Source organism: Macaca fascicularis, chromosome 2, assembly GCF_037993035.2.
Source record: "Macaca fascicularis isolate 582-1 chromosome 2, T2T-MFA8v1.1".
Classification (NCBI taxonomy): Eukaryota; Metazoa; Chordata; class Mammalia; order Primates; family Cercopithecidae; genus Macaca; species Macaca fascicularis.
Window position 1 is genome coordinate 188448104 of NC_088376.1, and position 243982 is coordinate 188692085.

At 38.4% G+C, this 243982-nt stretch overlaps 2 protein-coding genes and 1 non-coding gene across 24 annotated transcripts; 2 read left to right on the forward strand and 1 right to left on the reverse strand.

Annotated features, from left to right (window-relative positions):
* Positions 1–15363: 15363 nt before the first annotated feature.
* On the reverse strand, positions 15364–236652 carry NSUN3 (NOP2/Sun RNA methyltransferase 3). 22 transcript variants are annotated; one of them, XR_006695951.3, is made up of 9 exons: positions 236505–236652; positions 235070–235179; positions 223913–224522; positions 216059–216402; positions 205910–206064; positions 205050–205171; positions 164565–164625; positions 49561–49684; positions 42702–43711 (listed from the first exon to the last, which is right to left on the reverse strand). XR_006695951.3 is itself a non-coding variant. In XM_074033648.1 (7 exons), the coding sequence occupies exons 3-7, from the start codon at positions 224047–224049 to the stop codon at positions 120154–120156; spliced, it is 777 nt and encodes a 258-aa protein (XP_073889749.1). In that variant the 5' UTR covers positions 224050–224522; positions 235070–235179; positions 236505–236652; the 3' UTR covers positions 120048–120153. The 22 variants fall into 22 exon arrangements, 13 of the variants coding, with proteins under 13 accessions (XP_073889749.1, XP_045241269.1, XP_045241268.1 ...); XR_012431758.1 differs by having other exon boundaries at positions 42702–43714; XR_012431760.1 differs by lacking the exon at positions 223913–224522 and having other exon boundaries at positions 42702–43714; positions 164565–164622.
* LOC123572043 (U7 small nuclear RNA) lies at positions 201646–201705 on the forward strand. Its single transcript, XR_006696385.1, has one exon. It is a non-coding gene; the product is annotated as a U7 small nuclear RNA (small nuclear RNA).
* Positions 236653–236742: 90 nt separating the features above from the next.
* Positions 236743–238826, forward strand: DHFR2 (dihydrofolate reductase 2). Its single transcript, XM_015446578.4, is given in 3 exon segments — positions 236743–236894; positions 238019–238199; positions 238201–238826. Coding segments are annotated over 2 exon segments (558 nt in total). The 5' UTR covers positions 236743–236894; positions 238019–238118; the 3' UTR covers positions 238678–238826.
* Positions 238827–243982: the final 5156 nt, after the last annotated feature.

Below are 243982 nucleotides of genomic sequence, written 5' to 3' on the forward strand. Positions count from 1 at the left end.
GAGAATTATATTTCTAGAGCAATGTTATGTATCTCAAGTGCTTTTTCCCCCTGGCTCCTTGACTCTGATTTAGCTGGGTATGACAGGAATGACCTAATTAGTAGGAACAACTTTCACAGTATAATGGAGGGACCCAATTCTTCCTCTCTGTTGTCATAAGGTTCATTCTTCTCCTAGTATAAAGTCCACATTTCTTCGTTCAAATCTATTGAGAGAAGAAATATAACAGCTTTCCAAGAAAGAGTCCTGGAACTCAACCAAGCTACACTACAGAAGTCACATCTATCCTTTAACCAGTGGTTGGGGCTACAAAAATGAAACGTGCTGTCAAGAAAACCAGAAGCATTCTGTATTGAGGGCAGAGTGAACAGATGAGAGATGAATAAAGCTGAAAGAAAATTTGGGGTAATATTTGGAAGTGGGAAGGCAGAAAATGAATTCCAGAAATGCTACTAAAGCTATCTACAACTGTGGTTAGATTTTCAATATTTACCTTTAAAAATTACATATTTTAAGCAAAAATTATAATGCTACTATTTTGCCATTTGCCAGATACATATAGAATAGATATTTTGAAATACATATCAATAAATTAATAAACTAAGTAAAAGATGTCAATAAACTAATTGATGTCTCTATCAATTCACAGTGTATTATTTTGATGTGGTTTGGGAACAGCAAGTTTGAATTGTACAATGATCATCTTTCAATACATTATGTATGTATCTGCATGTTATTTTCTTATTTTAACATTATAGAAAGTCTAAATTTGAGACCTTTTCTAAATGTAAAGCTTTGGCCAAATAACCCTACTAGGCAGCTCTCACCACCACAACCACCACTGCTCAACTATAGACACAGTTTCCACTTCTTTGGATCTTCTAGTTTTATTAGCAAGCTTTCAAAGATACTCACTAAATTAGAAATAGGGTTCACATTCAAATGCTCAAATGAAATATAAATATTTCTGCCTAGAGTGTATTCAGAAAAGTAAACTCCCTGTTAGGGAAAATTACTTAGCAGACAATTTCTATGAAGGTGAGTACACACTGCAGTAAAGAGCTTTAGAGATTGGGAAAGGCTAAAGTTAAGCTGAGCTCCCTGGAGGATTGTTAAAGCAGTTTATTTTAAATATGCTAAAATGTTAGGGTATTATCTTTCTAATAAGATGAGATCAAAGAAGAGTCAACAAACAGAACTAAGAAAATAGATGCTGTTTCAGAGTTCAAAAGTTCAATAGCATATGCATTTAAGCTTCCTGCTGACTTTTGCTGGGGTTGTTAGAATGTTGACGATTTTCAGGAGAGCTTGGAGAGAAACCAACAAAGATTTTTTTTTTTTTGGTATTTCTAAGTATAAAGGTACCCTCTAACTTCCATGTGGACGTGTTCCAAGAGTTCAGGTTGCAAGTTTATCAAAACTCAATTTGCATTTTTCTGATACACAACCAGATAGCTAAAGTGGCAGGAACAAAGTTCTGTCCTGAGGGTTTTGTGAACAATAAATGCATGTTATAATACTCCTGTGAGAAAATGCATTCAGTGTGTCAACTTGGAATGGCAGGGGCATATTTCCCATCAGAGTAGGAATACTTCAGTTTCAAGTCCCTGGACCAGGAGGCTGAGCTCCGAAACAGAAGAAGATAAGATATGAGAATTAAAGGAAACTTAAAGTAAAAACTTATAAAACCCAGGGACGCCAACCAGGGAGCAGGAAGTATCCTCTCCTCACACTCCCATTAACATCCTTTACCTCCATAGGCCTAGGCCCATCTCAAACTGGAATTTGGGAAGATTTCTTTCTACCTGACATTTTTTAATGTAATCCTTAACTCATTTTCCTTCATTTTCTTTCATCGTAAAATAAGCTTACTTTGAGGTTTTATAAAGGGTTATATTTTAGGCAAAAGTAGAGAGTAGCTATTAAGAAGAATACGTCTTTTGACTTTTTTTAACCTTTTAAAAATTTTGACCCGTGTGTAGATCAGTAAAACTACCATAAATTTAAACATACCAACTTTTTACAACATTTAAGGTAATAATTGACTGTAAGAATCATCTTATAGCCTTATAGACAAGAGATGACTAATGAGTCTTCCAAAGGTGTTTAGCCTTTGAGAAGTAGTTTAAATCATAGGAGAATATAGATTAACAATATATTACCTATTCCTGTTCCTGGGTTTTAAGTAGTTAAAATTCTTTTGATGTTACATAATTTAGAGCTGAAATAAAAGTTCCAAATTGGGTATGTTGAAAGAAAATACATTGTTCTACCAAAAAGACACCTGTACTTGTATGTTTATTACAGCACTATTCACAATAGCAAAGACATGCATTCAATCTAGGTACCCATCAGCAGTGGATTGGATAAAGAAAATATGAGATATATATCTCCTATAGAATACTATGCAGCCATAAAAAGGAACAAATCATGTCCTCTGCAGCAACATGAATGTAGCTGGAGGCCATTATGCTAAGCAAATTAATGCAGGAACAGAAAACCAAATACCATATATATTCTCACTTATAAGTGGGAGCTACAAACTGTATACTCAAGGACATAAAGATAGCAACAATAGACACTGGGGACTACTAAAGCAGGGAGGATGGGAGGGGGTGTAAGAGTTGATAAACTAATAGGTACTATGCTCACTACCTGGGTGGTGGAATCATTTGCATTCCAAACCTCAGCATCATGGAATATACCCGTGTAACAAACCTGCACATGTGCCCCCTGGATCAAAAATAAAAATTGAAAATAAATAAATAAATAAATAAATAAAATACAATTGGAACTGTAAATGCAACTGTAAATTGAAACAAGCCCAGAACTGATTATGCTAGAGCATGAGAGAGAACTTGCCAGTGGGGTGGAAGAAATAGCCAAATGTGACAAGAAATGCCCATCAGGTAGGGAAAAAAAGCCAAAAACAAGGACAATCATGTTGTAGAGAGAAAGAGGGGGAAAAAAAGATGACTAAGAAAAACAATTGTTTTGCACAAATAAAGAAAAGGTGAGTACAAGAGAAGGTAATAATTCCCGTCTTTTCTAAAATCAGAATGGTATTTGGCAAGCAGTGTATGGATTTCAGGATTGTCAGGAAGTAAGAACTGACTAAGTTGGCTGTCACTCCTGGGATTAGGGGCACGTGTGACTAGAATTATAGGAACATTAAGGATCATGCCCACTAGAATTATAGGAACATTAAGGATCATCATGTATCCCCTGTGAGCAGTGTTTTGGCTGGCCAGTCTCAAAATCTAGACTTTGATGTCTTAGGGAAAGCAATGACAACATACCAATCACTGAATTATTGTTATCAGTTGTTTCACATTAATAAGCGTCAATGTTTTTTTTCAGAAAAGTGTTAATCTGCTGGTGTTATATTAAATAAATTCCCCTCTAGAGAAAGGACACACACCAGGATTGATTTAGTCCCTGACACTGATCTCCTGGGAAGATCATGTAAGAGAAGACACTCATGCATGCATATGATATGCATCTAGTAAAGCTAAGAACCCCTTTCCTCTTCCCTACTCTAAAAGTGCTCCCCAGATAAAACGCATACTGATTATTTCAAGACAAAAAAAAAAAACAAACGGCAATTTTTTTACTCTGAAATAGCCAACTACATTGAAATTTTTTGTAATATACAGTACTTTTTAATTAAGAGCAACTATTAAGCTGGCTTTCCATAGTCAACAAGAAAAGAGGTTAAATTGGGATGAGAAAGGGTTTATACACGCATACCTTGGAGATATTGTGGGTTGGGTTCCAAACCCTGAAGTAAAGCAAACATCACAATAAAGCAAGTCACACAAATTTTTTGGTTTCTCAGTGCATATAAAAGCTATGCTTACATTATACTGTACTCTATTAAGTATGCAATTGCATTATGTCTAAGAAGCAATGCACATTCCTTGATTAAAAATACTTTATTGCTAAAAAATAATAACAATCATCTGAGTCTTCAGCAAGTAATAAGTCTTTTTGTTGGCCAAGTGGTCTTGCCTCAATGTTAATGGATGAATGACAAATCAGGGTGATGGTTGCTGAAGGTTGGGATGGCTGTGGCAATTTCCTAAAATAAGAGAACAATGAAGTTTGCCACATTCATTGACTCTTCCTTTCATGAAAAATTTATCTGTAACATGTGATGCAGTTTGATAGCATTTTACTTACAGTAGAATTTTTTTTAAGACTGGAGTTGATCCCTTCGAACCCTGCCACTGCTTTCTTGGTTACGTTTAAGTAATATTCCAAATCCTTTGTTGTTATTTCACCAATGTTCACAGCATCCTCACCAGGAGTACATTTCATCTCAAGAAACCATTTTCTTTGCTCACTTATAAGAAATAATTCCTCATCCATTCAAGTTTTATTGTGAGATTATAGCAATTCAGTCTCATCTTCATGCTCCACTTTAATTCTCACGCTGTTTCCACCATAGCTTCAGTTACTTCCTCCTCTGAAGTCTTGAATCCCTCAAAGTCATCCATGAAGGCTGGAATCAACTTCTTCCAAACTCCTTTTAATGTTGATATTCTGACCTCCTTCCATGAATCACAGATGTTCTTACTGGAATCTAGAATGGTGAATCTTTTTCAGAAGCCTTTCGATTTACTTTTCCCGGATCCATCAGAGGAATCACCATCTATGGCAGCTACAGCCTTAAAAATTTATTTCTTAAAAAATAATACTTAAAAGTCAAAATTCCTCTTTAATCCATGACTGCAGAATGGTTATTGAATTATACAGTCATGAAAATAACGTTAATCTTGTACATCTTTATCAGAGCTCTTGGGTGACAAGGTGTATTGTCAATAAACAGTAATATTTTGAAAGCAATCTTTTTTACTAAGCAGTAGGTCTCAACAGTGGGTTTCAAATACTCAGTTAACCATATTATAAACAGAAGTGCTGTCATCTAAGCTTTGTTGTTCTATTTATACAGCACAGGCCAAGTAGATTCAGCATAATTCTTAAGGACCCTAAGATTTTCAGAATGGTAAATAAGCATTGGCTTCAACTTAAAGCCACCAGCTGCATTAGCCCCCTAACAAGAGAATCAGCCTGCCCTTTGAAGCTTAAAGCTAGGCATTGACTTTTTTTTCTAGTTATGATAGTCTAAGATGGGATCTTCTTCCAATGTAAGGCTATTTTGTCTACATTAAAAATCTGTTGTGTAGTGTGACATCTTCATCAATTATCTAAGCTAGATTTCCAGAATAACTTGCTGCAGCTTCCACATCAGGATTTGCTGCATCGTCTTGTACTTCTATGTTATAGAGAAGGCTTCTTTCCTTCAACCTCATGCACCAATCTCTGCCAGCTTCAGACTTTTCTTCTGCAGCTTCCTCGCTTCTCTCAGTCTTCACAGAACCTCATAGAACATGAAGAGAGCTAAGGCTTTGCTCTGGATTAGGCTTTAGCTAAAGGTGATGTTATGGCTGGTGTGATCTTCTAACCAGACCACTCAAATGTCTCCATATAAATGATAAAGATGCTTTGTTTTCTTATTATTCATTTGTTCCCTGGAGTAGCACTTTTAATTTCCTTCAGGAACTTTTCCTTTGCAATCACAACTTGGCTAAATGTTTGTGGTACAAAAGGCCTGGCTCTTGGCCTATCTCAACTTTCCACATGCCTTTCTCACTAAGCTTAATCATTTCTAGCTTTTGATTTGAAGTGAGAGATCTGCAACTCTTCCTTTCACTTAAACATTAGAGGCCATATCGTAGGGTTATTAACTGGACTAATTTCAATATTGTGTGTCTCAGGGAATGGGAAGGCCTGAGGAGAGGTAGCGAGATGAGGGAATGACTGGCCAGTGAAGGAGTCAGGACACGCAGGCTATTTATCAATTAGGTTTGCAGTGTTCTTTGGGCACAGTCTGTGGCACTCCAAAACAATTACAATAGTAACATCAAAGGTCGCTAATCACAGATCACCCTAATACACATAATAATTTCAAAGTTTCAAATATTGCAAGAATTACTAAAATGTGACACTTACACAAAGTGAGCGCATACTGTTGCTTGATGCAGGGTTGCCACAAACCTTCCATTTGTAAGAAACACATTATCTGTGAAGCACAATAAAATGAGGTTTGCCTGTATATTTATCTTATTAGATAGAAACCACCAGATGGCACTGTGTTAGGTGTATCCTGGTAATTTTCATTATGCATTAGTGTACTTGTGGTTGGACCTCAGGGAAAAGCAAGATGGCACTTTGTGCATCTCACAGGAAGTAATTAAACATGCCAGTAAAGCTTGCTCCGTTGCTGAATTTGTGGCTATGATCATTTCTTTACTCTCTGCTACCCACCGTGTAGAAATACACCAACCACAACAGTCTGTGCTACTCACTGCTTAACTAGAGAAGGAAAGAACCACTTTGAGTGGGTGAAAGGGAGTGTTTTGTGGTTGTTGGACTTCTGCACTGTGGGCTGATAGCAAGAAGTGATCTCAGTCACAAATACAACAGCGACTTGGGTGTCTTGCAGTTTACTAAATAATACTTAGTGTTTCATATTGTGTACCTTACAGACAATATTCCCTTCATCCTGAAAAACATCTCAGTGAAATAAACAAGTGGAGATATTGCAATTATCTGTTACAGAGAAATTTTTACCACACAATAATGTCATAAGAACTCAAGTATTGACTAAACATAAATTCAGAAATATACCTCTAATATTTAACTATCTAGATTGTGGCTTGTTAATTATTTGGGATGTAGGGCCTCTAAGTGGAATTAAAAATCTATGCAGCACTATGATGTGTAGAGAATTATAGTCATTCAACATAGAACCTAAAGGCCTGACTAACTAAATAGCTTTGTGACCTTGGAAAGGTCATATGACATCTGAGCCTAAACTACTTCATCATAAAATTAGTGGGGTTGAACTACAACTCCATCATATCCGCAATGTAGGAAAGTGTTCGCATGTGTAGGGTTTACAGTCAGAAAGACTCCGGTTTGAATTCCTACTCTGTCACTTAGCTGTATGGACTTGAATAAGTTATTTAACTTCTTGAGCCTTAGTTTCAATATCTTTAAAATGAGGATCATGATACCTATTTCTTTACTTGCTTGAGAAAATCGTGTGTGATTATAAACATGGAGAGCTCAGTATAGTGCCTGGCGCACACTAAGCATTGAATAATTAGTAAGTAGTATTACTTACAGATACGGAGTTAACCTTTTGCTTCTTTATTGGGCTTTGTTTACAGGGTTGAAGATGCTCTAGAATCTATAGCTGATTCAGGCTGTGCTGGCTCATCATTTGGTGCTACTTAGTTTTTAGTAAATGTAGTAAGTAATAACTTGCTTTTTCAGTTCTATCTCTGCTGCTCTATAGTGGGGATGAGCAGGTCTGGCCATAAAGTTAAGGCAAATATTTAAGAATGCAGGAAGAGTGATTTAATCAAAATCACAGCTGGTATGAATGTCAGAGCTTTACCTACTGTTCCAAAAAGTTTTTGGCTTGCAGTAATGTCCTTAGTCCAGGCTGCATCTTGCCAACCCAAGTAATATTTCAAAGGTTGATTTAGATTTGGCTGTTCAAAGCATAGATCACCACTCCAATCTTCCTAACATTTCCAGCCCACGGCCAAGATTCTACCATCCTTAAAAGTTATTGCCACAAACAAAGCAAAGATACACTGCGAAATTAAAATGGGGACGAAATTATCCACAGGAAGTACATTTTAATTATTTCACCAAGTTTAGGTCAATCTAAGTGGATTTGGTAGTATTTCCTGATGAGATCTGTGTTTTGGCATTAGGAAAACGATTCAAAAGTGGCCCACCAAGGTCTAAATCATCTCTAAGAGTATAATATCCAGCATCTCTAATGTTCCCACTAAAATACATAAGAAGATTCTGTGAGAACAAATAATAAGAAACATAAAAACTTACAGCCATTCCTCAAATCAGAAGCTAAGAATTTTTACTCTGCATCAGAGTAGGGAATATAAACGAAAATAAAAAGAAAAGCCCTTAGAAATTCAGAGTGACAGATACATGTTCTAAAGATGGTCATTCCAACATATCCCATCCCACGTGATCTTACAACACTGACACTCTTTCATGAACATAGGCCTCCTTAGTTATGTGCTATTAACAAAATACAGAGGAAATCGCTGTGTGACTTCCATGGCTAGGTTAGAAAAGTCAGTACTACTTCCATCTCTCTGTCTCTCTCTCTCTGTACCTTGCCCTTGGTATTCAGCCACTGTATATAGGGAAACCCAAGCCACACAGAAAGGCCACTATTAGGTTTTCTAGGCAACAATCCCTGCTAAGGTCTGAAACAGCAGCCAGGATTGCTGGCAATGTAACAGTAACCACTAGATGTGTAAATGAGGAGGACTTCTGATGATTCCAGCTCTCAGACTTCGAGATGTCCCAGCTGGTGCTGAGTGGAGCAGAAATGAGCTACCCAAATGCAACTTATCCAAATTGCAGATTTGTAAGGAAAAGAAATGTTGTTGTTTTAAGCCACTAAATTTTGGGGTGGTTTGTTACACACCAATAGATAACCAAAAGACCCTGATACACACTTTTTCACATGAATGAAAGTGATCCTTTTGTTGTTAAATTGGAATTGGAAATATTGTGTTCTTCTCTCTCTGCTTGTCCCACCACTCAGAAAAACAGTTTCAACTGCAAAATTGGACTGTTCTTCCTTTATACGCACTGTTACTGTCATTAGAGTTTAGCAGGATATTACCAATAAAAACAATATCATTCACTAATATTTACTAAGTGATTATGATTCATCATGGTGTTAAGTATTTTGCCTACAGTTTCGCATTTATTACCTTCAATAATTACATAAAATATATAAGAGAAATTCCAAAAAGTTAAGAAATATTCAAAATTTCTCAGCCGTAAGCAGAGGACCACTATTTAAAACCAGTATATTGAAACACATGGAAATATACAACCATCCCCACAAACTCTTACATCAATGAGAAAATAAAAACTTCACTGGGAACCCTATGGAAAATCATAACAAAGACACCATAATAAGATAAAATAATACGTCAAAATTTATGGGATGTGGCTACAGCTGTACTCAGAGAACCAGAATAAAATATATTCAGAGTAAAGCTAATAGGTTTAAATGTTTTCACTATAAACAAATAAACAGAATAAAAACAAATGAACCAAGAATTCAATTCAGTAACTTATGAAATCAATAGAAGGAAGCCAGAATGGATTATCAAGTGAAGCTTAGATCAAATGGAAAAGGTAGAGGTATCAAAACAAAACAAAACAAAATAAACCCAAAAGCACTGTCTTCATGAAAAAATAAAACTTGCACACATTGAATGTAGTAGTCGGGGTAAGCTAACTGTTGCATAGAAAAATAAATAAATTTTCAATCACGTACTAAAAAATGATTGGTTGTTTATGTCATAATCTAATAATATGGCGATGGGGTCAGGAGGGCCCTGCTTCATAAACTTGGCTTCTTCCATTTTATGTGGCCATCATCATAAACACAGAAACTCGAAGGATGCCCTCAAAGAGGAAGGGAATGAATGATCGTTAATGGGTGATTTTTACCGACTAGACCTAGAAGCTGTATAGAACACTCCTACCAACGTTCCATTCACAAGAATCCTGTCACAACCTTATCTATCTCAAGTTGGCTAAGAAGTTTAGTCCACCAATATTCCTCAAAGGAAAAAGAAGTGGATTTGGCAGACGTATATCACTGTCTCTGCCACATTACTCTTTTGTGGAGGAAATGTTCATTTCACTTTTCATCCCACATATGGAACACACTCATCCATACCTCAAGGAAAACTCTAAGTCCCAAGCATTCACTGCAATCGGTTGAAAGGTCAAAAACTCCTGATGATATAAAGTCCTTTTTAACTTGCCTCATGTTGCTTCCCACAGTCTGGTGACTAATGAACCAGAAAGAGAAATTATCTGCCTCCCTCTAACACTGACTACATAACGATGGAGAAGGAACAGTGAAACTGCAATAACCATTCCCATTCAAAAAGGGGAAGAATGGAAAACACAAAATAGTTATTGGTACATAGCAATTCTGAAATCCTGTGGGACACATATTACAAACCTGATTCTGTGCTTTGGAAAGGACATCATCTATTCATTACTCCTTTGGACCCTGCCCTTCTCAGTTGAGGGAGTTTGTTCTTCCATGGGCACAGTTAAAATAAATTTTTGGAAATTATGCCCTCTCTGGGGGCAGAAAAGCTTTGGGAACCTACTTTCTGCTCATCAAAGGCTGAAGTTCCAATAATTGTTGTAGGGTTTAGTAGGAGTGTTTTACTCCAGGTTTACTACTTTTTTTAGGCTTCTAAATTATTTGTTTCCAATTAGTGTGATGTACAGCAAGCATACCCAAAGTTCTTTCATGACCATAGTTCCCAAATCTAATTTATTTATTTTATTTTTGTCAACAGATCATTCCAAAATTAATGGCTGCTTTCTTCAGGAATCAGAATTCCTTGAGGAAACAGGGTTAACTAGAAAGGTTTTTAAAAAATATATTAAAAATATTGTTACAATTATTATACATAATATGTTTAATAATATTAAAATATTATTATATTATTAAACATTAACTTCTGTTCACAAGTTATCTCAGTCATATTTGGTATCAAATCTTATTTCTAATCATTTCAGAGCTAGAAACAACCAACTCTTTCAACTCTTCAAAGACCAATTTTCTAGATTCATCTATTCCTATGCATTTTGCTTTCAAGTTGGTCAATTCCTTCCTGAAGCCACCTTTATCTTTAACAATCCCAATTAATATTAGCCAACATGTGTTACAGTTTTATTCTTTCACTTGACTCCCTTAGGCCTGTCAGCTGAGCAGGTATATGGTCTACCTCCCAATATGGCAGGTTATAGCGTTACCAATTGTGTCATCAGTGCATTATACAGATTGCCATATTTCCAGCCTCCAATATCTGTTTCCTTGAACTCTGACAGCCAAATGCTAACCCACTCCAATGTATTTCAGATTTGTATTAAAGCCACAGCCCACTGGTAAATAAATTAAGGAATACTAGCTGCTTTGGGGGAAAAAAAAAAAAAAACATGCAAAGTCTCAGAGGCTTAGCATATCATAATCCAGTGCAGATTGACAACAGGGTTTCTACTGCATGCAGTCATTCTGGAATGAAAAGAACCTTGTTACCGTGCACAGTGGTTCATACCTGTAATCCCAGCACTTTGGAAGACTGAGGCGGGCGAATCATGAGATCAAGAGTTCGAGACCAGCCTGGCCAACATGGTGAAACCCCATCTCTACTAAGAATACAAAAATTAGCTGGGCACGGTGGCACATGCCTGTAATCCCAGCTACTTGGGAGGCTAAGGCAGGAGAATCGCTTGAACCCGGGAGGTGGAAGTTGCAATGAGCCGAGATCACGTCACTCCACTCCAGCCTGGGTGACAGAGCAAGACTCCATCTCGGGGGAAAAAAGTATATATATAGTACTAAATAAAGTTTTAGTTTCACTCTCTTCAACATATGTTTTCACAATCCATATAGCATCATTCAGCCTGGGTGGAGAGAAAGAGAGAGAGAAAGAGAGCATCTAGAGAATGCACATCCTGCTCTTAATTGCCTCAAACTGAAAATGGCACCTAACTTTTCTTAAATTTTATCAGCTGGAACTAGACTTATGTACCACTGACTGTGTCACTCTTCTGGATGTGAAGACCTGGGAAGTATAGTTTAGTTACGCACCCAGGTAGTGGAAATTGTTCTGGCCTATATGTCCCAGTTCAGTGGAGCCTATGCATCTGTTGTAGGCAAACTCTTAGAAAGAGTTTATAGACTAGACAGGAAAAAAAAAAAAAAAAAAAGATAAAGGAAACCACTCTGCTCAAAATAGGATAGAGATTAATACTAGCAAAGAGATGTGAATATATACTCAGTATTATGATCTGGCCTACTGAGATGACTGGATTCAAGGCCTTGATACCTAGTGACAGAAACAGAAGATAAGGCAGGGCGCGGTGGCTCATGCCTGTAATACCAGCACTTTGGAGGCCGAGGTAGGAGAATCATCTGAGGTCAGGAGTTTGAGACCAGCCTGACCAACATGGAGAAACCATGTCTCTACTAAAAATACAAAAATTAGCCGGGCATAGTGGCGCATGCCTGTAAATTCAGCTACTCGGGAGGCTAGGCAGGAGAATCGCTTGAACCTGGGAGGCGCAGGTTGCAGAGAGCGGAGATCGCGCCACTGCACTCCAGCCTGGGTGACAAGAGTGAAACTCCGTCTCAAAAACAAACAAACAAAAGAAACAGAAGATAAAATTGCTGCCTCTAGAAGAATGGAAATTAGGAAGAATTTTCAAGAAGAAAACTAGGTTACCACAGAGAAGACCACAGTAATGTTTCACCATCAAGCATCCCTTCCACTCTTAAATCACTCCTAAAATCAAGACTGGTTCTAAAGTATGAGGAGCAGTTGAACCTATATGTGAGGGTTAACCTGCCAAGTCTGGATGGATGTAGAGACAGAAACCAAAGCACCACACTACTAAGCCTAAGGGAAAAAAATCAGAGACAAGGTTAGAGGAAAGAAAATTCATGGAACATGGAACAGGTACTAAAATTTCTCCAATTTATATTTTTGAGAATGTACTGATGCTGAAGACACAAAAGCAAGGAAGGAATATGATGTGATCCTCAAAGGACAGCTTATATTCAAGAGCAAGGCGGAGACTAATTGAGGAGTCATTAGTCAACCCAGTGGAATTAGCCCAGTTCATTTCCCCTTGGATATTCTCCTGAAAATAATTCATTAAAATCAAAGTCTCAGAAGTTTTGACAAGAACAGTCAAAGAGCATTAGATTGTCACATTTTAAAGTATACTAACTTTTATCTGGGAGGAGGGGTAATAAAATTTTTAATGCTTCGAATCCCCAGTTTAGCTCTCTGTAGAATGGATATTTTTTTCTCACCTGAGCATCCAGGCTTTTTGCCATTATCATTTGTTCCACTAATTAGAAAAGAACATACATAAAAATTAACAACTTGAAGTAAATGTGTCTTATTTAGTACTATAAGAATGATGTTATATTCTCATATGCTGTGACTTGCAATAATCATGTAATTCATTCCGCATCAGTAAATAGTGATTTATTCTTTGAAGCTTTAATGTGATTCATTTTGCCAGTAGTGTACTTACCTATTAGTTAATGCTTTGCTGCTGCTGACCTCACTAGATTTTTTGGCAAACCTTCATATAGCCTTCATATAGCCTTTAGAGGTCACAAAAATGCCAACCATGTTCATTATGGTTATTTTCCAAACCACCCAAAGCAAAATGTTTTCCCTCAACTCATTTGTATGTTTGCTCCTTAATTGATGCTCCACCTCATGCCAGATTATAGTGAAATTCTTGTCACTTTACATGCAGCATGACATTTACTCAGATACCTGCTGAATTTATCATGAGCAATGCACACAGAATTTGTATCATGTGCCTTGAAGGCAGACAAACCGTAAACCTAGACCCATATACCTGCAGAATGAAAAGCATTAGGGAAATTAGAAAAGTGAGAGTCCTTGTAAAAGTAGAAAATGTGCCTTCCTCATCATCCTCAAAGGCATCATGACTACAAATTGCTGTTAACAGATCTTCCAAAAGCAGTGCAGAACTTCTATGAATGTTTTTAGGAGGAGATTGTATATACAAGAAATATTCCTTATCTGAAAGACAGATGAGTTCTTTAAAAAAGTCAAAAACGGTATTCAAAAGATTCTTAAAGGCTGAATAAATGGAGCCAAACATCAATCTATTATGGAGAAAGTCCTGCCTGGAGATGACGGGGATTGAAATGGTGCCATTTGACTGTTCAAGGCATAAACATGTCATTGGGAGCATAAAAGAGTTCAGTGAACAGAATTCAAAATTTTTAGATCCAAACTAGATTCTGGTATGGGAACAGTGAAGAACTTTCTGTTGTAAGGTTGATTTACATGAGGTGTACCTAATATAAGAATGCTCCAATAGCCCTATTTTAGTTGATGTCTTAAGCACAGCAAGCACAATGCTAACAGTGTTTAACGTAGCCTCTGAAGCTAGGCCATTTGGGCTTCCATCTCTGCTCTGCCCCTAAGTCACTGTGACACCTTAGGTAAATGTTCTAACCTTTATGTCACTTAAGTTTTCTCATTTAGGAAACTTAAATGAGGGGAGGGCTTACAACAATAATGACTTCATGGGTTTTTATGAAGATTAAATGAGTGAATACAGGCAAAGCAATTTAGAACAGGGCCTGGCTCATAATAACCATTCACTAACAGTTCCTATTCCTACTATTCCTAACTTACAAGGGAGGTTACATCCCAAGTGACTCCTAAGGTGGCAGAGATGCTTAACGACCACCATTGTCCCCTTAATTCCCTTTCCTGTCTCTCTGTCAGTCCTCTCCCAAAACTTCCCACACAAACTGTAATGAAAAAAAAAAAAAACAACTAAGTTTCAGCAACCTTGTTAATTTTTAATTCGATTTGTATTCAAACCGCCACTCGCTAGTCCTGTCCTGCAAGTCACCTGCAGTGATCTCCAAACTCACACATTTTTTTCCAGCTTTCTTTTTCCTTTAGGGTCCTTCAAGCCCTAAAATGTTTGAAAACATTTTTTTTTTTTATTGAAATACAATCAATCAGAACTTGGACAGGGCTCCCGATCACATTTTCCCTGGATTTCCTCTAAGTAAGGGTCAGCACTTACTCAGAGAGGGGCTAAGCCTTTCAGGTTATAGCTGCACGAGCTATCTTTTGTGGTCCAATCTTAATTACCAGTTGACATTTTAGGTATTTAAACGCCAAACTCTACTGCTTTGCATTGCATGCAAACAAAACCAGGACAAGTTGTTAATAGACCATTTGTTTTGCAAATATCTGACCACAAAATGTCTGACTATACAGATAGCGCACAGCTACAGATACAGTACAAGTCATGCAAAAATGACTCTGAGACCTGGCTTCTGTCTTAACTCTACCTCCTGTCGGCTTCTTGTCAAACAAAAAAGTGAGAATAAGTGGTATACAAGTCTTTAAAGGTTAAGACTCTAGTACAATAGTGGTTTTTTTTATTTTCTTAAATTATGTGTCTAATTTAACACTCTCTGTTACCACTTGGTGATCTCGCTTATCTTTCTCAAATATTTTAAACATAATGATTTTCTCTAAGAAAGCAAAATATATATAATATATATATTATATATATACATATATATATAATATATATACACACACACACATATATATGGCTCTCCAAGCAGGAATTAAATTGAAAATAATCATCTAAGAAAACATACTATTATGGAGAATACTAATTAGCTGAGGTTTTTACACAGGAATCTTTTTTCTTTTTGAGATGGAGTCTCACTCTATCACCCAGGCTGGAGTGAAGTGGTGCGATCTTGGTTCACTGCAACTTTCTGCCTCCCCAGTTCAGGCAATCACAGGAATCTTTAAAACACCAACCTAGATAAAAGAAAACAATTAATTCTGCTGACAAAATTAGATCAATTCATCAGTTAGCTATGCAATGGATATATTTCACACATGAGGGGATATCAGCTAAGTGACCTTAAAGGTTTTCTCTGAAACAGGAGGTCCTGATAGATTTTTTAGAGAGAAAAAAGGCAAAGCAATGGTAAGGTATTTAAAATGTACTGTGTCTTTGTAACATGGATGAAATATTTGCTATTTATCAAAAGTATTAAGATGAAGTTGTCAACCTTATGACACTTTAACAACTATTCTCTTTACCTTTTAAAAAATGACAGGCTCCTTTCACAAACTAGAGTTCCCTTTTGTGGGCAGTGCGCGCCATGTGTTATAACAACCAAACAACTGTATTTAAAATAACTTTTTAAGAAGCGCCTAGAATGGTATATGTTGCTGATTCTGTGCATATCCTTTTCTGCAATGATACAATATTGTTAGGATAAGTCCATTAAAACCACATTCAAAAGGAACTGAAAATAATAAGATAATAAAATTGAAGAATTTTCATAGTCTACATATACAAGAAGTTCTGCTTCAGTTTATATGCTGATGGCAAGAATGAGCAAAGGTATAGTAACACATGCCTTCTGACTCACTCCAGGAAGAAGAGAAAAATACAAATTATGAAGAACAAAACATGAGACAGCTAAATTCCCCATTAATATGTGTTAATATAGATTATGGGAGAGGTGACTAAACCTGGTCGAACTTGAGAACTAGATGAGATTAAAATATTCCAAAGAAGATTTGCAAGCCCAGATACTTATAACATACTTCTAAATATTTATAACCTTTGTGCTAGGAAAAAAATACAGATTTGTACTATCAAGCCCCAAGATCTATTTGAGTGCTAATATTTTCTAAACCTGGTAGAGACTAGGAAGTTAAGCATCCTTTCTAGGAATTGTTCTAATATCTTACCCAGGGAAACAAAAAGGATTGACCTATGCTTGTAATGTTTGATGTATTCTGAAATGTTTTTTAAAGAATTCTGAAATGATTCTAGATTCAGTGAGACAGCATTTGTGATGCGTGAAAAACAGGGCGCACAGAGAGATACCCAGAGTTTTGTCATCCTTACCTTCTAGGTACAAAGCAGGGAATAAGTATGATGAATGCTGAACAGTCACTTCTCAACATTATATTTAGTTAATGTCTGAATCACATTTCAGAATTTTGGCTGGATGCGGTGGCTCAAGCCTGTAATCCCAGCACTTTGGGAGGTCAAGGAGGGCAGATCACCTGAGATCAGGAGTTTGAGACCAGCCAAGCAAACATAGCAAAACCCTGACTCTACTAAATAAAACAACTAGTGGGGCATGGTGGCGGGCGCCTATAATCCCAGATACGGGGGAGGCTGAGGCGGAGAGTCCCTTGAACCCGGGAAGCGGCAGTTGCAGTGAGCCAATATCATCGCACCACTGCACTCCAGCCCAGGCGGCAGAGCAAGACTCCGTCTCAAAAAAATAAAAAATAAAAAGTTTTAAATACCACATATTTTAATAGTAACACACACACACACACACACACTCACACTTTCTAAGCAATAGCAATTTAGAGTACGTTTCTACCCGGCCCTTCAAGCCTAGCCAAAAAACAAAAATCAAAAAAATGCAGAACAAAAGAAAGGAAGAAAGAAAACAGACTTGATAACGTTTAAAAGAGAACCATGTGAAAACGACTGTCAGATACTACATGATTTCTAGTTGAAAGTGGATGTCAGACTGCCGCAAAACCAGTTCCTAAAAAGCTCACACCACAAAATTGACATTTCATTCTTAATTGAGCTTTCAAGAAACAGAACGTTTTCAAAGCCTGACTTCTATTTTATGCTCTTATTTTTCCTCTGCATTTTTTAACACATCAAGATACACTGAAGTTAATGAGGTCAACAATATCAACATCTGTGATCAAACTACAAATCAATTAGCGTATAAACTAGAGGACGAATGTTTAAACTACATTTTCCATGTACACTTGACTACTAGAAATTGTCAGCCCATGAGGATATTTCTTCTACCACTAGATTTTATGCCAGCTACTAAGTTACCTATAAAGATTCTGCCAGGTTTTCAAGTTTATAAAATTAACCCTGCAATGCTGGGTAATGATTAGCAATATGGATCTTGAATTTATTTTTAATAAATTACAGGTTAGTGAGATAAGTAAAGATTACATTCAGCCCTGTAGAATACTTGATTTCATTGATCAGGTTATTGCTATCAAATGAGCCAGATTCTCTCACTGTGTAAATCCATATATTTTTCTACAGCAACCAAGAGCACTGAGAATAATTTAACTGACAATTCTTTCCAAATATAATCTTTGCAGTACACTCATGTGCCACATGATGACTTTTTGATCAACAAATGGACCACATATATGACAGTGATCCCATACGATTATAATGGAACTGAAAAATTCCTATCACCTACTGATGTTGCCGTGATGCTGCTTTAAACAAACCTACTGCACTGCCAGTCATATAAAAGTATAGCACATACAATTATGTACAGTATATTAAACAATTATGTACAGCACATTATACTTGAAATGATAATAAATGACTACATTACTGGTTTATATATTTACTATACTACACTTTTTATCTTTAAAAATAGAAAAAGGTTTTCAGGATAAGAGTATAGAGAAAGAAATATATTTTGTACAGCTGTACAATGCATTTGTGTTTTAAGCTAAGTGTTATTACAAAAGAGCCAAAAGGTTAAAAATACTAAAAAATTTGTAAGGTAAGGCCGGATGTGGTCGCTCATGCCTGTAATCCCAGCTCTTTGGGAGGCAGAGGCGGGCGGATCACGAGACCAGGAAATCAAGACCATCCTGGCCAACATGGTGAAACCTCATCTTTGCTAAAAAAAAAAAAAAAAAAAAAAAACACACACACAAAAATTAGCTGGGCATGGTGGCACACGCCTGTAGTCCCAGCTATTCGGGAGGCTGAGGCAGGATAATTGCTTGAACCTGGGAGGCGGAGCCAGTAGTGAGCCGAGATCGCACCACTGCGCTCCAGCCTGGGCGACAGAGCAAGACTCCGTCTCAAAAAAAAAAAAAAAAAAAAAGGTGTAAGGTAAAACAGTTCCAGGCTGGGCGCAGTGGCTCACGCCTGTAATCCCAGCACTTTGGGAGGCCGAGGCGGGCGGATCACAAGGTCAGGAGATCGAGACCATCCTGGCTAACTCGGTGAAACCCTGTCTCTACTAAAAATACAAAAAGTTAGCCGGGCGTGGTGGCGGGGCCTGTAGTCCCAGCTACTCGGGAGGCTGAGGCGGGAGAATGGCGGGAACCCGGGGGGCGGAGCTTGCAGTGAGCAGAGACTCCAGCCTGGGCAACAGAGCAAGACTCCGTCTCAAAAAAAAAAAAAAAAAGTTCCAGTACGCAAAGGCTAATTTATTATTAAAGAAAAAAATCTAAATAAATGTAGCGTAGCCTAAATGTGCAGTGTTTTTAAAGTCCCCAATAGTGTACAGGAATGTCCTCAGCCTTCATATTCACCCCCTGGCCCATCAAGAGCTACTTCCAATCCTACAAGCTCCATTTATGGTAAGTGACCTATACAGGTGCACCATTCTTTATCTTGTATACTCTACTTTTGCTATACATTTTCTATGTTTAGATACCCACATATTTGCCTTTGAGTTACAATTTCCTACAGAATTCAGTACAGTAACATACTGTACAGGTTCATAGCCCAGGAGCAATAAGTTATACTGTATAGCCTAGGTGTGTAGTAGGTTATACCATCTAAGTTTGTGTAAATACACTCTATGATGTTCACTCAATGACAAAATCACCTAATGATGCATTTCTCAAAAGTATCTCCATCATTAGTGAAACAAGACTGTGTAGTTTAATAATTTTGATACTTGAAATCCTCACTGAACTCCTTCTTGTAAACCTCTTATTCATTTTTTCTTTCTGATTTCCCCCTCCTTTCCTCACTCAATTTCCTTCCATTTGAACAGTCTTCCTAAGGTAAGGAAGACTCAAAATTGTGGTCTACAGGATGGAGGAAAGCATGATGCTATGCATAGTTAAAGGCATCTGAAGACTTCAGGATCAATGTTTCTCAGCCTCAGTCAGAGGCTTCAGAATTTCTACATAGAAACAGAGTAAGCAAGATGGCGGGAAAAGGGCAGTTGAAGACGGACTAGAGGATTTGCCTTAAGCCTGTATTTATATAGCCATTAAGTATGTATTTGGGTAATCTTGAGGTTGATGTTTTAATTGACTCAACTGATAACCGATGGAGATTTCAGGACTCTCCACTGGTCAAAACCACTGCTATTGACACCTCTACCACCCAACTCTGAGAATCATATGTCACTGAAAACCTGTGACAGAGATTGCCAAATGACAGAGTAAACGCATAGTAAAGTTAAGTGTCTGTTTTAGCAAGAGATGAACAAAGCAGGACAGTGAATCAATGAAGTGGGACAATGATAATGACAACTGCAATTGGTGCTTCCATAGAAAAGTCCAGGATATAGTGAATATGTAACAAGAAGACTTAAGATATACTAGTGAGTCAGGGAAGGACTCTGTAAGGAAATTAACACTCAAGCAGCTTTATTTGTATATTCTACACACATTAACCAAATGCAAATACATTTATTTGTTGATTGAACAAAAATTTCCCAAACTTCTAATATGTGGCAGGAACTTGTCTGAGTGCCAGAGGTACAACAGTAAATGAAACAGACAAAATCCCAGCCCCCATGTAATTTAAATTCCATACTAAAAGACAAAAAATTTACCAGTATGGTGTGGGGTTTGGTGCTCATTACTAAGGAAGCAAATAACTGAGATGAGTCAGATGCATTCTATGAATACTCTGCAGCAGTTACAAGCAATAAACATGTTTTATTTAAACATGGATAGATTTCTTAAAACATGGTATTGAATAAGAAGAGTAAGATATAAACTAGGCTTTAAAACATAATACCATCAAAGAAAATTAAAAATAACTCCCACATAAAACAACACTATATATATTACAAGGATTTAAACATATCCATCTCAAACAGATTAGAGTTGATTACTATGTGTCTTAGTCCATTTTATGCTGCTATAATAGAATATCTGAGACTGATTTATAAAGGACAGATTTATTGCTTACATTTCTTACAGTTTTAGAGGCTTGAGAAGGTCAAGGTCAAGGGATCCACATCTGACAAAGGCCTTCTTGCAGAAAGTGAAGGGCAAGAGAGCAAGATAATGGCATTAACCCATTTGTAAAGATAGAGTTCTCATGACTTAATCAGCTCTTAAAGGTCACCTCCCAACACTCTTGCTCTGGGGATTACGTTTCTATCACTAACTTTGGGGAACACATTCAAATCATAGCACTCTGAGAGAAGGAGAATGAGAAAGACAATCAAAGATGAGGCTGGGCGCAGTGGCTCACACCTGTAATCCCACCAGTTTGGAGGTCAAACTAGGCAAATCCCTTGAGTCCAGGAGTTCAAGACCAGCCTGGACAACATGGTGAAGCCCCATTTTTACAAAAAAATACAAAAATTAGCCAGGCTTCATGGTGAGTACCTGTAGTCCCAGCTATTCAGGAGGCTGAGGTGGGAGGATCACTTGAGCCTGGGAGGCAGAGGTTGCAGAGTGCCAAGACTGTGCCGCTGCACTCCAGCCAGGGCAACAGAGCAAGAGCCTGTCTCAAAAAAAGAGACAGAGAATCAAAGATGAAGAGGGAAACAACCATAAAACCAAACAAAAAGTTAGACTTTACAAAACCTGTTAACAGGAAGTCAAGGACTTAGGAATCTGATTACCTTTTTTGAATTCCGGGTGCCGAGAACAAAAAGAAAGGAAAGGCATCTTTTCCTACTTCACATCACATTTTCACTTTGTGACTTAACAATAAATGTACATTTCAAATATTCAATAACATAATCATGTATTTTCAGTTTTCTCCTTTTTAAAAAAAGTGAGAAACCGGCCAAAAATTAAATTCAAAGCTACCATTGCATAGAGCGGGCCTTCCGTGTTCCATGCAGATAGAACAGAGGGATAGAAAATGAGTCCACTTCTCAGAGGTGGATGTTAGCTATTTCCACAATTACGGTGCAAATTTATTGTGGAGACACCTCTTTCTAAAGTGACGTAAATAAATTATTGCCCTCTCCTCTATGGAAGGTCCCAGTTACTCCCAAGGAAAAGAGAAACCTATTATTTAAATTATTAAAAAACTATAGGCTGAGAGTCTTAATTACCTTTCTAATTCATAAAATTCAATTGTGTGGTTCCTTCCAAATAGAGATAAGTCTGTGTGTATGTATTCTTGGAATGACTGCTCAGTATTTGTTGATCTTTTTATGGTGAACAGGAGTATAATTCAGGATATAGAGTTTTTAGCAGTGACATCTTTAAGTTGGGTCATTTTGAGTTACTTTTCCTGGCTACCACTATTGTTTCTGGGGTTCATACACTCAATCACAGGGATCTTCACAGCTTTGTAGAATTTGCACAATTCTTAACAAGAGATAGGGGAATCATTCTGTCCTTGATTGGCTGGAGGACTGGGATTCTTGTAACCTTCCTGTAAGTTAGACATAAATATATGTTGCCTGTTAGCTAGTTCCTCATCCTCTTCTGTAGCATAAACTAATTAAGGATGCAGAAGATTAATGTTGTAAAAGGCTGATTCTGCCATGGAAAAATCCATTTCCTCTCATTTGATTTTATATTTAAAAGTCTTTAAATGATATAAAATAGTCTAACAAGATGTTCCCTTCCTTTTCCAGTGAGATCTAATCCTATGAGTTCTGAAATAGAGGAAGGGAAGCTAGCAGAAATGAAAACAAAAAGTCCCCAGGAAACTTATCTTAGAGCTATTCCAACCAGTTTTAGAAGCAGCTGTCCAAAATGAACAGTTCTCATTTTTTTTGGTCCCAGAGTCACTTCACATTCTTAATTATTGAAGACTAAAAGAGATTTTATTTATGTGGGATATATCTCTCCAAAATTAAAAGTGAGATGTTATTAAAACACTTGAATGCACAAACACACATTCCATTAGCTGTCTGAGTAACGATATCATCACATACCATGTAGTCTCTGGAAATCTCTGCTGTGGCCTGGTGTGAGGATGAGGGTGAAAAAGGCAACCAATGCTCTACTATTGTTAGAATGACAGTTTTAGTCTTGCAAACTCCCTGAACGTGTTTTAAGGACCCCTAGGAGTCTACAGACCACCTTAAGATCCACTTTTCTGAATGAATGCTAAAATATATTTCTATAGGATTATATAGTTTTCATATAAGTATGTGCTGAACCTCATTTTTCCCCAAAGTGATGGGGCCAGGCCAGAGAAAAGCCGATGGTGAAATCTCGGGACACCCCACTAGTGAATGGTATTCAGTCCTTCCATGCAGACACGGAGCCCATTCCTTCCACCATTAACTGCCTGCCAGAAGAGCCACCCGCTCTGATCTCCTCCCTTTCCCTTCCCGTTCCGCCTTTTGAACCTACCGTTCATTTGCCCTATTCCCTGCCAGACTCCCTCCCAACTGAATAAATATAATAAACTAATTGCCTTTAAATATTCGTGGATATACGAGAATAGTGTGTATTTACGTTTTAAACTGAGACCTATTAAAATGATCTTAAGGAACCAACTTCTAACGATAAAAATTTCTGAGGCAAGAAATTGGTGGAAAATTTCACCTGGCAAGAAATTTCAGTTGTCAACAAATCACACCAATAGCAACCACCTATAGATGAAAGAACAACTCTAATTTGAAAGATGCTTTTACACTTTTAAATATCTGCAAATCCAGCTCAGTGCTTGACACATTGAAAGTCCTCATTAATGTCAAAGTGAGTTCCACAGAATTTACCATTAGTCTCTGTGGAAAAACAGAAACATCTGAAAGCAGATGGAATTTCCTCAAGTTATTAAAATGCAATCTACTGTGTTTTCTATGCACAAAAATGCACTTCCAATGCATTTGCAAAGGTAAGGCAATTTCCAAAGTTTCTGAATTTTAAGATGTAGAGAAACAAATATAATTTCTTACTCAATTCTTCCTTTCTAAATTCCTTCTCTTTTCTCTTTTTTTTCTTCTTTTTTTCTTCAACAAATAGTTACAGGTCACATACTGTTGTGCCTGTCACTATTCTCAATGGTTTGGACTTACGATTGAATAAATATCAATCAATATCCAGGCAGATTTCTCACCTGGGAGGTGCTTATTTTCTGTAACACAATATCTAACAAGCATATTAAATAAGTAAACTATATGATATTCAAGTTGCTTTTCCCTGTATGATGTTGGTTAGAGACCGTCCAAAGCAGAATTTGTCGGAGACATGGAAGGTGGGGTGAAGCAGCAGCCGTTAACTCTCTGAGGGTCATCTTGGTTGGATGAGGTGAGAGGCAGAAATGCAGGTGCTGATGGTTCCAGCTTGCTCTCCCTGATCACATCGAGTTCACTTTCCCATCAGGTGAACCTTCTGGCCAGCAGCAAACCTGGGCCCACTAGAAGACACAGAGGCAGGTGCCTTTCATAGATTCTTATTTATTTAGGAGATGGAGTCTTGCTCTGTTGCTCAGGCTGTAGTGTAGTGGCGCGATCTCAGTTCACTGCAACCTCTGCCTCCTGGGTTCAAGTGATTCTCCTGCCTCAGCCTCCTGAGTAGCTGAGATTACAGGTGCCCATCTCCACACCTGGCTATTTTTTTACATTTTTGGTAGAGATGGGGTTTCACCATGTGGTGGCAGGCTGGTCTCGAACTCCTGACCTCAGGTGATCCACCCGTCTTGGCCTCCCAAAGTGCTGGGATTACAGGCGTGAGCCACCACGCCCGGCCACCTTTCATAGACATCTATACATATCCCTTTGTATACCCCATGGGGATGTGCTGGCTCCCCAGATTTCACAGCAAGTTTCAACATTTTCTGCACTAGATGGCAAAGGAAATCAAAAAAATAAAAAATAAAAAAAAAATAACGTTTTCCTGTTGTTGCAAAAGCTTTTCCTGTTCTAAAGCCTGATGTAGGGAGAGAAGTGTGACATGCTGTAATAAGCACATTTGAGGACCACACAATCTGTGTTCTAGTCCTGTTACTACCATGTAATAGTGCTACCCTACTGTAAGGGCTTTCACCTTTGGCAATATTGACATTTTGGTCTGGGTGGTTTATTGTGGGGGCTGTGCATGTTTAGCAGCATCCCTGACCTCTACCCACCAAATGCAAGTAGCACCCCCTTCCCCAGCTAAGACAACCAGGCATGTGTCCAAACACTGCAGATGTCTCCTGGAGGACAAAATCACCTATGGTCGAGAACCACTGTGCTCACGAGACAGTCACTGTGTTCATGAGACAGTTCTGCTTTTCCTCTTTTGTAAAACGAAGAGATCATATCTCTGTCAAAATGTTGTTAATTAAACGAGATTAGACATCGTAAACACTTCTACAGATATTTATTAATATTGACCAATTTATTTTTAACTAATGGGTTTTGCCTTTATGTAACCACTTGCTTGGGGTTTTTCTAACTCACCTAATCATAGACACTAATTAAGCATTTTGTCAAGTATAGATAGTTACCATGTAACCCTTTTTTTTTTTTTTTAACAAAGTAAGGTAAATATTCTTGGTCTGTGCCTGTTTACCAGGAACAGAGGCACATTTGCCATTCAACTCAACAGTTATCTCTCTGATTACAACACAATATTTGATTCAAAAATTCATATTCGGTTTTAGAAACACTCACAGCGTAGACAACTGCCACTACATTTGACAGCGCCTTTTAAATTTCGGCAGCTTTCCCCCCAGTCTGCATTACAGTTCAGTAGAGGATGATCTACTATATCAAGAAATGCTCTGGACAAGCTTCTGATTAGCCGGAGGTTCCAAACAGCGGTGTCTCTGCCCGACAGATGTCAGCAGAATCCAACCTCCCAACCTTGTTGCAACTGTGCACAGGAGCTGCCTAACCACAGTGCTTTGACATGCCCCTCATTAGTTAAGATTTCATACGAAGATGTTCAATAGTAAATCCATTCTTTTTCAGAGGTCAGTATGTATTGGCCCTTCCAAAACCACCCTGGCATCAATCCCAGGACATAATGTATTGCCTAATAAGCACGTAAGCTTTTCAATGATTTGCTCTCCCCCAAATCCCATTCTCTATGATTTGGCTGTCCTGCTGCCAACTCCCAGAAACCTAAGGCTAGATGGGAAGGGAAGGGGGATCCTTAAAGAGACCATCAACGCTACATAAAGATTTGGAAGAAAGGACACCTTTACCTGATTTGGTAGTTGCCACTGATTGATTCACACTCATTCTTCTAACTCCTCTTTCCAGAAGTGTGAGTCTATGTGAGTATTACAGTTTCCTATCAACAACTGTCCTTTGATTTCTCCTCCCCACTTTCATTTTGCCCAGAAATCCCCTATTTAATTCCACCTACATGCCCCAGTCTAGTCACTCTGGAGAAGTTTCTGCGTTAATCAGGAAGCTTTAGCTTTTCCTGGCTAAAGCAAAGGGGCAGCTCAGAATAAAACTCATCTTTGGCCCTTGCATTGGGGCTTCCACCTAATCGCCTTGCCCTGCCTTCTCTCGTTGCACATCTCTTACATACTTGCAAGAGCTGGAGTCCTTTCTGCAGCAGCTGTGTCTAGCTTATGAACTGCTCATTCCTCATCCTGACACCTGCTTCTCACCAGTACTTCAAGTTATCTTCCCTGGCAATGGTCCTTCGCCCGACGTCATTGACTATCTAGTGTTGGAACACCTGAGGTGTCAGGTAATGCTGAAGTAGACTACATTTGACAAGATAACATAGCTTCAGAACTTTTGGACAATTATGGGCCAAAATAATTGTCTACAAGGAGAAAAATAATCCTACATCAATGCAATTCATCCTTTTAAGAGTGAGCTATTTTGCTAGTATTTTCCTTCTAGCATTTTCTTAAGTTTAGTAGCTTACTGTAAACCACCAGAGAAAGAAAGCTGGAGAATGTGGAAGAATTTCTAGCCTAATACATTGTTATTCACATTTTTTTTTCTAAATAATCTGCTTCTGGAAAAGAGGATCTGTAAAAGGTAATGAGGGATTAGTGTTGGTTCATCGACACTCTTTTCCCTCTTCCACCGGATCCCATGCCCTGCTTGAAATCACTGACTAGGGTACAATATCAATCTGTCGATACAATCAAGTTCAACTTACTACATTTAGGTTAAATCTGAATTTTCTTACAATAGTAGCAAATCTAGAAGCTTTAGATGAAACCAAAGTTCTCATATGAGATTGAGAGAGTGCTGTGTGACGCTAGTAAGGTCATCTGTGTCAACATATCTAGCAAAGTTCTTCTACAGCTCTATCTGTATATAATTTTTGGATATTTGGCTTACTTAGAAGTTTGATAGAAAAAGAAGTATAAGGGTAAACGATGGAAGAACTCTTTTGATAATTAGCAGAGCAGAATAGAAAGGTAGACAAAGAAAAACTGTTATTCTCACTCTCTGTCTTCTGGACACACACAGACACACAAAATCACTGACCATGGTAACCTCTGAGGTGGCAATTTCAGACATTCCAAGTACTGAAATTCTAAAAGAAAGAGAGGATTACCAGGCCAATGCTACAAGAATGATGAGAGATTGCTTAGGCAATGCCCAAGGGGATGAAGTAGGCTGTGGAATAAGAGACTGCACACACAGGGTGTCACTCATTAGTTTTGTAGAATAAACTTCTCTCCAGGCTCTGGCCCTCAGCCAGGTCCCTTATTTTGTCAGGACATCAAGAGTAAATCCACCTTTCACGGCCAAATTCTTATTAGCAAGTTTATAAAAAGAATTTATAAACCCAGAATTGGATAACACATTGGATGGCAATGTGGTTTTTTATGCAAAGGATTTGAATCATAGCAATTTAGCTAAGTTAGAACTACATTTCCCATAATTGACTTCCCAGTGGTTCAGGAGAGCCCTTTTGCATGAGTTTTGGAAGTTAGGCTGAAGCAGTGGCCATATTGCTTTCATGCTCAGGCTAGTGTAGGGGCACAAGGCACAGTTCCAACCCATGCTCATTGACACTTCAGCTGACACTGGATTAACATGGGGCAACACCTAGCCCTGCAGCTGTTCCAAGCTACCCTCAATTACCCTTCAGGTTCTCTGTCTTCTTGGCCCAGGTGTGTGTTAAGCTCTGTGACAAAGGGCATCAGTTTCCCCTGCAGGCCACCAGCACCATTGAAGTTGGAGGCAGAGTGAGACCAGAGTTTCAGTGCGTCCTCTTGGACTGCAGCTTGAGTGAATGGGTTATAGTTTTCCTTGCTCTCCCCACTCCAAATCTGTCTTCTTTTCTTGAATACCTGTCCTATAGACTTTAAGCTCCAGAAAAGATGCAAAGGTAACAGCCTTGCAGAGGCTGATTAACCATCTCCCATGATTGCATAAGGTATAATCTGTATAAAAAAACTTAGTGATTCTGTTTCTCTGATCCTACCCTGACTGTTAAAAAAGAAAAAAAGCTAGTTAAAAGATAGCTATTATGGGTCTTGAGTTCTTCAGGCCCATGTAACAAGCATACTTCTTCTCTATAGACAGAACTAACTGAGAATGAAATAATAACCAGAAGTTGGCTGGGGCGGAGCAAGATGGCCGAATAGGAAGAGCTCCAGTCTCCAACTCCCAGCGCGAGTGACACAGAAGACCGGTGATTTCTGCATTTTCAACTGAGGTACTGGGTTCATCTCACTGGGGAGTGCCGGACAATCGGTGCTGGTCAGCTGCTGCAGCCCGACCAGCGAGAGCTGAAGCAGGGCTAGGCATCGCCTCACCTGGGAAGCGCAAGGGGGAAGGGAATCCCTTTTCCTAGCCAGGGGAACTGAGACACACAACACCTGGAAAATCAGGTAACTCCCACCCCAATACGGCGCTTTAAGCAAACAGGCACACCAGGAGATTATATCCCACACCTGGCCGGGAGGGTCCCATGCCCACGGAGCCTCCCTCATTGCTAGCACAGCAGTCTGTGATCTACCGGCAAGGCAGCAGCGAGGCTGGGGGAGGGGCGCCCGCCATTGCTGAGGCTTAAGTAGGTAAACAAAGCTGCTGGGAAGCTCGAACTGGGTGGAGCTCACAGCAGCTCAAGGAAACCTGCCTGTCTCTGTAGACTCCACCTCTGGGGACAGGGCACAGTAAACAATAACAAAAGCAGCAGAAACCTCTGCAGACGCAAACAACTCTGTCTGACAGCTTTGAAGAGAGCAGTGGATCTCCCAACACGCAGGTTGAGATCTGAGAAGGGACAGACTGCCTGCTCAAGTGGGTCCCTGACCCCTGAGTAGCCTAACTGGGAGACATCCCCCACTAGGGGCAGTCTGACACCCCACACCTCACAGGGTGGAGTACACCCCTGAGAGGAAGCTTCCAAAGCAAGAATCAGACAGGTACACTCGCTGTTCAGGAATATTCTATCTTCTGCAGCCTCTGCTGCTGATACCCAGGCAAACAGGGTCTGGAGTGGACCTCAAGCAATCTCCAACACACCTACAGCTTGAGGTTGGACCTCAAGCAATCTCCAACAGACCTACAGCTGAGCTGTTAGAAGGAAAACTATCAAACAGGAAGGACACCTACACCAAAACCCCATCAGTACATCACCATCATCAAAGCCAGAGGCAGATAAAACCACAAAGATGGGGAAAAAGCAGGGCAGAAAAGCTGGAAATTCAAAAAATAAGAGCACATCTCCCCCGGCAAAGGAGTGCAGCTCATCGCCAGCAACGGATCAAAGCTGGACAGAGAATGACTTTGACGAGATGAGAGAAGAAGGCTTCAGTCCATCAAATTTCTCAGAGCTAAAGGAGGAATTACGTACCCAGCACAAAGAAACTAAAAATCTTGAAAAAAAAGTGGAAGAATTGATGGCTAGAGTAATTAATGCAGAGAAGGTCATAAACGAAATGAAAGAGATGAAAACCATGACACGAGAAATACGTGACAAATGCACAAGCTTCAGTAACCGAATCAATCAACTGGAAGAAAGAGTATCAGCGATTGAGGATCAAATGAATGAAATGAAACGAGAAGAGAAACCAAAAGAAAAAAGAAGAAAAAGAAATGAACAAAGCCTGCAAGAAGTATGGGATTATGTAAAAAGACCAAATCTACGTCTGATTGGGGTGCCTGAAAGTGAGGGGGAAAATGGAACCAAGTTGGAAAACACTCTTCAGGATATCATCCAGGAGAACTTCCCCAACCTAGTAGGGCAGGCCAACATTCAAATCCAGGAAATACAGAGAATGCCACAAAGATACTCCTCTAGAAGAGCAACTCCAAGACACATAATTGCCAGATTCACCAAAGTTGAAATGAAGGAAAAAATCTTAAGGGCAGCCAGAGAGAAAGGTCGGGTTACCCACAAAGGGAAGCCCATCAGACTAACAGCAGATCTCTCGGCAGAAACTCTACAAGCCAGAAGAGAGTGGGGGCCAATATTCAACATTCTTAAAGAAAAGAATTTTAAACCCAGAATTTCATATCCAGCCAAACTAAGTTTCATAAGTGAAGGAGAAATAAAATCCTTTACAGATAAGCAAATGCTTAGAGATTTTGTCACCACTAGGCCTGCCTTACAAGAGACCCTGAAGGAAGCACTAAACATGGAAAGGAACAACCAGTACCAGCCATTGCAAAAACATGCCAAAATGTAAAGACCATCAATGCTAGGAAGAAACTGCATCAACTAACGAGCAAAATAACCAGCTAGCATCATAATGACAGAATCAAGTTCACACATAACAATATTAACCTTAAATGTAAATGGGCTAAATGGTTGAATTAAAAGACACAGACTGGCAAATTGGATAAAGAGTCAAGACCCATCAGTGTGCTGTATTTAGGAGACCCACATGCAGAGACACACATAGGCTCAAAATAAAGGGATGGAGGAAAATATATCAAGCAAATGGAAAACAAAAAAAGGTAGGGGTTGCAATCCTAGTCTCTGATAAAACAGACTTTAAACCAACAAAGATCAAAAGAGACAAAGAAGGCCATTACATAATGGTAAAGGGATCAATTCAACAGGAAGAGCTAAGTAGCCTAAATGTATATGCACCCAATACAGGAGCACCCAGATTCATAAAGCATGTCCTTAGAGACTTACAAAGAGACTTAGACTCCCATACAATAATAATGGGAGACTTCAACACTCCACTGTCAACATTAGACAGATCAACGAGACAGAAAGTTAACAAGGATATCCAGGAATTGAACTCAATTCTGCAGCAAGCAGACCTAATAGACATCTATAGAACTCTCCACCCCAAATCAACAGAATATACATTCTTCTCAGCACCACATCGTACTTACTCCAAAATTGACCACATAATTGGAAGTAGAGCACTCCTCAGCAAATGTACAAGAACAGAAATTATAACAAACTGTCTCTCAGACCACAGTGCAATCAAACTAGAACTCAGGACTAAGAAACTCAATCAAAACCGCTCAACTACATGGAAACTGAACAACCTACTCCTGAATGACTACTGGGTACATAACGAAATGAAGGCAGAAATAAAGATGTTCTTTGAAACCAATGAGAACAAAGATACAACATACCAGAATCTCTGGGACACATTTAAAGCCGTGTGTAGAGGGAAATTTATAGCACTAAATGCCCACAAGAGAAAGCAGGAAAGATCGAAAATTGACACTCTAACATCGCAATTAAAAGAACTAGAGAAGCAAGAGCAAACACATTCAAAAGCTAGCAGAAGACAAGAAATAACTAAGATCAGAGCAGAACTGAAGGAGATAGAGACACAAAAAACCCTCCAAAAAATCAATGAATCCAGGAGTTGGTTTTTTGAAAAGATCAACAAAATTGACAGACCACTAGCCAGACTAATAAAGAAGAAAAGAGAGAAGAATCAAATCGACACAATAAAAAATGATAAAGGGGATATCACCACCGACCCCACAGAAATACAAACTACCATTAGAGAATACTATAAACACCTCTACGCAAATAAACTGGAAAATCTAGAAGAAATGGATAATTTCCTGGACACTTACACTCTTCCAAGACTAAACCAGGAAGAAGTTGAATCCCTGAATAGACCAATAGCAGGCTCTGAAATTGAGGCAATAATTAATAGCCTACCAACCAAAAAAAGTCCAGGACCAGATGGATTCACAGCTGAATTCTACCAGAGGTACAAGGAGGAGCTGGTACCATTCCTTCTGAAACTATTCCAATCAATAGAAAAAGAGGGAATCCTCCCTAACTCATTTTATGAGGCCAACATCATCCTGATACCAAAGCCTGGCAGAGACACAACAAAAAAAGAGAATTTTTGACCAATATCCCTGATGAACATCGATGCAAAAATCCTCAATAAAATACTGGCAAATCGGATTCAGCAACACATCAAAAAGCTTATCCACCATGATCAAGTAGGCTTCATCCCTGGGATGCAAGGCTGGTTCAACATTCGCAAATCAATAAACATAATCCAGCATATAAACAGAACCAAAGACAAGAACCACATGATTATCTCAATAGATGCAGAAAAGGCTTTTGACAAAATTCAACAGCCCTTCATGCTAAAAACGCTCAATAAATTCGGTATTGATGGAACGTACCTCAAAATAATAAGAGCTATTTATGACAAACCCACAGCCAATATCATACTGAATGGGCAAAAACTGGAAAAATTCCCTTTGAAAACTGGCACAAGACAGGGATGCCCTCTCTCACCACTCCTATTCAACATAGTGTTGGAAGTTCTGGCTAGGGCAATTAGGCAAGAGAAAGAAATCAAGGGTATTCAGTTAGGAAAAGAAGAAGTCAAATTGTCCCTCTTTGCAGATGACATGATTGTATATTTAGAAAACCCCATTGTCTCAGCCCAAAATCTCCTTAAGCTGATAAGCAACTTCAGCAAAGTCTCAGGATACAAAATCAATGTGCAAAAATCACAAGCATTCTTATACACCAGTAACAGACAAACAGAGAGCCAAATCAGGAATGAACTTCCATTCATAATTGCTTCAAAGAGAATAAAATACCTAGGAATCCAACTTACAAGGGATGTAAAGGACCTCTTCAAGGAGAACTACAAACCACTGCTCAGTGAAATAAAAGAGGACACAAACAAATGGAAGAACATTCCATGCTCATGGATAGGAAGAATCAATATCGTGAAAATGGCCATACTGCCTAAGGTAATTTATACATTCAATGCCATCCCCATCAAGCCACCAATGAGTTTCTTCACAGAATTGGAAAAAACTGCTTTAAAGTTCATATGGAACCAAAAAAGAGCCCACATCTCCAAGACAATCCTAAGTCAAAAGAACATAGCTGGAGGCATCACGCTACCTGACTTCAAACTATACTACAAGGCTACAGTAACCAAAACAGCATGGTACTGGTACCAAAACAGAGATATAGACCAATGGAACAGAACAGAGTCCTCAGAAATAATACCACACATCTACAGCCATCTGATCTTTGACAAACCTGAGAGAAACAAGAAATGGGGAAAGGATTCCCTATTTAATAAATGGTGCTGGGAAAATTGGCTAGCCATAAGTCGAAAGCTGAAACTGGATCCTTTCCTTACTCCTTATACGAAAATTAATTCAAGATGGATTAGAGACTTAAATGTTAGATCTAATACCATAAAAACCCTAGAGGAAAACCTAGGTAGTACCATTCAGGACATAGGCATGGGCAAAGACTTCATGTCTAAAACACCAAAAGCAACGGCAGCAAAAGCCAAAATTGACAAATGGGATCTCATTAAACTAAAGAGCTTCTGCACAGCAAAAGAAACTACCATCAGAGTGAACAGGCAACCTACAGAATGGGAGAAAATTTTTGCAATCTACTCATCTGACAAAGGGCTAATATCCAGAACCTACAAAGAACTCAAACAAATTTACAAGAAAAAAACAAACAACCCCATCAAAAAGTGGGCAAAGGATATGAACAGACATTTCTCAAAAGAAGACATTCATACAGCCAACAGACACATGAAAAAATGCTCATCATCACTGGCCATCAGAGAAATGCAAATCAAAACCACAATGAGATACCATCTCACACCAGTTAGAATGGCGATCATTAAAAAGTCAGGAAACAACAGGTGCTGGAGAGGATGTGGAGAAATAGGAACACTTTTACACTGTTGCTGGGATTGTAAACTAGTTCAACCATTATGGAAAACAGTATGGCGATTCCTCAAGGATCTAGAATTAGATGTACCATATGACCCAGCCATCCCATTACTGGGTATATACCCAAAGGATTATAAATCATGCTGCTATAAAGACACATGCACACGTATGTTTATTGCGGCACTATTCACAATAGCAAAGACTTGGAATCAACCCAAATGTCCATCAGTGACAGACTAGATTAAGAAAATGTGGCACATCTACACCATGGAATACTATGCAGCCATAAAAAAGGATGAGTTTGTGTCCTTTGTAGGGACATGGATGCAGCTGGAAACCATCATTCTTAGCAAACTATCACAAGAACACAAAACCAAACACCGCATGTTCTCACTCGTAGGTGGGAACTGAACAATGAGATCACTTGGACTCAGGAAGGGGAACATCACACACCGGGGCCTATCATGGGGAGGGGGGAGGGGGGAGGGATTGCATTGGGAGTTATACCTGATGTAAATGACGAGTTGATGGTTGCTGATGAGTTGATGGGTGCAGCACAGCAACATGGCACAAGTATACATATGTAACAAACCTGCACGTTATGCACATGTACCCTAGAACTTAAAGTATAATAATAATAAATTTAAAAAAAAATAACCAGAAGTTTTGTTAAAAAACTTAGAAACAGAACTGAGCATTAATGAAATGAATGAAACATCTATTGTAAAATAGATGTCTTCGTATAGCATCTTCTTGCCAGTTTACTGTAATCTAAGACTCTATTCTCTGAACTACGTTAAGACAGACTTTTCCAAAGTGTGCCTCTATACCTTTATCAATATGACCAGGAGTGAATGACCAATGTCTGAATGATACTTTTTTCCTTTGATGCATTAATCATTCCATCACAGTTCAATCTACATTGTTTTTTGTTTTGTTTTGTTTTTGTTTTGGTCAGCATGAGATGACTTGTGTATCTCTTTTCACATGTCTTATCACTCAAATACTGACCAAAAAATACAAAAGATCACATTTCTTCCCCATAGTTAAAATGCTTTACTTCATTTCTTAGGTTCTGCAAGTTAGAGATAAACTTAACTTCTCAAGCAATCTTTTTTATGAGGCAAATACCCCATGGAGGCTAGCAGACTTTTTCATCTTAGTATGAATTAACTCCATCTGTTTGCTTTCTTCTTGCTGTGGTCAGCTGTGCTAAAAGAATCGATTTCTTAGCAGAGGGTTAGGAAGGGAGAAAATTGTTTTAGAATACAGGGATCTTTGAGGGAAGAGGAACCCAGTTGAATCATCACAGGACAAAGTGGGCAGACTTATGCAGTCTAATGGTTCAGGGCTTCTGAGAAGCAGGAGAGGGAACATGCTCAGGATACATTTTCTCACTCTAAATTCTTCAGTAGATGATCTAGACTCTGCCATAGATTCTTTCAAGTCTCAGACCTTGATTGAGAAAATTAGATGGTGAATTGTAGTTCAAAGGCTAAGTACATGAACAGCTCTCTCCCCAATCAGACATCAATGCCATCTCCATCTACAGTTCTCATTAGATGTCCTTTGAAAGGCTTTGGCACATATGTGTGGCATCAGAGATCTTGATAATTGCAAAATAATCAAGCTGTGAGCAGTAATTATTGACAATATAGAAGAATCATTGTATTTTTGCTGTTGTTGTTGTTAACTTGAATACAACCTCCAAATTAAGTGCCAAATGCAAGCCAAATGTGAAGTTCTCTCTATCAGAACTCCAAATATTGGAGTTTATTTGATTCTTAAAAATAGTATTTTCAGCCTTAAAAAGAAAGCTTGGAATTATTGGAATAAAAATGAATGAGTGTATATAACCGTATTTTATAAAATTTCACTTTCAAGCAAACTTTATGAGGCATTTTATTTTGTATAGAAACTTTGAAATAGCCTAAAGGCTTTCTTTGACCAGCTGCATATTCTATCTGTTAAATGTCTTCGGAGTGAAAAGATTCCCTCAGCAGAGGCACCTGCAGGATGTGCAACGATTCATTTTTATTCTGAATATCAGTTCTGTGGAAGCATCAGCTCTACTGGCTCATCATTTACATTCACAATGGACATCTGGAGCCAGAAAAATGAAACATTAGACTTGTTTGTGTTGTCAAATTAAAAAGGAAAAAGAGAATGGTTTAAAGTTCTGAGAGTCTCTGTAACATTTAATTACGCTTTCGACTGCAGTCCAATCAAAAATATGCTTTTGCAGGAAAATGGTCACCAAGAAAAAACATGCTTTGCTATTCAGATTGTTGCTAGGTCAACCTCTCAAATCACAAGCTTGGCAAAAAGCAGCCACCACAACGGGCAGAGTCTTTCTTCTGAAGAAGCCAAACAGCTCCTCAATAGGACTGTTTCCATACATTCCCAGGGGATGGCATTATTCATTTTTCCCTAATGAAGCACTGTGAAGCCAACTGCATCGAAGAAGTTAACTAGATCTGGAAGACTGTGCTATCAATATATGTATCATCCAGCTCTCATAAGATAAATTCAAATCCCAAATACATGACTGGATACCTAGTTGACAGAGGAACAGTGTGCAGTACCAAAAATAATATTTCGATGATTTTCTTACAGAAATTTTTGTTTTAGAAATTTTTTACATAAGAATTTTAGTAATTTTCAAAATCACTGCTCAGAAAGAAAAGAGCCTTGCTGTACTAAAAAAAAAAAAAAAAAAAAAAAAAAATTGGGGGCAGGCCAAGTGTGGTGGCTCACACGTATAATCACAGCACTTTGGGAGGCCAAGGTGGGAGGATCACATATGGCCAGGATTTTGAACTCAGCCTGGGCAACACAGTGAGACCCTGTCAGTATTGTAAAAGAAACAAAATGGGGACATTAATAACAACTGCGCCTTCTAATGATCTTATACTGATTATTCCTGGTGAAATTGTTTCAGATATTGGGCTATTTCTAGCCTAATTCAATCTGATTCAAATTAATTTAATCATCTGCTGAAGGTCTGACAAGAAAAACTTCAATAGGCAGATGACGGCATTGGCAAAAAAAAAAAAAAAAAAAAAGTGTTTTTCTTTTCTATCTTATCCAGCTATTACATCAACATTTATTGAGCCTTTACTGTGTTTACTGCACCATATAAATAACAGGGAAAATGCAAAATGGAGCTTACAACCTCACTAGAAAGAAGGAACACAATAAATGACAAGAAGAAGACAATGATTTCTAAAACTCCTAAGAAGCTTTGTGTAAATCAGTGATTTCCCTTTGTTAAACGTTCCCTCTCTACACACACACTGATGCAATGGGACAATTGAAAACATTGGACCTCTGAAAGAAAACTGTACTTGAAGAATAAAACAAACCCCTTCAAACTCAGATTTTTTACAAAATTGAAGCAAATTAATAACTATGAGGTTGGATACCAACTTCCTAAGATGAGTATACTGTAAGAGAACATATGAACAGTATGCAAAACTTTGTCATATTACGGTTACCACGTGTTGTTTATATTCAAAGTATTCTTTAAAATACTAGTACTTTTGAATAAATTTGTTATTGTTCTGAATGACTTTACTTATGAATTGACATTTACTTCTAAGTCACTTTAATATTTCACTTGACCTCATTTTTTAAGAGTTGAGGATTGTTTGGTTTTGTTTTTCACATTTCTACAAACGTGATAATTCACGTCACCTGGTAATACCTCTGAGCAGCACCATGTATTTTTATTTAGCAAATGACAAGGGGTTGGCACAGTGTTCAGGCTTGAAAATCTGTTCCTCACTTATTCATATTTTTTAACATACCAACAGCAGCTAGTCCTTATTTTTTTTAATTCACAAAAGTATTTAGATTCTATTCTTAAAATTCCCTTTACTTAAGTTTTGTTCCCTGTACAAGATGGAGATATTAAAATAGCAGGATGTGTTTACCACACTAGGGTATTGCTTGTGGTTAAGCTGTACATGCCTAAATGCCCAATATCAGTTTAAGGAACCCATCAGGTAATGGTCGTAGCAGGTATGGGGGGCTTCTCCTCTACTTTGGGCTCCCAGTTTCAGTACAGTTGCACATCCTGCCAAGCTAAGCAGTGATCAGACCACCCCAACTTCGTAGTTTGCCACCCAGAAAATCCAAGCAGATGTTCTGTGAGAGAAACGTGTTTGAGAGCCAAAATATATCATGAAAAACTATTGCTTTAATTCCTCCTGTAACCCTCAAGTGATTATATCATGAAGTATAGATTGCATTTCTCTACATTTTTCCTATAGCTTATCACTAGCAGGACAGCCAAAGCACCTATAAAACTGGAGTTTTCTCTTCTCTAGCTCAGAGTTTGGTTCTCAAATTTCCTACACAGCAGAAGAACCTAGAGGGCTTTCAGGGCTCCACCCCTGGCGTTTCTGATATGGGAGGTCTGGGTGGCATCTGAAAATTTGCATTTCTAATGTGTTTCCAGGTATTGCTGCTGCTGCCACCCCAGAAAGCAGGCTTTGAGAACCACTGCTGGCCTCACGGCTTTTTCTGCTTATTCTAATGTTATACACATTCTACAGTCACTTTAAGTCACAAAACACATTCTCCATACAAATATTAAAGGTATCCAGGCCAAACCATTAATCTCAGTTCAATATAAGAGCTCTCCAGTGTTCTCCCATTACAGTCTAGTGCTGAGGTAGGCTGTCTGCCTTCTGAGAAGTGCCTCTGCTCTTTCCCTCCACTTATGTCCTGCCCCACTTGCAAACTGTTCATGCATAGGCTACTAGCTGGAAATAAGATTAGAAAGTTCTTAATTGGCTATTACTTGTCGCTATCTTAAGCTGGCTTTGCGCACCCTAAGCCTGGCAAATGTGGAAAGCCAACTCTTTGTCCTGGGTAATTTTGTGGGTCCTTTTGGTGTCCCCCTCCACTCCAGCATCCCAACACCCTGAACCCATCTGACCAAAGCCCCCGTGGTCAGGGCAGTGTCCCTTCTTTGACTGGTGGCTGTTCTCTAAGCCTCTGCTTCTCTAAGTCCACTCGCTCACAGTTTCTCACCAAGGGAATGTGCTTACCCTCCCTGTGAAGCAGGATTTTCTTCTTAGTCACTTTGCAAGCCAGGGACCTCCAGCCAGTGATGCTCCACCTGGGCTTCACACGGCCACACTTCCTATTGCAGGAGATGACCCACCCGGGCCGAATCAGCCCATGCACTGCTTCCTGAGTTCTTGTCCTGCACCCAAGAAGAATGAGGATGTACTGACGATCAAAGAGTGAGCAAGGCAGGGAGTTTTACGGAGTGATTAAACAGCTTTCAGCAGAGAGGGGACTCAGGTATGGTCCTCCTACCCAAAGGCAGGAAAGTCCCCCTACTATGGCTGAGTTCAGGGCTTTTATAGGCTCAGAATGGGGAAGGGGCAGGTATTGGAAAAGGCAACATTTGATTGGTTAAAAGGCAGTATTCAGAAAGAATCAGTCAGGAAAGGGCAGTCAGACAGGAACAGAAGTTCTCACTCTGGGTCATGGGTTTCATCTGGAACCAGCAGTCCAGTCTTTCAGCCTTCAGGCTATTTTTGCCTCAAAGGTGGGGTTTCACCAGGGACTCACTCCTGTTTGCCTATGCATTTAGCTGCCTCTTGTTGTTATCACCTCAGGGTTCTCTTGGGCAGCCTTTGAAACAGTTCCAGGCCCGGTCTCTCCTTCCAGACCTTGGCCCTGGACAATGTTCACACATTTCTTGCCCCAATGTCATTGGGATGTTTTTACTTCCCAAATCCAGCTGTCGGTGAACACAAGCTCGCTCTCTACTCTGCTACAGACCACACTGACTACCCAGTCACCAGTGCAAAATATACCCCACCTGTAAAGTGTGGAGTCCTGACAAGTTAGCAACAATGAGGGAGGGGCCCCAGGTGGGGAAGAACAATTGTTCTGAGAGACAGTTAACCACAAACAATCTGCTTGCACAACATCCTGTTCCCAAATACCTCACTCTGCAGGTAGCCCCTCCAACATGACCCTATAAAACTTCCCTCCAACCCCTGCCTCCTGGCAGACGCCTCCTTCTCTGCTGTGCTGCCCATTTGCCCCCTTGAAATGTATTTTCTCTCTAATAAACTTGCTTTAACTCACTGCTGTTTCAGTAAATTATTTTACCAACCATGACACCAGCCCCAATCAGTCACAACCATGACAAAGAATGCATGTCAGGTTCTGGCTGGTTTTGTGGTGCCGCCTCCTCACCAGGCCTCAAGCTGAGGGAACCACTACCATCTCTAGTACTCCTTAGAAGTAATAAGATAGGAAAGGGCTCACAGCACAACTTTGTCCTAAAAGATCCTCTCCACAAAAGGAATCTTCCACATCCTTGTCCTCTTTCTTTGCTTTACTTCCTCCTTCCACTTCCTTCTCACAAGCTTAGAGCCTTCCTACATGCAATCATGCCCTTTGAACGTCTGCATTTTGTCTGGCATCTCACTAGGAATTCTCTACGTTTTTTCTCTCTGGGCGCTACAGCCAAAAATTTCAATGTAAACATCTTGTAACAATTAGAATCTTGTATCCTCTTGAACCAGACTAATTGCAATACCCAGCATCAAGGCTTTGTGTTCTCCAGACCACTCACTTTTGCAAATGCTTGTGAACAGTGTAGATTTTAGTGCGTCTGTCACCTGCACCGATGCCTCACATGATAACCTCTTTCAGCCATTTCCTTTTCCCTAAGTCTCCGTCAACTTAGAGGTCCCCATCTCTTACCATTTTCCTGCCACTGGATTCAACACTTCTTTCCCCTCCCTCAATCCTCTGGATCCAAATCCCTCTCTCCATTATCATGCAGAGTAATTTTCTTCAGGCAACTTGAACTTGTTAGAAGACATCAAGTTCCTGGAGGTTCAGCTTTTTCCTAACAATTGTCTCTCAATAAAATTGAATAGAAGCCCCTACATGCTTATTAATTCTACTCCTTATTGTTGTAATGACAATATCTCATTTAGCTTTCAGGAAAAACACTGTGAACGGAATATTAGAAAAGATAATTTTATAATGATGAAATTGGGGTGCAAGGTCTTAAGCTACTTGGCCAACATCACAAAGTAGAGGAGTGGCTACATTTACTTTTCATGTCGTCGAGGTGCATTTTATTATAAAACAATAAAACTCATGTGATAGCCTGGCCCGCAACCTTCCTTCCAGCTTCACCCAGGTGTGTCCTGTCAGGCTAGTGTCAGAAGAAGGAATGGGCACAAACAAATCAGCCTGGCCCAGGAACAGTGAAGACTTAGCATCAATCGATCAGAATTAACACTCCTAGGAGAAATGGTATTGCTTTTTAGCCAGTAGCTGCTGTCACCAACCACCGTACTGGCCACCATTTTAAAGGATTAGTTTCAAATTGCTTGTATTCCAAATTCCCACCAATTAACTCAGACTGACACAGGTTTGTGATATATTGAAACAAGAGGGGGCAGCCGTCCTCTCCTGTGGAGAAACAAGGGATTTACTTCTGAAGCTGCTATTTGCATTAATGGGAGTTGTGAATTTACCTTGTCTCATTTCAGTGGGAGGAGAGAGTTGGCTGGATGATGAATGTAGATAAGATTGTTCTATTCAAATGATTGTTTGCAATTTCTATTAGTAGCCATGGTTTATCTCCTTGTATGTCTTTATGAACCAAATTTTGCTCAAAAGTTATAATGCTTTAGATTATCAGCCGTATCAGGTAATGTCACCAATGATAAGTGCCTGCTGTTAAAATAAATGCTATGTTCTGTTCTGCATCTCAACTTGTTTTTAATGCAGACTCCTAGGGGCTTGTGCAACAGTGGGAATCCATTTATTCGCACAGAACAGCCTTTTGTTTACACAAGATCACTTGGTAATCATGCCGCCTGTGCACCAGAAGTCAAGAAAAATAATAAGCGTGGCTCAATCTGCAATGCTAAAACAAGGGGGCTGTCTTTTGACAGTCAAGCACTATTTCTGAGGATTCATGTGGCTTTTGATAAGCTACCAAACAACCAGAGAGGCCACATTTAGAACAAGGCCCACCGAAGACCTTTTGGCCTCTTCATTTTCATAAAGACTCTTCACAGGGCATGTTGAGCAATTTCTTAGTAATTGGAAATCAAATGTATTAAAAGAAAGCATAGCTAAGTATTCTCCCTGAAAGCTCAATAATCCCATTTATCATATTCTTCATACCAAAGAAATTATTTTCTGCAATCATAAAAGGTAAAGATATTGTCTCCTTTTTCCCATAAACCCCACTGTCCCCAGTCCCATGCACACTTTTTCTGAAATTTTAATACATGCACCTGGTACAAGAAGGCAATTGCTTATGTGACATGGCTTCAGAAATGTTACAAAGTCCTGCAAACTCCAAAATTTTCTTTTCACCTGCTTACCTGGATGAAATGGAATTAAAATAATATTTTCAAGCTAAGTGTTGAGAGTCAGTCTTTCACATATCTCTCATGCTTCTATACATCCTGCTGGGTGTGCCAGGAATGAAAGCCCATGACTGCTCCTTGCACTCTGCCTTTTATCAGGGCTGTGTTTCACTGAGCAACCTTGAGAAATGAGGTAACACCTCTCTCCAGACAAAAGGCAGGCTTGCTTACTACTTGCTATAAAAGTATTGAATTGCCCAAGTTATTGTTCCTCAGATGCGATGCGAACCCACTGCATGTGAGACATCCATCTGTCCCCTAGCACATGGAACTTGAAGCAAGGAGAACTGATGCAAACATACTGATAGTCATGCTGCTTGCTGTGTCATGAGTATTAAAGTCCTCTGTCTCTGACAAAGGAGTCTCATGTCTTCTGCCAGCGTCCATGAAATACTAACAGGATAACTTATTAGCTTGTAAGAGAGTCAACTCAAATTCCAACCCTGACACTAAGATGTATTATCTGTTCATGTTATACATACCCAGAAAACCACTGGCAAAATAAGGAAGGAAAAATCTATTAGCATATTAGCACAGGTTTCTTTATTGGATTTTCTTTCTTTTTCTTTCTTTTCTTCCTTCCTTTCTTATTTCCTTCCTTTCCATTTCTCTCTTTTCTTTCTCCCCTCCACTCTCAGTTCATGTGGTTCAGGTGTGTCGAACCCCTTTGCTTCTTAACTCTGTAAGTAGAAACATGGTCTAGTCTAGCTATTTGGAGCATTCCATCCTCCTGTTCACAGCAGTTGGTTCAAGCTCAAGCTAAGTAAATGAGACTCAATTTATTGAACACCAACCACAAATAGGGACTGTTCTAGCAGCTGCAAATATATTTGGAAGCAAAACAAACAAACAAAAAAAGATTCTTTTTTGGAAGAGTTTATATACAAGTGGAATTTTTCTGTACTATCAAGAAAGGACTGCTGTCCTTGAGCTGTGATTGATAAACTTGGTCAATGCAAGACTAAAGTGGCAGTGGCCATCCTCGTCTCTGTAAAATTCTATTTGATAATAAGCTCACTCCAGAGGAAAGATGACAACACTGATCCTCTAATGACCCATTTCCATTTATTTTTTAAACTGACAAATGAAAATGTTATATATTTATGATGCATAACATGTTTTAAAATATGTATACATTATCTTATGGCTAAATCGAGCTAATTGAAATATGTGTTACTTCACATACTTAATCATATTTTGTAGTGAGAACACTTAAGATCTGCTCTCTTGGTGATTTAGAAGTATGTAATACAGTATTATTAACTGTAGTTACCATGCTGTACAATAGATCAATTGAACTTATTCCTCCCACCCAGCTAACATTTCGTCTTGATGCCCCATTTGAGCACCTCTGTGTAGTTATGCATGCCTGAAGCCAAGTTACCCCCGGATATTTCGGTCATCTAAGTGGTGAATTTCATTTTTAAGTCAAGTCATTTCAAGTTGTGTTTTTGTCACTTAAAGAGTCCTATTCATACCTGGGTTAGGTGAATTTGGATAATAGTGCATACTATACCAGATAAGACTTGGGTCAATTAGCCTGTTAGAGCCATAAGAAGCCCTGCTGGAAAAAAACAAAAAAAGAGAGAGAGACAGAGACAGAGAGAGAGAAACAGAGAGAAAAGTTTAATTTTGTTTAAGTTGGCATTTGTCATACTATATCTTATTTTCTTTTTTTTTTTTTTTTTTTTTGAGAAAAAGTCTCGCTCTGTCTCTCAGGCTGGAGTGCAGTGGCGTGATCTCGGCTCACTGCAATCTCTACCTCCCAGGTTCAAGTGATTCTCCTGCCTCAGCCTCCCGAGCAGCTGGGATTACAGGCGCATAACACCATGCCCAGCTAATTTTTATATTTTTAATAGAGACGGGGCTCCACCATGTTGGCCAGACTGATCTCAAACTTCTGACCTCAAGTGATCCACCCACCTCAGCTTCCCAAAGTGCTGGGATTTCAGGCGTGAGCCACCGTGCCTGGCCTATTTCTTTTTTCCCATGAACCTTTTCACCTTGTTTGTTTGTTTGTTTGTTTTAGTAACTCCTATGAATTTCTTATAAAATCAATGTTCCACAAATCTTGCTTAAAAAATGTTGGTATATTCTTTTCCCTACATGTTCACGTTAAACTCATGAATCAGAGAACCAAGCAGAGTAAACAGAAAATGAGTGCACACATGAAAGCTTTCATCTTCATAATATTTTACTTATTCCACAAGCATTTAATGGGAACTTACTATGTGTCAGACAGAGTGGAAGGCACTGAATACGTTAACTCAGAAAGAAAATATGAGCAGAGAATATTACACAAAACCAGTGCCCCCCCGCCCCGACCACAGAAACACTCTATGTCTAAAAGTAATGCAGTGTTTCATTTCCATAAGGAAAGTTGATATTAAATTCTATCATACTAAGACCATATTAGAACATAGAGAAGTCCATTCATTTTCCTGATTTTTGTTAGGAATCACGAAGTAAATTTCTCAGATTATATACAGTAGCAATCTCTCAGAAGACAGCTAGAATTGTTGAAATAGCTCACCTATTTAGGACATAAGAATAATGTAATTTTTGGAATAGGAAACTTAATAATATCAGATTTACAACCCAATTTATACTCCAAAGGGTTTCAATTTGATCGGGAAATAAAACCAAAGTCAATAAACTGCTGTGTTAAATATTCCGAACAATGAATGAAAACTGCTTTGTAATGTGATAAGATGGAGGAACATATAAAAGAAGATATCTGTGGAGAATAATGTAATCCTGAAAGTCAGACTCACCAGGAAAGGACTGATGTGAATCTATTCAACAGGTTTTGGGGGTGGGGGAGATTTGTAGGTTTTTTTTGTTGTTGTTAGTTTGCTTATTTCTAGCATTTGTGTAGTTCTATGCTAGATACCCTGGGAGACACTTTTAAAAATAACAAATAATAATGCAGCATTCTACAATCATATTACTCAGTTTGCATAATCAGCTTGGAAGTTAGATATCATTTTTGACTTGCCCTCTAACTGCCCATGAAAAATTAGAAAACAGAAATAGATATGCAAGGGCTAAACATAAGAAATTGAAGAGAAAGATAAATTGGATCGGAATAGCTGTGGAAAACTTCTAAGAGAATATCAAGACAAGAAATTAATCTAAATAAAGCTATAGGGGGTTATTTTTGTTTTTATTTGCTTGTTTTTAAACTACAGAGTGTCCATTGTGTCACCAATTTGGCCGGGGCAGAGAAGTAACATTGACAAGTAGCTAAAATGTGGGCAGAAAGGACGGGCTCAATGGTGACAGATGATGGAAAGAAAAGGGAAATATCTTTCTCATTTATTTCAATAGGCACTTCTTGAATAACTACTATAGGCAAAACATTATGGTAGCCTTTGTAATTATATAAAGATTACTAATCTCTCAGATCTTTCACCAAGAAGTATCAGATACAGAACATAGTGCAGAGAAGGAAACATGTAGCAAGGGTCATCTGACTGATACAATTAAGGGCTACTGGAGGCTCAGTGTGGGGTGGATCCTCTCTGGTGGGAAGTCAGAAAAAGGAGGATATACTCTGAGTCTTGAGGAATGAAAAAACTTTGACAGGTAGAAAAGCACACGAGGAAAAAGAGATAAAACTTGATAATTCACTGCATAGAAAGAATGTAGAAGTTTGTCTCAAATGAGATAATGTATCTAAAATTGTTACCAAGAAGTGTGAGAATCTTCAGTTCTTAGTCTTACTTGGAGAATCCTGCCAAGTGACTGATTAAGCCACATTAAAAAAAGAGAATTTATTGAAAGAAAATAGATAGTAGAGTGTTTATAGAGAGAAAGAGTACACTCTGAAAGATGAGGAAGAGCAGGCTGAAAGGGAGTGAGCCTGCAGCAGCCTGAGAATTCTGAGTTGGGTTTTTATGATGTCGGATTTTTCTTGAAGTTCCAGCCTCTGTCTTAAGTTTCCACTTCATTCCTTTGTCTAGCTTTCCCACTCTTGCCTTAAGTCCCATCCTTTTCCCCTTCCCGGTTCCCTCCCGAGGCATGTGGGACCCTCCCTTACTATTAGTTGGTGCGCATGTGTGGACCCAGTGTTGGTTAGGAATTACCCCTGGCATCTCTTAGGAATTTTCCCTTTACCCTCTTCTCCTTATCAGCACGCAGCTAGCTACATTCTAACAGGTTAAATGCAGAGTGCATGACTTCTGGGCATCTTATCTTAATGGGTATTCCTTTCTGCTTAGATATTTCCCCTTCTCTCTGCTCACATCTAGTATGTAAGTTTGGGTGGTCTTTGGCATTACAGTTTTTCCAGACCTCCCTTTTCTAAGGGGCTCCCCCTTTCTGTTTATGTCTAGCTATCTGCCTACTCTAACTAAATCGTTCTGAAAATAGCTAAACACAATACCACTGAAAAGGTGTATACGGAGGCCTGGGTCAATGTACGTAATGCCTCTGGGCCTTGGTTCTTCAACTCTAAGATGGGAATAGTCATGCTTTCTCTGCCCTTTCCAGATGACTTTTGTAGCAGTTCTGTAAGAAAATGTAGCAACTTATTTTTTTAGCCATACATATTTTTAACAGCCTTATTGAGGGTATAACTGATATGTTAAAAATGGCATATCTTTAATGTATACAATGCTATGAATATAGACCCATGAAACTGTCACCACAATGAAGGTATAAGCATATGTATCACTTCCAAAAGTTTCCTCATGCTCCTTTGCTTCTGTTTTTATCTTGTGGCAAGAACATTTAACGTGATATCTACCCTCTTAACAAGTTTTTTAAGTGCACAATACAGTTCATTTATCTGTAGAACTTATTTATCTTGCATAAATGAAACTTACACTCATTCAACCACAACTTCCCTTTTCTCTTCTCCCCAGCCCTTTTCAACCACCAGTCTGCTCTCTGCTTCTATGAACTTGATTAGTTTAGAGACCTTATATAAGTGAAATCATGAAGTATTTCTTAGGTCAACTTATTTTTTAATTATTAATCTCTTTAAAATTGAAATTTACTTATGACTCCCAAACCAAAACATAGGTATTTAGGTATGTCACTCAACTTTAACAAAGCTAAAATAAAAATAAAAGTATCGCATCCCGGCCGGGTGCGGTGGCTCACGCCTGTAATCCCAGCACTTTGGGAGGCTGAGGTGGGTGGATCACCAGGTCAGGAGATGGAGACCATCCTGGCTAACACGGTGAAACCCCGTCTCTACTAAAAATACAAAAAATTAGCCGAGCGTGGTGGCGGCGCCTGTAGTCCCAGCTACTCGGGAGGCTGAGGCAGGAGAATGGCGTAAACCCGGGAGGCGGAGCTTGCAGTGAGCTGAGATCGCGCCACTGCACTCCAGCCTGGGTGACAGAGCGAGACTCCATCTCAAACAAAAACAAAAACAAAAACAACAACAACAAAAAAAAGTATCACATCCCAGAAAAATCAACAAGGCCAAATGTTGGGTCTCAGAAAACAATACCCCAAAGTATCGTGCTTTGCTCCGTTGAGTACTTTGAATTAAATGAATTAAAAGAAATGGGAAGACCTCAGAAGCTGCCTCAGAACCAAGGACTTGCTAACCTTCTGTTCTTTCTCCCCTTCAAGCACAGGAACGGGTATTCTCTGGAATTTATTGATCTGAATAAGGAAACTTCTTTACAAAAGAAATGCAATTATCTTAATCCCCTCCATAGAAATGTCACTAAATAACCAGGAAGAATTAATCAGAAAATAAGAGATTAAAAATCTCTACTTCTTTTGAGGGCAGCCTTGAGATATTACCTAAAAGACTTTATTTGTATAAGATAACCTTTGTTGATGACACAGTTCAGCCCCTCACCTTCCTGTAATTGGCTAGTCCTATTCAGCTTCCTAAAAGAATCATTTACAAATTACTGTCTGCTATTTGAGCCTATTCATTTCCCCTGAAAATCATTTACTATTTCTCACAATTCCCTGCATCCCCCATTTCCCTCTCCCCTACGAAGAGGGCATCTAAGCCTCAACCATCTGGTCCTTCTTTGTGTCTCCTATTTTGTATGACTCCCATGTTTATGAGTGTTAATAAATGTGTATGCCTTTTCTCCTATTAATTTGTCTATTGTCAGTTCTTTTCAACAGACTCAAACCTTCAGAGGGGAGAAGTAAACTTATCTTTGTCCTTATACAAAAAATCTTGTGACTAATGATGCAAATAAGAAAACTCAAAAAAGTAGACTTAAAGCAGAAAAAAAAATGGAATCAAATCTGTGTATCTCGCAGTCTGATCGCAATGCAGGTTTCTCCCATAGCCTTAGAGAAATCCTAATGTGTTTTGACATATTTATCTGTGGGACTCTGCCATTGCATTAGCATTCTTCAAATTATTTCTACATTTAAATTGATTTCAATTACATAGACATTTCAAAACATTAATATTCATTTGAGATATTTCTGATATCTTCTTGGTGTGCTAAACTTTTTTAGGCAGTAGTTCATAATTAACCCACTCCACATGTAACTGCTGGAGAACAACCCTATGAAATTCTGATTAGTATAAAAGCCTTTTTGCATATGCTCAAAGTTCCTAAATCATAAACATTTCATTGACAAAGAACTCACCAAGACTGCACTTTCAAATTTCTCTCTTTCCCATTGTTTGAGAATAAGTAACTTGGGTGAGGAAGAAGCTAAAACAACTAACAGATTCATTGCCTTGTTATGAGTTAGAAACGGAGGATTTTGGTTCTGTGGAATAGGTTTAAAGGAGAATAAAGAACTCAGAGGGACATAAAAAGATAACTTGATCCCTTCTTGTGAGTTTCCTGAAGGACTTAGTATGAATGCAATGGGTTTTCCATGGAAATTTATTTTCAAAAAACTAATTGATTTGTGCAAACAGAGGCATGATGCAAAATTTCAGGACCCAAGGGCAGAAGAAACCATGAACATTTAACTCAGAGAAACGAACAACACTTGTAGGGAAGAGTCACGGAAGCAATGTCATCTAAGTCTCAATGATTAGAAAAACCCACAAACGTTATCTGAGACACATTCAAATTAAATGAAATAATACACAAAATACTTGTCACCTAGAAGGCATCTAAGAAACAACAGTTGCAGCTATTATATTATCTCATTTAGGCTTCACAGCTTATCTAAACTTGAACGCAACGAAAGGTTTGGGGCTGCATTCACCATGAGGGTTATGCTGGAATGTGAGGTAAGGCAACACTGCCCCCTCGTGGTCTGCTCTGTGCAAAGTCTTATTGGCGGACTTTGGAATTGTTACTCAGCGGCATTCTTGCTCTTCGTTGGGATCCACGGATTGATGGGAGTGAATCTGAACTTGTGTTGCAATTGAAGTACTATCTTGTCTGAGGCCTGAAACCTCCCCAAAGTTGTATTAGAATAGAAAGAACTCCTGGAATCCAGAGAAAAACTTACTGTAAGTGAAGAGTGGTACAGATGGAGCAGCAGAGTGGCGATTGCGGAGGAACTAGCAGTTCCAGGTGAAGATCCTGCTAGGGTTGATCATTCCTTAACTTTAGCCTCCTGAAAGTTCTGTCCTCTGGAAAAGAGAAGGGTGCAATATTAAGAGGTAGTCAGTATCACTAGGGATGTAACAGCTTTACAATTAAAATGTCAAGTGAAGATTTCCTGGCCAGTGGCTAGTTGAAGAGAAGATTAGTAAGAGTCAGTGAGATAAGGGAGGTTGACAGCAGCATAGCAGAGGTCTACGGGTGTCCTGGAGGTCAGCACAACAGAAGAGCTCAGCACCAGCACAGGCAGAGGCTCAGCAACTGGTCCTGCTAGTCCAACAAAGATAAGAGTAGAGAGATTGCTGCTCTGCAGGCAGAACATTCCGGAATCACCCTCGTTTCTATCCAGTCACAGATCTCAGAGGAAATAGAAAAGGAGCGCTCAGGGAGAAATCTTCTGTCAAGGACTTGTCATGAAACATATTCACTGGCCAAACAAGTTACAGTTTATAACCATTTAATAGATGTGAAAACTGAGATTCAGAAGCTTGGTCAAATTCACACGAGTAGCTTTTTTCTAGCAGAAAGATTAGAACATAGATCTGTGTGATACTAATTTCTCTTTTACTTATAGTGACCTAGCTCCCTTTTATAAACAAACAAACAAAAAACAAACACAAAAACAACCCTGGGTCTTCAGAGACATCTATGCCTCTGCCCTTTCCAATTTTAAAGTTTTCTTACTTCACTTTATGCTTAATTACATCAGCTTCTTCCAATCTTTTTCTAGAGTAGGTGGAAGATAAATACTACATAAAATAAATTATACTTCTATGGAAAAATATGTTACAAGTTCCAAACAACTGGCCTTTGCATGAGCCTTTAGAAAATAACCTTTTAATGATTTGAGGGCAGAATCTATGTGGGCCAATCAGGGATTGTTTCACAATCTACAGACAAGTTCCATTAAAATAATGAGAAATAAATAATACTTTAAACTGCTTTGAAAAGAATACTCTGAAGGTTAAATTATCTGGCCTTGATGGATCTCTTTCGATGTAGAGTGAATTTACAAATTCATGCATATGCCAAAGAGACTTGATGTGACAAGGTTATGTTCTTAGAATTATGCATTTTCTTCTTTCGTAGACTTTTAGTCTAAACTTCCAGTGAGATAGAAATAAGCAGAATTGAAAATAATGGCTGAGTCACTAAGAAATTTGTTAGCATACTTAATGTAAAAGAGACTTATTTTTTCATAACAAGTAGAGAAATTTAATCATCAAGCTTCCTTGGAGGAAAAGAGACCAAAAAATGTTTCCTAGTGTTTTCATAGGATGAAAGTGTGGACAATAGTAATTTTAGATTACATAGGCTGGGATCCACTGAATGTCAGTTCTGGTTGTTACAGTATTTAAACCGTCCCTAACACTACAACTCTGATTTCCAGATAAAATATCAAATGTTTTCATTTTTTAATTGATTTATAGAATTTGATTTTTTAACCAAATTTCATGGTTTTAGAGAATAAAAATAGTCCTGAAATAACTTACATTTGACTTTTGGATTTCCCCCACACTTCCATGTGGAGGAGGATGCTTGACACACTGGAGCTCAACTTCCAGCCCACAACCATACCCCGAAAAGGAGCTTCCATTTGAAAGTTACCATGGTCTCAGTGTAAGCAAACAGATACTGGAAGTTTTGAGAGGAATGTATACCAATACATTTTTATGACTTGGTAACGATGTCCCTCAAATACCCCTCTAGCAGGTCAGCTTACTTCTTAGTAGAAGATAGGTGCATTAGCAATTAGTATTTGATCACTCTAGTAGTTTAAGCAGAAGGAGAATTAATACAAAGAGTATTAATTCTTGCTTATCAAACTATCAGACATGCTGGAGGAATAGAGGTCAGGAAATACAGACTCCTGTCATCAGTGATGGCCATTACCTCTCAGAGATTCAGAAGTTTGCAGTAACCACAGGAAAACACTGACAGCAATCAGAGCTGCCTCTAGCACTGAGGTGGATGATTCCCAGGGCCATACCTGGAAGCCCCTGAAAAATCTGACAGGAGTTGAAGCCCACATTTCTGACCACCACTGCCAAGAGGAGCAATAATGGATATCTGCGTCTCTTTCACCTTCTAAATCTCATATCTTCTATGTGAAACAAATTTCGTCTTCCCCTCTGTGTCAGAGACTAGAAGTTTCCAAGCAGCATCAAGGCTTCCAATCACCAAAGACTTGTGGCAGAAAAAGATTCTAGGATCCTCTAAGAAGCACTTATGGTTAAGGACCAGGGAATCTGAATTGGTGACCCAGGCTTGACTACAACTACCTAAGAGGTTATATGGTGAGGCTTGGTTCTCACAAAAAGTGTAGCTGAAGTTGGAAGCTCCTTCCAGCCAACTGGGTCACACTCTGGAAAGAACAGCTGAGCATGTGAGCATGAACGAAAAAGATGCAATTCTAAGGGAAAACCTGGACCATCCTTTGCTGAAGGAGTGAGAATGACCTCCACCTGTACAAAGGAACCTGTACAAAGATCTGGACCAGCAAAGTCATAAATGCCACAGTGAACTCTGTCAAACGGATGTACAAAAACGATGCTGGGCAGCAGCTACAGAAACCATGGCAGTGGAAAAAGAAATCCCACTAGTGAATCAGTCGATCCTCTTTTTCTCTCCCAGTGAGGTCATCGTAAGCAAGATTTGCATCTTATACTGTGTTATCCCCTGGAGCCGTTGAATCATTAGAAGACAGAAAAATTTTAGAAGATACTGGATATCCTGCTATTTTTGAAAGTATAAAATTGAGTTGATTTCAGTTTTTAAATTGTTAAGTTTCCAGATAAAAAATGGTAAATTGAAAGTATGTAAAGGGTCGTTGCTGTCTTCTGAAAGCCCAATAGACTGTATTTTTTTAAATAAAGGCATAAACTCACATAGACAAAGAGTGTTGGAAAAGAGACAAAAGCGACACAGCTTTGGAAGCTAGAAAGCAGCTGGATGAGTGGTAAATTACTTGGCAAATGTGAGAAAGCTGGATTTGCAGCCAGCAGTAGGAAAAGCTGAGCGGTTCCCTGATACATGTGACAGAAGCCCCCAGAGACTCATGATTTAGTAGACCGGGTACCTCTACAAGAACTGGGGTGGAGAAATGATGACTAAAACAGCAGGATTCTTTGGAAGTCATTTTAAAAGAAAAAATTAGACCTTCTGGCTTCTCATCAACTTTGTGAAGCTGGACAACTACTGTTGTCTCGCTCTGGCAGGAGACTAACTGCTTACTTAAAGAGAGTAAAACAGGTTTTTATCCACCAGAGGAGCGCCAGGCACAGTGGCAGGCAGAGGTGCCATAACACAACCAGGAGAAGTAATTCATACAAAAGTTGAGAGCCCCCAGGGTTCTTCCCCGACCTGACGCCTAGAATACCAGCTCTGAGGTCTACCCCCTCCAACCAAGACACAAAAACACCTCTCCTGGGCAAGTCCGCAAATCCAAGAGAAAAGTTTTTACAATGCTCTCTTAAAGGATTTTTCCAAGGAAACACACCCGTCAAATTACTCTGAAGCTCACTGTTCACATACATCCCACACATGCACAAAGCTTCCAAAGGTAATTTTTTTGTTGTCCTGTTCTCACATATGAATGGCTAGCAGAGATACTTCAGGCCAACCTCTAAATGACAGACAGTTGCCAGAGTAAATATCTGTAACAGAAACCTGAAGGAAAATAAGTCTACATTGGAAGAAGAAAAGAAAATTTAAAGATAGAATTAATATTCTCAGAGAAAAAGGATATTGCATCAATGAATCAAGTAGGGATATTTGCATTAATTAAGGTGATACTAATTGTTAGAAACAACTAGGCACTTCAGTGGCTTAACAACAGAGGTATTTATTTCCCACCTGTGTAAAGTTCAGTTAGGACTGAAATGGGGTGGGTGCTCTGTTCCTCTCTGTTCAGGGTTGCAGGTTTCCTCCATTGTATGACTTCTCCATCTCTTTGGTCCTTATAGTTCTATCTTTTCATCTAACAAACAATGAAAGGAATGGGAAAGGAGGGGTACCTAGATCCTAATGCTTCAGTCTAGAAAAATATGCATATGCTATTCCTGTTCAGTTTCCACTTGCAAGGCAAAAGGAGCTTGAAAATGTGCCCCCAAACTGAGTAGCCACTTTTCATCAACAACTCTATTTTAACAACAACAACCAAAAAAACCTATATATGTGCCACACTGTTGTGAAAAAGCATGTGCCGCATTTTTAAAAAAAGAAAGAAGAAAAAGACCGTCCAGAGGAAAAAACAGCTCTTGGAAAATTTAAAAATATAATAGCAGTTATTAAATCATCAATGTAAGAGCTGGAAGATAAAAATTGATAAAACCTGGCAGAAAGTATAGCTAAAAGACAAAGGGATAGAAAATAGGACAGAAATATAATAAAATTATAAGTGACTCCATAGATTTCAACATCCAGATAATCACAGTTCCAGAAAGAAAAATACAAGAGGAAAAAAGAGAGAGAAAAAAAATCAAATAAATAATTCAGAGCAAATTCAGAGAACTGAAAAATATGAGTTGCCAGATTAAAAGATTTCACCCAAGGTCTGACATAGTAGATAAAATAGACTTATACTAAGATACATGACATGATGTTTAAGATCACTGGACACAAGAAAACTTTAAAAGCTTTAAGGGCAAAAGATCATATTTCTTATTTCATACAATGATCAAGAATTAGAATGACTTTGGATTTCTCAACACTAAAATGGAAGTCAGAAGACAGGGGAGCATTGTGATCAGAATTACAAAGAGGCATTGTTACCAGATTCAAATTCTAGACACAGCCAAACTAACAATTAAAAATGATGGTATAATTAAGAGTTTCAAACATGCAAAGCCTTGAAAAGTTTACCTCCCTGCAACCTTTTCAGGATGCTACTATAAATTGTGTGCCACCAAAATGAGGAATAAACTGAAAAAAAGGAAGCTAAAGGAGAAAACAGGATCCAGCCTGAGAGAGAAACAAACAGAATCCTCAGGATAATGGAGAACAGAGATCTCAAGACAGGGATTGTGAATCAGGCCTAGAGATTGACCTAGCTACATGAAAGCACGGAGATGTTTCTTTCAAAATGTGAAATTGATAGCACACCGCAAAATTGACACTATGTTGAGAAGCTATTCAAATAGCTGGGGGGAAAGTTGGAGATAAAATAGTAGTAGTAAGAGTAGCAGCAGCAGCACAGAGGGTGGCATTATAGAAGATATTGAGTTAACATAAACCTGGCTGAAAAAAAAAGACTATGAAGGAATTAGAGAACATAAGAACATGTATGAAATATTAGTAATAGATAATTGAGTAGTCAGGTAAAATTTCAGATTTTGTAAAATATCTAGTTCTCTCTATAAATGAATGAATGGATTGTTCTAAATTTTCACATTGCATTCTGTCACACATTTAAGGAACACAGCCTCTTAGGAAAGCAGAAGAGAGCCAGGTGCAGTGGCTCACGCCTGTAATCCCACCACTTTGAGAGGCCGAGGCGGGAGGATCACGAGGTCAGGAGTTTGAGACCAGCCTGGCCAACATGGTGAAACCCCATCTCTACTAAAAATACAAGAAATTAGCCAGGTGTGATGGTGTTCACCTGTAATCCCAGCTAGTCAGGAGCCTGAGGCAGGAGAATCGCGTGAACCCAGGAGGCGGAGGTTGCAGTGAGCCAAGATCGTTTAGCCATTGCACTCCAGCCCTGGCGACAGTGCAAGACTCCATCTCAAAAAAAAAAAAAGAAAAGAAAAAAAAAAACTGAAAGTAGAAGACAGCCTATGTTGCTACTTTGCAGATGGACTCATATTTTCTTTCCACGTGTGGCCTGTTTTACTTCCTCTTAATTGCTACCTTTCATAGGCGGCATTGAATTAAAATCATTAAGTGGCTTCTGTAAAAATATTGGCAATGTTTTCAAACTTTTATTAAAATTTTGATCTTTTAAAGTTTTAAATTATGTCCTCCGAGGAAAGGTATTGGCAATCCTATGTGAGTTTTCTGCAAAGTAAAATTAATCTTTAATAATTAAGAATAGGAAAGGCAACTTGGAACTCTGCAAAAGTAGGAGACTTACCTATCCATCTGGTATAATTTGTGCCAGTTATACCAATTAGTACAAATTTAACACTTACAAGAAAATTTCTATAATAAGTAGAAAAAGAAGCTATATTATCCTAACCTAGCTTGCTAAATTTCAGGAATCATCTTTGGTATTTGTACCATGCAGGGTTTAGGAGAGAGGAAACTGTAATCCCTATCTTGTTTAAGCCAGGGGCAGTTTTTTTTTTTGTTTTTGTTTTTGTATTTTGTTTTGTTTTTCCTATCTTGTATACACTTCATTCAGTTTCTGTTAAAAGACACCAAAATACACTTTCCTCTCCTTCCTGCACATTGCAGGTCTGGGTCAGATAAAGCAGCAAAAGGCACTGGTTAAGGAGAAAGATTTCACAGGGTTTCTCAAAGGCCAACCTGTGAATCATGTGCCTACGAATTGCCCAGAATATTTGTTAAAAATGCAATTCCTGGGCCCTTCCACAGAACTACTGATTCAGAAGCCCCATGATAGGCCTAAAAATATGATTTTTAAAAAATTCACAAGCATCCCATATGGTTCTTATGCAGCTGAAATTTGAAGACTCACTGACTTAGGGTGTGGGATTTGAAGATCAGTGCATTACAGGCGTCTTAGTGCCACAAGTTCAAGCAAGGCAAGCGACTCTTGTTCTCAGAGGCAGAGAATGGGAAGGATGTAAACCTTGAAGGTACAAGTTTGCTGGGGCTGATCATCAAGGAGGTCAGACATTTCCAGACAAACAAGGTTATTCCCATTTTCTGCTGAGGTAGAGGCTATACAGAGACATTCTTGGACCTGTAATGGTATTTTATTTGTTTTATGACTAATTTTATAAATTTTCATTTAACATAAAGCACACTGCAATATAGCAATATGAGAGGGTGTGTTTTGTTGTCTTTATAATTTTTTTTTTTTTTTGAGATGGAGTCTCGCTCTGTCACCCAGACTGGAGTGCAGTGGCGCGATCTCAGCTCACTGCAAGCTCTGCCCCCCGGGTTCCCGCCATTCTCCTGCCTCAGCCTCCCGAGTAGCGGGGATTACAGGCGCCACCACCACGCCCGGCTAATTTGTTGTATTTTTAGTAGAGACAGCGTTTCACCATGTTGGCCAGGATGGCCTCGATCTCCTGACTTCATGATCCACCCGCCTCCGCCTCCCAAAGTGCTGGGATTACAGGCGTGAGCTACTGCGCCCGTCTTTAACAGTTCTTATAGGACTGCCTATGCAAGAGAAGTAACTCTGGCTTAAGCAAGATGAGAGTGTTAGTTTCCTCTCACATAAGAGCTGATAAAGCAGTTATTCTTCTTCCAGGACCTATGCCTCTTCCAGGTCTCTGCTGTACCATCTTGATAGTCCCGCTATGAACTTGTGCTTACATCAGGGTTGCTGGAGCTCCAGTCATCACACTTTGTTTCAGGAAACAGATCCAATACCTATCAGCCAAGTCAGTCCCCTTTTGAAGGCCCCTTCCCAGGATCCCTATGTGACAATCTTCAGCTACATTTCAGCAGCCAGATAGTTTCTACTACCCATGCAAAGAACTCTATGAAATGTAGTCTTGGCTGAATGCATGGCAGTCTCCAACAAAGTCGGGGCTCCATTGACCAGAGAGTAGATATTAAATATGACTTAGAAGTTCAGATTCTGTCATATACTTAATATTTGGCTGTGGAAAATTTATTCATCTTCCACAGACCTCCATTTTCTCATATGTAAAATAGGAACTGAAAATTTTCATGATTATTATAATGTTTAAGAGATAGCATATGAAAAAGACTTGATACACAGTAGAGACTTAGTAAATGAAGCAATTTACCAAAAATACCTGGAACTTCTAAAATATGTTTTTGCACTTATTGAATGCTGTTATAGGAAAGGTTAATTATCTAGTCACATATAATACCATTAAATACTGGAACTACATCACACTGCCTTGCCAGTATAGCTAATTACTTCATTCCATCTCATTCCATTACTTCTATCTTACCTCTGGGGAAGTACTGATTAGGAATTAACAGACTCTTACAAAGTTCATCAACTGCTAAAGAAAACTAAATATCTAAGAATACTGGAAAAGGCAAATAATGAAGGGATCTACTCAGTATATGTAACAGATAATGCAAATCTATATAGCTCTTTACTCTCCACCCAAACAATGTCCTCATTAGCCTAATAGACATTTTGTCTTAAGCACATACTACTTTGCTTCTTTAAAGCTTGCAAGGATCTTGGCAGGGAGGGAGGGAGACTGCAGAATCGAGGCAGGCCTCCTTATAAGAGCTCCTGAAGGAAGCCCTAAACATGGAAAGGAATAACCAGTACCAGCCACTGCAAAAACATGCCAAATTGTAAAGACCATAGATGCTAAGAAGAAGCTGCATCAATTAATGGGCAAAATAACCAGCTAACATCATAATGACACGATCAAATTCACACATAACAATGTTAACCTTAAATGTAAATGGGCTAACTGCCCCAATTAAAAGGCACAGACAGGCAAATTGGATAAAGAGTCAAGACCCATCAGTTTGCTGTATTCAGGAGACCCATCTCACATGCAGAGACACACATAGGCTCAAAATAAAGGGATGGAGGAAGATCTACCAAGCAAATGGAAAGCAAAAAAAAAAAAAAAAAAAAAAAAAAAAAAAAAAAAAATCCAGGGGTTGCAATCCTAGTCTCTGATAAAATAGACTTTAAACCAACAAAGATCAAAAGAGACAAAGAAGGCCATTACATAATGGTAAAGGGATCAATTCAATGAGAAGAACTAATTATCCTAAATATATATGCACCCAATACAGGAGAACCCAGATTCATAAGGCAAGTCCTCACAGACCTACAAAGAGACTTAGACTCCCACACAATAATAATGGAAGACTTTAACACCCCACTGTCAATATTAGACAGATCAACGAGACAGAAGATTAACAAGGATATCCAGGACTTGAACTCAGCTCTACACCAAGTGGACCTAATAGATATCTACAAAACTCTCCACCCTAAATCAACACAATATACATTCATCTCAGCACCACATCCTTTATTCTAAAATAGACCACATAATTGGAAGCACTCCTCAGCAAATGTAAAAGAACAGAAATCACAACAAACTGTTTCTCAGATCACAGTGCAATCAAATTAGAACTCAGGATTAAGAAACTCACTCAAAACCACACAACTACATGGAAACTGAATAACCTGCTCCTGAATGACTACTGGGTAAATAATGAAATGAAGGCAGAAATAAAGATGTTCTTTGAAACCAATGAGAACAAAGACACGACGCACCAGAATCTCTGGGGCACATTTAAAGCAGTGTGTAGAGGGAAATTTATAGCACTAAATGCCCACAAGAGAAAGCAGGAAAGATCTAAAATCAACACCCTAACATCACAATTACAAGAACTAGAGAAGCAAGAGCAAACACATTCAAAAGCTAGCAGAAGGAAAGAAATTACTAAGATCAGAGCAGAACTGAAGGAGCTAGAGACACAAAAAACCCTTCAAAAAATCAATGAATCCAGGAGCTGGTTTTTTGGAAAAAATCAACAAAATTGATAGACCACTAGCAAGACTAATAAAGAAGACAGAAGAATCAAATAGATGCAATAAAAAATGATAAAGGGGATATCACCACCAATCCCACAGAAATACAAACTGCCATCAGAGAATACTATAAACACCTCTACGCAAATAAACTAGAAAATTTAGAAGAAATGAATAAATTCCAGGACACATACACCCTCCCAAGACTAAAAAAGGAAGAAGTTGAATCTCTGAGTAGACCAACAACAAGCTCTGAAATTGAGGCAATAATTAATAGCTTACCAACCAAAAAAAAGCTCAGGACCAGACGGATTCACAGCCGAATTCTAACAGAGGTACAAAGAGAAGCTGGTACCATTCCTTCTAAAACTATTTCAATCAATAGAAAAAGAGGGAATCCTCCCTAACTCATTTTATGAGGCCAGCATCATCCTGATACCAAAGCCTGGCAGAGACACAACAAAAAAAGAGAATTTAAGACCAACATTCATGATGAACATTGATGTGAAAATCCTCAGTGAAGTATGGGCAAACCACATGCAGCAGCACATCAAAAAGCTTATCCGCCATAATCAAGTCGGCTTCATCCCTGGGATGCAAGGCTGGTTCAATGTTCGTAAATCAATAAAAGTAATCCATCACATTAACAGAACCAAGGACAAAAATCACATGATTATCTCAATAGATGCAGAAAAGGCCTTCGACAAAATTCAACAGCCCTTCATGCTAAAAACTCTCAATAAACTAGGTATTGATGGAATGTTTCTCAAAACAATAAGAGCTATTTATGACAAGCCCACAGTCAATAACATACTGAATGGGCAAAAACTGCAAGCATTCCCTTTGAGCCAGCACAAGACAAGGATGTGCTCACACTACTCCTATTCAACATAGCGTTGGAAGATCTGGCCAGGACAATCAGGCAAGAGAAAGAAGTAAAGGTATTCAGTTGGGAAAAGAGGTAGTCAAATTGTCCCTGTTTGTAGATGACATGATTGTATATTTAGAAAACCCCATCGTCTCAGCCCAAAATCTCCTTAAGCTGATAAGCAACTTCAGCAAAGTCTCAGGATGCAAAATCAATGTGCAAAAATCACAAGCATTCCTATACACCAATAACAGACAAACAGTGAGCCAAATCATGAGTGAACTCCCATTCACAACTGCTAACACAAGAATAAAATATCTAGGAATAAGATTTACAAGGGATGTGAAGAACCTCTTCAAGGAGAACTACAAACCACTGCTCAACAAAATAAAAGAGGACACAAACAAATGGAAGAACATTCCATGCTCATGGATAGGAAGAATCAATACCATGAAAATGGTCATACTGCTCAAGGTAATTTATAGATTCAATGCCATCCCCCTCAAGCTACCAATGACTTTGTTCACAGAATTGGAAAAAACTACTTTAAAGTTCATATGGAAACAAAAAAGAGCCCATAGCCAGACAATCCTAAGCAAAAAGAACAAAGCTGGAAGCATCACGCCATCTGACTTCAAACTATACTACAAGGCTACAGTAACCACAACAGCATGATATTGGTATCAAAATAGATATATAAACTAATGGAACAGAACAGAAGCCTAAAAAATAATACCACACATCTACAACCATCTGATCTTCGACAAACCTGAAAAAAATGAACTGGGGAAAGGATTCTCTATTTAATAAATGGTATTGGGAGAACTGGCTAGCCACATGCAGAAAGCTGAAACTGGATCCCTTCCTTACACCTTATACAAAAATTAATTCAAGATGGATTAAAGACTTAAATGTTAGACCTAAAACCACAAAAACCCTAGAAGAAAACCTAGGTGATACCATTCAGGACATAAGCGTGGGCAAGGACTTCATGACTAAAACACCAAAAGTAATGGCAACAAAAGCCAAAATAGACAAATGGGATCTAACTAAACTAAAGAGCTTCTTCACGGTAAAGAAACCACCATCAGAGTGAACAGGCAACCTACAGAATGGGAGAAAATTTTTGCAATCTACTCATCTGACAAAGGACTAATATCCAGAACTTACAAAGAACTTAAACAAATTTACAAGAAAAAAAAAAAAACCATCAAAAAGTGGGCAAAGGATATGAAAAGACACTTCTCAAAAGAAGACATTTATCCATCCAACAGACACATGAAAAAATGCTCATCATCACTGGTCATCAGAGAAATGTAAATCAAAACCACAATGAGATACCATCTCATGCCAGTTAGAATGGTGATCATTAAAAAGTCAGGAAACAACAGATGCTGGAGAGGATGTGGAGAAATAGGAACGCGTTTACACTGTTGGTGGGAGTGTAAATTAGTTCAACCATTGTGGAAGACAGTGTGGCGATTCGTCAAGGATCTAGATCTAGAAATACCATTTGACCCAGCTACCTCTTTACTCTGTATATACCCAAAGGATTATAAATCATGCTACTATAAAGACATATGCTATTGTGGCACTATTCACAATAGCAAAGACTTGAAACCAACCCAAATGTCCATCAATGATAGACTGGATTAAGAAAATGTGGCACATATGCACATGGAATACTATGCAGCCATAAAAAAGGATGAGTTCATGTCCTTCGCAGGGACATGGATGAAGCTGGAAACCATCTTTCTCAGCAAACTATCACAAGGACGGAAAACTAAACACCACGTATTCTCACTCATCGAAAGGAATTGAACAATGAGAACACTTGGACACAGGGCTGGGAACATCACACACTGGGGACCGGTGTTGGGGGGGGGCTGGGGAAGGGACAGTATTAGGAGAAATACCTAATGTAAATGATGAGTTGATGGGTGCAGCAAATCAACATGGCACAGATATACATATGTAACAAACCTGCATGTTGTATACATGTACCCTAGAACTTGAAGTATAAAAAAAAAAAAAAAAAGAATCTAGGCAGGGCTATTCCACTATTGTTCACTTCTCTACTTGTTTTTTATCAGTTGAAAGATATGACCACATGGTCTTCCCATCATAGTGTGTGTGCCTTTCTGCAATGTGATGGATCACTTTTCCCATTCAGAGTTGACGTCTGTTTCCCTATCTGTTGAATCTGGGCCAGTCTCGGACTTGTTTTGACCAATAGACGGTGACAGAAGTGACATAATGTAACTTACAAAACTAAGAAGGTTGCAATAGGCTTTACATACAACTCTGGCTTCCCCTACTTGGAGCGCTGCTTGGAGACAGCCATGTGAGAAAGTGGTCTAGCCTATGTGGAGGCAAACCTAGGCGCCCCAGAGGACAGTGAACAGCAACCGCCAGATGTGTAAGTTAGGCCATCTCAGACCTTCTAGTCCAGTAGACCCTCCAGCTGAATGTTGCTACGTGAGTTAATGAATCCAGATGAGAATGAAATCAGAAGAGAAGCCACGTGGACAACCTACCAAATGGTAAGAAATAATAACTTATTGTTATTGTAAGCCATTGAGCTTTGAAGAGATTTGTTGTATAGCAATATAAACTGATACAGCACTGTTTTGTGAAGAAGTACATTGAAGCTTTTATTGGCCTTACAGTAATCTCTGACCCCGTGAAAAGAAACACAATACAGTCCTAACACATAGCGGGCACTCAATAATGACCTTGTGAAATAATTAAATGAACGAGTCATGAGTGAATTTCCTTTAACTCAATAAAGATCTAAGGTTTACACTCTGCAGCATTAAACCTCCATCAGCATCAAGATCAGGGCGCCATCTATTGGACACTCAGATAATTTGAGGAGGCAAAGTAGAGATGACCATGATCCCTTTTTTAATGTGAAACTTAACAACTCAGTACCAGTTCTGAATGAGCCATATGCTTGCCTTAAAGAAGAAACTCATTATATAGATAACCCTATTTTTTTATCTTCCCTATTTTTATAATAAGAGCAGCTTCAACATACAATGGTTTCCACTCTGTTATTAGCTTTTTTTTTTTTTTTTTTTTTTTGAGATGGTGTCTCGCTCAGTCGCCCAGGCTGGAGTGCAGTGGTGCCGTCTCGGCTCACTGCAACCTCCACCCCCCAGGTTCAAGCAATTCTCTGCCTCAGCCTCCCAAGTAGCTGGGATTACAGGCACCTGCCACCACACGTGGCTAATTTTTGTATTTTTAGTAGAGACGGGGTTTCACCACTTTGGCCAGGCTGGTCTTGAACTCCTGACCTCATGATACACCCTCCTTGACCCCCTGAAGTGCTGGGATTACAGATGTCAGCCACCAGGCCCGAACATTATTAGCTTTTTAAATAGCTACCACCAAACAAAATTCACCTTTTGTGGATACAGACTCTCCAATATCTAATGGGATTATTTCTAAGCCTTCCTATATAAAAAATAAAATTTTGTCCTCTGGTATGCATTCTGTATCTAGTTAATATCAAAAGTCTCCAGGAATTTACATAGCTCAAAAGTAGATGTTTAAGAAATATCTCACTGAGAAATATTTTAATTGCCCCAATGGAAGATCTATTAACTATCCTTTGAAATCTTTCCAGGCTGAAATCACCACACCTGTGTTCTGTGATGTATAACTTTTGTACATCAATTGCCCATGTAAGTGTTGGATTAAGATCAAATTGTCTTCCTAGGAAAACCTTGGCCTTGTGCACAGAATCTCATCAGGCACACATCCGCGAGAGATCACATGACCTTCGCCTCTGATGTGTGCTATGTGGAAAAGAAGATTCTCCTTTTCTTGCTGACTTGTATGTTGCAAATAGAGATCAGAGGTCCATGCAGCATCACCTCCCCAAGCCATTTGGTACCTTTTCATTGCCATTTTATACACCTGTTCCCGGCCTGAGCAAGCAGTCAGGAATCCCTTTAGGAAAACTGACTTTATCTGTGATTAGGGATCTCTGGTTCTAAGAACTGTTTGGGGGACTTTTTTCTTTTTCCATGGTCATAGGCTTCTTGTGACAGAAGAATGTGTGTGGCAGAGTTCCTCCTAAAACAGGAAAGGCTGTGGTTAGGGTACTTTGTAAAACAGCAGTGCTCTGAACAGGTGACATAGAATGGGCTGTGGACATTCTTGGAAGAATAAGGGTGATGTGGTATTCGTTAATGTTTAAATGTCAGAAGAGATATCAATTAATTGTTGAAGCACATACAGAATTTGTGCACTTAAAGCTGTTACCAAAAAGTGTAATCCAAAATCTCTTCTGTACAATCCTTATCAAAAGCATATATGAGAGAGAGATGGACTAATGCTTCTGAAGCATTGCCTAACGGTTATGCCATGCATCAATTCCACTAAATGTTCTCAAATGTATCCCCAGATCAAGGTAGATTATGAGGGAAGGACACATATATTTCATCAGTTTAACCATCCCAGAATTTCTTTCTTTCTGGTTTATTTGTTTGTTTGTTTTGAGAGAGAGTCTTACTCTGTCACCCATGAATGCAGTGGCACGATCATGGCTCATTGCAGCCTCGACTTCCTAGACTAAAGCAATCCTCCTGCCACAGCCTCCCATGTAGCTGGGACTACAGGTGCACCCCACCATGCCTGGCTATTTTTTTCTTTAATTTTTTGTAGAGATGAGGTTTCACCATGTTGCCCAGGCTGGTCTCAAACTCCTGGGCTTTATCCTCCCACCTCAGCCTCCCAAAGTGGGGTTACAGGCATGAGCCACCACACTCAGCCCAAAATTTCTTTTTGTTTATTCAGCTATCATCCTGTCAGGACTTTCTGCCATGTCCACCTAACTGTTCTCCCATATACATTTTCATATCCCTCTAATGCATTCTCCACACACTAATCAGTCTGCTTCTTGAAAAATGTACATCTTATCACACATCTCCCTGAAAGCCCTCCATGACTTCCTAATGGATTTATATTAAAGTCGAAGTCTTTAACATTGTCCATAGGGTTATGCATGATCTCATCCCCATCTGCCTCTCCAGTTCCTTCTAAGGCCATTTGACCCCCTTCAGTAACCTGATGGAGTTATAAGGGAGCAGGTCCAGAAAATAATATTTCTCTTCCCTACACATGTTCTGCCTGTTTAGGCAAAAGAGCAAGGTAAATGAGACCTAAAATAATAATAATAAATAAATAAAAATCTTTACCTATGTCACATGTAAAGATTATACCAGAGAATATCACTTTTAAATAAAGGGAATTTTTGAAGGCTAAACTCCGGAATTAGATTTATCCACCTAGGTCCAGGCAGCACTGAACAGCTCTCCTCCTGACCGTGGACATAGCCTCTGCTGCTAAGTTTAACTCATTGCATTCTGTCAGCAGTCAGCTGCAGTGCTGCAGGATCTCAACATTTCAGTGCCTTCACACCACAAAGATTTACTGTTTACTCATATAACATGTCCATCATAAGTCACCTGGGATTCTCCTCCACATCCCCTTCTCTCTAGGAGCCAGTCAGGAGCATATCTCAAACCTGGCTGTGTTACCATTGCAGAACGATAAACGGGGTTTTGGAAGGTCTGTCTTTCTGGCGATCACATGCTTCTCCTCCAGAAGCGAACCACATCACTTTCAATCCCAGTCCAGTGGCCAGAACGAACAAAATTGTCCCACCAGTAAATTTAGCCTTTCATGTGCCCAGATAATGTGATGTTGGGAGAGCAAACATAATGACTATCTCCATGGCCAAGAGAAACTGTGAGGAGGTGCTCTCGGCAGGTATGTCATCCGCCTAAGAGACATGTGAGTAGAAGGTAGACTACATATACCAACATTTGCCACCAAGAGTTTCATGGAGAAGAATAGGGCTTCTTTAGATGAAATCCTTTTTCACAGAAGCCAGATGAATGGGGAAGAGGTATTTCCCTTTGACAAGACCCATTGTGAAAATGTGACGTTTGGTTCAATTGAAATTAAACATTAAGCATAATTTGAGTTAGGTATACATCTGAAACCATGGGCAGCCTCATGTGGAGAAATACAGTGTATAGAGCTTGCCAAATATGTAGAAGACTTCCAATAAATAACTCAAGTGGGTTCTAGAAATTACAATGTGGTATTGGCAATCCTCAAAGAATAAAGAAAGTGGTTTTGCAACCTAATTTTTACATAACTTTTTCCATTGGGAAAGTTGGGATGACTAACAGTGTAATATGCTTGTGTGTCATGGTATTCATTTTCTTTGATAAGCTTTTTAAAAAATAGGTACATACAGAAAAGTGTACAAACCAGGATTGAATAGCCTGATATATTTTCACAAAATGAACATATCTGGATAATCAGCACTCAGGTCAAAAATCAGAACATCGCTGTCACCTCAGAGGGCCCCTTGTGTTTACTTTCAGTCACTAACACCAACACCAACCTATACACTATGGATGGTGATTCTACTTTTGGGAAGGGGAGTGGGAGTGGAAGCAGAGGGAAAGAAGAAATATCATGTTTTACCATGTATTGTTGTAATTGTGCACAAAAAGAATATGACATATATTACCTTTGAAATAAAACAATGTTTTAAAGGTTGCAGCCACTTTAGACCCTCCTGTCTTGATCCAGTGATTTTCTCCTGATAATCCTGTGTTATATCAGATTGCACTCAGATTCAGTAGTTAAGAGCATGGCTTCTGGAGTAATATAGAAAAGACTTGAAGTCATGTCTTACCAATCACAAGCAAGTTCTGGGCCTTGGTCAAGTGGCTCAAACTCTTACAGCCTAAGTTCTATCATGTATAAAATCATTATGGCGATAACAATTAATTAAGGATTAAATGGGCGCATCTTTGTAGAGTGCTCGGTATAGCACCTGAAACGTACTGATGGTTCCATAAATTGTACCTGTTATTATTTTGTAGGAGAAAAATGCCAGGTAACTGGCTTTTGGATGTCGAAGAATATACTCTATTGCAATCATTAAATTAAAATACAGTTATTTCATCTGGGCGCGGTGGCTCACACCTGTAATCCCAGCACTTTGGAAGGCCGAGGTGGGTGGATCATCTGAGGTCAGGAGTTCAAGACCAGCCTGGCCAACATGGTGAAACCCCGGCTTTACTAAAAATAGCTTTACTAAAAATAGCTGGGCCTGGTAGCGGGCGCCTGTAATCCCAGCTACTCAGGAGGCTGAGGCAGGAGAATCGCTTGAACCTGGGAGGCGGTGGTTGCAGTGAACCGAGATCACGCCATTGCACTCCAGCCTGGGCGACAGAGCAAGACTCTATCTTTTCACTCTGAAGCGTTGAAGATAATAAGTGGTACTCACCATTCACAGAGTCCGAGAAACACAGAGCTAGCCAAAAACATCTCAGAAATCATCAGATTCCTTTATTTATTACGCAAATGAATAAACTGAAACTAAGACAGTCAATGATTTATTTATACTCACGCCAAGAACCAGATTTCAATTTCTCTGACTCCCCGTCCAGCACTTTCTCCCACTATACCATGATCCATTCACTCAGCCATATCCTAATAGAGCTAACAGTTATTGAGTGTCTTATGAGTACATGCCAGTGAAATTCAGACCAAAATGCCTATCCCAGGAAAAGGTGAAAAAACACTTTCTATTAGATCAGGCTGACTTATTTCCATTTATTCCATCAGCAGCATCTGTGCTTACTGGAAAGAATTGCAAAGAGATTACCTACGTATTAGAAGATTGCTAATATGTGGTATTAAAAATTAATTCTGTTTTTGAATATATTGAACAAGATAGGATCTTATCAGCCATCTGCTGCTGAGTCCTCTGTTGTCCCAGTTACTTATATTTATGCTAATGAAAAATCATTTCTCAGGCCTCCAAAACTCTTATTCTTCTCTATTTCTTGTACACACCCTATCCAGAGAAAGGGATTAAGACTGAAATTAGAGAGTTGCAAATTCAACTTTAGTGGACAAGTGTAAGAAGACAGATTTGCGACCTGAGGAAAAAAAGAAGTAGGTGTTCTAGAAAAATATCCTCAAGTATTGATGGCATTGGCTTGGAAGGGGAAAGTTGTGACTGCATTGAGAAAAGAAGTTTGGCCTTGTATTTGAATCCTGGTTTCTCCAGGTTGAATCCAACTGTTAATTCTGTAGCCTTGTCAGTCCCTTCCTTTGACTCGCCATTCATTGTCTTGTCCCCAGAGAGCCTTCCATAACTGATCTGTGACTCTGTCATATAATTTTCACAAACTACAAAAAGAGAGGATTTCGAATTGTTAAAAACATAAGGAAAGCTGTATTGTTTCAGCCATTCAGCATACAGCGCAGCTAAATCAGCTTCATAATTATAACTTTTATTGTTCTCTTTTAAGTCTTATTGACAAATCAGGGAAAACTTTTTCCTTTAAAAAATTTTAAGATTGAGAAGCGTACATTTCCTGTATTTTCTTTTAATAAATAGAAAGGAATGCTGAGATCAGCAAAGAGAGTGCATTAGAGATACATACATTAGCAGATCAAAAAAATATAAATATTTAATACATAGGGATGAACATAAGGGAATAGAAAACCCATTTTTTTCTTGACCACTACATGCATTTAATCAAATGACCATATATTTTGTGTTCTTTCAACAGCATAACACATGGAGATAGCATCAGTAATTCCGGTACCTACTTTATTAATGGATCCTTTTTTCCTCAAACAGTATGAAAACAAAGGGCAGTTATGGGATAATCTTGTTGGTGTATTCTTGAGAATAGGTAATATCACCCCATCACCTTCTATAAAGCACTTCAAAGAGATGTATTCCCTGTGTATGCATTAATACACTGACTCTTAAAAATGAAACATTATTGAAAACACATAAGAATCAGTGTCAAAACCAACTGTACTTTCCACTTTAGTAGTCTGGCTTGTTTATAAGCATACCATTTTTTAAGGAATCTCATTCAACAAAGCACTAAAAATCTGGTGGTTAATGATTCTAAAGAATTCATTAACCTGGAACATAAAGTTCCCCTTTTTCTCTGTTTACATTCTTCACAGTGAACAGATACATTGAGTTATAACACCCAAAGAAAAAAAGATTTAGAAATCCTGTCTGAAGTAATTTTAACCACTCATTATGAAATACAGCATTCACAAAACGTACATGAAACACAAATGAAGAGTTCGGTGTTTTATATTTATAAAGCAAATGGCTATGTATCTACCACCCAGGTCAAGACACAGAACACTACTGGCCCTGTAGATGTCCATGAGTCTCTTCTTGAACATACCTTTCTCTCTCAACAAGAAATAACCAGCACCATAACTTTTATTATAATATCTCTTTTTCTCATACTATCATCACTGATATGATTATCCCTAAAAATATAGTTTAGTTTTGTCCATTTTGATTAGTGTATTATTTTGTGCTTTGCTTTCTTTTTTCAATATTATACTTGCATGTTTTATCCATGTAGTTGCATAGAGTTGTAATTTGCTCACTTGTTTACACGCTGTGTACAATTTCATCATATAAATGTACAAAATGTGTTTCTTACTCTAACGTTGACAGATACATGGTTTCTTCCCAGTTTTTGGATATCAGATTCAATTCTGCTCAGAATATTCTTGCAATGTATCCTGGTATATATGTGCATAACTTTGCTAGAGCACTTATGGAATTCAGTAAGTGCTACAAATTGCATTGTGTTTCGTTGGTGCTGTTTTCCCAGGAGCCACTTTTGAAACTTTTATCAGCTGCATTAAGCATATCTTCTTATTCTGATGTTTTCAAATCTTGGGGCCCTGCTGACACTAGAAGAGACAGCTTTTCCCAGGGTTCACTAATTCCTAAGGATAGAATGACTCACCTGGGACTATGTGTTTCATATAAAAACCAATCAATCCAAAGCACATACCTCACGACTTCCTCCTTTATCTAGCTCTTACACTCTGGGCTACTAGCTACCTACCCTAGGGCCAGGTACCAGACAAGGGGACGGCCCCTATTTCCCAGAACCTACCAAAAGTAATCAAACTAGCCAATTCTAAATCTGCTTACCCTGCCACCCCATTCCCTCCCACAAAAAGCACATAATAGGCTCTTGCACAGGCTTTCTCTCATTCCCTTTGCCTCCTGATTGACCCTGCTGTCTCCGCATGTGGCTCTGCATGGCGTGCTGTACCTCCTGTTTCTGGGGATCCGTGAGTATAACAACTTCTTTCATGACAGTCATGTCATGCGTGTCTTACAAGACCTGATTAACACACAGCCCAGGTACATTTTTAAACACTAACACATCTTTTTTTTTTTTCTTAATTTTTCCAACTTATCTTTTATAACCAGTAACTCTAACTATACCTTACCCACACAAATGTATTCTTATAGTCGTCAAAAGGTCTCTCTGTGGCCGGGCGCAGTGGCTCACGCCTGTAAACCTAGCACTTTGGGAAGGCGAGGCGGGTAGGTAACCTGAGGTTAGGAGTTCCAGACCAGCCTGGCCAACATGATGAAATCCTGTCGCTACTAAAATACAAAAATTAGCCGGGCATGATAGTGGGTGCCTGTAATCCCAGCTACTTGGGAGGCTGAGATGGGAGAACTGCTTGAACCCGGGAGACAGTGGTTGCAGTGAGCCAAGATTGCACCCCTGCACTCTGGCCTGAGTGGCTTAGCAAGACTCCCATCTCAAAAAAAAAAAAAAAAAAGAAAAAGTCTCTCTGTTCCTGCTTTTTTGTCCTGTTGTTTAGAAATGATGAAGGTAGAGACTACACACACTTTTGACTATACTTGAAATCCAAGAAATAAGGCAACAAAGGGTAAAATCAGCACGAACCTCCACCAGACAATCTCACTGCTAAGCTCGCCCCCAAGGAAGAAGAATTCTCTGAGTGTAATTACCCAGCACAGATGCAGAAAGAGTCTACAAGAGAGTTTCTAATTTTGTTGCTGAGAACAAAAAAATCAATTATCCATGCACCCCTCTCTACCCACCTCTGTATGTCTCATTGTGTGTGTCTCTGTGACATACAGAAATGGAAGGTCATGTGATTAATTTCCCAGGGATGCTGGAAGTGGTTGTCTAGGGAAGAATTATTCAAGAGTGAGTAAAGCAGCAACTGCGAAGTTTGCTATAAGCTTTGTAGGGGTGACACAGGTTTCACACGTCAGGAAATCGATCCCAGCATCTAGCTGCTATGAACTAGGATTGGAAAGCCTCACTCGGAACAAAAGAACCTGCTACATCTGGCAAACGGAGGAAACCTCTATCATGAAGAATCTTGAGAGTGTGTTAAAACATGAATACACTTATCTCTTAGGATAAAAGTTTTGAAGATATTGACTCAGATATATTATCCAGACAAATTCCGTATTGGAAACGTGGGAGAAAATCCAACCAGAGGCTGATAAGCAGTTATTATCCAAGAGAAACATGGAAGACACGAAAGCAGAGACGTAGGAAAGAGTGCTGGCCATGGCTATGGCCGCGTTACTGGAGGAATTAAATTCGCCAGAAAGGAAAGGGAGATGCTTGTAAATGAGGGGGAAGGAGGACAAATTATTGCTGCATTATTCTTCCAGTCCCTCACAGTGCTAATAAGAAAGACAACTCACTAATCTGAAAAAAACTTGCAGGCAGCCAAGAAGGTCAAGGAGGAAAAAAAGTAGGAGGTCTCTGAATAAGCAAATCTTTTGGGAAGTTTCTAGACAAGACAGCAACCCTTTCTTGATTGGGGTATGTGCTTCTATTTTGGCTCCAAGAAAGGAACACCGTAATAAAAGCCTGTCACTGTAAATTAGATTAGGACATTTGTTTATCCAATAATGTGCCAGAAACAGAGAAAAAACTGCCTAGGCTGGGTAGAGAAGCACTTACTGCCTTTAACCAAGTCTGAGCATGAACTTGGGACAGTTGTCTAAGAGGCAAAACAAGACAAATGTGAGGACAGCAGAAGCGCGGTTAGGCGCCCGCTGAATCACACGGGAAAATGACTAAAAACATTGTGGAGACAGTGACTGTCTCTCTGGTGTGAGATCACAGACTCCAGGGTAATGAATTGAGTTTGCAAAAAAAGGGACAGGAACAGGTTCAAAAATAACATTCTCAAGCCTGCAGCACAGTCTCCCAGCTGAAAGCTCCAGTGCTTCCTGTTGTTGCCAGGCACCATGGAAAGATCAAGGAGCAGGGAGAGGAAAATGGATGTTACGAGTAGCTGGGTGCCTCCGGTGTAACAAAATAAAAATGTTTACTCTGCATGTAATTTGACTTTCCTTGTCAGCAAGGCAGCTGTTTGTTCTGGATAAACTAAGTCATGACCTTGAAGTTCTATGCTTTGTACCAATGATATTGAGAGTCGATGGGATCAAAACCCAACATTCAGAGATTTCAGAGCCTCTGAAATGATCGTTTCCAATATATCATGTTCATTTTCTGCCTCAGTACATTTACTTGTTTTTCCTCCTTACTATACCTCTCATCTGTCCCTATTCAAAACCAACCTTCAATCTTCCACTCCCAGTTCTTCCTTAAAATTGTACCAATTTTCAACCTTTCCTGACATTTCCTAAATTTTAAATTCTTTCAGTTAGTATCATAGAAATTATCATCTAATCGTTTTCTCTTTGTCCCATATGTGTTCACTGCCATTTGTCCTATTTTACAGGACTTTGAAGAAAGATAGAGAATCTTTCTCTCCACCCCCTTTTAATTCCCAGACGATCTGGAATAGCATTAGGCACAAAGTAAGCCCTCACTAAAGAGTCATTTTTATAGCTCATAAATGATGTCTTAATCAACAGCATTTTCTCTCTTTAAAATAAAATGATAGAATGGCCAGAAAATGAAACTTCACTCATTAAAACAAGCATTAAGAGCCTGGCTGGAAAAATTCAGTCTAATTATTAGTTTTCCTGACGTGGCATAGGCAAACATTAAAAATGTAACACAGTCCTAACATTAGAGTGCTGCTTGTATGTGGAATTAAGGTGTAAAGTCATTAAGATGACTGTTCTAGAATCAAAATGGTTTGGAGTCACTCTGTGGTGCCATTGGGTATAGACATGTAACTGTGCCAGAGCCAATTTCTTCATTTGTAAAATGACTGCATTAAGGGTAACCACCTCAGAAAGTTGGTATTAGGATTAAATGAGAAAATATATTTTAAAAGTTTAGTGTTTGGCACATAGTAAACACCCAACACATATTAGCTAGTTGGAACCTTTACTCACATCTTGGCATTCCAATTATATCTATGGACACAGATTCTAATCAACATCAAAGATATTGTGTTAAAATTCTAAGATTATTAACTCTCACATCTGACCTTAGAGTAGAAGAGTAAATTCAATTTGGTTTATATTTGGAGGAAAATGTAAATTAAAACCAAAGAGCCTTAGTATGACTCTTTACTGACATGTAAAAAAACTTAGTATTATTTACCACCCACCACAAGCATACAGAGATGATTCAAATAAAATGTTTTGGGTACATAGGATCAGTGAGACATTACACTAGGCAGTGGATGCATAGAAAGAGAAAAAAATATTGACATCATTTCTGAATTTTCAAATAATCTTGAAAGCCAGAAAATCAAAAGAGTTGTATATTGAACACCTCAGTTTTCATTCAGTAAGCATTTTTCTTGAGGTTGAGAAGGGTAACAAGAAAATACAGGACTTGGCCAGTGAACTTCAGAAGACAATCAAGTTGTAAAGTCAAACAACAGGTTAGCCAATGTTTTTTTTAAATATTTATTTTAGTACACAAAGAAGTACACAAATGCATGATATAAAAAGTAAGTTTGTGTGAACTGTCAAAGAAGATTTAGAGGGAATAGCAGTGGTGTGCTCATTGAAAAACTGGTTCTGGTCAGGGAGGAAGGACTGATTTTTTTATTGTTTGCCAATTGCTATTGTGCAAATATTCCCACCATGGCTGATTTCAAGGTACTAATGAGATGTCACTGAATATAGAGTTGGGGAAAGATGGGGATACTCAATTCAGGATCCAGCACACCAGTGTCAGAATTTAAGGAGAAACTTGAAGGACTGACTGAATTGGAGATAATGTAGAGAGTTGAGAAAATTCCAGATGGAGACAACAGCTGGAATAAAGCCTCTGAGTAAAGATTAAGCACAGAATATAAGGGAGATTGTGTGAAGTCAATCTGATTAGAGTACAGTACACATGTTAAGACATGGTGAATTTGAAAAAGTAGCTTCAGACAAGATTTTAGCAATTTCAAGCAAAGTAGACTAAAGGATCATTTGGTAGCAACTGAGGATTCGTTAAAGATTTCTGAGGAGAAGCTGAACTCATGAAATTAATTCTTTAAGGGGAGTGATTGATCTGTTGTATGCTGTCTATATCAGAAGAAGGAAAAGAACAGAGCCCTGGACACCTGTTAGAAGATGAGGAGCACCAGGTCATAGTGGTGGCATTGAGGATGAAAATGTCACTGCTTTTTTTTCCCATAGTTTGGTGAGTGGAAGGGAGTGGTGTCCAGCAGCTTTTCCACTCCCGTAGTTCAGCAAGTGGGAAAGACTGTTACACGCCCTTTTGTTCATCAGGCAGAAAGGAGTAGCACCCAGTGTCTTTTTTCACTCCTATAGTTCAGTGAGAGAGAGTGTTATAGCTCTTTTCACTCCCACCGTTTGGCAGGTTCCGGGTTTTGGTTCTGAAACCAAGAGGAATGAGGTTTGCAGACACTGGAGAGTAAGCAAGGCAGAGTAGAATTTTATTGATCAACAGAAAAGCTCTTGACAATGAGAGGGGACCCAAGGTGGGTAGCCATCTGTGAGTCTGAGTCTGAGGTTTTTATGGGCTTAGAATGGGGGATTATGTGCTGATTGGTCCATGGGTGGTCTTCAAAAAAGCACCATTTGATGGTTAAAAAACATCATCCAGAAGGAACCAACTGAGAGAAAGTGGGTAAGACGGGCATAGTTCTCACTCCAGTTGTAGGCTCTATCTGGAACTGGCAGTTCATTCCACAGGTTGAAGGTTGAGCCCTACTGGGGAATCACCTTTATCTGCCTGGAATTTGTCTGTCTACTTTCGCTATCTAAAAGGCAAGAGAGTTGGAAGCAACATTGTGGGGAAAAAATGTTGATAAAATAGGAAGACTTGTTAGATGTGAAGGAAGAAGAAAAGAGAATAACTATAACTTTCACATCCGGCCTTAAGAATAGAAGAATCATCTCACTGAAAGACAGGAGAAGCAACTGAGCAGAAGCTAATTTATGGGGCAGCCAATAGCTTCAACTTTAGAGATGTTCACTTTAAATGCCAGTACTGTCTGCTCTGCTCCCTTCAGAATTCCACAGCCCACACGGATATCTGGTTGCCTCTCTACCTGCTATTTCCTGTCATCCTGAAAGCCCAAACGCAATATCAGAGTTCTCTCCAATTAAACAACTACGCAGAGATTTTAAACTCTTTTTCTTCTTGGAATCATCTTATCCTTCCTATTTCTCCCTCCACCCCTATCTACTTACTCTCTTTCTATCCAATTCTGAGGATTTTTCTTTTACAGTAAATGTTCAGTTTTAAATAATTTCCTCTCCCATAGTATATTCCTATACATTTTAGTACTATGTAATATAGAGTAAATTTAGTATATTCCTATGCTAAAATAATTTGTATTTTCAATACTTCACTTTAGATAAACTGGCATATTTATTATTCCATCCATTCTCCTAAAATATCCTATGAGATAAGTGAGAGTAGCTATAATTAACCTCATTCTGTAAGTGGGGAAGTCATAAGAGATAATTCATACAATCAAGTAACTGATACAGAGGCAATCACTGATTTAGGATTTCCTTCTCAATATTCTACCCAATAAACAAAATACTGCTTTTTACCTCTAAATTTCCTTAAAAGGAAGATGCCACACAAATTTATTTTTGTTGTCTATGGTAATTCTAATTGCATTTCAAAGCAATATAAGGTAAAAGCTAAACTAGAATTAAGAATAAATGCCTCATAATCAAAATTCCATTGCCTTTTTCCAAACTTGGCTTGTTTTCTGGGATTATCTATAACAACTAGAAAGTGAAGACCACTAAACAAAATTCTAAAGAAGATAATCCTAACGCTTTTTTATTTTGTGTGCCATAATTTACTACTCAAATAACAAAAATTAGAAACCAAGTACTTAGATTTCATTACCATCTTTAGCCTGGACATCAAAACCTTATAACTTTCAGTATCTTTGTAAACAATAGGATGTATTTAAATACAAACAATTAGAAATAAAGAGGGAAACAATGCAAGGCAGTTTCAGATCCAAAAGGTGCTTACTCTGTAAGAGTCTCAAACTGCAGTCTCCTCACGTCTCAGATCCTTAGCAGAAGACATGCAATCAAGCCTCTATTCTGAGCTGAATGCTTCTAACTTATTAATTCTAACAGACAAGATAAGGGGAAAGAAAACCTCTCAAGCATGTAAATTTCATTGTTTCAATGTATAAGTAGTTTTAACCCTGAAGGGTAGCTCGCCAACCACTGAGAAACTCTTGAATGCTGAATGATGTTCTTCAATTCCTCTTTTTGAGTTCAACATAATTATTTTGTATATGAACAATGATTCCTGAAAACACTGGCTTTAAAACTTAGACCAGTTTTTTCTAATATTGGGAAACAGGCCTCTAAGAAGCAATAGGGTTACAAGGTCTGAAGCAATATGGATATAAGCATGTTGAATGTAGACTGAGTGTATAATAGTCTTGTATTTATAGAATGAGGTTGACGAGAGCCTACCCTCACTTATCTGATAGTATTTTTTAGGATAATGGGTGAAATTATAAATATTCTAGCATAATTCATAGTCAATTTTCTTATTATTTATTGTCCAATCAATGGACTTAAAAATGTAATTACTACCTCTTTGGCATTTTCAAAATATTTTGCTACTATGCAAGGGTTTCTTACTTAAAAAAAAGGTAAGGCCCATTACTTAAATGTTAGGGTGGGAAACATATTGCACTCCTGATGGGATTATTATTTAATGTGTTGTGATATTTTCATTTTATATTTGAGAAAATATTTTTAATCAGTAAGCAAACATGGGAACCACGTATAATAAAACATGTGAAATGTAGACGGGGAAAGGTTATTATAAGGCTTCCTCAGATTTGGCTGTTACTGTGAACTCTCTTTAGAAAATGTTCCATCTGAAAAATGTGAACATAGCCACTTTATACTTTCCTTATTCATGGCAGTATTTTCAACATTTTTAATTTTCATAATAATAGTGAGGTAATACCTGTAAAATGCTTTGGAGAAAGGGACTATGTAAATGTAAAACACCACAATTATTACTCTGCAATAAATTCCAGCTAACATAGTAGGTAATTAAGGGAGAGAGCTAGGGAGTAATTAAAAGTAATTGATATCTCACCATCCTTGCAAGGTGCTGTTTTGGCTGTTCATCAATGCCTTCAAAGTAGTGTCAAGTACAAAAAATAAATAAATAATTGTTAGATGAAAGCAGAAACCTGTCAAATCCCTTTTTTCCAACCAGTGCATTCTGATATACAGTCTCAAAAAGGATTCTCAGTAATTCACAAATTCTGTTATTAACAGAGAACAAATAAGAGATTATAGAGTCCATAATAGCATCTAAGGTATTTATACTTTTCACATGAGGGACTGATGGAAAATAATCTCAATACTTACTGCTTGTTTTGGGGGATGCAAATATAAAGTAAGCTGTTCAGCATTCAAAAACACATATTGCTTAATTGCATGAAGAATATGAGGCTAAAAAAATTTGTTAGCACTGAAATCTCACAGAGATTCCTTTTGACTCCTTCATTTCCAGCTGAAATCTCACTGCCTGGTCTTTAAACCTTGAGCAGGTCATAGTCATCCCCACTGGCATGAGTTTGGTAATTTCTCTCCTCAAAATGCCCCGCCCATTTTTCTCTCCTCACTCAAATCTTGTCGATCATTCAAGGCCTGCTTTCCTATGACTTCACTTTTCTTTGTTTTGTTTTGTTTCATTTTTTGAGATGGAGTTTCACTCTTGTCACCCAGGCTGGAGTGCAATGGCATGATCTCAGCTCATGGCCACCTCCGCCTCTTGGGTTCAAGCGATTCTCCTGCCTTAGCCTCCCGAGTAGCTGGGATTACAGGCATCTGCCACCACACCCAGCTAATTTTTGTATTTTTGGTAGAGACGGGGTTTCACCACGTTGGCCAGGCTGGTCTTGGACTTCTGACCTCAGGTGTCCACCTGCCTCAGCTTCCCAAAGTGCTGGGATTACAGACATGAGCCACCACACCCAGCTATGACTTCACTTTTCAAAGAGAATTCAGAAGTGTCATCCTAGGACCATAATTGGAATTTCTTACTCCAAAACTTTCGTAATTCCTAAGCACCCCAGTCACACAATAACAGAGCATCCACATGTTTAGAAAATATTTTCTGATCAAGGTTATGGCATGTTTTCTGGAATAGGAAACCAACAGGAAATTTGGAAATCTTTTGGTTTTCTTTCAGACTTTTATGATGTTAGGTCATTAGTAGTCCATATGCAGTCATGTTGGGGTAAAGCAGCAGATGGGCAAAATTGACCAGGGTCAATTATTTTGTAGGCAGGAAGAGTCTCCTAGATTTCTTTAACCTAATAGTAAAACCAGGTCTATAATAAATAGCACAGAACAATATTTTGTCTGCCGTGACACTACATCTCCAGAGTGGATTCAGAATTTTCTCCAACTACTTTTAGCCTATAGATAATGCCTGCTCATTTCTAGCAACACAGTTTTTTTTTTTTTTTAATATTTTTCCTTTCTTTTTCTCCCTTCCTTGTGATAGCTCCCTGTGAGAGCTACTTCTGAAATTTATCATGTCATTGAAGCCACCACTTCCACTGAGATAGCCTCCTGCCTAAGGTATCACTACCACCAGTTACGATGCCTAGCAGAGTCTGCCTAAGTCTTCAAATATGCCTAGAGAAGTCAGAATCTTAGGAATTTAGTTAATGTCCAGGTTGAGATTCCACAAGGTGGTCAGCAAAGGTAGATATAAAGAAATAAGTAACGTCCATTTACAGGACTTGCTATGCCAGGTTTAATGACAGTACATCCTTTCTTCAGTTGGTCCTTAACAATAATCTGGTAGAGGATACGAAGACATGCAAAAGTTAAGTAATTTCCCTAACATCACATTATTTCAAAACCATAACTACAATTCAAGTCTGTGTCATTTCAAAGCCCTCTGTCCATTGCACGCAACTATATGGTCTGGCATTCAAAAGGCATCAAGTCCACTAAGAGTGCTAAAAATGTGAGCACTGGGTGAGATCTGGCTATTTGCTCTCTGGACTGTTTTACTATCAGTTGAGTATGAGAATTGTGTACTTACCCACAGTGATTACAATCAAGAAGCTTCTAGAAACTACAGGTGAATGAATCTGACCTTCAGAGAACCTGGGACAGAAAAGACAGAATTTTCTCCCAAATGTGAATAGAAAGGATAACATTAAAAAAAGTCAGCATGGTACTCCAGTCTTCTGGAGGAACTTACAAGTCAGTAATTTTATTTCAATGGCTACTGTACGTAGATATAGGTCTCTTTGCTACTGAGAGACAGTTGCCTTTCTCACTTAACAGCATCCCTCAAGTTGAAGCACCATGAGAAACACAACAAAGGCATGTCGTCAATCAGACATTGGCTTGCTATTTTCCATGAACTTGACATATCCCTGCTTTCCCATATGCCTCGCCTCCTCCTGCTACACATTGCCTTCCCACTCTCCCTCCTCCTCTTCATTTGTCACCTTCTGTTCCCTCCCCTGCTTCTTCTGTTTTCAATTTAGTGAAGTTAAATGTTTTAAGTGTGAAATAATATGCATTAAACTGAGGCTCTTCAGGAGGACAATGGAAATATATGCACCAACCCTCTGTGTGTGTGTCTGTGCGTGAATATAATATATTGAGCCATAGAAATAACATTCACAATAATATAGTATGGGACCTGAAATAAATGTGAGACGGGTGAGTTAAGGTGTTAATAAAAACATAAAGTATGTCTCAGGGCACTTTAACTGTCCTTCTTTGAACCTCAATATCCACTGCTATCTATGTATCACTGTGAAAGCACTGGCAAATACAAGAAGCTCTGATAGCTATTTTGAAGAGTAGTGTAAAGGTCTGCATGACTCTGAATGTTTTGAATATATCAACATGACAACATAGCATCTACTTAGCTATCAGTAAGGGTGATGATAAATTAGAGCATTACACATTTCTCCTATGTTAAAGAACCTCAAAACACTATACAGCTGACAACCAAATTTACAGAGATCTCAAGCACAACAATAAATAATGTCCTTTGTACAAGGAATCTTTAAAGACTAGTGATCTCTGAGACAGAGTTCATAGTACAGTGATAACTGAATTAACACAAATCTCCCAAAACAAAGGTATAGATGTGGGCACGGTTGGGATTTCTGTTGCCATCCTTAGCACAAGGTCAGAAGAATTGAATGAGGAAGACAAGATAGTGATGACATTTTTCCAAGCAAATCAGTTCTGGGCCTGCATGACCCAAAGGCACATGGTGGGGCTTTGCATAAGGCCTCAGCCACCTGGGAATTTGGGGGCAGGGGTGCAGCTGGATGTGATCCCTCTTTTTTTAAAAAAGATTTAATCTTGATTGTCCCAAACATTTAATGGAATGCTAGTACATAGTAGCTCTTACATAAAATTTTCGTTACTTAAAATTCTCTTGCACTCAGAAATTCACAGGAGCCTCTCACTTTCTTTGTCATCATTTCATACATACCCTCCTGGGCCCACCTTTGTGACACTGTTGGTTTTGTGTCCTCTGCTCTCCACAGTGCCATACTATATATTCTGAATGGCCCGCCATGTGGCCTCCAGGAGAGTGAAGTTCTTTTTTCACCTTTTAATGTTTTTCTTAGGCTCTTGTGGGTTTACGTAGGTTCCATTTTCTTCTCAAAAAGTTGGGGTGGTTGTGGCTAGATTTGTATTTCTCTGTAATGGTGAGCTAAGTTTTTCAGATCAATGTTCCCACAAAAAACAAACAAAAAATTCTCATTTGTTTCTCGTTTCTCAGGGATCGCAGCCCTTAGTTGCCCAGCGTCATTGTCTTGAATGTCATTTTTTCCTATATTTGGTTCAGTTTTTTGTTTAATGTGGGAGGGTGTTATGTTTTGAGTGTGTCCCCTCCGTAGTCCAAGTTTTGCCAATATGATAGAGGCAGAGTCTTTATGAGGTGATTAGACTATGAGAGCTGCTCTCTTGTTAATGGAACTGGGCCCTTTTTAAAGAGCCTTCATGTAGTATTCGGCAAGGTTGTTCAATTGCTCTTCTGCACTTCTGCCATGCGAGGATGCAGCAAGAAGGCCCTCATCAGACACCAGATGTCAGTGACTTGATCTTGGACTTCCAAGCCTTCAAAACCATAAGAAATAAATTCCTGCTCTTTGTAAATTACCCAGTCTCAGATATTTTGTTGTAGTAGCACAAACAGACTAAGACAGGGGTAAATCAGGTCTCTGTTACTCCATCTTGACTGGAAGCAGAAGTTGTCTTCATGACACAAGAAACCCAGAGTGTCCATCTTGACCAAAGCAGACTTGCTTTCATAGCCTTCTCAATTTGCTGTCAACTTTAAGTGGAGAAACTTTCCTTATTGGTGTATTGTAAAGATAAAACTCAGGAACAGCCAGATGGGAGAGATACACAGGACAAGTTATGGAAGATGCTGGGGGAACTGAATTTCCATGTGCTCTCTGGGTATGCCGCCCTCTGAATACATCAATGTGTTCACCAACCAGGAAGTTCCTGCTGGGTTTGATCTTGTTTTGCTTCCAAGAGAAGCTGGGACTTCCAAACACTCAAGATTGAGAATGCATGGGCAGAAAATGAGAAAAGCACAAGGAGAAACATTTCTTCCTGAGAGAATAAGAGGAAGATATCAACATTTTGAAGCATTCCCTAAGCCTTTTCATATTACTTAATAGCAGGAATAGTAGTGGAGATAGGCTTAGCAAGAAATAACTGCAAGTCAGTGTGATCAATGCTATAATACAGATATGTAAGAAAACTGTCATGGTGGAAGGAGAAAGAGTCCCTTCTTTGACTTTGAGATGTAAAGATTTTAAAGAAGGTATCAGAGGAGAAGTTATGTGAGGGAAAATGTTGAATCATGAGTTGCAGTTGGATAGAACAATGGGGTAGAAACTTCAAATGGTTAAAAAAAAAAAAAAAAAAAAAGCCTATGTAGACAAAGAGGGTGTTTAGGAAATATGAAAGCCAGCCACAAGTAGAAAAGAGCATGCCATGGGGAGTGCTCAGAATAAAGTGTTGAAATGTATAACAGAGTTACATGCTGATGTATTTTGTAAGCAAATCTATACAGTTTAAATCTGGAACAATGCTAAGCAGAAGTGTGACATAATCAGATTTTTATTTGTAAAAGATAAGTCAGAAAACAGTATAAATCATGAATCAAAGGTGGTACTGAGATTTCTGGATAACAAATGAAACTACCAAATAGCTACTGAGGAGTCAAGGCAAGAGATCATAATAATCTCATTAATCATCATAATCTATACTGGATGTATAGATGAAATAAAAGATAGATAGAAGAGAAATGGAGGAGATGGAGATCTCAGGTAGTCATATTGGATATAGAGGGTTAGAGGGAGAGAAGAGACAAACAAGAAATTAATATTTTTCTGTTTGAGGGACAAAGTAGATGGTGATGCTATCAATCAAGGCAGAAAATATATCCCAAATGTCTATTGTTTCCATAGTCTTCCATGTGATAGGAACAGATCCTCATCTTTTACCTCAAAGCTTTTATTTTTTAAAATGTGCCCACAAACTACTAAGTTAGGCAGAGTCACTATGTTGTGCCTATCATGTTCCTTCTCTCTGGCTTAGGCTCCCATTCAACTACATCTGCTTCCCACAGTGCAACTTGGAAAAACTGCCTCATCTACCACAAGAACATGATTTGTCAATGACCATATCAAAGATACTATATCTGAAGGTATAGTATTTGATCCTAAGGCTTCCTTGTTTACAACCTTCGTAATTCCACTGAGTTTTATGCCAAAGCAGAGGACTGGGGATGGGCATGTACACTATAATTTCTCCCCCATCAGAATTTATGCTATGTCAATGCAGACATTTTTATCTGTTTCACTTACTGTAATTTTTTTTTGTATCCATGCAAAGATTCTTTGTTTGACCAAACTTTAAGTCAGGCTACTGAACCTTCTCCTAGGCCCATCTGTGTACTTCCTTGTAAAATGTAGTTTTAACAAGACTTCTACTAAATCTCTTTAGTAAGAATCCCCCATCCTTGATACCTAATTACCCTCAATAACCAATCACAATTTCTCACTCCCTACTCTTGATAGCTCATCAACCTGGCCTGCATTCAGCAGGAATCCTGTTAGGCCATTTCAACCAGAATTGCCTAAGACAATATCTCCTTTTAGTAATTTTTCATCTGCAAACCACCATGTTCCTTGGCTATAATTCCCACTTGTCCCACTTGTATTCACAATGAAGCCCAGTTCAATACTGAGGTCTCTTTTCCCCTATTGCGATAGTCCTGAATAAAATTAGTCTTGCTTTCACAAGTGTTGTTGCATTGCCCTGTCTTGCCATTCCAACTTCTGTGACAAGATGTTGCAGCATAAAGGCCCTCACCAGATGCCAATGCCATGCTCTTGCACTTCCTAGCCTCCAGAACCATAAGCCAAATACATTTCTATTTCTATAATTTAGCCAGTCTGTTATAATCTGTGATAGCAGCATCTTTTCTTTTGGATATATACTCAGTAATGAGATTGCTGGGTTGAATGTTAGGTGCCTTTTGAGTTCTCTGAGTAATCTCCAAACTGTTTTCCACAGTGGCTGAACTAATTTACATTCCCATCAACAGTTTATAAGCGTTCTCTTTTCTCCATAGCCTCACTAGCATCTGTTGTTGTTGTTGGACTTTTTAATAATAGCCATTCTGACTGGTATGAGATGGCATCACATTGTGGTTCTGATATACATTTCTCTGATGACTAGTGATGTTAAGCATTTTTTCATGTTTATTGGCCACTTGTATATCTTCTTCTGATAAGTGTTTGTTCATATCTTCTGCCCACTTTTCAGTGGAGTTATTTGTGGTTCTTTGTTGTTGTTGTTTAAACGTTTGAGTTTCTTAAAGATTGTGAATATTAGACTTTTGTTGTATGCATAGTTAATGAATATTTTCCCCTATTCTGTAGGTTGCCTGTTGACTCTGTTAATTATTTTGTTGTACAGAAGCTCTTTAGCTTAATTAGATCACACTTGGCAATTTTTTTTTTTTTTTTTTTTTTTGCAGTTGCTTTTAAAGACTTAGTCATAAATTCTTTCTCAGGGCCGATGGCTAGAATGATGTTTCCTAAGTTTTCTTCTAGAATTTTTATACTTTGAAGTCTTACATTTAAATATTTAGTTCATCATGAGTTAATTTTGTATATGGTTAAGGGTAGGGGTTCAGTTTCATTCTTCTGAATGTGGCTAGCCAGCTAGCCCAGTAACATTCATTGAATAGGGAGTCTTTCCCCATTGCTTATTTTTGTCAGTTTTGTCAAAGATCAGATGACTGTAGGTGTATGACTTTACTTCTGTGTTCTCTATTCTGTTCCATTAGTCTATGTGTCTGTTTTTGTACCAGTACCATGCTGCTTTGGTTACTGTAGCCTTACAGTATAGTTTAAAGCCAGGTAATGTGATACCTTCAGCTTTGTTCTTTTTTCTAAAGATTGCTTTGGTTATTCAGGATCTTTATGGCTCCATATGAAATTGAGAATACTTTTTTCTAATTCTGTGAAAAATGACATTGATAGCTTGATAGGAATAGCACTGAATCTGTAGATTGCTTTGGGCAGTATGTCCATTTTAACAATATTGGTTCTTCCAATCCATGAGCATGGAATGTTTTTCCATTTGTTTGTATCATCTATGATTTCTTTCAGCAGTGTTCTGTAGTTCTCTTTGTTGAGATCTTTCACTTTCTTGGTTAGATGTATTCCTAGGTATTTTATTTTTTATAGCTATTGTAAACAAGATTGCACTCTTGGTTTTGCTCTCAGCTTGAACATTATTGGCATATAGAAATGCTACTAATTTTTGTACACTGATTTTGTCTTCTGAAACCTTGTTAAAATTATTTATCAGTTCTAGGAGCCTTTTGATGGAGTTTTTAGGTTTTTAGATTTCTAGGTATAGAATCATATTGTTAGCTAAGAGAGATAGTGTGACTTTTTTCTTTCTCTTTCCTGATTTTTCTAGCTAGGACTTCCAGTACTATATTGAATACGAGCAGTGAGAGTGGGCATCCATGTCCTATTCCACTTCTCAAAGGGTTTGTCATAGATGGTTCTTATTATTTTGAAATATATTCTTCCAATGCCTACTTTGTTGAAGATTTTTATTATGAAAGGATGTTAGATTTTACTAAAAGTTTTTTTCCGCATCTATTGAGATGATCATATGGTTTTTGTTTTAAATTCTTTTTATGTGATGAATCACACTTATTGATTTCTGTATGTTGAACTAACCTTGGATCCCAGAAATTAAGCCTACTTGATCATGGTGAATTAACTTTTGATGTGTGGCTGGATTCTATTTGCTAGGATTTTGTGGAGGATTTTTACATCTATGTTAATCAGGGATATTGGCCTATAGTATCTTTTTTCGTTGGGTTTTTGTCAGGTTTTGGTATCAGGGTGATGCTGGTTTCATAGAATGAGTTAGGGAGGAGTCCCTCCATATCAGTTTTTTGGAAAAGTTTCAGTAGAACTGGTACCAGCTTTTTTTCATATGTCTGGTAGAACTTGGCTGTGAATGCATCCACTCTGGGGATTTTTTTTGGCTAGTATGTATAATAGTCTGTTCTTACATTGCTATAAATAAATACCTGAGACTGGATAATTTATACAGAAAGGAGGTTTAATTAGCTCATGGTTCTGCAGGTTGTACTGGAAGCATGATGTTGGCATCTGCTCGGCTACTGGAGAGGCCTCAGAAAACTTACAATCATGGTGGAAAATGAAGGGGGAATAGGCTCATCACATGACCGGAGCAGGAGGAAGAGAGAGAGGGAAGAGGTGTTAAACACTTTTAAAGGAAAATATCTCATGAGAGCTCACTCACAATCATAAGGACAGTACCAAAGCGGATGGTGTTTAACCATTAAGAAATCCACTCCCTTGATCCAATCAATTTCCATCCAGACCATCTCAATATTTGTGATTACATTGCAATATAAGATTTGGGTGGGAACAGATATCTACAATATATCATTCCACTCTTGTCCCTTCCCAATCTTATGTCCTTCTCACAATTCAAAATACAATTATGCCTTCCCAATAATCTTCCAAAATCTTAAGCTATTCCAGCATTAATACTAAAGTCCAACGTTCAAAGTCTCATCTGAGACAAAGGCAAATCCTTTCTACCTATAAGCCTGTAAAGCCAAAAACAAATTAGTTACTTCCAAGATACAAAGGGGTTACAAGCATTCAGTAAAATGTCCCATTTCAAAAGGGAGAAATTGAGCAAAAGAAAGAGACTACACACCCCACACAAGTCCCAAATTCAGTAGGGCAGTCACTAAATCTTCATACTCCAAAATAATTTCCTTTGACTCCATCTCCCACATCCTGGGCACACTGATGCAAGGAAAAATAGTTCTAATCAGTGCAGCTAATTAGTTCTTGGTCCTAAATCAAAATATTAACCAATAATTTTATTTAAAACATATTTATTTAGATTTTCTATGGTCTGAATGTTTGTCCCCTCCAAACCTCAGTTGAAATTTGATCACCAAAAGTTGAAGATGGAGCCTAATGAGCACCATGTGAGTCAGAGAGACAAATCCTTCAAGAATAGATTAATGCTCTCCCTCAGGAGTGATTTCTTACTCAGTTACTAATAGTTCTCATGAGAGCTGGTTGTTAAAAATTGCTTGGATTCCTATGTTCTTCACAGAACTATTCACCACAGCAAAGACATGGAATCAACCTAGGAGCCTATCAATAGTGGATTGGATAAAGAAAATATGGTACATATACACCATGGAATATTACTTGGCATAAAAATAATAAAATCATGTTCTTTGCAGCTAGAGGTCTTTATTCTAAGTAAATTAATGCAGAAACAGAAAACCAATTACCACATGTTCTCACAAGTGGGGGCTAATCATTGGGTACTCATGGACATAAAGATGGCAGCAGTAGACATTGGGGGCTACTAGAGTTGGGAGGGAAAGAGAGGGCCATGGTTTGAAAAACTGTTGGGCACTCTGCTGGCTACCTGGGTGACAGGATCATTCATATCCCAAACCTCAGCACCAGGCAATATATCTATGTATCAAACTTGTACATTTGCCCCCTGAATCTAAAATAAAACTTGAAAATAGTTTAAGTGCCTGGCAGCTCCCCTACCCCCTTGCTTCCTCTCTCTCACCATGTGATCTTTGCACATACTGGCTCCCCTTCATCTTCCACTCTAAGTGGAAGAAGCCTGAGGTCCTCACCAGATGCAGGTGCCCAATCTTAACTTTCCAGCCATTAGAATCATGAGCCAAATAACACCTTTTTCTTTATAAATTATTCAGCCTCAGGTATTCCTTTATAGCAACACCAAAGGGACTAAGACAGGTTAAACCAAAATTATAAGATAAATATACTTATTTTAAGATTATCATTCCATATATCATAAAATGTTTTGACTAAGTAACTGCTGATCCCAACCATCTTTGATAAAATGTATTCTACTCTAGGACCATCACTCTGGTTTCATCTTTCACTCTCAAAACAGGATTCAAAACCAGTTCAAAGGAACTGATGGGAGACAAATGTCCTTTTCTCCTTCCTGTTTACTTTTTTCCTTTTCAGCCTTTCCCCTCATCCCAAGTTTAATTCTCTTCTTCCAATTACAAAAACAAAATTGTTGAATGTGATTTTAAATCTTTACATGAGATGTTAAGGGGGAGGAGAGATAAAGGTCAACATTTTTAAGCAACAGTGAGGCACAAATGCTTTTTTTTTTTCTTTTTTTTCAAAAAAAAGTAAATAATGAAGAAGTGAAAAACTTAGGGGGAACTGGTAATCAGAAAGTTGGTTTGAGATTAAAGATGTTACAGTGCAAAGATGTCCAAATAGGAACAGCTCCAGCCTCCAGCTCCTAGCGTGAGCAACACAGAAGATGGGTGATTTCTGCATTTTCAACTGAGGTACCAGGTTCATCTCACTGGGGCGTATCGGACAGTTGGTGCTGGTCCACAGGCGCAGCCTGACCAGCGAGAGCTGAAGCAGGGCAAAGCATCGCCTCACCTGGGAAGCACAAGGGGGAAGAGAATTCCTTTTTCTAGCCAAAGGAAAGTGAGACACATGACACCTGTAAAGTCAGGTAACTCCCACCCTAATACTGCGCTTCACCAAGGGTCTTAGCAAACAGCAAACGGCACACCAGGGGATTATATCCCACACCTGGCCCGGAGGGTCCCACACCCATGGAGACTAACTCATTGCTAGCACAGCAGTCTAAGATCTAACTGCAATGTGGCAGCAACGCTAGGGGAGGGGCGCCTGCCATTGCTGAGGTTTAAGTAGACTCCACCTCTGGGGACAGGTCATAGCTAAACAAAAAGCAGCAGAAACCTCGGCAGAGGTAAATGTCCCTGTCTGACAGGTTTGAAGAGAGCAGTGGATCTCCCAGCACAGAGGTTGAGATCTGAGAACAGACAGACTGCCTGCTCAAGTGAGTCCCTGACCCCTGAGTAGCCTACCTGGGAGACATCCCCCACTAGGTGCAGACCAACACCTCACATCTCACACGGCTGGGTACAACCCTGAGATGAAGCTTCCAGAGTGAGAATCAGACAGCAACACTTGCTGTTCAGCAATATTCTATCTTCTGCAGCCTCCACTGTTGATACCCAGGCAAACAGGGTCTGGAGTGGACCTCAAGCAAACTCCAACAGACCTGTAGCAGAGAGTCCTGACTGTTAGAAGGAAAACTAACAAAAAGAAAGGACACTCACATAAAAACCCCATCAGTACATCACCATTATCAAAGACCAAAGGCAGATAAAACCACAAAGATGGGGAAAAAGCAGTGCAAAAAAGCTGGAAATTCAAAAAATCAGAGGACATCTCCCCCTCCAAAGGAACATAGCTCATTGCCAGCAACAGAACAAAGCTGGATGGAGAATGACTTTGACGAGTTGAGAGAAGAAGGCTTCAGCTGATCTAACTTCTCAGAGCTAAAGGAGGAACTATGTAACCAGTGCAAAGAAACTAAAAATCTTGAAAAAAGATTTGACGAATGGCTAACTAGAATAACCAATGTAGAGAAGTTCTTAAAAGAACTGATAGAGATGAAAACCATAAAGCGAGAACTATGTGACAAATGCACAAGTTTCAGTAATTGACTCGATCAACTGGAAGAAAGAGTATCAGCGACTGAAGATCAAATGAATGAAATGAAGCAAGAAGAGAAGTGTAGAGAAAAAAGAGTAAAAAGAAATGAAAAAAGCCTCCAATAAATATGGGATTATGTGAAAAGACCAAATCTACGTCTGATTGGTGTGCCTGAAAGTGACGAGGAAAATAGAATCAAGTTGGAAAACACTCTGCAGGATATCATCCAGGAGAACTTCCCCAACCTAGTAAGGCAGGCCAACATTCAAATCCAGGAAATACAGAGAATACCACAAAGATACTCCTGGAGAAGAGCAACTCCAAGACACATAATTATCAGATTCACCAAAGTTGAAATAAGAGAAAAAATGTTAAGGGCAGCCAGAGAGAAAGGTCAGGTTACCCACAAAGGGAAGCCCATCAGACTAACAGAAGATCTCTTGGCAGAAACTCTACAAGCCAGAAGAGAGTGGGGGCCAATATTCAACATTCTTAAAGAAAAGAATTTTCAACCCAGAATTTCATATCCAGCCAAACTAAGTTTCATAATTGAAGGAGAAATAAAATCCTTTACATACAAGCAAATGCTTAGCGATTTTGTCACCACCAGGCCTGCCCTACAAGAGATCCTGAAGGAAGCACTAAACATGGAAAGGAACAATAGGTACCAGCTTTTGCAAAAACATGCCAAAAATAATGTCCATCGATGCTAGGAAAAAACTGCATCAACTAACAAGCAAAATAACCAGCTAATATCATAATGACAGGATCAAGTTCACACATAACAATATTAACCTTACATGTAAATGGACTGAATGGTCCAATTAAAAGACACAGACTGGCAAACTGGATAAAGAGTCAAGACCCAACAGTTTGCTGTATTCAGGAAACCCATCTCACATGCAGAGACATACATAGGCTCAAAATAAAGGGATGGAGGAAGATCTACCAAGCAAATGGAAAACAAAAAAAAGCAGGGGTTACAATCCTAGTCTCTGATAAAACAGACTTTAAACCATCAAAGATCAAAAGAGACAAAGAAGGCCATTACATAATGGTAAAGGGATCAATTCATCAGGAAGAGCTAACTACCCTAAATATATATGCACCCAATACAGGAGCACCCAGATTCATAAAGCATGTCCTTAGAGACCTACAAAGAGACTTAGACTCCCATACAATAATAATGGGAGACTTTCACACCCCACTGTCAACATTAGACAGATCAATGAGACAGAAAGTTAACAAGGATATCCAGGAATTGAACTCAATCCTGCACCAAGTGGATCTAATAGACATCTACAGAACTCTCCACCCCAAATCAACAGAATATACATTCTTCTCAGCACCACATCACACTTATTCCAAAATTGACCACATAGTTGGAAGTAAAGCACTCCTCAGCAAATGTAAAAGAACAGAAATTATAACAAACTGTCTCTCAGACCACAGTGCAATCAAACTAGAACTCAGGACTAAGAAAATCAATCAAAACTGCTCAACTACATGGAAACTGAACAACCTGCTCCTGAATGACTACTGGGTACATAACGAAATGAAGGCAGAAATAAAGATGTTCTTTGAAACCAATGAGAACAAAGACACGACACATTTAAAGCAGTGTGTAGAGGGAAATTTATAGCACTAAATGCCCACAAGAGAAAGCAGGAAAGATCTAAAATTGACACCCTAACATCACAATTAAAAGAACTAGAGAAGCAAGAGCAAACACATTCAAAAGCTAGCAGAAGGAAAGAAATTACTAAGATCAGAGCAGAACTGAAGGAGATAGAGACACAAAAAACCCCCCAAAAAATCAATGAATCCAGGAGTTGGTTTTTTGAAAAGATCAACAAAATTGATAGACCGCTAGCAAGACTAATAAAGAAGAACATAATAAAATATGATAAAGGGGATATCACCACTGACCCCACAGAAATACAAACTACCATCAGAGAATATTATAAACACCTCTACACAAATAAACTAGAAAACCTAGAAGAAATGTATAATTTCCTGGACACTTACACTCTCCCAAGACTAAACCAGGAAGAAGTTGAATCCCTGAATAGACCAATAGCAGGCTCTGAAATTGAGGTAATAATTAATAGCCTACCAACCAAAAAAAGTCCAGGACCAGATGGATTCACAGCCTAATTCTACCAGAGGTACAAAGAGGAGTTGGTACCATTCCTTCTGAAACTATTCCAATCAATAGAAAAAGAGGGAATCCTCCCTCTTTTTAAGAAGCATTTTAAGAAGCCAGCATCATCCTGATACCAAAGCCTGACAGAAATACAACAAAAAAAAGAGAATTTTAGGCCAGTATCCCTGATGAACATCGAAGCAAAAATCCTCAATAAATACTGGCAAACCAAATCCAGCAGCACATCAAAAAGCTTATCCACTATGATCAAGTGGGATTCATCCCTGGGATAGAAGGCTGGTACAACATATGCAAATCAATAAATGTAATCCTGCATACAAACAGGACCAAAGACAAAAACCACATGATTATCTCAATAGATGCAGACAAGGTCTTTGACAAAATTCAACAGCCCTTCATGCTAAAAACTCTCAATAAATTTGGTATTGATGGAACGTATCTCAAAATAATAAGAGCTATTAATGATAAACCCACAGCCAATATCATACTGAATGGGCAAAAACTGGAAGCATTCCCTTTTAAAACTGGCACAAGACAGGGATACTCTCTCTCACCACTCCTATTCAACATAGTGTTGGAAGTTCTGGCTAGGGCAATCAGGCAAGAGAAAGAAATCAAGGGTATTCAGTTAGGAAAAGAAGAAGTCAAATTGTCCCTGTTTGCAGATGCCATGATGGTATATTTAGAAAACCCCATTGTCTCAGCCCCAAATCTCCTTAAGCTGATAAGCAACTTCAGCCAAGTCTCAGGATACAAAATCAAAGTGCAAAAATCACAAGCGTTCTTATACACCAGTAGCAGACAAACAGAGAGCCAAATCATGAATGAACTCCCATTCACAATAGCTTCAAAGAGAATAAAATACCTAGGAATCCAACTGACAAGGGATGTAAAGGACCTCTTCAAGAAGAACTACAAACCACTTCTCAGTGAAATAAAAGAGGACACAAACAAATGGAAGAACATACCATGCTCGTGGATAGGAAGAATCAATACTGTGAAAATGGCCATACTGCCCAAGGTAATTTATAGATTCAATGCCATCCGCATTAAGCTACCAATGACTTTCTTCACAGAATTGGAAAAAACTGCTTTAAAGTTCATATGGAACCAAAAAAGAGCCCACATCTCCAAGACAATCCTAAGTCAAAAGAACAAAGCTGGAGGCATCACGCTACCTGACTTCAAACTACACTACAAGGCTACAGTAACCAAAATAGCATGGTACTGGTACCAAAACAGAGATATAGACCAATGGAACAGAACAGAGCCCTCAGAAATAATACCACACATCTACAGCCATGTGATCTTTGACAAACCTGACAAAAACAAGAAATGGGGAAAGGATTCCCTATTTAATAAATGGTGCTGGGAAAATTGGCTAGTCACAAGTAGAAAGCTGAAACTGGATCCTTTCCTTACTCCCTATATGAAAATTAATTCAAGATGGATTAGAGACTTAAACGTTAGACCTAAAACCATAAAAACCCTAGAAGAAAACCTAGGTAATACCATTCAGGACATAGGCATGGGCAAGGATTTCATGTCTAAAACACTAAAAGCAATGGCAACAAAAGCCAAAATTGACAAATGGGATCTAATTAAACTAAAAAGCTTCTGCACAGTAAAATAAACTACCATCAGAGTGAACAGGCAACCTACAGAATGAGAGAAAATTTTTGCAATCTACTCATCTGACAACGGGCTAATATCCAGAACCTACAAAGAACACAATCAAATTTACAAGAAAAAAACAAACAACCCCATCATAAAGTGGGCAAAGGATATGAACAGACACTTCTCAAAAGAAGACATTCATACAGTCCACAGATACATGAAAAAATGCTCATCATCACTCACCATCAGAGAAATGCAAATCAAAACCACAATCAGATATCATCTCACACCAGTTACAATGGCAATCATTAAAAAAATCAGGAAACAACAGGTGCTGGAGATGATGTGGAAAAATAGGAACACTTTTACACTGTTGGTGGGACTGTAAACCAGTTCAACCATTGTGAAAAACAGTGTGGCGATTCCTCAAGGATCTAGAACTAGAAATACCATTTGACACAGCCATCCCATTACTGGGAATATACCCAAAGGATTACAAGTCATGCTGCTATAAAGACTCATGCACATGTATGTTTATTGTGGCACTATTCACAATAGCAAAGACTTGGAATCAACCCAAATGTCCATCAGTGACAGACTGGATTAAGAAAATGTGGCACATATACACCATGGAATACTATGTAACCATAAAAAAGGATGAGTTCGTGTCCTTTGTAGGGACATGGATGCAGCTGGACACCATCATTCTCAGCAAACTATCGCAAGAACAGAAAACCAGATACCACATGTTCTCACTCATAGGTGGGAATTAAACAATGAGATCACTTGGACACAGGAAGGGGAACATCACACACCACGTCCTATTTGGGGGAGGGGGTAGTGGGAACGGATAGCATAAGGAGATATACCTAATGTAAATGATGAGTTAATGGGTGTAGCACATGTATACATATGTAACAAACTTGCACGTTGTGCACATGTACCCTAGAACTTAAAGTATAATAATAAAACAAAAAAAAAGATGTTGCATTGCAAGACTTGCCCTCTTCCTATCTATCCTTCATAGAGAAATCTGGTCATGTGACTCCTCAGCTTAACTCCTCTCTAGCTAAAGGCATATGGCCTATTGACATCCTCCATTCTCTCATTCCTATTATTTCTTCAGTCTTTTCATCTGCTGTTCTCTGCCATGTGCTGCTCTCTCCAGGAATATCAGGTGACATTTTTTTACACACACACTGTGCTGTGTCTTCTTGCAAAACCTCTGCTCATGCTGTTTCTTCTGCCCTGATTACCTCTTCTAACTCACCTTTATCCCCTCACTTCCTCTAGCTAATTCCTAATTCTTACTCATTTCTTAAACCCAGTGAACACATGATTTTTTCCACAAAGCTGTCCTGGGATTCCGCGCCCCCTTCCCCAACTCACCCCACTGTCTACTGAGTTAGATATACTTGAGCCTATTAATAGTCAGTATTTCTTTTCTCCAAACCACAGAAACCCAATTCAAATGAGCTTAGAGGAACAAAGTAAATCTGTTACATATAACTATAGTCTTTTCTCCTTCTTTTCATCCCCAGAATTTTTAAAGAGTATCAACTATTCACTCTCTTTTACTTACTTTCCATTCACTCCCTCATCCACCACTTTCTGAGTTTGGCTCTAGTACTACTGAAATATCTTTGGCAAAGGTCACTATCACCTAGAACCATAGATTTTTTTTCACAATCTTCCTTCTTTCTGGCATTCCTAAAAGCTTTTGGGCCCATTGGCAATCCCCTCTTTTTGAAACATTCTCATTCTCTGACTTTGGACATAGCAATCGGAATCATCATACAAAGTGAGACACAACAGTAGTACAATGCAAAGATTGTGACTTGATCCCCAGCCAAGCAGCTTCCTCACTGACTGGTGTTGGAGAAGTCATTTGGCCTCCACAGCTCAGTTTATGTAGCTGCAAAACTGATATAATAGACATAATATTCACTTGGCAGTATTGCCTTCTGAACTAAATCTTTTAACATTTAAGAAATATTTAACACCTTCTGTGTACTAGGCACTCTCTTGGGTGCTTGAGATATCTTAGTGGGGAAAAAGAAAAAGATAAAAATGTATGTGTCATTGCACTGGAAAAAGGAGAGAGACAATAAATAAATAAATAAATAAATAAATAGTATAGAATGTTAGAGGATGACAATGAGAAAGAAAAATATAAACCAAGGAGAGGAGATTAGAAGTGTCCCAGTGATGGAACAGATTGCAATTTTAAATAGAGTGGCCAGGGTAAGTCTCACTAAGAAAATGACACTTGAGCAAAAATTTTTAGAAATGGAGGGAGTTAATCATTTGGAAATTTCAGAAAAGTATGTTTCTGGCAGAAGAAATGAACTGAAAGGCCAGTGTGTCTACAGTCACATATAGGAGGGAGACAGCATTAATAGATGAGTCAGAGGTGTAAAAAAGAGAGGAGTGTGCTCTTAGAGGCCATTGTGAGGATTTCACCTTTTAGTTTGAGTGAAATCAAAAGCCTTTAAAAAGTGTTGAGCAAAAAAGTAACATAACCACCAATGTTAATTAACAAGACCACTCTGGCTGATTTGTAGAGAATGGACTACACGTGATAAGGCATAAGCTAGAGACTGGGCTGCTATGGCAACAGTCCTGATGAAGGATGCTGGTGGTACGTATCACGGAGACGGTGGAAAATTGTGGTGAGATTGGTGAGAAGCAGTTGGATTGCAGAGAGATTTTGGAGGTAGAAATGGAACTATTTTCCTATTGGGTTAACTGTGAGAGCAAGAGAACAAAATGGATCACAGCAAGGTTTTAGCCGGAGCCACAGGAAAGACAAAGCTGCCATTTTCTATAATGGAGATGACTGAGAGAGGTAATGAATATCACATCATAAAATCTATATAGTAAAATATTCTGCTGTTTTGTGAATTTGCCTCTTTCATTCTAAGATTTGAGGTAATCATTCCCTTTCTTATCATATAGTAGTAATTTCATATAATTCCATTTGTTTTTATTGTTATAGCCATTTTGTTTAGATAGGCCGACAAGATTTTATTATTCCCCATGTAAGAGATGAGCTGACTAAGGCTTAGAAAAGCTATGAGATTAACCTAAGACCCCAGTATGAATACAATGGGTTGTACACTGGAACATTCAGTATTTTGCCTCTTTGCTTGGCATATTTCAGACCATATAATGCTTTCCAAGAATCAGGACAGTGCAGGATAATTTCAAGACAATGCAGTCCAAAACCTTATTATACCTGAAGCAACTAACAGAGAATCTAAATAACCTGCTCTGGAAGAGTTTGCTTTGTTTTTCAAATCTGGAAAAAGACTTCATATGGACACTCTATTTTGGCACAGTAAATTACTTCTGTACTGTATTTTTTAATCAGAAAATTGCCCACTGAGGTAGAAAGAAAATCAGGAGAAAGCAATGTTCCAGAAGCTAAATGATGAAACTCTATGAGAAAGGAACAACCTACCACACCATGAGGGAGGAGGCTGAGAAGTGACCATTGCTTTTAGCAACATGACCATCACTGAGGACCTGGACAAGAACAGTTTAAGAGGAGAGGTAGGGGCAAAACCCTGACTGGAGAGCTTTAAAGATGAAGAGTGGAGAAAACTTGGAGGCAGCAAAGCGCTTCTAGTAAATTGGAGGAGAAAAACGGAGTGAAGAGAAAGAGTAGGGTTTTTTTTTTCTTTTTCTTTTTTGAGATGGGGTAGGGAAGAAGAAGGTTTGTGTATTAACGGGAGGAACAGACCAGTAAAGAGGAAATACATGGCGATGTGCGAGATGAAAGTATGGCAGTAATGCTCTTTAGTGGGCAAGAGGGATAAAATTTAGTGCCCAAGGAGAGGGACTGACATTGGAATCTCTATTCCAATGTGTGTACTTATTCTTCTTCACAGTTGACAAAATGAAGCATGCAGGTCTAAAGGCTGGTCAGCAGGTAAGGGAGGAGAAGTCTGGAAGTTCTCTCTGGAGTGCTTCTGAGTACTCCGTGGAGTAGTAAACAGGTTATACGCAGAAAGTGAGGACGAAGGAGGATAAGATGGAAGACAAAGAAGGGAAAAAAAGATGTAATCCAGCCATGGAAAAGATTGAAAGAGTGAAAGCCAGGGAAGAACAGCGCCATTGCCAGGTAAATTTATTTATTTATTTATTTATTTAATTTTTAAATTTAATCAGAACGTATTTATTTACTTTTTAAATTGATAAATAAAAGTTGTATATGTTTATTCCATACAACATTTTGTTTTCAAATATGTATGCATTGTGGAATGGCTAACGTAAGCTAATTAACATGCACATTACCTCATTTAGTTATTTCTTTATGTGGTGAGAGTACACAAAATCCACTCTGTGAGCAGTTTTCAAGAACAGAATACATTGTTATTAACTACGATTATCATGTTGTACAATAGATCTATTGAACTTATTCCTCCTCTCTAGCTAAAATTTTGTTATCATTTGACCAACATCTCTCCAACCTCCTTCCCCCAGCCTGTGGTAACCATTAGTTTATTCTCTATTTACATGAGTTCAACTTTTTCTATACTCCACATGTAAATGAGATCCTATGGTATCCGTCTCTCTATCTGACGCATGTCACTTAACATAATGTCCTCCATGTTCATCTGTGTTGTTGCAAATGGTAACATTTTCTTCCCTTTTAAGTAAATAGCATTCTACTGTGACTACATATCACATTTTCTTTATCGGTTTATCTACTAGTGGACACATAGGTTGATTCCTTATCTTGGCTATTGCGAATAATGCTGCAATGAACATGGGACTGCAGGTGTCTCTTTAACATACTGGTTTCATATTCTTTGGACATATACTCCATAGTGGGATTGCTGAGTCATAAGATAGTTCTACTGTTAATTTTTTGAGGAGATTCCTTACTGTTTTCCATAATGGCTGCACTGATTTACATTCCCACTAACAATGTACAAGGATTCCCTCTTCTCCACATTGTCTGCAACACTTTCTTTTGTCATTTTGATAGGTATTTTCATAGGTGTGAGATGACAGATATCTCATTATGGTTTTAATTTGCAGTTTCTGATGGTTGGCAATTTTGAGTGTTTTTTCAAATACCTGATGGCCAAAGCTATAAGAGTCAGAATAGCATAGTACTGGCATAAAAATTGACCCATAGAGAAATGAAGCAGACTAGAGAGCACAGAAATAAATCCATGCATTTTTGTTTGGTCAATTGATTTTGACAAAGGTGCCAAGAACACAAAAGGGAAAAGATGGTCTCTTCAATAAATGGTGTTGGGACAACTGGATATTCACAAGTAGAAGACTGAAATTAGACCCTTATCTCACAACATATGCGAAAATGAACTCAAAATGGATGGAAGTGCCTGCCGCTGCAGGCTCCGTGAGACAGCTAAAAAGCTGTGAGTGTTCAAAGTGTGAAAGGGAGAACATCTGACCCCGAACACACACCTCACCGGGAAACCTGAAGGATCAAATTATGGGAGAGGATTTGACCTTACTGAGAGCTGAGATGAATTTAGAGAGCCGGGAAAAATATAGGAGTAGAGGAAGCTGTGGGAAGAGCCCTGTGGGCACTCTTGGTCCCCAGTGAAGCTATTTCTGACTTTGTCTCACAAGGGTCCTTGGGGAGGGCTCCCAGTGGAATTAGGGAAAGACCACAGGAAGAAGGAAACTTCCACTGAACTTTGTAACAATTTCAATCAAAGCCAAGTTTCTTGGACCAAATCTCGGGGAGGAGGTGATCTGGGATTGCAGACAGAAACACAAAAGCCACAGCAAGCAAACAGAAACAAAACCTGAAAGCCCTGCTTGTTTTCTTAGCAGGAAGGCTTGTAGCCAGGGCCAAAATCTTAGCCTGCTCACCGACTGCCTGGAGATAAATTTGGTGCTACTGGGGGGACATGGTGGGAGTGAGACTGACCTTGCTGGCTGCATGGGAATTGGGTGAGGCCTGTCCCTGCTGACTTTCCCCAACTACAATGGCAACTTGTATGATGCAGCAGAAGCAGCTATAATCCCCCCTGGGAATGTAACTCCATCAACCTGAGTACCACAACCCCCACCCCCCAGAGGCCACGATAAGTCCCGTTACGGCCAGCTTGTATCCTCCCTACACCACTGCAACTGATGCTCTCTTGAAAGTACCTCCTCCTTCCTGGAGGCCAACCAACACTGGGCCAGTGTACTAAACAAAACTACAACCAAGGACTTTCTCAGAGTCCCCTTCACTCCCCTGATACCTCGACTGGAGCAAGTGCTGATTGATATCCACAGATGAGAGTCTTAAAGATGAAACACATCACAGGACCCTTTGCAGACATTCCCTAGTTACCAGCCCAGTGGCTGGTAGCTGAGCTGGGTGGCTAGACACAGAAAAGAAACAACAATCACTGCAGTTTGTCTATCAGAAAGCCCTATCCTTAGGGGAAGGGGGGAGGACACCACATCAAGGGAGTACCTCATGAGACAAAAGAATCTGAACAACAGCCCTTGAGCCCTAGATCTTCCCTCTGACATAGTCTACTCAAATGAGAAGAAAACAAAACAAAAAAACAATCTGGTAATATAACCAAACAAGGTTATTTAATATCCCCAAACGATCACACTAGCTAACCAGCAATGGATCCAAACCAAGAACAAATATCTGAATTGCCAGAAAAAGAATTCAGAAAGTCAATCATTAAGCTACTCAAGGAGGCACCACAGAAAGGTGAACGACAACTTAAAGAAATCAAAAATATGTTATAGGATATGGATGGAAAAAACTTCAGAGAAATAGATAGCATAAATAAAAAATAATCACAACTTCTGGAAATGAAGGACACACTTAGAGAAATGCAAAATACACTGCAAAGTCTCAGCAGTAGATTTTAAAAAGCAGAAGAAAGAATTTCAGAGCTTGAAGACAAGGCTTTCAAATTAACCCAATCTGACAAAGACAAAGAAAAAAGAATTTTAAGAAAATGAACAAAGCCTCCTAGAAGTTTGGGATTATGTTAAATGACCAAATGTAAAAATCTTGGTATTCTCGAGGAAGAAGAGAAATCTAAAAGTTTGAAAAACGTATTTGAGGGAAAAATTGAGGAAAATCTGGCCTTGTTAGAGATCTAGACATCCAAATACAAGAAGCTCAAAGAACACTTGGAAAATTCATTGCAAAAAGATTATCACCTAGGCACATAGTCATCAGGTTATCCAAAGTTAAGATGAAGGAAAGAATCTTAAGAGTTATAAGGCAAAAATATCAGATAACTTATAAAGAAAAACCTATCAGATTGACAGCAGATTTCTCAGTAGAAACCCTCCAAGGCAGAAGGGATTAGGGTCCTATATTTAGCCTCCTCAACAAAACAATTATCAGCCAAGAATTTTGTTTCCAGTGAAACTAAGTTGCATAAATGAAGGAAAGATACAGGCTTTTTCAGACAAACAAAAGCTGAGAGAATTTGCCACTACCAAGCCAGTAAGACAAGATCTGCTAAAAGGACCTCTAAATCTTGAAACAAATCCTCAAAATACACCAAAAATAGAATATCCTTAAAGCATAAATCTCACAGGACCTGTAAACAGTTAACACAATGAAAAATAAAACAAGATATTCAGGCAACAACCAGCACAATGAATAGAATAGAACCTTGCATCTCAATATCGCAATACTAACCTTGAATGTAAATGTCCTAAATGCTCCACTTAAAAGATACAAAATGGCAGAGTAGATAACAATTCACCAACCAAGTATCTGCTGTCTTCAAGAGACTTACCTAACACATAAGGTCTCACATACACTTAAAGTAAAGGGTGATGTTTCATACAAATGGACACCAAAAGGAAGCAGGAGTAGCTACTCTTATATTAGACAAAACAGACTTTAAAGTAACAATAGTTAAAAAAGACAAAGAGGGACATTATATAATGATAAAAGGACTAATCCAACAGGAAAATATCACAATTCTAAATATATATGCACTTAACACTGAAGTTCCCAAATTTATAAAACAATTACTACTAGACCTAAGAAATGAGATAGACAGCAACACAATAATAGTGGGGGATTTCAGTAACCCACTGACAGCACTAGAGAGGTCATAAAGAGAGAAAAATCAACAAAAAACAATGGATTTCAACTATATCCTAGAACAAATGCGCTTAACAGATATTCACAGAACATTTTACCCAACAACTGTAGAATACACATTCTGTTCATCAGCACATGGAACATTCTCCAAGATAGTCCATATCATAGGCCACAAAACAAATCTCAATACATTTAAGAAAATTAAAATTATATCAAGTACTCTCTCAGATCATGGTGTAATAAAACTGGAAATCAACTGCAAAAAGGAACCCCCAAAACCATGCAAATACATGGAAATTAAATAATCTTCTCCTGAGTAATCCTTGGGTCAACAATGAAATCAAGTTAAAATTAAATAATTATTTGAACTGAATGATAATAGTGACAAAAATCTCTCAGATATAGCAAAAGCAGTGCTAAGAGGAAAGTTAATAGCATTACATGCCTGTATCAAAAAGTTTGAAAGAGCACAAATAGACAATCTAAGGTCACACTTCAAGGAACTAGAGAAACAAGAACAAACCAAACCCAAATGCAGCAGAACAAAATAAATAACAAAGATCAGAGTAGAACTAAATAAAAGTGAAACAACAACAACAAAAAAATACAAAAGATGAGTGAAATAAAAAGCTAGTTCTTTAAAAAGACAAAACTGATAGACCATTAGTGAGATTAACCAAGAAAAGAAGACAGAACATCCAAATAAGCTCAATTAGAAATGAAATGGAGATATTACAACAGATACCACAGAAATACAAAAGATCATTCCAGGCTACTATGAACACCTTTATGCACACAAACTAGAAAACCTGGAGGAGATGGATACATTCCTGAAAATATGCAACCCTCCTAGATAAAATCAGGAAGAAATAGAAACTCTGAAAATACCAATATCAAGCAGTGAGATTAAAATGATAATTTAAAAATTGCCAAGAAAAGTGCAGAGCCATATGGATTCACAGCTGAATTCTATCAGACATTCGAAGAAAAATTGGTACTAATCCTGTTGACACTATTTCAAGAGACAGAGAAAGAGGGAATCCTCCCTAAATCATTCTGTAAAGCCAGTATCTCCCTAATACCAAAACCAGGATAGAACATATCAAAAAAAGAAAACTACAGACCAATATCCCTGATGAACACAGATGCAAAACTCCTCAACAAAATGCTAGCTAACCAAATCCAATAGCATACCAAACTTAATCCAGCATGATCAAGTGGGCTTCATACCAGGAATGCAGAGATGTCATACCAGGAATGTAGAGATGTTTTAACATATGCAAGTCAATCAATATGATACACCACATAAACAGAATTAATAACAAAAATCACATGATCATCTCAATAGATGCAGAAAAAGCATTTGACAAAATCTAGCATCGCTTTTTGATTAAAACCCTCAGCAAATCAGCACAGAAGGGACAAACCTTAAGGTAATAAAAGACATCTATGTCTTTTTTTATCCCACAGCCAACATTATATTGAACAGGGAAGAGCTGAAAGCATTCCCCTTGAGAACTGGAACAAGACAAGAATGTCCACTTTCACCACTTTTATTCAACATAGTGGAAGTCCTAGCCACTGTAACCAGACAAGAGAAGGAAATAAAGGGCACTTAAATTGGTAAAGAGGAAGTCAAACTGTCGCTGTTCCAATGATATAATCATATACCTAGAAAAACCTAAAGCCTCATCCAAAAAGCTCCTATAACTGACAAATGAATTCAGTTAGTTTCAAGATACAAAATTAATGTATACGAATCAGTATCTCTCCTAAATATCAACAGCAACCAAGCTGAGAATCAAGAACTCAACCTCTTTTACAATAGCTGCAAAAAAAAAAAATTTATGAATATACCTAACCAAGGAGGTGAAATACTTCTACAAGCAAAACTACAAAACACTGCTGAAAGAAATCATAGATGACACATACAAATGAAAACACATTCCATGCTGTTGGTTGGGTAGAATCAATACTGTGAAAATGAGCACACTGCCAAAAGCCATCTACAGATTCAGTGCAATTTCCATCAAAATTCCATAATCATTCTTCAAAGAACTAGGAAAAATCATCCTAAAATTCAGATGGAACCAAAAAAGAACCCACATAGCCAAATCACAAGACTAAACAAAAAGAACAAATCTGGAGGCATCCTATTAGCTGACTTCAAACTATATTATAAGGCCATAGTCACCAAAACAGCATGTTATTGATATAAAAATAGGCACACATACCAATGGAACAGAATAGAGAACCCAGAAATAAACCCAAATACTCACAGCCAACTGATCTTCAACAAAGGAAACAAAAAGATGAAGTGGGGAAAGGACATTCTATTTAACAAATGGTGCTGGGATAATTTGTAAGCCACATGTAGAAGAATAAAACTGGATCCTCATCTTTCACCTTACACAAAAACCAACTCAAGGTGGGTCAAAAACTTAAATCTAAGACCTGAAACTATAAAAATCCTGGAAGATAACATCAGAAAGACCCTTCCAGACATTGGCTTAAGCAAAGACTTCATGATCAAAAACCCAAAAACAAATGCAACAAAAACAAAGATAAATAGATGGGACTTAATTTAACTAAAAAGCTTCTGCACAGCAAAAGAAACAATCAGTAGAGTAAACAGACAACCCACAGAGTGGGAGAAAATCTTCACAATCTATACATCTGAAAAAAGACTAATATCCAGAATCTACAAGAAACTCAAACAAATTAGCAAGAGAAAAAAATCTGATCAAAAAGTGGGCTAAGGACATGAATAGACAATTCTCAATAGAAGATATACAAATGGGCAAAAAATGTATGAAAAATGCTCAACATCACTAATGATCAGGGAAATGCAAATCAAAATCATGATGCAATACCACCTTACTCCTGAAAGAATGGCCATAATAAAAAAATTTTTAAAAATAATAGATGTTGGTGTGGATGCAGTGAAAGGGAACACTGTCACACGGCTGGTGGGAATGTAAAATAGTACAATCACTATGGAAAACAGTATGAAAATTCCTTAAAGAACTAAAAGTAGATCTACCATTGATGCAGCAATCCCACTACTGGGTATCTATCCAGAAGAAAAGCAGTGATTATATGAAAAAGATACTTGCACATGCATGTTTACAGCAGCACAAATCACAATTGTAAAAATATGGAATTAGCCCAAGTGTTTATCAATCAATGAATGGATATAAAGAAAATGTGGTTTATATATACTATGGAATACTATGCAGTCAAAAAAGGAATGAAATAATGGCATTCACAGCAACTTGGATGAAGGTGGAGACTATTATTCTAAGTGAAGTAACTCAGGAATCGAAAACCAATCATCATATGTTCTCGCTTATAAGTGGGAGCTAAGCTATGAGGCTGCAAAGGCATAAGAATAATACAAAGGACTTTGGGGACTCGGGGGAAAGGGTGGAAGGTGGGTGAAGGATAAAAGGCTACATATTGGGTGCAGTGTACACTGCTCAAGTGATGGGTGCATCAAAACCTCAGATATCACCACTAAAAAACTTGTCCATGTAACCAAACACCACCTGTTCCTGTAAAACTATTGAAATATAAATAAAACGAAATTTTAAAATGGATCGAAGACTTACAACCTGAAACTCTACTGTATAATTACTAGAAAAAAAACATAAGGGAAAAGTTCCATGATACTGGTCTGGGCAATCATTTCTTGAATATGAACCCCAAAGTACAGGCAACAAAAGTAAAAATAGTAAAATAAAAAAGCTTCACAGCCAAGGAACCAATCAACAGAGTAAAGAGACAACCTACACTATGGGAAAATGTATTTATAAAACATACATCTGGTAAGGGATTAATATTCAAAATGTAAAAGAAACTCAAATAATAGTAAGAAAACAAACCAATTAAAAAAGAGACAAAGGATCTGAATACACATTTCTCAAAAGAAGACATACAAAAAAACAGGGTAAACTTAGCAGTGCCTGGTCCACAGCCATGGGAGCATCCACAGCCCTATGTGAGTACCCCAGTGTGGTCTGCTGAGGCAGGGTTCTCTGCATGCTCAACAACTGGTAGCTATTATTATTGTATTATTCAAAAGCCCTCTCTCCATTAGTAGAGGTATTACAGAATGCTGAATTATCTACCTGAAAAGTGCTCAACATATTTTTAGGCAAAAATTTAAGAATTTCCTCTTTAAAGTCTAATTATTTGGCATTTCTACAATCATTTATATTTGCAAATTGCTCCACAGTCATGCTCATGATGTATGTTTCACCACATCTTTGACTCACAAATAGAATAAAATCATGTTAAGTAAGTCAGAGGAGGCTCAATGCCTTCTTCAGTAAGTAACTTGGCAGCAGGGAACAGATAGGAATTATCCATTCTGGATTCAACAGTTTACAGCAGTATTTCCTCAAAGTATATTCTGTGGACCATTAATTCCAATAAATACTTCATGGGTCAAGAGTTCTATAGTCAAATAAGTATAGGAACTTTACATAGCATATCCCACTCTTAAAAGTGTTGCAATATGCATTGGCATCTTTGAGAAGCCTGGTGTTAAAGACACTTGTTTAACATTATTTACTCTTGCATTTCTAAGCCTTATTTGACCACAAAAAATTCTTTTTCAAATGGAGCTTACTTTTATGGGCATGTAGCAGTCATAGTAGGGTCAGTTCTCATATCTTATAGGGTCAGTTCTTCATTTTTACAGTAATTCCAGTTTTAGCTGGGTACATTGCCATTTAGCCAAAAAGTTTTCTTGCCCAGATCCCCTTGATGCTACCTCTGGTCAAGTAACTAGGTTCTGACCAATGACATATAAGTGGACATAATATGTGTGGCAAGTTAGAAATACCCTTAAAGTCAAGGGGAATTCCCATCTTTCAGTTGCCTCCTTCCTCCTTTCAGCTGACCAGAATGCAGTCTCAGCAGTTGAACCAGGAGGAGTGGCTCACTAAAGACAAGAAAGCCGCAAGACAGCAGGACCCAGACTCCTTATTGTGGGCCACCACACCAGTCAAATAGGGCCTAGCTCTAGACTTCTTTATGTGAGAGGGAAATAATCTTCAATTGTGTGTATGTAATTGTGATTTTTTTTTTTTCTGTTACTTAAGGCTGAGTCAAACCTCAATTAACAAGGTATAACACCTACCATTATCTCATAGAGCTAATGTTCCTCAGAGGACTCTTTGAGATGTGCTGGTCTAAATTCAGCTACTAAAACACCGTGCCTCTTTTCCCACAACAAGTGCAGTTTTGTCTGAATCCAAACATATGTAATCTCCACTTATGTCAAATGTACATTTAATTCCAAATATTCTCAAACAAAAGGCAGCAAGTAACTTGGAAGAACACTGGCTTATGTCGAAAAATGAACATTCAAGTCCTTACTCTGCCTCTTGAACTTAGAGAAATATTCTAAAATCTCTGTGCCTCAGACACAGTAAGAATAGTATATTCACTAATTCACATAGTTGATATAATGGGTACATAAAATATAGGCCCCCAAAATCCTAAAAATTATGTAGTATCCTATACGAAATATTTTACTATTATTATTATCTTGCTGTTGTAGCTCAAAACATGGTACCCCAAAATAGGGCAACCTAGCATGAATAGAAACATCACTCTGTGACCTTCCCCTGCATTTATTCCCTGAGGCCATGTGCTACATCATTCTTGCCTTGCTATATAGACATCCACGGCCCTATGTGAGTACCCCAGTGTGTCCTGCTGAGGCAGAGACTGGGTAATTTATAAAGAACAGAGGTTTAATTGGCTCATGGTTCTGCAGGCTTTACAGGAAGCATGATGCTGGCATCTGCTTGGCTTTTGATGAGGCCTCAGGAAGCTTTCAATCATGGCAGAATGCAAAGGGGAATTCAGCAGCAACTCACACGGTGAAAACAGGAGCAAGAGAGAGAGTTGGGGAGAGGGGTGCCACACACTTTTAAACAACCAGGTCTTGTGAGAACTCACTATCGTGAGGACAGGACCAAACCATGAGAGATCTACCCCCATACCCAGATACCTCCCACCAGGCCCTACCTTCAACACTGGGAATTACAATTTAACAGGAGATTTGTCAGGGACACTAGACCATAAAAAGAAGGCTTCCCTTCTTCCCTAAAGATCCTCACATGACAGGGGTTGTGCCCTATACCAAGAGGAAATATATAAACACAGAGGTACAGAAATGAATCTTAACAAATAGGCCTTGCTAAGTTCCCCCAGTTTACTATCATTAGATCACACCCTTTTTGTCCAATCGTACTGCTACATGACTGGCTATTCTTAACTGCACCTCAGCAGCAAAATAGTTTTCACTGGGTCTTTGGCTCTTCATTTTTAAATAGATGTGCTATGCTTTTCTCTTGTTAATCTGTCTTTTGTTATAGGGGTATCGGCCATAAACTTTGTCATGGTGAAGGAAAAGATATTGTTTTATCTTCCCTACACCAGCATATCAGCAAGAACTCTGGTCCTAAACCTACCAACATGTAGGTGAGTGTTCTTAAGCTTTCTCACATCATTTCTATAGATGTCACTTCTCTGTGGACAGGTAGGAGCAGTGAGACTCCTTGATCCCATTCCAGTGTAAATTCTAAGTGCAAATGACTTTCTTAGAATCTTGTCCCGGCTTCTCAGGAGGCTGAGGTGGGAGGATTGCTTGAGCTTGGGAGGTTGAGGCTGCAGTGAGCTGTGTTCACATCACTGCATTCCAGCCTGGGTGACAGAGTAAGAGCAAGAGCAAGACCCTGTCTCAGAAAAAAACAAAAAACAAAACAAACAAACAACAACCAAAAACAAACAAGACTAGGATGCAGCCTTTGGGGAGCTCGTTAAGTCTATGTCGCTACATTAAGGTAAGATCACACAACACCCATCCTAAAATTCTAAATTTATTAATTTATAAATTCATTAGTTTATAAAGACCTTGAGAGAAAAAAATTCTAAAACCTCATCTTCAAGAGCATAGTTCAGGGTTTAACAGCCTTCACTATAAGAACATTGTTGCTTAGAATTAAATTTAAAATTTTTACCCTAATTTAAGTCTCATGCTCTCTTGTGCATACTTTGATAGCAAAAATTTGGTACAGTTTGCTCAATATTCACCCTTTATTTGTGTGTAGATATTTCCTAAAACAACCTTCTGAAATTGTGTCTGTAACTCACATTTCCCATGGCAATTGTTATTTCTATATTTTGAAAAAATCATATGAGATATCCACCTCACTGATGAGGACTTTCATGAATATAATAGAAGTACTTCACTTCTAAATCTATGGATGTTAAGAAATCTATTTATAAGGAAAAGAGACTGAGTAACAAATTTACAAATCAAAACATGCTTTAAAGCTAAAGTTATCATTTCTAAACTAAGTAGCTAGAAAAATAAGCCTATTAGTTAAAACAGGTACATACATTATTCAAATGATACAGCTAACATTTTAAGCTTAATATAAATGAAAAGCAAATGCCTAATTGATAGTCATTTGTTCTTGTCACTATACAACTAGAATAGCGCAAGCTAGTTTTGTATGTCATCATTCAAAGAAAGAGTGTTCCAACATCCTTTACAAAATTAAAATAATGCATAATATTAATTTTGTTTGTTTTCAGTTTCTAGGACATGTCTGACATATAATACTGGATATGTTCAGTCTCAATTTGTTATTGTTATTGTAAATCCTGATGAAGGGTGTTAGCATTGCATTCAACAAGATTCATCAAGTGATTAATTTTCTTGAAGCAATATGAAATTAATCCAGTAAAATGGAGTTACTTAAAAACACTAATCAGATGTCAGTGTTTGCTTCTCAACCATGATCCCTATGCACTATTTAACTGCGTAATCTACAGAACTGGTAATCTCCATTTGTCTCTATTGAGAAACTTACCTTTATGAAGTCTGAACTGCAAGGAAAGTAGTTGAAGTTAAAAGTATGAACAAAATGGGCCGTATAAAAAGAGTGCCTCTTTGGTAACCATTAAAGGTCAATTTTCATATGAAAATATATTGTGGAGAATAAGAATGAGTTTTCTTACAGGTAGAGAAAGGAATTACAAACAATGAAAGAAAGCTAGAATAAAACCTGTGGTGGTGAACTGGAATCTGAGGTAACTATATCAGTTTTTAATATAAATATGAGTGGATATAAAAATAAATACAGATGGCCGGGCATGGTGGCTGACACCTGTAATCCCAGGACTTTGGGGGTGGATCACGAGGTCAGGAGAGCGAGATCATCCTGGCTAACACGGTGAAACCCCGTCGTCTCCACTAAAAATACAAAAAATTAGCCGGGCGTGATGGCGGCGCCTGTAGTCCCAGCTGCTCGGGAGGCTGAGGCAGGAGAACGGCGGGAACCCGGGGGGCGGAGCTTGCAGTGAGCTGAGATCCGGCCACTGCACGCCAGCCTGGGTGACAGAGCGAGACTCCATCTAAAAAAAATAAATAAATAAAAATAAAATAAATAAAATAAAATAAAAATAAATACATATATGTATATATGCATAGGTTAGTTTACATACACATATTTCCTACCTCTGTCCACTGAGAGAGAGCCTAGGAGCAAAGCTATTTCAGCAGTAATGAGAATACCAGGGTCTTCATTTCTTAATATCGTCCTTCAGTAAAAGGAACCAGAGGTCTTGAAGGAATGGTGGATTCCAGGTCTGAGGCAGGGAAGGTACAAGACCATCCTGGAATATCTTGTGGTGTTAGAAATAAAGAAAATGCGGCCGGGCGCTGGTGGCTCACGCCTGTAATCCCAGCACTTTGGGAGGCCGAGGCGGGCGGATCATGAGGTCAGGAAATCGAGACCATCCTGGCTAACACGGTGAAACCCCGTCTCTACTAAAAATACAAAAAATTAGCCGGGCCTGGTGGCGGCGCCTGTAGTCCCAGCTACTCGGGAGCCTGAGGCAGGAGAATGGCGTGAACCCGGGAGGCGGAGCTTGCAGTGAGCCGAGATGGCGCCACTGCACTCCAGCCTGGGTGACAGAGCGAGACTCCGTCTCAAAAAAAAAAAAAAAGAAAGAAAGAAAGAAATAAAGAAAATGCTAAAAATTGATGGGAGCACATTGAAGAACAACTTAAAGAAACTCAGTGACCAAATCAGGGTTAATTTGAGAACCAAAATAAACAAGGACGTATTAGATTAAAACCCATAGTCCATAGTGATATAAATGATTGAATAAATTTAAAAATGAATGACAAGGATAAGATTTTGCTAGCATCAAATTCTAATTAATTAATGTAGAAGGAATGATGACTGTAGAAAATCACCATTAGGACAAAAATAGTAACTATTACAGGTTAGAGTCACAGATGAATGCTAAACTTAGTATAAAGATAGGAGAAGAAGCAGAGTATTTGCATGGCTTTAAACTATCTCCTCTCCAGATACTTACTAATGACAAAAAATAATAATAATAACTTTACAGTGGAGAAACCTAGCAGACAACACCTTAACCAAGGGATCAACGTTAATTTATGTAATAAGACATAATGTATTAATATATATCAACATCCTGTATGTCCTGATGCGATGCTCTGAGAAGGTCACAATATTACTACCATGGAATTCTTGCCAAAAATGCATAGCTTGAATTTAATCATGGGAAAACATCAGACAAACTCAAATTCAGTGACATTCTACAGAATAACTGGTCCATGCTCTTCAAAATGTCAAAGTCATAAAAGACAAACAAAAACAGAGGAATTGTAATAGATTGGAGAAGACTAACAAACTATAACACTTAAGGCAAGATAGGATTATGGATTGAATCTTGGATTAGAAAAAGTGTATTGGTGGTACAACTGGCAGAATTGAAATAAAGTCTCTAGATTAGTTAATAGTATTATTGTATCCATGGTCATTTCTTGATGTCATTAATTTTAGTGTGGTTATGCGAGATGTTAATATTAGGAGAAGTTAGGCAAATGGTATATAAGACTTTTCTGTGTTATATTTTAAAACTTTTGGTAAGTGTAAGATGATTTCAAATTTAAAATATTTCATCTTCACCCTCATTTTCATGAACTTCAGTTGAAAACACTTAATCTTTGTGTTGAGGTTGTCTATTGCTATGAAATAAACCACTTCAGAGATAGTGGCTTAAAGCGACAGTCTGTTATTATTATGTCTCATGTTTCTAGGGGTTGAATTTGAAATCATAGGAACAGCACAAATTCCTTTTTTTTTTTTTTTTTTTTTTTTTGAGATAGAGTATTGATCTGTTACCCAGGCTGGAGTGCAGTGGCATGATCTTGGCTCACTGCAACCTCTGCCTCCTGGATTCAAGTGATTCTCCTGCCTCAGCCTCCTAGGTAGCTGGGATTACAGCCACCCACTACCACACCTGGCTAATCTGTGTGTTTTTAGTAGAGGCAGGGTTTTTTCATGTTGGCCAGGCTGGTCTTAAACACCTGGCCTCAAGGCGTCTAAACACCTTGGCATCCCAAAGTGCTGGAATTACAGGCCAATTACACAAATTTGATAACAGATGAAATGAACCAATTTCTTGCAGACACAACATGCCAAAACTCACACAAGAGGAAATGGACAATGTGAGTAGGCTTATATCTATAAAGGAAATTGAACCAATAGTTAATAATCTTCCAACACAGATAGCACCTGGCCCAGATGTGTTCACTGTTGAATTCTACCAACATTTAAGAAAGAAATGATACAGGCCGGGTGCGGTGGCTCACGCCTGTAATCCCAGCACTTTGGGAGGCCGAGGCGGGCGGATCACAAGGTCAGGAGATCGAGACCACGGTGAAACCCCGTCTCTACTAAAAATACAAAAAATTAGCCGGGCGCGGTTGTGGGCGCCTGTAGTCCCAGCATCTCGGGAGGCTGAGGCAGGAGAATGGCGTGAACCCGGGAGGCGGAGCTTGCAGTGAGCCGAGATCGCGTCACTGCACTCCAGCCTGGGCGACAGAACGAGACTCCGTCTCAAAAAAAAAAAAAAAGAAAGAAAGAAATGATACCAATTCTCTACAGACTTTCAGAAAATAGAAACACAGGAAACACTTTCTAATTCATTCCATGAGGCCAGCATCATCATAATACCAAAACCAGACGAGACTTTACAAGAAAATAAAACTACAGAACAATATTTCTCATAAACATAGATGCAGATGTAATGAATAAAATATTATAAAATCAAACCAACAAAGTATAAAAGGAATTATATATCACAACCAAGTGAGATTTATCCAAGATTTGAAAGGCTGGTTTAACATTTGAAATAAATCTATGTAATCCTTCACATCATCAGGCTAAAGAAGAAAACTCACATGATAAATCAATAGACACAGACACAAATTCATAAAAAAAAATCTAGGAATAGAGTTGAACTTCCTCAACTTGATCAAAAAACATCAACAAAAAACCCATTGCCAACACATCTTATAGTAAGAAACTTGAAGCTCTCTCACTAAGATCAGGAACAAGGCAAGAATGTCCACTCTCATTACTGCTTTTCAGCATCATACTGGAAGTCCTAATAAATGCAATAAGGTGAGAAAGATAAATAAAAGGTATACAGATGAGGAAGGAAGAAAAAAAAAACTATCTGTTCACAGATGACATGACTATCTATGCAGAAAATCTGAAAGAATCAACAAAAAATTCCTGGAACTAACAAGGTTGCAGGATACAAGATTAATGTACAAAAGTCAATCACTTTCCTAATACCAACAATGAACAAGTGGAATTTGAAATTAAAAGGACATTGTCATTTACATTAGCACCCCCAAAAATGAAATACTTAGGTATAAATCTAACAAAATATGTTCAAGAACTATGAGGAAAACTACAAAACTAATGAAAGCTATCAAAAAAGAACTAAATAAATGGGGAGATATTCCATGTTTATGGATAGAAAGACTCAATGTTATCATGATGTCAGTTCTTCCCAACTTGGTCTATGGAGCAACACAATCCCGGTTAAAATTCCAGCAAGTTATTTTGTGAGGGGAAAAGGCTGATTCTAAAGTTTAAAAGAGAGGTAAAAGGCTCAAAATAGCCAGCTCATTATTGAAGAAGAAAAAAAGTCTGAGTACTGATGCCACCTGACTTCAAGACTTACTATAAAGCTATAATAATCATGACAGTGTGAACTGTCCAAATAATAGAAAATAACTCTATGAAATAGAATAGAGGGCCTGGAAATAGACACACATAAATATAATTAACTAATCTTTGACAAACGGAGCAAAGATGGTCTTTTCAACAAATGGTGCTCATACCAAATGGGGCAAAAATCATGCAATAAATAATGATAAATCTAGACACAAACCTCCCATCCTTCATGTAAATTAACTCAAAATAGATCATAGACCTAAATGTAAAACACAAAGCTATAAAACTCTTAGAAGATAACATAGAAAAATAACTTGATGGCCTTGGCTATGGCAATGACTTTTTAGAAACAATACCAAATGTACAATTCATGAAAGGAGTTGATAAACTGGACTTCACTAAAATTAGAAATTTATTCTCTGCACAACATGGTGTCAAAAAAAATGAGAAGACAAGCCATAGACTGGGAGAAAGTATTTGCAAAAGATACAACTGATAAAAGATTATCTAAAATATACAAAGAACTCTTAAAACTCAACAGTAAGAAAATGAACAACTTTATTTAAAAAATGAGCAAAAGACCCGAACAGACACCTTCCCAAAGAAGACATACAGATGGTGAGCAAGCATATGAAAAGATGTTTAACATCATATATCTTGAAGATGTGACGCATCTATCACAACATCATATATCGTGAAGATGTGATGCAATAGATATGCTCATTCATTGCTGGTGAGAATGCGAAATGGTACATCTACTTTGTAAGACTGTTTGACAATTTCTCAGAAAAGTAAATATTCTCTAACCATATAGCCCAGCAATCACACTCCTTGATATCCCTTGTATTTACTCAAATGAATGGAAAACATATGTCCTCACAAAAACCTGCACATAGTTGTTTACAGAAACTTTTATCATGATTGTTAAAACTTGAAAGCAACCAACCTTTCCTTCAGTAGTTGAATGGATAAATTAACTGTGGTACATCCAGCAATGGAATATTATTCAGTGCTTAGAAGAAATGAATTATTAAGCCATGAAAAGACATGAAGGAATAGAAGCAACTTAAATGCATATTACCAAGTGAAAGACGTCAACCTGGATAGGCTGCACACTGTCTGATTTCAACTATAGTACGTTATAGAAAAGACAAAATGATAGAGACAGTAAAAAGATAGTGGCTTCCAGAATTGAGGGAAGGGAGGCATGAATAGAGGATTTTTAAGACAGCGAAATTATTCTATATAATACTACAATGGTGGCTACATGTCACTATGCATTTGTCAAAACCCATAGAATGTACAACACCAAGAGTGAACCCTAATGTACACTTTGAACTTCGAACGAGAGTGATGAATCAAGCAGTTTCGTCAGTTGTAGCACATGTAGCACCATGGTACAGGATGTCAACATTAGGGGAAGTTGTGAGTTTCTGGAAGTTGATATATATATGGGAACTCTGTACTTTCTGCTCCATTTTGCTGTTAATCTAAAACTGCTCTAAAAAAATAAAGTTTGTTAATTTCTTAAAAACTTTTTTGTATCAAAATGATCAATTCGGCATTTGCTGGAAATATTTATTAAGCAAAACACAGTAAGTGCCAATCACAAAAGAAAAGATTGACAATTCCTAATGCATTAAAATTGGAAACTTCTGTCAATAAGAAATCACATAAACAATTTTTTAAAAAGCTACAGTCTGGGAAAAGACTCGCAAATGTCCAGAACAACTCTAAAAAAATTCAAACAAGCCAACAAAAAAAGTAGTAAAGGAAATGAAGAGGCAATTCACAAAGGGGACCCTAAGTGACCCATAGAAATAAAACAAATGCATAACCTCAGTAGCAATCAGGAGAATTTAAACCTAAGATATTATTTCACATCTATCAAGTCAGCAGACATTTTTAGAAGCCTGAAATTACTAATATTTGGTGTGGATGTGGAGAAATATAAAATTTTTACAAAGTGATAGGAGAATAAATCACTCTCTACCACTTGAGAGATATCTTGTAAAGATAAAAATATTCAGCCCTAGAAAAACTTTATCCCACATGAACAAAAAGGCATATACATAAAATGTTTGCTACAACATTGTTTGTAACCTAAATGTCCATCGGCAGGAACTGATTAAGTATGTTTTGATACATTTGTTCAATGAAGCACTATACAGCCATTAAAATAAGTGAACTAAAATTACATGTATTATCATGGACCCATTTCAAAACCATAGAGTGGTGTGAAAAAAGTGAATAATCGAATGGTATGTGTAGTGCAATAGTATTTTTGTAAAGCTAGAAAAGATGTAGATCAGTTCCACATGTTTTTTATAGATACACACAGTTTTAGAGTGTAAAAACCTGCAAGGGAGTGATAAAAATGAACTTGGGCCTATCTCAGTTATTGTTTCAGAGGAAGGTACACAGAGTAGCTTCAACTTCTTGTAAAATTTTATTCTATTTTTACAAATTGTAAAGCAAGTAGAACAAAACGGTTATATTTTATATAATAGTCTCTTAAATTTTCTATGTGTTGGAAATATTTCTTAGTTATAGATAAATATGATAAATTCAAACAATTTAAAAGTTCATTTCTTATTAGTACTTATTCCTGGCTTTGGCAGGACAATCTTCCTGAATCTCATAGCTGTAATAGGAGAAATTCTTTAATAACCTAGTAACTTTGACTACAGGAAATGAAAATAGGAACTAAAATCAGGACACGAATTTGTAAGAAAAATCCATAGCCACAAATCCCCTAAATCATGAAAATGAAAGAACACTTCAAGACATCATCTTTCACTGCTCAGTAAGAGATGAAAACGGACAGAAATTGAATATTCTGAACATGATATTTTGTTTGGTTCTCTTACTCTAACTAGTTATTAGACAAAATTTCACTCAGGAAACAAAAAGCCAAATCATGCGGAGATGCCATCTGAAAGTGTATGAGTCACTACAGCAAATGGAAGGCTCGTCTTTCATCCTGAATTGGGAAGTTAAAAAATCAAACCTAGGTGAGAGTCTGAATGAACATGCAATAATTTCGCATCTTGTGTTTGATTTTAGACGTTCTCTGCAGAAGTGGAAATGATAGGTCAAACAGTTTTGTCCCTAGACCATCCTTGCTTTGAAATGCCACCAAGGAAAAATCAGTTATACTCCAGAGAAATGCATTTTAAAAAAATTGGCAAACCCTTTGATTAGCTTCTCTATTTCTTCTATACCTATACTGTTTTTTGTTTCTCATAGATTGGTTTTTAGATATCCCGATGCTGAACAAGCTTCATGCATCTTTGTGCTGGAATGAAAAGGTGCAAAGGCAACAATGTCCTCAAATGCTGTCCTCTCAACATGCACGGCCCCACTCCCTAGAGAGCAAAGCCTAAGGAAGGACAAGGTTTTTTGCATTCCCAACATTTTGCATAATTTTATCCAAATTATGTTTGTCTTTACATTTCACCAAAGCACTAAAAAGTCAGCATCATTATCAACTTTCAATACTAGGCATAAAAGAAAAAAAAATTCTAAACTACTAACCTCTTTAGTCCTTTAAAATGGGGGCCCTTCATTGCTGTGTACTGGTTCTCGGGTAGAATCTAGTGAAATATCAGGCATCCAAATAAAAATGTAGAGTTTCATGAAAATCTAACAATTGCATTTTTCCATCATGGAAAATATTATATATTAGGGAAGTCTTCTAGATAAGTAATTTATTTTAATTTCTATATCTGATCTTCTTTGACCTTCACCTACATCAGATACCTTTTTGCAAGAGGAAAATGAATAACATGGCAGACAGCAAGTTATTAACTACTCATGAGACTATGAGCAGTTAATTTTCCCAATGACTCATTTCTTGAGAATTCTATTATGATCTCAAAGCATGACAAAATTCATGAGAAAAAAATGAAAAGCCCTTATATTTGAAACAATGGAGCATCTACAGGGCATTATCTTATATTGTTGACTATTTTATGGATTTCATTAGAAGATGGGGTGAAAAGCCTGTGCATTGCTGATGCTTTGAGTACTTGAGTCCTTTCCCATTCACTTGAGCCCCTCACAGCAACCCTCAGTGATGGACTAAAGAGAGGCAATTCTTCTCCCCATACCCTCTACCTCATGCTGCCTTCTGTCTCAGTCACATTCCTTAAGGACAAATAACTTCTCATTGTATTCATCTTCTTTCCTTATGCTTAGCAGATTGTCTGGTATACAGTGGGGTTCAATAAATATGAAAGAAATAAATTCTCCACATTTCACAGACGTGGAAGCTGAGGCTCAGAGAGGTAGAGAGACTTGTCCAAGCTGGAAAGGCAAATCCCGAGCCCCGTAACTTTGGCAGTCCACTTGGCCTTGCCCATGTTAAGAGATGGAGGGTTACTAACTCCAGACTCTCCTGTTAGGCAGTTTACAATGAAAACTGCAGATTTCTCATGTTCTTCAAAAGGAAGGTGGCCCAAAGAGAGTGAAACCTAATTAAGAGAATATAATGTGATAAAGTATTCATTTACTGATAGTGATAACATCCTGCTCAAGTCAACTAGTGATGACATTTCTGACTGCTACCTTACTTATCAAAGCTGCTAAAAAGGGTAATCTTCTGCTCCTACATGATTTAAATCCCTTGAGATCCATTCACACTTAATGTAATCTAATAACGAAAAATGAATCTTATTTCCCACCATGTGTACCTTGAAGCATTTGCTCCTCAGCAGGATTATATAACAGACATCTTTCAAGTGATTCCATGTCAATTAAGAGAAAGCAACTTTAGTTGTGATTGTGGATATTTAAACCAGGTGTGATTTCCTGCCTCTGTTTAGCCAAATCTTCCCAGGTCCCGTTCCATATAGCAGCTCTTGATTTGGTCTGGTCTAGGTAGATGGGGTGTACATTCCTGTTTATTGTGGCACAGCAAGTTTCCAATAGAATGCTGTCAAGGTAATTTCACACAATGGCTGGGCAGGTGTGTTCTGCATAGGAGAAAAGGTTTTTCATCTTTGCCAGTGCAATGAGTTTTCATTCTGAATTCATGTAAAGCCTCAAATGAGGTTACAATGGTAAACAACACAGGAGAAGAAGTTAACAATGACAGTCACGGTTCTCAAAATATTTTGGCTTTTTTCACCAAATTATTTATGGAGGAAACTTGTTGTTCTGTGGTTTACTTCTGTGGCTTGCTGTCAGGAGAGTGAGTTAGAGTAGAAAAGTGTGATTATTTTTACTAATGAACTTTTTTAATCATTACTTTTTACTGTTTATAAATGAAATGCATGGAGGAATGGAATGAAGTCTCATTTCATATTTTATACATTTAATATTGTTTGAATTTTCAGTGTGGGCTACCTTAGTAATTTTACATATTAATGAAATTTTTAAATGATGGACATCTTCCCAAATATGCTCATTTTTACACAATGCTCATTTTTAAAAACTCTGACAATAACAAAATGTGGCAAATAGCAAGAAATACACAGATACATAAAGCAACCACATTACCCAGTGAAAGATGTCAACTGAGAATATTCATATATACATATTTATTCAAGTTAAATTAGAAAAATATGTTTAACATGGATAATATAGTTTTGTTATGTATTTCCTTCTCTTAATAATATATAAAATTTTTTTTTCACATAAATTTATGAGTGTCTACAGCATTATTTTTAATGTCTTCAAAATATTCCATGATGAGCATGTTTTAAATATTTGTTAACCAATCCCTAAATAACATATATTTAGTTTGCCTCCAAATATTATAATATTTCTCAATATTATAGATAATGCTATATAAGCATTTATATGCTTCTCCAATTAACTAGTTAGGATAAGGATGCTGAAGATATGCAGATTTTAGGGCTCTTACTACCTAGCAGACTATCTTGCAAAAATTTTAACAAATAGGTATTCCTACCCACTGTATAGTAAAGATCCCACCAATTTATTATTGACAATGGGTATCTTAATTATCATTAAAAACAAAATAAAAATTATTTTTAAAATTTTCATTAATGAAAACAAGCTAGAGAAGCAAGAACATTAATACCAGTAGCATCCTTGTTCAAATTCCTTTCCTGGGGAGAAAGGAAGGAAGGAGCTACAATTTGTTGGGTACCTATCGTTGGCCTAAAAGGAAGAAGCTAAAGCTAAATTAATGCAAGCAGAGTTTATCTGGGCCAAGCTTGAGAACTGCAACCCGGAAGCAGACATTTGAGTTGCCCTGAATATACACTCTGATTAGCAGCAGTTACAAATGGATTCTTAAAGGCAAAATAAGGGAAACAGGGAATAGGCTGACACAAAGTTGTATATCAGTAATTCCCACTGGTTTACAGAAATAACATTGATTAGTGATTGGCTACACGTTGTTAAGCTATAGGGTGTGGGTTATAGCGTCTGATGTGGCATTATTAGGGTAATGTATAACTACTTGTGACAGTAGCAAGCAATTTTAAGAGATGAATACATAGCTCAAAGGGGGAAGCAGAAAATAATTGCTGTCTCATTCTACTGTCTCTCTGGGCCTGAGCATTAAAGAGACGTGCATTCTTCAGATAAAATTCTTTTATTTTCTCACTGTAATGGACCAGTCACCAAGAAAACTGCTTGATATGAGGCATTTCATTCAGTCTTCGATAACAACCCTGGGGAAGTAGACACATATTATTATTCCTGTGTTACAGATAAGGCAGTCAAGGTTCAGAAAGGTTGAGTATCTTGAGCAAGGTTACCCAGATAACCCTGAGATGTGAAGGCGGATTTGTCTGACATTATATTTAGGCTGGATGTTCACCAAATTTCCAACTATTTACGATGTTAGCAACACATGACCTTGCTGAGTTCCACATAATTCAAGGCACTCCTGGTCTTAGATCTGGAAGAAATATCTGAATACTTACGTCTTTTATAGGGAAACATGTAAAGCAAATAGGGAGGAAATGAGAATATTAGTTTGAAACATTTTCACAAAACTTTCAACTCAGGGATTATTTATACTCTGTAAAACTCAATGTTTCAATGATAGAACTTTTAAAATGGGCTTAAGGAAAATATATTTTCAGCTACACACTTTTGCCTTAAATTAAAATTTAAAAAAACAAGTTTAACTTACTAATGAATATGTACCTGAGAAATAAATGGCAGATAAAAAATGAAAAGGCAAAATGAGAACTAAGAAAGCAATGATGTACATCAGGGAATATGCACTTAAGAATAATAGTGACAACTTCTAATGCGTAACTCACATCCCACACGCCCATATGAAAGGCACAATCTTGAATAATAGACGTAGCTGTCACTTATAATATCTGTTCTCATACTTGGCGTTAATGAAAGTGGAGCTGCAGGAGGGAAATGCACATGTTTTTTGTTAGCAATACACGGGTAACTTCACCTGTTCCAACTTTTTACATTCCTTTTGTTGACTACATGTTTATAGAGTTTTTCATGTTGGAATTTAATCATAAAGTCATCATTTTAAAAAGACAATTACACCCTATTTTACTCAGTGTTGTATCATGTTAAACTGTATAGCTTTAGTTAAGTTTCCTACATAAATGATTACTCCTTAATAAGGCATTTTAAAGAAGTGGAGCAACACAAAAATTCTGAGCAGTTTTTCTAGACTTTTCCCCTATAGTAAGGCAGCACAAATTGACAAATCCCAAATTTTAAATCAGCTGATTATGAAATCTCACATTTCTCCTTATTTTAATGTTATAGTTCCCACTTTTCTTCCAACAATGCAACCTGCTTTTGAAATATGTGTAATGGCCCATATACACTGTGGAATACTATGCAGCTATGAAAAAGGATGAGTTCCTGACCTTTGCAGGGATATGGATGAAGCTGGAAACATCATTCTAAGCAAACTATCACAAGGACAGAAAACCAAACACCACATGTTCTCACTCATAGGTGGGAGTTGAACAATGAGAATACATGGACACAGGGTGGGGAACATCACACACTAGGGCCTGTCGGGGGTGGGGGTGAAGGGCTGGGCGAGGGATAGCATTAGGAGAAATACCTAATGTAAATGACGAGTTAATGGGTGCAGCAAACCAATATGGCACATGTATACCTATGTAACAAACCTGCATGTTGTGCACATGTACCCTAGAACTTAAAAGTATATTAAAAAAAAAAAAACAAACAACAAAAAAAAGAGGGCCAGGCGCGGTGGCTCAGCCTGTAGTCCTAGCACTTTGGGAGGCGGAGGTGAACGGATCACGAGGTCAGGAGATCGAGACCATTCTGGCTAACACGGTGAAACCCCACCTCTACTAAAACTATGAAAAATTAGCAAGGCGTGGTGGGGGGCGCCTGTAGTCCCAGCTACTCAGGAGGTTGAGGCAGGAGAATGGCGTGAACCCGGGAGGAGGAGCTTGCAGTGAGCCGAGGTCACGCCACTGCACTCCAGCCTGGGCGACAGAGCGAGACTCCATCTCAAAAAAAAAAAAAAAAAAGTGCAGTGCCCTAGTTCTTGTAGGAAATCGGATGCTAATCTTGTTTTTTATTTCACAACTTAAATTTACAAAATCACAAAACTAAAATCAGAAGACAAGGAAACTAGGAAAATCCTAGCTGACTTAAGCTTGGGAGAGAGAAAACTGATTTTCTTTTTCTGTTTGCAAATATATACCCAAAGAGAAAAATTTAGGAGTGGGAGTGATGCTGGCGTTCCCATCAAATCCGATAGATACTTGCAAAACGAACCTTTATTCTAATTTATGCTGTGGGAAATCAGTTTTAACCATGTGTTGACAAAAGGCATCTCCCAGAATCCTGACATTGATGCACATAGGGTGGCTATCTTTAATCTGAGACTGGGCTAAAAAAGTCTTCCCCAGCCCCACCCCAAACACACACACACTCACAAAGGCTACTGCCTTCCTAACAGAAAGATCTCCAGAATGCCCCCAAGGCATTCATCCTGTGTTAAGGCAGCGCTAATCTCAATCGAAGCACTTCTGATATAAAATCAATTGTTTCAATCCTCTAAAAGAAATCTCCCTAAATAAACAAATGCATGAATAGTATGGTATTGTTTTTACCGAAGAGTTTTACATTTGGCAATATTCCAACTTCCCTACAGATACAAGACACTGGCATTTGTCATGCACACTATTAAGAGAAAAAATAAAAGTTTGATTATACTATATCTAATTAATCTCAAAAAGCCACGGTCAAGTTTTGTTTCACGTTATTAGTATTGGCCAGAAAGCATCCTTCAATTCTCTTGGACATATTGGGAACATAGCCTCATTCGGCTCCCTTGCCCTGGCCTCTGCAGAAGCAATGTTTCAAAGAATAAGAATTCTGTCATTAGAAGAACAACACGTGAGAGACGAAAGACGCCCAAGCTCTCATGGGCAGACAGCGTTCATTAGAACTCTGAGAGCTAAGGCATCTCACCAACTCAATTTAGACAACTTGTATTTACTCAACACTTAGAAAAACTATAAAGAAAGAACAGATAGCCTTCAGGCTATTCCTAAATTACCTCAGGAGTAACACAACTCTTCTTTCCTGCTGGGTAGGGAATCCACTGACTTCTCCACAGAGGAGAACTTCACTTTTTTGACAGCAGCCTGGGTCTCCTCCTACTGAGAGTCAGGCCTGGGGGGCATTTTCAATTAGAGCAGAAGGAAGCTTCTTAGTCTTTTCATATCTTGATCCAAATGCCCTAATGCCCTGAGTGGGACAGCATGTAGATTGTAAACTGATGCTCCTATAAAATCCATATATGCATCCTTGCTGCATAACTAAAATATAAGACTGGTACATTGAAAATCACAGAGAAGGGACATTTAAAATCATTTAGTTGACTTCCAGACCATAAAACCTCTACTTGTGAGCCAGACCTGATATTAACCTTCAAAACTCATGTTAAGTCTTTTTTTTTTAATTTTTTTTTAAATTTTGTGATGGAGTTTTACTCTTGTTGCCCGTGCTGGAATGCAATGGCGCGATCTCGGCTCACTGCAATCTCTACCTCCCGAGTTCAAGCGATTCTCTTGCCTCAGCCTCTCGAGTAGCTGGGATTACAGGCAAGCGCCACCACACTCAGCTAATTTTGTATTTTTTTAAATAGAGATGGTGTTTCTCCATGTTGGTCAGGTTGGCCTCGAACTCCTGACCTCAGGTAATCCACCTGTCTCGGCCTCCCCAAAGTGCTGGGATTACAGGCGTGAGCCATCGCGCCCGGCAATGTTAAGTCTTAAAAAGGGAAAAGAACAGAGGGGAAGATTCAGGGGCTTGCAGATTGGGGAAGGGAAGGAGACCCAAAGTTTACACCACTGTGAATAGTTGCAACTTCTTGTTAGTAAGAAGTATTTGAGGTACTTTAAAGTTTACATTTAATGTTTTAGATGTTTTAGAAAAGATCGTTTCGAAGTGTCTCCAGTTTATGTATATTAATGAACAAATATGAAGAGCAAACACACAATGCTTACATAGTACTAGGCACTCGAAATGCTTAATGTCTATTAAACTTCCTTAATCCCCACGACAACCCTATAAAGAGGTGCTATTGTTATCATCACTATTTACAGGTTAGGGAACTGAGAGGTTCATTAACTTTCCCAAGGTCACACAGCCAGTAAGTATTACGGCTGGGTTCATATCAGGAATTCTGGCTCCAGAGTTCATGCTGTCAACTCCCACATGATAACAATCTCTTTCAGTTTGGGGAGATAATTAAATTTTATTTTTCTTTTAAACGTCATGCAAACGCATCACTGGATTGACTCTCAGGCAATATACTGAATCCCTTCCTCCTCCTCCAAGTTCCCTGACTAGGTTTATTTTAAAGGTGTGTGCATTTAAGTTTTTATATTCTCAGAAATTATTTTGTAAATAGCATAAAATTCTTTGGAATTCCCAGATACATGCAAATAAAATTTGGAACTGATATTTGATGCTTTAGCAAGCTGTGCCAAAGTCATTTTTCACACTACAAAAGATAAGTTTCAATAGCCAAATGATTGGTTTATTTATTTATTCAATTATTCACAATATGTAGAGCATGAGATCTTTTGGGTTAATTTTACAGATGAAAAATTCCATAGAGAGTGGAGAAATGAACAGATGGCACAATTCCAGGAAAAGCCCGGAAACTTAGTAGTTTTCTGCATAGTAATTTAAAGTAAAATTCACGTCAAAACCAAAGCATATGACTAGTTTAAGCAGGCAATCTGTTGTCTGGGTTAGAGTTTACAGAAGAAAGCATAAATATCACCAATAAGTGTATCATCTCTGACTCCAGAGACATTCCTACACCCTCTAATTGGTGCCATTCTGTACTAATCAATATATTACAAGCACCTAATAGGCACTTCTGCAAATCCTGGAGAAACAACTCACACCACAAAATCACGGTAGCCCTGAATATTCATACCGAAGTGCAAATGTTAATTCATGCAGTGCTTGCGTTAAACTGGTCTAATTATCTACTGAAGGAATCTATTAAAGGCATGCTGTCAATCCTACAGATTGGGTTCAGCAAAGTGAAACTGAATTGCGTGCCTTTTCAGCTAATTGCAAAATTCTGCCTGACATGCTTTAAGAATGGTCAAAAAAAGTACACACAGCCAGCATACAGCTCCCAATGAACACTGCTGCTTCTCCTCTTGTCAATCAACGAAATACAGGACACAATGATAGGAAGAGAAGCACAGTCTAGGAGAAGGGTGTCCTTTCATTACATCTCATATGGTCTCATGAGGAATGTGGCATGCTGCAAACCACCTGATTTTTTTTTTTTTTTTTTAATCTCAAGCGGCATATACCCGGGTTTTCATTGCATAGTTAGAAACAAGAACCAGTAACTTTTAAACCTTAATGATGTTTCTCAATGGCTATATTTAGTATTCCTATCGATTTAGCGGAGGGAAAAAAGTCTGTTTATAGAAGTCTTTTTCTCTTTGTCTCTAACATTAGAATAAAAAATAAAAGTAAGATCTTTCCCTCCTGCCACCCTCACTTTCTCTAGCTTTGCTGCATCACAGGTTTCAACTAGCTTCTCCCATATTCAGATAATGCTGAGTAAACTTTGTTAGGACAGAGGAACTACGTTACAACAGACCCTCTCTATTATTTTCCAAAATATTTCGCGGGATGTGGCTGCTGTGCTGTCCAATCAGATCATCTTTTCTTCTGCTTAGAAAATGTTCATTATCATATTTCCTTGGCCAGTCAGATTTCTCACACACTTTTAATATATTCATACCTATATTCAAAACAGATACAAAAACTCAAGTTCAAAATAGTAACCCTGAGCCGTCAAATAGCTGATTTAGCATTTGCATGCTATTTTAGAAGACAAGCAGAATTTAATCAGATTTTATAAAGATTACTCTCAATAATGAATAAGGGATTGACGATTAAGTTATTTGGGAAATTCACTATATAATGATTCACATCCTATTTTTGTCTCACATTATGTGTCCAAAATAGCACCCAATCTAAGTAAGTTTACCTTCAAAATCTATCCAGATTCTATTCACTTGCTACCACCTCAACTGCTACAGCCTAGTTCAAGGTATCGTCATCTTTTGCCTATAGCATTGCAATAACATAAAAATTTGGATCTCTGCTTTCACCTTTACCCCTCCTTTAGTCTTATACCTCCTCCACACAGAAGCTATAGCATAAAGATGACATAAAGAAGTCAAAAAAACAAAAATATCAAAGTGAAATAAGGCAGTCTCAAAAGACAAATACCATATTATTCCACTTATAGAGGTATCTAAAATTGTCAAACTCATAGAAACAGAAAGTAAAATTATGGTTCCAGGGCTGAGGGTAGGAGTGGGGAGACGTGGGGAGTGGTCCCATGAGTCTACAGTTTCAGTTTGGCAAGATGAGAAGTGCTAGAGAGCTGTAGCACAGCAATGCGCATATAGTTGACACTACTGAATTGTACACTTAAAAATGATTATGATGGTAAAAAGGGTTTTTTTAATGTCAGATCTTATCTTTTTTTCTGCTCAAAACCGTCTAATGATTTCACATATTACTCAGTAACATTCTAAACCTTTTCCTTGGCCCACAGGGCTAAGCATGAATGCCCCCAGTCTACTCTATAGGGTCTGCACCAACCCCCATACCTACCTATGGAAACTCACCTCCTCTGTACTCGCTCTTCACTCATCTCTCTAGCCAAACTGGTTTTCCCTCTGCTTCCTGAAAACACCAAGCACATGTCTTTCAAAGCACACTCCTCCACAGTTCCAGCTCTCCAAAATTATACCTGATTTACTGCTCATCCTAGCATTCGTCAGCACCTGATCAATATTCTATTTATTTCTTTTCTGTCTCCCCCAATTAAAAATATAAACTCCAACAGATCAAAACATTGGTTTTGTTCCCTGCCTTATCCCCAATGCTTGGGATAGCACCTGGGGACATTGTAGATGCTCAACATTTATTAACTAAATGAATAATAAATAAATAAATAAATAAATAAATAAATAAATAAACAAACAAATGACATGAATGAACGTGATTATGGATAGCTGAACTATAAAAGAAAATACATTGTATTACTTAGTCTTATTTTACTTATTTATTTATTTTTATTTTTTATTTTATCTTATGCTTTTTTTTTTTTTTTTTTTTTTTTTTTTTTGACGGAGTCTCGCTCTGTCTTTCAGGCTGGACTGCAGTGGTGCAGTCTTGGCTCACTGCAACCTCTACCTCCTGGGATCAAGCGATTCTCCCCACCTCAGCCTCCTGAGTAGCTGGGATTACAGGTGTCCATCACCACGCCCGGCTAATTTTTGCATTTTTAGTAGAGACGGGGTTTCACCATATTGCCCAGGCTGGTCTCAAACTCCTAAACTCAAGTGATCCGCCTGCCTTGCCCTCCCAAAGTACTGGGATTACAGGCATGAGCCACTGTGCCTCATTACTTATTTTAGGTCCTTACTCTAATTCCGGACACAATTTCCTAGGGCTGCTCAGCTTAACTCAAATTTATCTTACTAAAATGGAAGTATTATTTATAGGGTCTAAGAAATATATTAATGTATGAAGTATAAAAAGTAATGTTGTCAGCTGGACGCGGTGGCTCACGCCTGTAATCACAGAACTTTGAGAAGCCGAGGCGGGCGGATCACGAGGTGAGGAGATTGACACCACCCTGGCCAACATGGTGAAACCCCATCTCTACTAAAAACACAAAAAACAGCCAGGCGCGGTGGCGGGCGCCTGTAGTCCCAGCTACTCGGGAGGCTGAGACAGGACAATGGCGTGAACCCGGGAGGCGGAGCTTGCAGTGAGCCGGGAGGCGGAGCTTGCAGTGAGATCCAGCCACTGCACTCCAGCCTGGGTGACAAAGCGAGACTCCGTCTCAGAAAAAGAAAAAAGTAATTTTGTCTAGTTTTTGATGTTGTATTTTTTTTGTTGTTCTGAGGTCACAGTGTACACAAAGGATCTCGTGTGATATGAGCAGCACTGCTTAACAAACCTGTCCTGTAGCAGAAATATTTAGTGTTGCATTTCTGCGAGTGGGTAACACACTGTGAGGTAGTCATAAATTACAGGCTGATTAAAAACACACACACATTAAAATGTGTGTGTTGTCTAAAGTTAAGCTTATTAACTTTAGCCTGCATTCCTGACTGCTGATACGAATTGTGCCCAGAGTCCTGTAAGGATGGAGAAAAAAAATAATAAGACAGTAAATGAGGAGAGAAACACAGTTAAGAAAACTGGAACAAAAGGTAGAAACGAAAGAACACAAAATCTGTAGCTGGGAGGTAAATTAAAACGTTTTTAAATTATAATGAAAAAATGCAGAAATGCAATATCAGAAGTTAAATAAGGTCATTCATAAGAGAATATCCATAGCGTATTTCCAACCTACTGTGGAGTAAAATTCATGAATAATATTAAAGGTATTTACATGATCCACTTTTCTCTTGAATAGTGTTTGCCTAATGTAATAAGATCTGGATTGCTTAAGCAAAATACAAATTTGGGGTTATAAGACCTAAACCTGACTGCCCATATTTTAAAAAGAAGAATAACTTTTATGAATACAATAGTTTACAACAATATTATCATTTTATTCCACTAATGTTATGGATTATTGTGATTGAATTCATACCTTGTAATAATTAGGTTATTCGTGATAGAGATACTACTCTTCTTTTTCAGTATACATTGGTGTTGGTTTCATTTAAAACAAAGTCTTAAAATTCAAATTTAATTTAAATAATTTTAGTTTTCCTTTGTAACTAGCATATGAGAAAATACAGTATCTCCTAAAGAATTTAGAATATTCTTTAATGAGCTAAACTCTAACTAAAAATTATTTCTCTCCAGTTTTTCTAAAGTCACTTTTTTTAAACATACATCTATGTCATTTCTTTCCAACTCTTAAAAGTTGACAGAAATACATTTGCAAATGTAAAAAGCAAATAACCCTTAGCTAAGAAGCTTTCCTCTTTCTTTTCCTTTTGTAAAAATATCATTCTCTCTGTGCATATATTTATATAAAACATCCTTGGAGAAAAATGAGAAAAAGCTCCTTTAATAATATCAGAGTTTTCTAGCAGTTAAGTGTCTCACAAACTTATTTATTTTACACAGACCTTATCTCCAGATAGTTAGGCACTTCTGGAAGTAATTTACATGCTTTTGTGGAAAGGCTTATTTAACCCTTTATTCACATGATTATCTTGGCTCAACTAAGGAAAATGTTTGATGAGTGACAGGTTTTGTGTTTCTGTAGCACAGACAGATCTCTGGCTCCTCTGCTTCCTTTCATGGTTGGTTTGTATTGTTTTGCTTTTTTTACTTGTGGCCAGCATTTTAACTATCTGAAGAGATTAATCCTTATCTCTTTCCACGAAGCACCAGATGACTGTTAGCAAGCCACATACATTTAATGTGTCTCAGATCTTTACCCCATCAAATAGGGAAGTATATTAGCTACCTAAATAATATTGGGGAAGTATGTTGAAAGAGTGTTTTCATGATCTTCTTAAGCCAAACAGATGGGAAGGGACATTGAAACATGACACTCCATGTGCTTTTAATTGCAGGTTCATATAATTGATTCAGTCAATATTTTGAGAGATTATTTGGTGCTATGGCAGATAAGGAGATGAATGAGATATGTACTTTTTCTTCAAGGAGCTTACAAAAATCTAAGAGTTTACATTTTAGTTTTATGTATCACAGTAAGTTATGAAACACAAACAGAAGTCAGATAATTGTGTAAAATGACCGGCAAGCAAAATCTCTGTAGAAGCATTCTGTCAGTTATTGAGGCTAAGAAGAAGGAACTTGTGGTAGATCGATTGCCAAAATGTCCCCAATTCCTCACTTTCTATTCATGCCCTTTGCAATGTGACCAGCTCCTCCCTTTCCACTGGTAGAATCCATTATTTTCCCCTTAAATCCAGACTAGCCCGGTAACTTGCTTTGGTGAACAGAAAGCACCAGAGGAGTTAATTTGCCACTTCTGAGCTTAGGTCTCAAGAAGCTTTGATCTCTTCTATTCTTTCCCTTGGAATCCACCACCAGTATGTGAACAAGCCCAGGCAGATGGTGGGATATGTCTGGTCCAATTATCTCTATCACCCCAACTGGCAACCAGCACGCAGGAAGAAATAAGCAACTTACTCTAGGCCAGGCAGCTTCTAGTTGATATGTCAGATTTCTACAGATGCATGAATGAGTCCAGCTGAGATGAGCTAAGCATGATCTGGATTAGTAGAACTGTCCAGCAGATTCACAGGCTCATACAAATAATATGAGCTTATTCATTTAAGCCACAGAGTTTTAGATGGTTTTACACAGTATAACCATCAGTTTGTAATACATAAATGACCTAGGAAAGTGGACATAGCATTTGCAAATGTATGACTTTGTCTACTAGCCATATATGATTGTGTCTATACAATTTGAGCTACTGTATATATATTTCAATGTAACAAATAAATTCCATGAACAGAATTGTAATAAAAGAAATATCATTTGCAACAACATGGATAAATGGAGGATGTTATATTAAGTAAAATAAGCCAAACACAAAAAGACAAATACTATATGACCTCATTTACATGTGGAATCTAAAAAAGTAAAACTCACAGACACATAGAGGAGAATGGTGGTTGACAGGGGTTGGTAGTGGGGAAATAGGGACATTTTGATCAAAGGATACAAATGTTCAGTTATGAGATGAACAAGCTCTGGGGAACTAATATACAGCATGGGGGAAATGTAAGTTTCATAAGAACATGGATTTTTTTTTTTCTATATTGTTCGCTGGAATGGTCCAAGCGCCAAGAAAAATGGCTGGCATAGAGTGGGTGCTCCAAAAACTGTGTTGAAAAACAAATGCATTTAACTATTTTTTTTTTTTTTAATTTCTGAATGTTGAGTTAAAGCCTCAGAAAATGCATTTGAGTGGACACTAAGGAAGTTAGTGGATGCCAAAGGGAAATTAGAAGGCTATAGTGATACTTGATATATACCGTGATGAGATCTTAAACTGGGGCTGAGATAGCAAGAGAAGAAGGACAAGTCATTTTTGACCCCATTCAGTGGGCTAAGCTTGCCCCCAAATGTATATCATAACCCATTCTCTAGAATACCCTCATCTTTCCCATTCAAAATATTAACAAAAATGTAATAGAGTTTCTAATTTCCAGCATTCACAGTCTGGTGATGGAAACATACCAGCAATTTCCTTTTTGTAGTAGCACCCAATGTGGCAGTGCTATGATGAGGGTAAAATACAGAAAGGAAAAAGGATGAAGCAGAGTTTTTCTGGAAAAAAAGCCGATCCAGCACTGAAATCAAAAGAAATACTCAGATAAAGGATCAGGAGAAAGATGTGTCAAGGAGGAGAAGCAGTAACACGAAGACCCTGAGACAAGAGTGAGCATGGAAAGTCCTAAGAAATGCAAATAATTCACTATGGCTAGAGCAAGGCTTCTGAGGAGACATGAGGCAAGAGAAGAAAGTGGGAATTTATCCATAAAGGAAATTGTGTACCTTGATACATGATTAGGTTCGTGGTTAAGCTATGAAGAACCACTGAGGGGTTTTAAGCAAGGTAGTGATAATAATGAGGTTTAGAGTTTAGAAAGATTCTCCCAAATGTACCATGATCGCTGAATGGAGAGAAGCAAGAATGATGTCAAGGAGAACATTATTTAACCACTAACATGGTCCTAGTGAGAAATGGTGGATGTTTGAACCAATGTAGTAGCCCTCGGGATGCATATAAATAAATGTGATGTTTTGGAAAGAAAGTATAAGAAAGTGAGAAATGGATAAGTAACATGTGACTTTGGCAACTGGTGGTAAGAGGTGCCACACATAAACTAAAGGATGCAGCAGGGGTGGCAGGCTGGAGAAAACATATATTCACTCTTTGACAGGCTGTGTTTGAGATCATTTGAACACTGAGGTTAAGATGTGCAAAGATAAGCCTTCAATTTACATAGCATTTTATCTAGTCCAGCATCCAACATGGTACCTGACCAACAGGAAGTACTCAATAATTCATTTGTGAATGAATGAACAAAAGAAGTTCAGAAAAGTGGATCTGAACGTCAATCTAGAAAAAGGAATTATTATCATATACCTGGGAGAATTCATGCTGTAGGAGTGAATTAGATCAGTTCTGCTCAAAGTATGGCCAGTAGGCAACGCTGGTCCTCAAACTGTCACCTGTCCTCAATGAGATAAGTACAGGTATTAAAAGTAAGCATTTGAAAACTTTCATAACAAGGACAGAGTAACTTTATGTCTGTTTTATCTGATATAAGGAAATCAGACTTACATTTTGTAAGCTCTTGATTTCTTTTTTATGTCATATTTCAGTAACTCCTTTTTGTTTTTTACTTTTGCAAAAGTTTGGGTTGGCGATAGATTGGATATATTAAAAACAAACAATAACAACAGTGAAAATCCTGGTCCATGACCACAGGTTGTTTAAGCGCTGAGTTAGGCCATTTTAGGAAAATGTTGATGGCAGCTCCTCTTTGAGCCAGCCTCACCTCCTACTCTTCCTTCTTGTCTGTTTTTCTAAATTTAATGTTATTCTCTCCCTAGGATCCCAAGAGTAAACTAAAGCTCCTTTTGTGCATGTTTATGTTTATTTAACTTAGCTCCAAAATCATTCCTATAGCATGAGTAAAAGGCACTTCTTTCCCTTGCCTGAGTCCTGTAGAAAGAACAACGTGGCTGGCAAAATTCTAAGATAGCCCTTGGTGATATGCCTGTATATCTCTTGAGAGTGGGCAGGAGCTTTGACTTGCCTCCAGCCAATGGACTATGGCAAGGGTGATTGAATGTCACTTTCTTGATTCATATAGATGATAGATAGATAGATAGATAGATAGATAGATAGATAGATAGATCGATAGATTGACAGATCGATAGATATAGATCTCCTAGAAGATTCAGTCTCACACTAGCCTTGAAGAAGGAAGCCACTATTAGTTCTAAAGCTAAAAAACAATCAAAAAATTATATGAACAACATATGGGAGCTGAGAAGTGGATCCTTTCCTAGTGGAGCATTCAGATGAGACTTCACACACAGCCAACATCTTTGGTGCAGCCTTATGCAACCCCAAGCAGAGGATTCAATTAAGCCATGCTTGGAATCCTGGCCGAGAAAAAAAAAAAAAAAAATGAGATAACAGATTTTTTTTAAGCTGCTAAATTTGTGGTAATTTATTATGCAACATAGAAGACTAATATAATTGTCAAATTATATTACTGAATTAGATTGAATTTAGATGAAGAGGAACTTAGTGAAATGGAGCCTTGGTAGTGCTATTTCTATAGTACAAGACATGAGGAAAAGAGAAAACATATGGGGAAAATAAAATTTTCTTGGGATACAGTGTATTTGGGGCATTGAAACTAATAGAACATTTTAATAACTTACAATTAAAACTTAGAAAAGACACAACTTTATTGTCAAATCTTTGAGTTGCTTCTTATAAAATGCAATACCAAACAACAGAAGAACATAGAGATATCAAAAAGAAAACTCACAAAAGAGCAGAGGAGTCATGAAAATGTCTTGGGAATGAGGGAAAAAATTATGAAAAATGAAAGTAACAAGCAAGTCAAATGCTTAAAAGATGTCAAAAAGAGTAAGAACTATAAAAGATAATCATATTTCATTAGAAAATGAAAAACAGTCCCTGAGGCCTTTTGAGAGAGTATGAAGCATCAAAATCAATACTGTAAGCAGTTAAAGAAGAATGGATGTTGCAAATTTGTAGATTTTTGAATATGGACAAATACAACAATTTTTGGAAGATAAAAGAGAAATGTCTAATGGAAGCCAGGGGAAGCAGAGTGCAGAGTCAAGGAATGTATATTTCAACATTGTAGAAGTGAAGGTACAATAGAGAGAAAAGAGACTAATGATGCTGAGAAGAGAGAAGTGATTAAGGCATGACATCTGGGGCTCAAGTGGAAGCATTAGCCCTAGAGAAAGATGCTTTTTACTCATCAGTTGTTTAAAAAAAAAAAGAAGAAGAAGACGACAAAAGGACATATAGAGGAGAGTAGGTTAAGAAAAATAGCTTATAGTCTCCAACTTCATGATAAAGAAGGGAAACTATCCATTTCATAATGAGAGGGAAGGATGGGACCAGGAATTGGAAGTGAATGAAGGTTTGGAATAGCTCTTGTGCAGACTGTGTTAGAGGATCAACAAGAGATTAATGAAAGGATTAAGAAGCAATTAAAGTCAGGCAGCATGAATTGGTGGTAGGCCAAGTCTGCAGAGTTTTGCTTGAAATCTGCTACTGATGCTGGGCGGCAGCTAGAAGAGGGTCTGGATTGATGGCGATCAGCGGCACATAGAAAGCACAGCATACATCACTGATCATGAGACCTGCACATACTACTTGATTCAAAACGGACGGCCAGGAGATGGAGATTTTAACAGCTGATGGCAAAAGTACTTTTAGGCAGCTATGACATTGGTAAATGTTAAAATTTAACCACTAGAAAACAGAAAGTACCTTAAAGTATTTTAATCACGATCTCTTTTAACATTGTTCCTTAGACAAGTCCTTTGTATTCCCTAGTTCCTCGTATTTGATTTTAAAACACTTATAAGGAATTGTCATTTTCTTAAGACAGTTTAAGCAGAAGCAGCATGATCTGCTAGGAATTTGTATGTAGAGCTTAACGCCCTGGTTCTGTAATTTACCAGTTGTATTTAGAAAGTTATTTTAGCTCTCTTTGCCTTCAGTTCCTCATTCTAAGTGAGATAATATTCTCCAACTCCCAGTGTAGATGTGATAATTAAATAAGATAATTTATGTGATGAGGTTGGTATCAATGGCATCTATACTAGATATTTAAATAATGTTATTTAATTTTTTTCAGAGAAACAATGTAATTCCATATATTATTATGTTGTTTCCTAGAACAAGCCTGTAAAAAATACTAAGAAAAATTGGAAAATACAGAAAAGTAGAAAAGGAAAAAAGAAAGTGATCAAGAATCTATTATTCATTCAAAACCTTTAATATATTGTTATATTATACAATTATGTAGCTAGAGAGAGGATTTTACAGCCATAAATTCAATCCCTGCATTTTACAAAGGAGAAAACTGAGACCCAGAGAACACAGCTGGCTTTGCTAAGAGCACCAAGCCTATTAGCTGCAGAAGTCAGGCTGAAATGAGGTCTTCTATCTTCAACATTTTTCTCCCACTGTGATGAGAGAGGTCAAAACACTGCACTGCCAACACCAGCATTGATTAGATCCATAACATACAGGGCAGTCATTGCTCTGGGTGCATAGTCGTTATTTGTTGTAATTTCACACCTATTAAGAAACCAGTCAAAAGTATACATGTAGAACAGCAAAAAGACAACCTCTTTAAATAAAATGGGGAAAAAAAATACCTTACATGCATGGCTGTAGCACAAACTGTACAAAATTCATTTCCTCCAGTATCATCTTTTGCAAAAGTGTATTTTTGCAAGAGAAAAACATCAATTTTTTAACTATCCTTGGTATCAAGGAAAGCATGATTGCTGTAAGTCATCTGTTTAGTAAGCTCTAAAACTCAGTCCCTAGGGCTCTTGTGCTTTATCAACAGGTCTAAAGAGTGTATATCCATCCTTTGAAAATTCAAAAAAATATATTTTTGTAGATTGTTAAAGCTCTCAAGACTAGTCTGCCAACTCCACACTTAGTCTGCAGTGTGGGAAGGCTCTGACTAGCTTTTCGATGTGAATGAGAAAAAAGAAACAGGAGATACAGAGCGACCTCAAATGATATTCCCTGGAGGTCAATTTTGAGTTCAATTTTCAGATGGTAATTTAGCAAAAAAACAACTGCTGCATATTCTTTTGGAATGACTTAAGATGACTTAAGACACTAGCCGCCCCCACCCCAGATTCTATTTGCACAATTAACAAAAAGAATTTGTAAAAAGAATACCTTGCCTGATTCCTTTAAAACAAGAAATTGAAGATTAATTGGACAGTGCAACAAGTATTGTCTAGGTCACCAACCTAGGGATATCCCTCCAGGTCAAATTATATTTATGAAGCGTGTTAAATGTTCACAGTGAAGACAGAGAAAACTCAGGTCAGTGTAAGATAATTTTCATTATTGGTTTAATAAACCCTTATTATCTCCCTAATGTGTGCCAGTTACTTTAGGTACTTGAGAATTCCAAACTAAGTAAGTCCTGGGCCTTGCCATTGAGAATTCTTTAGTCATCTGAGAGAAGAAAATACAGAAGCAGATAATTTCAATATGTTAAATTAGAAAGATAGTGAGGGTTCTGGTTTTAGCACAGAAGAAAGGGAGAGTGGGCAGCACTTAGCCTCATCTCCTGTTCATGAATTCTGAAGACGACGACTGATATACTGGAGAGGATGACTAAAGTGCTAGCGAGGTAGTGAAAGATGAGAAAGGCATGCAGGCATCAACAAAGACGAAGGTATTAACCAATATGGTGTGTTCTGAGAACTACAAGCTGTTAGGTATTGCTAAATAATAACATGCAAAGCGGTGTAGGAGGAGATAAGGGTTAAGAAGTACTTAAGACCAGTTATTGGAGAGACTCATGTACTATGCAGAAAAGCTAAAGAACTTAAGCTTGATTCTGTGGATCATGAACTACTACTGATCAAAGTAAGAGTGTGTGGTAGGAAGTTCCCTCTGGACAGTGTGTGGGGTGGACTTAAAAGGTACAAGGCTAGAAGGAAGGGACCAGCTGGAAGGGTTCAGATTAACTATAGTGAGGATCTGATACAGGGCAGTGACTGCAAGCATGAAGGAGTTAATACATGAGAGAATGGCTAAAGAGATAAGCTTGGAGGGAATGGTCTTAGAGAGGAGAGAAAAGAACCAAGTCCAGGACGATGCCATGGTTTCTGGCATGCATGTCTTCATGTCACTACCTATGGATAGGAAGATAAGAAAGAGCAGGAAAAGGGGAAAGAAAATGAGTTCAGTTTGGAACATATTGAATGTAAGGTGTGTGCAAAATATCCAAGCTAAATGGTCTGGCAGATAGAGGTCATACGGGACTGAGGTTCTGGGGTTTCTCCTGATCACCATCTGCTTTCTGCTCCGGTAGCATGTGGCGACACCTCTTGGCTGTTTGCCTGCCCCAGGAAGAACTAACCCAGCAAATGTGGGCAGAAGCATACTCCCTTTGCACTTGGGATATGTTATCTGTGGGAAGTTTCTTTCACCCTGGACAGAAAGCTCAGCTCTAGATAGGGACCAAGAGAATCCAACAGGTCTGTGTTGCAGATATAAAAACGGTGGTGCCTCACAGAAGCACCACTCAGCCAGGCACTTTTCTCTCTCCCTCTTCCTACTGATCATGTGGGACAACCTCAGGCATCAAGTTACTGGTGCGGCTGATGATGCTCCCATGCCCTCAATCCAAGAACATCTTTCAGCCTCTGCCATTTTTCTGTCTCCCATCGCATAGCAGAGCCCCTTCCAATGAATTTGAATTACTCAAGACCACATTCGTATTCCATGTGCGTCTCCCAAAAACCCATCTTCCTTTCCCTTTGCTTCATGCCAGACACTTCCCCTTCCCACCTTTATGGCACTCACTGCACCAGATCAGTCTGCTGGTTTGGTCTCTTGTTTCACATACAGCTTAAAGGATTCTAGAAATAGGTTTTATTTAGTAACAGATTTTACTGTTCTCCTGTCTTCCTGACTTTGCAGCCCACTTTCTATACTCAAAGATGTTTTATTTGTGGTAGTGTGACAGAGTGAACCTGGATTTCAATTCCAATCCTATCACTTAAATGGGCAAGTCATATAAACTGAGACTTCGTTTTTTAATCTAAAAAACTAAGAGATTAAAATTTTTTTTTCAGGATTGTTATGAAAAGTAAATAAGGAAGCATGTTAAAGTGCCTGGCCAGGGATAGACAGCCAATAAATATTATTTCCCTTCTTGCCCACTCTTCTTAATTCTCTCTCTCATGTCTTTCTACTAGTTTATTTCGTTCTTGTTCTTCTGCTTTCCTATTTTCTAGCGTTTTACTTCCCATATCCAGTTTTCTAGCTTCCCTTCCCTCCCCTTAGTAACTCCTCCCTGATTTCATAATCCTACTCAGAGATGGGATAGAACCATGGAGAGAAACGCAGATTGTAAAACATGTGCACTTACAATATCACGGTTTTCTTCTCATATCTCAAGTTCCTTTTAAAAATAAAGTCTCTGTGATCAGGGCATGTCTTTTCTTGATTTATTTCTATAGGCAAAGTATCCATTGAGTAGGTACTTAGTAAGCTGTTCTAAATCATTGCTGATGTGTATCTCAGTTAAATCAAGTAAGGCTTCCTTTTCTCAGTTTTCGGTGTTGCTCCTCTTTTTCTCATACTATTGACACAGAGGTCTTCTGCTTATTAGTGCCTGCGTCTCTCACCCTGGTGTCCAAAGATGGCTTCTGTGTAACAAAACGTTGCAGGTTCCTTTTTGCATTCATTCATATCAAGCCTGTGGCTGTGCAGTTCACCCCAGAAATTAAATTACGTAGATTCATAAGATCTCAAGTCTCATAAGTTGTTTGTTGTTTCTTTAACCATGCTTGAAATGAAAGGAGATATATTTTATGCCATTTAATTAAAGTGTTAAGGAAATGGCAGTCTCTCCCACAGGCAAAACTTTTTCTGCAAACTCAGAGTACTGTGTTGCATCACCATTTAAGACACTTTCAGCTTCAATTAACAGAAGCTTGACTAAAAGTGGCTTAAAAATTTTATTTCACATTATATAAAATCCAAAGGGAGCGCTCATCTGTGGTTAATTCAGCAGGTCAGCCAAGTCATTAAGGACCCCGGTGCTAATGTACCATCTCCAGCATGTCAGCAATCCATTCCTCATGGTTGCAAATGGTTTCACAGGGCTAGGCATCATTTGCAAACAGGAGTATGCTTAGCTAAACACAGGAACTTCCCTCCTATGTGTTCCCTTTGATTCGTGAGGACACCTTTCCCAGGAGCACCCTAGCAGAATTCCTCTATCACCCACTCATCAGGATTGGATCACATGACCATGGGAACCAATCGTTGGCAAGGAGGTGAGGCACCATGCTTGACTTAGACTTACTCTGACTCAGAACAATCATGACTCACCCTGCTAGGGCAAGGCAGGAACTCATTAGTGAACACGTAGCTCTGTGGAGGCACCTGAACAAAACCCAGGCTGTATCAGTAAGATGAAAAGGAGAGAAATGGCTGTCGGGATTGCAACCAACAATGTCTTGCTAGAGTCCTAGCAAATATCGGTAAGTACAATGCCCTGCATAGTAGTGGGACCAGCAGTAAGATTGTGGCAGCTGGGGCACAAAGCTTTACCTTCTCTTTGCTATGCATTTTCCCACAGTCACATGCCTCTAAAGAGGGAATTTACTCTACTATCATGTTCCTTCCTCATAACAGAAGAGGTACATTTTAGAATTAAGCTGCTAAGTTATTTGGACACAATATCTGTGTAAGGTTTGGGATGCTTGAGGCAACTTTTCTGGGCTCTCAGTGAGGGAATTTAAGTAATACTGAGAGATGCTGGGCAAAGTTTGGGAAGGAATTTTGTATTTAAGGAAAGTGCCTTCAGAGCACAATGATATCTCCATAAACTTTGGAGGCAGTATCACTGGAAAGACATGGATCAGGAGCATAAAGAGAGTGGTATGGTAAGCAGTTAGTCTTTGCTGCAGAACAAACCATCACACAACATAAAGGCCTAAAACAACAGACATTTACTATTACTCTGGAGCCTGAGCAACAGTTGGGAGGCTCTACTGATTTGATGCAGGTTCAGCTGATGTCTGTTGGGCTCAATCATTGCGTGGCTTGGCCAGTAGCTGCATGGTTTAGGACGGTCTCATGGTAACAGGCTATATGCCTCCTGTCATCCAGCAGGCAAACCTTTACTTGCCCATGTGAGGCTCCCCAGGTTTCCAGAAGAACAGGAAAGCAAAACCCAAAATGCAAGGGCTTTTTAAGGCCCTGCTGTGTCATGTTTGTTCATGTCCCATTGGCCAAAGCAAATCACATAGCCAATAAAGAATCAATGTGTATGAGCAGGGGTGGAAGGGGTGGGCACTAATAGTGCATAAATAGAAGGTATGTGTGTGTGCGCATGTGTGTGCGCGTGTGTGTGCATACATATTTATGGTCACTTTTGCCATGTAACACAGGAAGGGGGCTCTTGTTTGGGAGCAACTGTTAGGTACCTACAGAAGGATTCCAGAAACTGTTGGGAGGCTTGCTATAGATGTAGATGAACCAAAGGGAAATTGTTATGGAAAGAAAAAACTGTGTCACTCAGAGTAGTTGTTTCCGAAAAAGAATAGAACAAAAGCTATCATAGCAGAAAATACTGGCAGTGTCCATCCAAATACTGCCTAGTGAAGAGGACACCTGGAAAATCTAAGCAGATCTTGTGTCTAGTTATCTCCACCTGTGGAGATAAAGGAATTCGCTTATTTGAAGCATGGAAGCAACCACCTTTGCTTACTTTCTTGTAAAGAACTCCCCATGCTCTAGCTTCACATGTATTTGATCTGCAGAAAGAACCATGCAGTAAAGATAATATGAAGATGACTTGTGTTTGATATTTATATTTCTCATTGAGAATTAATACATTAGGATCCTGGTTTATATACTTCACTATTGTATGAGAATTTAACAGTACCTGAGACTTTCTTTACAAAACAAATCACAAATACTGTCATATCACATTGTGACATAATACATTATTTACAAAATATTTATATTTATCACTATTTCTCTAGATTCTATTACTTACAGGGTTAATAAAGAAGCATATATTACCATAGCACAAATTGTTTATAGCTTTCTAATTGTATTTTAACTTAATAAACAATCACTGGCAAGTGCATTTTATGCCTTTAAAAAAATTATCCTGAGAAGAGATTTTCAGACTTCATAAGACTATGAATGGGAAAATGACTTCAAAAAAGTTACAATTTTGAGTCACAATGAGTCATCCTTACCTAACAAAAGCAATGATAAGCATTAATGGACTCACAAAGTTAAGAAACAGATCCTAAACAGAGCGAAATCACCGAAGATATGCCGTTCTTTCCACTGGACTATCGCACAGATGTTCTACCATAAGTAGTGAACCAGAAGTGCTGGTGATGATTATTAAAGTAAGGGTATTGGACTGGGAAATCTCTAAAGGCCATTTCAACCTAACATTCTACAATTTTATAAATCTCCATCCTAACCTCAAGTCCTGGACATAGTTATCCCGTAACTAAATGGAGAAATATATATTCAGCTTTCTAGAGCAAGATCTCAAACTACCACCCACAGGTCTACTGACTGTTTTTGTCCTGCTCATGAGCTAAGAATGTTTTTTACTTTTTTTTTTTTTTTTTTTTTTTGAGACGGAGTCTCACTGTTACCCAGGCTGGAGTGTAGCAGTGGCATGATCCTGGCTCACTGCAACCTCCACCTACCAGGTTCAAGTGATTCTCGTGCCTCAGCATCCTGAGTAGCTGGGATTACAGATGTGTGCCAGTATGCTCCGCTACTTTTTGTAATTTTAGTAGAGATAGTTTTTCACCATGTTGGCCAGGCTGGTCTCGAACTCCTGACTTTAGGTGATCCACCCTGCCTCGGCCTCCCAAAGTGCTGGGATTACAGGCATGAGCCATCACACCCGACCTGTTTTCTACATTTTTAAGTAGTTGAAAAAGTCAGAAGAAGACAAGGGTTTGTGACGCATCAACATTATATGAAACTCAATAGAAATCCCCATAAGTTGCATTCTATTGCAGCTTAGCCACACCCATTCAGTTACCTATGTCTATAGCTGCTTTCCTGGCAGAGCTGAGTAGAGGCGACAGAGAACATTTAGCCTGCAAAGCCTAAAATATTAGCGATCTGGTACTTCACAGGAAAAGGTTGCCAGCCCTGCTCTGCAGGAAGAAAATTGAGTATCTGATCCACTGCTTCTCCATTCCTTTTAATGTCTGATTCTCTTACTAAATGTTCCTTCCCGGATTAACGAGAACTAAAATCACTTACTCTCCTCCCCACCTCTACTGGAGAGATTTTACTGTGTGTTCCACTTCACAAGTTGCATGTCAGGCAAATCATGCATATAATTCACACTTTAAATGAGTTAATTATTTAAGTGTTCAATCTTTCAGTCGGTCTATCAGCCGGCATTACAAGGAAGAAATGAATAAACATGAGGGCATTTCATCCTCCTCCCCCCATCATTCATTAGAAATGTTTCAGAGCCTCATTAGTCAGGAGCTTAAGCAGCCTTTATAGTAGGTTGATAAGATGCCAGACATTACTTTCCAAACTACATGAGTCTCACCTAAATGGAGGGAGTGAAATTTCTATCAACTCAGTAGAAATTAACTGTGACTCAGCCTCTCATTGCCTTTCTCTAGCTCTTCAGGAAAATCTAATTCCATCTGTGTGATTTATTTAAATTGCTGGAAAAAAAAAAACAGTTAAGCGAATAAAGCACTTGGATGCATAAAATGATGTGTCAGTTGCATGCCACGGAGTGCTTTCTGTTCTATCACCAGGAAATAAAAGAATAAGGAAAAATGGGCAGTCTTTAAAAGGATTTTGCATCAGACACTGCACACTCCAACCCTCTCCTGGCTCCTAAAAGCCTGGGCTGTTGTACTTTTTTTCTTTTTATGGCATTAAGATAGCAAACATATTCTCCTGCTTTGAATCCACTTTCCAAAACATGCTGTTGCTTTTGCACCAGCCGCACCTCTTGAATGACTCATGTTGCGAGGCACACAATATCCACAAGTCTTACCCGCCTATGGGTTTCCCTCCACTCTCGCAATGCATGTGTTGTAAGAGTGCGGTGGGCAGTGACTTTAAGAAAAGTCCCCTGGGTCCCGAAGCTTTGGATGGCATTTATCATAATGCATTTTTATGGTGCCTCCTGCAGTTTTTCTGGTCACATCTGGTTGTTGTGCTCATTTAGGACTTATTGAAAAGAGCATTGTGCTTGGAAAAAGGAAAAATCACTTGAGAAGTGTAAGGAGAAAGGGTTTTGTGCTTCCATTTTTTTTTTTTTTTCATAAAATGCCAAGATCTGTCAGTTAAATAAAATGAGTGTCTTTTGAATGCTTGTAGTTTTTGCACTTACTCTTAATGTTGTAAATCCCAAGAGTTTGGCTGAAGTGCCCAGCGCCAGCGTGGCATCTGTTAGTGGAGGCGGAACAGATTAATTTGTAGCCTCCTGATAGCTGCTTTGAGTTCCAAGGGTTGAGAGTGTATGCCTATTGGGGAGAAATGTTTATTCTGGCAGCAGGGGGAAAGGACAGAGAATTTGGGCCAATATGAACAGAAAAACATAATGGAGCCCTGTGCTGCTGCTGAAATTAAAGTCTGCCCACCTCCTATGAAATGGTAGTGCTTGGCAATGAAGTACTGCCAATGGAAAATAATGAGCTCTCTCATTAAAAAGTAATCGTTTGTAAAGTAAAATTTCAAAGCATAATTAAGGAGCTTGTGAAAAGTGCTGGGAAAACGGTAGCCTCAATGTCAGTTTTGGGAGTTATACAAGTTTATATATGGCTAGGAATATTTGCTGGCAAGGTTTGAAGGCTCACCTAAAACTTCAAACTATTTTTTCTTTATAATTCTGTTTTCCTACTTTCTTTATCACCTATTGTTGATCATGTTCCTCTTGAATTTATGCACTAGTACATTTTAATTAAAAATTTAAGAAATATGTAGATTAAGTCATGTAAAAACTATCAAAATATGCTTATGTGAAAGCCAATCACTGCAAGCCTTAGGACAGAGTGATTTCGTTTCCAACACAAAATTTTGATCACATGGTCACTCAGTGGGATAGTGTTTTTGAAATCAGGATTGCTCCAGAAAATCTAGGGTGGTTGGCTACCGTAATGAAAAGTTAAATATAATATTGTATATGCCTTTATTCTCAGATAGTATACTAAGCCACGGTAGCTACTGTTTATATGCTAATATGCGAGCATCCTTTTCTCCTTTTCTGTTGACAAATACTGCCTAATCCCCCATCCTCTGCCAAAAGAATGACCAAGGTTTGGTCATGGGAACATACCATCCCATTTTGGCTTCTATGATTGGTTCACTGGTAGGTAAGTGATCAACCAGGGCCCAACAGAGCACTTTCCTTGGATTGCAATATGAACACTGAAAGGAAAGGACTGGCTCCCTTTTCTTTGGAGATGCTAAGCTGGTATCCTGCAGGATGGGGTGGTTACCAGCTATCTTGCCTGCTAGTAGAAGAAAGCTCAAAAGCAATAGGGGGGATTGAGGCTAACACAAAATGAGAGGAAGTGCTGAGCAGTGTAGAGAAAGCAATCTGAAGACACCATTCGTGTCCTGGATCTGGTCATACCTGGTGCCATTTATTCTTCTTTTCTACAAGGTGGTGGATCAATAGAGGCTAGTGTTTTTCTTAGGCTAGTCTGAGCCAAGTTTCTGTCCCATGTAACTTAAAAAGATCTGACCAGCTATCTTGCCTGCTAGTACAAGAAAGCTCGAAAGCAATAGGGGGGATTGAGGCTAACACAAAATGAGAGGAAGTGCTGAGCAGTGGAGAGAAAGCAATCCGAAGATACCATTTGTGTCCTTTATCTGGTCATACCTGGTGCCATTTACTCTTCTTCTCTACAAGGTGGTGGATCAATAGAGGCTAATGTTTTTCTTAGGCTAGTTCGAGTCAAGTTTCTGTCTCATATAACTTAAAAAGATCTGACAATCTGTCAATAGGCACGACAGTTTCTCATAAAAACTGCAAGGTCTAACTACAATGAGAAAGTTATTGAAACTGTATTTAATCAATTCTATAGCAACTGTATACCAAGGGATAATACAATTTTCTTTTTCCTAGTTAAAATAAAGAGGATATTGAGCAGGAAGAAAGGTATGATTAATGATATCTATCTTCAGAATAGAAACACCATAAAATAATGTTAGGTGTACAGACCACCCCAGAGAGTCTACAGAATTCATATAAAATAAGGAGTTTAGAACTATAAGCCAGACAATAGCTAGCATATTTAGCTGGGTTTTTGGAACTTAGGGCTTTCGTGATTTCCCAATATTTACTATTTCAGCACCCCATATACATTTCTTCCCATTGATTTTTTTTAAAATCCTTTAACACTTTCCAGTCAACATCATATATGTAAAAACCGAGGATACGTATGTAAAAGCAAAGCAGTATCTAGGGCTGGGTAACTAAAATTCAGAGAAAGAAAACTTTTTAAATAATGATTTTAAGGTTGTTGTTCAATCTTAAAACTTGGTGTATATATACGTGCTGACAGCACAGGCACTTCCTCAGCAGCATAGACCATAACTGAGCCTAGTTAGCAAGACAAATTAGTCAAAAAAAGGAAGCTGCCAGATGGTGTACATTGTCAATAACGCCCATCTGTGAATTATGAAGCTGATTTGCGGGTGCATTTGGTGCTTCTTTTCTTGGACAGTGAAGTAGCTGGTAACATCTTTGTAGAGGTGCCTGGTATGCCAGTGACTTCATAGGTAACTTTAATTCCTTCCCAGCCTGAGATTTTGAAGAAAAGTTACTTGTTCTGGCCCAAAAGGATCTTGTACTGCACTAAAGGAGCAAAATGTGGCATCATTTCTTGGGCGTTATAGAGAATTGCTCTCCTCTTTCAAAAACCAGGAACATCATAAAATAAGAAGGACTTTAGACCATTAAACTGCAACCTGGACAAGGAGACTGATATGCTGAGTCACCCAAAGGGACCAATCTTCTAGAGAAAAAAGAAGTTTGGGTCCAGCCAGAAAGCAAAGAGAAAGGAGAGGCACCGGGCTCTCAGCTTTGGCAGAGCCCAACTTTGGCAGTGTGCAAACAAGAGGGAGCCTTCCACCCTTAACAGATTTCAAGCATTCTTAGTTCCACCAGTAAGGTTATGCCTCAGGTGGAAATGGCATATGGAGGTTATAGGCAACAGATTTTGAATCTCCAGGTGGGTATGTAGGTGTTTCAGGCTACCTTATTCTGACACCTTTAGGTAGCTTGATTGTGCTGATGCCTCTTACTCTGATTCCAAACTCAACAAGCATACTTTTGATTCCAAAGCTGGTCAATCCATACTGTAGAATTTTCGAATGATTTGAATGTCATGTATTTTTATAGACATGATAGTAATTTCAAAATTAACCAATAAAGTACACAGGGATTATTATTGTCTTTTCATGTATTAAGTTAAACCTTATGAATTGATAATATTTAACTATTTTTTTTTATCTGCAAAACAGTACGTTCATTGCCTGGCTGGCTTAAGAAAATGAATAAATAACACAGGCTTCAAGGATTTTTGTCCATATGTCACTTAGTTTTTGTTGCAAGCTAATAAACTGGTATTCCACTGTCTACCTCAGAATCACTTGCCTTTTAGTTAGAATAATACGATAAAACTTCCACAGAATCAGGGAAAGTCAGAGATAGAAGAAACCAGATAGCAAATGTCCAGTTCTCTAGTATTACAAAAGAGTAAACTGAAGGCTAGGCTAGTTAAGCAGCTCATTAAAAGATGCAGAGTTTGTTGGAGTCAGAAGGAGGACTGGGGAACTTTGCTTCTGGAAGAGCAATATTCTGCCACTATATTGATCAAATACACTATGTATCCAGAAACGGCTAAGAGGAGGGGTGGGAGGCAGGGGACAAAAAAGGACTGTGAAGGAAACTAAGTCCTGTTCCAGTTCTCCCTTCAAGTTTTAACAGTTTATACTTCTGTTATTATAAGCACTATACAAGGCACTGTACTATTAAAAATATATGTGATAGTAGTTACAATGTTAAATATATTTACTGTTAAAAATTTGCAAAATGTGGCTGGGCACAGTGGCTCACGCCTGTAATCCCAGCACTTTGGGAGGCTGAAGTGGGTGGATCACTTGAGGTCAGGAGTTCAAGACCAGCCTGGCAACATGGTGAAACCCAGTCTCTACTTAACATGCAAAAATCAGCCAGGCGTGGTGGAGGGCGCCTGTAATCCCAGCTACTCAGGAGGCTGAGGCAGGAGAATCACTTGAACCCAGGAGGCAGAAGTTGCAGTGATCCTAGATCACACCACTGCACTCCAGCCTGGGCGACAGAGGGAGATTCCATGTCAAAAAAAAAAAAAAAAAAAAATTGCAAAATGCACAAATGTATGCAAAACAGTGAATATTACCTATATAATCCATTCAAAAAATCAATATTGATATTTGACAAATTTCTTTTCAGAATTTTTTTTTTTTTTTTTTTGAGACAGTGTCTCGCTCTGTCATCAGGCTGAAGTGCAGTGGAGCAATCTCAACTCACTGCAACCTCTGCCTCCCAGGTCCAAGCAATTCTCCTGCCTCAGCCTCCCAAGTAGCTTGGATTACAGGTGTGCACCACCACGCCCAGTTAATTTTTGTATTTTTAGTACAGACGGGGGTTTCACCACGTTGGCCAGGATGGTCTCAATCTCCTGACCTCGTGATCCACTCGCCTCGGCCTCCCAAAATGCTGGGATTACAGGCGTGAGCCACCGTCTCTAGGCATACATTTGTGTTTTATTCTCTCCCCAGTAGCTTAACAATGCTCTTCAAAGAGGAGACAGAATCCAGGGGGATGAAAAACACAGAAGAAAGCCATTCTCTGCTTTTACTAATCATGTGACCTTGGATCATTAACATCTCTTCCACTCATGAGGTCAAAATAGATCCTACTTCTTCACAAAGTTAGTGAGGATTTAATGACATTAATATTTAAAAATGCTTAGAATAGTGCCTGGAATATAAGTGCTACATAAATGTTTATAAAATAAACAAATAGGTGCTCAATAAATATTTATGGAATAAATGAATATATATGTATGTACATAATTTTAAACTATAATACTTTATATAGACTTTATATTCTGCTTGGTTCATTGAATAATACATTGTTAGCATTTTCCTATGTTAATCAGATAAATCAGGCCAGGCACAGCAGCTCACATCTGTAATCCCAGCACTTTGGGAGGCTGAGGTGGGAGGATTGCCTAGAGTTTGAGACAAGCCTGGTCAACATAGCAAAGCCCTGTCTCTACTAAAAAATTAAAAAATTAGCTAGATATGGTGGTACATACCTGTAGTCCTAGCTACTCCAAAAGCTGAAGTTGGAGAATCACCTGAGCCCAGGAATTTGAGGCTGTCGTGAGCTATGACCATGCTACTGTACTCCAGCCTCAGGGAAAGAATAAGATCCTGTCTCAAAAAAAAAAAAGGAGAAGAAGAAGAAGAAAAAAAACTCCTATTTCATCAATTGTTCATTTTCTACTGAATGATTCCTACCAATGCCCATACTGCTAATATCTGCATGGCTAACGTCCTAAGTCTTTGATCATGTTACCTCCTCAATGAGCCCTGCCCTGGCCACTCTGCAGCCGACAACCCTAATCCTTATTACTTTGCTCTGCTTTTTTGTTTTCCTCCATAGCACTTATCACCTTCTAACATACTGCATTGTATCATTATTTGTGATATTTATATTTACATTCATCCTTCCTGCTGGACTGTAATCTCTGCAAGAGCAAGAAAATTATTTTTTTATTGATGTACCCCAGCCTCCTAGAAGATGACCTGTTACAGAGTAGATGCTCAGAAAATATTTGCTAAAGGGAAAAGGTTTCTTTCTTTTATTTTTCACTATTATAAATAATTCTGTGATGGCTATTTCTGTAAGTAAAGTTCTCTTACAGCACCTATTTATTTTCTTTATACCTCTTGAAGTCAAATTGTTGGGTCAAATGATGTGAACATCTTTAAATATCCTACTATTTATTGCCGAATAGTTTTCCAGTTCTCTCTTATCCAATCCGATTCACAAATTGTGGGGAGGAGAGACCATGTAGCAACCAGCCTAGCACCAGCCTTCTCTGTGTTTCCGCCACCCTGGCCAACATTGAGACAACTCCTTCCCCCAGGAATAAGAACTTGCCAGTTTGGGCCGGGCGCGGTGGCTCAAGGCTGTAATCCCAGCACTTTGGGAGGCCGAGACGGGCGGATCACGAGGTCAGAAGATCGAGACCATCCTGGCTAACACGGTGAAACCCCGTCTCTACTAAAAAAAAAAAATACAAAAAATACAAACAACTAGCCGGGCGAGGTGGCGGCGCCTGTGGTCCCAGCTACTCCGGAGGCTGAGGCGGGAGAATGGCGGGAACCCGGGAGGCGGAGCTTGCAGTGATCTGAGATCCGGCCACTGCACTCCAGCCCGGGCGACAGAGCGAGACTCGGTCTCAAAAAAAAAAAAAAAAATTGCCAATTTGATTGATCCAACTCCTGGACATTGATAGGGCAAAGCATATTAGTGACTGAGGTGAATGTGCATTAAAGCATGATGCATCCATGTGCATTCCCTCTCAAGTAGTTTTCTATATTTGAAAACAACCCATAACTGCAAACGCACACCTCTTGAAGCAGCTAATTATCTCCCTATTTTTCCCTTTGATTCAGCCTATTTTTTTCCTATCCATAGGTTCTAGGTCTATATTCTGAAAATGTAATTAAAAATGTGAACCTGAATGCACAGAGCTCATTAAATATTTGAATATGCTTCTCATGTGACATAGATTTTAAATGCTCTGTTATCTTAAATTCTGTTATCTGAATATGGCTTCATTTGTTTCTATTCCTTTAAAATTTTGCTATTTAGAATATAATGCAATATTCTAGCAAATGTCTGAGCAGAGTATGGCTATCATCCTCCTCTAGATAGCATTCCTGTGTTAATGCCCATTAGCTTTACTGGCTGCTACAACACCCTGTTGGTATATTAAATTTCCTGCTGAATACATCTCCCATTTGGCTATTTGTGCTGACGCCTAATCTTCGGTTCTCTATACTGGTGTCCTTCTTTTTGGAATTTAGGTTCAAGGTCTTATATAATGCTCGTGACCATGGAAAAGAGTCTATTATATACCCCATAACAACCATTTGTTCATCTCTAGATAGTTTTGCTACCTCAATTGTAATTTCATGTTTATAAGGAGAATTGTTCAGAAAGAAAATGAGATATGGTATATTTTATGTGAGGTACATGCCATACACAATCAGCAAGGGATTTTTCAGCATTTTCTGTAGCAAAATTCTAAGCCAATTCTAAAGGACGCTGACTGTGGAAAACTGACACAGGAAATAAGTCAGCAAAAGAATTTAAAACACAAAGGACAATGGGAGTATTGAGCACAAAAATGGCAAATAAGGTGGCTTATAAATTTGGGGAAATTAAGCTGTCATCTTCAAGCATGCATTGGTTAGATTTTAATTTTGCACCTGTTTTGCAGACAGAAGTTTTGTGTCTAATTCTCATGTAAACATTTTAAGCAATCAGGATATATATCTACATTGCTTTCATGGGGTACTGCTGAGAGAATTACTTTAATTACATTTAATCCTATTTAGGACTTATTGAGAGGCATTCTAAAACAATAGGAGAGTGGAAGTAGATAAAGTTCAGGTCAGGAATTTACTAAGTTTTTATGGATTTCTTAGGTTCTGTCCTCCATTATGGGATATAACCATTTGTAGATAAAATACTAAAGTAGCAAACCCAGGAAAATAGGAGAAAGACACTATTAGTCACCTACTCTTGAAGAAATGTGCCTTCTTTGAAGGCTAGACTTGGTGAAGAATTTGTGAAATGACAAAGATTTTTTTTTAAACTTTTTTTTTTTTTTTTTTTTTTCAGAGACAGGATTTCTCTCTCTCTGTTGCCCAGGCTGGAGTGCAGTGGCCCAGATATGGCTCACTGAAATCTCAGTCTCCTGGGCTCAAGTGATCCTGGCACCCCAGCCTCCCAAGCAGCTGGGACTACAAGCACATGCCACACATACAACTAATTTTTTTATTTTTTGTAGAGAGGGGATTTGGCTATGTTGCTTAGGCTGGTCTCAATCTTCTAGGCTCAAGTGATCCTCCCATCTCAGCCTCCAAAAGCCATGAGATTACAGGTGTGAGCCACCGTGCCTAGTGGTCTCTCTCTTTTCTTGCAATGCCATCACATTGGGAACTCGCTACCTTACTAGCTAGCTAATTACAAACTTAGCATGAGCCATGGATTTTTATTATAGAAAACCTGTGCACTTATCTTATGGGACTTGGAGAAGCTTTCGATAATTCCTGAAACTCAAAGTACCTATGTGTTTGCATGTTGTACCTGAAAAGGGACATTATTGAAAGTGATTTGTGGTTGCCAAGTTTCTCAGGTACCATGCAAAGATTCCGCCAGAAGTAGCCTTATACACCAAAGATTGCTCTACTCACGATAGCCTAGTCATTAAAAATGAATTCTGTGATCAAATTCTCTCTCTTCCACTCCCTGGAAGTGGAAACTAACACCTTTGACCCTCCACTTTCTCATCTGTATAATGAGGATATAACTACTGCTGTGGTTTGAATGTGCCCCCTAAAGTTCATGTGTTCTAACTTAATCCTCAATGTCACAGTATTGAGAAGGGAACTTTTAAGAGGTGATTAGTCCATAAGGGCTCTGCAATAATAAATGGATTGATGCCATTATAATGGGAGTGGGTTAGTTATCTTGGGAGTGGGCTCATGATAAAAGGATAAGTTCGGCCCCTTTCCTCTCTCTGTCTTGCATGCTCACTTGCTCTTTCACCTTCTGCTATGGAATGATGCAGCACAAAGACCCTTTCCAGATGCCAGCGCCATGCTTTTGGACTTCCCAGTCTTCAGAAACATGAGCCAAATAAATTCGTGTTCATTATAAATTATGCAGTTTCAGCTATTCTATTATGGCAGCACAAAATGGGCTAAGACAACTACCAATAATAGATGTTTCCTTTAAGAATGAAATCATATACTTGCTTGTACATGAAGGCACTCAAGAAGTGTGTGATGATTACGTTCATTATCTACTGCTATGTAACAGTTACATCAAAACTTAATAGCTTCAAACAACAATAATCTTTTATTAGCTTATAATTCCTGTGTGTCAGGGGCTTGGGAGCAGTTTAGCTGGATGGTTCTGGCTCACAGTTTCTCACAAGACTATAAACAAAATGTTGGCCAGGGTTTCAGTCATCTAAGTCGTGACTAGGGCTAGAAAATCCACTTCTAAAATGGCTCATTCATAGGACTTTTGGCAGCAGGCCTTAGTTCCTTGATCCTCGGACCTATCCAGAGGACTGTTTTATTGTCCTCATGGCATGACACCTGGTTTCCCTAAAGCAAATAATCTAAGAGAGAAAGGCTGTAGCTGTAATATTTTTTATGACCTAGCCTTAGAAATTACACATAATCATCTCTTATTGGTTACACACATCATCCCTATTCAATATGGGAGAGGACTACACGCTTGTGTAAAGACCACTGGCAAAGACCATTGGAAACCATCTAGCAGACTAGCTAACATGATGATAACTGTGATGATGATGAAGAGGAGGAGGATGAAGGCACAGACCACAGGAAATCAACAGCTTACCTGGAGTTCAGAGAAAATATGTGATGTTACCTTTGCATTAGTGTACAGAAGAAAGAAGCTGGATACGCAATGTGAAACTTTAATAATTCTAAAGAACACCAAGAAAGTTTCTGAATGAACTGTTCTCTGGAAGAGCAATATAGCTTAGCAGTTCCCATGTTCCTAAAACATAATATATTCTAAACTCATTCAACAAATATTTGATATGTGCTGTGAATTACTGTATTTGCTTGGGATGCATCAGTGACTAAAGATCCCTGTCCCAATGGAGCTTGCATTATAGTGGAACAAGAGGCAATAAAAAAGAATAAGTTGCATGGCATGCTAATGATACATTAAAAAAATAGAAGATGCACAGTGTAAAGAGGATCTAGAAATGTTGGCGTGGCATATGAGGTTGGTTAAAGGACTAAATATTTGTTGAATGGATGAATGAACAAGTTATAGGCCTGCCTCTGGAGTCTCTGGGAGACAGAACTTCAAAAGTTATATGTTCACCACCAACAACAAAAAAACAGCTTAAAACATGAATTGAAAGCAGTAGCTTAGAAAGCCTAGAACACATTGGCTCGAAGAGGTCTGGGCCTCAGAACACCAGTGAGAGTAGCTGTTAGACTGGACATATTAGGAACCACACACAAAAACCACAGTACTGGACACTGCATGTAAATAGTGACTAGGATTATCTAGGACAACAGGATTACTGTGAATAATGCTCAGCCAAGGGAAAGCGTGGTAGACTCAGATTCGGAAGAGCCTACCTCCGTGAACGCCTGTGATTTCTAGACCATACAGTAAGCCTTCATGACAGTATTACCATCTCCATTCCACAGAAGAGTAAACAAGTATTCAGAAGCCAAACGATTTACTAAGCATCTGACTCATTACAAAGACATTGTTCTTTCCATATGGCATATCTCTTCCTCCAAGATCTTCTTGAACATGTGATGGGAGAAAAATAGCATTGGTAAAATATCTAAATGTACAAAGGCATGATTTGTGATTTTTACATGTGGGACTCAAGAAGGGGCCACAAACTTAAATTTTGTAAGTGTCGTATGGTATGTAGTATTTGTGCAGATCTCCTCTTCACATCTTGAAACAAGATTTCTTATGTTTCACGAGGTACAATGCGAAATATGACTCAGAACCGTTGTTCTCTCCTGAGGGGTCTGTATATATAATGAAAATGACAAGAAGCAACAGAACACAGAGATTACTCTGTAGACACGGAACTTCAGTATTTTCCTTCCTGGATTAGTGGGAAGGTGGGGATTATACTCTTCAGGACACCCTGCACTCAACATGGCAGTGGTAGCTATGAATTTGGATCAAATGTTTTTCACTTCATCGGCTCTCTTGAGAAGTAAGCAGAATAAAACTTATCCTGAATTCCTTATTGCAAAATTTTATCTGAGATTATACTCATGACTATTACTTAGTAAAGGTAGAGTAGAAAATTTACCATACTTATTTTTGACACACAAATAGCTTGACTGCTAAAATAACATGCCAGTGAGAAAGAGAGAGGGAGAAACCAAATATATATTTCCAAAGAAAGCTAGTGGTAGTTAGACCAATTTTTCTACTTGCAAAAGTTATAGACCTCTCTTTGTAACAATAGAAAAGAGAGAGAAACAGATAAAACAGCTAAAGAAATCATGCTTAAAATGAATGGCTTAGAATATCTATCACAACACAAAGAGACAGCTCTCATTTCCTAGAATAGTTTGGAGACTTCCTGCGTGGTCCAGTAGAGTAGTGCCTAGTCTAGTTTTGAACATGAACACGTATGTCCTTGCTACCTGATATTAAGGAAGTGCACACGACATATTAAATGTATGCCAATAGCTTAAAAGTAAAAGAAGCCAGTTTTGGTTTGCCAAATAAACACAGTTTCAACCTCATCTTGCTCTTTGTCAAAAAATGATGTATTCCTATACATAAATCATAAGCCCACTAAGCACAGCCTCATAATTTGACACCAATCTTTTCTCTTAAGAGTCATTACTCAGGTTATCATCTTTGAAAGAGAATGGTGACATTTTTGCTTAAAAAAGAACTCATTTTAATTTTAATTTCTACCCACCGTGCATTTTAAATAAGGCAATGCAAGCTGTGGAATGCTTGCATCTGCCCCTATCAAGCTCAGGAAGCCAGCCCAGGGAAAGGAAGGGGGAAGAAGGGAAACACCTGTCAAGGTCCTGAGAGTCCAAGGGGGCACAAGGTAGGCAGAGAGGCCTCTGCTGATCAACACTTTTTGACAGATGTCGCATCACTGTTGCCATCTCTCTTTTGCCAAGTTTTAGCTCTTACCATATTCTTAACTTTGAGAGGAAGAAAAGAACAGAGTCAATGTTTATTCCCCGTACTCTTAGCTCTGGTTTGCCAAGCTGATTTCTGAATATGTAAATACTTTTTTCATGGAGATGCAAAAGACCGTCGTCTTGGTCTTGTTAAAGAGAGAAATTAAGCCAGAATGTTCTCAGGGTAGGCTGGCAGGGAAGCCAGGGAGGTATATTTCCACTCATGTAGCTGTTTAAATTACTTTAGACAGAAATCCTGACAAAATCACTAGGTGTCCTTTGTGATTGCTGCTCTAGAAATACGGCTATACCTAGTTGGGGGAGAGGAGTGAATAAAGGGCTTTAAGGAAAAAACTGACTGTTCCACTGTTGACAACATTTCTGTCTCAAGGTAACTCACCAGCGAGGCAGCCTGCCAGCACAATATGTGACTCCTGAGCAGCATGGGAACTGCTTAGCCATACCGAGATGATGGTGAGACACTCCGGAGTCATTAGGCCTTTGAGGCCTGAGCAGTATGGGAATTGCTTAGCCACACCGAGATGATGGTGAGACACTCTGGAGTCATTAGGCCTTTGAGGCATTCTAATCTGGCAGTGCTGGAAATCTGTGACATTAGATGCTAAACAGTTGAGAGCACAACACACTCGGGAAAGAGAAATATATATTATTATAATACAGGGTGAAATATATGATTACTGCTTTGCAAATTTTCTGAAATAAGGCATACTTGTGTAGTACATGTGGAAAAGTGCTAAGGATTGATAAGCCACTTTCTACAGAGCCCTTCCAAATCAGGCTGGAATTTCTGGTACATCTTTTTGCCCTCTGGGCTGCATTTCAAACAAAATAAAAAGCCCCAAAAGAAACTGACTGAGCAGCAAAGAAACATATAATCAGAATATTAGAGGGCCAGGGTCAACATTCCCCTACCACCTCCGTGACCTCTTTCCGAAGTCCCAGGTCTTTAGTAAAGGTCACTGGCACCCAAGTAAGTAAAACCTGTTAGCAATAATTCTGAGAGATAATCCAAGCATTTTCCCTTTGATTGAGGGATACTATTGTGCTTGCAAATATGCTGAGGGCTATTTCTGTTGGAGATGAGTCGGAAAAGCAAGCACAAGCTAACTAGGTCAGGGGATTGAGCCAAATACCTTATCTTACCACTGTTTCCCAAGGAGGTTTACTGAGCATTCCACTAATTCATTCATTCACCTATTTGTTCATTCAACAAGCATTTATTGAACATATACTATGTTGTTGACATCATTTTAGGGTGCCAGACATACGAAGATAAGATAAAATCCCTGCCTCTAAGGAGTTTACTATTCTGTAGAGATCTGCTTGAGCTGTTAAGATTCTGCAAGTTTTAAAGATTAAGACTAAGAGAGGCCAGGCACAGTGGTTCACACCTGTAATCCCAGCACTTTGGGAGGCCGAGGCAGGCGGATCACCTGAGGTCTGGAATTCTAGACCAGTCTGACCAACATGGAGAAACCCCATCTCTACTAAAAATACAAAATTAGCCAGGTGTGGAGGTGCTTGCCTGTAATCCCAGCTACTCAGGAGGCTAAGGCGGGAGGATTGCTTGAATCCGGGAGGCAGAGGTTGTGGTGAGCCGAGATTGCACCATTGCACTCCAGCCTGGGCAACAAGAGCAAAACTCCATCCCCCACCCCCCACCCCCCCAAAAAAAAGACTAAGAGAAATTAAACTACTGAAAGGGGCCGGGCGCGGTGGCTCACGCCTGTAATCCCAGTACTTTGGAAGGCTGAGGGCGGATCACAAGGTCAGGAGATCGAGACCATCCTGGCTAACATGGTGAAACCCCATCTTCACTAAAAATACAAAAAAAATAGCCGGGCGTGGTGGCGGGCACCTGTAGTCCCAGCTACTCAGGAGGCTGAGGCAGGAGAATGGCGGGAACCTGGGAGGCGGAGCTTGCAGTGAGCCGAGATCAGGCCACTGCACTCCAACCTGGGTGACAAAGCGAGACTCCGTCTAATAAATAAATAAATAAATAAATAAATAAATAAATAAACTACTGAAAGAGTTTCTGGACAGAATAATGGATATTGATACAAAAGAACATTTTATTGGGTTTACTGAAAGTTATAATATATGAATGTGTAAAGTTTTCAATTCCTTATAAAATACCAACGTTGTAAGGGGCAAATTAGTGTAAAGAAAACGCTTTTTAATAAGCCTCTTTATTCTTGAACGGGTGGAGGAGTATTTTGCTTCTGTACTAAGGGGGTGCTGCAGTAATACCTAAAGGTGTCATTCAAACAGAACCCTTAGATGAGTGCACTGCTTTGATGCCTAGTACAGAGAAGAAACAGCACATAATTGGGAATGTCAGTATTCATGTTCTAGTCTTAACTCTGCCATGAACTTATTATGTGACTATTACCAGAATCTTAACCACTTTGGAGGCATCAGCCTTCTTAACTACAAACAGGAGGGATAGAATATATGATTAGATTTAGCTATAAGTTCTGTGATTCTTTGCCTCTTGTGTTCTCGAATCAACCAGGAATGAGTATACTCAAGAAGTAATGAAATCCAGTTAGGCTGCTATAGTTCCCCGCTTAAGTCCTCTGTTCTTACCTCTCTGATAGCATCTCATTACCATTGAGCCTCTAAAATTAACAAATCCAATCTGTTTGCTGCTATGATTGTTCTTTTCTCTGACCTCTCTGTAGCACTTGATTCTAGTAATCGACTGCTCCTTCTTAAAGTTAGTTCTTTCCTTGGCAAGTATGGCACTCTCCTGCTTCTTTTCCATCTCAGCCTATTCTTACAGACTCAGCTTCAACCGTACTAAACACCAGCTTTGTGAGAGCTTAGCCAGGGCTTTTCGTTACATGCGGTGCATACATATACCTTGTTTCAATAATCCCCTTACAGCTTTCTTCCCATTGCCTTTCCGTTGTCTTTCCAGGAGATTTCATTCCTACTCATGACTTGAAATTTCACTTCTATGTGTATCCTGCTTGTTTGCTTGAAAATCCAATCAGGAATCGCCAATCGCCTAGAAAATAGTTTCACTTCTGTGCTCTTGTAACCTCAAACTCAACATATATCTCATCAACTATTTGTCTCCTCAAAGTAGTTCTATTTTCCTTTTTCAATCAACAGTAATACGGTCCACCACCTTTTTTCTTTTTTTGACAGAGTCTTGCTCTGTCGCCCAGGCTGGAGTGAGTGGCGCGATCTCGGCTCACTGCAAGCTCCGCCTCCCGGGTTCCCGCCATTCTCCTGCCTCAGCCTCTGGAGTAGCTGGGACCACAGGCGCCGCCACCACGCCCGGCTTTTTTGTGTTTTTAGTAGACACGGGGTTTCACCGTGTCAGCCAGGATGGTCTCGATCTCCTGACCTCGTGATCTACCCACTTCCGCCTCCCAAAGTGCTGGGATTACAGGCGTGAGCCACCGCTCCCGGCCAGGTCCACCACCTTTTATCCAAAACTCTCAAGCTGGATGTAATTTGAAATTAGATGTTTTCAAATATTAGAAGAGTAACATGTCATATATACCATATGTTTTTAACACTCCCAAGAGAATCTCAGTCAGTATCCAAATTTGTCCCTTTGATTGAGTTACTGTCATACTGACAAATAGGCCAAGGAGTTGAGACAGAGAAATGGGCAAATGTAGGTCGGGAGGTTGAACTAAATATCTTTTCAAAAATATGTTAATATTTGGAGAGAAAAACATATGGTTATTTACACAGTAAATATTCTCAGTCAGTTTGGGTAAGATTTTGCAGCCAAAAGACTTCAGGTCAGATCACTGCATGTGTTATCCAAAAAAAACAAAAACAAAAACAAACAAACAAACAAAAACCAACCAACCAAAGACTTTCAGAATTGTTTGGATCTAAGGATTGTGAATTAATATTAATGATAAAAATAACAATATTAAAATAACAATTATTTATTGGAAATTAATAATCATTCAAGTACCATGTTAGACATTTTATGCAATAACAATAATAATAGAGACATGCTTACTATGAAAGACTGTTATTTTCCTCAATTTGCATACAGGAAAACTGTAAATTGCTACCATCATTTATAAATTATCCAGGCTGGAAATGCAGAGTCATTTTTGGTTCCTCTCTCTTCCCGTTCTCCATATCTAGTTAGTCTTCAAATCCTGTTAATTCTTCCTTTCTATCAGTCTCTCCTTTTGGAGCCCCACTGCTATCATGTGACCTAACTCAGATCCTATGAACCTCTCTCAGACTCTTAATACTGTACAGCCAAAACCAGTAGCCTTCCTCCTCCTATTCAAACTTTCCCAAACCATTACTCTTCTTAAAGTAGTATATTTATTATGTATTCATTCATCTTTTCACAAATATTTACTCAATATCTACTCTATGTGGCATTCCTCTTTTGAAAAAGCTTCAATGGGTTATTATTGCCTTTTGGATTAAGCCCACATTCCTTGGGTTCATATTTGAGACTCCAAATAATATCTACACTTTCAACTTTATCTCTTCCTATTCACTTAGTTGAACTCTGGACTCTAGCCACTGCACCATTCATACGTTACATTGCGTGTGCTTCTGTGTTTCTGCTGAAACCACTCCACCCTCCTATTATATCCTCTTCCCTTCTCTTTATTTGGTGATACCTTGCCCATTTCTGTGGATTTATCTATGCTCTCCTACTTCCTTTTGCCATCCTTGACCTCTTCTCTCTGGTTTATAATTATGACTCCATCCTTTCTGACTCCATTCACTATTCATTTGTCTTATAATTATATACTGCCTTCTAGTGCTATTTAACTTTTCACATTTGTGAAATGTGAACGTGTCTTACCTTTGCAACCAAATCGAAGATTCATTGAAGATAGAGATAATTTTATATTTCTCTGTACTCCTTTCATAGCTGAATATAACTCATAAAACTGAAAGTTGTAACATATTTTATGTTTCAATGACTTGTGACAGGAGGAATGAGAGAGAGAACCAATGTCTTCCTAACTCTATATCTATTTAAACATTTTTCTCTCTTTGTCAGTGTCCTAGATCATGATAATAATAAGAAAACAATATAGTAATCTCTAGAAACAATATAGAGGGCAAACAGTGCATTGATATAGTTTGGATGTTTGTCCCCTCCAAATCTCATGTAGAAATGTGATTGTCAGTGTTGGAGGGGGGCCTAGTGGGTGACATTTAGGTCATGAGAACACATCCCTCATGAATGATTTGGTGCCCTTCCTACAGTAATGGGTAAATTCTTGCTCTGTATTTACAAATCCAATGGTTAAAAGGAGCCTGGCACCTCCTCTCTCTCTTACTTCCTTTCTCAGCAGGCAAACAGCCTGCTCCTGTTTGCCTTCTCTTATGACTGAAAGCTTCCTGAGGCCTCACCAGAAGCAGATGCTGGTGCCATACTTCTTGTACAGCCTGCAGAACCATGAGCCAAATAAACCTCTGTTGTTTGTAAATTATCCAGCCTCAGGTATTCCTTTATAGCAACATGAAATGGACTAACACACATACAATCAAAATTACCTTTGAAAACCTCTTAGGAAAGTGCTATAGTAGAGACCACCAGCTGTCAATAAGTCCAATACACCTAGTTTCTCCTCTAATCTTAGAAAAAAATGTTTTTCCAACTTAGCACCTGATTATATAGTTAAGAGCCATGCTATATAAATAATATGTGTATGTAAATAATAGAATCAGAGCGGCAGGATGCTCACAGTAACAAAGATGTACAGTGAGGGAATATCAGCTAAAAACCTCTCATCTGTTACTCAAAGAAAGATTGTTCTTGGCGTAGCTGATTCAGGTGAGCACTTAAAAGGACCGGGGGTCTTTCCTGAAAGAAGAAATTAAGAGATTCAGAGTGAGAGGCTTAGGCATGAGGCCATGTGACAAGGACTTGCGAGTGGCCTCTAGTTGTCGAAAGTGGTTCCTAGTTTGAACACTGAACCTCAGTCATGTACCTGCAAAGAAATTAATTTTGCCAAAAGTTTGAGCAAGCTTGGAAAGAGATCTTTTTCCAGGAAAGCTTCTAGTTAGGGACATACCCAATCTGCACCTTGATTTTAGCCTTCTGAGATCCTGAGCAGAGAACCCAACTAAAATATTCTGAACTGTTGACTCATGGGAACTGTAAGATAATAAATTTGTGTTCTTTTAAGTTGATAAGTTTTATAATTTGTGATGCAGCAATAGAAAATCTAATACATCATCTGCTTTCTATACATCAGGTATATACTAAACACTTTACATCCATGATCTTTTTAAAATTGTTTAAATTGACATATAATAATTGTATGTATTTATGGGGTACATAGGAATGTTTCAACATGTACAATGTATAGTGATGAGATCAGAGTAATTAGCATAGCCATCATCTCAAACATTTATCATTTCTTTATGTTGGGAACATTCAATATTCTCTCTTCTAGCTATTTAAAAATATATATTATTGTTAACTATAGTCATCCCATGGTGCTATGAAACACTAGAACTTGGGCCTTCAGGATCTTTTAATTATCCTTATTGTAGAGCTGAGAGACATGAAGTTTAAAGAGGTTACACAATTTGCCCACATTTGCATAACTAGGAAGTAACAGAGACAAAAGTGTATACCCAGACTTACTATCAAAGTCTATTTTCTTAACCACCTCTGATGGGGAAGTTGACCATTCTACTGTAGCCTTACTGCCTCAGTTAATGTTCTGAATATGAAACTCTCTTTGTGCTTTCATCAGCCTCTGTTTGAATTTTTACTCCTTTCTGCTGAGAACTTTCTTCCTTTGTTGATATTCAAAAGAACCTGTTAAATTAATGTATTTCATGAAACATTTATGAAACATGCACTACAGGAAAGCAGGGAATGAAGAGCTAGGGGAACTCAAAGATTCATAAAACAGCTTCTGACCCTCAAAGTTCTTACATACTGGTGGGAAAACAAACTCATACACAAATATCACAAATAAGTAAGTCTAGCCTGAAGATTCCGAAAGAAAACATTCTGTGAATTCACCTGACAAAGGGGCTACTGTAGAGAAGATGCAAAGACAAATTTATACAACTATTTTCGATGAGACTATATTAATGGGAGTTTCTGAGTTCCACAAGATTAAAAACTAAAGAAACCCTCAATAAAAAAAAAAATAAAAAGAATAAGAAGAAAAAAAAAAGGAGAAAAAGAAACCCTCAACTAACTGTAATGTCTACTTCTAAAATTGATGATGAGACTAGCAATAGCTTCATTTATTGTCTGCTTACTATGGGCTAAGCAATGTGCTAAGTACCTAAAGGTATTACCTCTTTTAGATCTCACAAAATGCCTGTGATATAGTTTTATCATTGTTCTTTTCATTGCTGTTATTCTAATTTTACTGATGAGGAAACTAAGATATAAAGAGGTTAAGTAACTTGCCTAACATCACACAGCTAGAAAGTAGCATAGAATTCAAACTCAGGCAGATTGACTCTGGTACATGTACCGTTAACCAGTATATCTTCCACAACATGATCATTTTATTAAAGAGGAAGGATAATGAGAGAATAAAAACCACGTGGAGAATGGGGTAGGTGAAGGGAGATACACTGAGATAACTGCTGCAGTTGATTATAGAATTTAGCTGTGTTTCTCAGTACACAAGGCAAAATGGAAAATAATACAATTCATATAGGCCAAGTAATCTGAAAACATGCACTGAAAGCTAAGAGAAATTAATAATCACAGGCCTACATGGGGTAGGGATAGAGGGGAAGGCAGAAGGGAGGCTTTGAATGACATGGCATATAACACCTTATATAGGATATTTTTAATGTGTTAAAATCAACTGTTACTTAAACCAAGAATAAACCAGTAAAATGAATTTTTGTAAAGACACATGGAAATGAATTTACATTGTCCATTTATGTACCTTTTTTACTTAACTGGATGCAAAAGGGAGTGGCTGGTTAGCAGTGGTTTTCAAATTGCAGATTCCAAATCATTAATGGGTCATGAAATCAATTAAGTGGGGGTCAAGGTCAGTTAAGTGGAATAGTCTTCAAAAAAATTATACATATATACATATACATGTACATATATGTGTGTGTGTGTGTGTGTAATACATAACAAGTTTAAGGATAAATATTGTGTAATAAAACTTTCTGTATGTCTATGGGCTTACATTGGTATGTCATCTTATAAACATGATTCAAATTCCCTAAAAAGTCTGAAAGCCACTGCCTTAGCTTTGACTATTCATCTTGCCTATCACTTATCTCAGCTGGGCTCTTGTCAAAAGCTACATTAAGAATAATATCAGATTAAAGTCATTAGAGAGTGCTTGTAATGTATTTTGATTTGTTGATTAAAAGGAGACCTTCATGCTTTAGATTTCAGGCAGAGTGAAAGGAAGTTGTTTTGTAATTAGGGAGGTTTTTATTTGCACAGAAAGGGGGAGTATCTCATTTCTGCGGAAGGGAATCGCAAGAAAGTGTTCAGGATGAAAAAAAAAAAAAGCATTTCCGTTTCTCTCTCTCTCTCTCTCTCTCTCTTTCCTTGAGACTGGGTCTCATGCTTCGTTGCCTACCAGGCTAGTCCCAAAACTCCCGAGCTCAAGCAATCCTCCTGCCTCAATCCAAGTAGCTGGGATTAAAGGGAGCTCATGTCTGGCTTCAAAAACATTTATCATGAAGCATGAGATCTATTTGATCTCTTCAAATGCATGAGTGCCTCCCTCACTCTTCTCTCAGGGTGTCCTGGTCACACAGTTGTCCGGGTGTAATTATTAATAGCTTGCTTTTCTACTCTCAAAAATGTCTTAGTTGGATGATAAATTACATGGTCCCCTTTTCAGAGCAAGGAACAAATGTCCCTGCCCTGGAAAGATATATTTGTAGGGAACGGCTATACCAAAAATATTCTGTCCTTTTATTTAAATTATAACTTCCCTGTGCTTTTCTTTCTCCTGGCAAATCTTCTAAGATATACTTGTCAGAGAAGATTCCTTGTTTTCCTACTGAGCAGTATCAATAAAGACCATAGCACCATTTCTCAAACTGAAGCTTAAGGACTTGGGGATTCTCAGATGACTCTCTGCTAACTGAGCTCCCAGTGAGAACGTGGGTAATTATATGTTTCATACTGAAGCTATTCTGAAATTTTAAAGATATAATGTAGGTATATTCTGTATCATCTGGAGGGTCACTATGAGATTCTAGTGCTTAAGAAGGTGTTTATGTTATTATCAAGTTAACCCCAAGCAGTACTATTTTAATATTTGTGAAATAACTTGAAAACACTAAAGCTGTTTTTAATATATAAATTCTGTATTTATGGAAAGTTGGAGAGAAAACAGCCTCATAAGACACTACAGAAAAATCAAGGTTTTCCGGTAATTCAAACAGAGAAAATTGGTGGAAGAATTGAAAAATCATGTGATGTACAATAGCTAAGACACACTGAACACTAAAATCCTACAGCTTAATAGTAAGTACAGTGCTTTGATTTCATGAGGCAATATAGTTTGAACAGAACAGCATCATCTGAGGTATTAAATTAATGCTCTTTATTTTAATTTTATTTTCCAATTGTTAACAATGTTTTAGAGCTTTGTGGATTTTAAAATTGTATAAAACTATACATATACAGAATTTTTTACACTGTTACATTTGTTCATTTAAAATAAATATTTTAATAAAACACTGAGGTCCTAGAGAATGTTTTCAGCTCCTTTATTATACATGGTACTTACATCACCAAACTTTGAGATGCAGAAGAGCGAAAAACACCATGCTTGGAAACAGACTGGTCTGCTGTGAAAGAGAAACAGAAACAACTTTGCTTTCTGTCATGTTGGCTTAATAGAAATGCCAGTTTAGCAAAATGAACGTATTGCCAAGAATGTGAACATAGCTGGTGGTACTCTTCAACGAGGTTCTTTCACCTGTTTCTCCCTTGTAATTCCCGTCACCTTCTCATGCTTTATTTGCTCCTGTATTTATCACTCCTCTTAGATCTATTTTGGTTCTCCACTATTTTTTTTCTTTCTCCCTTGACTTTTGTGTACAGTTTTAATCCTTTGCCTCAGCTGCAGTTACAGGTCAGAGGACTTTTACAAAGAGAAGAGACACGATCAAATAAAACACCAGTCATGTAAATACCTGGAATATAGTAATGGCTCAAAATGTATTGACTTTTCTTAGAGATAACCTATTCTTACTTTAAAAATTAGGCAGCCAAAGTTTAGAAAGTTTTAGGCCTATTTAATGTCACAAATTCAGTTAAAGGCAGAAGTAGTTCCAGATCACACTAATTTTTCACATTAAAAAATACTCTGGGGTAACTGATAACACTATGAAGATTAAGATTTTTCTATCATTTCTGTGCTACCCCAACAATCTATTTTTTGACTGTCCTTGATGTGAAGTACAACTTCTTTTTCTATTTTAAGATATTCTCATTTGCTGTTCTGCCTTTGGATATTCCTTGTAGGTTTGAAGCATCCTCCAGAAGACAATTATGGATTTATCCATTGACATTCCAACCTTATTATTGAGCCTATTTCATTTTGAAATTTTCCCACACTGTATGCATGCTTCAGCATGTTCATAATGTAGTGGATTCTCTATTTAATTTACATCTCTCAGTTCAATGAACAAGGTTTTGAAAGTGGTTTGACTATTTCTTCAATTCACTGTAGAAAAACTAAGCATTGCAGCCTACAATACAGATACATTGTTACCAGATAGAAGTATGAGAACAAAAAGACAGTATTTTCAAATTTCTTGTTCACTGCAAAAATACCACCAGGTGCCCTAGTAGAATTAGCAAATTACTGAAAGGGTATCCTAACCAATGAGCTGGAGTTGAGACACTTTAACCATTGTGATAATTAGGTTTCCTCAATAGGATTACTCAAATTTCTATGAAAAAAGTAAAAGAGAATGTAACTTATGTGTGTGTGTGAAAGAGAGAGAGAGAGAGAGATCGATCCAGCTTTCAAAGCAAGATAGCTTAGTATAATATAAGAGCTCAGACTTCCTCATGTAGTTAAGTGGGAGTCACTGACATATTTTAATCACAATAATGACATGATGGAATTTTGTTGTAAGAAGAGCACTTTGGCAGCAATAGAGAGTGTAGACTGTGAGGTATGAGGCAGTAGGTAAGAAGATGAGTTTGAAAGAAAATTCAATAGCTCAGTGAGCTCAACTAAGGCAATGCCAATGGTATTAAGAGAAAAATAAGAAAGACAGGTCTTGGTTATTATCTAGAGGTAAGAGTGAGGAAAGACAAAGAGAAAAATGGAACATTACTTCCAAGTTTCTAACTTGGTGGTGGCTGGTGGTGTTTCTAAATCAACTGAGGAGAAGAGGAGTATGAGTCAAGAAAGTTAGAGTCAAGGACATTCACTCTGATAGCCACAATTTTCTCAAGCAATGAGGAGGCGGGGGCATCTTCTTTTTTTTTTTTTTTTTTTTTTTTTTTGAGACGGAGTCTCGCTCTCTCACCCAGGCTGGAGTGCAGTGGCCGGATCTCAGCTCACTGCAAGCTCCGCCCTCCGGGTTCCCGCCATTCTCCTGCCTCAGCCTCCCGAGCAGGTGGGACTACAGGCGCCCGCCACCGCGCCCGGCTAATTTTTTGTATTTTTAGTAGAGACAGGGTTTCACTGTGGTCTCAATCTCCTGACCTCGTGATCCGCCCGCCTCAGCCTCCCAAAGTGCTGGGATTACAGGCGTGAGCCACCGCGCCCGGCGCAGGGGCATCTTCTAAAGAAAATAGGAGAGGGTTTATGTGGGAGAGACGTAGAGAATAGTCCAAGTTTCAAAAAGTCACTAATGAAAACAGAAAAGAAAGCCGGCCAAGGAATAGTCAAAGTTTTTGAGCAGTGTAAAAATCTTAGGTGAGCATGAATTTGTGGTAAAATAAATCTGCACAGTTCTGTAAACTTGTAGTGACATCAATCTGCACTGTCTACTGTATGATTTTCTTTTTTTCCAAACAATGCTCAGCGATGTAGGATCTATCAGTAGAGGTATGGACTACTACGGACTGACATAGAATTGCAAGTTTCAATATCAAGTGCAATGGGAATGTAAGACAATGACAGAGATGAGGGCTCTGTGTTGTAAGTTGTAAGGCATTAACCTTAGGGTCCACGATGAAGAAAGAAAGAAAACCAGAAAGGTAAAGGATAGTCTTCAAGGGAATTAAGTTTTAAAAACTATAGGTATCAAGAAAACTGGATTGCAGTTTAATAAAAATGAGAGAATAATAAAGCTGGAAGAACAGGAGGTACTGAGATTAAATACTCTTAGGTGGAGAAATTTTAGATCTGTGTTGTTCAATATGGTAGCCAAGAGCCACATGTGACTATTTACATTTACATTAATTAAAATTTAAAAATTCTTCTTCAGGGCTGGGCACCGTGGCTCATGCCTGTAATCCCAGCACTTTGGGAGGCCAAGGTGGGTGGATCACTTGAGGTCAGGAGTTCAAGACCAGCCTGGCCAACATGGTGAAACCCAGTCTCTACTAAAAATACAAAAATTAGCCTGGCATGGTAGCAGGCGCCTGTAATCTCAGTTTCTCGGGAAGCTGAGGCAGAAGAATCTCTTGAACCTGAGAGGCAGAGGTTGCAGTGAGCTGAGATCTTACGACTGCACTCCAGACTGGGCAACAGAGTGAGACTCTGTCTCAAACAAATAAAGAAAAAAATTGTTCCTCAGTCACGCTGGATTGCAGTGGCACATTCTCAGCTCACTGCAACCTCCGCCTCCTGGGTTCAGGCAATCCTCCCAGTTCAGCCTCCCAAGTAGCTGGGACTAGAGGCACGTGCCACCACTCCCAGCTAATTTTCTCTCTCTCTATATATATATATATAATATATAACATATATTTATATTATATGAATATTATATATTTTTATTTTATATCTATATATCTATATATATATATATATTTTTTTTAAAGATATGGGGTTTTGCCATGTTGCCCAGGCTGATCCCGAACTCCTGGGCTCAAATGATCTGCCCACCTCGGCCTCCCAAAGTGTTGGGATTACAGGTGTGAGCCACTTCACCCAGTCACACTAGCCACATTTTAAGTGACGAATAGACACATATGGCTGGTACTGTCCATATTCGATAGAGCAGATAAAACAATGCAGAAAGATCCATTGGAGAGTGTGACTCTAGACAATGCCAGGTTCTAGGAAATGCTCAGGAGTGTCAGTTACTGAATGAAGAACATGGAGACAAAAGCTGTTGGAGAAGAGGCAATCAAGGAGCCAGGAAGGCAGGACATTGGACAGGATTTCCACAGACATGATGAATTCAGCCAGGATGGTGGCAAAAGTTCTGATGGGGAAGACATGAACTAGATACTGTAGTCCTCAGTGGATGTATTAGTAGAAGGTGTGACCAGATAGACGAACACCTCCACTATGTTGGGAGTAGTAATATGCTTCCTGGTGGTGCATCCTAAACCCTTCATGCCTTACCACACTGTCCCTTGCTCTTGAAACATGCCTGACTGACTCAATCTAGGCTCTGACACAGATATCACTTAAACTTCTCCTGGTTCAAAAACCACCTTTTCTAAAATTGTATCAAATTGCTTCTGCCAACTCAATACTGTTGGGTGTAAGAAGAATCTATTGAATTAATTCTATATGGCCAAGTTGACTAGGTAGCTGAAAATAATGCATTAATGGGCAGAGGTACAGCTTCATATAGAAGATTTACAGAGATTATCTTTACTATCACAAAGCAGTCTTTTAAGGAAGAACGAACATAGGTAGTTTGATTTGTGTTACGTCTGCTGTAAACAATAGAGTAAAGAAGACATTTCAAAATTGACCTGTAATTCAGTGCTAAGCTTTTTTAAAAATGGGTTCTACTAAATCTAAGGAGGAAGAAAGTGTGGTGGAGCTTATATCTCTTTAAAATTTAATTTGCTAACTCAAAGATTAACTTTGTGTTTATAAACACATTTATTACAATACAGGACTTAACCTGAAGCTTTTACGATCAATTTAAGATAAATGATTATCAGGTGAAAATGTGGTATAACTCGTTATCTTGGCTATTCATGACTAAAAATACCACACAAAACAATTTCCAGTGGCATCAGAGCTGGTTGTCACCATCATAACCTCCCTTCCCTTTTGAGAGTTGGCAGCTGTAAGCTATGAGCCCACAGTCATCCTTCCCCAGTAACATTAATTCACAAGTCAACACAAGTTCTCCAGCTCTCTCCCCACTGCCCCTCACCCTAGCAATTACTGTAAATACCTTGACGAAGAAAGGTTAACCATTTTGAAAAAGTTGTTAACACTTTGTGTGGATAAATAGGTGAAGAGTCTTTCTCTCTGCAACTTAAAAATTGTAAGCTGATAGAAGCTCTGTCCCTCTCCTTTCCTTTCACCACTGCCAATCTCTCTGAACTTTGTCCATTCTTGTCAATATCTGCAATTCTATTTCCACTGGCTTTTAAGAACTAAGAAGGAGCTGGATGCTATGCCTTTGTGTTTTATTTTTCAATGAACTATATACATTTTTAGTCTGTTGGTTCTGCTAGGTTGTGTAGTTATTTGTGTGTAATAGGCTATTCCATAGCAATACGCAGTGGAAAATTCCTTTTGACAAGCCATAGCAAGCTTAATTGAGTCATGCCGTATACCATTAAATAGCTTCCAGTGGGGCAAACGTTCTCTTTCCTAAGGTAGCATATGCTTTCCCTGGGTTTCAACATAACAATATGTCCTCACGTGACTAAGGAAATTACTTTTTTCATTTGGGAAAAGTTTCAGAAAGGTATGGAGTTAATCTTTGAGTTAACAAATTAAATTTTAAAGAGATATAAGCTCTACTACACTTTCTTCCTCCTTAGATTTAGTAGAACCCATTTTTTAAAAAGCTTAGCACTGACTTACAGGTCAATTTTAAAATGTCTTCTTTACTCTAGTGTTTAATCATTCCCTAATGAGAATCCCGTATCAATTCTTTTAAAATTTTCATTTTATTTTAAATATCACACAATAATATTAATAGAAACTCTTCTGTCAAGATAGTATTTCTGGTTCTCTCCCATTGACTTTGCCTGAAGTCACTCCAAATTCTGACATTACTCTTCACGTTTTCAGGACAGATGCTGTTAGAGCTTTCAGCAAAAGTAGTAGATTATCAGCATACATTAGTTAACTTGTGAACCTCCATCTGAATATTCTTCAGCTACCAATGGGATCTGTGTGATTTTCTAGCTTTAATGTCAGTCTGAAGAGTAACATCAGAAATGGGCACCATCCTTACTTCCCTCCCCAGTGCCGCAATGAGGCAGGGAAAGGGAGATTGTAAACCGTTGGTTCAAACCATATAAATGGATAGAAAATAAATTGTGCTATCTGCTCTATTTGTCCCCAAAGCCAAATTTACCTAACACAAAATACAAGTAGTCTCATTCAATTGCATCAAAGGACTTTTTGGCATCTAATAAAATTATTGCTATTGGTTCTAATTTTCTCTTTGTATTCCAGATGAGTTGAATTCATCTATGCAGATTATCTCCCGGGCATAAAGGCTTCTTGGATACGGGTCTATTAGATTTGTGATTATTTGCTCACGTAGCCAGGTGTGCAGGTAGCTATTATTTCCTACCTGCCCACATTGTATGAAAGAATATTTTTCACAATACTTCTAAGGGAGTAATATGCAATCTAAGTATAAGGTTATAGGAATATACATAATAAGGTAAAGAACTGCAAGACACTTTGATTTCCAACCACAGATAATATCTGATGCTTAAAAAAATTCAGTACAAACCATTTCAATGCATTACATTTATTCACAGTCTATTTCTGAAACTAGTGGCTGCTGAGCGTGCGGATGGCAGGGAGAAGTTAATGTGTTGGTGAGCAACCTAAATTTTTATAAAGCTATTTTGAAAGTAACTCAATGTCACAGAAACTAATATCAATTACTCTTTGCTTTACAACCGACACTGCAAGTCTGCTCCAGATTCCCATTCTTCAGCTCAGCATCTGCAAAGAAAAGGAAGGCAGAGAATACCCTCCACTGGAGATTTCCAGGTATCAAAATCACAAGACACGCTTCTTTAGACTATGGCCTGAAACAGTTCAAAGGTTGTTTTTTCCCCAAGTATTGATTAATCCTTTCATTCCCTGGGAATAGGGTATTACACAAAAGGAGGAAACTGAACAATGGAAAATAGGGGTAAAGTCAGTTAATAATCTTGAGGGTTCAAATAACCTCCACTCTGTGAGACAGCACAGTGTTGGGAAAAAGGCCTGGGTGTTGGAACCGGTTTTGATCATGGTTCTACCCTTTAACTATGACATATGAAGTTTAATGATTTATAATTAGCCAAAGAGAAGAGAAGGTGAGGGAAAACATGCATCCTTTTTTTACAAATAATAATACATGAGGTCGAGCACAATGGCTCACACATGTAATCCCACTACTTTGGGAGGCTGAAGTAGGAGGATCGCTTGAGGCCAGGGATTTGAAACCAGCCTGGTGAGGTCATATCTCTACAATAATAATAATAACATTAGCTAGGCATGATAGTGTGGACCTGTAGTCCAGGCTACTTAGGAGACTAAGGCAAAAAGGTAACTTGAGCCCAGGAAGTTGAGGCTGCAGCGAGCCATGATGACATCACTGCACTCTAGCTGGGTTGGGGGCAGTGGGAGGAACTAAATTCCATTTGATTCAAAGTAAAAAAAAAAAAAAAAAAGGGTTTAAATGAAAATGAAACTCTGCTGGCTTTGCAGGACTGGCCTGGCACCTGACCAGGAAAGGTTAACGAAGGTCAAACGAGCCTCCCACTGCATGGCCAGGAAGTGGTTTGTGGAGAAATGGGTTTGGAAGATTTATCTGGTAAGTTCTCAATCATTCAGCTGTGGCCAAACTGAAAGCCTGTGAGCTGTACTCCTGACACCCAGAGTGCGGAAGCCCCAGAGGGTGAAATCCCCCAGAAAATTCATGTTCTCCCCTGGGATGGGGGTGAGGAGGCCATGCAGAAAGATGTTCTGAGAAACCAGTGCTCTAAGAAAGTAACATGTTACCAGACCATGCTTTTTCTAGTTTTAGAACATTTTATATAACTCATAAAACAGTGTTTGTATAAAAATTCACATAAAGTTGCTAGAAAGCGTACAATTTCCAAAAATGTCCTGGGTTTTCGTTACATTCGGTTTTCTAAGGATGCACTCCAATCAATGGAAAAACGCAGACACTGTGCAAGATTTCATTATCTTTGATAAAACTATTCTAATCATTTTGTCTCTTCACAGTATTAACCCTGATAACCACTTTGTGCAGGGTCTGCTATTATTAGGATGTCAGAAAAACATTAAAGCTGGATCTACGAGAGGTAAGTATTTCCAAACAGCAGTAATGGCTCCTTGGCCCCCATCCCCACTTCATATATCTATACAGTCTATCTTCATATAGCTATACAGTCTATCTTCATATATCTATACAGTCTATTGGCTGTACCCTTTACTTACCAGTGTAGCCTTGGCAAACTACAAACAGAGCTGAGCTTTGGTTTTCTCATTCACAAAAGGGGGTTATAATATTTATTCCTGAGTTTGTTTTAAACATCAATAAAGACAACATATACAGAGGGCGCAGGGGCTCACGCCTGTAATCCCAGCACTTTGGGAGGCCAAGGTAGGTGGATCACAAGGTCAGGAGTTCAAGACCAACCTGGCCAAGATGGTGAAACCCCATCTCTACTAAAAATACCAAAAAAATTAGCCAGGCGTGGTGGCGGGTGCCTGCAATCTCAGCTACTTGGGAGGCTGAGGCAGAAAATTGCTTGAACCCAGGAGGCAGAGGTTGCAGTGAGCTGAGATCACGCCACTGCCCTCCATCCAGCCTGTGTGACAGAGTGAGACTCCACCTCAAAAAAAAAAAAAAAAAAAAGACAACATATATAAACAATTTACAGAATATTCAATGCTCAATAAATGTTATCTATTTCATTATAATTTTTTTTTATCTTCTCATTTAAAAAAATAATTTCAACTTTTTAGATTCAGGGGATACATGAACAGGTGTGTTACATGGGTATACTGGATGATGCTGAGGTTTGGGGTACAGATGATCCCGTCACCCAGGTAGTGAGTGCAGTACCCAACAGGTAGTTTTTCAGCCCACACCTCCCTCCTTCCCTCCCCACTCTAGTATCACCAGTGTCTACTGTTCCCTTCTTTATGCCCATGTATACCTAATGTGTAGCTCCCATTTATAAGTGAGAACATGTATTAATATTTAGTTTTCTGTTCCTGAATTTGCTTAGGAGAAAAGCATCCACCTGCATCCATGTTGTTGCAAAAGACATGATTTCATTCTTTTTTATCACTGTGTTAATATCACACGGGGTACATGTACCACATTTCCTTTATTCAATTCACTGTTGATGGGCAGTTAGGGTGATTCCACATCTTTGCTATTGTGAATATTACTGTGATGAACACACAAGCATATACGTCTTTTTTCGGTAGGACAATTTGTTTTCCTGTGGGTATACACCCACTAATGGGATTGCTGGGTCAAATGGCAATCCTGTTTTAAGTTCTTTGAGAAATCTCCAAACTGCTTTCCACAGAGGCTGAAGTAATTTACATTTCTACCAACAGTGTATAAGCAGGTCCTTTTCTCCACAGCCTCACCAGCATCTGTTATTTTTTTTATTTTATTGACTTTTTAATAATAGCCATTCTGACTGGTGTAAAATATTATCTCAGTGTGCTTTGATTTGCATTTCTCTGATGATTAGTGATGAAGAGCACTTTTTCAAATGTTTGTTGGCCATTTGGATGTCTTCTTTTGAGAAATGTCTATTCATGTCCTTTGCTCAGTTTTTAATAACGTTATTTGTTTTTTGCTTGCTGATTTAAGTTCCTTATAGATTCTGGATATTAGACCTTTGGCAGATGCATAATTTGCAAATATTCCTCCCATCCTGTAAGTTGTCTGTTACTCTGTTGATAGTTTCTTTTGCTGTACAGAAGCTCTTTAGTTTAATTAGATCCCACTTGTCAATTTTTGGTTTTGGTGCAATTGCTTTAAGTAATAAAATTATATATATACACACACAAACACAGATACATGCATTTTTCAGTAATCATAAGAAGCTATAATTCAGTAGCACACCAAGTATTCAGATTAAGCTTCATCACATTATACTGGGTATACTGGGAAAATAATGACATCCAACAAAGTACAGTGTGCAGATTTACTCTGTGATTAACCTACACAAAAGAAACCTATTTTTAAAACCTATTGTGTCTGAAGATAAAAAAACAAATAATGACAACTTAAAAAAGAAAACATCATTTCTACCATCATTGCCCTTCTGTATTTACCCAATATACTTGATTTGGTTCAAGAGTTCTAGCTTTACTTTATTGATTTGGTCCAAGAGTTCCAGCTTTACTTTATTTCTATTTAATTATTATTATTATTATTTGCTACAGAGTTTCACTCTTGTCGCCCAGGCTGGAGTGCAATGGTGAGATCTTGGCTCACTGCAACCTCTGCCTCCTGGGTTCAAGTGATTCTCCTGCCTCGGCCTCCTAAGTAGCTGCGATTACAGGTGCCCGCCTGTAATCAGCCACCATTCCTGGCTAATTCTTTTGTATTTTTAGTAGAGTCGGGATTTTACCATGTTGGGCAGGCTAGTCTCGAACTTCTGACCTCAGGAGATCCCCCTGCCTCGGCCTGACAAAGTGCTCGGGTTACAGGTGTAAGCCACTGTGCCTGGCCTTTAGCTTTACTTTAAACATATCAGTTGGACATAAAGAAAAACAAATGATTAACACATTTAAGGTACAGAAAAAAAAATTCTTCCTAAGACTTCCTGATGATATGAACTCGGTTACATATGCTTGCAAACCAAAAAATATTAATAAGCAAATAGTCTCTAGTTTAAATGCACAGAATGTAATGAACAATTCAAAAGTATCCAGCTTTAGCAGAATTTTGTATTTCTATAATCAGATGAAGTTTTTTTTTTTTTGTTTTGTTTTTAAAGGCCGGTTTCCAAAGAGATGCTATCTTTTGAGATGTGCTGCATAATTTTTCTTAATAGTTGGAAAAATATGTTTGGACTCTAAGTGAAGTAATTTCTGGAGAAAACGTGTGATTCTAACCAAAGCTAAAACCCTAAGAACATAGAAAGAAATGTATACAGTATTCCCACGATTTATGTAAACATAGAGAGCCACTTAGTAAATGGCATTGGGTTCTGGTAATCACATAATCCACTCTCATTAGGCATCTCCATCTTGTGCATTAATATGTGACATCATATTCTCATAGAACATTTTATAACAAAGTGAAATAAAAAGCCCTTCCAGATTGTGAATGTAAGATAATCAGATTCTGTAGTGCTCATTATGACTGCAATTATGTAACAAAACCCTCCAAATATAGCTCAGTTATTGCAGTTATTAATCATTCTGGTTTTGTCTCAAGCACTTGCTTTATAGCCTGCTGGATAGACTCCATAATTCTATAAGCTGAATGTCGAAAGTCAAACATGTGCATGTGAATCTGCTGTTTTAAAGGCCTTTCAACATAATTTACCCTTTCAATTTGTATTTGCGAATGCAAAAAAAGTGGGGGAAATAAAGCTGGTGTCAACAGAGTCACTGACCTTCGCGGTAAACATAAGATAGTCTTTAACAGAAAACAACTTTGCAAATAAAAAAGCTATTTTGCTAGAACTAGAAATAGTATTGCTTAAAAAGTTAGTCTCAGAATACCAATCAGTTCTGAGACAATCAGTTACAAAAGTGTGGCCGAGGGAACCTTGAACAAATCTGTACATTTGATATGGGGGAAAATGGTCAGAAGCGTTGGCAAGTGTGCATTTTTGAAGGTTCAAAGCACTATCATAGAGAGAATACAGATCTAAGCATGTTATGCATAAAACCACATATTCTGATTAATTTAACTATAAAATGCCAAGCAAAGACAGCAGATTTATTATATAGAACAAACACCATCTGCACCACCTTAAATCATTGCTGCAGATATATTTCTAGGAAAAAAATACACCTGAACGATTCTCAAGCCTAGATTCTAAGACACTAAAGTATTAACTAAATAGGATTCCAAACAGACCCAGAGAAAGTTACTGCATAATTATTTAAATATTTATTTAAATGTACTGAGTTCAGAAAAATAAATATAATAACACATAAACATGGTTTACAAATTCATGTCACCATTTTCCTGTGCTCCATGATTTCTTCAATTTGGCTACATACATTGGGCCCCAGGCTTTGCCCTTATCTGGAATCACTAAGAGCCCACATTCCTGGCCAGTGGGAGAAAATGTGAAGTCGTGGGAGCAAGTCCTTGCTATTCCTTTAATGTCCATAGGCATGATGTTACTGTGGGAGTTTAAAATTTCACTGATCACATCTTGATTTTCTGCCTTGGAAAGTGTGCATGTAGAGTATACAAGTATCCCTCCAGGACGTAAGGCCTTAATTGCAGACCTGTGTACAATCCGAAAAATGTGAAAGATCAGTTAAGTATATTAGAAAGAAACCTGGGGGTCTGAGAGAAAAGATTACATAGTTAAAACTAAGTAACTTTACTCTGACTTACACTGCAATTATTTTGGATGTTTTCTAGTCTTTTTTCTAGTCTTTTTTTTTTTTTTTGAGACAGAGTCTAACTTTGTCACTCAGGCTGGAGTGCAGTGGCACGATCTTGGCTCATTGTAATGACCGCCTCCCAGGTTCAAGTGATTCTCCTGCCTCAGCCTCCCAAGTAGCTGGGATTACAGGTGGCTGCCACCATGCCCAGCTAATTTTTGTATTTTTTGTAGAGACAGGGTTTCACCATGTTGGTCAGGCTGGTCTTGAACTCCTGATCTCAAGTGATCTCCCGCTTTGGTCTCCCAAAGTGTTGGGATTACAGGCATGAGTCACTGTGCCCAACCTCTGATCTTACACCTATTTCCTTCTAACTTATTGCTGGATGACTTGGAAAATGATAATCAGACCAATCAGCATGGAAAAGATAGAGAGAGTAGGTTAGACTGGTTGATTGTTTTGTTATTCAAAAAGTAGGAAAATGAGGGTAGAGAACAGAATAATGAGTTTGTCTTTAAATCGATGGGAGTAAAAGTAAAAACAAAGCATACATACAAAAGCATACATAAGAAGTCATTGATTCCATACTTCCATATATTGCAATTTGGGCAACCAGGTAAAAAGTTGGAAGGTTTTTATCTAAGAAAGCTGAATAAACTATTTGGGAAGACTTCTAAGGCAGCCACTATGAGTTTTAGAACCCAAATCAAAGATCTCTGCACTCTACCATGAAGAGAGCCTATGGAGTAACAGCTCTTCAGAAAGTTGTATCACCAGATAATAGGTCTCGTCCTTAAAATACACCTCTAGGACTTTTATTGTCTCATTATTAAATAAAAATGCATAACCAAGGATTGTTACATAATTAAGGATCAGAAATGCTTAAGCAATATGTAAGAGAAAGAACAAAATAAACAATAATGACACAGGAAGAAACAAAAAATTCAGGGGACAAAAGAGAAATATGATCTCTTAAACGCAGATAGATCAGCAAAGATACAATATCCATAAAACAGTAACAGAATGCCATGAAAAAGAATCAAGAAGAGAGTTCTCAGAAACTAAATATATGGTTACCAAAATAAAGAATATTCTGTAGAAGTATTTGGAAGTTAAGATTGAAGAAACCTCTCCACAAAAAGGAGAACAGTAACAGACTGACTGAAAATGAGACAAGGTGGATCAATTACTTAGGTTCAAAATCCAAATAGGATTACTAGAAAGATAATATATTCATTATTATTTAATGACCATCTATTATATGCTGAGCATCGTTCTAGGTAGTAAGTATATCTCAATAGACAGAACAACAGTAAAAAATCTTTCACCTCATGAAACTTACATTCTAGCTGGGGGAGATAGAATATAAAAAATTAAGTATGTTTTGAATTAAACTGTCTCTCTGCAAAATTCCTTAGTCGAAGTCCTAACCCCTAGTGCCTTAGAAGGTGACTATATTTACAGACAGGGTCTATAAAGAAGTAATTAAGTTAAAAGTAGTTCATTAAAGTGGGCCCTAATGGGATATGACTGGGATCCTTCAAGAAGAGGACATTTGGTCACAGAATTACAGGGGAGGACCATATAAAGCAGACACAGGGAGAAGACAGCCATCTACCAGCCATGAAGAAAATCTCAGACGAAACAAATCTTGCTGATGTCTTCATCTCAAACTTCTGGCGTCCAAAACTGTGATAAAATAAACTTCTAGGCCAGGTGCGGTGGCTCACGCCTGTAATCCTACAGGCGTGTTTACACTTTGGAAGGCCGAGGCAGGTGAATCACCTGAGGTCAGGAGTTCGAGACCAGCCTGGACAACATGGCGAAACCAGCCTGGACAACATGGCGAAACCAGCCAGGTGTGGTAGTGGACGACTGTAATCCCACCTACTTGGGAGGATGAGATAGGAGAATCACTTGAACCCAGGAGGCAGAGGTTACAGTGAGCCGAGATCGTAACACTTCACTCCAGCCTGGGTGAAAGAGCGAGACTCCATCTCAAAAAGAAAAAAGAAAAGAAAAGAAAAGAAAAAAATAAATAAAATATAAAATAAACTTCTATTGTTTAAGCCACACAGTCTGTAGTATTTTGCTCTGGCAACTCTAGCAAACTAATATAAATATATACACACATACATAAACATACACATATACAAAGACAAACCTATACACATATACATACATACACACATATATGTACGGGTTTGCACATATTTTTTACTTAGTATGCAATTTAGTGATAGATAACTATGAAGAAAATAAAAGCAGAATAAAAGAATTAGGAGTGCTTGGATGAGAGGAATTACAATTTTAAATGGGACAGTTAGAACAGATTGCCATTTTAGAAAGTGACATTTGAACAAAGTTCTGAGGAGGTAAGGGAGTGAGCCAAGCAGATATCTGAGAGAAAAGCTTTCGATATCAAAGAATAGCCAGTGAAAAGACCTTCAGGCATGTTCGCGGAAAGAGGACGTCAGTGTGGCCGGAGCAAGCTGAGCCAGGGTGGTAATCTGAGATGAGATTACAGAGTTAAGAGGAGGGGATGGAGAGGGTCTGGATGAAAACTGTCAAAACTTCACCTTTATAATGAAGAAAAAACACCTACACTCAGATCCATCATTGTTAAATGTTTGAATTTCAAGAACAAAGAGGTGGTGTTTAATGCCTCCAAAGAGAAAAACAGGTCACCTATTAAGAGCCCAGGAATCAGACTGGTATCAGTGGAGAAATACATTCCAAATCCTAGGAAAAAGCAATTTAAAGTGAATCCTATTTGCAGCCAACTCATAAAATAAATATGTAGCAACAATACAGAAACTTGCAGATATCTGATGACTCGGAAATTTTAATTCTAGCAAAATGAGGAGATAAAGCAAGAAAGAGGAGAAATGTAATTCAGAAAAGAGTGGATGCAACACAGAAGAGCAGTGAAGGGAGTGGAGCCTCGGAGTAAGAGCTGTGTGGGAGTCTAGAAAAAGAGGGAGCTCTCCATAAGGAAGGGAGAAGGGAGAGAAGAAAAAGAGATGAAATGACTGAAAACTGAGAAAAACTTGAAGATGTAGTATACATAATTGGGAGGGAAAGGGAGAGATCAATTTTCTCATCTATTTAATTCTAGAAAAAATGTTTCAGTAGTATTCTGCTCATGAGATCGAACCAAGAGAGAAGGAATTTTAATTCTAACATATTATTCCATTATGCAGTGTACAATATTTACAGAATTAAACAATATACACCATATATGGGTCTTTTCAATGTTCAGAATTACTGCAAAGACCAATCTTAGTAACGTTACAGAATAGAGTTTAAGGTCTCAGAAGGAATATGATCAACCTTGACAATATGAAAGCACAGCTGTAAGATACTGGGAAGTAGAAGGGAGGGAGAAATGGAAGGCAGGGTGGGTGTGTAAGTGTTCTTATTTTATAAAAAGAAAAGCCAAAAGATATTTGCCTCTAATTATTACTTTTTAAAGAATAAAGATAAATAAAAAAAGATAATAAAGGTGTGATGTGTATTTAAGAGAACTTTCCCCCACTAATAGAATAAGAAATGTAGGTCTAAGTGTACGGTACTAAGTTTCAGAGCCAACAGGGAGAAACTGAGTACAGCATGAGATTGCAGGGTGCAGGGTAGTGTGAGGAGGGAAGGGTGGTATAAGTGACATAAATCCTTGCAATAGCGCAGTAGTTAATGTCTAATTTTTTGATAATTTTAGAAAATGAATAAACATTATTTAGAGATTTGGGGGTGACCTGAAAAATGAATTAGGAACAGAAATCATCAGAAGTAATTGCCTCTGAGGAGTCAGACTGGAGGAAGAGAAGAAGGAGTTGCAGGAGAACATTCCTTTTCACTAGGAGCTCATTTGTAGTTTAATTTTTTACCCATCTGATGTATTTCTGTAATACAAATTAAAGTGGAGATTTGACAAAAGAATAAATATCAGAGCTTTTGCCATGGAGGTCACTTATATGTTTTTTTGTTTTTGTTTTTGTTTTTTGAGATGGAGTCTCGCTCTTGTTGCCAAAGCTGGAGTGCAGTGGTGCGATCTTGGCTCACTGCAACCTCCGCCTCTCCAGTTCAAGCGATTCTCCTGCCTCAGCCTCCTGAGTAGCTGGGATTACAGGCACCTGCCACCACGCCAGGCTAATTTTTGTACTTTTAGTAGAGATGGGGTTTCACCATGTTGGCCAGGCTGGTCTCAAACTTCTGACCTCAGGTGATCTGCCTGCCTTGGCCTCCCAAAGTGCTGGGACTACAGGCGTGAGCCATCACACCTGGCCAGTTATATGTATTTTTAAAAATTCTGACTGGTAAGGGATAATCTCTCTAGAAAAGGTATTCCCTGAGGTTCCAGATAACTAAAATTTTATGGTATCCAGGACTTCTATACCTCTCATGTATTCATTTATTGATTAAAGAGATCTTTTGGGGGTTCCTACCACTGAGGGTCTTCTCACACTTTGGTGCTTGTTGTTAGTCTCTAAAAAAACTTTTTATGTGTTTCTTCTCCTTATGATTCACTGCCCTCTAAATATTCCCCATGCAAACAAAAATGGCTCCTATCTAGATGCTGGAGATGTGAACTGCTAAAGGGATAATAAATATCCTGTGGTAGGAAGAATGATAATCCTTCAATGATAACCACATCCTAATCCCCAAAACCTGTAAGCAAGCCATTTTACATGGCAAAAGGCTATGTGCAGATGTGACTAAATTAAGGATCCCAAAATGGGGAGAATATCCTGGATTATCCGAGTGGGCCCGATGTCATCACAAAGGTCCTTATCATTGAAAGAGGGAGGCAGAGAGTTGGTGAAGATGTGACTACGGAAGTCCAGGTTGAACTGACAGGATTGCTGGCCTAGGGCAAAGAGCCCAGGTATGTGGGCTGCTTCTGAAGGCTGGAAAAGGTAAGCAAACAGATTTTCCCTGAGCACCTCCAGGAGGAGCGCATCTCTGCCAGCACCTTGATATTAGTCTCCGCATGGCTCATTTTGGACTTCTGACCTCCAGAAGCACAAAGGTAACAAATCTGTGCTATTTTAAGCCACTAAATTTGTGGTAAATTGTTACAGCAGCAATAGGAAACAAGTAATACACATCTAATGATGGCGTTGTTTTCTTTTTTCTGTTTTTACAGCAACACACTAAGGCAAAGGCCAATTTGCTAAGTGAAGTTGTAACTACACTCATTGTGGATCATTTTCTACTAACTATAGCAATACGTATAAGACTTTCTTTAGGCCGGGCGCAGTGGCTCACGTCTGTAATCTCAGCACTTTGGGAGGCTGAGGCGGGTGGATCACAAGGTCAGGAGATCGAGACCATCCTGGCTAAAACGGTGAAACCCCGTCTCTACTAAAAATACAAAAAATTAGCCGGGCGCGGAGGCGGGCGCCTGTGGTCCCAGCTACTCGGGAGGCTGAGGCAGGAGAATGGCGTCGGCCCGGGAGGCGGAGCTTGCAGTGAGCCGAGATCGCGCCACTGCACTCCAGCCTGGGCGACAGATCGAGACTCCGTCTCAAAAAAAAAAAAAAAAAAAAAAAAAAAGACTTTCTTTAAAAATGTTAGATTATTAAAAGGGTATAACCACTATGGAAAACAATATGACAGCTCCTCAAAAACTTGAAAATAAAGTTATTATGTGCTCCAGCAATTCCACATCTGGGTATATTCCCAAAACAAATGAAAGCAGGGTCTTAAAGAGATATTTGCACCCATGTTCAAAGCAGCATTATTCACAATGGCCAAAAGAGAGAAGCAACCCAAGTGTCCATCAGTGGATTAACTGCCAAGCAAAATGTGTAGATAGATACATAGATATGATGAAATATTATTCAGCATTAAGAAGGAAGAAAACTCTGACAGATGCTATAACATGGGTTAACCCTGAGAACATTATGCTAAGTGAAATAAGCCAGTCACTATAAATAAATATCACATGATTCCACTTACATGAGGTATCTACAATAGTCAAATTCATAGAGACAGAAAGTAGAATGGTGGTTGCCAGGGGCTAAGAAGTGAAGGGAATGAAGAGTTAGTGCTTAATGGATATCGACTTTCAGTTTTGAAAGATGAAAACAGTTCTGGAGATTGGTAGTACGACAATGTGAATGCACTTAACACTATTGAACTGTACACTCAAAAATGGTTAAGACAGCACATTTTATGTTATGTATTTTACAACAATTAAAAATAAAGAAATATACAATAAAAATGTTAGATTATTGTGGATATAGGCAGTATTTGAATTCAGATATTTCCAACCTCCCATTAAAATGACTATTTTGGTCTTAGTTCCACAATTAGCAACGCCGATGCTTAATCAAGTAAGTATGATTCTTTCTCATTAAAGCTATACAAAAGTACATAGAAGCCTCATAATTTACAAACAATATGTTCCTGGCTTAACGCAAATTTAAATTAATTTCTATAATGCTGCCAATGTTGACTGATTCTTCTGCTTAGCTTTCATTTCGACATTCATAATTTATCTTTCTAAAATTAGGTTGGTATAACTTAACTGCCCGCATTATTTTCTAAGTGCGAAAATTGTATGTGGTAACACAAAGGCTTTTTAAAACAAATTGGGTTAATCTCAAAACCATAAGGCAAATGTTAGGGATTCCTGTCAAATGGTCTTACTGTTTTGCTACTGCTGCTTGCTGTGTAAATATTATTTTAATCCTTTTGCTTTCAGTAGGCATGTATCTTAAAACTATCAGAAATTTGTATTCAAAGATAAAGGCAGGCAGGCAATCTGGAAAAACTCACTCCCAGGATTTATAGCTAAGATTTTTCTACTCTGAGAATTATCTTATGCCATAGATCGGGGTCCCCAATCCCTGGGCCTCCAGACAAATCCCAGTCTGTGACCTATTAGGAACCCAGCTGCACCGCAGGAGGTGAGTGGTGGGTGAGCGGGAATCACCACCTGAGCTCCGGAATCGAACTAATGCCTGATGATCTGAGGTGGAACAGTTTAATCCTGAAACCACCTCCCTGTTCCTCTGCCCCAGAGCCATACATGCCATTTTTCTCATGAACTGAACCAGACCATGTTGTGGCCTCCCACTGCTTTTGCAGAAAGTATAAAACTATCTCTATAATTACAATTTATCATTACACACTATAGTTTCTGTTAAGGCAAGAACATACAACAACTTTATAATCAGACAAATTCAATGATTTAAAAAGCAATATTTCTGGTCTTCGTTTTCCAATCAAAATTAAAAGATGTATTTTACAATATACTAAGCAAAAATTAACACACTCCTAAAATGTAAGTACCTTAAATATACAGGGCCCTGTCCACTAAAATAATGTCTGGGATAAATCATCTGCTTCCATAACAATTTACACACATTTTGAAGTAGTGTACAAGAAACAAGTAATTATTATCACAAGAAACAAGTACAAGAAACAGGTTTCATCCAAACCATAAACAGAGGACTGTATATGTATTTTTACAACAGTTAGATGGTAGGATGTGAGAAGGGCTGTTTGGGGGAGAAAAATGATTCACTCAAAACAAAAGAAAGATATTGCTTAATAGGTCTTAACAAGCCCACTAACAAATTTTAAATTCTGGAGGTGGCAAAACATTTAGAAACTAGAAAGACTTGAATAATACTAATAAACTTTGGCAAAGCTGTGGTACTGACCACATAAAAAGACAAGTCAGGATTGGAGAAAAAAGAAGAAAAAAAAAAAGGTTAGGTTTGGGATCTGGTAAAAGGCAAAAGGGTTCTCTATGCTTGTGTAAATGTCTTTAGCATGCAAGTTATTATTTTTTTTTAAATAAAAGGAAGGAAAACTAAACAGCCAGCCAAGCAACATCCATTTTTGCATAATAGTAGAGTATCCTCTATTAACCTCTCTAAATGTGCCATGGCCCCTCGGCTCCTCAATGATCCTGTATCATGGTTTAACAAGATCCTGAGTAATGTCATATTATTCACTCATGCTAACCACTAACTATAATGCATGAAATTATTACAAAACAAGCTGTATTAAGACTGGTATTATTCATCATTGAATTCTAATGATAACAGTAAACTTTCTAATCATATTTAAGTAGAAGTCAGAAAAATGTCATGACTAACAACAGTAGAAGCAAAAGCATTATTTGATCAGATTAAGTAGAATGCTAACCTAGTACTCTAAAATGGAAACTAGTAAACATTATCTTGGGTTTTCCATATTCTTTAATATAAAATGCCCAATTATAATGCAGAGCTGGAGAAGTACTTTTTTAAAAATTGACATATCATAATTGTAGATAATCTGAGGCATATGTGTTATTTCCATACATGTTTACAATGTAGAATGATCAAATCAGGGTAATTAGGAAATCTATCACCACAAACATTTATCTTTTCTTCATCTTGGGAGCATTACAATTATTCTCTTCTAGCTACTTTGAAATATACATTAAATTATTGTTAACTACAATTTCCTTACTGTACTATCAAATCCTAGAATTTATACCTTCTACCTAACTGTATTTTTGTACCCATTAACCAACTTCTCTTTATTGGAGGAAGTACTTATAAAGGAAGCAGAATTGTGACATAATATAATCCCTCTATCATTACTCTGAAACACACATATTCCCTTCAGAAGTCTCCTACAAAAGTGCTGATCAGGTTTAAACTCTACTTGAAATATGAGGTAAGATTCTCTCTCGCAACCCTGCTGTAGGAAACAAAGGTGATCTTGATTAATTTTATAGCATATAATACAATGGTCTGCTGCACAATGAAGGTAAGAAAAAAAGAAAAAAGGATATAGTAGAAAATGATTTTACCCCAAGTACTACTAAAAGAGAAAGGAAGATGGCCTCCTTGCCACGGAATGTATACCAGATAACCTGTTACTATATGGCAGATATCAGGTAGATAACTTTCCCCAAATCTTCCCTTGTCTTTCAGTGTATCGTGGAACAGGCTGAAATGCACTTTGTGTTTGAACCACCTAGTTAATGAAGCTGCTGAAAACAAAACAATACAGTTTTTAAAAAGAAACCATTAAATAGAATATAATGTTAAACTTCCCTCATTTGTGAACAGAAACTCCTCAATAGATTTTTGACAATTCACAGAATACACTCAAGTGCCACTTCAGGTCTATCTCTTATACTCTGTTGTGAATCCAAAAAGCTCTGCAACCTACAGGTTTTTAAAAAGTAAGTTGTGCGGCCGGGTGCGGTGACTCACGCCTGTAATCCCAGCACTTTGGGAGGCCAAAGGGGGTGGATCACTTGAGGTCAGGAGTTCAAGACCAGCCTGGCCAACATGGTGAAATCTCATCTCTACCAAAAATATGAGAAATTAGCTGAGTGTGGTGGCGTGTGCCTGTAACCCCAGCTACTCGGGAGGCTGAGGCAGGAGAATCACTTGAACCCAGGAGGCGGAGGTTGCAGTGAGCCGAGATCGTGCCACGGCACTCCAGCCTAGGTGATAGAGACTCTGTCTCAAAAAAAAAAAAAAAAAAAAAAAAGTTGTGGCAGATTCATTTGTGTTAAAAATCTGACTTAAACCCATGTAAGGTTATTTATGGCCAAGACTTATCTCATGTGGTATAACTATTCATACGTCTTGCTGAAAAAAATATTAATATGTTTGATTATGGAGTATTGTTCCAGACGCTCCTGTGGAAAGGAGGTTAGACCATGTACTAAGTATGTACTATATTACTTCTTTAAAATCCAAACAAATTCTGAATTCTGAAACACATCTGCCATTAAATAAGATTTTTGGCTTGTATTTTAGATCCAAATGAATTATACTGTAAAACTATATACAATATCTTCTGTAAATATGCATGTATGAAAAAACTAGTTAGTATGATAAAACTAGTTAACCACATAGTTATCCAGTTAAAGCTTAATTCTAATTACTTGTTGCAAGTAAATCATTTAAACGTTAACTTTTAAAAGCATCAGGTAGGCACATCTACGAATAAATCGTCTATATGCAGGAGTCCACCAGCGTTTTCTAAGGAAAACTGGATTGTTTTGTGTTCTCAATACTCCAAGGATTCCTCCTTTCACTCCCTCAAAAAATGTTTTGATCTGCGTGTCTGTATTTTAAAGAAACTGTAAAATCAATAATAAACTCATTTTTTTAAGGCATTCATTTTGTCTTTCCCAAAGTTTAATGATTTGCCTTTCACTGAAGTTCTCCATCCTTGAAAGGTCTGCTTAGAGGAAAATAGAGAATCATGCCTCAAGAGCCTTTTAAGAAACTGGCTTAAAACAAGGTGAGAATGTGTTGCTTCTCTAGCACAAGACAGACCACCTTTACATTCCCAGACTAATCTACATAGGCTTCTAACTAAAGGAGAGTAAGAAAGGAAGATAAAAGAAAAATTATTCCTTGACTGAAACACCTTAAAGAAAAACATGTATTATCTTAATTATAGCATAATTTCAATGACCTTGAAAAACTAAAACAAAACAAAACAAAACCCAAAATGTCTTGAAACACAGTTATCAAAGTTCCAAAGGAGAGTGTTTCAAAACGTAACTAAAATTTAAAGCACGATGCAGGATGTCCTATTTTTTCCCTTGGTAAATATCTGAGTTTCAAACAGAGAATGTTATTTTTATAAATAGCTATTAAAACATACTAACACATTTTTAAAAATATAAATTCCCTTTCTAGGATCTATTCTTTTGGTGCTTGATTAGAAAATTTGGCATTCTGATGGGAGGGTCAGTGTTAATTAGATCACTGTATTCAACTGTTTTCTGCATTTAAAAAGGGCTGAGCCAAAAATGCAGAAAAGAACAATCAGCACAGCAACAGTGCCATCTTTTGACCGAAACAAGAGTGATTTTCCCTCTTTCATTAATTCTTCACGACTTATCACCAGGAGATAAACAAATTCCTTTTATGTCATCGCTGTAACAAGTTTGAAGTCACAATCACTGTCTTGCCTACAGTTTCTGGTACAGAAGTAAAAGAATCATACATGTCTGTGCTCCTGAAAAATTAAGATTATAGCCCCCAAATACTATGATTAATATATTTATTCCTCATCTTTATTCATGTCCCTTCCTTCGCCATTAGAGTATCAAGGCAATAGTACCATTCCATTGGAAGCAAATATAAGTAAAGAATGCCACAATATTAGCAAGCTTTGCCTTCTCAGAAATCTAGCATTATACATTTTTTAAAACCAAGTCAGATTGTAGGAATTTTAAAAATTTAAAATAAGCATAGGAACATAAATCCTGCAATTGGTCCATCGTAACCATTTAATATTCAATTAATATTTCAGAAAGCCAATGAGACTACCTTATAAAGCTATTTGCAACATATGTAGAAAAGAAAAACAGTTATATAATTAATCATGTGAAAAATGTAGGAAAACTACAGACAGTCTTTTTATTTCACTGCCCAAATGACAGTTTAAGTCCAAAACTGAAAAGGTGAGATGCTTCCAGAGAACACTGGACACATTGTACATACTCCTCTGTGAGGAAATTGTTATATTTTCTTTAAACTCGAATAGAGCAGTAAGGAAAAAAAAAAAAAAAGAAGAAGAAGAAACCGTGTCCTTTGCAGCAACATGGATGCAGCTGGAAACCACTATCCTAAATGAATTAATGTAGGGACAGAAAACCAAGTATTGCATGTTCTCAATTATAAATGGGAGCTAAACATTGTGTACTCATAGGCATAAAAATGGCAGTAATAGACACTGGGAACTACTAGAAAAGAGAGGACAGAAGGGGGGTAAGGGTGGAAAAACTATTTGATGCTATGCTCCCTACCTGGATGATAGGATCAATCAAATCCCAAACCTCAGCATCACGCAACACATCCGTGTAACAAACCTGCATATGTACCCCCTGAATCTAAAATACAAGAAATTATTTTAAAAAAATAAGTAAACAAAATAGAAAGAATCTACCTGAATAAAAGAGAACAGAATGTGGATTTGGTCCAGAAATCAAACAAGATGCTGACTCCTATGTTAACTGAGTGTAGGACACGTGATCGGCTTAATTAATAACATTAACCTTATGTTTACCTGGTGCTCTAGTTAAAGAGCGTTTCACAGACAGAGTTTTAATAAAACCTTATGAGGTGAGATGTACAAGGTATATAGTCTGACCAGATTTATCAAATCGAGGGTCACAAAGACTCTGATTTGCCTGAAGTGACACAGCTAATAAATGCAGCACGAAGACTGCCACTCAAATCTAGGACCGCAAACTTCATCACTGCTATGTGCCCTGAAGCAAATATTACGACTGCTAAAATAAGTTTGGAATTTGGGGCAATAAGACATAGGACACCACATGCATTCATTCTATCGTCCCAATTGTCTCAAATACCCATTGAAGGTAAAAAATAACTATATACCTCCAGGCACTTTTAACATAAAGAAAGTAGAATTAATAGGTCTTAAGCAATGACCTGAGAATCTGAGCTACCAGTCCTTTCATAGAGCATACAACCTCCACCTATTAAAAGTGCTGCTGTACAGCATTATGATGAGGTGATTGAAAGCACACACTTCACACTGAGACATAATTTGAAACTTTTCATCACAGATTGGCATTTAAATGATAGTTGTGTTCAATTTTAACATATTAGACTCAATGTAGAAACTCAATCTTGGTAGTTATTCCAAATAACTTGGTAATTCATTTAACAATACTTTGTTTGTACAACTCTAAAAGGTAGATAAAAATACTGTTTTCCTCAGAAGCTTGACTCAGCAAGAAAATAAGTAGACAAACAGCCTGTACTAAAAAGCCTATTTTCAGCCTTCATTTACCTGATTCTGCCATTAATCCTCAATTTCATGAAACTTTCTTCTGATCTGGCTTCCTGGATGCTCTTTTTCCTTTGTTCATCTTCTATTTCTCTGAAGTCCCCCTTTAGCCTCCGCCTCCCCATCTGCCTTTCCTCTTTTTCCTGTCCCTTAAATATCAGTCTGCCCTAGAACTTTATCCTTCATTTCCTTTTTTAATCTGACATTAAATGTTTTATATGTTACCTTATTCAATCTTTCAATTAAGTTCTGAGGCATGAATTATTATTCTTACTTTACAAACGAGAAAACTAAGGCAAGACAATTATTTGTGCAAAATTTCTCAGGAAATGTCCAAACCAGGATTAAAATCCAGGCAATCTAGTTCTATAACTCATACTTTTAATGGCAGTTATCCCCTCCCATTCATTATGTAAGGGCTTTGTCAACTACTTGATTATTGTAAAATCTTTCAAATTGACTTTCTTGCTTAAGGGTTTGGTTATTTTCGGGCTGGGCACGGTGGCTCATGCCTGTAATCCCAGCCCAGGTGGGTGGATCACGGGGCCAGGAGTTCAAGACCATCCTGGCTAACACGGTGAAACCCCATCTCTACTAAAAATACAAAAAAATTAGCTGGGCGTGATGGCAGGCGCCTGTAGCCCCAGCTACTCGGGAGGCTGAGGCAGGAGAGTGGCGTGAACCCGGGAGGCGGAGCTTGCAGTGAGCCCAGATCATGCCATTGCTCTCCAGCCTGGTCCAGAGAGCAAGACTCCACCTCAAAAAAAAAAAAAAAAAAAAAAGAGTTTGGTTATTCTCTTTGCATCTTCCAGCATTACCTGATCAAGGAATTTCCAACTTGTAGCAGACACCTCTATTCTTCAGCGTCTGTTCTCATTTCCTTCCGTAGTAATGGGATTTTTAATTGGGTACAGCCAAGACTAATTTCCTAAACTGCCTTGTAATAACCACAATCATATGACTAAGTCTGGCCCATGAGACGTGAGTGGAAGTAATGTTGAATCATGCTTTTTCTCCTTCCTACTAGTTGCAATGCAGATTAAACAGCAAGAACTGGGATAGTCACCCTGGATTGTGAGGCTGAAGATTGGGCCTGGATCCCTGAGGATTCTGGAGTCTGGTCATCTACTGATTACCTAGACAACCCTGGGAAGCCTCCTCAGACTCTTATTTATTTAAGTCCCTATTATTTTGAGTATCTTTCTCTCTCTGTTATATTAGAAGAAAAACTGTCTTAACTAATACTGAATTTGCTACCACGTGGAGTTATAGCAGAATCTAAGTATAGAACTGCCTCAATAAACAGGCAATAGAGGGCAAGGTCACGGAAACTACAGGTTAGAAAGCCAGTATGATGGCTAGATTAATTTAGGTTCAACTTGGCTGAACCATGATATTCAGATATTTGGTCTAGTATTATTCTGGGTGTGTCTGTGAGGGTGTTTTTAGATGAGAGTAATATTTGAATTGTTAGACTGAGTAAAGCAGATGGTCCTCCATAATGTGGGTGAGCTTCATACAGTCAACTGAAGAACTGAAGAGAACAAAAGACTGACCTCCCTGGAACAAGATGGAATTCTCCAGCAGATGGCCTGTGCACTTGACCTGCCATGTTGACTCTTCCCTGGGTCTCCAGGCTCTAGCGCATCCAGCAAATTTGGGACTTAGCCTTCATAGCTGTATAAGCCAATTCCTTAAATCTCCCTCTCTCTCTCTCTCTCTCTCTCTCTCTCTCGATAGAAAGACAGACAGACAGTGGTCCCATGAGATTATAATTTCCTTTTAACTAGGTGAATGAGCTTGTATTCACTTAGAAAAAAAGTGAGTAAAAATGGTCTCTTCACCTAGACCCACTTCAGAGCTCAGTCTTTGAAACTTTTTTGTTGATTCTCCATGGAATGTCTCCCTATTCTGTTTTTCCCAAGCAATAAATTTTTAGCTGCTTGAAAACAGGGTTTGTGTTGCATTCATTCTGTATTTTTTACATACAGCACAACTGGAAACTATATTCTTAAAATATATTCTTAAAATATTAAATAAATTAATGGGCTGGGTGCAGTGGCTCACGCCAGCCAGTAATCCCAGCACTTTGGGAGGCTGAGTTGGGTGGATCACCTGAGGTCAGGAGTTCGAGACCAGCCTGACCAACATGGTGAAACCCGATCTCTACTAAATGCAAAAAATTAGCCAGGCATTGTGGTGGGCGCCTATAATCTCAGCTACTTCGGAGGCTGAGGCAGGATAATCGCTAGAAACCAGGAGGCCTCCGCCTCAGTGAGCAGTGAGTTGAGATTGTGCCATTGCACTCCAGCCTGGGCAACAGAGTGAGACTCCGTCTCAAAAACATAAAATAAAAAGGCCAGGTGCGGTGGCTCACACCTGTAATCCCAGCACTTTGGGAGGCCAAGGTAGATGGATTACGAGGTCAAGAGATCAAGACCATCCTGGCCAAAACGTGAAACCCCGTCTCTACTAAAAGTAAAAAAATCAACTGGGCATGGTGGCGCGCGCGTGTAGTCCCAGCTACTCAGTAGGCTGAGGCAGGAGAATCGCTTGTACTTGAAAGGTGGAGGTTGCAGTGAGACAAGATCGCGCCACTGCACTCCAGCCTGGCAACAGAGCAAGACTCCGCCTCAAAATAAAATAAAATAAAACAAAAAAATAAAAACAAATAAATAAATAAACGCTACCTTAATTAAGAGGCAGGTCAGGAAGAGAATTTTCAGTGTAAAACAAAGAAATATATTTAACTGAAACTAACACACAGAAATTCTGAATAGAGTTCTGCACATGTATCACAGTATAATAAAAAAAAAAAGTAAATGTGGTAAAATGTAAAACAGTTGATGAATCTCCATAAAGAGCACACAGGAGCTCCTTGTACTATTTATTCTTACATTTTTTTCTAAGTTTAAAATTATATCAAAATAAAAATTTTACCAAAAAATATTCTGAGTAGAGAATAGTTGAAGCAACCTCTAACTTTTATGTTATAGAACAAATGGAAAAGATAGAGGCTAGAGGCTTTATCTAAAAACAAACAAACAAACAAACAAAAAAACGGAAAGAAAAAAAGCTTTTGCTAACAAGTAATTTATAAAAATGAGAAAAGTTTTTCTTCTTGCCAACTGGGTCTTAAATAATAAATTCCTACAGAACGTAAAACAGCCTGTTAATGAAGGCAGCTACTTAGCAATTGTGGTCTCATTTCTGATTGAGTAGAACAGTTTGGTAACCTTTTTTAAGTAAACTTGACCTTATGGAACATGGCCACTGTTTTAAAATTGAGATATGTTGTCCCAAAAATGCCATTAAGACATTTAAAAATGTCAGTTGTCCCTTACACTGCCTTTCTAGTAACAAAAGGGAAACCTAACGGAGTTTGGGAGAGTGGGGCAGGAGACAGCAGATAGTCTGATTTAAAGAAAATAAATCTAGTTAAAAAAAAAAAATTAGCCAGGCATGGTGGCTCACACCTATAATTCCAGCCCTTTCAGAGGCCAAGGCAAGAGGATTACTTGAGTACAGGAGTTTGAGACCAGCCCGGGCAACAGAGAGAGACCCCTGTTTCTACAAAAAATAAAAAATTAACCAGGTGTGGTGGCGCATGCTGTGGTCCCAGCTACTCAGAAGGCTGAGATAGGAGGATCACTTGGGTCCAGGAGGTCAAGGCTGCATGATCACCCCACTGCACTCCAGCCTGGACAACAGAGTAAGACTCCATCTCAAAACAAACAACAACAAAAACAAAACAACAACAAAACATATATATGCCTAATTTGATATAGCAATAGAAATATTTTAATTAGGCCAGGCACAGTGACTCATGCCTGTAATCCCAGAACTTTGGGAGGCCAAGGCAGGCGGATCGCTTGAGCCCAGGAGTTTGAGACCAGCCTGAGCAACGTGCCAAACCTCATTTCTACAAAAAAATACAATTAGCTGGTGTATACCTTTTGTTCAAGCTACTCGGGAGGCTGAGGTGGGAGGACTGCTTGAGCGTGGGAGGTGGAGGTTGCAGTGAGCTAAGATTGTGCCAGTGCACTGCAGCCTGGGTGACAGGGTAAGATCCTGTCTCAAGAAAAAAATAATAATAATAATTTTTTTATTTGCTACAAAATAATTTAACAAATGGTAAAACCACATCTTTAACCATTTCTTTTCTTCCCTGAAGCACTTTGGGAATTTTTTCTTCATTTACTTTTCCATTTCTTTTTTTTTAATACTACATTGTTGACTTCTAGTATTCCTTTCCAATATTTCTATTTTTGTTCTTTTTCAGCAGTTCCCATTTCTTTCATTTTTCCACTGCCTGTTTCTCATCATTTCACCCTGTTTCTATCAGTTTACTATTTCTGCTGGCAAACAGCAGTCTGGGCAAGAAAGCAAATTAAAAAAAAACAAACAAACAAACAAACAAAAAAAACCCCGACCACTATCATACACTACGACCAAAGAAAACATTCAGGTGAAAAGCTGAAGCTCATGTACGATCTATCAGATAGATGCAGATTTAAAATTAGGTTTCATGGCACTGTAAGAATCCAAAACACACACATTTCCAGGTTGATAGTTCTAATGCCACCGTCAGTTTTGAAAGTATTATTTTACAAGCCTTGAGGGTAGCCTTCACTGCGCTCACAGTAAGTAATCAAATTTCTAGATACCACACTGTTTATTATCAAAAGAGTTGTGTGAATTCAAGATAAAGAAACATGACCAAGCTTGCTGTTTTCAGAGATACCATACCCAGCGGCTATTCTTTTGTCAGCCTAAGAAACAAAAACAGTGCTGATAATTATCTTCTTTCCACTGGCAGTAAGCTTTTACCTTGAAGAAGCAATGTTTCTTATAAAGTACTAATACAACAGAGTAATGACATTAGACACTTTTGAAATAGATTATAAATGACACATTTTAACATACTTATTATTGGTTTCCACTTGGAGACTTCACGTTTAGTACCTCTTCTTAACAGTTCATTACCTCATTAATATGAGTATGGAACGGTAGGGATTAAAACTGCTCCACTAAATTAAATATAAGGATCTCATTTTGTGTTGCTTAGGTGAGCCAAGAGTGACAACAAACCCACAGCAGGCCTGCCTAACTTCAAGGTAGGGTCTCTGTCCTATTAACCATTGCCTCTTAACTCACACAAATGAAAAAAAAGAAAAGCCTTCAAGAAAACCACCAGAATTGACCTGATTTTGTTCCATGGCAAATGTGCTTATGAATGGAGATTGTTTATAGTTGATTTTAATGATTTAAAAGGGTTTATTCAAACCGTGTGTGTGTGTGTGTGTGTGTGTGTGTGTGTGTGTGTGTTAAGAAGAAACTTTCTTCAAGTGAAATTCTACATGCTTAACCGGAAAAAAGATACCCTGCCTCTAGTTGGATTTGGTGTGCCAGACTAAGGAGCTCCCCTGTTCATCCCTCTCTATTCCTTCAAGACAGCTCCCGAAGCGATTCTACAGAAACCCTATGTCTTTACAGTGCTGAGTTTGAATGCCAATGTCCTAAATAAATCTTTGGAGGAAAAAATGACCATCATTTCCTAAAGAAAAAAGTCATTTGACTCCTGCAGTAGCCAGACTAAAAAAGAAAGAAAAGCCTACGAAGTTTACTAAAGGCATTTTAGTGACTCCATTTAGGTCAATGGCATGGTAAGTTCAAATTCCTGTAGTGAGTGGCAGAATGAGGCCAAATGCCAGGAAAACCTTGCTGATAGAAGAAGAAAGAGTCACAGGGACTCTTAATGGATAGGCTGGATCGTGGTTTTTCAGCCCAAGGTCCAATCCTTTGGATCATAAAAGTCATTGTTCCTACAGAAAGAAGATTCGGGGGAGGCAAAAAGAACACAGAGCACCAAGAGATAAGTAAGAATGCTCAAGCAACAAAATAGCCTTTTCCCAAAATAGCCAGGTCATCCTCTGCTGCACGCAATGGTCACTCTTTAGAAATCTTGAAAAGTCAGTTCAAATTTTTTAAACTAGAAGAATTTATGTGCTCCCATGTTTCAAATGCTTTAATATACTTATACTTATTTGCTCAGTTTTGTTTTGTTAAATATCCATTAAAAGTTTTTCAAATTATTAAGAAAAATGATGTTAAACTCTTAACATCAGTCATATTTTACAAATTGAATAAACTATGGTGAGTTAATGAAATGTTTAAAGTATCATCTTATTTTGAAGACTGCTTTCTTCTAACATTAATCCACTGATAATCATCGCTCACCTGGAAAAATTCCATAACTTCCCAATTATTTATTCCCAATAGCTTTCTTCTCTCTCTGTTCTCTTGTGTCTACCCTCTATGTGTAATAATCTTTCTAAAATAAATGTAATTATGTAATTTCATTATTAGAAATACTTCAGTAGCTCTCCACTGTATATATAACAGTTGTGGTAAACTATGGAATAAGTTATCCCCTCATCCTCTTAATCATGTTTTCATGCCAAGCATGTAAGAGGCAAGGCTCTTACTTTTTGTCTAATAGCTGCTGGGAAGAGTTGATTAAGGCCCCAGATTTAGATGTGGGACTGGACTAAAAAGCTTGCAACTGGGACTCAGGTCCAAATCATGCCACTCAATTCAGCTTCATCACAGAGACCTGGTTGGGGTTCAGGAGTGAGCTAACATAAAAGATCAAATTGTCAAATCTGATTCACACAGACCAGAGACCTTACCTACTATCAAGCTTTACTATTTAATAATAATTTTAAGTATACAGGCAATCAAGTGGCACAAGAGAAGCAGAGAAAGGTCTGGGACAGCTGATATAGCTCCCCAGGTCTTGCTTTCAGTATTGGGTATGAATTTTTAATTCAGAATAGATGAATTTTCTAAATCATGTTCACAGATGGGGAGCATTTAGGTTATGTCACAACACACCTTATGCAGTTGATACATGGTATCTCCAGGAAGGAAGCCATGCCCCATAAATCTATATAGATGCTAGTTTGTGTTTACCATAGGCAATCCTAACCAGGAACATGCTGCTCAAAGCATGCCATAAATAAGAACTATCCTCTTAGCAAAACTCATTAGTCTATTTACCAAGGAAGCCAATTATCTACATGTTTATGAGAAGATTTAACTGAGTCACCTGCCTTCTTTCTTTCCTTAGGAGTGTCCCCCTGGAAATCAAAACAGAAATGGATCACAGGCCAGCTGCTATAACTCCTTCCCAAAGAGTTATCAAGCTCTTGCCTGGAACTTTAAAAAGCTGATCTTTTAATCTCCATTAGGATACAGTTTTGTACTATTTCTTTCATTAACCAGATTGTGTAAGGAAAGAAGAGTTTTAGGTATTCCTAACTACCTCAATAAATGAATACAAAAATGAAGGAATGGCATGTTTTCAAAGACTATTGAATAATTGAAATGTTCACGATAAATTAAGTGGAAAAAGATATCAACTGTATGTCACTATGATTCCTATTATTCTACATACTATATGCAGCCAAAGGTAATAAATAAATCAATAAATATATATGTATCTTAGCTCCAGTATATTATACTCTATTGTATATTATTATACAATAGTATAATAATATTGTATATTAGACAAATCTCTTTAGTTTAAATATTTACCTGCTGCTTATTTTGTACTCCATCCTTAACAAGAACAAAGTTAGGCATCCTTCCCTCTATTCCCTTAGCATCCTAACTGTTCTATTATTATAGGTCTTAACCACATTTTATGATAATTGGCCTGAGGACCTTGAGAACAAGAATCATTTCCATATTTTAAAATCTGCAATGCTTAGCTAAGTTCCCAGTATAAAGTAGATAATGTTAGGCCGGGCATGGTGGGTCATGCCTGTAATCCCAGCACTTTGGGAGGCTGAGGCAGGTGGATGGGAGTTTGAGACCAGCCAGGCCAACATGGTGAAACCCCGTCTCTGCTAAAAATACAAAAAGTAGCCAAGTATGGTGGCACATGCCTGTAATCCCAGCTACTCGAGAGGCTGAGGCATAAGAATTGCCTGAACCCAGGAGGCGGAGGTTGCAGTGAGCTGAGATCATGCCACTGCACTCCAGCCTGGGTAACAGAATGAGACTCTCTATCAAAAATAAATAAATAAATAAATATTAAAAAGTAGATAATGTTAAATAAATTAATAAATGCTGATAACATCTGATTTTCAAGATTGTATTCATATTGTCAATATATATTTGACACATATTTTTTATGAAAGAAAATATAGTAGTTACAAATTATAGCTTTGGATGGCCCCTCAGGCTTTTATAATTTCGTTGAATGTGTAATATTTTGATCAGTAAACTCTTGTTAAAAAGAAGTATGTTCTTTCCCCAAATAAACTGTGCATTTTAAATCTCATAACCTCTGACTACTGCCATCTAAACTTAAAGAAAAAAGAAATAAGATGAAGAATACAGAGGAGGTAGAACAGAAAGAGGAAGAGAATAATTAGTAGTAGTAGTTGCAGTAGTTGTTAATAGTAGTTTGCTTTTGTTTTCTGGATTCCAAACATATGACTAAGCATATAATGACAGTATGCAACATGAACTGAATTATTCAAACGTTAAAAAGAAAACATATACATAGCTGAAGCAGTGGTGGAAATTTTCCATTCTGAGAGCCCCATATATTCAAATATTATTTTTCCAATATAAACATATCAATTTTTTGGTCACTGTGTTGATGAATGATGAAGGCCATGCTGCACAGTCACTAGGTATTCTCTATCTTAGCTCCAGTGCATCAGAGAATAGATGTTAGTGTTTTTGTTTTTTGTGTTTTTTTAATGTTTCTTTCAAAACACAATTCTTGCTGTCAGAGTACCACCTTTTAAGGATTGTTATCTGGATGATTTATGCAAATTTTCAAAACGTTACCAAATAATCTAAGCTTCCTTTTTCAATGAGCTCACAAATTGGATTTTACTCGTCAAGTAGTGAGAAAAGAAAACCAGAAGGGGTCAGTATTTTAAATGTAATTGATTTTCTCCTAGGAAACAAATGACATGATATATTACTGCAATAAGTTACCTACATTTTTGTTATAAATCATATTCTTCAGTTAGTGCTTTCTCACCCAAAAATCATGTAAACTTCTCTTATACAAATATCATAGTCACTTTTTAGAAAGACTACATATATTTCATTTTTAGTATATTTTCCCACTTTATTTTTCTTGATACAAAGAATTTGATTAAATAGTATGAACACACATAGCATGTAACAGGAATGACCGGCTCAAAAATTATTTTGAGAAATGATAATAAAGGTATACTTTTAAGTGATATTCCATTAATAGAACTGGCTCATGTTTAATTATTCCTTTTATCCTTGCCCCTCATTCTCATCTCCTGAAAATAGCTTTGGGACAGATGTGTGAGGAAATCTGATATAACTTTTATCTTTATGTTCTGTAAATTCAATAGAAAATTCTAATTTTTCTATCTCTATATGGATAAATCAAAGAGTCTTTAAGTATACAAAGAACTCATATTGTTTTGAGATCTTTCTCCTGTCACCATTGTGCCTTCCAGTAAGTTTTTCATTGTAAAAAACAAAAAACAAGTTAGATTACTATTTTTATCATTATACATACTTCTATATGTATATTAATTTTAAAAAATTTAAGGAGCATTACATATCTACTAACAGTTTTTTTTTTAAAAATTAACATCAGTGCTGGGCACAGTGGCTCGTGCTTATGGCCTCAGCACTTGGGAGGCCAAAGAATCAGGATCACTTGGGGTCAGGAGCTTGAGACCAGCCTGGGGAATATAGTGAGACCCTGTCTCTAGAAAAAAATTTAAAAATTAGCCAACATGCCTCTGCAGTATCAGCTACTCAGGAGGCTTAGGTGGGAGGATCACATGAGCCCAGTAGATTGAGGCTGCAGTGAGTTATGATCGTACCACTGCTGCACTTCAGTCTGGCAGACAGAGCAAGACCCTCTCTCTAAAATATTTTTTTAAATAAAAATAAAAAATTAAGAAATTAACATCAAAAAACTTCTATCAAATAAGACATTAATTTTCATTTATTTTTCATAAAAATGTACCAAATGTACCAGATTAATATCGAATTGTAGAGTATATGATTATAGGATACTGTCTTTCCAAAAGCTGAAATTCTGAACACTGTGCAGACTGCTTATGTAACATAAATATAAATAATTTCTGGCAAAGTGACAGCATGACTTCACACAGTCATAAAGGGCATAAATACCTTTTTTAAAATTGAAAAATAATAATTGTGAATATTTATGGGATATAATGTGATACCTTGGTCTATGTACACATTGTAGAAAGATTCAATCTGGTTAATTAGCATATCTATCACCTCACCAACTTATCATTCTTTTGTGATAAGAACATTACAGATCTATTCTTTTAGCAATTTTGAAATATACATCATTAACTGTGGTCACCATGCAGCATGATAGATCATTATAACTTATTCCTTCTAACTCTCAGACTTTGATCAACGTCTTACCTTTCCCCATCCTTCTCTTCACCCTCAGCCTCCAGTAACCACCTTTATATGCTATTTCTATGAGATCAACTCTTAAGATTCCACATGGAAGTGAGATCATATGGCATCTATCTTTCCATTCCTGGCTTATTTCACTTAGCATAATGTCCTACTGTCCCACCTATGTTGTAGTAAACGACAGAATGTCCTTGTTTTTAAAGGCTGTATAAGTTCTCATGTGTATAAAGTACCTTTAAGCACTGTATCTGTCAACAGACGATGTACATACAAGTCTAGCCTTTGGCAAAACAATACAATCAGAAAGTTTCCCTTATTTACCTCTTGCCTATCTTTTCCACTCCTTTTCTCACTTCTGAGTGCCATCTTCTGTCCACAGTATGAGGCCAGACAATATTTGTTTACCTGCATTCCAATTGCTCTTTGCAAATGAAAATAAGGATCTGTAATCAATCCTTCATATGAATGAAACTCATACACATCGATGTATTTACTCTCTTGCATGCTTGCATTTTAAAACCTTTTATCTCATATTGTGGAATAAAAGGGTTGCCTTTTGTTAACAAAAGGTAATGCAATAACTATCTGAGGAAAGATTGGAAGACAAGCAGGAGGAAATTCTAGGTAAGTGATATAGTGATAAAACAGAGCTATTCCTGATGATAAAATTGCTATTGTCTTTTTTTTTTTTTTTTCTTTTTCATTTTTTGACGTCAAGGGCAGGAGATAAAAGAGAGATTATGTCTGGTATTATCGTTTTTTTTTCCTTTATCTTGTTAACCCCAAGACTTGTAGATGTCAGGAATCCGATCATTTTCTCTGCATATAGCTTGGATATCTTGCTCTCTCCCCTTTGTTATCATAATCACATAGCCAAGGGACTTGGAATTCTGGCTGCTTCAAGTTATTGCAAAACCTCTCAGGCAGACCAGGAAGCAGAGGCAGGGAATGTAGAGCAGCTGCTGAAGGAAAAGAATGGGAGATGGCTGGTGCGGCAGTCTTTCCCAGTCTCATATGATTACATGAAAACCTACATTGAATGTGATCTCAGCTTTGTGCCCTGCCAATTTGCTACTAAAGTGATGTGCTACTAAAACCATTCCTTTAGGGAAGTAAGATGATGGAAGAGAGGAGTGGCCACTACAGAAGAGCCTTCGTTGCTGGGACATAAGAAGATGCCCATCTGGGGTTCATGCATGCGAATGATTGAAATGCTAAATGATATTAAGAAAAATTTATTAAACGATAAAAAAATTAAATTACATCTGTAGCCATGTTTTGGCTATGTAAAAGCAATACTAATCAAAATAAATTATGGGAATTGCTTTACATTTATGCCTAATCACCTTGCAGCACAATAATGATTACATCATTATTTTTGTCAGATTAACTGTGCTATCAATTTAATTACACCTATAAATTCTAAATACTCAACCCATGTAATATACTGTTTTTAAACAATTACTTAGTCTCTTCTACATGCCAGGCACCAAATTATATGGTAGGAATAAAAATAATAAAACAATCCCTGCTCCCATGGGGCTTACAGTCTTGTCAAAAAGAGAGGCACATACTAGATAATTGTGTAGCAGAGGAACAATAAATCTATCTTTAAGTGAAGGTAAGGACATGAGGACAATATCCACACCACTCCCTGGAAATCAGGCAAGGCGTCAGTAAGGAGACATCAGAGCTGATTCCTGAAGAATCAGTAGAGTTTGCCAGGAGCAAGGAGAGTGTAAATTAGAAGAACTCTCAACGAAAAGGAACAGGAAATGCACTGGCCTTGGAAATGAGATACTGTTGAGAAACTGCATGGTTGGAACAAAATGAGTAAGAGTTCCGAAACAATGAGGTTGCTGAAGTAAGAAGGGGCCAGGTCAAAAGAGAACTTGAGCAGTACATTAACAGTATGAAGTATTGCAGTTCTTTTAGAATTTGTCTAGCAAATTCTGGTTTTCACTGGAAAATCCCCCAATTAAAAATAAAAGAGGGTGAAATTTTGCTGGTAATGGGGAACCACTGTAGGATTTCCAGAAGGATAATTGACACGAGATTTTCATTTCGGATGTGTCACTCTGGCTTCACTGTGGAGAATCAAGCAGTACGGCTCACAACTGGAGACATGTAGGACAGTTAGGGGCCAGTTAAAAACATTTAGGTGACAATACTGGTGGCTTAGGTTAGGCTACTCAGGATGGAGAGAATTGGGTGAACTTGAGACACATGTAATAGGTACATGTGTCTCAGTGATTGAGACGTCTTAGTGATTGATTCAATAAATGAGAAAGAGGGAAGTTGGAGATCGATGTCTGACTTAGGCAAATATATGGTGGTGTGGCGTTTCCTAAAACCGAGAAGAGAGGGGGAAGAGGCAGGTTGGTGGAATTTCTATTCTGATTTTTTATTTTGTTGATTTGGTGAAGATTCTCTCTCCTAAGATAATTAGAAATTATAATTTTTATCTTAATTATTTGAGCTTTTAGTTTCTGGAGATCTCGGATAGTAACTGAATATACAGGTCTGAGGCTAAGGAGAAAGATCTGAGCTTAGACTCGTATTTGGGAGATAGTCTAAGCTCACATATTGGGAGATATCAGTTGAAGCCATCAGATAGAGAAAAGGATCAACATCAGTAGGCTAAAGAAACTCAAAATTTGTGGGATGAGCCAATGAGCAGCAAGTTGAATAACATATGAAGAAGGCATAACTGAGAAGTAGGAAGAACCAGGAAAGCCTATGATCACAAATGTCAAGGGAAGAGAATATTTTAAGAGGGAGCAAGCAGTAAACAAAGTCCAGTGCAGCAAGGAGTATAAACTGGTATAGCCTTTTTGGAGAACAATTCAACACGGCTATTAAAATATTTGATTCTCGATTCTACTTCTCAATATTTATTTATCTAGAAAAATGCTAGTAGACCTGTCTGATGAGACAAATTAAAGAACGGTTTATAAAAGTAAACAAATAAACAAACAAAAACAAGAAACAATGTAAATATCCAGAAATAGAGGATTAAAGGATTAAAAAGGAATACAATAGATCCTCTTGAATATTTCACATAAGTTAAAGAGAACAAAGTAGACCTACATGGAAAAGACTAAGAAATATTTGGTGAAAAAAAAAAAAGACCATGTTACAGAAGAATATACATATCACGATAAAAGTTATTTTAAAATGTATTTCACTACATAGAGCTACGAATCCAACAGTGAACTCTAAGAAGAAAGCTGATATTTGGTTGGGCATGTGGCCAACAGGGCCTTTTGCTTCATTTGTATTATATATTTTTTTTACAATGAAAATGGTTTCATGTATTACCTGTATAATTAGAAATATATTTTAAAAATTCTAAAAATTTTAAAAATTAATAGTTCTTTAATAAGAATAGGTTTGGAAGAGTAAAGGAAACAGAAGATAAAATATAATTAATCGAGGAAAAACAGTAGACAGAATATATCACAGAAAACCTGGTAATAAACAGAAAGAAAAGGAAGTCGGGGGCAGATTTGTCAGGAGACAGAGGAGAAAAATAATATTCTCAGGAAGCCTGTTTGCTTGCTTACTGATTAAAAAAATAAATGTAGATCACAATGTTAATAAGCCATCACAAGATTTAGTATCTGTTACAGGTGTAAGGAATAACAATGGCAAGGCTGGTGTAGCAGGAACAATTAAGAAACTGAGGCTGGGGGATGCTGCCTCATGCCTGTAATACCAGCACTTTGGGAGGCCAAAGCAGGCAGATCACTTGAGGTCAGAAGTTCGAAACCAGTCTGGTTAACATGGTGAAACCCCCATCTCTACTAAAAATACAAAAATTAGCCAGGCATGGTTGCGGGCACCTGTAATCCCAGCCACTTGGGAGGCTGAGGCATGAGAATCGCTCGAACCCAGGAGGCAGATGTTGGAGTGAGCCAGGATCACACCACTGCACTACAGTATGGGTGACAGAGCAAGACTCTATCTCAACAAACAAACAAACAAAAAATGAAGAAGCCAAATCAATAAAGCTTAGGTGAGAAAAGATTTACAGAAGGATCTAGATCATCTCAAAGCTAATAACCCAAAGGGTAAAAGGGAAAGGTGGTATGAAGTTTTCAAAATATCTTAGTGTTACATGAAAGGTGGACATCAGAAGTATACAAACAAATGGTCTAACTGCTGGATGAGAAATGTTCAGAAAAGCCTTCTGATAAGTCCTACCAAGAATCACCATAATGAACCGAGACGTAATCTGATACAAGGCTATGTATTAGTATTGGTCAAAATATTTAGGAAATGGTATATGTTCATTGCTGTGTATCAGTCAGAAGTTGGAAATGTACACTGTCATTCACTGTCTTTCTATGTGCAAGAGGTAATAAGTGATTAAGGGACCATTTAATTGTATTTTAAATATTATAGATAATTTTGGTTTAGCGGCTGGGTGTGGTGGCTCACACCTGTAATCCCAGCACTTTGTGAGGCCGAGGCAGGCAGATTACGAGGTCAGGAGTTCAAGACCAGCCTGACCAACACAGTGAAATCCTCTCTCTACTAAAAATACAAAAACAAAAACAAAAACAAAAAACTGGGCTTGGTGGCGCACACCTATAATCTTAACTACTCAGGAGGCTGAGGCAGGAGAATAGGTTGAACCTGAGAGGTAGAGGTTGCAGTGAGCCGAGACTGCACCACTGCACTCCAGCCTGGGCGACAGAGTGAGACTGTCTCAAAAACAGACAAACAAAAATATTTGATTTAGCATTAAACAAGAAGAATTACATGGGAGTAGGGCATACGTCAAAATCGCTGTTGGAACCTGAACAACAATGTTCCAAAATGGCTCTGTTCTTAATGAAACCAAATGTTCAGTGGCCAGGTCCTTCTGGAAAATTCTCAGAGGGGAGACACGCACTAACAACGAGCTACAACTTGCTAGGGGCTGATTCATCCAGAACATTAACAAAACATGCATCCTGATTCAAAGCTATTCTTAAAGGGCTGCTCAGATTCTGGTAAAAGAAACAGGGCTATGAACCCCCAGGCTTGGGTTCCAGTGAGCAAACAACTTTGAACTACAGTAAAATCGTCTATGCCCTTTAAGAGACAATGCACAGCAATACTACACGTCACTGGGGGTGGGGGGAGGGGCGGTGAGCATTACAGCATGAGCGATAAAGGGGAAGAAGTTGGGAATTTTTTGAGTGCAGCCTTTGGAGGAATAATCACTGACACCTACACAGCAAGCCCTCCATTGGGGGCCTGATATGTTCTATCACACCTGCTTCAATTACATCAGACACCAAAATACACTTTTGTATTAACAGTCCCTACCTTAAGAGCTCTATCTGTAGAAGAGGCAAATTCCTCCTTTGACTTATCCTACAGGATGCCTTCTGAGAGTCAGAAGAAAACAACCAGCTTCGATCATTTGAACACGGAGCATCCACTAACACCTAGAGAAAAAAAAGGACAAGAGATGCAAATACGCACTGACAATCTATTCTCAGGCACGAAATAGATAGAGAAATTCTCTAGAACATGGTAAACAAATAGCAAATAGATAAAAACATTTCTTTTTTAACTGAAAATACACCACAGTGAGTTTTTCCTTATGGCATTTCCTCACTAACACTTTTCAGAAAAACTTACCATGTACTTTCAGTGTTTGTTTTTTGGGGCTTAGGATGGGAGAATTAAAGTTTACTATGTCTACTAATGCTATTTGATATACTTGACAACCACAGCAAAAACTTTTACAAAAGTTACGCATTGTAATTAGACATTAATATATTTCTGAATTCTCAGCACTTATTTCTAAGAATGAATATTTCAATTTCAGCTCACTGAAATGACCTCTTTTTCTTCAACTGTCATACTCTGATATGAAATGTTACTGAATTAAAGCAATACAGTAGTGACCCAAATAATATCTGATCTTTTCCTGAGTATCTTTGAGTTACCTGCCAATATAAAACATTCTATAATCCCCAATCCCAATGTTACTGCTTCCTTTGAACCATGCTGACGACGAAATGAAAACTGCTTCCACATTCACTTTATCAAAATTTTCCAGGGTACTGAGAAACTGTATCAGGCTATGTCTGAGAACAGATGGAAAATAACAACCACAAAGCAACATAATAGTGGTATCATTGGGCATCCATCAGTTTGTCACAATATAATAAAAGTACCTTGTCAAACATTTCAGGCTGGGCGTCTCCCATTTTTCTGCCATCCAATTCGGACACTTTAATTACATTTATCAAAGGCTGTGGGATGAAAGATTCTAACGTCTGCCTCAGCCACTTCAATCTCAGACTATCATATTCATTACAATGAAGATAACCTAAATAAAAAGGATTAAAAAGTTTCAAATGAAGGCAATGGAACTGTTAAATTTCTACTTTTCAGCAAATAAATTTCAGGAAGAAGTTAACTAATCAAAATTATGCAGAAATAGGGCTCAGAGGTAAACATTATAATTTTCTTATGCTTTAAAAACAGAAATAAGGTGTACATGTATGTACATATAGATACACACGCCTACTACATAAAACATTTACAATAGTCATGCCTACACGGTCTCTCAGAAGCTCTCAGCATTTGCTCCACCAAGTTTAATTTTTTTTTTTTTTTTTTTTTTTTTTTTGAGACGGAGTCTCGCTCTGTCGCCCAGGCTGGAGTGCAGTGGCGCGATCTCGGCTCACTGCAAGCTCCGCCTCCCGGGTTCACGCCATTCTCCTGCCTCAGCCTCCCGAGTAGCTGGGACTACAGGCGCCCACAACCGCGCCCGGCTAATTTTTTGTATTTTATTAGAGGTAAAACCTATAAAAAATTATAGATTCCTAAAGATATGTTATACAACCAATACCTCAGACACGGTTCTCGCTCTAAAGAACTAACGCTTAAGAGTAAACACAGGTGGTAATTCAGGTGCAAGAAGATAAGACTCACATTGGGGCAGATGCAGGAAGTGTCCTGGCTTAAAAGTCTCCTGTCCCACAGGAACCATCTTTTCTTTTAACAACTCCACAGGCTTTCAGTGTCTCCACAGGGACATGCCCAGTTATAAGAATCACTGTACTCAGAAGACCCAAAGCATGGCATCTCTACCAGGTCTCCAGGGGTTATTTATTCTTTCTCCCAGCCCACATGCAGTTTACCAACCAGGCTCATTTTTATCATAAGCAATCTCGCCTAGAAACATAGTGACAATCTCTGTCAGGTTACCAAGGAAACAATACTAGAGAACTAACTGAACATTAAATTTTAACATAGAAGGGAAAAAAAAATTGCAAAGCCTTTGCTCAAATACATACTTACATATACGTATATATATTTACATATATATTTACACACACACATATATATATATTAGGTTTTTTTTTCTGATTGTCATTCCACTGTTAAAAAGTAAAAAAAAAAAAAAAAAAAATTAATGACTTCTCATCATCCACTGAATAAAGTTCAAATGTGGAGTCCTTAAATCAAGGTCCATAATAGCCAGACCCCAGGACAATCTTTCCATTTTAATCTCCCACTATTTCCCCAGTATGCTCTGTGCTCTATCAAACTTGATGGACTATTCCATTTCCCACACATACTCTGTACTTCTCTTACTTATCTCATATGAGAGGTGTTTCTATGTATGGCTTACCTTCTCTACTACCAGGGCTCCATTTTTTTTTTTTTTGAGATGCAGTCTCGCTCTGTTGCCCAGGCTGAAGTTCAGTGGCATGATCTCGGCTCACTGCAACCTCCGACTCCCAGGTTTAAGCGATTCTCCTGCCTCAGCCTCCCAAGTAGCTGGGATTACAGATGCACATCACCATGTCTGGTTAATTTTTGTATTTTTAGTAGAGATGGGGTTTTGCCATGTTGGTCAGGCTGGTCTGGAACTCCTGACCTCAGGTGACCTAACTGCCTCGGCCTCCCAAAGTGCTGAGATTACAGGCGTGAGCCATCGTGCCCAGCCCAGGGCTCCATATTTCTATGTTTCTATAGGGAAGGAGCCCAGGAGGTGGCATCAATTTTGTTGAGAATAAGAGCAGAAAATCATCTTAAAGCACATCTGTACAGCTAGTTTTCATGTTTATTTTGGGTATCTTTTGGAGGACTTGCTAATGGAACTTAAATAGGTGTCTAAGAGCCCTTGCCTTAGCCTGAAATCACTAGAAAACAATTTAAGACAGAAGTTCATGGTATGGACAGGGTGCAATTCTAAGGAAGCAAAAGTGAGAGAAAAAAGGAAGTAAATCATGGAAGGAGCAGGATAGACACAGGAGGATTTGTAGTCAAGCTGTCTACAGCTTTGGTCAGTCTCTCAGGGCAACTCTACAGTTTGAAATTACAGAGGCTTGTTACGAACTGGAGGTTAGTGCAGCAAGGAGGAAGAACAATTGGCTGGCTGCTTTTTGTCTCTTTCTCTCATTGGTTAAAGCCCACACCAAGAGTTGATAACTTCTACCTACTTTGGGGTTGTGTACCTGACCCCTTCAGGCACCTGCTTAAAAAACCAGGCAGTACCCACGGCCAAGTATTGCAAGCACACAGGTGAGGGGATGGATCTCTGCTTGTCAGCTGGCACTCATCGGGAGGCTCTTCAATTTGTGGCAGTGGTAGCATTAGCAGCAGACAATTGCATGAATGGCATGAGCCTTTGCTAGGGTTTCTCCAGTTTCTGGAAACAATTCAAGTGGCTCCAGCCACGAGGTGAGGAATGGGAGTAAAGATGAAGCCAACCATATCTGTAGTGATGCATAAGCTGGGTCCACAAGATAACCCCCAAAGTCACTCCTGCCATGTCCACCACTGCCCATCAAATACTAAGGGCCTCAGAGGAAAGAGGTCTTACTCATCTTTCATTCAATTTTCCTTTTTCTAGTTTAAATGTTTCATATTCTATTTCAACATTTTTAGTGGTAACCCAAAAGACCTTTAATATGCACGTGTTAAGAAAATTCTAAGCTAAGTCAATTTTCACCAACTTTCCTAAAAGACGCAAGAATCTTGTAACATTCTTGCTTTAGATGCTACTGTTATTGTATATCTGGGTTTTCTTTGGACTTACATTTTTTGATCCCACAAAACATTATCATGGTCTTCTATAGCCAAGGATGGTTAGACTTTCCCCACATAATATCCTATCTTTGCTCTTCATTTTTTTCTAACTCCTATCTTCCATCTTGGATGACGTTCTTTTTTCTGAAGCACATCCTTCAGAATTGTTGGTGACGAACTGTTAATCTCTCTCTCTTTCTCTATTTCGCTTTTGCTCTTCAGGAGCATTATTGACTGGATATATTTCTGGATTGACAGTCATCTTTTATATTCCTTTGAATGCTGGTTTCTCTTATTACCCTCAAGGGTCAACCCTCTGTCCACTCTTCCTTTGAAACTAAGCTCTCCATTCTTTCTGGCTGCTATTAAGTTCTTCTCTTTATTTTCAGTGTTCTGCAACTTCACTATAATGATTTCAGAGGGTATTTTCTCTCCTCCCCCAGCATCAAAGCTGAAGACAGGCAGTTTTCCTTGCAGTCATCTGGAGAGGACAATTTCTTCCTGGTTTACCTTATATGGAGGGTATAGCACTCCGAATCCCAGCTTGATGAAAACGAATCTTCTATTAGATGCTCTGCTTGGGTAGGCTCTGGCTTTGTTTTATATTCCTTCACTCTCATGAAGCAATAAAAAACATGTAAGTTTTTCATGTTAAGCAAATGTTCCCAAGTCAAAAGCCAGCTTCAGTACACAATTTACCTTCAAGGTTCCCACTATGTCTTAGATTTTGGCCACTGAGTATTTAAAGATAATTTAAGCATTAAAAAAATGTGTCTAATATTATATCCTACATTTTTAGTTATTTTCTTAAGGGGGGTTGGTTAGGGCACCCAGTCTGTCACACCAAAGGAAACAGAAGTCTTCATCATTTCTATATCCCTCACCTCTAGACACACACCATCCAATGCCTTGCATTTAGTATGTGCACACTAAATGTAGATGACTTGATTGAAGCATGGCATTATAATAATGAATACTTAAATTATTACAACTGAAAATCAGGGCAGCTTTTCACTAAATTGTATATAGTCTGAGTCAAGATTCTCAAGTCAGCATTTTAAAATAGCTTCCAGCAGAATTATTGCTTAGATGCAGATTTTATTTGAAATGGTCTTAGGTTGGTTAAACTTTTTAAAAATAAGAAATATAAAGTGTCACAATGCAAGTTTCACATATATACTAACACTACATTGAGACAATTTTGTGCTTGTCAAAAACAAACCAAATCTTAATACTTTTTTCATCTAAACAGGAAAAGGGGCAAATTTAACAAATTCCTGAGGATTTAGCATCTGTACATGGCAATCTTTGGTCCAAGGAAAGAAACTGAAATTGGTAGTTTCATTCATTCATTCATTTTAATAGACCTAACTTAAAAACAATAATCTTGCCTTCCTTCCAGTTTTTCCAATTATTCTTTGGAGCCATAAGCTATAATTTATGATCATTTTCTATGTTCCCCTCAGTATTATAATTGGAATAATGATACTGTCCTATGTACTAAAAGTGCTAGTGGGCAGCAAATCCATATGGGTCTGCAGCAACTTCAATTCTTGCCTCCTCAGAAGAAAGAATTAGACTGAGGGGCATAAGGCAGAAAAAGAGACCAAGCCAAGTTTAAGATCAGGAGTGGAAGTTTACTCAAGAGCTCTAGAGCAAGAAAGAAAGGACAGTTCACTTGGAAGAGACCCAAGCGAGTACTTTGGAGGTCAAGTGCCCGTTTAACCTTAATCCTAGGACTTTATATGCTGGCCCACTTCTGGCGTCCTGCACCCCTCTTCCTTTATTCTTCCTTAAGGGTGAGCTCCCCACATGTGCAGTGCCTTCCTCACACTTGGGAGGTGAGCACGCACAGTGTGTTTAGAAACCTGTATGCTCACCTGAGGCTTTCTTCCCTTTTCAGTGGCATGGCCCCGGAAGGTCATACTCTGCCATTTTGTCTCTTGATGCACATGCTTGAGCTCACTTGCCTAATTCCTGAGATTTTATTGGAAGCTGATGACCAATTTCAAATGTTTTTATCTGTTTGGGAAATTGCCTCTCCCTGGTGCCTGCGGTGAATTATCACTTTAGTGTGACAACTGTGCAGCATCAGGAAATTGCCTCTCCCGGGCACTGGCTGCCAATGATCATTTTTAGAGAGGCAGTGTAATAACTGCCAAATCATCGCCTGATGGTTGCCTGACATTCCTGGTAGGTGGGGGTTACCTTCTCCTGCCCTACTCATGCCTGATTACCTGTAAAACAAAGTGCTGCAAAGGATAATGGTAAGTTTCTTTAAACTTACCTGGAAGCAATGTTACATATTCACAAAAGAACAAAATGGTGATGACAAATTTGTTAAAATGTGGTTGACATTAGATTAAAATGCACTTGAGGGTACAACCACTTTGAGGTTCTGGTTTATCAAGGACTTGTTATGGACTAGGCCAGTGGTATCTGCTGCAGACACAAAGATAAATAAGAATCTGGGCCAGACTTGGTGGCTCATGCCTGTAATCCCAGCACTTTGGGAGGCCAAGGCAGGTGGATCAGTTGAGGTCAGGAGTTCAAGACCAGCCTGGCCAACATGGTGAAACCCCATTTCTACTAAAAATACAAAAATTAGGTCTGGTGGCATGCACCTATAATCCCAGCTACTCGGGAGGCTGATGCATGAGAATCGCTTGAACTGAGGAGGCAGAGATTGCAGTGAGCTGAGATCACACCATTGCATCCCAGCCTGGGCGACAGAACAAGACTCTATGTCAAAAAAAAAAAAAAAAAGATCTGTCCCTATGCTCCAGGAGACTCACAGAAGATGCTACAGAAGTCAGCATTTGTATTACTGGGAGACCCTGGAATAGTCAATAGCACAACTATAACAATGAAAACCTGAGTTCAGATCCCAGCTCTGCCACTTACCTTAGGCAATTTGGTACTTCTCCTTGTCTCAGATAATTCTTTAAAATGGGAATAATAATACCCAACTCATAGAATTGGAGAGTTAAATAATAGTCACCAGTGATAGTCACAGTTCCTCAGAGCTCTAGGACTTTAGGAAGACTCATATATGGGGGTATAACAAAAGATGCTGGGAGAAGGTGAGAGGAAGAAAAAATAAATAAAAAACAAGATGTTGGAAGCAGAGACTACTAAAAAAAATGTTTGAAAAGCAGAGATTTAAGCAATGTGATTAATACAGTCCTTGGCACATACGAAGTGTTACAAAATGGTTACTATTTTCATTACCACAAAGATGCACCTAATGCAGGGAGTTCAGAGAAGGCATTCCAGGAAAGTTAAATCCTGAAGTATAATCTGAAGAATGAAAAGGAGCAGGGGAAGAGAAAAGAGAAAGTGACACCTGTAGAAGGTGCAAAAAGGACTAAAGATGAAGAAGCAGAGAGGACAGTAAAAGCAATTAAACAAAGAAAGGAGTCTTTTCAGTCTCCTATACTAATCAGAGATCAAAAAGTTATCACTATTAGGTGTGGTGGCTCACATCTGTAATCCCAGCACTTTGGGAGGTCAAGGCAGGCTGACTGCTTGAGCCCAGGAGTTCGAGGCCAGCCTGGGCAACACAGTGAAACCCCATCTCTACAAAAAATACAAAAATTAGCCAGGCATGGTGGCATGTGGCCTATAGTCCCAGCTACTTGGAAGACTGAGGAGGGAGGATGGCTTGAACCCAGGAAGTCAAGGCTGCAGCGAGCCAAGATCGCACCACTGCACTCCAGCCTGAGCAACAGAGCAAGACCTTGTCTCAAAACACCAAGTTATCACTGACATCAAAGAGATATTCATGCCTAGAAGGACATAGACTTCAGCCAGAAAGTTGACTAAGACACTCCACCAAGCTGGGTCATCCTTAGTTAATATGCTGATGTTTTCCCATTGAGAATCCATATTGTTTGCTCTTTTCCTGCCAAGACCAGGACATTAAAAAGGCTATGCTGACAAAAACCATGGTCAGTCCATCAATGTGTTAACAGGTGAGAGCGCTGGACCAACAGAAAGTAGACTCTTTTTTTTAAATCATCCTGAAACATAAGCTTTGTAATCATTCAAAGCCATGAGCCTCTTGGCCCAGAATAAAGGCCAGTACTGATCTAAAGAAATTTGGTGTACAAATGCACATTTAGTGCAGCCATCATTTTACATTTTGCTTATAAAAGCTTTGATTAGCATTGCTTCTACATTCCAAATTCAAGCACTGTAGCTAACCTAATTTGGGCTTTAAGCATCAGCATGAAGACATCTGTACTTCTTAGTAAATCATTATCATTAGTCCTACTTAGATGAAAAGCTACTTTACTTGGAACACTGCCTGTAGTTCATTGCCCTTCATATAAGAACAGGAAGATTCTTCTCAACTTCAAACTCCTAGAATATATCAGTTTGCCTTTGGATTCCTAATCAAATCAACTTTGCTACCAAAAATGTGTAAAATATTTATAGCCTACTAATGAGGATAATTTAGGATTAAAATGTCCTCTCTTCAAAATGGTAACTACATTTGACGTTTTCCTTCCATCCTTTATAATACTAAAATTCTATATCCAGAATTAATTAGTATAAGCCTTTTAACTTATACTTAGAAGAAAAAATAAGTGCTCCTTATAACATACAACTCCACAAAACTTCAGCCTAAATTATAAAAATAATGAGGTAAACTTGTAAAATAATATTTTTGTTGTGATTTCTTATTCTAAAATACAGCAAGCTTCAATAGCTGAGTTTTAACCAGAACTCTAAAACATTGGGCATATTTCCTTCTAAATATACAGTTAACTGATATATTTGTACCAAGGCCTAGTACAACTGCATTCACATTTCTCATAAAAGAATTTTAAATCTATTTCAACAGGGAATGCTCTCATATAAAAGTATAAAAGCCGTCTTCAAACTGGAACATACAGGCCTTGGGGATACATACCCTGTTCTAAGGGACAGGAAGGCTTGGACAGTTTCAAAAGAAGCCATTTTCAGATCATCAACTTCCTAAAGGAGAACACCTCCAGTGGGGCATCTCCTTTCACACGGCCCTTCACTAACTTTACAAATGACAAGCAAGCCTCCCACACATCTAGAATCCTATTATGGCACAATGTGCCAGGGTGTAGAAATCTCCAGAACATCAAACAAGGGCAGTTCAACACCTCAGTGTCTTGGCTGAGAAAGTGAAGTCGGCCAGGAACAGTGGCTCACGCCTGTAATCCCAGCACTTGGGGAGGCCGAGGTGGGCAGATCACTTGAGGTCAGGAGTTTGAGACCAGCCTGGCCAACATGGTGAAACCCCATCTCTATTAAAAATATAAAAATTAGCCAGGCATGGTGGCACATGCCTGTAATCCTAGCTACTCAGGAGGGTGAGGCAGGAGAATCGCTCGAACCTGGGAGGCAGAGGTCACAGAGAGCTGATATCGCACTACTGCACTCCAGCCTGGGAGACAAAGCGAGATTCCATCTCAAAAAAAAAAAAAAAAAAAAAAAAAAAAGGCCAACCCTGCCTTTTGTAATTGAGATGGTTTCACATCGTTTGCTTTCAACAAAATCAAAAATGGACTTAAATGGTGCTTACCTAATAGATAATTAAAATAATGCTTGATGAAAGATCTGTATGTGATCTGGGGCTATAAATCAGGAGTCTGAAGAATCAGTAAAACAACTGTAACACAATTCTCTTTGGGACAGGATCTCACTGTTTCCCAGGCTGATGGAGTGGTGCAATCTCAGCTCACTGTAATCTCCACGTCCCAGGCTCAAGCAATCCTCCTACCTCAGCCTCCTGAGTAGCTGGGACTACAGACATGCACCACCATGCCCAGCTAACTTTTTGAATTTTTTTGTAGAGACAGGGTTTTCCCATGTTGCCCAGGCTGGTCTAGCACTCCTGAGCTCAAGTGATCGCCTGCCTTGGCTTCCCAAAGTGCTGGGATTACAGGCATGAGCCACCACGACCAGTTCATCTTCTTATCTGTATGAATAGCACTGGCATCTATAAAGACAGAATCATCACACAAAAACCGGACAGAATTGATGCTCAACTCTGCCTCATCTAGTAGTAAGTAATATTTATTCAGGGAAACATGTATTAGTTTTAAAAGAAAAATAACTAGTTTTGTTTGTTTGTTTGTTTTGCTTTTTTGAGACAGAGTCTCTCGCTCTGTCACCCAGGCTGGAGTGCAGTGGCGTGATCTCAGCTCACTACAACCTCCACCTCCCTGGTTCAAGCAATTCTCTGCCTCAGCCTCCTGAGTGGCTGGGATTCTGGGATTACAGGTGCCCAACACCATGCTTGGCTAATTTTTTTGTATTTTTTAGTAGAGATGGGGTTTCACCGTCTTGGCCAGGCTGGTCTTGAACTACTGACCTCGTGATCCACCCATCTCGGCCTCGCAAAGTGCTGGGATTACAGGCGTGAGCCACCGTGCCCAGCCAAAAAAGAATTAGTTTTAAAAGAAAAATCATTAAGAAAAAAATTTATAGTAAATGTTGACTAGTTACTTTTAACAAACATTTATAAAACTGTGTATCACTTTGGTTCTGATAATAATGGTAATGAAAAAGTGACCTGAAAGGACTTTTTGGATTGTCCAATACTATACTCTCTTCTCACATGTGACTATGAACTCTTGAAATGTGGCTAGTCTCAACTGAAATGTGATGTAACTGTAAAGTAACCAATTTTAAAGACCTGTAAAAAAATGAGAATGTAAAATATCTCATAATTTCTATTTTGATTACATATTGAAATAATATTTTGAATGTATCAGGTTCAATGTATTATTCAAATCAATCTCACCTGTTTCTTTCTACCCTTTAAATGTAAGGACTTAAATATTTAAGGGTATATATGTACTTCACATTACATTTCTACCAGAAAGAATTGCCTTGGAACCTTATATTCTACTGACATCAAAAAATTATTTTAAATGTACATGTTTCTGTTGCAGAGAAGTATGACAAGGATATCTATATAAGACTCTGAAGTATAAAGGTAAATAACACAAAAAAACCTATCCGGCTTATGAGCATTCATATCATCTGACAGATCTGTATTTGCAAAATGTTGAAGTTTTATTTCCAATCACCTGCTAGAATTAAGTTGCTGAAAAAAATGTTATTTATACTGACTTCCTCTGCAAAAATTTCCATTATTCTCCATATTGTCCTAGTTTTCAAGCTTCCCCAGTTTGCAAACTCAATCTTATGTTTCTCCCCACATATACTTTCAAAATTCTCTGTAACATACGGATATTAAAAAGTTGTCAAATATTGAACGAAAAGCACACTACCTGGACAAGCACACTGCAGCAGAGCTATTGATTTGCCTCCAGGAGCAGCACACAGATCCAGAACCTTCTCCCCATCCCTTAATTCCAGAGCCAATACTGGGAGAAGGGAAGCAGCATTTAGGAGATAATATTTTTTCAGGTTTCCAATTTGGTGTCTTTCTGAAGGGATTCGGCCCGGAGTTCTGCTAAGGTAGCACTTCATTGATTTAGGATAGTTGGGTAAAGATCCCTGAAAGAGTGTGTGATAACCCTTCAAATGTAACTCCTTTTCCAGTTCAAAAGGATAATTGAATCGGTTAAGCAGGACAGCATATTGCCAGCATGATGGAGATGTCAGTATCTTCCTAGAAATAGAAAAAGAGAAAATAAGAGAATATTAATATTATACACACCAATACAATTTTATATTATGAATCAGGTGAATATGGTCCTAGTTTTATACTTCACTTACCTGTGATTTTAAGAGACAGGATCAGTATTCCTGACTCTTCCTTCTGCCTCATGAGGATCTGATACGACGGAATCCAGCACTGTTATGATCCTGTCTTTATTTTAGAAATTGGTATTTTGTTCATTGTGGCTTTTCAAAAACTAATTGTGATCATTGAAATATTATATTATTGAGGCAAGATAATAGAGTCTGGAGACAGGGAACCTAAAGTCATTTCACACTGAATTCCTAGAACTAAATTGAAAGGAAAACCCTAACTTTCCATGCCTAAGTAACAAAAGAACCAGGGGCTACTCCCTTTGCAAACCCTCACATTTTCTGCATGGCAAATGGGAAATTGAAAGTACCTCTAATTTGTTGCTTTTTGCAACCAATCACATGCTTGAATAGAAGTACAACTTGGTAACTTCACTTCAGTCTCTGACTGGTTGCTGTCCACAACCAATCAGATATTTGCACAGGAGTGTAACCTTTGTAATCTCACTGCGGCCTCTGTTTGGCTGCTTTCCGCAACCAATCAGACGGATTGCGGGCCACTACATCATTTTCATGAGGTGAGCACCACGTGGCCAATGGAAAACCTCTAGTGGGTATTCAGACCCAAGAATATTCTGTATCTGTGGCCCTTGTGGCACTGCTGTAGCCATCCTCACACTGCGGAGTGTACTTTCACTTTCAATACATCTCTTTGTTGCAGCATTCTTTCCTTGCTTGGCTGTGTGTTTTGTCCGATTCTTTGTTCAAAACTCCAAGAACCTGGACAACTTGCAGTCAAGACCCTCTACCAGTAACATTATGATTACTGAGTTTTTTGAGGTTTAAATTCTGCACCAGAGAGGTATGCCTCAGCTTACACTCAGCTTAGTCCCTCCCTGTAGAACATCTTAAAAAACAAAAAACAAAAAGGCGGCCTGCCTTTAAATACCTCTAAATCTGTCCAAATGAATCTTTGTCCATCACTCTGCACAAGGAAGTGTTTTTCTTAGTGACAATATTCAATTTCTTAGAGACTATTAATATTAGAGGGAAAAGTACTACCATAAAAGGGTATTAGAGGGAATGAGTGTTTTCCTCTGATGAAGATAAAAGGTATGGGAAACTAAGGACAGTGAACTCTATACTAATAGAGTTAATGAGGCAATGAGTGGCTCAGATGATAAAAAACCAAGGATGATTTAAAAACCACTTATGGATTGATGGTGCAGGCTTTCCCCCAGCAGCTTTACCTTGCTAAATTTGTATTCGGTCCAAGAGTTCCATCTCTTGACAATCACAAACTCATATCAACTGACAGATGATCCAGCAGGAAATATTTAATTTATTTACTAGCTGACCTTTCTAGCTGAGTTATTTGGGAGCCTCATTAACTATGGTCAATTAAATAAATTCCAGCTGCTTCACACCCTGGAGCTGCCTATGTGAGGAATGGCTGGATTGAAATGTAACACCTGCGACTGGAAGCGTGCCACGTGAATTTCAATTTAGGGCTAATATATGAAACTGCTTTCTCCTTTCACTGCCTCTTACTATGGATGGTGTGTCACGGGAGCCTGGCAAATCTGTTTCAGCTATTTTGGAGGATGACAACCTCTTTCCTTAAGAAAGAGGTTCGCAAACTTCAGTGTGCATCAAGGGTCTCTAAAACACACTGCAGGGACCCAGCCAGAGTTTCTGATTCAGGAGGTCTGAAAGAGAGCCTGAAATTTGTATCTCTAGCAAGTTTTCAGGTGATGCTGATGCTGCTGATCCCCAGGACCACACTTTGGGGGAGACCGCTTTAAGACTGACCCCAAAGGGAAATCTGCAAATGCCACTATTGTAAGTCCTATGGCAGTTCATCCTAATCTTACCCTGCAAACAGGCTGAAAAATCTATCCAGTGTTGAGTCACGTGTAACAACAAAATGATCAGGAACACAATGACACAGACAGGAGTGGCTTGACTTGCATCGTGTGCCTACCCCTTAGCGAAAAAGGAGTAGAACACTTCCAATTAGTTAACATCAGACAACACAAATCTTTATTCATTCTTTTTTTCTTCAGAATTTTCGAAGCTATCTTGAATGTCTATTCTTTCAGATGAACTTTGGAATAAAAGTTCAGTTAAAAATAATTTATAAAATATTTGTGTATGTAGACAGGTAGAGATATAGTAACCTTGCCTAGGATTATATTAAACGCTTTAAACTTGGATATATTTCACATCTGTATTGCAGTCCATTTTTCCAATCCTGATCACATGTTTCTCCGTTTATTCACATTTTCTTTCCTATCTCTTAGAAAGGTTATTAATCCTGCATATTTCCTTTTAAGCTTATTGTTTAAGAGGATTATTAATTTAGGAACATTAGCTTTTGTATATTATCCAATATGTTAAATTTTGAAGGATGAGAAGAAATTATCTGTAGGAAGAAATGAGAAAGCAAGTTTGAGGACAAAGCTAACACCACATGTACAAGCACACAGGTATGAGAAAGAACAGAGCATTTTAAAAAACAGTAGTCTGGTATGGATCATGGCAGAAGATTACCAAGTATAATGTGATAAGGTTTTAGAATTTTATTTTCTAAGTGATGAGAAGCCATTAAAAAACTTAAGGGGGAGAGAGCCCCAATCAGATTTAAAGACATGTACTGAGGATTGCTGACAAGATGGCCCATTAGGAACAGCTCCGGTCTGCAGCTCCCAGCAAGATCAACGCGGAAGGCGGGTGATTTCTGCATTTCCAACTGAGGTACCTGGTTCATCTCACTGGGACTGGTTGGACAGTGGGTGCAGCCCACACAAAGGGTGAGCTGAAGCAGGGTGGAGCATCGCCTCACTAGGGAAGGGAAAGGGGTTGGGAAATTTTCTCCCCTACCCAAGGGAAGCCGTGAGGGACTAAGCCTGAGGAACCATGCACTCTGGTCCAGATACCATGCTTTTCCCATGGTCTCTGCAACCTGCAGGCCAGGAGATTCCCTTCAGTGCCTACCCCACCAGGGCCCTGGGTTTCCAGCACAAAATTGGGCGGATGTTTGGGCAGACACCGAACTAGCTGCAGGAGTTTTCTTTTCCATACCCCAGTGGCATGTGGAACGCCAGCGAGACAGAACCATCCACTCCCCTGGAAAGGGGTGCTGAAGCCAGGGAGCCAAGGGGTCTGGCTCGGTGGGTCCCGCCCTCATGAAGCCTAGCAAACTCAGATCCACCGGCTTGAAATTCTCACTGCCAGCACAGCAGCCGTCTGAGATCAACCTGGGATGCTGGAGCGTGGTAAAGGGAGGAGCGTCTGCCATTACTAAGGCTTGAGTAGGAGGTTTTACCCTCACAGTGTAATCAAAGCCACTAGGAAGTTCAAACTGGGCAGAGCCCACTGCAGCTCACCAAGGCTGCTGTGGCCAGACTGGCAGATTGTTGCTTTCTGGGCAGGGCATCTCTGAAAAGAAGGCAGCAACCTCAGTAAGGGACTGATAGATAAAATCCCCTCTCCCTGGGACAGAGCACCTGCTGGGAGGGGCAGCTGCGGGCGCAGCTTCAGCGACTTAAACATCACTGCCTGATGGCTCTGAAGACTGCAGCGGATGTCCCAGCACAACGTTCAAGCTCTGCTAAGGGTCAGACGGCCTCCTCAGTGGGTTCCCTGACCCCCGTGTATCCCGACTGGGAGACACCTCCCAGTAGGGGCTGACAGACACCTCATACAGGAGAGCTCTGGCTGGCATCTGGCAGGTGCCCCTCTGGGACAAAACGTTCAGAGGACAGAACAGGCAACAATCTTTGCTGTTCTGCAGCCTCCACTGGGATACCCAGGCAAACAGGGTCTGGAGTGGACCTCCAGCAAACTCCAGCAGACCTGCAGCAGAGGGGCCCGACTGTTAGAAGGAAAACGAACAAACAGAAAGGAATAGCACGTTCACTCAAAGACCCCGGCCGAAAGTCACCAACATCAAAGACCAAAGGTAGATAAATCCACAAAGATGGGGAGAAACCAGTGCAAAAAGGCTGAAAATTCCAAAAACCAGAACGCCTCTTCTCCTCCAAAGGATCACAACTCCTCATAGGCAGGGAACAAAACTGGAGAATGAGTTTGACGAACTGACAGAAGTAGGCTTCAGAAGGTGGGTAATAACAAACTCCTCTGACCTAAAGGAGCATATTCTAACCCAATGCAAGGAAGCTAAGAACCTCGAAAAAAGGTTAGACGAATTGCTAAGTAGAATAACAAGTTTAGAGAAGAACATAAATGACCTGATGGAGCTGAAAAACACAGCACAACAACTTCGTGAAGCATACGCAAGTATCAATAGCTGAATCGACCAAGCAGGAGAAAAGATGTAAGAGACTGAAGATCAACTTAATGAAATAAAGCGAGGAGACAAGTTTAGAGAAAAAAGAATAAAAAGGAAGGAACAGAGCCTCCAAGAAATATGGGACTATGTGAAAAGACCAAATCTACATTTGATTGGTATACCTGAAAGTGACGGGGAGAATGGAACCAAGTTGGAAAACATCCTTCAGGATATTATCCAGGAGAACTTCCCCAACCTAGCAAGGCAGGCCAATATTCAAATTCAGGAAATACAGAGAACACCACAAAGATACTTCTTGAGAAGAGCAACCCCAAGACACATAATCATCAGATTGAAATGAAGGAAAAAATGCTAAGGGCAGCCAGAGAGAAAGGTCAGGTTACCCACAAAGGGTAGCCCATCAGGCTAAGAGCATCTCTTGGGAGAAACTCTACAAGCCAGAGGAGAATGGGGGCCAATGTTCAACATTCTTAAAGAATTTTCAACCTAGAATTTCACATCCAGCCAAACTAAGCTTCACAAGCAAAGGAGAAATAAAATCCATTACAGGCAAGTAAATGCTGAGAGATTTTGTTACCACCAGGCCTGCCTTACAAGAGCTCCTGAAAGAAGCACTAAACATGGAAAGAAACAACCAGTATCAGCCACTGGAAAAACATACCAAATTGTAAAGACCATCAACACTATGAAGAAACTGCATGAATTAACGGACAAAATAACCAGCTAGCATCATAGTGACAGGATCAAACTGACACATAACAATGTGTCAACCTTAAATGTAAATAGGTTAAATGCACCAATTAAAAGACACAGACTGGCAAACTGGATAAAGAGTCAAGACCCATCAGTGTGCTATATTCAGGAGACCCATCTCATGTGCAAAGACACACATAGGCTCAAAATAAAGGGATGGAGGAATATTTACCCAGCAAATAGAAAACAAAAATAAGCAGGAGTTCCAATCCAAATTTCTAATAAAACAGACTTTAAACCAACAAAGATCAAAAGAGACAAAGAAGGCCATTACATAACGGTAAAGGGATCAATGCAACAAGAAGAGCTAACTATCCTAAATATATACACACCCAACACAGGCACACCCAGATTCACAAAGCAAGTTCTTAGAGACCTACAAAGAGACTTAGATTCCCACACAATAATAGTGGGAGACTTTAACACCCCGCTGTCAATATTAGACAGATCAGTGAGACAGAAAATTAACAAGGATATTCAGGACTTGAACTCAGTTCTGGACCAAGCCGAACTAATAGACATCTACAGAACTCTCTACCCTAAATCAACAGAATATAGATTCTTCTCAGCACCTCATCACACTTATTCTAAAATTGACCACATAGTAGGAAGTAAAACACTCCTCAGCAAATGCAAAAGAATGGAAATCATAACAAACAGTCTCTCAGAACACAGTGCAATCAAATTAGAACTCAGGATTAAGAAACTCATTCAAAACCGTTCAACTACATGGAAACTGAACAACCCGCTCCTGAATGACTACTGGGTAAATAACGAAATGAAGGCAGAAATAAAGATGTTCCTTGAAACCAATGAGAACAAAGACACAATGTACCAGAATCTCTGGGACACATTTAAAGCAGTGTGTAGAAGGAGATTTATAGCACTAAATGCCCACAAGAGAAAGCAGGAAAGATCTAAAATTGACAACCTAACATCAAAATTAAAAGAACCAGAGAAGCAAGAGCAAACAAATTCAAAAGCTAGCAGAAGGCAAGAAATCACTAAGATCAGAGCAGAGCTTAAGGTGATAGAGACCGGAAAATCTCTTCAAAAAAATCAGTGAATCCAGGAGCTGGTTTTTGAAAAGATCAACAAAATAGACCGCTAGCCAGACTAACAAAGAAGAAAAGAGAGAAGAATTAAATAGATGTAATAAAAAATGATATAGGGGATATCACCACTGATCCCACAGAAATACAAACTACCATCAGAGAATACTATAAACACCTCTATACAAATAAAATAGAAAATCTAGAAGAAATGGATAAATTCCTGGAGACATACACCCTCCCAAGTCAAAACCAGGAAGAAGTCGAATCCCTGAATAGACCAATAACAAGTTCTGAAACAGAGGCAGTAATTAATAGCCTACCAACCAAAAAATGTCCAAGACCAGACGAATTCACAGCCAAATTCTACCAGATGTACAAAGAGGAGCTAGTACCATTCCTTCTGAAATTATTCCAAACAATAGAAAAAGAGGGAATCTTCCCTAACTCATTTTATGAGTATCATCTTGATACAAAAACCTGGCAGAGACGCAACCAAAAAATAAAATTTCAGGCCAATATCCCTGATGAACATCAATGTGAAAATCCTCAATAAAATACTGGTAAACCAAATCCAGCAGCACATCAAAAAGCTTATCCACCACGAAGTCGGCTTCATACCTGGAATGCAAGACTGGTTCAACATACGCAAATCAATCCAGCCTGCAGCCTCCCTGCCCCTCCCACAATGCTCGACTCCAGGATTCCCCTGGCTCACTTGCTCTCCATGGCAGACAAGGAAGCAGCCTTCGACAATGCAGTGGAAGAACGAGTGATCCACAAGGAGTACAAAATATGGAAAAAGAACACCCCTTTTCTTTATGATTTGGTGATGACGCAGGCTTTGGAGTGGCCCAGCCTAACTGCCCAGTGGCTTCCAGGTGTAACCAGACCAGAAGGGAAAGATTTCAGCATTCATCAACTTGTCCTGGGGACGCTCACATCGGATGTACAAAACCATCTTGTTATAGTCAGTGTGCAACTCCCTAATGATGATGCTCAGTGTGATGCATCATACTATGACAGTGAGAAAAGAGAATTTGGAGGTTTTCATTCAGTTAGTGGAAAAATTGAAATAGAAATCAAGATCAACCATGAAGGAGAAGTAAACAGGGCCCATTATGTGCCCCAGAATCCTTGTATCATCACAACAAAGACTCCTTCCAGTGATGTTCTTGTCTTCGACTATACAAAACATCCTTCTAAACCAGATCTTTCTGGAGAGTGCAACCCAGACTTGCGTCTCCGTGGACATCAGAAGGAAGGCTATGGGATTTCTTGGAACCCAAATCTCAGTGGGCACTTACTTGGTGCTTCTGATGATCACACCATCTGCCTGTGGGACATCAGTGCTGTTCCAAAGGAGGGAAAAGTGGTGGATGTGAAGACCATCTTTACAGGGCATACAGCAGTAGTAGAAGATGTTTCCTGGCATCTGCTCCATGAGTCTCTGTTTGTGTCAGTTGCTGATGATCAGAAACTTATGATTTGGGATACTCGTTCAAACAATACTTCCAAACCAAGACACTCAGCTGACGCTCACACTGCTGAAGTGAACTGCCTTTCAATCCTTATACTGAGTTCATTCTTGCCACAGGATCAGCTGATAAGACTGTTGCCTTGTGGGATCTGAAAAATCTGAAACTTATGTCACATTTCTTTGAGTCACGTAAGGATGAAATATTCCAGGTTCAGTGGTCACCTCACAATGAGGCTATTTTGGCTTCTAGTGGTACTGATCACAGAATGAATGTCTGGGATTTAAGTAAAATTGGAGAGGAACAATCCCCAGATGATGCAGAAGATGGGCCACCAGCGTTGTTGTTTATTCATGGTGGTCACACTGCCAAGATATCTGATTTCTCCTGGAATCCCAATGAATCTTGGGTGATTTGTTCTGTATCAGAAGATAATATCCTGCAAGTGTGGCAAATGTCAGAGAATATTTAAAATGACAAAGACCCTGAAGGAAATGTGGATCCAGAAAGCAAGAGTCCTAGGTATGTCTTTACTTCTTGTGACTTTAGACTCCCCTTTTTTTTCTTTTCAACCTGAGAGTGATTTAATGCTGGTTTTGAGACAGACTTTGTTCAGGTATCTCTCTATATAATAGGTACCACCAATAATGCTATTAGCCCAAACAGTGAGTGTTTTCTAAATATTAATGGGGTGGGGGGCTTGGTTCAGCAAGGCCACAGACCTAATGTTGAAATTTTCTTCAGGAATTTTCTAGTAACAAACCTTGATCTAAACTAGCTACAGAAATGAAAATATTATGTGTGATTATTTTTCTCCTTATGCTATATCGCCAAATTTTTCAGACTCATTTAAGTAGAGGCTAGAGTGAGTAAGACACAGAGCCAAATGAGGTAGGTGTCTGAGCCATGAAGTATAAATACTGAAAGAGGTCACTTTTATTCAGGAAATAGGGGAGAGACAAGACATATAGATTCCTACCCTAAAATCTTGACACCTGCCTTTCCAGATGCACATTTACATACGTAGACCAGTTTCTTCTTGGTTTCTTCAGTTAAGTCAAAACTACATGTTTCTCTTTCCCCAAACATTTTTGCTCATTAGTGTATTTCTTGAGCTGTTTTCATGTTGTTTCTTTTCTGTGAAATGGTGTGTTTGTTTGTTTGTTTTTAACTTGGGACTACAGTGTTGTAAAGATATATGTTTTTACCTGACAGCTATACCACAGGCAGACTGTCAAGTTGAGAAGAGTGAATCAATACTTGTATTTGTTTTAAAAATAAAATTAATCCTTGAAAAAAAAATAAATGTAATCCATCACATAAACAGACTCAATGGCAAAAACCACATGATTATCTCAATACATGTAGAAAAGGCCTTTGACAAAGTTAAACACCCCTTCATGCTAAAAACTCTCAATAAACTAGTATCGATGAAACACATCTCAAAATAATAAGAGCTATTTATGACAAACCCACAGCCAATATCATACTCAATGGGCAAAAAATGGAAGCATTCCCTCTGAAAACCAGCATAAGACAAGAATGCCCTCTCTCACCACTCCTATTCAACAAAGTATTGGAAGTTCTGGCCAGGGAAATCAGGCAAGAGAAAGAAATAAAGGGTATTCAAATAGGAAGACAGGAAGTCAAATTGTCCCTGTTTACAGATGACATGATTGTATATTTAGAAAACCCCATCGTCTCAGCCCAAAATCTCAAGCTGATAAGCAACTTCAGCAAAGTCTCAGGATACAAAATCAACGTGCAAAAATCACAAGCTTTCCTATACACCAATAACAGACAGACAGCCAAATATGAGTGAGCTCCCATTCACAATTGCTACTAAGAGAATAAAATATCTGGGAATACAACTTACAAAGGATGTGAAAGACCTCTTCAAATAGAACTACAAACCACTGCTCAAGGAAATAAGAGAGGACACAAACAAATGGAAAATAATTCCATGCTCATGGATAGGAAGAATCAATGTCGTGAAAATGGCCATACTGCCCAAAGTAATTTATAGATTCAATGCCATCCCCATCAAGCTACCATTGACTTTCTTCACAGAATTGGAAAAAAATACTTTAAACTTCATATGGAACCAGAAAAGAACCCACATAGCCAAGAAAATCCTAAGGAAAAAGAAAAAAGCTGGAGGAATCATGCTACCTCACTTCAAACTATTCTACAAGGCTACAGTAACCAAAACAGCATGATACTGGTACCAAAACAGATACATAGACCAATGGAACAGAAAAGAGGCCTCAGAAAGAACACCACACATCTACAACCATCTGATCTTTGACAAACCTGACACAAACAAGCAATGGGGAAAAGATTCCTTGTTTAATAAATGGTGTTGGGAAAACTGGCTAGCCATATGCAGAAAACTGAAACTGAACCCCTTCCTTACACCTTATATAAAAATCAACTCAAGATGGATTAAAGGCTTAAACATAAGACCTAAAACCATAAAAATCCTAGAAGAAAACCTAGGTAATACCATTCAGGACACAGGCATGGGCAAAGACTTCATGTCTAAAACACCAAAAGCAATGGTAACAAAAGCCAAAATTGACCAATAGGATCTAACTAAACTAAACAGCTTCTGCACAGCAAAAGAAACTATCATCAGAGTGAACAGGCAACCTAAAAAATGGGAGAAAATTTTTGCAATCTACTCATCTGACAAAGGGCTAATATCTAGAATCTACAAAGAACTTAAACAAATTTACAAGAAAAAAACAAACAACCTCATCAAAAAGTGAGCAAAGGATATGAAGAGACACTTCTCAAAAGAAGATTTTTATGCAGCCAACAAACATATGAAAAAATGCTCATCATCACTGGTCATTAGAGAAATACAAATCAAAACCACAGTGAGATACCATCTTACGCCAGTTAGAATCATGATCATTAAAAAGTCAGGAAACAACAGATGCTGTAGCAGATGTGGAGAAACAGGAACGCTTTTGCACTGTTAGTGGGAGAGTAAATTAGTTCAACCATTGTGGAAGACAGTGTGGCGATTCCTCAAGGATCTAGAACTAGAAATACCATTTGACCCAGCAATCCCATTACTGGGTATATACCCAAAAGATTATAAATCCTTCTACTATAAGGACACATGCACATGTATGTTTATTGCAGCACTATTCACAATAGCAAAGACTTGGAACCAACCCAAATGTCCATCAGTGATATAGACTGGATAAAGAAAATGTGGCACATATATACCATGAAATGCTATGCAGTCATATAAAAGGATGAGTTCATGTCCTTTGTAGGGACATGGATGAAGCTGTAAACCATCATTCTCAGCAAACTATCACAGGAACAGAAAACCAAACACCACATCTTCTCACTCATCAGTGGGAACTGAACAATGAGAACACACGGACACAGGGAGGGGAACATCACACACCACTGGGGCCTGTCGGGAGGTGGGGGGCTGGGGAAGGGATAGCATTAGGAGAAATACCTAATGTAGGTGACGGGTTGATGGTTGCAGCAAACCACCATGGCATGGGTGTAACAAAACTGCACATTCTGCACATGTACATCAGAACTTAAAGTATAATAATAATAAAAAAGACGTGTACTTATTGCAGACTGAACCAGAACTCTTCAGAAATCATTCTATCTCATTCTTTAATGACTAGACAGAATAAGGCCTAAATAGAACAAGCGAAATTTCTGATCTTTCATGATCTACACCCAACCCTACCGAACTATATAGATTTCCTGTAACAAGTTTCTTTAACATTTACTGGTCTCCACATAAATCATGCCCCGCCCCCCAACCTCCCTGAATAACCTTTCCTCTCTCACTTATCCGTTCTCAACTCTGGGAGTTTTCTCTCTCCAAGCAAGCCTTTCCACTTACCACCCAGTTCACATTCTCCACCATACTCTGATATCATTATTAATAAATGTTACTGATTGGATGTGTACAATGTTCATTTTGCATGCTTCTATCATAGAACCATCACGACAAGCTTGAGAGAGGCAGCTCTTACTCCTATTTTAGAGGCTAACTGAGGCTTTTAGAGATTTGGCAACTTACCTGAGGTCACACTGCTAGTAGGCAGAAGTATCTGATTCAAAATCAGACTGACTTTAAAGCCTAACAGGAGTGGTTCCCTAAGTGTGAGACCCTGGTACTACAGCACAGAGCTACAAAAGGGGGCGGGAAAGAGAATTTTACCCCAACCGTCACTTAGTGCAAGTGGCCTTGACCTCCCTGAAACCCTCTTGCCCCTAACAATGATACCAGCTAGACACATCCTGCCTATAGAAGCAGCTGCAACAGACCAACTCTTGAAGAGACTGCTAAGGCTGCTCAGGCTGGTGTTTCCTAGCCCTGAGAAAGCAAAGCTGTGGATTAATATGATTATTGCAGCTCCCCTTGCACACACCTGCCACTGACCTCCATTCTCCTCCCCACAACACACACACAAACACACACACATACCCTCCCGTGCCTTCACTGGGTGGGTTGCTACCCTGGGGCTGGAGGGAAGTGGCTTCCCAAATCCGTCAAATCCAAAGCTTTGACGGATGGGCAAGTTGCTTAGCAGTCAGTAGAGGGAATGTACGTTAGATGACTCTAGAAAACAGAGGCCAGGCGCCACACTCCAGGCCTTCTCCCAAGATTCACAGTTAGTCTGAAGCTGCTCCATTTACTGGTCTTCCAGGTGAGAAGAAGTGCAAGTACCTCAGCAGCCAGCAGAACTGGAGACACACAAGGTCAGTGACCTGCAAATTTGCTAGTGCATCACTGATATCATTTTGAAAAAAAAACACATTTTAAGTTGACATTAAAATCTCACCATATGTTTAAAGGATGCAATTTCCAGCATACTGTAAAAATTGACATTTTAAAATACAAATTATACTGCTTTTAATATATGCCCAGTATAATCTAAATATCAGAATGATTTTGATACTCATCATCACCCATTTAAAAATTCACAGACTGGCTCGTCTTTAACAGGTGGAAATGTTATGCTGCTCGTTTTCCTCTTTTATTTACATTCTACTTCATATAACTTCATCTTAATACATTTTCATGCTTGAAATCTTTTTATCACCTTCTCATACTTCTCTAGCCCCCACATATACACATGTGTATATACTAAATTTGTTTTTCCTGTGTTAAACAAATTTAAGTGTTAAATTTGGTAACTTCTGGATTCAGGGATCAATAATATTATTAGTACAAAACCCATCAAAACAACTTATAAACATAAAAGTAAAAATTGATAAGAAATGGATATCTTAATGAAATAAGCTTTTGTTTCCATATATTCATAAATGAATATTACTTCTTACTATAATAAAATCAGTCAGGATTCAACACCATTTTTAAGCCTATTTTGTGTTTTTATAAGAGCTGAGAAAAACCTTCAGTTAAATAAGTGGATGAGAATTAAACATATTTTGTTATAGCAATGTTTCTTACTTTGAATTCTTTTGGAGTTATATCCCCAAATCACTTAGCGACCTATCATCAAAAATATCTTAAATGAATTGTTAGCTGACATCTCAATCAAGGCTCCTTTACTTTTGTTGAAAGCAAAACTTGGAAACCACCTGACTTATCAGAGAATCTGTTAGTCAGTTGCTTTCTCACACTGACACTCCAATAGTTTCTGGCACATGGAGGTTTTGAATACCTGGAGGAATGCAGCATAGAAGCCAGAATGGGGCAAGTGTGCCTTTTTTTGTGAAAAGGGTGAAGGAAAATTGGGGAAGGGCAGGTTGGGAAAGGAGAATATGTACCGCCTTACGAACAGAGGGGTACAGTAATTTTCTGAAAGAGAATACATGAAAGTTGAGGATCTGAAAACTGACTGCTGTCACTTGCCTGAGCCTACATACCCCCTTGGAAAGTCTTTCTATTTCTCACTCATTGTTGCTCTTCCCTCCAATATGCTAAGTCTGTTTTGTCTTCTTTTTTTTAGAGACGAGGTCTCACTCCGTCACCGAGGCTGCAGTACTGCTGTGCGATCATGGCTCACTGAAGCCTCGAGCTCCTGGACTCAAGCGATCCTCCTACCTCACTCTCCCAAGTAGTTGGGCCTACAGGCACGCATTACCAAAACCAGCTGATGTTTTATTTTTTCTAGAGATGAGGTCTTGCTATATTGCCCATGCTGGTCTTGAACTCCTGTCCTCAAGCAATCCTCCCGCCCTCAAGCAATTCTCCTGCCTTGGCCTCCCAAAGTGCTGGAATTACAGGTGTAAACCATCGTCTATTATCTTCTTGTCAACGTTCATTCATTCTCTAAAAATACACCGTCTGTCGACTATATGCTAGGCACATCTATTTACTGATAATGATATAAAATTAACTTACATTTAAATTCCTAAGAAACAAAAGAAAAATATTAAAACTGACCAAAAAAATAAATATTAAAACTGGACAGATGGTACACAGGAATAACTGAAGTTTGAGAAACAGTTAATAAAGCTAAACTAACATATCACACTGTGTGTCACCCTGCCTGCTTATCCATTTCCCTAACTTGTTTATATGGGAACCTTGACTTATTTTTCTCTGTCTCCTTGGCTAAGTGCCTGGGGCCTAAATCCCAGAGTAAATTGAGAAAATTAGAGTTTTGATTCAAGGCTCTCTGAACTACTTACTATTTTAACAAAGTTAAAGCATTAAAAAATTAAAAGATAGTTAAAATCTTGCAAAACTGTATAATGTATTGTTTGGATAATGATATTATTGGATAATTATACTATCAAATTATTATTTGATAATAATACCTTCCTTCCTAGTGATGAAGATGAAAAATATCATTTAATCTAGAGATTGTTAAACACAATGAACATAACCCTGTAGATTACAGAACCTATTTAAATTTCCACAGCTAAAAAAGAGAAATCCCTTGATTTAGTGCTATTATTATCCACTAGAGGGTGCTCATTCAACTATTTTAAAAGTTGTTTGGAAATGAAAAATAAATCAATTTATGGAAATGCACCAAAGTATGTTTCTGAGTAATTTTATTTTTATTCTTCAGAGATGCTAATGAGGAGCTGATGGCTTCCTATTGTATTCTGGCAAAGGCTCTTCCTTGTATCTCATAGAAGGGCAATTTATGTCCAGATCTGGTATTCACTGCACCTCAGATAGGAAATCCTTTTGCGTTTCTGGTGGAGCATCAACAGGCTAAAAATCCTGAACGTAAGGAGTCCTTCATACTACGGGATCTGAGCATACATTTGGAAGGATGCAACTCCAGATCCTTCACAGCAGCACAGAAGGTGTAGGAAAAGGCGTGGACTTTTAAGTCACAGGACTGAATTTGCCATAACTACAAGATACCTATCAATTGTTCTAACCTCTGACTTTAAAGGGTCTAAAGGTTACTTCTTTACAGAGATTTGCACAGATTAAGGCTGAAAACGTGTGTGAAGCCAACATATAGGACAATATAGAAATCTAGATACTAGTTCATTTCTCTCTTACCTAACCACCACCTGGGACTACACCCCTCACAGATTATGGAAATATTATCTGATTGTGTGTGTGTGTGTATTTTTTTTCCTCTCTGTATCTGAACTCTGGGTGAGGAGAGTGTCCAAAAAAAAAAAGATGTTGCAGACAGTTCAGACTTATACATTGTTTGTTTTGCTTTCTATAAAGTACATGTATAATTTCCAAAGTTAATCAAGATTTCTAATTAACTCTTACATTAATCACACATTTATTAAGTATCCATTAATTATCCAAGTAATCATACATGGATTTGAGGGCAGGATATATACAGTCCATTTTTGTATTCTCATTGCTTAGCACAATGCCTAGTACACAAACACTGCCAAATCTGGGAATAAGCAGAAATGGTTGCTAAAATAAGCAAACAGGTAAGTACTAAAGATGGCTGTTGCAATATGCCAGATAAGAGACTGTGATGGTCTAAGTGAATGGCAGTAGTACAGCATTTTTTTTAAAAGATCCAAATTAAAAGGGGGCAGGGTAGTTTAGTCTCAAAGACAACTCTCACTTCTGACACCAACTACAAGTTCAGGGATTCCCAGGATGATTCTCAGGTTTGATTATTCACTGGGACACAACCAAACTCACTGAAAGCTGTTATAATCACAGTTATAGTCACAGTTTATTACAACGAAAGCATACAGATTAAAAACAATCACAGGAAGAGACTCATAGTGCAGAATGCACAACAACTCAAAGCATGAAGCTTCCAGTTGTCCTCTCCAATGGAATCACCAACGAGGTTAACTTTTGCTGGCAGTAATGTATGACAGTATGCACAAGAGTACTGCCAACCAGGGACACTCACCAAAGCCTTGGTATCCACTCTTTATTGGGGCTTGGTCACGTACATATGATTGACTGTCCATATAGCTTTTAGTCGCAAGCCCTTCTGGATGTTGAGTTGACACCTGTGAACCCCAGGCCTCAACATAAATCATATCGTTAGATTATCAGGTGTGACCTCAACACCCAGGTAAACAAAGACACACTTATCAGGAAGGACATTCCAAGGGCTTAGAGATTGCCACCCAGGAGCTGAGGGCAGTTGCCAGACCTATGTTTATATAAGGTTCATTTTTTACTACAAAGGCAGTGAAGGTATAGAGAAGAAAGGAGGAAACCAGACTGATGCTGATACACTTAATTCAGATAAAATATGCAGGTAGTAAAGGCAACATAGGTTTGGAAGGGAAAAATAATAATACACTTTTGAGTTTGCCAAGTAACTGAAGTTGCTAAAAAACAGAAGTATGGGACTGAATCTTGGGAAGAACCTCACAGCTTGAGATGACAGCATAGTGATAAAAGTCATGCCATGAATGGGCTTACCTGAGGAGAACATGAAGGCAACGAATAGAGCAAACATTGAACCAGCGTAAACTTCAATTTTAAAGGACTGCTCAGAGGATGACTAGACAAGAGAGGTTGTTAAAAAAGAGCAAAACTAAACACTAAATATTCCTCACTACTACAGGAAACTAAAAATATTGAATAAATTACTTTCTGAATAGGCCCCCCCCCCCCAAAAAAAAAACACTTGACTTTCCCTGGAAGTAGACTCTACAAGTACATTATGTCTTGCAAATAAGCAGTTAAAAAACAAAATACGTCATTCTGTTATTTCCCCATACCATCTTCCACGCTCAGACTACTTCCTGAGCTGAGAAACCTTTATTTTTGCCTACGGCAAATTCACTGCGTGTTTATGCAAAACTTAAAATTACCATGAAAACTCAACAATAGGGTAGATGAAGCAGAAGGCACAGCTAATTAAATGGATTTGAGGTTCACTGCTCATTTTGTTTAGGATCAAATAAAAGTATATGACTTTCTGCGTACACTAAGTAGAAAAATAAGTCATTATAGAATATGAGTAGCCAGACTGCTACAAAGTCTACAGAAAAAAAAAAAAATACCTCTTGAAATCTTGTCTTTTTTTTTTAAATCACATCCCAGATATGAGACAGTATAGAACAAGGATGAGCTGTGGGAGTTCTTGAGTCAGACAACCTAGGCACAAGCCTCAGTTCTGCCATTTATTAGCTGAGTGAACCTGGGCAAGTTACTTAAACTCTTAACGGGTTTGTTCGGAGGATGATGTAAGTCAGCATTGTCTGGCATACAGTAAGCATGCAATAAGTGTTTGGTTATTTGGATACTCTACTTGAGTACCTTTGTATACTGAAAACCTCATGAATTTATTACATACTTTATTATCCAGTTTTTCATCACTGTGACAGAAAATACCCATTTGAAGATTTTCAATACTTTTGAAATAAAACCCACAAATATAAACGGTTTGCATATCACAGCATTTACCAATTTCTATAACAGCTTAATTGTCCTAAAATTATCTCAGAATCACCTCAGACTTTGTGATCTTTATTAGCCAAAACTTAGTTTTAGAAAAATGCTTAGAACTGCCCTTTGGAAAGGAGAAATGCTTAAGAGTTGATCCAAGAAAAAAACGGACAAGCCAACCATCTGAAAAACTAGTCTGGACCAAGTTTCAGATATTATCTGTAGCCATGAAACTTTCTTCCTCACGCAACATGTAGGGGACGTTTGCCCTAACTTCATGAACAGTGCACCTTCTTCCCTCTACCTAGAAGGTCTAGTTCTTCTTGTCAAAGTAAATCCTATAAGTCGCCAAGACCCAGCTACCCTTCAGGCCTTTGCTGGTACCCTCAGGCTTTGTTAGATACTTGGATCACAGTATTTACAAATTAGTTTATATAGTTGTAACCACACCCATCTCCTCACTCCTCCCATAAATATTAACTAGACGGCATGTAAACTGGACATGCAGACGGTCTTGCTCTGTATTCCAGAAAGCGTTATATAGTGTTATCAGGCACTCAATGCCAAGAACCCATACAGTAACCCATACATTAACAGCAGCTTACCAAACAGACAAATCACATTTCTCCCACTTCCATGCGTTAAACATTCCTTATTTGTTTTTATAGTATATTTAAATAATTTTGTGTGTATATGCACGTGTTCAAAATATACCCAGCCATCGACATAGGAAAGAAATATGATTACCGAATAAAGTGTACCTTTGGCTAAGATAAAACAGTGCTGGCCTTAAAGATTTGTTGTATTATCTTTTAAATTTCAGAAACCAGTCAATTATTCCAAGTTTTATGGTTTTTCTTTTACAGTATAATTAATTTTGTCAAACAAGTGGACATTCCTATTTCAAGGATAAAAGCAATTGCTCAAAGCAAAGGCATAACAATTTGTGCTTACCATCCCTACAAAGTTCTTTCCCCTTTCCTTCATGCTATGATTCAATCTATTTCTTCTTAGTTGTTCCTTTCTATAGCTTCAGTAGGAAAGGGCAACCAGATTTAGATTCCTTTGGCTTTTATACTTATAGCATCCCTCCCACAAAAAGGAGGACTACATATTGTACTTTGTCTATCCCATCACAAAGCATTGAGATGAATTATACTAACCTTACTGTATCCCAGGCATCTCCAAGTTCTTTGGAATACTGTTTTTCAAAATGATCCAACACAACTTTGCAAATCTGTTTTGCAAGCTTCCCCTCTGATTTTGCTTTCAGCTATGACGATAAGAAAAAGTTGCTGACACACAGTGATATTATTACAAATTTATTGAACGTCAACATTAGCAAGGTCTTTTTTTTTTTTTTTTCAAGACAAGAACACTTTTTTTGGATAATTACTAGTTCTTGAAATGGAAGCAATACCTTACATGTACCAAAACTGTACTACATTACCTACTTATGAAAAAGCAAGGTTTTTCCAAATAATTATTTTCCAAACGTGAAGCAAAGGTTAAAACGGAATCTACTGGGGCTGAGTAAACTGTCAAAAGGAACAAAATTAATTTTTAAAAGTCACTGTAAGGGCTGGGTGGGTGGCTCACCCCTGTAATCCCAGCACCGTGGGAGGGGGAGGCGGGAGGATCACATGAGGTCAGGAGTCCAAAACCAGGTTGGCCAACATGGGAAACCCCATCTCTCCTAAAAATACAAAAATTAGCCAGGAGTGGTGGTGGGCGCCTGTAACCCCAGCTACTCAGGAGGCTGAGGTGGGAGAATCGTTTGAACTCAGGAGGTGGAGGCTGCAATGAGCCGAGATCACGCCACTGTACTCTAGCTAGCTCATGCTTTGCATGGAAGAGGCGACAGGATCATTTCCCAGTTCAAGACCAGAATGGGAAATATATCAAGGACCTGTCTCTACGGAAAGTAAAAAAAAAAAAAAAAAAATTAGCCAGGTGTGGTGGCCCGCTCCTGTAGTCCCAGCTACTAGGGAGGCTGAGGCTGGAGGATCGCTTGAGCCCAGGAGTTCAAGGTTGCAGTGAGCGATGATGGAGCAGCTGCATTCCAGCTTGGGTAACAAAGCAAGACCTTGTCTCTAAATGAAACTAAAAAGTCACCGTGGATGCTGACATCAAGAAAACTTGGTGAAAGGCATTTGAGAACTCTGTACTAACTTTGCAACTCTTCATTATTTTTAAGTGAAAAGTTAATTTAGAGGGAAAAAAGTCACTCCAATTCCTCGTGAAACTTCCCTGCAATTGTTTCATTTATTCATCCAAGAAAAGTGTATTCAATGCCTACTATGTAACAGATACTGTTCTAAGCTCCCGGGATACCGCTATGACACAGAAAACAAATCTCAGCCCTCCAAGAACTGGAGGGAGTGGGTACCAGAAGTCTGCGAGCTGGACGGAAGGGACTCAGCATTACTGCACTCAGCATTACTTCAGGGCTTGACAGTAAAGTCAAAGAAACGCTGATCTCCCGAGTGGACGAACAAAGGTGATGTTCCCCCCTCCCAGCACCCTCCCTCACCACCTCGGCCGCGTCCAGAAGCGTCTCATTCAGATAGAGGTACCCAGCCGGGCCCCAGGCCTCACCCGGGTCAGCATTGTCCCGCTGAGAGCTTTCAAACAAGAGGTGTAAGCGAACCGGCATCAAAAAGCCTCCACGCAACTGAAAGAACAGTCTGACTTCCGGGATTAGCGGGAACCCGCTTTCATTCTCACGGTGCCTCTTCAAGTTCTCGCGAGATACTGATTTGTCAGCGCTATAGAAATCTCGTCGAAGAGGCTTAGGTCCCGCGGGAAATGTCGCGCGCAGTTACTTCCGGTAGCTGGTAAACGCCGATACTTCCCAGGACGCGGAGGAAGCGGGCCAGGGTCAAAGCGACTTTGGCTACTTGCATTGCTCGGCGTAGCTCTGGGCTTCCAGACCTTAGAAAGTCACACATCCGCGCGCCTGTGGCCCCAGCTTCTGCGGATGCTGAGGTGGGAGGATCGCTTGAGCAGGAGTTTGAGGTTGCAGTGACCCGTGATCGCGCCACTGCACGGCAGCGTGGGCGACAGAGCGAGGCCTTGTCTCAAAAAATAAAGAAATAAAAAGATAGTCGCATTTTGTGCTAAACACTCTGTGTATTGCTGGGGCTCAACAAAAGAATGAGTTTTGGGGTTATGTTGTATGATGACTGCTTTAAAATATTCTCAAAGCGAAGCTAGTTACTGACTTAATCTACCAAATCTAATGACCCTTGTTAGCCTAGACATTCAGTACCCAAGGATAAAAGGGTGGAATGTAATGAAAAAGAAATTAAGTCATGCTTTTCCCCAGACCTGGCCCATGGGGATAATCTCTTCTTTTAATGGGGAGTGTTAAATGATTAAACTGAAGTGTAAAGCGGTTACAACAGTGATTTGGAAACAGTAAATGCCCAAATGTTAGCTGCTATTATTTTCACTATTGCGATCATTGTGATTTTTATCGCGTTGATACCAGATGTGTGAAGACCAAAAGGATCCTCCACTCTAGCCTCCCCAATTCACCTTTACAAGGAGCGAAGTTTAATGGTTCTTCAAGGAAGTTGTTTATTACGCCTATTTTGATAGGAATAGTTTATTTGCTCTTTTGGTGTCATGCTTCAGTAACTATCATTTGTAGCAACAATCAGCAATTAGAAAAAATCAGCTTGATATGGTCCCTGATATTTAATAATCATCATTTTGAGTTGTCCCTTGATGCTCATATCAGTATAGGTACATGCTATAGGTACAAGTCTTATATTCATGTAAAAATATGTCTTTCCCACTAATCTGATTTGAAGCTTAATATATTTATTTAAACAAGTTTCCAAGTCACCTAAAAAAGGCATCTTATTAGAATTTAGATTTGGTACAAAAGACAATGTTATTCAGGAATGAAATGATGCCATCTCTTGGATGCCATCTGTTTAATGTTTGTGGAAAAGTCGGTCTAACCTGTCAGCCTCTATTTTTTATTTTATAAATTTATATTTTATCAATATATTTTATATATTTACATGTTTTATACAATTTATTTTTCTATGCTTATTCCAGAATGTTGCAATTAATTAATACAGTGGTATTGTATTTTGCAGTGTGGACATGTAAAATAATTTGAAAAAGGGAATTTCGCGGCAGTCTTGGCCTGGCTTGCTGGTGTAGCCAGCAAGCTCGGAGGTGCTAACCGCTGCTGTCATGGTTCGTTTGCTAAACTGCATCGTCGCTGTGTCCCAAAACATGGGCATCGGCAAGAATGGGGAACTGCCCTGGCCGTTGAATCAGGAATGAATTCAGGTATTTCCAGAGAACCACCACACCTTCTTCAGTAGAAGGTAAACAGAATCTGGTGATTATGGGTAGGAAGACCTGGTTCTCCATTCCTGAGAAGAATCGACCTTTAAAGGATAGAATTAATTTAGTTCTCAGCAGAGAACTCAAGGAACCTCCTCAAGGAGCTCATTTTCTTGCCAGAAGTCTGGATGATGCCTTAAAACTTACTGAACAACCAGAATTAGCAAATAAAGTAGACATGATTTGGATAGTTGGTGGCAGTTCTGTTTATAAGGAAGCCATGAATCACCCAGGCCATCTTAAACTATTTGTGACAAGGATCATGCAGGACTTTGAAAGTGACACTTTTTTTCAGAAATTGGAGAAATGTAAACTTCTGCCAGAATACCCAGGTGTTCTCTCTGATGTCCAGGAGGAGAAAGGCATTAAGTGCAAATTTGAAGTATATGAGAAGACTGATTAATATGAAGGTGTTTTCTGGTTTAAGTTGTTCCCCCTCCCTCTGAAAAAAGTATGCATTTTTACATTAGAAAAGAGACTTGTTGACTTCAGATCTATGGATAATTATTTCTAAGCAACGTGCTTATTCCCCACTAATCTTGACTATATCAGATACCATTTATGAAACATTCTTGCTATAACTAAGTGTCTCTCCAAGACCCCGACTGAGTCCCCAGCACCTGCTACAGTGAGCTGCCATTCCACACCCATCACATGTGGCACTTGCCAGTCCTTGATACTGTCGGACTTTTCTAATGTTGGTAGTATTTATTAAAGATGAAGATGCACATACCCTTCAACTGAGCAGTTTCACTGGTGGGAAATACCAAAAAGCTTCCTACATGTATATCCAGAGGTTTGTAGACAAATGTTGCAGCCTTGTTTGTAACAGTGAAAAACCGAAAACAACCTGAAGTCCAGTGATGGGAAAATGAATATATTTCTGTCTTAGATTGGGGAACCCAAAGCAGATTCAAAGACTGAAATTTCAGTGAAAGCAGTTTATTTGCTAGGTCATACCAGAAGTCATCAAAGTATGGAGGAATGGAACTGGGAAGGTAAAAATCAGTTCAAAGTCAGTGAGGTTCTCATTGGTAGCAAGCTCCATACTGCTGAGATACAGGGAAACGGAGGGGAGAAAGCTGGAGTATTTAATCCCCCCGCTCCTTGGTTGTCAGCTCCCTGTCCTGTGTGTGGGCAGAACGTACGCCAGCTACTCTATAGGGAGTCCCAGGTGTTTGCTGTAAGAAGCTGCTGGAATGTACAGGAACAGTGAATGCCAAGCACTTAAAGCAATTCCATGTTTAAGTATGTAAGCTCTTCGTACTTTTTTTTTTTTTCTTTTTAAGACAGAATTTCACTCTTGTTGCCCAGGCGGAAACCCTGGCTAATGACAACTTCCGCCTTCCCAGGTTCAAGCGATTCTCCTGCCTCAGGCTCTTGGGTGGCTGGGACTACAGGCGCATGCCACCATGCCAGACTAATTTTGTATTTTTGGTGGGGACATTCCATGTTGGTCAGACTGGTCTTGAACTCGACTTCAGGTGATCCTCCTGCCTCGGCCTCCGGGGTGCTGGGATTACAGGCGTCAGCCACTGCACTTGGCAGATCTTCATTCTTTTAGTAAAATGTATAAAGCCACACATGGTTTATTTGAAATATTTTATAATTTAAAAAAGTACAGAAGCAGGAAAACCAATTCTAAGTTCGAGTGAGGGATGATGGTAATTTGAACCAAAGGATTGCATGTAGTAAGAAATTGTGATTTAAAATGTATTTTAAAGTTGGAAGTAGCAGGATATTCTGATGGAGTTTGACTTTGGTTTTGGGCCCACTGAGTTTGAGATGCCTTTGGGAAATAAAAGAAGTAGAGAATTAAAAACCGGCCAGGCATGGTGGCTCATGCCTGTGGTCCCAGCACTTTAGGGGGGCTAAGGCGAGTGGAATACTTGAGATCAGCTTGAGCAACATGGTGGAGGCTCATCTCTACAAAAGATAACAAAAATTGGCTGGGCATTGTGGCGCACGACTGTAGTCCGACTGTAGTCTCGTGTACTCAGAGGGCTGAGATGGAGGGATCAATTGAGCCAGCGAGTTCAAGGCTGCAGTGAGTCGTGATTATGCCACTGCACTCCAGCCTGGGTGACAGAAGAGACCCTGTCTCAAAAAAGAATCTGAAAACAATGGAACCATGCCTTCAGAATTCTAGAAAGTTATTTTCAACTGATAAATCTATATTCAGCCAAATAATCAAGAGTGAAGGTAAAATAATACATGTTTAGACAAGCAAAGACTCAGGGGTTACATGTATCCTTTCTTGGGAAGCTACTGGAGAAAATACTCCAGCAAAATTAAGGAGTACACATACCAGAGAATGACATGGATCCAGCAAATAGGATCTAACACAGACAATATTCCAGCTATGGAGCTAGCTTTAAAAAGAAACAGTAAAAATATTAATAGGTTAGCTGGGTGGAATGGCCCATGCCTGTAGTCCCAGCTACTCAGGAGGCTAAGCAAAAGGATGGCTTGAACCCAAGCGTTCCAGACCAGCCTGGCCACCACAGTGAGATCCCTTCTCTTAAAAATAATAGGTTATTGCCAGATTGGGGCATTTGGAAAGAAATGCATTGAAGATAAAGCAAAAGTAAAAAAAAAAAAAAAAAAAAAAAAGGCGGGGGGGAAGGTTGGTTAGGCAATCATTAATTCTAGGGCAGGAAGAAGTACAGGATAGGAAGAGCATCATACGCTGTTTTTCTCAACAATGAGCAATATGTACATAGTCAAAATGATGTGGTGACTGCTTAGCCCCTAAATCTGGTAATTACTTTGGGACAATATGAGAGGAAAAGTGAAGATAGTGATGGTGTAAGAGCTAAATCCTCATCTGTCATATCAAGAAATCACTAATGTATAACATAATCAAGAAATGACTAAGTAGTTACGTGAAGAAAAAATAGAACGTTGCTGGAAGAGTTAGAAGTCATTGCTCTGGAGAATTAGGAGGGATGGGGCAGGGGACTGTTAGGATGCATTATAAACTGAAGAGGCTTTTTAAAATTATATGTATGAATATATGCATTCACTTGAAAAACTAAAAAAAAATAATAATTTTTTAAAACCCATGAAGGTAACTACCAGAAGGAAAAACTAAGAGAATGAAAAGTGCTTGCCTCTGGAAAGAACAAGTGGCAGGACTGCTGTTTTCACTGTAAGACTTTTGGTGCCATTTGATTTTACTTAACCATTTTTCATATATTTCTTTAATAAAAATAATTCTATCTTAAAAGTTATACTCATTCATTAAAAAAAGAATTTTAAGAATGTAGTAAGAATCATATACTTTATTTCTGTTAGAGCAAGGCAATGTGTTACACTTGGAAAAAGGTCATATTAATTTTACCACATATTTTTGGGACTCAGCATCTTTATATTTTCTGATTTTAAATAAGCAATTTTGCTTATGAATTTTGTCTGAATCTCTAATAATCTCCTTATAATGCCTAATTATGCCCTTAGTTTGGGTAGGTTTTTCAAAACTTACCAGTTATTTCATTTTAGATTACCACTCATGTTCACTTATCTATAGGTGTCTTAGTATCATCTTATTTATATTTGAGATAACCATGTCAGATGTTAAAATACTTTCCCCATTTTTCTTATAACCATTTGACTTTAAGTGTGAAGGTATTTAAAATTTTTTGTGTGTCCACTGTAAATTGAGTTTATTGATTCCACTGCTTTCAGGCTTATACATTTTTTCCCAGAGTGAAGCCACTTGTTTCTCCCCTTACCTCTTCATAGTTTGATCTTTCATGTTTAACCTCTTAATCTATCTAGAATCAATAGATGTGTATCATGAGAATGTTAATGGATTTTACTCCCCACCCCCACCCCAAATAGCTACTAAAGAACAAACAATTCTACATTGAGTTTTAGGAATAAAAACTGTTAGCAGCAAACTTGCATTAAACCACTGCAGACGTAAGACATTGAGCTGACACAAATACCATAAGTCACATTAGTTTGTTTTTTTGTGCTTTTCTTAATGTTAGTGTTAAAGAACCAAGAGCAGCTTAGTAAGGACGTACCTCTAGGCAGGAAACAAATTTTTACATACCTAAGCAATTTTACTGTAAGGTCAGTTGATCTAAGAAGTATTTCAGAGTAATTTATGGAATAACTCCTAAACTAGCTATGTTTTATGAATTTTCATATTTATATAAAATGTGTGTCAAAACCCTTCATGTTCATATAGAGGTTTATGTCGTCAAAAAGGACAGGCTTTGTAGTAATACAATATGACATCAAGAGAGCCCTCAGCTCCTTAAAATATATGGCAGAAAAACACAACAGGAAACCTGTGATCAATGCTAGAGAACACAGCATTGTTACAGGCAATCTTAGGCTTAAAGATCAGGTGAGATTCTCATTTTACTAAAATTCTGGGTTCCAATGTGGTCTGTACAAACTCCAGCAGACAATCCACGGTGTCTAGGAAGTAAATATAATGACTTTTATTTTTATTAAGCTTTATGTAGTCTTTTAAAATATCTTTTTTTAGGAAAGTGTATTTAAAATGTACGTAATGCAGTAGAACAAGCATGTTAACTGTTATGGGCTGAAAGTTGTCCCCCCAAAATTCATGTTGATGCCTTAACCCCTTAACCTCAGAATGTGACTATATTTGGAGACGGGCCTTTAAAAAGTTAAGTTAAAAGAAGAAAATCGAATACCAAACACACAGAGACACCGGGGGTGGGTGGGCAGTGGAGAAAAAAGGCCATGTGGGGACACAAGACAGTGTCTATCTCTCAGGCAAGGAGGGGGCCTCAGGAGAAAGCAAACCCACCAACTTGCTCTCAGACTACCAGGCCCCAGAACTGAGAAAATAAATTTACGTTGTTTAAGCAACCTGTCTGTGATACTTTGCTATGGCCACCCTAGCGAACTAATACAATAACATAAACATCAATGTATATTAAAAATGTTTTCTGATAGAAGATATAATAAAAATTTGGAAACCACTTATCCAAAGCACTTACCTAGGTTGTAAATGGTTTCCTCATCTGCACACAGAAGGAACTTACAACTTATGCCCTCAATAAGCAAATGAACTTTTTTCCTATTTTCCATTTAATTATAAGCTGATCTCTTTCATTAAAGGAAGTTCATTTCTGGCTTTCTTTTCTTCCCCCCTCCAAAAACAGGTATCTATTATTCTGTTTCTGTAAAGATATAGGATTATTGCTATTTTGATAACCTATGCCATACTTAATTGAAAATTTTAAAATCTTTGAATTTGTTCTTTGGATCAGTTGGAATATATTTCCTGATAAACTACTAAACCATTATTAGCACAATCTCAGTTGCAAAGCATATTCCACTTAGCAAAAAAAATTTACTAAGTAAAGCCAAGGATGATAAAGCTTATAAGCTACAGTTTTATTCATATAAACAATTTAGTTTGTGAATAGCTTTTGCTACCTAGAAGCATTTGATTGCTTTAGTTGTATTCTATAAGTGAACTGCTCCAGGCTGTTCACAGGTTATACATATTACGGGAATTCTAGTCTTCGTCTGGCATTTATAAAAGCACTTAATTTTAAACTTGCAGAAAACATGGTACTTAAATAATTTTAAATATTATAAATTTGCCTCCCTCAATACAAAAGTAAATCAAACTACATTTCTTTCTAGTGTTGTTTCTATGCATAGTTTTATATTTGAAGTCAGTTACATACAATATCATGTATACTATAAAATAT

What these genes read in the sequence shown, in the direction of transcription:
- NSUN3 (XM_045385332.2), bottom strand. Translation starts at nt 224,049, where the DNA reads ATGGAGCAGATGCCAGGAAACATCTTCTACTACTGCTGTATGCCCTGT. An exon ending in GTGATCATCAGAAGCACCAA is followed by an intron (nt 216,403 to 223,912) that starts GTAAGTGCCCAC and finishes TTCTATTTCTAG; the next exon opens with GAAGATACTGACATCTCCAT. An exon ending in AGCCTGAAATGTTTGACAAG is followed by an intron (nt 205,172 to 205,909) that starts GTACTTTTATTA and finishes TTTTTTCTCTAG; the next exon opens with GTGTTAGTGGATGCTCCGTG.